Source organism: Adelges cooleyi, unplaced genomic scaffold (assembly GCF_023614345.1).
Source record: "Adelges cooleyi isolate 19-005CV unplaced genomic scaffold, UGA_ACOO_1.1 ACOO_flye_CR_arks_rails_tigmint_CR_PRNA_108, whole genome shotgun sequence".
Lineage (NCBI taxonomy): Eukaryota > Metazoa > Arthropoda > Insecta > Hemiptera > Adelgidae > Adelges > Adelges cooleyi.
In genome coordinates, this window is record NW_026095761.1 from 8,777,913 (window position 1) to 9,066,270 (window position 288,358).

Below are 288,358 nucleotides of genomic sequence, written 5' to 3' on the forward strand. Positions count from 1 at the left end.
CATTCTTTAAGAGTTTTGATAATCTTTGTATTTCGAGGTAGTTTTTGTATAGAAGCATAATATGTATTATATTATGCTAAAAACTATACAATTCCAATTTCAACTTTATTGAAAATTCTTTTCGAATTTTAGATTTTATAACTGAAAAACCAAATCCATTGTTTAAACATATTGTTAAAATTTAATTTCTACTATTTTTCGCCAAAATTATCGGCAGCTAGAAGACTGCAAAAGTCTGTAAGTAGATATAAACCTTGTTATTGATATTAATGTTATTTGGATTTTTTCAAACTTTAAAATATGCGTAACCTACTTTCACGGGCATAAAAAAACTATAATATTATTGTTTCAATGGGATGTTTCGAATTTGCGCAATGCTTAACACTAGGTATTTGGCAAGATTGTCATGAACGCTATTTTCATTGTAACGTCATATTATGTGCTATTTGATTATTTACCATCTTAATTTAAACAGTTTTAACAAAATATCGGCGAGATCGTGAGCAATTAATTTGCTATTTACAATTTTATTCAGTAAAAGCTGTCAAATTACTTTGTACATACTTATATAGCAAATATTGTGTAGTGAAATAATGTTAATTTTTTTTCTTTTGCGCCTTATTCCATACAAATGGGCGTAAATCACCGACCAGTGTTGCGCAACAAAAAATACAATTATAATAACAACACTAATAAGCAAATTGTTAAGAAATTAACGAATTATGTGAAATGCCAAATGTACAAATTGGTTGTACGAATAACGTATCCTGATATTTAGGACAATCGAAGATAGCTAACAAGATTGTAAAAGTTGTTGAATAATAATTATAATTTCATAAAAATAAATAACCGGTTTGTCAATTAAATTTATGTAGAATCAATGTTTATAATGAGAGAATAACTAATAATAATTGTATAAAATAACTAAACCATTTACAAATAACTGTCGTTGAACATGAACAGTTTGGAAGTCTGCAGGATAAACAAAGTATTAAATATTAATTATAATAACCCATAAGCATAGTATTAGAAAGAGGTCAACCACTCGGGATGAGCAACATTCGTATCGTATAGTACGTGTATTATTGATATAGGCACTAAGTACTTATCAATAAATGCGGTTATTTATTTACAATAATCAATCTAATACGGTCGTGTACATCGAGTATTTGCAATGAAAACGATTATAGTTTCACGTGGTATTGTTTACAACAAAAAAAACTGCTATGAGACCGGTTTGTATTTGCACTGCTATTAAAAAATATATAATTATTTTGTAATACCGGATGTGAAAAGCGAAAAGGCACCTCTTGTCGGCAAAGTTGATTTCCAAAACATTCGCAAACTTGAATATCTTAGTAATTTCCTTAGCTACAAAAATAAACCAGGTTTTAAATTGTCAAAAAAAAAAATTCAGAAAATAGCCCTATTCAATTTTAGGAAAATGCCAAAAAGTTGTCCCTATTTGCTTTACGCATCACATATTATAGTTTTTATGCAATTTAGTTATGTAATGTATTTTTTTTTTGCCTCAAGTAAAAACATAAAACTATTTTTTTTTAATACAGCCGATAAGGGGAATACATTTCTCCCTTCGCCCTCCCCTTAAACTCAAGTTTTCTAACTTAAGTATTATTCTTTATGCTACAACAATAATTATAGTCACAGCTCACGAGCATATACGAACTAAAGGTTTAACGAATTAAAGCACTCTGTTGTCTCCTAATGTATTGTTTAATTTACTATTTTGTACAGTTAAAAATATTGGATATTTTCTATTGGACAATTAAATTAGACAAATTTTGATTTCTATAAAAATATTTGTAAAAAATGACTGAATAAGAAATTACCTTCTTCAAAAATTCGGTAGTTAGTTCGTTGAGTTATCTTTATAAAACGACATTTGTACATAAATAATCGTGTTGCCTGAAGTAATAATTATAATAACACATAACATAAGGTCTATTTACGTCTAAATAACTATGTAAATTTAGAAAATGTGTTATAAAATAAAAACAGGTTATACACGAAATATAACAACCGGAATATAAGCGATGGTTTTTAGTGTATAATCTACTAATATAAATTACTGGTCTTGTTTACTTTTAAGCTAGAGAACACTGATATTGTTATTATGGCTAAAATAAATGTTAAATGTAGAGTAAATAAGTATTGAAAGTAGATTTAAAACAGTATAAATTTGATAAACTTTTTTGTTTATGGAATTCTTCCAAAATTACATAAAGAATAAAAATAACCAATCAACTGATGTGTAAAGTCTTTCCGTTTTCTAAAATACTAAACCCTAACCAACTTATGCACAATATTTTTTTTTTTTCGTTTTAATTATAATAATAAGTAGGTATGTGGAATAATATTTTGTGTTATATAGTGGTCATATTTTATTACTTATTTGTGCCATACTGAGATAATAATTAAAATTATGCGTACCGAAAGTATACTATGGAAATAAAATAAAATTTAGATCATCATTAATTTAATACATATAGGTAAGTAGGTTAATTATTATAATTTAAAATAATATAATAAATATGGTAGTATAAATAAATTGATGACCTATTCTTTTTTGTTTATTGAGGCGATTGTCATTTGGTATCTAAATTAAAATGTATATTAAAAATAAATTAACTGCAATAAAATATTTAAAAAGCATTGATTATGAACGCCTGTAAAATTCTTTTTAATGTCATAAATATTTGTTTAGTAAACTCTTTTAGGAAAAAAAGAAAAATTATGATTTGTATAACATAATAATATATTTTTTTACAAATATGTGAAACATGCAACACCACCGTGTCAGTAAAGTACATCTTTACCGATTGCAAGAAATATGAAGACCTCCGAACGGAATTCCATCTTCCATGAGGCAATTTTCAATTCTTTTGAGGAAGTTCTTCCAAACTCATTCTAGTGTCTCCCTCGTGATAAGTGCCACCTCTGTACGAATTGCCGCTTTCAAATCATCCAAAAAAAATTGCCGTAAAATAAATGGCATACATCAACAAACATATTACATAATTAAAACAAAATTGAAGAATTACCTTAAAAAAAAAAACAAAATGTGTCAATACAAGTTGATAAATTTTACTAACAGCAGCTTATATAATACATTTAAAATTCTTTTATTCATTCAGTCTCGTCAAGAAAAAGGTTTTTTTGTTTTTGTAAAATAGAATAATTTACAGGTACCTCTGTCAAAAGATTATTTTATGCAACATGAAATTATTTATATCTATGCTAGTAATATGTATATAAGTCGTAATTTTTACATCTTAATACCTCAGCATATTTCTGTTTAAAATTAAACATTATTGGTTATTAATTTATTCTCAATTTATGATGCGGGTTCAGTTAAGTAGGTATAAATGAAATATAAATGCGTTAGTCAGTTTTTTTTATCGTCAAAAGAAAATTTAATAACCTGCGTTTATCGTCGATATGTATAGCATGTATTTAATATTTAGTAAATAATTATACTTCTACACATTAAGTAACTTAAAACTATTTTTGACGGATATCATTTTTTCCTTTATTAAGTTATGTGTTGCACCGATCACGACGGTTAAAATCTTAATGTTTAAATTTTCTCTTACTAACTGATAACTTTTAAGAGATTATGATACTAAGATATTATTAAGAGTTACTGTTTTTTTATTAGTTTTGTTGCGTTAACTAAAAAAATCCAACTTGGTTAAATTTAGAGCAACATTTAAAAAGAATAAATTAATTCTAGTGTTTTAATTTCTAGTAAAACCAAATTTGTTTACTATGATTTTAATTATTAAAATCTTGGTCCATAAAATATATAGGTTTTATCAAATTTTCTCACACAATAAAATAGTGTTTGAAACACGTGAAAACAAAAAAAATGGGGGGGGGGGGTAAACCAGTTACTTCTTATAACACTGTTTTCCGAAAAAATTTCAATTAGGTTTTAGATTACATAAATAAAGTTTATGACTTTTGAACTATTTAATACCCATCCTAATGTATACATTTAAAAATAGCAAGATATGCGTCTATATGGCCAAAGTGTAGATGAGGTTGGCATTTTACTGTTCGTTATAATTTATAATACTATGCTTGAGAATTAAATTATTATAAGATTGAAAATAATGCAAGTACTAAGCAGTATCTAAATTCCTCCCTCTCTCCAGAAAATAAAATTCAGGCTACGCGCTGATTCAGGAGGCCCATTTAATGTAATTTACTTAAATTGTACACATAATGAAGTTAAAAAGTTTAACTTGAACTGTGTAATATGTCGATGTATGTTTTTCGAATGCGATTTGCGATCGTATTGTTGTAGTTCTATAGACCATTAAATAGACGGACTTGCAGCAAAACTCAAAAGCCCTTTGTTGGATTGAAATCAAATACAGACTATTATAACTTAATCATTGGGCACCGGGGTCAAATATAAACGGGCTTGTTTTTTTTTTATTGCACGCGCGTTTTTGCGTTTTATCACATGGCGGTAAAATTAATGCGACCAAAAAAAACACCTATGGCCAACAAACGTGGTCGCGTTACAATGAAAAGTGTGAATAAAATAAATTCGATTATACAAAAGCGAGTAAAAATAAATAAATAAATATAAACGTGATTATATTAATATATGTATATATATATTTACTATAGTATTATTGTTAGGCACGAGCAATGACCGGCAATGCCGCAACGGCGGCCGTACAGTGCAAGACGGCAACGTCGCGCGATGGTATCGCGCCAAGACAAAGGAGAACTCGCCGCCGCTGATCGCAGCAGCAGCACCGGCGCTACGTTGAGTATACCTACTATAGTTACTAAGTTGTATAATAGTAGCGCAGTCGGCGGCCATCGTATTCCAGCTGATCGGTGTATTTAGGTTTTTTTTTTTTGCACTTTGTTTTTGTTGTGTTTCTTTTCCTCTTGTCACTTTAGTGTTTTTTGTTGTATTGCATGTGTCTCACTCGCCCGGGAACTTTCGTCGGTGTTATCACGGTGTGCCGCATATCATATCGTCGTTTATTGTCAACCGCGAGCGAACGTGCGATACATGGCACGTTTGATGTGCACTACAGTCCAGTTCAGATCGCTGCCCAGTATTGTATTGTTATTATTATTGCACAATCGCATGTTATTCCACTGTCGAATTCGACGCCCAGATTGCCGTGCTGCCGTTTCCGATTCTGCTCGCGACGGCCGTACTTGAGAGACGATTGTCGAAAACAATAGCGTGGACGAGTGAAATGACCTACAGTGAAAATGTGGTGTTTCGTAAGTCAACCCAACGCCGTCGTCATAGAAGTCAGGCTTGACCATAAGGCCAAGGGCCTGGAATGCCTCGAAAAGGTGATTTTAAACATTTAAACAAATTTTTATTTGACAAAAAAAAAAAAACTCGTTTGTGTATGCCATACAAGGTATTCTCGTATATAAGTGGTAAACTAGGCACGATAATGATTCTATGTAAGTTGCTATGCAATATTGCAGACAAAATTGGTTTGCGACATGATCAGACGTTTTTTTAGGTACAAAAACCACCTATTTATATGGTTTTTTGAGGTATTTTTTTTCCTAACGTATAGGTATTCCCGTGTAGTCCAAGTCGAATTTTCAATTTTAACATTAGCTTTGAACCAAACCATCCATATTTTAGCAAAATTATTCAAAACGTTGTGATAAATGTTCCCATCTAAATATAAGAGACTATGGTAATCAACTAAATTAGAATCGGACACATTTGGCTCGCACACAGACGTGTAATGAAGTAACAAGAAGCAGAACAATGTGAGACCTGGAATATTATAACAAATTCAATTAAACATATTATCATAAAATGTATAAAAAACCGAGGTGTCGAATTTGTTTTATCAGAACATCTACACAAAGCTATAATACCATCACAAGCCGAAAATCCATTTCTAAAAAAAAAGCAATGTTATTTAATATTATATAAACCAACCATCGTAATTTATTATAGAAATCTTATCTTACTGTAGTCTGTATCAATTTTAATTTACTTACTATTATAGCCAATGACCCTGTCAAGGGTTATTTATAATATAAATAAAAAAAATACTTTACACATAAAATCATTATAGAATTTTAGCACTTTTTAAAACCCTTTTTATTTATAAGTAAAATTACATATTTAACTAATGTGTTATTGCTCAGTGGCTTGCTCTCTCCCCTCGTGTTTTCTATTTAAGCCCTTACTGAGTTATCTTGTACATGGGTCTCTTCTGCAGGTAATTTTCAGCTGTTAGTTATCAATATAAACAATTATTCACTAAAATTATTCTTTCTATTGTTATGTACATCGTACCCATTTTGACACATTTGTAAAAACGGAGCTAGTTGTCTAGCGGCTAGCCGTACAAAAATTATTTAACATATTAGGTACTTAATTGTTGTAATTTTCATTTTAATGTTACATTTTGATTATAAGTATTTATAAGGTTTCTATCATTAAAAACCATTTTTTTTTATAAGGTTTTAAATTTGTAAATTATAAAGTCTAAAGAAAAAGAAGTTAACTGATAGGGATTATTAAATTTTAATAGTTATAATATTTATTAAACAGTTTTTACCTTCCAAAAATGGTTAAGGAATCTATTTATTTTGTCATTGTGTTTATCAGAAAATTGGTATATTATATTAGTTAACCTGTTTTTAACTTGTTCATGCAAATAAGCACATGACCCAAAGCTTTTCAATCACATAAATTATCCTATTAAAAATTATCATAAAATAGTATAAAATTATATAAAATAGTTTAATATACTCTATAATTTACCTGTTACCCGATATTAAAATATAGATTCTGAATAAAGAGAAGTGGCTTTAAATATATTTTTTATGGCTGTTATTTATCAATATTGATTTAAGATAATATAGCTTACGTAGTTGAGTTAAAAATAATTTAATTTCTGTAATATGATAACCAATTTTTTTTTTCATAACATGTATAGGTTTTTAACTGTCATATAAGTACTTAAAAAATGTATATTAGTAAGTTGTATTGTAATTGCTATTAAGATTAAATTATTTGTTTGCAATATGGTAAGAGAGATAAAGGAAAAGTACCTACTTGTTATTATAATAAATTATAAATTAATGTTTTATTGATTTTTTTCTTAAAATTTGTCTACTAAAATAGACTGATGTAGTTTTGTACACTTTTTTAGGCAATAATACTTATTGGTCTTAAATGCAAATAATTTTTAAAAAAGTGGCATCAAATGAATGATTGTAATTATTTTCATTTCTTATGTAGGTTTGCGAATGTTTGGGCATTAATAAAGAATGTGACTACTTCGGCTTGCAGTATAAAACTGTCAAAGGTCAAGATGTATGGTTAAATTTAAGGAACCCAATTGAAAACCAAATTAATGGTGTTCAACCATACAGATTTGCACTTAGAGTCAAATTTTGGGTACCACCACATTTATTGTTACAAGACTCTACACGGTAAGTTATAAAAATAAATTACACATAGTTATTATTTATTTATAATATATAATATATAATTGATATTGACAATGATTAGCAGCCCCAAAATAAAGGGTAGAGATAAAAGTGCACATTTTAATATAATTCCAATAACATTAAATAGGAATATTTTAGTGCCCTCTTATGAAAACTAGCATGTTTAGTTGACAAACAAAAAAAACACTTCAGCCATTAGTTTATCCTAGCTGAAATGTTGTTTCATTAGCAAAATAACATGTTTTTTTTTTGCTTAACATTGATTTATGTATAATACATTTTTAGGTCTAATAGTTTTCTGTAATATATTGAAACAAATATCAATGTTTTCAAATGTTCATAATCTTTTTAACTAACAAACTTGTTGCTTGTTATAACTACAGTTGTTGTTATTTACAGTTTATTATTACTACTATTCTTTTTCGTAGGTCAACTTTATTATACATAATTTATGATTTATTTTACCAAGACTTCAGAGTTATCTAAAGTTGTTATTCAGACTGCATCTATTGCATACTATTTATGATAATATTATAAGTTGCATTTCAATTTGTATACTTCAACATAGTTAATTGGTCCAAGCGATTTAAATGATTTGTTAAGTATTATATATTGTATTTGAATTTTATTTGTTCACGACCATTTAATCTACACAGACCAAAAAGAAAAAGTATTTACAAACATAATACCTTTGTAACCATTAGAATTATTTGTACAGGAGATAGCTCACTTCAATTCAGTTTAGTAGGTTATAACATTACAGAATATTGTAAAACATCAGAATTTATATAAATCCTTATTTATTAAAAAAAAAAAAATAACTTACCTAATACCATTGATTATAAATACATTATTTATAATCAATACTAATACTTATTACACTAAGATCACCTTTTTTTTAAATTTTATTTATTAGGCAAGTTATTTTATTAAGATATTTTTATATGATAGAAATCTGGTATATACTTGTATAAAATGATTAATTTTGTTGTAACTAGAGAAAAATAATGTCCAACAAAAATAATTGCCTGTTGCACACCAGCAGCTCACTTGTGTCATAATTATAATGTTAATTATAACAGTTTACGTTAAAAGCAAAAATTAAAATAATTATTCTTGTCATTATAATAATTATGTGTATTTTTCTCACAAAACTTATTAGTTATTAGATTATGTAAATAATATATAAATTTTGTTTAATGCTCAGATACTGATTGTATTAAAAAAATGAGGTAAAATGATTAATGAATAAACTATTTGTAATATGGCTGTTGACATATTACTAAATTAGTTGGTCTTACATAGAGCAAAATAAATTAAAAATAATCTGATATTGTTTCAACTGTTCACTCTGGTAACGAAATTCTATTATAGTTTAAAATTAAGATAATATCGTTTTCAATCAGACACGTTTTTGAAGATTGCCCAAGTATATCTCGGGAATTTTAATAAAGAAATAAAGACTTACTATTTTTTTGTATCTATTTGGTTAGCTAGTTGAAAGTCGTCTGTCATATATTGTTTAACATTGTACTTGTAATAAACCCAAATAAATAAACAGGTTGGATAAAATATAATTATCAAAAATAAATAAATATATTTTTTTAGTTTCTCCCTGAAGATGGTAAGATTGTTAAATTTTTTTGTCTAATACACAAATTGTACAAACATAAATATAAATTAAATTTTTTTTTTTTTTATATTTAAATTAATTTTATTACCTACTTTCAAATTTATTACTATGTAGGCAAACCTGTATGCAGTGGCCGGTTTGTCTTATCCAACTTACTTGCCCATTTTTTTTTCTGCTCGAACGAATACGATTTTTTTTTTAGTTGTAATGGAAAAAATAATGTTTAAAAACACTATTTTCGTAGTTCGTACTCGGGTTTCCTAGAATGTTAGCCGATACGTCCCAAAAGGTCGAGGACGACTTGCAGCTAAATAATTTTTCCTTGGCCCAGCCGCGCTTATGTTTTGCTCAGTGTGTTAAGTAGATTGCACGAGGTCTTTTTTTAAGGAGTTTTGTATAGGAAATATTTAATTAAAAAGATCATAATAAATTTTGACCATTTTAAATTTAAATCATTTTTTTAAGAGTAAAAGCCATTTTGGTTTATTTTGGACCAAGCCAGACAAAATTTCAATTACATAAAATGGTTCAATGTCAATTCTGTAAAGAGGTTTGAGTTCTTTGGCTACTTTACTATGTTATGTAGGAAGCTGATTTTCATTTAAAAGTTTCTTGTAATAAAATTAATTAAATTTGCATTTTTCTAAATAAAAAAAACCCAATTTTTTACATAAAAAAAACAAAAATCAAAACTCTGTTTTCTACATAACCTAGTAAAGTTGCCAAAAAACTCGTTTCACTTTATATAGAGTTGTAATCGTACCATCCTAAGTAGTCGAAATTTTGTCTAGCTTTTTGATCTAAACCGTCAAAAAAACAGACCGCGTGCAATCCCCTTAACCACTTGGTCAATTGTTTTAGTTTCTTTTGTAATATAATAAGCTTATTTTACGCGATTTATTATTTCACATGAAAATACAAATATAAAAGATCAATTAAAATACGTTTTTAACTAATATACCTATCTAAGATCTTGGCGATTCTCCTCCTCTTTTTATTTTGTCGACATCATAACAATATACATCCATTGGAATATTTTATCGCCGTCTGTAAACGATTGCGCTAATCAATTACTAGTTTTACGCTGGTACACGATTAAAGAATATCTTTAATCGTGCGCTGGTAGCAGACGCTTTCGTTAAAAAGATAAGAAACCATGTACGTTAATGTTAGGTAAGGTTAGTATAATTGCAAATTACTAATATTCCAGATGTTATTCTCAGTCGGTAAACATAACATATTAATATTATAATTTATAGTATGCATTAATAATATGTTATATATTATGCAACCAACATTGTTTTTTGCCAGAGTCATGTACAGTACACATTTTATGTTTTAATGATGCGCCATTTGAATTCAGAAACTTTTTCAAAATCAAGAAACTTATATAATATTATTATAGGCTACAGTGACTGCATTCAGTGTCAACTATGCGTTGGCGTTCTTATCATCGGTTTAAGAGTAGTTGTGTATTAAAAGTATTAAATGACCAAATAATAAAAAACAAATTTTGTTGTGCGAACTACGAGATTGAAATTTATTTGATTATATGTAATCTCTTTCGAGACACTGAAAACTGAACTTTGCCCGGTAGATAAGGTATCGTACAACCTAGGATCTGTGCCAGACACGTTTGGCGTGTGCGAATAATTAATATTGTTATATTTTATTGCAGTTGACCTTATACAGCTGATGATAAATTAATCCAACCTGACATTTTACATTCAAAGATCTCCAAGTGATTGCTTCAAACACCTAACTCGTTTGTGCTAAAAGTACTTTGTAAGCACTAATCAGTAATGGAAATAAGTTTAATTAATTTGGAAAATTTTAATAAAAATCTACACTTGCTCGTTTTGATGCACAATATTACATATTATTATTTTTTGTGATAGTCAAATAATTTTAAAATGTTTTGGAATTATAAAAAAGTCAAAGGTACTTGAAAAGAACTTTGTTTGAACTTTCTAACAACTTTCAAAGAAAGCCATGCCTGGTTTTATAATAGCAGAAAGTTGCTTTACAATTATTGTTTATTCAACTCCATTGCTATTCATTAAATAAGTCCGGGTAAAAATGTTCAGAGAAAATATGACCAAGTAAAAAATTTCTAAGACCAATAAATATGCAAGTATATTACCTGCATATGTATAGTGTATTTTTTTGTGGTAAATGTGTTTTAAAATATTTTATTATTTAACTATATATTATTATGTATGGCAAAAATAAACGTTTTGTTTGTTGCTCAGGTTTTTTCTACATAACATTTTCTCTTTAACATTTTTTATGATAAATGTATATAGATTGACATATATTTAATTATATGTTTGTACAAAAACTATGGGATTTTGTTTATGTGTATATTTTGATGGTAAAATTATTAAGACATTTATTTCAGTAGACATTTTTACCGGCATCCCATAAAACATTACTTTGCAGGGCTTCTATTGATTATTTCATTAATTTTTTTTTTAGTAGTTTTATAATTTAGCAAATTAATAAATTAAAACATACTATGTGGGCAGTGTGAGTAAAAACTACTAGTTAAATTTTGGCATTTTAAACGAGATGCTGTGAATTCAGACAATAATTATTGTTGAAAATAATTTTCTATTTAAAACAACAAAAAGAAGATAATTCGCTTGGGTTTGTACCAAAAGTCTTTTAGGATTATTTAATTTTGTTAATGTGCGAAATATCAAAAGGAAAGGTTAACGTCCATTGCACTCGTCAATGCCAAAAATACTGCAAAAAAGTTCTATATAAAATAATTCAAATATTTTTAGCCAAGTTTAGGTTTTGTCTTTTTTTTTACGGTTCTTCACGGGACACGATTCTCGACATAGTTGTTAGTATTTTTTTTTTTTTGTGGAAGGTGACAATATATGTGCGCGGGGAGAAAGTGTATCGATAACGAAGTTTCTAATTTGCACACAATGGTGTTGTGATTTTTAATCGATTTACTGATCTATGCCTTGTTGTTTGTTTGTGCACTGGCCGTCTAAATACCATTCGGGGTCGGACTAATAATAAAATTTAAAATTCCGATTGGTAAATTAACATTTTTTGCTTGCCCTTGCAGAAACCCACATGGCCACATCATGTGGTCGTTATTCTTATCAATTGTTCGTTCGTAGATTTTCGTCATTATAATATTATATTATGTATAATAATATTTTAGGAGTTCAATGCTACACCTTTTTTGTGTGCGTCTCATGTTTACTTGGCTCCTGCCGCCCCAGCCGTTTGTTGATTGCACTTACATGGCCTTGGCCAAGCTTTTCGGTCTTGTACAGTTTTACACTTGTAATTTTAGTATTGTAATAAATTATGGATAGCAAATAGGCGTCTCATATGCTATCGCTAGTATGTTGCTAGAAGCTTTATTCCTATCCTAGTTCATATTTTAGGCTATTATATTACCGTAATTTTATTTTAATTCTTATTTACTTAATTGTTACAGGGTAGAGTTTAAATATGTTATTACATTCACCTGAAAACAATTTGTTAAAACCTAACTAAAATTCCCCTTCTAGCTATAATCTATTGTATAGAAATGTTTCAAGAATTGAGTTTACTTCTATACTTAAGTCCAGTAGAGATTAGGGAACAAGTTATCATATTACGAAAAATATTATAAAAAATTCTAAATTATAAGGTTTTTATGTACAAAGAATACATATTATATTAACTATTATGTCCTTGTCTTGAATCCCGGATCAAAATTGTTTTTTCGATGAATTATTTGATACAAGTAAAATGTACACAAACGTTACACTTGTCCTGTCGTTCCTTAGGTAATATCATTAATAATTAATACCGCTATTTGATATCACAATAATCATCATTCCTTGTGAAACCAATATTACTATTAACATTATTTTAAAACACTTTTTTATCCAGCCATTCGTTAGGATTCGGGCAAGTCTATATATACCGCCGCTGTTCAGTTAGAAGCGGACAAATAATTTATTTTTGATTTGTTTTACGACTCCCGAATCAAGTAATTTTTTATTAGTCGTTATTTTGTCGGTCGTAAAACAACAAAAGTCATAAGGCCAAACCCCTACGCCACCGTCAGTCAGTATTGATGGCGAATGTATTTTATTTTAACACCTCTTAAATGTGTGATAAAACGTTTTACAACGCGTTTGTATAGGACGAATAACGACCTTTAGCTGTAGCCAAGTCTCTTTGAAGTGGCTTGTCTTTAAAAATGTATTGCCTCGATAAGATAATATTTAGAAAAGTTACGTATCTAACCAACAACGATAATATAATTTTAGTACCTAGTGTACTTATAGCAAACAATAAAAACTGGCTAGTATACCTATTATGTAGTGTTCAAACTTCTAGGTTGAAATTCTTGGTTTTAAACAGATGTTGTGAATATTATTATGAATTATTAATTTTATATAATTACTGTGGAAAGCTATGTGCTAGGTACTGTGAAAAGTATAAATAGCAGAATATTAGCACATGGGTCACGTTTTTCTTTCACAAAACAAACAATAGTTTTTAAGTTTAAATTCAATTTTTTTTACATACTCGAAAACCCACAAGATTATTTTTGATACTTAAGCGGCTTTTGCCTTAAAAGTTCAATGGTTAAAATGCGCCGATTTGCATAAGGTAAATGGCCGCTTATCACTAATTCGATAATTTCCTAAAGAAAAAGAGATATACACTTTGCTTGGCAAAGGAAAAATAACGACTTATTACAAATTTCGATATCAAAATATTTTATACTATTTTAGATATTTCTAGCTTCATTTTCGAAACATATAAGGTAAATGATTTAAAATTTTTACTTTCATATTTTATATTTTCATTTATGATTGTGTAATATTTAAAATGTTAAAGTATTATCGGTTATTTGAGGATGAAATTATTTGACATTTCAAATGTGTCAAATTTTAAATGCCCGATAAAAATAATAATCGCATTTATAACATTGTAGCTTAGTAATATTTATCTATGGTGTGTCCAAACTTCGTTGACAATTTCATTGATGTCACAAATTAAATAATAACCAATAACAACAACTATTCGTCATTCTACTACGACTATTAACGTTAAATGAACATCCGCATGTATTTTTTAAATTATTTTATCTTCCGTCCCTGTCAGTCTTTGAAGTTATTGTTTATGTGGGAAAACAACCGGTAGGTTGAACGACCTACAAAATAAACACTGGCGGCCTATGATCATACGCCATTTAGACTTGTTGATTACCCACCGCTTGTTATTTTTTCATCAATTACATTGTCAGCATTATTCAAATATTATAAATTGTATGATACGTCGCATCTATTTAGTGAAATTGTTCTTTTTGTGAAAAGAAAATTGTGTTTTTACACTTGGTAAATTAAATAAAAATGTCGTTAGCCATTTTGTAGATATCTTTTCATGAATTGAATAGTGAATTATCTCCTCATCAGGGGCACTTAAGTTGTAGGAAAACACCCAGCACAAAATTCTTGCATACATTTTATTTCATGAAGTGGCCCTGATGTGAATTTCAGAATCCAATTCTATTATAGATAATTTGCACTTAACAAAATTTTAAACTTATCACAAAAAAAAATACAGTTTCACTGAATGGAACTGACTGGTATATTATATATGTTCCAGCTTTAGTTTTGTTGAACATTTTTATGTTAGTGCCATCACGAAAAGTACAGAAAATATCACGTATATTAGATCATCTTTTTGTGGTTTTGCAGTCTTATCCAGTTTGCGAGTATTTTGAGTTTTTTTTTTATTATAATATATATATATCTTTTATGTATCCGAAACCTTCGCGATTGCGATTATTTGGCTACATCTAAGTATGGTTTCATAATTCTTTGTTATATAATTTTAATAGTATAATACAATTTATATTATTGGCGTATTACGTTCTGTATACAATTTACTTAATTTTTCATGTGCTGTTCCCGTGATCACATTCTAGTTCTTTATACATCCGTTTATAAGTTCAGCATTGCGAATTTCAACACATAAAAATGTCATTGTTGTCCGATTTTTTTATTTATACTATTTTATGCCGACGATGCTATTATAATGATTGGTCCGCACCGCTTCCGGTACATCACAACAACTTCATGGGGCACGTGACTAATGCACGATTCGATTGTTTCAAAAAAGGGTAATGATGAATAATCATATCTTTTGTTAGAATTGACCAGCGTTTTTTGGCATAGTCCAACTACACGGACAGTTGTGGATCGTGGAATTGACAGTGTACATTAGTTACCGGCTGATTATTGAGAGGAAATTAACGGTTCGATTGTACATCTCGATCGATAAAAAGTTGGCCGAAAACATCATCGGATGACGGTTTAAGCCCAAAAAATATGTTTGGTATTTACCTAAAAATATGGGTTTTATACATACTCAATAAAACTTAGGGGGCATTTAAAAAAAAGAACCGGGTTATTGACAGCGATTTAAATTTTTCAAATTTTGCTTTTATCCTTGATGAGAGTTAAGGTGTGTCGGTGCCATATTGCGCAAAAAACCGTTTTGGCGTGGCTCGTTATGGTGTAGGTAGGCGGTTAATTGGTTTCGCTAATGTAGCCGAGTCGTTTATAGTATACCCTATTGCATATTGTATTATATTACACACAAATGTAAATGATTTTCCTCGTTAGTCTATACTCTCCTATTATTAATCATGGTATTCAAAGTCGTCCCTATGAGTATTGTTAGGCAATTCAGTCGGATAGAGTGAACGCATATATTATAATATTACACATGTATTGGCTACGGAAAATGTGTTTTCATTCAAGGTCTGGCGCAAAAATTGCATCCGGAAATGAACATTATCTGGCTAATCCACATTGCAATTTATTGTACAGATGAGTATAAAAGTAATCTTAAATAATCGATGTGCTGATTATTGCCTGCCCCCGCCCCCCTCCCGTTCTTCAATAATTATGTTTTGTAGTGTTTGGATTTTTCTTATATTTTATCTAGCACAACATAATGCAAATATGAGTAATGTCTTTAAAACTCTATAAAACATGCAACTTACCTATTAAAAATCACTTAAGTGAAAAAATGTATTATATTTACAAGAAGTTTGCAAAAAAAAAAAATGACATCAAGTTAAAAGTTTTGTTTTTGTTTAAGTTTTATAGTTTTTTTTCATGTATTTCTAGACACTTCGTTGGAAACAGTTTTATTATTATTATTTTTTATTTTGAATTCATATTATTTCGTTTGGCGATTTAAATATATGTTTCCTTGTCGCCAAGCTAACTTCTATTCTTAATACTAATCATTTTTTCTATATTTATTCAAATATTTTTCTAGTGTTTTTATAAAAACTAACTTATTATAATATTATATAACTTAGATTCATTAGTTTTGAAACTAAAGAATCTTGGCAGTTGGTGTTCAGTGTAAAAAAAAAGCTGATCGTTATATCCTCAAAAACTTGTCTCTCTTTAAATTCGTATTAATAGCTTCGTTACTAAAACTTTTTGAACACAATAATATTAATGACCTACAGTTTTGTGTAGTGTAAAAAAATTGCAGTTATGGTAAATATAAATTTGGAACCTACTACACCTACTATTGGATACCAAAACCTACTCAATTTCCTAATTTTAATAATAATATAGCAGGTTCGATTTTTCATAAACAATTACTTAAAGATGCACTTGGATGTCACTAACAAATTAACGTTATGTTTCGCATTTAATTTATAAAATATAGTATTTATTAAATGCATTTTGTCGTTCTAACTTCTAAACTTATCTTATTAGTTGTGTGAACATTTTTTTTTTTGACTACTTTCCTTATTATATATTACTAATAAGTAATTAATAATAATCATTGAGAATTTTATACATGGGAACAAAATGTGTTGATTTGAGTAAATAAAATAAAAATCAATTTAAGATTGCTTCTATGTTACAACAAACACTTTTTGTCCCAATCGCTTCGGGACGATTCATTTTTTTGTGGTTTTATCAACAGAGATAACAAAACTAACCCTAAACATCCGTCGCTGTTATGGAACGTATATGACGCAGAATAATAATAGAGATCTATATTGGTTCTCTATGTTTATCAGTTCAATGTGAGGAAAGAATTTGTTTCGTTTTTTTTAATGATTTCAAATAGCATTTCCTCAAAAAATTATAGGTTTTAATTAAATGGCGAACGTGACGATTCGCACGAAATCTCTTTAATAAGCAATGTATTCGCATTAATAATTGCAACAACTACCTGGACCTTCGGTCAATAATTGTTTTTAATAATATATTTTCAGTGATACACAGCCACGTTTACAAACGGTATGTTATAATGTTAAATACTATTGTTTCTTATTATGTCTGGTTATGGTTGTTTAGGAATTTCACGCCCCAGGTAATCGTTCCCCGTCACTTTTGACCTTAAAAAAAAAAAAAATGATGTGTATACTGAATGTGTTGAAGGATTTAAGTCTCTCCATTGCCTAATCAAATCGAATATCGTGTTTGCTAATTATTATGTGTTTATCCGAGTTGTTTACTTCATAATTGAAATATTGGATTAACAGATGACCAATAACAAGACGTTTTACTGTATTAATTTTTAATAGTATTATAATATAACGGTAATCACTTATGATAAGTGGGTGATTCTTCAGATAACCAAAAAGTTAGAAAACTAATAACTTAATATATATATATATATATATATTTTCCGGTCAAGTAGAAACAGGTTGACTAGAAATTGTGTTTTCTAGTTCATAATTATAAATAAATTCTAATCCCTTATAAATAATAAATAGAAAATTTTTAATCTGTTTTTTTTTTTTTATAATCTATTTATGCATATTTATATTTTATAAATAATTGTCATTATTATTTTTAAAAGTAAAAACTCATGATTTAATTTAGCTAAAATTTTCTGTATATTGGTAAATGTAATATTTTTAGCACTTACCAAATTCTATTTAACATAAAAATCAAACCAATAACATATTAATATTTAAACAGCTTTTAAGTGTTTTAACGTTATAGGAATTGTTTTGGCCGTCATTTTAGTTTTTCAGCTATTATTTCAATATTAGACTTTATTTCACTAATGTCAAGAAGGTTGGCGTTTTAGTGTATGAGTTTTGTAATACAGTATCTGTATTTCTAATTATATATTGTGTAGGTATATTATAAAAATACAAAGCCTTGAAAGCTTTGGTCATTGGCCGACCATGTTTAATGTATACCGACAGCCATAGAAATTCTATAATACAAAGGTCTCCTATGAAGGGTCATCGCTTACCGTCGCCGGTTTTTATTTTTCATTTTAACTAATGTGTGAATACTAAATACACTAAAAAGATAATATATACCTAATAATGATCGGAAACGCTTGTAAGGAGTGAGTTTTCTGTTTCAAATATATAAATAAAATGATTTCCTCTATATATACGTACCAACTTATCTTAACCGCACTTACAGTACGTTATATAATCGGCATTATAATTACAAAAAATACAGTATTTTATAGATATTATGTATTCATATTTTATAGCCAAAAAAAAATGTTGGTTCGATTGACGCCAATCACGATGACCGAATAAATCGTGATATTATACATATATTTTAATATTAGCTTATTCAGTAGTGCTTATCTAGATAAAAACAATATACAGAGATTTAAAATATTATAATCTTTGGCAAAGTTTTCATTAAAATATAGGTTATTAAATTTTACTAATAATTAAAAATATAGGTTATTTTTACTAAAATATAAGTAATTTTTAAAATTTCAGTCGTTTCTCGCCAAGACAACTTTAACTAACAGCTGTTCACTGTTGCTTGCTTGGAAGTTTTACAAATACATAGTTAAAAAATATTGGCGTTTAAACCAGGATAAACGCGTTGATTCATTAAAAAAAATTATTTTGTATTCGACTGACGTGGGTCGCCTTATATTATCATCAATGTACACTCGACCCTTAACCCGTTTCACCACAACGTTTGACGTGTATGTGGTTAAAATTGATGAATGTATATTTTTAAAACTATTACACCTTTACCGGTGTTTCAATGTAAGTTTTTTTTTAGTTTTAATATGACAGTTGATCTTTCTATTCGACCGTTTAGTTGAAAACCGTTTATTAAATTAATATTATTTGTTATGATTTTGATATGCATAATTATAACGTAATACATAATTCTTAACGGTTTGCTCGAACATATTACTTTGTGTTTTAAACGATTACAGAGAGCTGTCGAGCCAGCTCAATGTTGGCCATAAGTTTTGTAAAAATCAATCGGAAACTTCAACAACAAATTATTTGTGTATTATTATTACTGTTATGACTTATTAGGTATTATAAATTGTATTCGATTGTTTAATATATGACTATTACTATAGCATGGTAAATTTTTATGAAACTAAAGTAACGATAATTCGCTAACGGTGAGTACGATCAGATATCTCGAGATCTTATCTTAATATTAATGAAAAACAAATTATTAAATTGTTGTACCTTACTGACCGCAGCATTCTGCATTTATTCTAATTATATGTTTTATTTTGTGCTTTTTATTATTATTATTTATCTATTAAAAAATAAAAAATAAAAGTAATACGGTTGAGTTTAAATATGTGTATTAAATTGTAATTATATTATTAAATACATTTTTATAAACTTGAAGTTTCGACAGTGTAGACTGTAGGTCAATAGATCAAGATTAAATGTTATAATTTAACTTATGGAAATATGTACGAGATGTTGGGGATTCATAAGCCTAATAAATAGGTTAAAATATATATTTACCTTAAGCCCACTCCATCAGAAAAAAAAAGTTAATACTATTAAATATTTAAAAAATAAAAACAATAATGGCGGTTTACCGCGCTGTATGTATTCACGGTCACCGTCTTAGACCAGTATCACAGTTAAGGTCAAAAATCACATGCGTGCGTTCGTACATAAGAAAAAAACGCTCAATATTTTAATTGCACACGTCTGTTCTTCTTCCACACAGCGTGTTAATTGATATTTTTTTTTCAAACTTCATGTCCGTAATAACAATTTAAATTAATTGTTCGTAAAGCAAGACCGTTAACAATAGGAATAATAAGTATTATTACTACCTATTATTTATTTATCATCGACGACCAAACGCAAGTTTGACGTCACCGCCCGCAAAGTACATAGTACTATTTTTTTTTTTTGTTCTAATTGTTTTGGACTTTTTGTGTCACTACGTGAAATCTTGTGGAGGGAAATTTACCCGATGACTTGCTTATCGAAAACGAAACTGTAAAAGCCGTCGTTTTCTGAACACAACGGTGGTCGTATTATTATGATTATCATTAAAATTACTATTTACCGTCCGTGTTCGCGTGTGTATAATACACGGGTAGTATAGTATTGAAAACGGTCAGTCCTGTATTTTATGGCCGTCGAGGTCATGAAATTAAATTTTTATTTTTATCACAGAATATATACTTTACTGTGGAGGTTCCGCCAAACAGGGCGTTAGTGTAACTCGCCAAATATATGTGCATAAACAGGTTTTGATTTCTTTATGTAAGTAGTCACGAACACACTATTTACGCCTTAATATATATATATTTATTTAAAACTGCTGAAATGTTGAATAAACAGCGCGGAAATTAATGTTGACGGTACGAATGGTGCAAGTTTTTTGCATCGATACTATAGGAGTGCTTATGTCTTGTTAATTAATACCGCAAAATATCGACTAGATAAACTAGATAAATTGTTATAATGTTACTACGCATTACCTAACGAGAGCAACGCGAATTTAAGACTTCGCGTGTGGCTTTAGGTTAACTATATTTTTGTTTCTATCTGGGTTTTTCAAAAATATTCAAATGCATTTTAACCTAAAATTATAAATGGGCTTGAGACAGGGAAAAAAATTCATTATTACTTTAGTGATGTGATTTTTACCACGTTAACGTCTCCATACTAAAATCGCATTCAATACTTTTAAATACAAAAATACTTTTAAAAAAAAGTATTTTTTTTTAAATTAAATAAGGAGTTTCTTTTTATATTTTTTTTTTATCAGCTGTTAAATATCAGACAATTGTATCGAAAATATTTTCCTGATAATGTGGATTCAACATTTTCATTTATTTGTGTAGTTTTCTGTTTTAAACATAAGTTATAACAGGGATCACATTCAACAAAGTTTTTAAACTGTAATAATAATTTTTATAAAAAGCTTTAATATTTAAAACTGTTATGTAGAAGTTATTTAATAACTGCTAAAATGAAACATGATGAGAAAATTATGTAATTGTTTCAAACCCTGACTTTGAATATTTTTAAAAACAAAATAAAGTTTTCATTATTCACTAAATTAACAAATATGTTTTTTTTTCAAGTATTAAAAAAAACTTGTTAAACTCAGTTGGAATTACTGTTACTTTATATACATTTTTATTTTACAAGAAATCTCCAAAAATAACAATTTTGCCATTTTTTCCGGTATGGCACTTTGTCAACTGCTTAAAATTATCTTAATCATCATCATGTATCTTCTTTCTTTTTTCGTTACCACGTTTCACTTGGTGCAATTGTTATTTTAGTTTATTGTTTTATCTTTTTGGCTGAATGACTAAATAATTATTATTGAAGTAATATTAAAAGTTATTAGTTCGAGTATGCTCTAGCCAATTTCAACGGTAATAAATTATATTTTTATTGTAACGTTAGCAAACAATGAAGTGAGCTCTAGAATAATTTTAATTTTTTTAACTCAACGTTACGCCATAATGGTAATTTATAACAGAAAAATAGCTAAAGTGAATTATGCATATTTTTTTCATTTATACAAAATTTGTGTTGGCACCTGCGGTCTAGTAAAAGCCAATATTCTATTACTACTTAATTATAATAGTTCTAAGTATGGTAAACAGTGGCTCTAAGGCCCAAGCATTTAATAGTTAGTAATGAAAGTATATAAAATAATATCATCCCCGTCGCCGTATAAATATTTAAATACGCATAATTATTATTCAAAACTGGTTTTCGTCTTAATTCCAAATATGTGTAGACGATTTTTTTTTCATTTTTGCGAATATTATGTTGAAATGTATAAATAAATTATAATTGGAAAATAATTTCCAAAAGTTATCTTAATTATATTTTAAGTCTTCAATTGTAAATTTTGCTGTCCAGCATTTTTGATTCGATAAAAAAAAAATTAGTTATAAGTTAGTTATTACCGCCTCTTGGTCACGTTCATTTAGGATATATATTTATATTAAAATCGATAAAATATTTTTTTTTCTCTAGATAACTAAATTAATACTGCGAATTTCGATTTAAAAACCTCACAAGTTTAATTATGTAATAGTTTTTTAAGTAATAAAGGAAAGATAAATAGTATTTATTAAATACTATATAGTATCCATGAATAGAAACCTTAAGTGGATTATAGAATATTCTCAGATTATTAGTACGCATTTTTAATTATTACGAATAATAATATACAAAATGTACATATTTATATACATATATATTTTATAAATCTTAGTATTTTGTTAAATAACTACTTAAAATGGATCTTTTTTTGTACTTTTGTCATTTTTTTAATAAAAAAAAAGTACTGTCTAATGTCTTCTGTCAATTTTTTTAGCGATAAAAAAATTCTTTCTGCGTGTTTACTCTCATATTAGATTTGAGGTGATGATTTCACGTCTGCTTCTGTTGCCAATATTTTTTATCTGTGCCAAAAGCTATCCCTGTGCACGTTTTTTTAAATTATAATATTTTGTATAATATGTATATTGGACTGTGTATAAATAAACCTTTGTTTTTTTTACTTAACTTCCCACCCCCCTAATCGATAGTAGCCTATTCAAATAAGAAATTCCTAAAATTTCAGACCCCTCTTAACTCTTAAGTGTTAACTTATTCGTCTAACATAAAAATTAACATTTTTTACTACAAAAATGCTTTTATGATAACTAATTAACACTTTCACAATTTAAAAAAAAGATTCCTAAATCTATAATATAACACTTTAAAATCACTCTCTTTGTATTTCAGGATAAAAATTATTTATATTAAGTCACAGCCCATTGAAACTGATAACTTGCTAGAATAAATATTAAAAAAAAAGTGCAATATTTTAGCTTTTAGAACAATTTTTCAAATTAGAAATTTTTTTTTATTAGTTTTCAAGTTGTGATGAAAAACTAAAATTTCTAATGTTAATCAAATGCAAAAACAAAAATACTCGAGGAATTAGTTAAGGTTTAGAAGTTTTAAGAATTTCTTATTTGAATAGCTTTCTATCGTTTAAAAGTGTTAGCCTTATAAAAAACAAATAAAAATGAAAAAAAAAGAAGCTTATTATATTATATAATAATATACATCACAATTTATGTGACTTATGTTTATGATCGAAAAAGTTTAATGGTATTGGTGTTTTATTGTTTGTTTCAGCCATCAGTTTTATTTGCATGCCAAATTAGAGCTATGTGAAGGTCGTCTGAAGCCGACCGATAGTCGGGTCATAAGTAAAACTATAGTATTATTGGCACAAGCCGAAATCGGCGATTGTGATGATTTGGTTCAGTCCCAGTTCTATGGTCAATGGTGTGAATACCTCGGTGTATCTATGGACGACGAGGAATCAATCAGTCGTATTCAAAAACTTCAATCGGATATAAAGGTGCGTTCAATCAATATTATAATTTAGATGGTTTTTATGAACGCAGATTTTTTTTTAATACATATATAATCGTTTAATATTGTTTTTTGATTAGGGTATGAAGCAATCTACTGCTGAGTATTGGCTGATTAAAGAAGTGTCTAGCTTGGAAAACTTTGGTGAGGAACTGTTCGAAGGAAGGACTGCCACCGGATCGCCAGTTATGGTTGGAGTAGGTCCACACGGTATCAGTCTAGAACAGCCGGAACAGGAAAAACAAGTGTGAGTGCACCTCGGTTAAACAATAGTAAAACAAAAATCGACTAAAATCGTTCTTATGCTAATATTTAGGTAATTAATTTTTTAATTATATATTTTTATTTTAGGATTCCTTATACGGCAATACGGAGTGCAGCTAGTCATCGTCGAGTGTTCGAGATGTGGTATCTGGCCGGCGTTGAGCATTCGGAAACTCTATTAGCATTAAAACTAGAGTCTAGTCTAGGGGCGAACACTCTGTACAGAGCGCTAACAGAAAAGCATGCGTTCTATAGTTGCGAAACGGTCAGAGGTGCTGTCACTTCACAATACATTAGAGATCTCAAGGTAAAATAATAATGACCTTTAGTATTTCTAGAAAAACCATTATCGTATGTAGGGCAAAAGTTTTGAATAAACTAATGAAAATGGTTGGCTGGTTGATTAGAAAAATTACAATACTCCAAGAAAATATACCACTAAATTACAACTACTTCTGATGAATAACGTGGCTTGGAATTAAAAAATTTGATTTTTCCACAGAAACCTTTATTGTGGCCAAAGATTTATTATTAATCAATATTAATCATTATATTAGTATTTGCTAAAAAAAACTTTTTAAAAAATTCAAACCTGAATAAGTTTATCTATAATGTTTCAAAACTTTTAAAGAATTTGAAGCTCATAGATTTTCTCATTTAGTATTGTTTGTAAATACGTTTTTTATATTATTATTTCGTACTATTTAGCTGATTGTCTATTAATAATCATTTTTTCAAGATTTTTTATAAAAGGGATATTGAAGTCCCAAATTTTGAACAAATTGCAAAAAAACTTGTTAGTTGTTAACTACTTAACCGATTTTTAAAAAATAATAAAAACTAAAACAATTTAAGAATTAACTAAAGTCAAAGTTTACTAGACATCCACTGCTGTGGTGTTATCAATACATAATTAATTACATACACAATTAATTAAATGCAATTTTTTTGTTGTTTTCCAGGGTACAATCATATCTATATTTAATGAAGATTCGCCGTTGGGCAAAAAATATGTGTTTGACATACAGCGGACGTGTAGAGAAGTGCATGATAATGCTCGCCGTGCGTTGTATGACCAGCAAAACAAAGCAACCCCTACCAGTTCAACAGTAGCGTTGAGCGCACCCGAACCTGAACCGTCCAAGTCCCAAGACAGTTACAGGCTCGCTAAACTCATTGACGCCCTTACATGTCGTATTTGCATGGATGCTACCATCGATCACGTTTTCTTTCCGTGCGGTCACGTTATCGCGTGCGGTACTTGTGCAAAACGCTGCGACGCTTGCCCGCTATGTCGAGGAACCATCGAAGAGTCTAGACATGTTTTCATACCGACATTGGCCGATTTACCCGGTTTCCACCATTGAGAAGATGTGTGGAAATATTTGTATCCTGTTGACAATGCACTGCCAAATCGGATATGCTCGTCTGTGATAATAATAAATATTATATACATATGTGTATCAAAACTTCCTATACTTTCATACTTATTTATTTTTACAATTTTTGATTTTATAATATCTTATGTTTGTTCTTTTTGAAGTATTAATAATTAAAATGATGAAATATTTCTATTAATCTGTCATTAATTATTTTTATATTATGTATATCATACGAATCTTAAGTTTATTTTTCATTACAAACGCCTATTTTGTGTATTAAGTTTGTTTTGTATTACCAGCAAACTATTAATATGAATGTCATAGACGACACAATTGTTCTTTGTTATTTTTATTTAATATATTTGTAACGTATGATTAAAATGAAAACTTAAAAACAAAAATATTAACAATTAGAATATTATTAGGTATAGTTGTGTTTTATTAATATCATCAGAACCATCATTATTTAAGCATTCATAGTTTTTATTTATTGTATTAACATTATTCATGTATTATTTCTGTAAAAAAGAAAAGTTTTCAAACAAATTGATTAAAAAAATGTACTGTTTTTAATTTTTCATATATTCGAACTTTTACTTATTATAAGTCTTAAAAATGGTATTTAGCTAAATAGCTATTTAGTCGATTTGTAGTCTCATTCAAACAATATTAAACCGTTTGATTTGTGCATTAAAAAAACAACTTAATTGAAATGAAACAAAATTGTATAACGTCACATGTTTGGGTATCTATACATTTTACTATCACATGGACATCCTGAATAATAAAAAAATTAAAACTGCTAATTTGATGAATACTTATACATTCTGAATGGGAATGTTATCATTTAAAATTAATATAAGCTTTTTTTTTTTGCTTAACAATATTTTTAAATTTTTATTTAACCAAATTGGAAACGTCGAAGATAGTTTTTTGTATGTTGGAACAAGAACTTTAAAATTGAATACATTTTAGAATACAATTAACAAACATTATTATCAATTTCTTAATTTTCAATTAATTAATTATATGCTTTATAAATAAATAAACTTTAATATACCTTAATGTTAAGTTTTAGCGAAAAATTGCCTATACAGTGCGCCCTAATAAATGCCAGTGTAGAGGCCCCTTAAGTAATTATTTTGTTATTTGCTGTTTAGTCGGTACCTATACACTAATAATTGCAAATTTAAAAAATTGAATTCGGCAAATATCCTGATAATAAAAGGTGAGTTTTAATTATATGTTGATCTATAATGTTATAAATTATTAATTAGTCGATGTAAGGATTTGTTTTGTAACATTTAAAAAATTCGTTTTTATTTTAATGTTGTTATATTGCACAATTTGCATGATCCGCCTTATTATTGAAACATTTATATTAATTTATAAATATTCAATAAAAGATAAAAAGTATTCTACAAGTCTTAAAGTACAATTTTTTTTAAACAATATAAATCTAATTTTGGAATACTGACAACCACCCATTTATAATTGCTCATGTAAAAAAAAAAAAGGCCTCAAAATATAATAATAATCAAAATCATTTTAACTTTGAAGACTTCGGAGCAGCTATGGAAAACAGCGAGCAAGCCGTAAAAGACGTTGTTGCTGCGGTCGAGAAAAGCATAATGGTCGCCATCGGCTTGGTGGAGATGTGGTTGAGCTCTGACAACCAGGTAGGATACGCGGCTGTTGATCAACTGAAACGAAAAATCAACGACAGCGACGAGTCCAAAATAATATACCTGCTAGACTTGAAAACGGAATTATTCGAGTTTGCGTCGAGCACTTATCGGGATGAGTGCGACGACAAATTCGAGACGACCAAAATATGCAAACAGTTTGGCCAAGAAACAGCGGCAATAGTCGAGCATGAAGGAGAACATACAGTAAATTCTCTCATGTACAATATTGAAGCCTTACACAAAGACTTACAGCTCGAAAACACATATTTGGCAGCGTCTCTCCCAGAAAAATTTAACGATATTGCCAACATTTTCCAAAGTCAATCGCAAACATTTCATTAATACCTGAACGAGTTTTTGACATTTGTTTTAGCATAAAAACACATTTATACATTATTTTACGAAATAGTTTTTATTATTAATTAACTAATATAATAATAAAAAACAATTTATAAATTGTACTTTAATTTTTTTTTATGCTAAAATTATATTATTGAATTTTATTTAAATATTACTCGTACAGTGCAAAATTATAGTAAGCTATAAGTCATACATTAAATAAAAATTACCTAATCTAAAAAGAGAAGATTTACTACATTATTAAAAATTACAGTTAAGCTAATAATTTTGGCTATAGCTAAGTCATAATTGGTTTTAATTAGGTACTATCTAAAAGAAAATATCACACGCTATTCAAAGTTCAAACTACAATACCTAGTTTTATTGATATTTTTTCATTTTGACCTCTCACTTGGCAAGGGCTAATTTTTAAATAGGTAACAAAACAAATACTTTATAGGTTGATCAAGGAAAGTTCTACAATATAATATAACTTTAAAGATACAGTTTTAAGTTACGAGGACTCTACACAAAGGAGTAAAGTTTAGGCAATATTTTACATAATCTTAACTAAGATCTTAAACTATAGTGTTTATTTATTAATACAGTGCTCAGTAATAACTAATAAGGTTCTTAATTGATGGCCATTTATTTTTGTCATGTCACCACAGTCATTTCTATAGGATAAACAACATTTTTTTCCTCCATTAAAACTGCTTTGAGCGGAAAAACTATGTGAGGCCAGTATTAACAGTAGATTAACCAAATTTTGACAATGTATAGGAAAAACTTTATCTATGCCGTACCATTTTTATTTTTTTTTTTAATATACTTAATATTTGTTTTATAAACAAATGAGAAAAATGAATCTTTACGAATAAATAATTTTAATTGTGTTTGAGTTAATAAAAAAATAAAAAAGCTACAGCGTATATAACGTTTTTCTCTATCCATTGTAAACATTTTATACGGTTACTGTAAATACTTGTTACAACCTCACATACTTGACGCTCGCAACTCCATTTTTCACAGATAAAAATTTTTGTCTGTATAAAATTTGGCATGAAAAAAATAACTCCATTTTTTTTTTAGTCTGCCCATAGAACTATAGAACTTTATAGTATATGAATTGTAGTAATTTAATATTGTGATTGTGGTTTTTTAAAAAAAGATTAGTTCTACATTTTTCATCTTATATACGGTACACCTACCTAATTGTGTTTTTGAGTTGACTAAATGGCAATTACGTCTTTTCGTCCGACTATTTTGGCCGTAACAATTAAACCGTGCATTGTAATTTGTACCTATCTTGAGTGTTATTGGAAGTGTTATTGTTATTGTTACCGAAAAGTCGTAACGGCGGTCGGTGACAAAAACACTGTGTATAACGACCAAATTTTTAGGTTTAGTCTGGATCAAAACTATCACAAAAATAACTTATGAGGACGCCACCCACCCGTAAGCTACCCCATAGGTAAAGTTTTTCTCTATACGGTGTGAAAAAATGGCCTGGGTAGCGTCCTCTCAACTATTCATTTACTCAGTGCCTCAGCCACCCCCCCCCCCCCCAAATAAAAATATTTCATAATAGGCCCCTGTGCCCCATAGTATGTGATAGCTCGTACTTTTTAACATTTTGTACACAAGTGTTTTTCTGAAAGTAAACCAAATTAGTGCCGTTGTTATATATTATTATGTTTATGTAAATATCTTATACTTATATCGGATATTCCTTTTTTCAATATATTGTTTGCAAAAAAAAAAAAAAGTATGTTCGCGAGTTGAGTATAATATCTCACATTGCCGGTAGATATGACGCATATTATGAGGTCAACAATAAATAAACGGTACGCTCTTTTTGTACTTATTCAAACAAATCGACATGCCGCGTGTTTGAACATTATTATTTATTATATAATATATATATAAAAAAAAATAATCATATTTTAATAATTAATGATGTGTTTGCGTAACTGAAACACAACATAACGAGTTATATGTTTACAGTAATTATTATTTTTTTTTATGATAGTAAAAGACTTGAGAACTTCTAGGATATACCGGCCGATTCTTTACACCAGTTTTCTCTTAAAATTGTTGAAATTTAGTTAAATTTTTATTTTTAAAACAATTTTTTAATATTCAAATTTTTATAATTGCAGTATTTTTTTACAGCTTTATCGACATTTGAAACTTAAATAGCAACACAAACATTTCATTAACTTTTTAAATTGAGAATAATGTACTACAAATTTAGGATAAGAGTTGATTAATCTTAAAAACTTAAGAACTTTAAAATGATTATTCAAAATTGATTATCGAACAATGTTTTTAGTAAATTATTTTTAATTTAAAATGTTAATTAAACACTTATATAGTTAACTAAATAAATACATAGTTTTAAAGGTCGATAAAGCTCCAGAAAATTAAAAAAAAAAAAAAATTTATAATATTGTTCAGTATTGTAGTAAAAAATGTTTTCAAAAATAAAAACTAAAAAATTACAATTATTTTGAGAGTGAACTAATGCAGGGCTCACCAGATAAAATAATAAATACAATTTCCTACAATATACCTATATAGTTATAAGGAATTGGTGTAAAATAATATTTTATAAAATAAAACACAATTTTTTTCATAAAATGTATGGGTTTTTTCCTTTTTATGCGCAATTTTAGAATTTATGAGTTGGAAATTAGCCTTAGAAGATAAGTCTAACATATACGAATACGGCTCTCGAAAAAGAAAAAGTAACACATATGTTATTTAAAAAACATATTATATACTTATTTATATGCTGGCTTATAATCTTAACCCATGTATTAAAAACGGCTTGTTTATATCGTAACTGTTATTATTGATGTTAATATTACATTTGTATCACCGCACCATTTCAGTGTAAAACAACATATTTATCCAAACCGTTTTTGCAAATTTTTCCTGTTTCAAAGGATTTCTAACAGCTAATACAACATGGATAAACTGTATTCTACGGTTTTTGTGTTGATGGTCGTTGTGTTGATTGGAACAATGAGCCAGTCAGCACTATATAAAGTCATTTGGAATTTGACGATGGACAGCCGCCATTTGCAATGCAGTGTAGATATGATTTCCTACCCGGGTTTTGGCATGGTGTTGCCCGAAGTCAAAAACCTTGACAGAACTTCACTTATTGAATTTGGAAAACCAAATTTTCCGATCCTGCAGGTCGTCAAACAGGTAATAAACTTCTCATAGAAATTTAAATATTTTGTGCTTAAAAGTTTCTCCGAAATCTATTAAAATATAAAATACTTCTCTCAAAAAGTTATATAAGGAAGAACAAGTCATGTTGGAATTTGACGATGGACAGCCGCCAATTTGCACTGCAGTGTAGATATTGATTTCCTACCCGGGTTTTGGCATGGTGTTGCCCAAAGTCAAAAACCTTGACAGAACTTCACTTATTGAATTTGGAAAACCAAATTTGCCGATCCTGCAGGTCGACACACAGGTAATAAACTTCTCATAGAAATTTAAATATTTTGTGCTTAAAAGTTTCTCCGAAATCTATTAAAATATAAAATACTTCTCTCAAAAAGTTATATAAGGAAGAACAAGTCATTTGGAATTTGACGATGGACAGCCGCCAATTGCACTGCAGTGTAGATATGATTTCCTACCCGGGTTTTGGCATGGTGTTGCCCAAAGTCAAAAACCTTGACAGAACTTCACTTATTGAATTTGGAAAACCAAATTTGCCGATCCTGCAGGTCGTCAAACAGGTAATAAACTTCTCATAGAAATTTAAATATTTTGTGCTTAAAAGTTTCTCCGAAATCTATTAAAATATAAAATACCTCTCTCAAAAAGTTATATAAGGAAGAACAAGTCATTTGGAATTTGACGATGGACAGCCGCCAATTGCACTGCAGTGTAGATATGATTTCCTACCCGGGTTTTTGCATGGTGTTGCCCGAAGTCAAAAGCCTTGTCAGAACTTCTCTTATTGAATGCGGAAAACCAGATTCGTCGAACCTGCAGGTCGACACCCAAGTAATAAACTTCTCTTAGAAATTTACATATTATTTTGTTTTTAACAGTTATATACCTACCCCACCGACCAGAACTTGTAAGTGTAAAATTAATTTTTGAAATTTAACTCTATCGCTGTATTCTTCAAATGTATTTAACAGGTTGTTGGAACGACCTTTCTGACTGGCATCCAGGAAATAGGCAAAGGCCTATTCGCAAAGGTGCGTTACGCAGTTGTGGTCAGTGCAGTAGCTATTGTGCTGCTCTTTGCTAGTATTGTAATACTGGTTCTCTTATTCACGGCTATTGCACCTTTGCTACTTATATTGACGTCTTATGCACTGTTGCTGAAACTACTGACTATCATGGTATTTCTGCCGCTTTTTCTAGTATGGGTAATCGTCAGTGTCATTGTAACTTATATCGTTATTCATTTGAAACTTTCACATATCATGTAATGTTATCATACATTAACAATTTTCGCATAACTTATATTATTATTGTATAAACTAATTGTATATACTCCAAGCAGCTGTACACCACAACCATGGTGCATAACCCGTCTTATACAACTTGGAACACAAACTATATTGTAAAATAAAATGATTTTGTTTTTCACAAGTTTACTGGTTTGATTTTTTATGTAAATATATATTTTTTATTAATATGGCGTGTTATCGGATCGTTTTTAATAATACCGTTATACAACAGAACATATGTAGTGAAGCTATTTTTAGATACCGTCGACAATTACTTTTAACTTCAACTCAAAACTTTTACTGTCATTTGAAAAAAACGCTTTTACATTCGACCCGCTTAACCCTACCTGTACCACGTGGTGGCGGTTAGGTTAGTAGTATAAAAACCGTACATTAAAAAACGTCTTGTCCTGTTTATATTAAAGATTTGAGTAGAAAACAACTCTAAGCAAACGAAACTCGATTTGTTACTCCAACTTTTCAAATCGTTGTTTACCCAGAGTAATTGCTTTTGCAGTGTGTGTCACAATATTCTTTCAGCTGTGCGGTAGTACGCGGCGGTCCATGATCTTAAGATTGTCTTAAGATAGGTACGTCATAGTAATATTATTATAAGGAAATATTGTTTGGAGGATTATACGCTATCATCGCCGACACGACGACGTTGTGTTTTTTTTTTTTCATGTCCTGATCGATTTTTCAAAAACAAATCGTTGTATACGTTAACCCGTCGCCGGTTTTGTGCAAGTACTTATGTACTTGGAAATATATACACAGGTCTACATACAAGTCTGCGTGGTGTCTGGCTGACAAAATATATTATGTACTGTTGGATCACGTGTGCTCATCCGCCGTCAATCGTTGCTCAAGTCAATTATTTTTAAGACGGTATACTTACAAGTCAATCCGTCAATCCGTCAAACGTTACTATATTGCCAACACGTGTGATTCACAGCCGCCTTGGGTAAACCGAAAAGTAGTGAGACCGGTGCCCTTTGGTCGTTTTAGTCGGTGTTATAGTTTATTAAGGTACTGGTGTTTATTTTTTTTTAATTTAACTCAATTATTCCAAAATTAGTTGGCGAATTTTTTTTTATTTTTTCCCCTCAAAATGTCTACATAATAAGTAGTGTGACCGGTCAGAGTCCGATTTTGGTCACGGAATGTCAAGTGTTTCACCCTTGTGCCGAGTTGGACACATAATATTATTGTGTTCCTATCGCATGTGTTGCGCTAAGTGTAATAAATCACTCGGAATACACTTACCACCATAGCGGCGTTGCTAAAATATCTACTGAAATGTGTTAATTTTTATTAAACAAACGTTCCAAGATAGCTGGCGAGAACCGACTTATAAACATTCTCTCTTAAAATAGTTGCAATTCTGAAGTTTAGCTAACTGGTCAACAGTCAATTTTGAATAAATGGTTTTAATGTTATTCAAGTTCAAAATTTAAGACTGCAGGTGTAGTTGATGTAATGAGTTAAGTAACGTACACAGATAGAAATAACTCCATCCTTTCAGTCCAGTCCTACATTTCAAAATTAAAAAGTAATTATCAAAAATTGGTTATCGACCAGTCAACATTCTCAGAAAATTATTCTTAACTCACACAGTTAGCTACACGTCGTTTAAGTTTCAAAAATTTATAGATAGCACTGGAAAATACTGCAAAAGGTAAATGTTTAGTTATTTTATAATATATTGTAAAATAAATAAAAACACAAATGTTTCAAAAAGGAAAATTACAACATTTTAGTTGTATTAAATGAAAATCAGTGTCTTTCAATTTCTCGATTTCACACAAAATATATCCAAGTTTATTTATTATTACTGGCAATTGTATAGCCCGTCCAGGCCTCGCCCTTATGGAGTATTCAATATAATATGTAATAAGCATTAGCCTTGCACAAAGACCGACTTATACCACTTAAAAAGGTATCCAACGCGTTGACGACCATCGATCGATCGTCGAATTGGGCGGTAAAAAAAACATAATAAAGACTCCAAGACAACACAAACATTGTGCGTTCAACGATTAGGTTTAAAATCGACCTATAGAATTAATTACCCGTGTACTAATACAATATATATATGTTATCTATTAAATCGTTAAGTAGGAAGTCGTCTCGTTCGACGTGTATATGTCAATTGGGAGGAGAAAACGAGACCGCCCACATGGTTAAAAAAAAAATGATCATAAGAACCGAGAGCATTAATGAAAAGTTAAAATTAATGAAACTAAATCTACACAAGTAACATTTATACTGGGTGATACTGTTGCGTGTCTGCCCATAAATGTGCATGGTTCTGTTACATTACACAAGTGAAAAATATAAAAACATGTCTAATGTGAAGCGATGATATCACTGATAAAGATACGTGTAGAGATATGTGAACCGACGAAGCAAATATGTACATCACATTCAGTTAATACAATTTTCTAAGCTAAAACCGAGTGAGCCGTGGAAATTACTCACAATAGTTGTGTGTAAACATTTTTAGTTTTTAAGTGTGGCATAATAAGTACTACATACAAGAGATGATTCGATGTTAATACCAGGAAATTCACATAAAAGAATATCTTTTGAACAATGTGGAGCAGTGGAGGTTTTTTTAAATCGTTATCATACCACAATCTATCTCATACACTACATACAGCACCAAAGTTATTGTTTAAGAACCTCGATTTAAATTGAGCGTGAGCTTTGGAATGTATATAATATTTATCATATGAGGCGACAGTGATATATTCTGAAGTTTCAATAGTAGTTCTATCTTCTAATGATTGTTCAAGTTCTGATGAAGTTGATAACATTTATTGAGGCGAATGGGACATATCTGGATGATACATTATTGACAATGTAGTGGAAGTACTAGTAGATGCTACTTGAGAAGTTCTGAAAATAGATTTTTGGCGCTCTTTGAATTCTTTTTGTCTCTCCGCGTTTGTCTTAGGCATAGCTAAAATGTTACAAAAGTTGTTTTTTTTTGTGTGAAACGGGATCGAAATCCAAGTTATTTATTATCTATTGGTTATTTATGTAACGATCTAGTTTTCCAATGTTTGGTTTTCTAATCAACTTATTTACTTATTGTATAAAATATGAAATTTATACTAGATAATTAAAAAATTATTTTTCTCACTGCTCTCTTGAGAATCATGTTGTATGAACACTGCACTCGTAGATGGTACTTGGTACAAGATGGTATAAGCTGGTTCCGGTCTTATTTTTTTGGCCTTATGGCGCTCTTCGTATTTGTTTTGTTGTTCCGCGTATGTGTTAGGTATAGCTTAAATGTTACAAAAATATGTTTAAGGTGAATCGGAATCGAACCCAGTTTATTTATTTTACGTTACGGCCTAAACATACAAATATACCTATTTTTTTTTTAATAGCAATGATATGTAGTTGTTAGTTATTTAAATTTAATCACACAAAGAAACAACATGAAAGTAAAGAGAGAAAAAACTAAAAAAAAGTTACTACTTCCGTTACCTACTTCCGGTATTTGCACAAATTTACTCCTACCCAAAACATCGTACCGCGCGTAAAGATGTTTACACATCAAAAATTGTATTAACCTTTTTTTTAAATGCGTGAAATAATTGTCCAATTCTGGAAAGCATTTTTTTTGGACATTTTATTTACTTAAATCTTTTTTTATCCGGATCCTTGCTAATATGATCTATGAGTTTAATTTATGACATTCATTTCAAATTAATGACTTTATTCATAGTTAAGCACGACTAAAAATAAAAATAAAAACCCCACATTAAAAACAAAAATTGTACAAATAATCATTCTTGACCATTTTTTTTTTAAATTTTGCAATAATTGTTGAGGATTTAGTTTATTTTGGAGAATCTCAAGTCCCCTCCTCTAGATTTCCGGTAGTAATATGCACATTTTTATATTTTTTTGACGTACTTAAGGGGCGTCTCGTTCCCCTTTTATAAAATTTACCGAATACAAAATAATAAACCACCAGCTTGTTAGGCGGTCTTAATCGATTAGGTCTGATTTGAAGACTAATGAAACGAACTGTTGTTTTTGATTTAGAAAACAAAAACAACAAAATTTAATTTAAAAGCAGTTATTACAACATGCAATTTTTTCAAGCCAAAATCGGATTTCACCGGATGAGCAGCAGCAGCAGTCAGCTGTTAGGACCGCCTATCAAAGATTATAATTTACAAATAAGTAGGTATTGGAAAGTAAACATATTGATAATATGTTTTTGAATAAAACCGTGTATCGGTAACGCCATCTGTCATTGGAAAACGGCACCAAGGTGAAAATCTCAAGGCGGTCGTTATCTTATCTGGCGGTTGCCGTTATCAGAACGTATCCAGTTGGAACTTGAGATGACAAATTCACTTCACTGCTGTTGATTGGAAATTGTGATGCAACACCGAGAAAATCGTCAAGTCGAATCGAGTTAATCGCGTAAAACGGCAATAGGTCGGTATTACCGTGTGAAAAATCGTCGTGTTTCGCCATCGCGGACTCAGGCAACCGTCACTGATGGTGGTCCGTCGCATCCAGAGTTAACATGATCAAGAGGTCCAACGCAAAAGAGATGTTTATCATACGTGCGTTGGAAAAGATCCTCGGCGACAAGGACATCAAGAAGTCGTACCACGCCGAACTTCGAAAAGAATGCGAAGCCGCTCTGCGTAAGTGCCGACGACATGTCGTCTTGTTAGCTGCAAAAGTTTATCTAATTTTTTTTTTTTTAAATTGGCTTTTACAGAGAACGTAAAAGCCGAATGCCAGTCCGAAGAAAAGACGGATTCATCGTCCGCCTTGCCATTGCCAAAAGACGGTAGTTCGACCATTTCGGCTGAAAAATATTTTAGACCTTTCGAGTTGGCCTGCCAGAGTAAGTCGCCCCGGATTGTCGTCACCTCGTTGGATTGCTTACAGGTATTCTGGTCAGGTATAAATTTATTTAAAACGACATTTTACACTTACCACAAGAATTTCAGAAACTCATTGCTTACGGCCATTTGGCCGGCAACTGTACCAACGACACTGGCAAGCCACTAATTGACAAAATTGTTGAAACTATTTGCGATTGTTTTACGGGACAGCAGACCGACGAGGGGATTTTATTGCAAATTATTAAAGTAAGTATTATTATTGTAGTATTAAGTAAGTAAACAGTATGAGTATGAGTATTGTATGGATTGTTTATTTAAAAAAAAAAAATAGTACATTTTTTCTTTGGAATTATTAATTTTTCATTATTATACTATTTTACTGATAGAAAATGTCTAATATGAAATATGTAATATAATCTATTTTAATATTTTCTAATAATTTATTTATGAGATTTTCCAAAACTATATTGGCTATGGATAAATATTTTTTTTTAATGATTTTTTAAACAAGCTTCAGTGTTTTTTTTATTGAAAGATTCTGAACAAATCGCTTTATTAACAATGTATATAATACTTAAACGACTTTATTTTTGTTTTAGGCACTTTTGACTGTAGTTACTAGTCAGCATGTGGAAGTGCACGAAGCTACCATTTTAAAAGCAGTCAAAACTTGCTATAACATATATTTAGCTAGTAGAAATTTAGTTAATCAAACAACAGCTCGAGCTACTCTCACACAAATGCTAAACGTCATTTTTACTCGCATGGAAATGCAAGCGTTGGAAGCAGAAGTGCAAAACAAAGACATAGAAACGGAAAATATAGGTATGTGCGAAATCGATGACACGTTAAACAGTGATGATTCCAATAATCAGGAGTTATCAGAAGAATTTGTCATTAATGATATAATCAACGAAATCTGTGAAACTGCCTTGCAAGATTTAGACTGTGATATAAAAACTAAAGAACTCGCACAAGATATTGTCAGATCTATGTCAGAAGTATGTTGAATGAAGAACAAAATAAATACATTAAAGTTAGAATATTCAATTTTTTAATAAAGTTGTTTTTTATTTCCAGGAAAGTTTAGATGGAACTAACGAAGCGGAGTGCCGTTCAGTTACAGCTTTTAATCATGTTTTACAAAAAGATGCTTTTCTCGTCTTTCGGTCTCTGTGTAAACTTTCAATGAAACCCTTACCCGAGGGAACACCTGATCCAAAGTAAGCATTTATATTAAAAAAAGCAAACATCTCAATCTTCTCTTAATAATATTTTTTGAAAGGTCGCACGAACTCCGTTCAAAAATTTTATCTTTACATCTTTTATTGTCGATTTTACAAAATGCGGGACCAGTTTTTCGCACCAATCCAATGTTTATTACGGCAATTAAACAATTTCTATGTGTAGCGTTGTCTAACAACGGAACATCGTCAGTACCTGAAGTTTTCGAACTGTCGTTGGCTATATTTTTATCGCTGCTATCGCGCTTCAAGACACATTTGAAAATGCAAATAGAAGTAAGCATGACTGGTCATATGATTTTTTATAATAATTCAATCATACGTAAAATTTATTTATTTATAAAATTTACTTACAGGTTTTTTTTAAAGAAATTTTTTTAAATATTTTGGAAACGTCCAGTTCGACTTTTGAACATAAATGGATGGTTATTCAAGCTTTGACCCGTATTTGTGCAGATGCTCAAAGCGTTGTCGATATGTACGTGAATTACGACTGTGATTTATCTGCCGCAAATCTGTTTCAACGGTAAAAATATATACTATATTTTATCATCATCAAAGATAATATAAATGTGTAATTTTTTTTTTTTTTAGGTTAGTAGACGATCTTTCGAAAATTGCGCAAGGTCGTCAGGCAATTGAGCTGGGTGCTACTCCTAATCAAGAGAAATCTATGCGAATTCGTGGACTCGAGTGCTTAGTGTCGATACTCAAATGTATGGTTGAGTGGAGTAAAGATTTGTACGTGAATCCAAACTCTCAAACCAATCTTGGGCCAGAAAAGAATGTACGTGATTACGATGCCAACGAGTCTGCTATTACACAAGACAGTTTGAACTCACTCGACGGCAGTGAGTCTAGCTTGACATCAAACAGTTCAGGCAACAAAGAAGCTCCGGACATGCCACAACAGTTACAGGTGCTTAAACACCAAAAGGAAGTTTGGGAAACCGGTATACACATGTAAGTACTACTTCCATGACGAAAGCAGCAATGTTGGGCAAAATGTAAAACTAACAATAAACAATTTCTTTTTATTTGCGACTCAATAAGTAATCTATTATCTGTTTATTATTTATAAAAACATATTATCTTAGTTAATTTCAAATTTATTTGAAGTCATACTTTATAAATAAAAAAAAACTGACTTTTTTTCATCTCAATTAATAAAAAATTTTTTTTATTAATTATAAAATAAAATATATTAAACATAGTATAAACAAATATAATTTTAACACCAAAAGTGACTAAAAAATAAAATCAAGGTCGAGCGTTTTTGTGTTTAATTTTGTATTTGCTTTTTATTTACATAAACTGCATAATCATTAAAGTTATTTGAACAATGTTAAATTTTTAGGTTCAATCGCAAACCCAAACACGGTATAACTTTTCTGCAAGAACAAAAACTACTCGGTTCTAGTCCATCAGACATTGCTGAGTGGTTTCACATCGACGAGCGATTGGACAAAACCGCAATAGGAGATTTTCTTGGTGAAAATGAAGATTTTAACAAAGAGGTATTCGTACGACTTATTATTCAGTGGCATAGCTAGCGAGGGTGCAGAGGGGGCAGCTGCTATTTTAGGGCGTTTTTGTAAGGTTAACATGTAATATAAAGTGCAAAAAAAATTCTTGCTTTAGTCTCTAGTTATACCACTGTTATTATTAGGCCTTTAAATGGAGTTTAATAATATTTTGTTTTCAATTTAGGTTATGTACTACTACGTAGATCAAATGAATTTTGTCAGCAAAGACGTGGTTACCGCTTTACGATTTTTCTTGGACGGATTCCGATTGCCAGGAGAAGCTCAAAAAATTGATAGATTGTTGGAAAAATTTGCCAGTAGATGGTTTGAGTGCAACCCAAAGTAATGACTTTCTTTTCATATTTGATGAAGTATTTCATTAATTATTAGTGAATTATTTTCAGTAACGGTATTTTCGACAGTGCCGACACACTGTACGTGCTTTCTTATTCGATTATTATGTTGACTACTGATTTGCATTCGCCTCAAGTAAAAACCAAAATGACTAAAGAACAGTATATCAGAATGAACAGAGGAAGTTGTATATCTGACAACAAGGATCTACCAGAAGAGTATTTAAGTAAAATATATGATGATATTGCTGGGCACGAAATAAAAATGAAGACAACTGTAAAACCTGGTAAACAATGTAAGTATGATGTTAAATTTGTGCTTAGAAATTTTATTATTTCCCTTTCCTCTACTCATCATATTTTAGTGATACCTAATGAAAAGAGACGAAAGGTTTTGTGGAATATGGAAATGGAAGCTATAGCAGTAGCAGCTAAAAACCTTATGGAATCTGTCAGTCATGTACGAGCTCCTTTTACTGAAGCCAAACACTTGGAACACGTCAACCCCATGTTTAAGGTGTGTTGTAGTTTTTTTAATATAATTTATATTTAAATTAATTAAATTTGAATTATTCTATAGATGACGTGGACACCATTTTTGGCAGCTTTCAGTGTTGGCTTGCAGGACTGTGATGATTTGGAAATAGCCATGTTATGTCTAGACGGTATACGGTGTGCAATCAGAATCGCCTGTATATTCCACATGACTGTATGTGACTTTGTACTTTGGTAATTACATCTAAGTTTTATATAAATGGATTCTTTTAAACTTTATTTAGTTGGAAAGAGACGCCTATGTTCAAGCGTTAGCGCGATTTACTCTTTTGACGGCCAATTCACCTGTGACCGAAATGAAAGCCAAGAACATCGAAACAATTAAAACATTGATAACTGTAGCGTACACGGATGGAAACTATTTGGGAACTTCTTGGCTTGATATCGTTAAATGCATATCACAATTAGAACTCGCCCAGATGGTCGGAACTGGCGTTCGTCCTCAATTTTTATCCCAAGTTATTAGCAAGACGTATCCACCTATCGAGGCGCTGAGTCAAAAATTAAATTTCACTACCTTGGACTGTAAGTTGTAACTTGCAGTGTCCCTATTTTTTGACGTTTTATTTAGCCAAGGTTAAATTGTTATTATGTATAGCGTCAAGTCAGAAAGGATCAATCGGTGAGACTAGCAGCCAGAGTGTGGTGGTTGCTGTAGATCGTATATTCACAGGATCTACGAGACTCGACGGTGATGCTATAGTTGAATTTGTGAAGGCGCTTTGTCAAGTATGTGTATAGTTTTCACGACAAGCAATACTATATGAATTAAAATTGTTTGCTTGATTTTAGGTTTCCATCAACGAATTGGCCAACTCGACTCATCCTCGCATGTTCAGTCTACAGAAAATCGTCGAAATATCTTACTACAATATGGGACGTATTCGTCTGCAGTGGTCACGTATGTGGCAAGTGCTTGGTGAACACTTTAACCGCGTTGGTTGTTATCCAAACGAAGACATTGCGACATTTGCTTTGGATTCATTGCGTCAACTTTCAATGAAGTTTATTGAGAAAGGCGAATTTGCAAATTTCAAATTTCAAAAAGATTTTTTAAGACCCTTTGAAGTCATCATGAAAAAAAATCGTTCCCCGACAATCAGGGACATGGTGGTGACATGTATTGCTCAAATGGTTAAGTCGCAAGCAGCCAACATTAGGTCAGGCTGGAAGAATATTTTTGGAGTATTCCATCTGGCCGCTTCCGATCATGATCGCGCAATCGTTGACATGGCCTTTCTTACCAGCCGTGATGTGATCAGTAAGTAAAATATAGTAGCTTGCAAACATAATTGTGCAAAAATTATTCAAATAACTAGTTATTCGGTAAATAATACAATTTTTTTCTATAAATAAATTATGATGTTATTTTATTTTTATTATTTCTATAGATCTGTTTTACGAACAGAACTGTATAAGAATGATGGAGTCATTCCAGGACGCAGTAAAATGTTTGTCTGAGTTTGCGTGTAATATTCGCTTTCCAGAAATAAGCATGGAGGCAATACGTTTGTTACGGACTTGTGCTGATTGTGTTCACGATAAACCACAAGTAATAAGTTTAAAGAAATAAATCAAAATGTGTATAACTAAACGTTTACTAAAACATTAAACGTTCTATTTGTGTTAAGATTTTCGCCGAACACTTTTCTGAGGAATCCACTCCATTTGAAGAGGATGGTGTTTGGGTCAGAGGTTGGTTTCCCTTATTGTTTGAATTGTCGTGCATTGTCAGTCGATGTAAATTGGACATTCGAACGAGAGCGCTGACAGTACTCTTTGAATTGATTAAAACTCACGGTATTGTGTTCAAATTGAACTGGTGGAAAGACTTGTTCAACGTGCTTTTTCGTATTTTCGACAATGTAAAGCACCAAGAACACAGCGTGGAGGTGAGTAGTGGTTGTTGATCCAATTTAAAAGTACATATTTTTTTACAATAACCAACATTTGAATTCGATTAGAGAATTGAATGGATGACAATCACGTGCAATCATGCCTTAACTTCCATAGTGGACGTTTTTACCCAATACTTTGACATACTCTGTCCCATATTGCTCCAAGATTTATATGCTCAACTTCAGTGGTGTATTCAACAAGGTAAACATTTCAATTCGGTTAAAAAATACATTTTTCACTGAATTATACTTTTGTTTATGTAGAAAATGATCAATTAGCGCGATCCAGTACCTATTGTCTTGAAAATCTTATAACGTCCAACGGTTCCAAATTTGACCACACCAATTGGGATTGTACGTGTCAGACAATCGTTACTATGTTTGACAGTATGATGCCTAAGCGATTGCAAAATCAAGATCAATCTTCCAATGTATGTAAATTAAACATTTGTAACCATCTTAATTGTTTTCAGTAACTGTCATTGGTCTTAAAATCAAATCTTCAAAATTGTATATACTTTGTTTACAGTCAAATAAGTCAGACATCAGCTTAACAGTCAAGTGCGCCATCCGCCTAGAGTTAATCCAGACGGTGGACAACATTGTATTCTTTCCATCGACGTCACGTAAAGAAGACCAAGAGTACTTGGCATTGGCCCAAAACACGATGATCAGTCAGAATACGGATATACTGGAGCAACAGCAAGAAGAACAAGGCATGTACAGTAACCTGAGTTCAGAACATTTGCTCATGTTGACCGATTGTTTGTTACGAGTGCACAACTACACCAAACAATACAATTATTCTATGTTGCAAAAAATCCCTCCCCGCAGTTACAGTGAGTATTGTACGGTTTTGAAATCATTTAATATATGAGGGGTCTAATGGTTATAATGGTATAAGTGACATAAGCTGTAATTAGAGAAATATTTAAGTTCTAGAATACATGTTCGAGTGACATAATCGTGTAGGTGATTGAACTTCAATTTGCCTTTTGATGAATTGATTTTTAAAACAAGCAAATAGCATTTTCACAAAAACTCAACTTAAACCTCTATGGTTTTAACCCTCTCATATTGTATGTTCCTTTTCATTGTCGTCTATCTGTGTTCATATATAGTCAACGAAGACCTGTCCAATATGGTCAAGCAAGAGACGCAGAGTGTGGCTTGCGTACTGAGGATAGTGTTGAAGGCCATTTGTGACGAGTCAAGGCGGACGCATTGGGATCATGCGCAAAACATAGCGGCAACTGTTATAAATGACTCGCTTCAGTATTACTTATCATTGAACAATCACAATCACCGTACGGCGTGGAATCCTATTCTATTGCTTATATTTACCAAGTTGTATAAATTACCTGAAGACAAGGTATGAAAATCAAGAATTTAATTTGTATTTTTTTTCTTAACCTTTATATTTGTTTTGTAACAGTTTGCCTTGCAAACATCTCAACACTATACTTTATTGTGCGATATGGTTGGTGTCGAAATAAAACCAGAATTGAGAACTGTGCTCGGAAGAATATTCGCTCGTACCGGATCGGTTTTTAAAATCACGTAACAATAATTTGTCCAAAAGGTTTTATTTTTAAAGAAAAATAATATACAAATATTACTATTATACCATTATATTTTATTATTATACGTACAAAAATATTTTAAATGTTTTAAATTTCGAAGAAACATACAACACTCATTCACTACAATCACAAATGTGATTGTATTGATCTCTCACCCAAACTGTTTAAATATTCCTATATGTATAAAAAAACACTTATTAGTTTATTAATTTTAACATATTTTATTACTCTTTATTATTATTTTCAAGTATTATAATTTGTTAACTTTGCTTGTTGTGAACACTGTTAACTTGTTATTTGTGTGTAAACAGTACACCACCATCTATAGTAAAACCCTTGAGTGGTCAACCCCCAAGCACTGCACCCCTATTTTTATGTTATATTGTTGTGTTATTTATTGTATCAGCTATTTTTGCTATTTGAATGTGATTATTCTGTGTAGCTTAGTTACTTGAATATTTAATGTATAAATAGACTATTTTTACAGAATAATACTACCGTCCTTTATTTAAATATACATTATATATGTATTGAAAGTTTTGTTTAAATGTGATTAACATAAAAACGTTTAACGATTGTTAACTATAGTACATCATTGTGTCTTATTATAAAATATATTATGTATTTGATATTTGTTACCGTGCTTAGAAATATATAATTTTTTTTCCTAATTATTTTTATTTTTATGATTCAATAATTAATTTGTTTGTACGATATGTATAAAAAAAATATATACAGTTTTCCATATGTATTTTGTTGAACCACTTTGTATATAAACAAAATTATTTGGAACAAATTTACACGTTAGAAATAACAGCAAATGCAAATGGTTATATTGGTAAAAAAAAAGTAACTAACGTTAAACATAAAACAAAAGTTACTTATTAGGTATTACATGACATATGTACTTGTCGAATAGGATCACATCAAAACAAATGAACAATAATAATAGCTACTATACTACAGGGTGTATCACGATAGTCTGACAGATTCACCTACACATTTAAGTTTTTATGCAAATCTGTCAGACTATCGTGAGGTGCCCTTTACATGCCACCTTTTTATGTAAAAAGAAAAAATTGTAGTCAGTACACTAAAAATACATTTGAAAACAATTCAATACAATAGTTGTCAATTATTACACAAATTTGAAGTCATTTTATATGTTAATTCCAAATGCTTTAAGTTTCATATCGTTAAGACAAAATGCTTGATTATAGGGAAATGACACGTCAGCCGATTCAGCAAACTGCCATTCTTTTTTCTTGGAATTATATTTCTCACTTTTTGTCACTAGCGTTAGTTTAGGCTTGTCAAATTGTACGCCTCCAAAAACGATTAAATCATTTTTAATAACGACACCGTCTATTTTGAAAACATAACATAATATTAGACACTGTTGCCTACTTAAACTAATGTGTACTAGCACTGACTTGCATTGCTCCTGGGTTCGTTCATGTCTGGTAACACAGTCCATTTTAAATATTGTAAGTCAAATTTGAAAACACTCCTTTCAGATGTACTTGGTAAAATGCCGAATCCACCGCCAATGAGATAAACGACATTCTTTCCCATCGCCACAGCCATAGAACATTTGGGCGTTGGCATAGAACCGAGTCGTATCCATCTATTATTTTTTAAATCGTAGCAATCTACGCTAGCAAGCATCGTGTTGAGGTGAATTCCGCCAAACTACACAGAACATTACAGTCGTATTAAATCAATATAACTGATCTATAAATAGTTTCAATAAAACAAATATCTTAAGTTTATATATTTAGAAACATATTAGTCATTGACGTTTAATAGTTTATGCATGGAATTGAACAGTAAAATAAACTTACAATAAATAAACGATTGTTGTGGATGATAGATTTGCAGTATTTACGAGGGGTAGGCATCGGTTTTGAAAAACAATTCCAAACTTTCAAATCTAAGTCATAATATTCTATCGAATTCAACGTATTCTTGTGCATATCTTCACCTCCGATCTATACAAAATAAATTATTATGGTTACATCAAAAATACTCTGTTTAACGACAATTGCCATTAAGTTATTACAACTTACAACATATATGTATTTTCCTTGAATACTAACAGCAAAATTTCTTCGGGTAGTTTTCATAGGCATTAAAGGCACCCAATCTTTGGCCATTGAACTAAGATCAAGTGCTTCTATGTAATTTGTCCACTTATTGGGTTCCTTGAAACCGCCAATTGCAAATATCACACCTTTACTTGAGAACACCATAACGGAACAATAGCGACGAGGTCGAAAAAACGCATAATCACAAAATTTCCAATTCAGATTCTCCTCATCTCTCATATATAGATACTTGATATAGCCGTCTTCATCCCCCAATACACCTTTTATAGCAAAAATAATCTTAACACAAAAAAATACATTAATGTTTCTAATTGTCAAACAATTATATTTTGCTAGGTTTTAAATATTTTTAACATACATTTGATACATGTGAATAAGGTGTTCTAAATGTTGTGTTGGAAATATTTAAACCAGCACGGATATTAACAATTTCTTTCATGAAGTCAACCAAATCTAATAAGCAAGTAAGTAATTAAAATAAACAAATATTATTATACTGTAAACAGAATTTTAATAATAATTTTAAAGGTGCTTACAATCTTTGTTTCTTTTCAGTAAAGGTTCATTAGTTATTCGCTTCAATCTGTTTTTAGGAATCAATGGTAATCTCAAATACTTAAGTAATTCAGGTAAATAGTCCTTGCGTTCACATAAGTTATAATTTATCCAACCAATGATAAATTCAAAAATCTAAATAGAAATTTTACAATATAAAATAAATAAAAGTCTTTTCTGCTAAAAATGTGTTATAAATGTCAGTTAAAAAAAAAAATGGGTTTGGTCTAGAATTATTCAAACCTTCACTAATACAAATGATGCAAGTTTAGGCAATATTTAAATTGCAAGTTGCATTAAATATAATACATATTTTTTATCAATGCATTGATAAACAAACATATTATTCATTTTGGCTGAGATTTGAATTTTTATAGTTTTTGTTCATTTGAAAAAGTTGTAATGCTGTCTTTCCGATTCTGCTATAAAAGTTTGGCCATCTTTGTATAGCAGACATGTGTAAGTAAATGTCAAGAAGCTTCCGCTGGCGTTGCAAAACTTGTTTTTTAAAACTACCTTCTCACCTTCACATTTAACCTAAATAATGCCATCATTTTTTTTAAGTATACAAAAAAAAATCTAACGTTCAAAAATGTATATTTTTTTTTGGACAACTTTCTTAATGAATAACCAATAATAACTAAAACAAACTAAAGAACATATCAGTTAAAATAAAAAGATTTTTTAAAAATAATTTTCAGATAACATTATTTAAATAAAAACATATTTTAATAACCATAATCATTACTTATTTTTTTTTTAAATTTTAAGTGCTTGATTAATGATAAAATAATCACCTGACCAAAATCAGTGAAATTTTACAGTTACATAAAACGTTATTTGAATAAAAAGTTATTTGCTGATAAAAGGTTTTCACAATAAAAAACTATACCATTTCTTCTGATTGAATTTCCAAATAATCGTTGGATATGAACTCGACAAAATCATCAAAATTTAGTTCAAATAGTCCTTCCAAACCCGATTCCGAATTCACAATAGCACTAAAAAAAAAAATGAATTTTTATTGCCTCTTCATTAAAATATTTATGCCAATACTTGGTGTAATACTCACTTGAAGTTCATTAAAATATAATTAAAACAGAAATAGTGAAGTTCTCTGTGTGATATAGGATTAGCATATTTCATGAACGCCATGCAATTAAAGATGTTTATTTTCTCTCTAATATAATTATAACATAATTTTTTTACATTATTAAATTGATAACAATCAGCAGCTTTTAACAGTTTCTAAAAAAAAAAAAAAATGTTATGTTACAAAGATATTCTGCATACTACCTCAATATTATTTTCTTTTATGTTTAATTTGAATGTGTACACGTACGTCAGAATGGATCTTAAGACATCAGACTCGATTTCTTTTAAAGTCACGTTTCTTTTCTCATTTTTTTTAAAGCCACCGTAGAATAGTACTTCAAACCAAGAACTAGCCGATGCCAAAATAAGTTTATGAGCAGCTAATTGTACACCATCATCTGTTACTAAGTTTATATCGGGCGGTGTGTTTTTTCTGTAAATATTAAGTTTCTTTGTTTAGATAGTAAAAACTCCAGTTAGGATAATATTTAACTCACTTAAATAAATGATAAAAGTCTTTGTAATGGTCTGATAATGATGCGCCATTATCGTCAAGAGAACTTAGAGACATTTTGGAGAAGTGTATTGTGCTCTAAATTATATTAACACAAAATTATACAAATATTAATATAAATATATAATAAGTGTAATAATTATTATAATTGTTAAGAGGCAAAGAAATAAAGCAAAGTTTTTCACTTTTCAGGAGAACTAATAAAAACTTTTTTTTGAGAGGACATTTTTAATTGCAAGTAATGGTTTTTTCAGAAATGTTTGGGTGAAACAAATATTGTAATAACCTAAACATGACTTGGCTATTTTACCTGACTGCGTATAAAGAAACATTGTATATTTTTTTATTTGTAAATATAAATGTGTAATTTGTAAAATTTAATATAATTGGAATTCCTTGTTTTACACCAATATTTCAATTATAATTAAAATATACAAATTAAAAAAAAATTACCTATATAAAATACCTAACATTTATATTAAAATTGAGTCTACATAGATTTTGTGTTTGCCTTTTTTAATGTCTTTATCTATTATAACAATAATGTTGAACATGGTAATTATTATTTGTGTTTAACCGCTTATCTTCAAAACTTACTTAAGTCAAGTCTATAAATTTCAATGAGCAAATTGTTTCACTTGTTTGACAACCAGTAGTATAGCGACAGAAATTTAACTGTTATAAAATAGTATTGCTAGCACCATCTCTAATAATGATGAACATTGAACTGTGATCAGAATAGGAACAAACAATACATAGTGCTACGCGTATTTACCCTTAACATAATATATTTATCCCATATAATATAATTAACCATTGATTTCAAATTACTATTAATATTATAGAGCAGAAGGCAACGGGAAACCTCCGCACCATAAATCCCCTTCCCTATTACACAACTCTTGTTAGAAGTTAGAACAATAGTGGTATAAAAATGTTGAATACAAAAATAATATTATTTTACTTATAAGTTATATTCAATAAATGTGTTGTGCAGATAACTGATAGTCGGTAGATGATGATGACTCACCGTTATCAACAGCTGCACGTGCACCTCCAATTTATATTCTTATCAGAGTGTAGTGCCCAAAATATAAACAGATGTAGTAACTTAACAGCTGTTTGGGTAACATTACTTTTGTATTTTTTTTTTAATTAGATTGAAAACTACAATTTAGGATTAAGAAATACTAATAATATTAAGAGATGAGGAATTAAAATTTTTACGAGAAAAAGTGAAAGATATCTCAAATTTGAACGATCTAGCGTAGAGTTCAAACCGAGGAAGACGTACAGTAATGAAGACAATTTGTTTGATTATCTTATTGAAAGTAAAGGGGACAAGAAAATTAAATACGAACCATACATAAAATAATTACCTATATGATAGGGGTACAAATGTCGCCATTCAGAAAAAACTTCAAATATTCAAAAACAACTAATACTTTTTCCAAATGGTATAGGCGCTAGGAAAAAATGATTAAATATTATTATTGCATACTTCATGGACTGTTTACCGAAGTCTTACCATTGTGATAACTGATAAAATTACGATTTTTGACTTCTGAAACACCCACACATTTATGTACGCGCGTTTTACCAATTTTTAATAATAATACAGTAAAAACTAAATCTGCAAAATAGGTCATTTATAAATTACTATAATAATATTATTCATTCTTAAAACATGTATCCTTAAACATACCAAAATACATGATGTTGTTTTAAATAGATATTTTTAACTAAACAGGGCACAGTTAATTGTTAATTGTTATCAATAATTACTATAAACGCAGATAAGATTCATATTTTAAATATGTTGTATTACAATATTATTAATTTTTCTACAGATATCTGCAAAAATTCTAATTATATTATGTTGTAATTATTTGAAAAGCCTCGCTCTATGTACATACAATATACATATTTATATAATAATATAAATAAAAAAATATCATATTATTTATTATCTTTAAAATATAATATAACAAGCTGTCCAGACCCGGCGTTGCCCGAGATTTAGTCTGCCAGGGCTGAGTAAAATAATTCCCATTTTTTTAATGAGATACGAGTTCTATTTTAAATAATTTAAAAAAAAATGAATATGATTTATTGTACTCATAGAGCATCCCAAATGTCTCATTTGAAGCTCGGCAGAACTTTACATTACATCCTGTATATACATATATATATACTTTTATATCTTAATGGTTTTAAGATTAGATTAAAAAAAATATTTCTGTAAGGATTTGTTTATGCTCTCTAAAAGCTTTTAAAAGGAATGTGCTAAGGACTTAAATATTATATATATATACAATTAAACAGAAGAACTTATTTCGACAAGAAAAAAAAGATCGGGTTTTAACAAAAAAACAGAAAAACTATGAATGAGTTTTCTCATTGCCTTTTTGAGTTTTCTACTATTACCAATCACATAAGATTACGGATCGCTAAATTACTATTTGAGTAAATTGATTCACAGGAAAAAATGTATTTAAACACATCATTATAAAACCAAAACCTTCTCAGCTACTGAGCTACCGCATCGAAGCTCAAACTCTATATGAAACAAATAAGATTTTACATTAACAAATTATTTAGAAAAATATTACAACGTACGGTCAAGACACTACATTTATATTTATTTCATTTTTGTATTTAATTATGGTTCAAAGTGGTTTCAACTTAAACCTGTACGATTTTATTACCTAACTGTTCAGCCATAATATTGTTTAATAAACGCTAATAAAAAACGCTGTTTTTTGATCGGCGATTCGCCATTTTTAATAAACTTATCAACGACAAAAGCACGATGTTCTCCTGACCATATCATGTTGTTTAATAAAAACGGCATGTGTCAACAAAAACAAAGCCGTGGTCCCCACTACTGTACCCCCTTCACAGCTAAAGCAACACGTCACCAAAATCGGGGAGAACTTTCTGCCGGACCCTGTATATCTGCGTTCGCTCGCCCGTTTTCACCGGTTAACAACCCATACGACGCTATCGTAAATTAAAATAACAACACCAAACTTCAATTATTATTAAACGTTTATTCGAGTATATACACAGATAATAATAACGGCTGATTTGACAATACTACTACTACTTGTCGGCGGTCCGGTGACGGCCGTATTCATGTCGCCGGCGGCGGTCACCATTGCAGATAAGCTGCGCCGGGGTTTTGGTTAATGGGCAGTTAGGGAAGCACGACCTGGCCGGGTATTGTCATCGCGGTCCGGGTAATAGTCCAGATTTTTGGTTCTTTTTCCAAAATTGTGTTGTTAAATATTAATGTCTAATAAAATTCAAAATCTCCAACCCCCTCTTGGGAGGGGGGCTGAGGGGTTGACAAAATTTGACATGACTAATAAGTGTTTTATAAAAATGTCAACCTGATCGAACCATTTTCCGCCAAGTCATGGCAAATCGAGGTTGATTGAAAAACCGGACAAATTTTTTATCGGTTTTCCCCGGTTTTGGCGTTGAACTTGGCAAAGAATTGTTGACTTATTTTACTTTTTACCCACCAATGTACCAATCATATACAATTTCGGATCTAAAGTGGTGACTAGAGTTCAGACACACAAAAAAACATCTAGTTCAAAAAAAAAAAAAAAAAAAAACTAAAATCTTCATAGCTAGAACCTTAGACCACTCTATTCGAGTATTCGTTGAACTCTGAACGCCCATTCAATCCAGCATTAGTATATTATCAAGTTTTTATACTCTATTATTTAATCACAAACCATATGCTGACAGTAAGATTACACGCGTTTAACGGAATTGCGATACTTCGTGTATAGCACACACGGCGATTAACGGTATTTGTTTTACTTGGCTTCGCGCGACTAACCTAACCGTGTCGCTGGATAACCTTGCTTCAATGTCATAAAGCTTAAGATAAGACATTTCTATATAAAAACGGCTGTTGTGTGTTGAAGAAAATCAATACGAATAATAGAATATAGTTTTATAATTTTTCATTGCCAACTAACGAATTTAAGTGATGCAATTACCATTATTATATTACAATCGTTACAATTAATAGTTTTTTAATTTCATGTTGTTACTTGAAAAATACAAAAACAAAATTAATAAGTATATTTGAGTTTGCAAGTATTCCGTTCATGTGTAAAATAAGATTTTTTTTTATGATATTCATATGATTGATAACTTACATAGACTTCAAATGGTAATTAATGCAAGTATTTATTTAATATTATTAAGTTCAATAACTGAATCATTTTAATAAATGTCTACACATAGTAACATACCTTGGATATTATATATTAATTATTTATTTATTTAAACTGTTTGTTAAAAAAAACATAAGCTGTAATAAGCTGATTACATTTTACATTTTGTTTTAAATATAAGTAAACGAGGATTAACAAAGGTTTGCTTTACGTTGACTAGCAATAACTTTGGAATGAATATAAAAAAAAAAATGTTTAACTACTATAGTACAACATTATTCAAAATATATTTTTTTTAACTGAGTTAACTTAACTATCATTAAGTTATAAAATAAGTAATAAAGTTAACCCACTTAAAATATTTAATTAACTTAATTTACTTTCTTTAACCTACTTTTAAATAAGTATACACTATAACTATGTTTATGTATGCAGATTTTTCGAATTTTTTCCTTTTTACGTGTAAATTTTGTTTATAATAAAGAACGAAGGATAAGTTAAACCTGATTTTAAAGTTATTTACACAACTTTCATTTACCTCATTCAAAAAATTAAAAATAAAGAAAAAAATAACTTTCTCACTTTTGTAAGAAACGATATAATGCAAAGTGAAAAATTAAACGCTTTCTACTATCACTATAAAAATAGTTCTAAAAAGTCTGATAATATATAGGTTAAAATGATGACAGGCTACATTTAACAGTTATTTTGCATTTAGATGATCGTTTCGTGGTTATGCATCGCTTTAATGTTGTTTTTGAATTTTGGATCGTTTGCGTCGAAAGTGAAAATTGAAAATGGAATGATAAGAGGACAAACGCTGCGATCCAGAGACGGTCGAGTTTATTTGTCTTTTACCGGTATACCATACGCAAAGCCACCAGTCGGTGAATTAAGATTTAAGGTGAACGTCGGATTATCATTTGCTATGAAATGTTTTAAACTTGGTAAATGGACGGCGCGTTGAGAGAAAAATAATAGACTTTTTAAGTGGATAGCGCCGTCCACGGACTTTAGTGAAGTCACCGATTTATCCTATCTGGTTTTAGGCTCCGGAACCAGCCAACCCGTGGGACCATGTATTGGACGCTACGCAAGTGCCAAAAATATGTGTCCAACTTGATGCAGACGTAAGCGACGAAGACTGTTTGTACTTGAACGTGTACACTCCGAAGACAGGCAAAAAGAAGTTGCCGGTTATGTTTTGGATTCACGGGGGAGGATATCAAACGGGGCATGGTGGTCCTTCGTTATTCGGGCCGGAGTATTTTATGGACAAAGACGTGGTGATAGTAACAGTGAACTACAGAATTGGTGCACTAGGTCAGCTGTTATTAAGTCAAACTTGGATTTTAACTATTAATTAATTCTACGATACGCACTTTGTAGTCACTCGTTATATACTTAGAACAAATAAGAAAAATAATAGACAATCGTCAAACATTATAATAATACGATCCACTTTAGAATTTCAATTGCAACTGTCAGGCGTAGTTGAAATTTCTTAATATCAAATCCTCTATTTTGCTTTCGAAAAAAACTTTTTTAGTAATTGCTATCAAATAAGTTTCAAATTCTCGTTTTTTTTTGTGCGTCACATATTTAGACTCATCAATAAAGATATTTTCCCTGTAAATAACATGATCTTGGTCAATAGGTAAACTTATAACTTCTATTCACGTATTTCCTATTTTGCCCCACTAATTTTTCGACATTCTATTACGCAATTTATGTAAAATGACCAAAATCGATTTACCATTTGACGTCCACCCCAAATAAGTTCACTATAATGTAATATTATTATTTTTTTATTCGCATGGTAGTTTTTTCAATGTATTATTATAGTAAGTAATATCGTAGTAAAATACATTTGTAGGATTCTTAAGTTTCGAAGACGAGGTATTGCCGGGCAACTACGGAATGAAAGACCAAGTAATGGCCTTGAGATGGGTAAAAGACAACATTCGTTGGTTTAACGGCGACCCTAGTCAAGTGACGATTTTCGGCGGCAGTGCTGGAGGCAGTTGTTCGGGCTTGCACTTGTTGTCGCCGATGAGCAAAGGTCTCTTCCATAAAGCTATACTCCAAAGCGGATCGCCACTATGTCCGTGGGCCGTGGCCCCGCCTGGAAAAATGCGCGAGTATACTCAAGCTCTAACCACAATCACAGGATGTCAACACAACAGTTCAGCAGAAATCTTGCAGTGTCTCAGAAATCTACCGGCCAGTGATTTTATTCAATCTCAGCTAAAACTTTTGGTATGCTATACTACGTATTGACTCCATAAAGAATTGGTCAGTGCTTGAAGTTGGGAAAGAGGACATTGGCTCATATCATCCTGACGCAATATGGGGGTTGCCTTAATTACTTTTTAAAATTAATACATTACAATATCAACGCTCAATTATGTTGTTTAAAACAACGTGATCCCAATTTAAAATTTTTCAGAAGAAACTTGAAGTACGGGTATAATAGTAGGCGCTTGGGGTTAACGCAGCTCAGAGCTAAAAATGCAAGGTCAATTGGTTCATTTGTTGATAATTTCTTAAGCAAAGACGAAACCTTCCAAGTTAAATGTACTGATTTTTTTAAATATCTTCTCTCAAGTTTTTGGCCCATTTCAAGTACTGACCTACGGTTTATGACAACGGCGACCGTGTCAATAATATATTTCAGGGTTGGAAAAGTTTCCCTTTGATAATTTTTAGTCCTGTGGCGGAACGATGTAATTCGAAACAGCAACAGTTTCTTTGTCATCATCCGTTGGAAAAATTAGAAATCGTATCTCCCGTGCCTGTCATCGTCGGCTTAAACACCCACGAAGGGGGGTTGGTAGCTACTTGTAAGTTAAACTTATCGTCAAGTATCAACCAAAGTAACCAGATTTGACTTCAAATTTCACGCTGGATCGTTTTGTGTATTATAGCATTGTATAATCACACGTCCATGTTGTATCCCGAACTGGAGAGCGATTTCAACAGGTTATTATCGACGATGGTTTTCTTCAATGGTTACACCACACTGAAAGGTGTTGAGGAAATCGGCAAACGCGTTAAGGACCGTTATTTTTTATCCGGAAAATTGGAAGACAACTCTCATTCTCAGGCGGTCGAAGTAAATCATTTTGACTTGAGTTATTGAAAGTGATTCAGTTTTATTCGTGTATTTCTGTTTGTATTATATTTAATATAAGATGTTTGGTGACGCTATCTTTAATCATTGTGTGATGGATATGGCTTTAAGATGGTCGTCGCCGTTATACTTCTATCAGTACGGTTATCAAAATGAATTTTCCTACAACACGCTGTACGGAAGTTGCGGCAGACCTTTGGGGGTCACCCACGGTGACGAGCTGAATAGTTTGTTCAAGGGAGATGCACTGAATCCCAAAGATCTCAACGAACAAGACACTAAAGTGTCAAGGTTGATGATTAACATTTGGACCCGATTCGCTACTATCCGGTGTGTGATATTTACTAACTTAATAGATCCTAAAAATGTTAACTGAGATTAAAGTTAACATCTGTGAGATTAACATTTGGTATTATAATATGTTTTTCCATTTTAGTGAACCGACTATCGATGGGACAGAAAGCGGACCTCTCTGGCCGGTTTTCAATGCACACCAAGACACGCTACTTCGTGTGGCTTCAGATAAACCTATCTTGACAAGAAATCCCGCACTAAAAGACATGTATGATTTCTGGAAAAGTCTACCGCTTTTACGTCGGTTAAACATAAGCGATAAGTCTAAAAGTAGGTAAAAAAAAACGAGAAAACGTGAATCGGTAAAATTACCATTTTTTTAAACTAATTTATATTAAGTTAATTAAAAAAAAATCAAACTTTTTAAGTTGAAAATTAGTAATTTCAATTAAAAGTTAACTAGAAAGTATAATTATTTAAAAAAACATAAAATACTAATTCAATATACCTTTTCAATATGTTTTACTATTTTCGTTTACTAAAAAAACAGAATTACTCTTTGTTACGATTTCTTAGAGATATTTTTCATTTATAAAACACCCGCAGCCGCAAGGGGTAGTAAGTACAGGAAACAAGTATAGGTATTATTAATACAGATAATATGACATGTTAACGTTATTTTGTGATAAAATATTAACTCGTTAAGTTAAGTGTTTCAGGAAAAAGTATTTATAATGCAATGCCTAGCCTTACAAAATAATATAAAAGAACTTGCTTGATTGAAATTATTTTTTAATTTTTGATACAAAATAAGTAAATAATTTCTTCCATGTCATTTAAAAAAGTTAATATAGTCGTTATTTCTAAACTATGTATTGAGCGTTATACTTAGAATAATGAAAAAATCGCACCGTCTTACCCTCCGGAATATTGTTCTCTTTTAATTTTATAATGGGTGCTTTTACTCTAAAACCAAAATTAAGCGAGTTATTTTCAGTCTGCTTAAACATGTAGAGATGAAAAAATATTTTTGAATCGCTTTCAAGGATGCTGTTTAGTCCAAAAAATAAATTAACTACCAAAATAGAGTTTTAGTTATTGAACTAATAATTACACATCACAGTTTAACCTTTAAATTTAGATTTTGTAAAAAATTACCTATACTTTACTCCTTAAAAATGGGTGGTGCGACGCCGTCTTTAGACGCACCTTGTATTATAATATTATAGGCACTTATTATACAGCTATCTTCTTAGCTACATTAATAAGTAAACAATAAACATAAAAATATATGGCGTATTAATATACCTCTTATCGCAATACTCATAATAAGTCAACTATTTCATAAAATATATGTTTCATGGCCACTCTAGCATGCTATTAGATTTATCATTAACCTTCCAATGTTATCATTAAAACAAATATATATATAATGAACTAGAATAGATAGTAAGGTTGTACACTTGTTGTCGGTCGTAAAAATACACGTTATTTTTTTATTAAACGATCATAATTCGATAAAGTTTTTTTTATTACAATTTAAAGATAAAAAATATATATTTTAAATTAACTATACCACAATAGTACCACTTGATATTTTTAATTGTTATAATGTAATTAGATTAATAATAAGAAACGCTTAACGCTCGGCAAGTTAACTGATGACAGCTGGTACTAAACGGTTTGGAAATACAGACTAAGTACAAATAATAATTATGATGCACTATTATTATAACAAGGTAATTTAAACGTACATTTTAAATTGAATTAACAAAAAATTACTTATATTTATATACTCTTAGTATAAGAGTATATAAATATACTCTATGTTGGGTCTAAGTTGACCCAATATTTAGTCAAAGCGATTGAATATTTATTTTTTAGTTAATTTACACAATGATTTTCCTAGAATGGTAACTATGTGACAATTAGTATGTAAAATGTTAGTTATATCACAATTGTATAAAACAGTAACTAACAATATAATACACTCGTAAAAAATAATGTACTATACATATTGAGCATGTAAATCATTTTTAATTTTAATTTTAAATTAATATGTTTTATGTGCAAATCAAAAATCAAAATGTTTTTATTTTATTTCTGCACTAATTCTGAGATCGGAAAATAAAATAAAATAAAAAGCTCAATTTGTAATACATTTTTAAAATCTATTCAATCGTTTAGAGCACGATAAAAAACATACTAAACAGTATTTTTTTATAACTTTGGAGGTAATTTAAAAATAACTAGACGTTCAAGGAAAAATCTAAAAGATTCAGATTGAGCAAAAAAAAATTTAATAATAAATATATTTGATTTTTGTTTACAAAAAAGTAAAATTATATCGTATGGTGTGATGATGAAAATCGATAATAATTTATTTTCATTATTGATTAAATAGAAATGTCTAAACATGTATTTAATGGATTCAAAATAAAAAAAGGGTCATACTTATTTGCGTTTTAGTTTTGTAATATAATTTAAAAACATGACTTCTTCATACAAAATATCAACTAAAAAGCTCAAGGCCCCTGGATACCGACCATTTTTAAGGAGTTTTTTATAGGCAATGTTTAAGAAAAAAGTGGTTTTAAAAAATTTAAACCATGTCAATTAAATTACCGGTTAATTTGTATAAGCTTCGTGGTATTATTTTTAATTCTAAATCATTTTGTCTATGAGTAAAAGCCATTTTAGTTAATGATATAATAGTACATTTTTTTGTCCATTGCACAGGCTGAACCAGTGATCCGATAAGTAATCTGAAAACAAATTTAAATTCCTCATGAAGTTTACTTGAGATCGGTCAGCGTACTTTTTTGATATCTTATTTCTACTACGCATAAAACACACGTTTGAACATTTTATAAAATTTCAAATTTTAAAATCGAATTTGGTAAGGGTTAAGTTTAAGTTTTTTTAAAATACTCTAACCGATCACAAGTAAACTTTATGACAAATTCATATCTGTTTTTAGATTGCTCATCGGATCACTGGTTCGGCCTGTGCGATGGACAAATAATGATGTGTTTTGGCTAAAAAAACGTTCGGTATCCAGGGGCCTTAATATTAGAGATAATTCATAGAAATGAGTAAAATAGATAAAAATTCCTTAATCGATTACAAAGGTATTGCGGTTTACTTATAATCCGGGATTAATAAAAAATATTGGATTTATTTACATTTATTCCAATAATCCAGCATTGTGGATTACGGATTTTTTTTATTCCAGTTCAACATTATGAGTTACTAGATTAGTTGTATTCCAATAATCTTAAACATTTTTTTTTAAGTAACAATTTTATAGGCTTAAATTAAAAATGTATTTTAATATTTTTTTACTTTGCTGAGCTGGGAGGTATTTTTGATTAGTTAATAACAAAACAGATTGTTACAATTATGAATAATTTCCTCATTAGTTTGATAATGGTTCATTCATTTAAAGATATATTTAAAAAAAAATTAGATTTAAACAATAAAATCCTGCGTCACCCAGGATGTTCAAGAACGTTAAGTTCGTACAAACTACAACACGTGTATAATACAAATTAATCTTTACTTCAAAATATTCTAGAGTGTATAAACTGGAATTACTTTTTATCTGCTTTTATTAAGTATCCCTATTTTCTGGATTGACGACATATTTGTAATCCGCCACTAGATTAATGGATTATTTTTAACCCTGTAATCCTCTTACTTTGATTAACTAAAAAAATAATCCGTGTAATCCTGGATTAATAATTCCAGGCGCGTAGCCAGGAATTCCAAAGGGGGAGTGTTATCTAAAATATTTACTTCAAGTATAACTTAGCAAAATTTTATATTTTTTCGTCTAAAATAATTGCAATACAATATAGATCATATGTTATCTAAGGAATACATATAATGCAGCTACACAGCTATTATTTATTTACTAAATAACAATCAATAATATAGATTGTAGGAATGTGAAATCATAACACAGCCGAGGGGGGTGTTACAACACCATAACACCCCCCTCTCTACGCGCCTGAATAATTCTGTCCATTTCTAATACTATATATATGTTTATATAATGAAAAAGAATTCCTAAAATAAATATTTAATCTGTGCGAACTTGACCAAATTACTCCAAATTTGGGTAAACTTATTTTTATACTATAGAGATGAATTCAGAGAGTAAGAAAAAACCATTGTGTGTAATATTTTTATCACGTATCCAAATTAGATGGGTTTGTCTTTTATGTTTAGCTTTACCTTAATTGGTTATGCGTGATCGCTATGCTATTTATTGATTTAGTATACGGCGATTCATTGGAAATACAGACCAAAAAAGGAACTCTGAAGGGACAACAGTTGACATCACGAGATGGACGGCTGTACAACGCGTTTACCGGCATCCCTTATGCAAAGCCGCCTGTCGGTGCACTCCGATTTATGGTAAATTACACCAATAAGTAATATATCATTGATTTAATATTACGCCGATGAGCCACGCCATAGGCGTTTACCAGGATTAAAAACAAATGTTCTAACCACCCGGAGCAGTGGTCAGAAGCATTTTTGTTTTAGTTCCTGAAAGTTTTCTTAGCTTTGCTTATTAAATCAATAGTATAATATAAAAATGATTGGCATTTTATCGGTGTTTTACTTAATGGTTGTGTTCAAAGTTTCCAAAAATGTATTTTCCCAGGCTCCGGAAGAAGCTGAGCCTTGGAATGATACGTTGGACGCTACGGTCGAAGCCAATGCGTGTATTCAAAAAAAACTACCCAACAGCCAAGAAGACTGTTTATATTTGAACGTTTACACGCCTAAGGTTGAAGGGTCGACGCCAGTAATGTTTTGGATTCACGGTGGAGCTTTCTCCTCGGGTAGTGGTAGTATGGACATGTTCGGGCCGGATTACTTTATGGACAAAGACGTGGTAATAGTAACCATAAACTACCGGCTAGGCGTCTTAGGTAGGTAGAATATTAATATACTCATAAACCATAATAATAAAACATCCTGAGTGGCGTACATTCACGGAAGATTCCTGGATAAATCCATCTAGAACAAAAATAAGGATTCATGAGAGATAGTTATAATTTATTTGAATTCATTTTATTTTGTATATTTTGCAATAACTACCTATAAAGAAATACCAAATATATGTACAAAGAGCCAACCTCTTTTTTTTTATTAATATTTTATTCCTTAGTACCATTCAGGAACTATTTAACAACTAGTCAAATCACCTCGCCTTCAAATCTCTATATCATCCGCCATTTGAAAAATTATCCTAGTTTACTCCACATGTTTCCATGTCTTTATTCATAATATCCACTAATTGTTTTGTCTACCCTCGTTTTTTTATTTTAATTATTCATTTAAAAATAATCCCGTCTCTCGCATATACCCGTTTTCACTAAATTTCTATATTTCTCCTACTTTTGACACGCCTAAACCATCTCAATCGAAATTAATTTACGCAGTTTGATCATAATATTAGACATTGTTATTATGATAACGACTAGAATTAAATTAGTATTTTTTTTTTAAACGCTATACAGGTTATATGAGTACCGAAGACGACGTAATCCCGGGAAACTTCGGAATGAAAGACCAAGTAATGGCGTTGCGATGGGTCCAAGAAAATATAGCCCAGTTCGGTGGAGATCCTAATCAAGTGACAATTTTCGGCGCAAGTACCGGTGGAGTTTCGGTGGGCTATCACTTATTATCGCCGATGAGCAAAGGTCTATTTAACAAGGCCATAATGCAAAGCGGAAATCCACTATGTCTTTTTGGTGCGACCATGCCTGGCCTGGCACGTCAAAGGGCAGAGACTGTATTGAAAAAAGCACAATGTGACGCACACAACGCCGAAGATACGTTAAGGTGTCTTCGAAAACTTCCGGCTAATTTCTTTACCGAAGTTGCGCAAACGTTTAGAGTAAGCCGGAAATATTTTTTTTGAATTCGTTATATTTTATGTGTTTAGCAATTAGCCAATATCTTTTAGTACCTACTGTTTTTCACGAAGCGAATGTTTTAATAATGAAACTCACCCATTTCGTGTAATTGTAACAAATAATGATACATTAAATAGTATATATATATTTCATTAAGTGTTTATGTCAAGCGAGGAATTACTTAAAAGTGTAAATATTTAAGAATTTGAGGAAAAAATTCCACAATGTCTTCAATGATGTTCTACAATAATGTATATTTATATTTAAAATGTTAACGATTTTAAAATCTTAAATAATAACAGGAATTTCGCCATTATCCGACTACAGTGTTCACGCCTGTTTCCGAAAGATGTGATTCAGACGGTAATGCGTTTTTATGTCGCCATCAAATGTTAGATTTTAAACAAGAATCGTTTGTGCCGGTTTTAATGGGTTATAACTCTGGTGAAGGTGGAATGATCGCTGCAGGTATGTTCACTTGTACTTTTCTTGCTGTTTTGAGTTGACATTAACATGGTCTTCTCTTAACTGTTTAGACATATACAACGAGACTTCAGTAATGTATCAGGAAATTCAAAAGAATTTTAGTAATTTAAATTCTGTCATGATGAATTATAAGCAATATACAGAACATCAGGATTTGGAAGTTATCGGCCAACGGTTGCTGAAGCATTATTATCCAAATGGAAAAATAGAGGACCACACCCACTCACACACTGTAGAAGTAACGTTATTTGATTTCGACAGTTGACATTACTCATTAGACTTTTAATCCAAAATTAATGATCATATATTATTATGTGATGAAAATCGGTTGATTTTTCTTATTAAATTCATAGATTTCTTCAGGAAAAAAAGAGAAGAAAAGGAAAGATAAATACTTAATAGTACTAATGCATATTACAATAAATAATTAAGGGTGATCCATTTTATGTAAAACACTGATTTCTCGGAAAATATGAATATTTTTAAAATTATTTTTTCCCCTTTTTTCCTTTCATTCTGGAAAACCGAAGGACATGTGACAATTATAAGGGGAAATGTAATATATTTGCAAAGTCATAGCAAACAAACAGATTGATGCAAATTAAAAATTCAAACGCTAACATTATCTGAAAAAATATTTCTACATATTTATGGTATTAAAAACGTGTGTTGTCATTTTGAAAAAAGGAATTTCACACTTATTTTACTTATAAAGAATGAAGGTAAACATTTAATAATTACAAAAAAAATGTAGTAGAGACTAAACTGTGTACCTAAAAGTATAGAAAAAAAAATAATTTTCAAAATATTCTTGTGAGTGGCTTACATCAGAGGGATCACTAGGTATAAAATATATACGATAAAAATGTATGTTTACGTATTATATATTATATTACATGTGTTTAAATTTTTGTTTACAGGTAAGCATGGTAAATAACCTTTTTTTACAGAATCAACATACAAAAAAGAATTAAATAAAAGTTGCTGTAAAGTGGTTTACCTTACAGCAATTTTTTTTTAAATCTTTTTTTAATTTTAATTTTGTAAAACAGGTTATATACCATAGTTTCTTATAAATAAAAGACTTCTTTTCTGTAAATACATTTATCCGAAGTTTTTTAATAAACCTTTTGTGCATTTACATGTTGGAAAACTCGTGTTTCAATTTTTGTGCTGTTAGGTGATTTTACCTTTGGACCCATGATAGGCAAATTAAATGATAGTATCTGCCTTTTGCATTTTGTCATTAGTTGAAAATTATAATTAGAAAATAAATATTTTTTTTTAGTTGTATGGATAAGTATCTGTAAAATTAAATGCGTTTTGGTACATTTCATGCATTTAAACAATGTTGTAGATGGTGACTGACGGAAGTTTTCTCCGATGCCATCATTCAATGGCCAATCAATTGGCATCACCGGTGTATTTTTATATGTATAGTTATCAAAATGAATTTTCATTCAATAAACTATACGGAGAATGTAGAAAATCATTGGGAGTCACGCACGGTGATGAACTTAACAGTTTATTCAAAATGAAAAAACTGAATTCAACCCCATTAAACAAACGTGACAGCCAAGTGTCGAGGCTGATGATCGATATTTGGACCAAGTTTGCTTCATCCAGGTACGTAACGGTAACAACAAATTTACCTGTATGTTTTTAAAAACAATTTTAATTACATTATTTTAGTTTTGTTAATTTATTATTCCTCCGTACAAATACTTATTAATTTGTATCTTTTATTTAAGCGAGCCTACTGTTGACGGAACAAACAACACTTCAGTCTGGCCGATATTCCATTCGACTAAAAAGAAAAAGTTACTTTTAATCGATTCGGACAAACCGAAATTGATTGAAAATAGTTTTGAAAATAAATATAATTTTTGGAATACACTTCCGATACTTAACAAACTTCGAAAAGAAAATCTCTCATCAGTCAAAAAAATTGAACTTTAATTATGAACGTAGTTGTTGTATACATTTTTAATTGTACAATATTGTAAACCCCAGGGTGACGTGTATAATATTTAATTCCAGTGGTTGAATAGGTATCTATGTATTTGCTATTTATTAGGTATATAATAAATAAGTATATAGTACAGTTTATTTATTATTTTTAGATTATATTTTGTTGTAATTTAAACTTTTATTTTTATATCCAAAAACGATTAACACCAAATGGTTTCAATCTGAATGCGCTTATTGTAAGTTCATTGATCCATTACTAAAAATTAAGTTTTAAGCATTTTTTTTCTGGATCCAAACCTGGTCTCCGATTTATTTTAGTATGACATATAGTACTACCGATAAACAATGACAAACCAAAAAAATATCATAAACCCTTTGCCCCTAGTAGGAGAATTTTCTCTTTATTTCACTTTATCAAGCAGTTTTAGGAATTAAGGTCTGATAATTAGACCGAAGGTATATCTAGAATGGAACTGTAACATATATAAATTATTACATTTACTAGATTGATGCGATACTCTAGTTACGCATGTTATTTTAATATTTTTTATAATATAATGCTTTATACATAGTATTAACATATAGTTTAAATTTAATACAATATGAATAAATTGGATTAACATTAAATATAATCATAGTTACATGTATTGTAAGATTTGTATAGATGGCACATGAGTAGTTAGTACATGGTATAGGAGTAGAATACTTATTCGTTATAAAAAAAAATTGTCTCTTTTATACATTTTTTTTTTTGTTCTTAAACTTAACTGTGCAATAACAGTTAAGTAAAATAGTATTGAAATCTATAAAGACATATATTTTCCTTCTTTTTTTTTTTTTATTACTGTTCAGATTATAGAATAAGTTTAGCTAATCTTAATTATAAATGCCACTAATGTTATTAAAATTATATGTTTTTAATTTTGAGCTGGGGTTGGGCGCACTACAGCGATAGGTTTAGGTTTTAATATTTGAATATCAGAAATTACGGGGACAATTGGTGGTATATTATTTTGTGGTTGATATTTAATTTGTCGTCTGGAAAACTAAACAACGCATGAGGATTGTAGATACCGGTTGTTAATGATAATAAGGCTAAATGTGTGGTTCCAGTATTTGTACCGACTAAGTAGTATACTGCTGACATCAGTCGGGTTTCAAAGTCACGTAGTTCAGCAACTGTTATTACAAACCTATGAATTAAAACCACAATTATTTTATACATGATTGTGCACGTTTTTGTTGAACATTGATTGACCATGTTTGATATTTTAAGATATTAAACAATATCTTAAGACAAAAGTTCATTAGGTTTATACCAAGTAATTGAAAACTTATTTTTTTAGTCCAAACACAACATTAACCAGCACAAAATATGAATCTATATTTTTTAAATTTGAATAATGTAAATATGATAGTGAACACACCGTTATCAATTTAACTTTGTTTTCGCCATGAATAATATGGTTTGTTTTTCCATGAGTTCCAAGTCTCATCTTCTTCGGATTTGTGATACCCCATAAGTTAAGTGAGAATTTTTGCATTTTTCACTTATCACAATATCACCTGAAAAAAAATTCTCGACTACCGATTTAAACTTTGATGTTCAATATTTAATTTACATAAAAAACTTGTCGGATAATAAAGTTCAAAATGAAATTACCAGAATCAATACTTAATCCTGAAAAATATGGACCCGGCAGTAAGTAACAATGGATATTATTAGACTTGAAACAATAATAATTCATTATATATCATTTGTATAGTCAAGGGCATGTTAAGACAGGGCTTGCACGAAATGCCATTGATTATGTTAAGTTTACCTTTTTGCGTTTTTGGAACGGGCCTCATCTTGTACCAAACGTACCAATATAATAAGAGAGATGGAATGAATAAGAAATACAAGTTGGAGTATACTCGTAAGTATTATTGCAATTTGCAATTTCAACGTTTTATTTTACTTTATGGCACTTAAAAACCAATGCCTCAACAACATTAATATTATTGTTCTATAACTTATGTTCTAATATTTTTTTTTCAGTTTACCGACCCGACGATCCCAGAGTAAAATTCATCAAAGATTAAACATCTACCTTTTTTTACTGTAAAAATCAGCGATATCTAACAATAATGTAGTATATTAAAGAGACAAAGTGATTGTAAAGATAAATATCTAATATTCAATAAAAAATTTTACAACAAATAATTACAATGCTAATATTAACTATCTGTTTGATTTTTGAAATAATTTGGTTGATAAGTTGCATATTTTGTATAATCTGCTTGAGCGACATTGTCACGTCCCGATCGGACCTCTAATGATAGAGTAGTATTAATGTTTTTGTCATCTCGTTGTAGTGCCAACTAAAGAAAGTAAATATGTAAAATATATGATTATAATTAAATTTTGAATCAAATAATTTCTACAAACCTTCATAAGTGGTGGCATTTCAAATAATCCTGGAACGAGTTTTACTCGTGGTTTACAGTTAGCCAATCGATCCCACCATAACTGTTCTTCATCTTTAGGTATCAGGCGATAATCTGGTTTGTATGAGACACTATATATTTCTATAGGTTCTGTGTAACGTTTTCCACGGAATATTCTTTCAGCATGAACAATCATTTTTCTAAGAGAATCTCCCTATAAATAATGAGATAACGTTTGCATGTAAAAAAAATCATTTTTAACAGTTGTCGGTGATTTTACTATTTGTTAAGGTCTGTAATATTAATATTCTAAATGGTAAAATGTACTCTTACTTAATCAAAACCCAAATAAAGTTCTCCCTTACAACATAATGTGGATAACATTAAAAAGTTGTTCACCATCTGAACACCCAATATTATTTGGTAACAAAAAATTGTAATTTTTATATTCTAAAAATTAAATAATTTACTTAATTATTAAATAAAATAAAAACTAAAAAGCTTAAAAATGTATGTTTGGGTATGTTAATTTTTAAATGTATTGAAATTACTGTTACTAGAAATTAAATTACTTTAAGGTTACTTAATTAATATAATTGTAACAAATTGCTGTTCCCTTTTTCCAAAAAAGTTATAAAATTACTTTATTGTGGTTTTTTAAAGAAACTGCATTTTTGTTAAGTAGTTAATATTAAAGAGTTAAGGCTGATGTTAATAAAAATTAAAAACTTCAGTACTTAACATGAAACTAAAATATTTTTCTTATTTAATTTTAAAATAATAACTTATTTTTATTTAATTTAACAAGAAATTTTGTAATGCGCGATTTGTTTCACGTACACATAACGTAATGGAAATGTTTTATGTGTTGCAAAAATGTTACGTCGTTACATTTTAATATTACATTTAATACACAGTATTACATACTTTGTTACTTTTATTATGTTACAACTATTTTATGTGATATAAGGTCTTCAGGTACTCTACCAGATATCACCTGGTTAAGATAATATAAGTAGCTATAACTATTGATGAGAAATGTTCATAACATTTTTGACTACAGACTTGTCATCAGCATAAAAACTATAATTTTGTAAATATACATTGCAAAAAAATCTATGTTCGTTAAAGTAAATATATACTATTTTTATCTAAAGAGACATTTTAAGTTTTACCCCAGTAGTACTATTAAGGCTATTTATAATAAATGGTAGAAACGCAATTTAAGTAAGTTAAATACGTTACAATTTGAGCGGTGGGTTGGACGTCGAGCACTCTGATGAAACTGGGTTCATCATACCGATCTAGGCTGTTTCTCGTTATTAAACGACCGATCCCGCCGTTCTTCAGATTACCACAAATCTCCCACAGCGTCTTGCCGGCGATGTTCGTGGTCCTGCCTATTAATTTGGGCGGCATATTTTATTTCAAAACTTCAAGGCCAATTTTTAATTTTCACTTAAATAAAGGTAGTACAACAGCAGGACGCAGGTTGTAGCAGGGACTCTAATATTCTTGGACGGTCACTTATCAGTCAACACACAACCAGCTGCAATGTCTGGGAAACTTATGCCGGGCTTATCAGTTAACGCTTATCAGCCGAGTCTTCCAGTGCGGGTTTCTCTCCACTTGGACTGATACCGACCAGATGGGACTTGCGGCGTTGTCATCGTTGCCACACTGTACCCGCGCCCTTATCAGTCCCCCACCGCCATCGCGCTAACGTTTTACGTGTTTTCAGTATTTTGCTCTCGAAGTTCGTCGTGTAATGTCCCTGCGAAGTGCGAGTTGAGGTACGCCTTTTTTTTCCCCGAGTGCACAGTGATGACATCGTGCAACAGGTGTTTGTGAACCGGTGAGCTGCTGTTGGACGGCCGACGAAACCTACTTGGCGGTGGTAATGACAGGGTCAGCCGGCGGTTTACGTCCGGAACTTACTAGCTGATCCGACGATGGCCAAACTGGAGATCAAAAGCAAAGTATGTGCGCTTCTCCACCGTACACCACTTGCGTTCTGATCGTTAATCATTTTTTACATTGGTTACAGTTTGACGCCGAGTTCCGTCGCATATCGTTGCCTAAGACGGATGTCGGCACTTACGAGCACTTCAGGAGTCTGGTCGAGCGCCTACACAAGCTGGTCGAAGTACCGTTTGTCTTGTCCTACACGGATCCAAAAGATGGTGATTTACTACCGATAAACAACGACGACAATCTTGGACGAGCAGTGCTGACGGCTAAACCGCTGTTGAGGATAATCATACAGCGCAAAGGTTCGTTTTTTAAAACATATTCAACTTTGAATAACGTTATTATAATGTCACACTATTTTCCTGATTTAAACCTCAGTTGTATTCTATTAAAACTTGATTCAGTTGAACTGCTGAAACCTTTTTTGTGTAGTTTCTTTCAACCATTGCTTTAAAGATATACTTTGAATCTTTGATTTTCCTTTGTAGCACAAGTATGTCAAACTATAGTTTGTACAATTAATCTGAAACAAATATTTTGAATTGCTAATAATGGCCTTTAAACAAATTTAAACTGTGTTAACATATTGATCTAAATACCAAATTAGTTGCTTTCAAAAGTCTTAATGTGATAAATGATTAATAACTACACTATATATACGTCAATTTATTTATATTTATTTAAATGTTAACACGTCTAGGTGTTACACAAAAATTATTTTTTCTCAAAGAACTATATTGCTTAAAAAAAAAATCTCACCACATTAAAAATAATTATTAGGAGTGCAATCTTTAGAAAATTGTAATAGTAATTAAAGCAATTAAAAAAAAAATTTCATTAGGTGACACAATTTATAAATTACTTTGATCTATTATGACAAGGTTATACACTTTTGACTATGATAATGTACATTTATTTATTTGTGACCGATGCATACACTAATAATGTGCTAATATAATTAGCATTTTGTAAGCGTTACATATAAAAACTAGGTATACCTATTATCTCTTGAGGGTTTTTAAATTATAAGGATAACCGGTAGAATTTTTATATTTTACGGTTGTATTTAAATAATTAATTGGTGATTTATTAATTACTTGATGTGTACTAAGCCATTCTGCTTTTAATGCCATAAGGAAAATGAAGTTTTAAAATGTGAATATTTTAATATGGTGATACAAGACTTAATAATTGAATTCATAAAGTAATTAAATTATGTATCTATTTTACACAAATTCTTATATGAACGTCAAAACTTTATGTGTTTTAACGATTTTAGTTTTATAATTATTCACAATGGAATGGCTTTACTATCGTCTATTGACTGTTTAAATATGTCAAAAGAGTTAAGTTTATTAAAAACTAATTGTTTTAAATATTTTTTTATTTTGTCACCTATCAAATTTAGTTACGAGAATTTGCATGTGTAAGGTTCAGTGTACTCCAGCATCGTGTTTCAATTCCCTGATGTAGTTTCTTAGCATTACTCATGCCCGCATATTCTCTTTATTGTCTTAGATAAACAATAATTATTCATAAACAAGTGGTGTTGTTGTTCTGAGAACCATTGAATTACACCAGGCAGGTGTTGAGGCGGAGTTCCTGTTGATTTCCAGTACAAAAAGACCTAAACACAATGGCTATTTTACAATGTTCTCACACAGCTTAACTACAAAATTGGAACAAACGTGCATTATTTTTTTTCTATATAAAAAAACCTCAGTCCTAAAAGGGAAACTAGGGATTTATGTGTCATGTAGCTGATTGTGTTGTATTTGGTCCCAAATAATTTGACTAAACAATGGAATATCTTCTCCTATACTCTTAAGTATATATAAAATTTTGTTTGACTTACTTAATATACAAAGAATCAGGATTTTTATTTATTAAACACTAAAATTTTAAATTGATCGACTAGAATAGCATTGTAATTCAACTAATAGTTTTTAACAGTGTTCACAAACACTTTGGTCACTGTTCAATGATTTGAAAAATTACATCCTTTTATATTGTAGTTGACACTCATCAAAAAAGGAGAAGTAGCTATTACTATTTAGGCATTTATTGTAGTTTCTATATTGGTTCGCTTAAACCACGATGAATGTGCAAAAACCTGAGCTATTATAGCATTATTTATTTAACAAATTCAAAACCATTGATATCAAAAAAATTTGTGGGCAGCTTGTTTGTTAATTGTATGCAAATATTATGCTCAAGACGTTTTTTGTGTGGGATTAAGCTATTATGATTTTTTTTTCCCATATCGCACTATTAGAGAGGAGAATTCGCCACAGTAATGATTTTTTTTTAAATACATGTAAATGATGACTTGGGAAACCCGAAATAAAACAAATTCTTATGGTAGGTATAAGATAAACGATACAATTTCGTAAAACGTATGGATAATTAAAAGATTTAATTCGTGGTGACGAATACATTTCATTTGCTAGTACACCATGTAATTATTTAACAGGCGTTTAACAGGAATTTTAATTGGATTGAGGAAAATAAAATATTATTTAGCGCTGCCTCGCTTTCAAGGGCGATTCTCGTATAAAATTATTGTGGTACACACTTCGTCTACGAACGAGTATTGAGTTTTGTTTTCAATAATACCTAATTAAACTATACGATTATCTAATTCATTTGGATTATTTTCTAATGAAAATAATAATTATTGATTAAAAAAAAAAAAAATTGAAGTACCGATCAGTCTAATCTATACGGACGATCGTCTTATTCTTATTATTATTGTTGTTGTAATGAAAACATTTGTGTGAATGTGTATTTGTAATGAACGTCTGGCGATAAATCTGGAATGAGTCACGGCTTGTCTTGCACACCAGAAACAAACTTGATGTTGCGTCACTGCTTTAATAGTAATATAGTTATTATCGCGGTGAACACGATGACGATCTTCCACGACATTGTCTATCTTTTTATTATAATAAGCATAGGAGAGGGCAGCTTGGGTATATACTCAGTATACCAACAATTTTTATATACGATCCTTACATTGAGTTCCGCTGGACAAGCCCCCTAGGTTTTTAACGAAATTCAATTGCGTCCCTGACCATATTGACGATGAAAATCCCAGTGTTATGGTTGTTCGTTTTCCAAGATAGACACGAGTACGTCAACAAACTTGATCCTTTTGATTATTGTATACACTACGGACACTATTTATTATATTATGATTTCCTCCTCTTCCGCAGAGAAAATAAAAAACCGGAAACGCGCATTGTGTAAACAATGGGTACTGGCAAAAACCTGTTTTTAACGATCCGCACACGGGGCCTCCGAGCCAATAATATTATTGTTTGTTATCACTTATCATCGTTTTCATAAAAGGATAAAAAAAAACCACACACACGTTTGTATCTGAGCGGTCAGTAATCCGATCCGTTTAACCGTCGTCGCCCAAACGGCCAAACCCTCCCCTTTCAACCGCCTATAGAAAACGTCTGAAAATCACAGAATTACCCGTTTTGGTTTTATAAAAAAAAAAATGTTTTGTTCAATTTCGACGTCGTTTTTTAATGGCCGTCGATATGTAATAACGCTGGCGCCTGTCCCGGGTGATTGACCGATAAAAACAAACAACCCTATTATAACGAGAATTATTGTCATTATTTATTATTATTATTATAACAAATCGACCCGGTGGACTATCGACGTCTTAATCGTTGTGAAAGCGACATTATTGTTTTAATATAGTACTTAGAAATAATACGTAAAATACTCTAGTGTGTTTCAAGTGTCTAAAGAAAAAGATAAAACCCATTTAATGCTCGTGTAATTTATTTATTTGAAAAGTCGATGAATCTTGTGTTGCACAACAGTGGGGGTGAATTAAAGAGTCAAGGGGCCACTAATTTATTATTTATTAATATAGATTATTAAAATAGAATAAGTGAAAATGATCAAACAGCGCGAACACAATTAAATTTACTTGATTTAGAATTCAAATAAATACACACAATGTTATAAGAATTATAAATGAAGTAATTAGTATTTAATAGCGAAAATTAATATTTAAAATATACTCAACGATACAGAGGAAAAAATATTTGAACATAAATATGTAATATGAGATGAATATTTTTAGTAGGCCACCATTCTATTATTGGTAATTGTTAGATTTGATTATAACAAAATTGTCCTAAATTATCTATATTTTTAAAGGGTTATAGTATAAGCAATTTTTGGCACTTAAAAAAAACATATATGACGTAGTACGTCGGTTTTTTTTTGATACCGTAATTAAATTTAATTAAAAACAGAAAAAAGGGAATTATTAACAATTAATACAAATAAATCTATTTGAGATATGAACAAAATACCAACGGTAAACATTGTATGTTATTATTATTTTGTACTTATTCCAAAATTTAAAACCCTGACGACTATACTACTACAAAAAAAGTGAACGATTTAAGTAACAGCACAATCCTACAGCGGGAAGTTTCCGCTTAGAACCTGTGCCTACTACCCATTGGAAGCTTGTGTCATCTACATAATTTTATAAGTTTTTGAAACGCATTTTAGTTGTTTTAACTTATAATTAAATCGTATAGTAAGAATATAAATTGCTTATATAATGGCTTTAACCTTTTTTGTATAAGTATCGCGCTTCATTTTGATATTTTTCGTTATTATTTTTTTTTTGAAAATCAATTTCGTTTTTCCCGTTTGGTTTAAACAGGTGCGTTAGTTTTGACCCATAACATTAGATTTCTAAATAATATGAATTTTAATATTTATTTGTTAGTCTGAATCACATTTTAAACAAATATTTCATTTACTACAGTTTATAAAAACCTTAGACAATTTCCAGTTGCTATTAAACGCATTAAATTAATGGTTAAGATTATTAATTTTTGAAATTAAAAATAATTAAAAAATTAATTGAATACATACGTCATCATTTAAGTTTTGAAAGTTGCCAAAGCTCTGGAAATATAAAAAAAAAAAGGTAAATAGTTGGTAATTTTCTTATATTTTTAAATAACATGAACTACTTAACTTTTTTTGTTTAAAGTTTAAATAAATAATTTAAGAGATATTGTATGTCTTACGTTAAATAGATCACCCCGTATGCAACATTTAACTGTTGCAGTGATGAAAATGATCATATTTCATGATGTGTTATTTTTAAAGTGAAAAGTGTATTTGTCTCTCTCATTTTTCATTGGTGACTAAATTAGGTTTATACAGTATACTGTGTACTGTAGTATTTTTTAATTTTTTCTGTTACACCATTTCACTGGAGCAGTCGGTTTAATATAATATCACATTATGATACTACTAACAACAATGATATTATTATGGTCACCGGGTCTGATTAACAGCGGTGCCGGCCGGCTTCTTTGGAAACAACTTGACGATCCACTTGGGAGACGTCCAAGTCGTTAAAACGCCGGTCGGCTCAGGTAGTTTACGGTTCCAAGGCGTACTCAGTAGAAAATAAAAAAAAAACTATATTATGTGGAGAGTTGGTAGTGGGGCCGCCCGTTAGATGAGTATGTATGTACGGTGACTGTTGATGTGTGTATTCCATATCGGTATAACATCAATTATTCACCTCAAAAGTAAAAACGAAATAATAATGTTATTGATGTTTATTTATTTGAAAAAAAAACTCAACCAGATGCATGTTATCGGCAATAGAATGTGTTGCGCTACACTCGGGAGGACGTTGATTTTTTCCTCATTAGGTTTTAGACACCCGTCTGAAATCCAAAAAAACGCCGTCGAAAATCAATTTTACAAATTAGACCTGGGAAATTGAAATTTTTACTTGATAATAACAACAAAATGTACTATCTAAAAATGTATTTTTTTTTTGTAATATGTTATCACTTTAATTATTATTTAAAGTTTAACACTTCAGGATTGCTGTCGGTTTGTTATAAAATATTTCAATTTGGTTATTAATTAAACTACTCCATACAATATTTTAACATTATTGCAAGAATATAAACTTTTTAAGAAATGTTTAAACTTAAATTTTTTTTTTTTAATGAGTACCAATTATACCAAATACGTAATTATAGGACTTTTTTCGTTGTCATTCGATGTGAAGATACAGGCGACGCTGCTGACTGTGAAATTACAATATTTGATACCCAAGTCATATTCTCTTAAATTGTCTTCTTCTATTAAAAAGACGCAATACATTATGGGTTTGTTGTAAGAAATTGTTTCTATATAATAATTGAACTCCAGTGTACTTTTATATGTATAGAATGAGGATCATTAATTGGTAGTTCATTTTTTTTTCTCAGACTACCGTATTATCGTCATTATTGGTCCATCCTAAGTTGTCTGTAGCGGTCGTACAAACATTTTATTGAAACTTAAAAACCAATACTTTACTACGTCGTTTTGTTTTACCTTTTAATTAAACACGTTTTTACTAATGTAATTAAAAACCGAAAAATGTGTAGGTATTTTAAACAAATCGTAAAAAACAATCTTGTAGAGACCCACGGCGTATAAGTATGATTTTAATATTTAGATGTTTTCAACATTTTAAAACTTGGCCGACTACCAGTGAAAATAAATAGCTTGTTTTACACCTAAAATAACGGCTGTGGCCTGTGTGGTGTTTTCCTAGTGTCCTAGTGCAGACGTTGGAACCTTGGTGACGTTTACCGATTGGATTCGTTTCCGGGCTGTCGACTAATCACGAGGAAACAGTATAAGTCGAACATTAGGCATAACTATTGAATTTTTCTTTTATCTAACCATACGATTTATTTGATTTGAAAGCCGATATCGTAGCCCGTGTAAACATTCGTGTTTTTAACGCATTTTAACGATAATGTACACAGTTTAATACATTGTAAACATACACACCTATAACAAGGTGTACAATTCTAAAATTACATTGATTCGATTGTAATTATAAACACGTTGTACAGGAGGTTAAGACGGATGTGGAACAATAGTAACCTTGGTTCACACACCACAAAGCGTTTTAAAATGAGAGTCCATATAAAGTTCTATAAAGGCACATTTTACTCACTACTATACAAATTTTGTTTTGAATCGGACAGGCATTGTATACATTAAAAAAAAAAGTTCAAAACAAATTTTAGCATTAGATGTTTTCTTTTTTAAATGCAAAATTCGGATTGATAATGTGTTCGATTCAGAAAAACATATTTAATATTATAAAAAAACAATTTGTTTAGTTAAGAAAGTAACTGTGAATTTTGCTTAAAACCTTAACGGGACTGTTGTTTTAAAATAAGTTGCGGAATATTCGTGTAAATCTTAGGGGAGATTGATTTTTGATCTATATTAACAATATTTGGGGTTTATTATTTTCTCTTGTCAAAAACGTAAAAGACCCAGGGTGAAATTTTTGGCTCTTAAAATTTAAATGCGAACCTGTGAAACTGGTTATTACAACTTTGATGTCGACTGACTCATAAAGTAAAAACATTTCCATTATAATATTAACTACTAAGTAGTATTGTATTATGTTTCCATTTAATAGTAATGGGCCAAGTGGTTTAAGATAAATTGGATGAGTTATAATAATAGTAAAACTTATTGTTCACAAAAATAATATGTGCCCGTCATTCCAGGAGAAAGTCTCGAAGAGTTGAACGGCTATGGTTCGTATAGACCTCGCAATATAATATCTACTATACTAGGCGGAACTCCCAGTAAAGGAAAACATTTATGGATATCAAATCCTCAGGATTTCCGACAAGTATGGCATTTGTCAATCGATTTAATTAATGATATTTTATGTTAGTTATTAACTTTTACATTTATATATATATTTTTTTTTTTAGGTATCTGCAATTATAGATGTAGATGTAGTTCCAGAAACATGCAGGCGGGTTCGACTGCTCAAACATGGATCTGAGCGCCCATTAGGTTTTTACATCCGAGATGGTACTAGCGTTCGAGTCAGTCCTTCTGGTGTAGAAAAAGTTCCTGGCATCTTCATATCGAGGCTGGTGCCGGGAGGTCTGGCCGAAAGTACCGGCTTGTTAGCAGTCAACGATGAGGTCTTAGAAGTAAACGGCATCGAAGTGGTCGGCAAAACTTTGGACCAGGTAAAACAAAAATAATAATATTTATATCATGTTTTACCATTAACTGGTACCGTTCAATATTCTGTCAGGTAACCGACATGATGGTGGCCAACAGTCACAATTTAATTGTTACCGTAAAACCGGCCAATCAGAGGGCTACAATGTCGGCACCAAGACGAGGGTCCTTGTCGAGAACTTCGCAGTTATCTAGCGGCTCCCAGCAATCGACACATAGTGTTGCTACTACAGTTAACACTTCCGAAGAAGACGACCAAGACGAAGTAGTAGACTTAACTGCTGGACTAACGTTACAGGCAGCTAATGATTCCACTTGCACTACTATTACTACCGATCAATAATTTTATGATGTAATAAGTGGTGTGTTCTTTTCATAAATATTTTTCAAATGTGCCTTAAATTTTATAAAACCAATTTTATTGTAAAACATAATATTGGTAAGTTAAAATAACATACGTTGTAAGCATTCCGGTTATAAGAAAAATATACATTTTTGTTCAGACACTACATCAGAATATGTCTTCCAGAATTTCTATAACTATACTAAAACAGGTTTATCAATGTAGTCTTACGATACTTTAACTGTTTGCCAATTTACACAAACACAACCTTGGTCTGTATTAAAAAAAAAAAAACCATTGTATTGTACATTAAAGTTTATAAAATAGTTTACTTACGTTTGAATATCTGTTATGACAATGACAATTATAATAATTATTGTTCATATTTTTTTTATCTTAATAAGTCAAAAATTGTTGCATGTCAAATAATAGTAAATATTTTTTTTCAAATTATAGGAATCAAACGCGCACGTGTAAACAAAGTTTCTTTCTTTATTCTGATCTCAGTTGCACAGTATTTAAATTAAATGTTTGTATTATTAAAAGTAAAAATAAATTTGTGTATTTACATATGGACATCCCATTATAAAAAAACACATTTCTCGAATAAACAATTGTTTTAATTTTCTATTAAAATATTTAATTATAGAACAAGTGTTAAATAATGTTTAAACGTTTATATTTTCCTAACCGTATCAAAACAAATTAAAACGTTTTATTTAATTAAAAATTAACATACATTTTCTATGCATTTTCACCGTTTAAATCATAATGAAATAGTTTTTATTTATACACTGCACTGTAGCAATTTTGTGACTAAACATTGACAGACAGTTGGTGATGAAATAAAAATTTTGTAACCATATATTATTCTTATTATTATTGTTAATCACTACTTGATTTGTAAATTTCTTCAAAGAAATGTGATTTCACCTAGTATGCATTTCCGTCCAGTAATTATTATTATTGTTTCTTGTTTATCATTATTATAATATATTTACAATTTTTTCTACATATATTTTATATAAATTTAAAAATGTTCGTTCAAACGTATTATTAATGGAATTATTGTGTCTTAAAAAACCAAAAACAAATGTACATAAAGTAATTTATTTTGTTGCATAACTATTAAATCACATATCTATTAAACTGACATATAGTAAATTGTGTTTTGTTGTAATCTTAATAGTTTTAAATTTATATTTACCTATATGTTTTTTTTTTTACATTTAAATTTGTATTGTTACGTTATAAATTCGACCAAATTTTTCGTACTATAGACATTTTTTTTTATTATATTCTTTTAGGTTGTAGTTTATTGTATGAGATCATAGAATATAATGTAATCGGGTTCATGTGATAGAGTTTATAGTTTTTCCCCGCTGTAGTTTCCTTATTTGAGTAAACAATCGTTTGTACACAAAACTAATAATTACCTTTTATTTTTATTGAAATTTTTTAATGTTAAAGTATATTTTTGAACAATTTTCATTTGTATTTTAATTTAATAGCTAAAAAATTTAATTACTTTTTAGCCACCCAATTAAACACAAAATTAAGTTATTTTGTGTGGCCACTAGTGTCGTGTATTATTCCAATTTCCTCAAATTTTCCGGAGACTACAATGTTATAAAACAACAAGCCACCAATTGTGATATAATATATTTTCCAACCTTAAATGAAAAACACGGTATAGTTTTTTTGGTAAATGATTTATATGTGTATTGTTATATTTGTATTGAAAATTTCACACAAACGAGCTTATTTATTATTTTTGTAAAAACTTATTCAAACTGTATAAGCCATGTATTTGCCTATTTTTCTAATTACGTGCAATTGTTGTATTGTTAAATCAATGAATTTCTTAAACTCGTAAGAAAAAGAGCATTTAGCTAGTGGTAATTATAAGGCATTCGACTTACCACTAGTCTTAACTTTTAAATTGTTTTATATATTAACATTATTGACACTAAAAATGTTGCCTGTTTGTCAGTTGGCGTACATGACTTTATATCGTATTGTTTAGGTGTTTTTCTGTATGATCTCTATCAACCGAATAACTTTTTAAATTTATATTTCTTAATGTATAATATTGCAACCAGCTATTATAATATGTTGTGAAAAGTAGTTGGGGTGTATATGTACTTAAAACATAATAATATTGTCTAAGTAAACTACGGCTATAATTTTTTCTACCAAACACCTAAGTGCAGATTATCAAGTTTTATTTATTCTCTATTACTGCAATGTGAAAGAAATATTTTTTTTAATTTGTCTGTACATTCTATGTACGCAATCGAGTATATTTTATTTGTATTATTATTATTGTTGTTCCAATTTACATTTATATTAATTCTTTGAAAAATTATCATTCTATTAGCCTACACATTATGTAAAAACCAACATCTCTTTTTTTTTTCGCTCTATAAAGTACTGAGTGTCAATAAATTTATTACCTAAATCATGTATTATGTATGTATAATTATTTATTTTTATTAACGTATGTATATGTATTATTTTATGATTATCGTCGATGTTCTTATTATTATTATTGTATTATTATAGTATTATCGATATTGAATATATTATAATTTTGTCACGCTGATACCGCTCTATTGTATTATTTATTTTTATGATTCTTTTTTTGTTATTGAAATATTTTTCTACTACAATTTTCTTAAAAGTACTAGAACCAATTGGTAAATATAATCTCAAAAAGCTAAGAACTCTTATTGGTCAACAATATTATTAAGATATATTATACCCCATTTTGTATATGAAGGGCTGCGGGGAAAAACGATGATAATTACTCTCCAATTTTTTTTCTCTAAAATTTAGATTAATAAATTTTATTATTTTGTAATTAAACTTGACAATAAAGATAGTTAATGAACAATATTATTTTATGTACGTTATCTTATACTAAATCTTCGAGTCTTTTTTGAGTTTTTAAAGTTTAAAATTTCAGTACTGAAAACTTAGGGTTTATTGACTATGATCGTATTTCCCCGCAGCCCTTCATATGTTTTAGCTAGACTGGAGAAAAGGTAAAGAATAATGTGATGAGTGGTTTATAAGTAATGTATGTCTGCTTCTTTCTGTAAAAAATAATATTTGCTAGTTAAATGTCAATATTTGTTAGCCGTGTAAATACTTAAAGTCGCATGAGCTTTGTCGCAAGTCATCAGCAAATCACAGGTCAATTAGGGGCGATTGACAAGTACTATATTGAAGTTGGCCTATTCAGACTTTTTGTATATTCATGTCTACTTGAGAGATTGAACTGGAGAATTTTAAACTTCTTATCTTTCGACGACTTCAAGGCTAAAAAAGTTATAATATTTTTGGTTCTTGTGCACAGGATTTTGTATTTTTATCATAAAAAAAAATGTGTAAAAACATTGAAGGGTTGAGACATTTCAGAAATCATACTGAAGAGTGAAGATTTATCTAGATTACCGGTTTTTGCGGTTTTGAATCAAGAGCAATGAATAAATCCAATGCAATTCACGATTTTTCAAGGACATCTTATGCTTATCACTAGTTGTCTTATCACTGCAAGAAATCATAATATTAATTTATTTATGTCTTATACCCAACGTGGGTGCACGGTTATTTTAAAAATTGTTTTTTATGTCATGGCGAGCGTCTTGCTTATGAGTTATGACGATAAATCTTTCTCGAGTCTCTTCTGCCAGTTTTCTATTTTTTATTAGAAGGTCTGTGGGCTAATTGAATCTTGTTTGTTAGAGTAGTTTAAACAATTTAATCTCAACTGTTACATATTCTCTGTTGGGGGTTTTTTTTTTAAGACCGAAAACGCTCTAATTGCTTGGAAGGCGACTAATGATCAAGTGTCCACTGCTGTTGAGTCGACAGTTTTTTGTAAACTTCTGTCTACAAGACATCATGCCGTTCTACGCTGTCGTATACAGAATGTCCAAAAGCGGAGCCGTTGCATCGGATTGGTAATTGGAAATTACGTTACTATGTTATTGTAAAATTTATCATAGGTTTTGTAGTGGGTTAAGCCCAATAATGGTTAGGTTTAACCAAGTCTACTTGGTGATTGTAACATCATTTTGGGCATAAAAATATTGACTCAAATTTATATTAAACCTTTTGTCTCCTTTATTGTGAAAGGCCCACAGCACTTAGGTGGAAAGATTCGGTGTCAAATTCATATGCCAAAAAATTTGCAGACAAGTCCGAAGCCGAAGATTATATAAAAAATATGAACTTTGACATAATTGATAATATTCAACATTTTCTCGAAAATTCTTCCAACAGAGGAGTAAAGAGAAAGTTGGAAGAAGACGGATTACGAAAACATGTTCAAAATGTAATTGCCCTGTTTAAAAATATATATTTATAACTAATAAATTACGTAATATTTTCAGTTACACAAGATATTTGCAGATATGGAAACTTTCATCGCAAAAAAAAGCGAAGCTAACGGAAAATATTTGTGTCAAATAAAAGCCATTAGCGGCGATACTTTGTTGAAACTTAACAAGATTGTTGATGAATATGAAAACAATGGTGAAGAAGTTGAAGTTCCAACGCCCATCAAAAGGTCTGTATAAATAAACTACTATACTTTTGTTATGAACAGCTGTGTCTCACCTGCAATAGAATTGTCTTAATAAGTTAATTATGTAATAACAAAATTAATTTTAGCAAAATGAAAATTCAATCTGCAGGGCTTGATTTGCCAGGCTATTCCAGTGGAAATGACATGAATCTAATAGACGGGACATGTAATATAAATGTATATACCGAGTTTACTAGATAGATAGTTTAAACGGATTATAAATTACAGTAAAGCCGTTCAACTTTAACAGCAATAACGAAGTAATAGTGTACACGGATGGCGCATGTTCTAACAACGGCAAAAACAAAGCCATGGCAGGAGCTGGCGTATTTTTTTGTAAAGGTCACCCCCTGTAAGTTCATCGTAATATATATCGCCTATATTTTGTTTTGAAATAATTAATTTTTATTTAAATATTTGATTGTTTAGGAACATGTCCAAAAGAGTTCCGGGTCCACAGACAAATAACAATGCGGAAATATACTCGGCTATATTAGCTATAGATCAAGTAAAATCGGCCGGTCAGTCAAATCCAAAGGCTTTGTTCAGTTAATAAAATAAAACATTTTTTTTAAAAATAATTTTAGGTGTAGTTAAAGTAAATATTCATACGGACTCAAAGTTTCTCATCAATTGTGTAACGGAATGGATGCCAAAATGGAAAAAAAAACGGTTGGATGACGTCCGACAAAAATCCTGTGAAAAATAAAGACATGCTCGAGTCGTTGGAAGAAAAAATCAAATCGATGGCCAAAGTTTCTTGGGTTTGTATTGGTTGAAGAAAACGTCGCATTTTTGTATAATCTATCGTTGATTCAATTTATTTGTCTTAGACTCACGTGCGTGGACACCAGGGCATCGAAGGCAACGAAGAGGCCGACAAGTTAGCACGTTTGGGTGCCCAAGAATAATCTGTTGTTATGTTACTTCTATTAATTTATAATTTATAATGTATTCTTATTGTGTTTGTCTAAAATTTGCACCAAGTTTGTATGAAACACAAGTTTTATTAAATTATAACACTTTTGATAATAAGGATTATCTAGGATGTTTTTTTTTTAATCTAAACTAAAAGTAGTTGTTACTAACTAATTTTAATAAGAATATAATAATATTAGAGATTATATTCAGAAACCAGGTGTGTTCGTCGCCTTGGAATAAGCAAAAGTGAGCCTTACTGGATCGCTAACATGAGCAGTTTGTTATGGACATTATTAATTACTTTTTAATTTTCAATGGCTAATTACTTTTTAAATATAAATATAGACAGCAAAACTATAGAGTACAGACCATTACATAATATGTACCATATAATTGAAATATGCAATAACTATAACTGTGAAATTTCAGGTCTTTTCTGAACTGGTCCAATCTTTGAAGTTTTATCTGCAGTTAAAGTTTTTAGACTTAAAATTTATTTATTTTAAATAATACAGACAAATGTCCCATTAAAAATTAGATATATGACATAGTAAATCTGAATAGCAATTGACCTTGATGAGTTTTCTTAGCGTTAAATTTAATTGAACACCAGCAGGTTTTTAAAAAATAGTCCAAATTGTTTTAGAGAGATATATGTATATATATATTTTATAAATACTTGTGTAAAAAAAAAAAAAAATATATATAAAACAAAACAAAAAACAATATTTTTATATAAATTACATTATATATATACTAGTGTATAGAAATAATAACACGTTGAGCTTTTCAATATTATAAAATCACAAATCGATATTACTAATTATTATGGTTAATACATGAGAAAAAAAAAATACTATACAAAATGACTATGTAGCGTTCAAAAATGATCTCGCGCCCTTCGAGTGCACCGCAAAAAGACAAAATGCCAATTAGTTTACATATTAAACTGTCGAGCAGTACTTTTGCGTTATTATTATATCAATTACGTGTAAAAGTATAAAATATTGTTATTTGGGATTTCTTAAATTTTCCACAAAGTAACATTTTTTGGTTTTAATAATAGTAAAAAAAAAAATATATTAATGTAGAGATTAAAATATATCTGCGTTGTGTGGGCTACCGAATTGAAACGCACCATTGTTATTTATTAGGATAAACTTTGGTAATTGCTAAACGAGAACAATATTATCGGACACATTGTTATTATAAAACATTAACAAATTGCTACTGACTTTTTTATTCGAATATTACCATCAATTTAAATCTATACTCAATTGTTTTGCCTAAGAGTAAAATAATTAACGTAATGAGTAGAGGTACGTTTTGAAATTACATGCTAAATAAGTTTGGTTAAATTTTTACATAATCAATAATAATAGTTAAGATATATGACTAGTAAGATTGGGATAAAAAATTTGTTCTCTTGCTCCATCGAGAACGTTCGTTTAAATATTTCCTGTCAATTAATATTATTTCTAGATTTAGTGGAATCAAATAAAAATATATACAAAATCAAAGTTACAAGGCAGTCGATAAATTAAATACATAATAATAATATAAAGTCTATTAATATAAAAACTCTGACTAATAATATAAATAAAAAAAAAAAATAATAAATAATAAAAAAACCAAATAGGAATGTTCATACTAAGCATACAACAGTATACACTATGACGCGGCAACGCTGGGAGTTTGCTCTTTAGCAGACCCCGACAGTTGTCGGCCGCTCATCATGGCTTCCACTTCGGGATATTGCATGCGTACAGAGTCGACGACGTCCAATAAATTTTTAGCGTCCATTGCTAGTATGTGACCCGTAGACAACATATCTCTACGCAAACAAGTCAACGTGTATTCAATTATATCGAAACGTGTGATTGTGTTGCGATACTCACTTGTTGTACAAATAGTCAACGGCCGTGTGACAATAGTTTTGAGCGAGTTTCATTGCGTTGACTAAGTCGGCCATGTCTTTGCTGAGCACTTTATGGGCCATTTCCACTTGTTTGTGAGCACTTTGCGGGAAAAATGGCACCAGACTGTCGACGCTCGTCAACAAAGCGCGCAACTGAAGACCGACTTCTTTGACTAGTTCTAAATATCGATTGGTTTGATTTTGTTGTACACCTTTAAAACGGAGCAATTTTTATTTTTTTTAATTAAACAGCGTCATCGGTGTAATTTGTTGTTGTTGTGTTTAAGTCTCCTACCTTGTGATAGCATCATAACAGATTTCACAACGAGCGTTGTGCATTCGTACACTTTATCGTTATTTCGGTTCAAATCGGCTGTCGGAGTGGGTTCCAATTTCTTATAAACCATAAAAAACATTATAATTGTTGTTATTGTTTGTGAAATCAAAAGCAAGTAAAATTTTACCTTTATTACGACTACTCGTTCGTCTGTAGGTTTTGTCTTGGTGCTACGATCTAAAGACGAAGGTGGAGTTTGAGACGATCTGCCATCAATTGATTCGCTGTCCGATTGACTGGGCACTAGAGACAACCTCTTTTTCTATAATGAAAGCAATTAAAATAAATAAACTTTTAACACAATTGATTATTTTTAAAGGCTTACGAGGTTGGTTTCTTCTTCGGCCAACCATATACTGTCTTTTTCCGACTCAATTTGCTGTTGCTTCAATCTACGTTCCAATTGTTCTACTTCCGACAACGCTTCGTTATTACCATTTCCACAGTAATTAGCTCCCTAAGATTAAAAAAATAAATCAGATTTAAATAAACATTTGAAAATATCATTGTTAGTTATAATAATTATGTGATATACAAAAATTATGTAATTGTTTAGCTTCAAGCAAAGTTGGGCATTATTTTTGGCAATTTAGTGAGAAAAAAAGATGAATATTTATTCATCAACACAATTTTGTATTATTTACAAATTTTTTTTTTATTATTTGTTTGAATATCTAAATAATAATATTAGATACATTTTTTATTAATCTAAAATAAAAAACAAGATTGTGAGTTCATAAAAACGTTATAAAAAAGAGTATCTATGATTAACATAAAATTATTTGAACCTTTTTTTTTTGTATAAATAAACAATTAAATTTAAATTCACCCGAGATAATTTTGTATCTATAATTATTAATTTTTCATTTATCCAATAAATAATGTTATTTACGAATAAGAAATTACATATTATATGTCAAATGTTCCATTATTTGTTATCTTAAATAAATTGTATCCAACTCAAGCAAACTGTGTGACAAAAGCAGTTTTAAGTGGTAATAATGAAATAGATTACATTAAAAGCAATGTATAAAAGGAAATGCTACAACATCAATTTCTAATGTTAATCTATTGTTGACAAATCTTTTTAGTGTCTTGTAAAATACTGATCAGATAGTAAGACCGTTACAAATATATTAAGTGCTTGTATTAAACTGCTTTTAATTACTTTAATCCTTATTGTTTTTACCCATCACTTTCTCCAGTGAATACATTTAAAAAAAAATATCAAACAATTGCCTATACCAAACCATAGTTAATGTATTTAAAGATTATAACAAGTAAAATGTAATTTAAGCGATATTTTACTTCATTGGGTTCGGAAAAAAAAGTCTGATCTAAAACAGTAAAAATATAATTTTTGTTCAGATTGAACTTAACCACTTACAACCATATACTTAAATAAGTACTCTTAAGGTGCAAACATTTTTTCAAAAATTGATTATTTGTGTATCAAAAAAAAGCAAAGCAAACAATGAAAGCAAGGTGAACACCAAACGAGCACATCAAGTTAAAATAATACTGATAGTGTGTGTGTAAAGTACAAACATATTTTTTAACGACTAAGACTTTGATGCGTCGTTTTTGCAAATGAATTTAACGACCGGATACATGTAAACGATTTAACATATAGTTATCATAGAAATAGTACACCGAGTATAATATATTTTTTTTTAAATGTTTAAGGGGTAGTCAGTATTTTCAAAAAATCGAATTTTTTTTGCATTTCCTTTAAGTATGATGTCTCGAAAATATTATCTGAGAATTTCAAGTTAATCCAAGGAATAGATGACTCGATGTTAGTAATTAAATAATTAATATTTCTATTAAAAAATCTAGTATAAAACTTTAAATGAGTTTTTCTCGAAACTATGCTTTCAAAGTCGGTGATCATTGTAATTCAAAAACCATTTGACAGATTTGAATGAATTTATACAGCTTATTGAGAGCATAAAAAACTAGTGCCTTATCGAAAAATGATATTTTTTATAAACAATAAACTAGTGCTTTTGTTCCTTGAAAATCTGCGAGTAAATGATCTGAGGTCGCCATTTTGTTTATTCTCAAAAAAAAAAAAAGCTTCGACTGGCATATTCAATACACATATCCAAACAACGGAAATAACTTGTTGAGTTTTCTGATGACTACATAAGAGTTAACAGTTCATGCGGAAATCGTCAATAGTACCCAGCCGCTATCAGCTCTACGTTCTCTACATTGATAATACTATCGTTGCACACAAGCGACAAACGGTCATGCTACGATACACCACATCGGGCCGTGCAAGCTGAACCTCGTTTTGTCCTCCACCATTCGCACACGAGCCCAGACCGCCGTCTGAACACCGTCTCTTATTGGCGCTTTGCAATGTTAGTGAAGCCGCTGCTGCAGAGGTGAAATTTCTAGGCAATGTCTTGTTAGTAGTAGACGCCTGACAGGCGCCGGCGCCACCAGTGTCGGACGGCAAAAGTCCCACAGAGTCCATGCTCAGTATGCTGTTGCCAGCCGATATGGTTTTGTCGTCGTCCAAGTCGGCGAGAAAATCTACCGTCATCGTGTTGAATCCGGTGGCCGGCGTCGTGTACACTGACGGATTAACGCCCCGAAGTTCGTTCTCCTTCAGCAGGTGAGCCAATACTTCGGCGTTCTGGGCTACTATGTAAGTTGACACGGGCAAGTCTGACTTGTTGTCCGTGCTGGGCTGACGCGATGGTTTGGGTGGTGCCGACGGATCGTCCAGAGAGCCGCTGGAACCTAAAAGATAGAACCACCATCAGGTATTTATTTAGTAAACACACACGATTGGCTTTCCACAGCAACGATACAAACCCCAAGACAAAGTGTGTACTCTACGGTTTTCCCGGCGCAGGTTTTCCTTTTGTTGGTGTTTCTCTTCGATGAGGATCTCGCTAGAAAAATAAAAACACAGCATCATAAAAAAATGTTCGTTTTTTAAACTTTTATGCGAGATCTAACCCCTTTAAAAAGCAAAAGGTCACATCTTCGCTTTAAAGAATGCGGAAAATCCCCCCAAAAATGTAAACGATTTTTAACTTAAAATCACGGCCCGTTATAACTTTTTGAAAAAAAAAATAGTCGAATTACTTCCAAACTCGAATGAGACATTGATCAGTAATTGCACGCAAAATGTCTTTTATTGGGTCAAAATTAAAAAAAATTGCGCTCGGTCCATTTCCTTAGATTTAGCACTACATATTATATAATATGCAGTAGAAAGTAAAAAACAAAATCATCAATCACTTAGTAGTTTTAGGACTCGAGTCAGTCAGTGTCGCACTGGAGGGTTTATTCGAAAGCGATTTCATAAAGTTTAAGTTCCTTGCCCGACTTACTTGAGGACTTCTTTGATGTCTTTGAACGTGGGTCTCTTGCTAGGCTCGAACGACCAACACTGCGACATCAGGCTGTACAGTCTGGGCGGGCAACGGGGCGGCAAGGCCAGTCGCTCGCCGTTTTCGATCTTGCCGATGACGTCGTTGTTCTTGATCCCCTGGAACGGCTTGACGCCCATCATCAGTATTTCCCACATGCAAACACCGAACATCCAGACGTCGCTGGCCGTCGTGAACCGTCGGAAATTGATCGACTCCGGCGACATCCATTTGATGGGCAGTTTGCCCTTGGACGCCTTGTAGTAGCTCTGGTCTTGCACCCACCGGGACAGCCCGAAGTCGGCCAGCTTGACACAGTGATGCGACGAGACCAGCACGTTTCTGGCGGCGATATCCCTGCGAGAGACACAACTCAAGAACAGTAAGTACCCAACAACAAAAACACACATTCGACGGGAGCTCGCCGCACTCACCTGTGAACGAATTTCTTGGATTCCAGATACGAAAGGGCCGTGGACAGCTGATACGAGTACTGTATGAGCGTGGCCAAGTCCAGGTGCGCCTGATTGTTTTGCAAGTAGGCCCGGAGTTCGCCGAGTTTGGCCAGCTCCATGACTATCCAAACGGGCGGCGAACAACACACGCCTATCAACCGTATGATGTGCGGATGGTCGAACTGTTGCATTATGTCTGAAAACAAACGGCGGCGACAATGTCAACAAAGGCTGGCGGGGCCAGTACACTACGGCGTTTAGTTATATCTTACAGGCTTCTTCCAGAAACTTGTCCGTGGTCGCCATGTCCGCGTCCGGCTTGCAAGTCTTTATGGCAACCGCCACGGCGTTGCTAGGGCCGTTTTTCGTGGTGCGCATCTGACAAATGCCTTTGTGCACGTCACCGAATTGACCTTCGCCGATGGTCTCGCCCAACTCGATCTGATCGCGGAATAGTTCATAGTTGCAATCTGCCAAAAAAACAATAAACCAATCGCTATGAACCGACAAAATTGTAAATGTTCACTCCAGGCACAGTGTTGTATAAATTATCTAAAATGTGTTTTTGTGTTATGTTGTAAAAATGTTTGAAAAAAAATAGACGAAAATGATAAATATAAAAAAACCGTGTAGATTCATTTTTGACACCCACGGTCAATATGAGCACATTTTGAAAAACAGTATTTTGAATAGCCAACAGGACTTTAATAACTCAAGACTCTAATGATTGTCGACTAATTAGTCACTTTACAATTGGAACTAATCCATTTACAATATGAATACCTACTATTCGTCTGTATCCAAGTTAAACATATTTACTAAAACAAATGAGTTAAAAGCCAAAAATGAACGAAAAACCTTTAAGATTTCAAAAAAATGTTAACTTCATAATTAATGTTCTTGTCGCTTGTAAAAAAAAATGTTGTTATTACTACATTTGTATTGAAAATCAAAAACAATCATACTTGCGAGAGTCGAATAGTCTCCTTCTTCGTCCAACGGGCCGTCATCGGTGTAATCGTCAGCGAACCTCGCCGGACTGCTTTTGACTTTTGCTCTCCCTTGCTCTGTTAAAAAAAAAAATGTACAAAACATATCACGGTTGAACAGCGAAAGAGATTAGCTAACGCGATAACAGAGTTGCCCAACTGATTAGTTTTTGTTTAGTGTACATTTTAACCCATATTTTTTAGGAACCCGGCTTTACAAAGTTAACATTTTCGACATTTCTTTTTCATTAAGAGGATTTAATGAGCGGTCTGGTCTGGGTAGATATCGTTTCGCTTAAAATAATAATAAACATACACTTAAGCGTATATTTATTAGTACGAGTAATGACGATTATTAATTAACAATAATTTATTTTATCAGATTTATCAGATCATCACATAGACAACGGCTACCGTGAGAACGTTTTCAAATATTTTACTAACTTAATCGTACCTAGTTACCCAAAACCCGTTTTGCTTGATCTGTGACGGCTTTAGAGCAAAATCATAAATTATCAAACATTAAAATTTTTTACACTGTTTTTAAGTGTTTACCTAATAAAGGATGTTTTGACGAGTAATATTTTTTCATAATTTATCCTTTTTGTTAACCAGGTTCCTCTATTAAACTTTAAACGTTTGCAACATTATAACAAAACAAAAACAAAAAAAGGTAGGATTTATATTCTATTTTGGCCAACTCTGCGCGTTTTACTACTAGAAACACAAACCTTTGAAGCCACAAGGACACGGGAACCGATTCCATATAGCGGCTTGCAATTATAATTATACACACATCCGCGGTATTATAATGATAATAATTCAACGGCGATTCACTAAACGATTGGCCGTTTAAAACGCGCTTACCTTTTTTGTCCCACAGCGACACGTTGGATTTTCTAGCCAGCTGACAGTAACCGTCGATGAGGCTGGCCAGGCTGTACATGTGCTCCAGCGTAGAGCAACTCAACACGAGGGGATCCGTCGAATCCGCCACTCTTAACTGGACCAGTGCTTTTCGGTGAGTTTCGCATTCGGACACGAGGGTTTGGATGTTTTCGATGTGCGCGAAATCGGCCATTTTGCTGGGCTGAAAACGCACCAGAGTCTTTGAGCTTTGGAGTTTTTTATTTCATTTTACTTGCAAAGCTACTATTTTTTTACCCTCCCCTCTCCGATTTAATCGATAAAAAAACACTTACGGTAGATCCTTGGCTGTTGACATACGAAATGCCGTGTCGCGGTCCGATCACCAAATCGACCGGTATGGTCCAACCAGACTATATAGGTAAAAGAATAAATTCAAATTATAAATTTTCAACCCGTCAAATGGAGGAAGTGATGGTAGTTTGGAGAGTTTGAAAAATAATAACCACCGAGCAAAACGAGACTCACTCCGATCGAGCATTTGAACAATTCTTCGTCGTACTTGTAGAACGACCAGACGAGACTTAGGAACTGTTTGACGCAATCCTTTTCCGGGATTTGAGAGATTTTTTTGTACTGTTGTTGGATCATTTTTCGGAGATTCTTTGGTTTGGTCGACTCTAGGACGTAGTACGGCAGGAACTTATTGAGTCCGATCTATTGAGTACGGTGACCAGATTAATACCGACACTGCAATACCACTTGATAATAGCCGGTAGAGGTAGGGGTACGTACCTCACGTTCCAAGTACTCCAGGTTGGATTTCTTTTCCAACGACATTTGGGACACTTCCCGGAAGAAGCACCGTATCTGCAGACAACACATTTGCACGGCCAACTCGGTGTCGACGCGAACCAGGTCGTTGTTCCTCAGATAATCGTACCGGACCTAATCAAAACGATAACGAGGTACCGTAAAAACAACCGGCCGAGTAGTTGTCAAGCGCACTATATACTTACTTGGTCGTAGTGAAAGAAGTAAGTGAACCGGTCCGTTTCGTACAGGTCGTCCAGGTCGTCGGGAGAGTATCGCACGCGCAACTCGAACCTCCACTCTGACATCGGGTATTGTTCATCATATTTTTTGTAAATCTGCAATTGGTAGTCATTTTTTTTTTTTGAGTAATTTGGTCGATAACAGCGTATACCGGCGGACTTACCTCGGACATCGTGCAGTCTTGGGGAAGCCAGTGAACGTCACCGGACAGCGGATGATACAGACGCAGACCGTAAACGCCTTGATAATGCGGACAACCGTTGGCCAGACGTCCGGTGACCAGCGATATGATTCCCTGAAACCGATGATCAAATTTGTACTTAATCAAATGCGGAAAATAACAATAACGAAAAATAAAACAAATGCGCAGTTGCGTTTGCCAACGAGAGGTGTGTGTACAGTGTACACGGGTGTATTTTTTGCGCAAAGGCGAAACACCTATCTGTTTTTCGGTTTACCTTGACATTGATGTTGTCGATAAACTTTACTACGTTGAATCCGTTGTTGGGCAGATGGACTTTGACCGATCCGGTCTTGGCCGCGGCGGGGGCGCTTCCGTCTCGGCTACCGCTCTCCGCCATTTCCGCTTGTTCGGGCAACTCGGACCTGTCATGGCTGCAACACAAGTTACGGTATTTGAAAACGTTAAGACCGCGGTGTCGGCGTTTGTTGTGGCGATAATGGCACAAAAATCCGCACATCGGCACCGAAACCACCGACAGTTTAACAAGAAAATAAATACAAATCGGTAAAAAAAAATGTACAGTGGCTTTTGCCTTGACCGGCGTCCACGACACTGACACGAGCTACACTGGTCGCAGGAGTCGGCCATCGGGTGTAAACCACCAAAAACGCGTCGCGGCCGTGGAAATCGTAGGTCCGGTTAATTAGCAACCGTTAATGACCTGCGAGCACTGGTTAATATGCCACCTATTAGCCGCGTACAAAACACACTCAAAATGATTATGTTGTGTCGCGCCAAAAAAAAACAGTAATAGGTGGTACACGCACGCGGCATTATTGTACCTATCCACGGACGGTTGAAAGGTCAAAACGGTGCAACGATTATGACTGTAATATATTTTTTGCCCACTATATTACACACACGCGGTAAATACAATTATTTAGGTAACCCGAGGCCCAACATATGATGATAATATTATCTATCGTAATACGTTTCGCGGGTCATGGGCGGGCCGTCGACCATAATATTATAATAATATTCGAAATGTACACAATATCATTGACGTGTATTATGTTAGATACATCGGAGAGGATGAATGCCGCCGCCGTCGCCGCGCGCAATACCTTATTCGGCCAAGTCGTCCGAACGATTTTGGTGAGAGGTCTGCATGAGTCGACATCGGCACTTCCAACGCAATCACAACAAACGTTTTACCTATGTACAATGTATAAATTATACCTACTCGTTGTTTGTTATTATGATATTATTGGGATTGTCAACTAAATTTTTAATTTAAACATGTTACTATGACCCGAAACGGTATATAGACATGTTCCAGAACAAACCTAACTTTGGAAGTGCGTACCTTGATTCTGAAAGGTCTTAAAATTAGCAAAACTGAGATAGACTAAAACGGTACTCTCGGGATAAAAATGGAAAAGTCACGAAGAATTTTGTAAAAAAAAAAAAACGATCACGCGAATGGAAAATAAAAAAATCGTTTACCAAACCTTACGAAAAGGGGAAGATTGACCATTTTAGATCCATCTTTTAACGCTCATCTTATTCTTCTTAGCCACAATCTTTTTCAATCCTTTCAATCTCTGTCATGACTAGTTTTATTGTATGTTTGAGTCACGACAATTGAAATTGATCGGGAAGTACACCGTATCCTTTTTTTTTTACTGTCCTTTAAATTCAAATATAGTAACAATAAACCCGTTATTATTCAGGCACTGAACAGTACAGTACAGCCACAGTCTTACTTTTATTTGCGACCTTTTATCATAATTTTATGAATTAATTTTGAAGTTAAAACATTTATACGCTATTTCTGATTAACTGTATTTTGTCGGGCACGGCTTTCTCCTCAATTTCTGCACTAGCGAAGAAATAATAAAGGGACGGATCTAGGGAGTACTCAATGAATAATCGAGTTAAATCACTGTTACGGTCAGACATAAATGACATTGTCATAAGCACATTGAATAAGTCGTCCGGGGTGCAGTTGATTTTCGTTTTTCCTCCGGTCGAGGGACTGAAGTCACGTTGAAATTCGAAGAGTGGGAAGACGATTATTAATGAGCACTCGCGGTGGCATGATTAAAGTGAATAAGAGGGAAAAATTAGATAAAGGGGAGCGCTATGAAGTTGTTCCCCCCCTCCAGGAAATAGTTAATTTATAACACCGCAATGAAGCAGACGATTTATTACAATTATTACCATAATATTATCATACAGTCTGTTGGTGTGACCAACACTTTTGGCACGCCATTCGACGAACAGAGGCCAAAGGGTTTCGAGTGTACCTTTATGCGTGTGTGTGTGTACTATGTGTATCTACACTGTATGCATTATAGTAAGGTTTATTTGTGTACGGATTTATCGAGGGAGAGATTGGTTTTATGATTTGAACACCGACACGTGCGCTCGTGTAGCGAGTGCACTCTTTTTCAAAATATTTGCTTGTCCGTCGACCGCTTGTATCGAGTTTAAATAGATTTTTTGTTTTTTTATTTATAAAATAGCATCGTGCGACGTAGGTAAACATTGTACTATCAACTACAAGTGAATAAGAAATGTTTTTGAGTATTTCAATGACGGGATCAATTACACAAAGCCAAAGAAAATATTTATTATTTCCACACCAATAGGTCACGGTTGAGCAATAAAAAACCGTCCCGAGGTGACGAATCCGTTGTCTGTTAAGTTTTACACAATTAGTATTTTGACCAGCTTTAACTACTGTAAGCCTTTCAACGAGATAGCTCTGCACAGCTTATGCCGAGTTGCATGAACACTTATCAACAAAGGTTAATGAACCAATAGACGACATTTGGTATAGTTCCTAAACACCATTTTTTTAAATTTTAATTTATTAATACAAATTTATCAATTAAAGTACATACATTTTTTGTGCATGCCGGTATTAAAATAAAAACAAAAGGTGTCGACAAGATATAAAATATACCTAATGACCCTCAACAATTTATGACGAATACAACTAAAATATCAACATAGTTAAAAATATGCAGCGAGTACATTTTTAATTTGAGAATAACTTGTGACTTATACACGATAGGTATCTTTTTTTTTTTTAACAAGTCCGGATTAAATCATTACAATATACATAGCATTGTATGAAATTAGTAGGCTGAGAATTCATTCCTTGGTACGTAGGGCACATCCTTTCAGGCCGACCGTTAGTATAATTATTTTCTTTGTTTTGTTTAAGCCTTAATACAAGTGGCGACCTTTATTGTATCTCTTCTCTCTACCATTATCTACATCTTCATGCGGTTACCCCGTGCTTTCCTCTAGTTTGACCTACCGCTGTACTTTTAATATTCGAATAACCAATGTTGTAGAATATTAGTAATACAACGGCGGCTTATTGAAAAAAAGGACAAAAGGTAATGTATTAGGTATATGTACATTAGATTTGGCTTGGACATAACATACACATTTCTGCATGCCAACATAAGACATAATAGGTAATATTTCGTGTCGGCGCGCTTAAGGCGTTTTGTCGTTATAACGGACTATGCGAAAAGCGCGCAGTGCGTGCCATTGACGTAGGCATATAACAGCATTACTTATGCAGAATTAGTTTTTAAGGGGACAGAAACGACCGAGAGAGCAGAGAAAAGTCGCCCACTCGGTCGACTTGAACATGCCTGGTGTACACTCATACACACACCTTTTTTTGTCTTTGGAGGTCGCTTTGATTTTATATACGTGGTACTACTCAGTGACGTAATGACTAGCCGGTTTTGCGCTTAAGGCCGCGTGTATTATAATACACGGCCAATACGAAACAGTACACACATAAAGCAACAATGATATACTGCAAATAAAAATACAAAAATACGCGCTTACAGTCACCTACACGAACTTTTATTAGGCGCGCCAACCCTACAACAGTCGAGAGTCCGTGCCGTGCGCACCGAAGGAAAATAATTTATGTAAAGTCTCGTTTAGGTTCTGTTTATCTCGACGTTTCATCATGGTTAAAATGTTTTTCTTAATGACACAGTTTTTTGGCACATTTGCGTGCCATGCCGCCGAAAAAGATGGTACAGCGTTTTAGGTTTATTTTACTTAAGTAAGTACCACCGGTTTATGCAGGCTAAATTATTCCACCCTTGTTAGCATTTAATTTGTTTTGAAAATTCGTCTTCCCTCTTTAGATTACCACTATACATTTGACACTGCCCACAATATAACTGTCATAGTGTAATAAAACCATAGGATGTAGTAAACCATAGGCCATAGAGCATAAAGTAATAATATATCAATAGATGATCTTAAATACATTTATTGGTATGAACAACACAATGAATTAATCAATAGTACAAAGTTCAATGGCATTACATGAAGAAAAACATAACAATAAGTCGGAACAGTCGGCATCAAAACAAATGTAAAATGCACATCATAATATTATTCTATTTTAAAAATGCATGCGAGTTTACTTCCAATTATACCTAAATGTTGTTGTTTCGATTTCAACGTCATCATCGATTGACCCTAATCAGCTTGATACTATAATGTCAAAAACTTTTGATTTCACTAGTTGGTCAAACTTAGGTTTGACTTTTTGGTTACTCCAATAAGTGTGCGCAGCCTTAATTCGCAGTATATGCAACTGCCAACTTATCAAGGCAACATTTAAGAAAAATTTGGTTTTTATAAATTTCGACCATCTGAATTTATTTTCTGGTCAATCGTATAAATTTTAGAGTATTATTTTTAACGTGCACAATTTTTTCTATAAGTAATAACCGGATTTCGATAATCTTTTTGCGAAAGAAAAAGTATTTTTATAGTTAGATCTCCAAATTTTTAATTTAATAACCAAACATTTATCAAACAAAAAAACAATTATTCAAACGTTAATTAAGCCATACATTATTCAAATTTTGAAAATCAGAGATCGATGCGTTGTAAAATGTCTTCTTTTCGAAACAACTTTTTTTATCGAATTTAGATTATGATTACATTATACTTCATTTTAATTATTAATTTTTACTTTGAAGAAAGAAGGTAATACAATAATCAAAATAAATCAGTTTTTATATAATAGACTAGTTAAATGTATCGATAACAAAATAGAACATAAAATTAATTACACCTAGACACATACCTTTGACACTAAATTTACTAATTACTCATAGTTCATCCGTCTTGATTGTAATGTTATTTTAACCGCTTTAATAACATTATTGGCCGTTTGCACCAACTATGTTTAATAATTAAGGAAACCCTGGTCAATTTAAAGTACAATAAATTGGTGCAAACCTCTATCATGGGTTAATTATTTTTTGTTTTTATCAGTTACCTGCCGCAGCTGAGTCGTTTGAAACGCCAAGTGTGCGACACGTTGGAGAAACCGCCGTTGCTGGCCGAATCGACAGCCTGTCTTCGACGTAGCGGCTGACGGGGTTTTCGGACGGCTACGGCAGCCGCGGCCGCTTCTAGGGTGTCTGTCACCACAGCCCTGGACGCTAGAAATTTGGCCGCCAACTTCCGTCCGCCGGCTTTGAGCAGACCGTCGTCTTGGACGCCCAGGCCTCCGCCGCTACAGCCGTGGTAGCTGTGGGGCCTGCCGGACGACAATCGCGGCGGCCGCACAGGAGCGCGTTCCACGTTCACCCGATGCAGATATTGCGATCGCCGCCGGCCCGGTATCACCCTGTCGAAGACGTCGGCCAACATGCCGGTGGCGGTGATGACGGCGGCGGCGGTGGCCAAACAGAAGAAAAAATAATCATGGTCTTCTCACCGTTTGTGCGGCGGCGGGGTCGCGTTTTGCATGCGCATGTCCGCTCAGCTGCTATGGGCGTGTATCGTTAGGTCGGCCGCGGGTTTCGTTTATTTCCATAAATAAAATATATTTTATTATTATTCTTATTATTATTATGCAAATAATAATAACATAATAATGGTTTACGCGGGACGGAATAAGAACGTGTGGCAGGTGTGTCGGCCGGCTGCACCACGAGAAAAACGCCTTGGACAGAAAAATAAAAAAACCTCTTAAAACGACTAGTTAAAGTTACAGCTTTCACCACAAAGAATAAAACCCTCCTATTATAGTGGTAGGTAAAATATTTCCTTTTTCTAAAAACGTATCGCTTTGGGTTGGACAAAACGCAATTTGTTCAACAAAAGTTTAACCTACTATCTTTTTATTTCACCAAACTAAAAAAATGACAACTCTACCAAAATAATATAAAATAATCGTTTTCTGACACCCGGTAAGGAAATAATAATTGAATCGGTCATTTCAAAAACGACCTAAGCGAACGATTTTTAAAAAATGACTTTTTATCAAATTTGATAATTGTATACGTTGTTACGTATTCTGTGTAAAAACTACATTTATTTTATTAAAAAAAAAAAATAATATAATTTTATTAAGATAAACCCGGGTAGTCTATTGCCTAAAGATCAAGTGGAAGCTAAGAAAAAATGGACACCCACCCTCTCCCAGATAATTTTTCTCTGTTCATTTTTACATAACCTAAAACTTTCGAATTGTACAGCCATTTAATTCCGATAAATATTAGAAAACGCCTTCCGAAATGAAACTTCGGTTAGGACGTCAAACGGGCGAGTATAAGGTTTGTGATAAGTGATTTTTGGATTATACTACATTGTTTATTTATATAGTTATTTTTCTATTGGACATGAAAAAAACATTATAAATAATTGGATGATTATAGAGCGTTTTTATTTTTAATGTGTTTTATTCATATCTATATACGTGGACGCCCAGAGGCATTTACCCTCACCCCCCCCCCCTTTGACTTCAAATATAATTTTTAAAATGTTAATTTTTATTATTGTTTAAATAAAAATAAGTTTTTATTTAATAACAAATAAATAGTATACTATAATTCTGATATACTTTGTAGTTTGCAAAGAATAAACTTTTTTTAATGTACTTTTTGGTGTTTGATTTCATTATGCCACTCCCTGAAAAATGTATTGCGGGCGTCCATGTCTATATACTATGATATATTAATTTATAAATAATATACGGGCGTCCATTGTTCATACTTCATTGGTAGCAACTGGCAATATTTCTATTGCATCTGTCGTCTAGATATTTAATTTTAATATTATTCATATACCAAATAGTATGATAACATTTTAAGTCCAAAGGGTAAGTCCCAGATTCCTCGAATCAACATGGAATGTGTTTAAAAAATGCAAGCAAATAAGATGTCTACTATAACTTTTAATACTAGTAATATCACACAATGTTAATGTGTTGGGAATGGTGATTACTGCGATTACTGATTACGGGTATAAAAAAGGTCATATTATACTATAGATATAAAAAAAAACTATTATTGTTTTAATAATGGTAACTTTATCGTAACTACAATTTATTAATACAATTTTTTACTGCTCATGTAGAAGCTAGAGTAGGTATGGAAGATATAGATTTTATACATTTCGAATTTAAGCACACCACATTTGGTATGTACAAACAGGCTTTAGGTACCCTCCTGTTGTTTGTCGTAATTGTGGAAAAGGGAAATGGTATAATTCTAATCGTCGTGCAGTGGCTTTTGGATTTTCAGATTAGAGACGTGCCGAAAATTCCACGGTCTCGGCGAACGACAATTTTTATTTTTATTATAAAATTCTCATGTGGTGTATTTCTCACGACCCGTTATCTGCTCACACGCGACCAAGTAACACAACACTCGAGCCACATGCATAATGATTATGATTACACACAGACGACGGTAAGTGTGTGTGTGTACCGTGTACATGTATCAAGTAAATGCACTGTGCGTGGGGGGAGTCGGGACCGGGAGGGTTTATTTAAAACATATAATAATGTTAATGATAATACGCGAAGAGGGCAATAAAAATCTCAGTCCCCCGAAGCCCAACACATCTTTTAATATATTAGATTTTTTTTTCTTCTCCTCTTTCCGAGTGTCGACGAGCGACGATAAATCGGATTCTATAATTAGACGAAGTCTGTCCCCGTCCTTAATGGGAATTAAGTAATATGGATTAGTTATTTTTTTTAGAAAAAAAAAAAGAAGAGACCGTGGATAATATTATACATCCCACGAATCCATCCGGAAAAACAAATAATTAATTGTGTTTTTTTAGTACTTTTATGAAATTGCTTACTCGTCGGTTATAGACTTCTATTGTGATAACGGCGGATAATTTAATGATATTTTACTACTATTATGATTATTATTATTATCACCATCTCAGACGAGTTAATTAACGAACCGTGAAACGACCGACGTCTGCGGCGTTTAAAAAACACAATTATACAGTAGAAACGTGTGTCATGACCGTTTGACTTTTGGATGGCATAACGAGCAAATTAAAAACATATTAACTTATAGCATTGACTGGGTGTAGCGCAATCGTCGTGATTCGATAAGACTCTAACGAAAATCACCGAAGAACATTGGAAAACAAAAATATAATACCGTTATCTCAACTCGTGTTTAGGTATGAACTCGATAAAATGAAACCGCACGTTTTTGTTTGTTTTTTGTATATATTATTAATTATTACAGAGAGCACAGGGACATCTTACATGATACATGCAGAGCTGTAACGTATTTTTAGTGCTTGAATTGATATAAAAAGAGGGGGTGTGCTTTGATCAGCACTGCATATGCATTCTTATGATGATCATTAATTTTGTTCAATATCTCTTTCAAAAATTAATAAAATATTTAGACAAACACCGAAAGACAAATATCTATGTACAAATATAGTATCGAAAAAACTTGTTTTTGGAAAAAATGTAATTTTGCATCTTTTTGGGTTTCACCAATTCATATTTTTATGTGAAACCTAATCATTGATTTCTTCAACTATTATCATAAAAAACACCTTAATAATTTGAAATCATAAAGTTATTATATTATATAAACAACCTAATTTTAAACTGCAACTCAAAATCGTAATTTGTTTTATTTATAATCTTTAAATTAATTTGTATACAGTTTTAAAACATTATTTACAAACATTAACTTGTATAGGGAATAATTTTAAATATTTTTGTTTTTACAATATGTATTAATTACAATTTTGAACTGAAGTGGCATACAAGAAAAATCTACACTTTGTTTCAATCTAGTATAATGTTCAGTTCCACATTATGTGGTCTTCTAGATATTTTAAAATTTGTATTATAATAAAGTATCTATATCTGAATCGATTAGAGTATCTTATACTGCAGCTATTCGTACGGTAGCCTATATTTGATTAGTATATATGTATGTATTATACTCGTATGTATAGATTTAACATAGCGCTACTGTTATAATAACTTACAATATTATCGGATACGTTTTTAGAAAATAACTTTTTTTTTATTATAAATATCAGTTTACACGTTACACACAATCCGTTCGGGTATCGACTTACCAAAGGACGAAAGGAAATATAGACGGATATTTTTTAACAATAATAATTGGAAGCCAGTAAATATAGTTGTATTATACTCTTTCGATTTGCACTTGTACAGTTGTACCTAAGCGTGGATTAGGGTGGGAAGGGTTCATCGAGAGGTTACCTATACTCATGGTTTTATAATATGATTATTACTCGTTTTTATTTCTGAACTAGTTTGAAAACTCATGGTGCATTTGAAACTATTTTAGTTTTTTACAACATATCAGCCACCCGAGAACACGGTTGTGGTATTTTTAAAAAATATACACAGCGTCCGTTGGCGTTATAATTGCCTAAAAAAGTATTATTTATTTTTATTTGAAACGAGTCGCACGTCACGAAACACGTTTTTTGCGAATAATAATAAGAAAATATTTAATTTTTCCGGCTTCGAGAAGAAGGAAAATTAAAGTTTGCCGAATTACTTTGTAGAGTTATTTTCGGTCTATGACATCACAGCGACGAAGCGATTACCGTCCTTTTGTATTTTTTATCAAGGTGTATGAATCATGTTTTAACTTTCACAATAATGTATGAAAATAAAATAACCAATATTATTTATTTAGCAGGTGACATATTATTGTACCGGATTGCGGCGACGGGATTACCTGATTTTCATTTAAAATAAATACTTAGCAAAACGATTTCCTCCATAAAAAAAATGTTTTTTACTGTTGAAATTGATAAAAAAAAAAAACAACCAAGAAGCCATTTTACTCTCGATACGATAGGCGATAATGAGCTTTGTTGTTATGTTTATTGTAGGTACATTATGATAATAGTAATAATACCTAATTTCGTTTTACTCCGTTTCGGGTAATCGTGTACGGATTGTGTGTAAAACGTAGGCGTCGGTATTTAAACAAAAGTAATAATAATAGCGTTATATACTTTAAATATTGTGTATAGATTTTTTATTTGTTTTGTTTATTTTACCCACAACTATAACATGAAACTTCGCCAAATTACAACACTGCGACACGACAGCAATGGTGGGTTTTTTAAAGTTCACTCGGTTTGTTTTTTAAACGCATACAACTCGAATTTGGTAATTACCGTTGGCCCTTAAAACTTAAATTTATCAATTTATATTGTACAAAAAAAAAAAAATGGTAAAAAAAACACATCGATTAACGGCCCGTACAGACACTGTGGAGACGGCAAGCGCGCGCTGTGGTCGAGACTGTTAACCGGTAAACACTGTGGCTGGAGCAGGATTATAAAATTATTAATGTCAGAAGACCCATATGCCATGGCGCGACGACTTGGACTCCTTCCAGTCTCCTAACAAACTCGATAACGCACACATCGTAATAGGTGTTTTTTTTTAATGGAATTCCAACGTTTTTGTGGTGCTATCTGTGAGCACACACATTATAATAAGTTCAATAAATAATTACATATTAAAAAGATAATACATGTTTGTTCAATAGTAATAATTATAATATATACATATGTTATTATAATTTATATGGTAGAAAGATAGAGAAAGTAACGAAATTACTAACAGAACAGCGATAATGGGCATTACACGTAATAACCATCAACCACAATATACTCTTGTGCGTACAGTAATAGTTAAAAACACATAGTAAACAACGCATTTTTTTTTGTCAGCCGTCGCTACTTGTGCATAATTAATGGCACACGAACACACAAAAAGAAAATTATTATTCAATTATAATAATAAAAATAACAAACACTCAATGTGTCTCCTGTAGGAAAACACTAAAGGAATATAATTAACGAAGAGCAAAATAATAAAAACCTATATCATTTGAAAAAAAACACAATTTCCATTTTAACACTGGCCAACATAACATCCCCTCCTTGCTGCCTACTTTTAGAGAAATGATGTTTGAAGAAATGTAGACTATATTATATCAATTATTTAATAAATTACATGTGGCCTCTAGCAGAAAATTTTTTAATTTTTGGCTTCTCATATTTTAACAAAATGTGTAATAGGCTATTATTAGGTATCTAATTATATATAACTCAATGTTTAAAAAACAAATTTACTATTCATACCTGTGTACTATGCTAACAATGTATGGTAAACTGTATCACTTATATTCTCATAAACCATTTTATTATAATTTTTTAAAGCTCAATAATAGTTTTTCAAAGTTATAGGACAAATGTAAACAGATAACCATACCATATGAATTTTGAGAATAGGTGTTTAGGACCTGGCTCGTGACAAAAAATAAATATTGTCATATTTTGGATAGACGTAAACTGGGCTGAGCCTAGTCGAGCAATGGCAATTCAAGCCAAGCTCAGTCATTCTAACAGCTATTAAGATTCCCAAGTCGCACTCTACACTGTGAATTCTGTCTTAATTTTTGTTTCTCTTTCTTTGGCTTCAGTTTAAATAATGGACTCTAAGTAGTTATAACAATAACATTAAACATTTTTTTTTTAAATCTAAAAATCAACTTATGACTATTGAAAAAATTTAAAGAAAACAATGTCACAACTGTAAAAGTAATATATAATTTACAGTAGTAACTTTTACAAGTTAACATTAAGTAGTAATTTTTACCAAATAACTTTCAACATTTACAGCTTTATACCAAAATGTTTTTTTGGGAGTGGTTTGATCACTTTTAGTCATGATAATTTCTAGACCCGTAACCTTGATACCCACTTGGATTTAATAAATTTAATTATTTAATCGGTAATAATTCTGTGATAAATAAACACACTTTTTTACAGTGACTAATTTTTTTTCTAAATAATATCATATGATGGAAATTTAAAATAAATTACGTAATACAGTTATCAATTAGATAATATTGGAACAAAATAATTGTAATAGACAGTAGTAACATAACATAAAAGTCGCTTACTTTTAGCAGATGTTCCAAAACACACATGTTAAAAAAAAACACAAGTGACACAATACGAGCTAAGCTAATACACTATACACTTATACACCAAGTCAAATATTTTACTGATATATTGTGTAATTAATGTTTCATTAAGTTAATTACTATTAATTAAATCACTTTTGTAGCTTTATATAATTTATAATATGACCAGTATTGAAATTATTTTAATTGTTAAGGATACCTTTTATTTAAAAATATTCTTAAATATAAGTAAACCGTTGATCCACAATTATTAAATTATTATACTATCATAGTTATGCAAAATTACAATGACATCATTAAAGATTAAACTATCTAAGCAATTATTTTTTTATCAACTTCCGTTAATATTGTCATCTATGCAAAGGGAAAACATTTAAACCTATATTTATTTATAAAACTGTATAATCTATATTATGTAAAATGTAGTAGGGTAAATTCACAATTTTCAAATAACGTTTTCCTTAGTTCTATAAGTATTAATATCTTTATACTATTATAGATTGATTTATACACATTATTTATGATATTATAATAAATTCATCAAGAATTTCATGTATTTTAAGATCATCTATTTATTTTTTTCCAACCATAACGTTTATGTTATCGTATTTTTTAAAAATAACTTATAAATTTAAATACTCTATAAATATTTATAGACTCACCTTGCACTCCATGGCTTCTTGAAGTGTCGCTCCAACAGAATTTTCTCTATGGCCAAATTACTTCATTGTCATTCTAACTTCTGGCTAAAATAATAAATCATCGAACACGAATAAGTTGTGGCGTTAAAGCCTAAAGGTCCAACTCAGAGTGAAGGCAAAGACGCATAAATTTGGTCAACAAGTATGGTGACACTAAAAAGTCAAAATGTAGGACGTGTACCTGGCTTTGGGCCAAAGGTGTTTACCTGAAGCGTGTCGATGGTGTCGAATGGACTACGTCGAACAGTTACTCGACCAGTGCAAAGTTTGTTAATAATCGCGTTTTCAGGATAGACGCACTTACGATATTCGGATTAATGCCTATTACGGAAACCGAACGTGCGATGATGTTATGAATAATAATTAGAAACGAATATTTTTATTATTAAAAAATTGGGGAAAATAACAGAAAAGCGATGACGGTGATCACCCCAGTTGTACACGTATGATTTGCAATCCGTCAGCGGCGGACACAATCTGTTATTTACCACTAAAAAATTAGAATAATAATTCTCACCGATTCTGATATCAGCGCGAAAACAATATGAATAATCATTTTTTATTTTTTAATGATTTTTTTACAGTGCATTATCAGATAAGCAGGCTGCCCGATTACGGTCGACGGGCAACTTGGACGGTATGCGTGGCGCTGCCTGTCCGCCTAACTACCGGCCGAGATGTTTTTTCTTAATAAGTACAGTCGATCGATAACCTTTGAATTTTAACAAACCGAATGAGAAAAATAAATAATAACGTCGAGTAAATGATTTTCTTAGACGGGAAGAACTGTGTGAAAAATTAATATTTAAATTGGTGTTTTAAAAATGCAACGGTGACGCCGTAGTGCATTCGGCACTAAAACAGTCCGCCAGATAGCGCGACGTCTGCAGCCGTTCCTTATCTCGGCGAGTGGTAACACTGAACGAGCTGCGAAATAAACGTGATACTATTTGACACAAGATTTATAGGTAGGTTTTTTCAATTATTTTGTTTTTTTTTTTTACCGGTCGTCTACCTTTCCTCAACCCGTTAATTGGTCCAAAGCCGTCGCCGCCGTCTGTGAAATTGATTGCAGTTCATTATCAGTAGAACGCAGTGGCCGAAACAATACTGTGGGCCGTGAGCGTCGTCTAGGATAAGCGCTGCCGCCGCCGCTGGTCTGGTTTTCGCCAATTCAAAGCGGTAATAAAAAAAAATACAAGTTGAAAAATCCTAGTCAGTCGGTTTTCCACGGACCACCGTCCACGTCGTGCTCGCGTTTACGATAACCGTTGACTGATAATAGTATTATTATTATTATTTCAATAGTTTCCATACTAAGGAAGTTTATTAAATTATATTTTGTTGTTATTAGTTTTTTATAAATTTAATTTTAAAATCGCTTATAATTTATAACCTAATCGTATTGTGCGCGTGTCATGTCGACCTGAAAGCAAGCCAACGGTCGTTCGGTGGCCAAGGACCGAGGTCCGGTCACCCGATACGGTGTCCGATGAGTTGACGTTACCATCTAAGCGTTTTGAGGTCCGGCGGCCGTAGTTATGGACTTCGAGACGGATCAAAGCCTGAAGGAATGGGCCAGAGACAAACCACTCAGTATTTTACAATTGGACCCAGCTGATAGAGCCGTACTCCGGATAGCCGGTAAGAGAATATTTTTGTTAAACATACAGCAAAGTATTTGCTATACACGTCCTGTTGTTTTTTTTATTTTTTAAATTAGTTTTCTTATCGTTTGGGTTTAATAGATTTTTTTGTGAAGTGCAATGCAAACAATCTGGCGTTTTCAACACACATGAGACTACTAGAAATTCATCGTATACGTTAACCGCTTACAATCCGTATTATCCGTAATCAGATAGCTTAACATTTTGTTTGATTTCAATGTATTACAAGATACTACCTACAATACAGGAGTTATTTGTTCTAACACGGCGGGTATAGTTAATATTTAAAAAGCGAAAGCCAAAAATATCTGTAATTATACAATTAGTCATTAACATACCTATTATCCTACAGACAAAAAAATTCGTGTTAAAATGATCATAACATAATAATATGTAATATTAAAGAAGAAAAAACACGTATCCACAACCTTGGAACACGATACGCTTCGAGAATATTTTTTTCTTCTAAAAACGTTTCTACAAAGGTACAAAATTAGAAGTCTTCCGTTACCTGAGCGCCCCTTTTTTACTTTTTCTTTTTGTTAGGTAGTGTACCGTCCTGGCCGGTACATCAACGACTTAGGTAATATCAGAAGTAAAAAAAAAATAATAATAATAAAATATAGTTTTTGGGTTTAAGGAAACCGCGCGTTTCCTTTTTGAACCGTAGGTTTTCTATTTATTTTTTGGTCTGGATTTCGTATTTTGTATACTTACCCAATTGTTTGTGTTTACAAAAATATTCCAGGTCGTTGTCCTAGTGAACGCGTTTATCGTTAATGGACGTTGGTTTTATTTTTATTGATCGCTATCCGATCACACGTGGTGTTTTTATATGCGGTGCCGGCTCATTTACATATTTATTCCTATACATATTACATATGTAGGTATAAATTTAGTATCGTCTTGTCTACTATTGCTGTATGTACGTGACCTTGTACGTAGTCGAGCGCACGATCTCGGCCAATATCGCTGACATTGGTAATCGTTTATATAATAATAATTATAATAGTCATCGCCCGCGTTTCGCGTATTATATTGCCCTAAGCTGAGCAATAACGGTAATGTCATAATTATCGTACAATAATAAATCGTAATCGTCAGTGCGAGATCGTTGATTTGTCGATCTGTCATCTCAACGGTTCAGTGATTTTTTGATTAAGAAACTTCCTTACACGCATTATACTATCTATAATGATTAATGAATATCTAATTCGTCCAATCACACGAGTTTGGCCAGTAAATTCCCGTACATATGCAAAGTGCAAACCTGTTTAAAAGCTTAAAAATCAAAGTAAATTTAGAGAATTTTTTTCGTACGAAATATTTAATCCACTTTTTTGAAATTTTAAGAAGCCTAAAATATACATATAGATGGTAGACAAAACATTGTACCTGTTTCATTTATAACCATTTTTTGTCAATGACTGTGAGCTTAGTATGACATTCAACTTGACACAAAGAAAAAAAAGGCTTACATCATTGTAAAACCGACACCTTCGTAGCTCAGAAGCTAAACAAATGTATTTTATTTTTTTAAATTATATTCTACAATAGTTCTAGTATTCCTAAGTGTAAAAAAATCAAAAATGTTGACTTAGTAAACCAAGTTTTCCCTTCATAAACATTATGTCACTGTAAATTTCGAATTTGTGTGAAAATTTAAAAACTACTGTGTTTTTTAAAATATAATATAGTGTCTAAAGAATTCCTAACATTAATAATATAAAATAATTTAAAATTTATAAAGTGTTTTAATAAAGGTAAATTAGGAAATAAGCCTAACTAGAATCACTTGGTTTCGGTACTTAGTAAAACACACCATTTAATACAATATCATCGTGCGCCAAATTTAATAGTTTTCATTATTTGATAGCATTAAATAGTGCAGATATATGTCTTGTTTAATCCCTACGCAAATAATACTAGCAGCCTATACACTTCGGACATTTTGGTAAAATAATAAAATATGACCATAGGTTTATAGAAGTACATTTGAAATAACAATGTTACACGCCGCGCCATGCACCTAACAAAAAATACATAGAGAAACAATTATTTACACTAATTAACGTCTACCCTTGATCATTGAATAATGGTAATAATTATTATAAATCATACAATACAAGGTAATAAGTATCTAATGAATCTAGTACATAATAATTCATATATATATTATATAAAATAACAGTTGTAACGAAGCAATGCATACTTTAAACAAATTTAAACGTACTTATAGGAACGGCTGGTGAGTTTGTAGGAAAATGTCTTTCTAAGTGTAAATAATATCTGTTGCTAGCTCAGTATTAAAAGCTAGAGAAGGTAGATGATAAGATTTGTTTATGTTAAAGTATGCACTAATGATTAGAAGCAGTTGTAGCAAATTGACTTTGGCTTCGAAAAACGTTTTTTTTGTAAACACACTTTACGACGCGTTGATAGTTGTCTGTCGCCGGAAACGAACGGTTAGAGAAAACGTTGAATGCATTTTCTCACGTTATTAAACCGTCGATGGTTTCGGTCAGTCGGATGTTGTAGATAAGAAATCATACACGACCGTTTTGACCAGAACCACGTGACCAAGTGGCCAAAGAAAACCGAGTAAAAAAAGACTACACTTGCCTTAGTACAGAGTCAGTAATTCATTTTTTATGACAGTTGGCAATAACCAGTTTTTATTTTAAAAAAAACTCGCGCTGTCAAGTTTTTTTGGGTATGCGTTGACCCAATAATATCGACAGTTTTGGGTAAATAGGTAACAAACATAAAAAGTAATCCTGCTGGGTCTTTTTGGGGTTTGTTTGACAACTCTTGTTTTATGAAGACTAAACAATGTTTATTTAAACAAATATTAAGTTATCAATTTATAAAAATAAATTTGCAGTTAAATAAATACATTATAGTATTAGCTTTACAGTAATTGTTTTTTTCATATTAATTACGACATCGTCACAAAAACTACATTGTCACTGCACAAGGTCGGTTTTTCATGCGCATTTCGATAATTTAATCGTTTAAAATTACGTTTAATAGCTCAATCGCCTATCGAACGATAATTGCACATACGTTATAAACGGACTATAAATCCTATTAACTATTTTAAATCGGCTGTACTCTTGATATATATTATACCGGACATCTTTGTCAAAGTGTGATATGACCATTTCTTTTTGAAAATTCGATTGTTTTAATTTAGATAAAAATATTAATTAATCAGTACGCGTTACAACCACATTACAATATGGTTTTTATGTTTTAAGAGATTTTAGTTTTACTCCATTTTGGTATCACTGTTATTAGTGTTATAAGTACCCATAGGTTAATCATTATAGATTGATTAATAATTATAATTATATAGATATATAGTAATTGTTATTTCAAAAATATTATTAGACATTATGGATATATTTTGTGTTGACGGAAAATAGTTAAAAACATTAGAATATTTTTTTTAGCAAACTGTATGACCGTCTTTGTTTATAGCTAGCTTTTTAAAATGTGACAAACTTGACGTTCTAAAAAATAAGGTCGACTCATTAATTTGTCTTGTTTAGATAAGGTATAACAGTAATTGTTTGGTTGAATCTTTTGTCATAAGTTTGAAGCATTACAAAATGACAAAATCTTTTGCGTATGCTTTTATTTTACGTTAACACAATTTTTAAAATTAATTTTATGAATGTTAAATACATCCGACTTTGTTGAATCCTAATATTATTTTTAGTTAGAGTGACATTAAAAATTAGTCTTTTTTCATTTTTACTATACAATTGTATTGGTACGGGGCTGCTAAACGTTTTGGGCTTTCGGCCAGCTGAAAGCGGTGTGTATAAAGTATACCTACCTACCGACTGAATTGACATTAAACTTTCAACGAGCGACGGATTAAAACGTCTATTTTTGTCCTGCGACTTCATAAATGTCGACACAATATATGCACCACACATTCATACAGTTAGTCTCAATGTACATCATCTGTCTTAGTTTTGTGTTATTATTTTTTTTTTTTACTTATTAATTTTTAACGGCCAACCAGGTCATTAATTATAGTTCAAGACTAAGACTAAAAATATATCTCATATGCACATGACACTTTATGAACATTTTTTTGATAAAGTTGATTTTTGTCTCTTCACGTCACGATCATGACCTGTATGGCTGTATGGAAAAATAGAAATACTGTAGCTATAATGAATCTTATTTTATTTATTATTTTTTTTTGCACGAGTACTTTCAAAATAAATATGCGTATGATATTGTTCAAGCACAAACATTTTTTTATCTAATCTGCAGCTTATTTGTGTTTTTTAAGACCGGGTTTTGGTCGGGTGTTATTATGTGTTACATTAAGGAGTGTGGAGTCATAAATTTATTACGGATCAACATCAAGGTCGGGAAACGCGTGGGAATCATATATACAAGTCCATATGTTCATCACATAGAAAATAGTTTTCACCTATAGGGAACGGAGGTTTGACTATCGAATTTCCGCTAATGTTTTATGTAGTGCTTAGAAAGAGAGGGGCGCCTGATGTGACTTATTATTTGTCCATTATACATACAACTAGCTCTAGTATTAGAGTACAGAGTGAAACTATACAATAATGGTCGTCGCAGTTTCAATTAAATATTTTACTAATGATCGGCCAAATTATATGATCCGAGTACAAAAAAAGAAAAAAAAATGTACTAAATCGTTATTTAGAAATTAAAATTGTAATCCGCTTGCTGGCGGTACCTACCACCATTACACGTTACTCGCATAAAAGAAACATCAGTCGCATTTAGAATCTTAGACGATAATTTACTACCGTTATAATGCGGTGTATAAGTTACCTCTATAAGATTCGGTTTAGGTTACTTTCTGTATGAAGTACATAACTGTGTTATAACTACACAGTTTACAGTGTCGCCTCGTTGCTGAAGACCAAAACACCTAAATGAAAATTGTTAAGTTGTAAAATGTTAAACAGTTGTTTAAATTCGAGATAATATACATAATAAAGTTTGTCATGAATAATTTACGTTTAAGAAAAGTCCAAAAGATAAAAATAATTACCTTAATTGATTTGAATTTTTAGAGGTGCTAATTATAAGTTTTATGGCGTTATGGTGATCTCTCAGCATCCATTTAGTGTGCCAGGTGTGTGTGTGTGTGTGTACCTATTAAAAACGTCTTGGGTAGACACTACTAGACATTGACGATTCACTCGTTTTTTTCGACTGATATACTTGAGAACGGTCAAATCTTCCTCGCGGGTTAGTGTTAACCTCGTTAGCGAGGGGACAAGTGGAAAGCGTTTTATTTACACACGTTTTTTTATAGATGTTGTATTAATATGTAAGTATATATTATAGACGTTTCATTTTCACACATTAGAGAAAACTGTAGTGTTTATACAGCGTGGTCACGAGAATTTAACAGATTCGTATGTATGTTTTGTATATGAATCTACAAAATACATAGGGAAATTCCTCGGCGCATCAATTGCATAGTGTACGGTTAATTATTATTACACTACTGCCTACTGCCCGTACAGGAAACGTGCTTTTATATAGGGGTCAATGGATTTTGGCTGCTCTGCGGGTCAGATCAAAACGGTGTGCCGGTCACCTTGGGCGTTTGCCCTCATCGGTTACTTAGTATGTATACTCAAATAAACGTCATTTGCCAAAACCTAGGTACTCGACAGGCGAAACACTCTTGGCCGTATCGATGTTGAATTGAACGGCAATTGAGACTAGGTGTTTTTTTTCAACATGGGCGGTCCTTTCCATATGTATACACTACCACAACACGCCGACACCAAATTCGGAAAAAGATGTGCTACTACACTTGCTGTATTTTCTAAAACGTTTATGCATAGGCTTCGGTGCCGAACATACATAATTTCAAAATCTACCGAACAAATTTCTAAAACTTATTAAGCGTTTAAAAACCCAATCGATCCCCCCCAAAGCTTTCATTCTAATCTCACGGTCGTGTGCGGTTGTGCAGTTTTAAAAACAATAATCTCACCAATATGTATACTACCCGTGTATTGCGAAAGTACGTGCGCAGTGTCCGAAATTTTCTACACTATATTATATTATTATACATAATAAAATTGTGGGCCGAGAAGACGATCGGTGCCTCGCGCTTGTTTTCAATACATTGTTGTCTGGTTCATTCGTTAATTTTTGTTTGAATATTTTCACCTATTGTTGTCGTTATAGGTGTAGTGGCTGGATCGGTACACCGAGAACAATGATGTTTTCATCACGTCAATAACAATTACAGTGCCGGGGTGATTATATCAATGTATACCCATAGTACCCGTAGTATACGTATCTGATATACCTATGTCTAAAATCAGCAGCTCTTGGGGACACCAAACGCATATTTGTTGTATTATCTCCAAGCGGATGGCGCAATTTCAGTTTCATTCATGATAGTTTTGAAAATTAATAATAACAAAAACTATTGTGGCCTTGAATTCAGTATACTCCGCATGGTCTTATTTTAATAATTATGTATACATATTACATAAAATAAGATTACTATTATTGTATAAGAACACCAATACAGTGTATTCAAAGCGCATAGCTGTATTCTGGCTATCCGTAGTAAATCGTCAAAGAGTGACACGGCCATCCGTATGAAACGTTTTTAGTTTAAAAAACTAAATATACTAATATTATTGTTATTATTATTATTATTATTTAGTATGTTCAATCAATAGTCGCTTTGGCGGCCTCTCGTTTTACTTTGTAGTTTGGAGGACGGTGTCTTTATGTGCCAGGGTGAATAAAATATGAATAATGATTATAGTTATGTTTACATGGTACAACTTATATAAACTCTACCCTTAAGGGTATTGAAGTGGACGGGTTTTAAGGGATTTTAAAAGACAATATTTAAAAAATAATAGTAGTTTTAACTTATACATTTTTATTTTACTAGTAAAAGCCATTTTGTTCTTACAAAAAAATAATTTAGATGATCTAAAAGCCTGACAAAATTACGCCTACTTATAATGATCGGATTGCTCTGATCATTATAAGTCGGATTTAGCTCTGTAAAAGTATTAAGAAATTTAAATAGGTTTTAAACATAATTTTAATAATTAAATAGTAATAATAAATTATAATTATCTTTATTATTTTTGAGGTATAATTTTAATTAAAATATAAAAAATCGATTCACACAGTAACCCAGAAAAAAGGCCGACAAACTCAAATATTTTCGCAGAACTGAAATCGGACCACCTTGAGTAACGTAATTTTGTCAGGCTTTTAAGGTTTAAAACATTCAAAAAACCGATCGCTTTCAATCTCCTTAACTTGTACGATGACTTGTATGATTTTTTTTCTAGGTAGGTAAATCATTTTATTTACAATATTATTCCGGTACCGCTATAAAATTATTCATTAGTCTAAAAAAATGTGTGCTCTGTTAGTTTCAGGTTATCGCGATGATCTGATAGAATTGCCAAAAAATCAATGTCGTGGTACCTAATTATCAGACTTCTAAGTTCCTTATGGAAAATGTGATTATTATGTTTAGCGATGATGAGTTAAGAATAATAATAAAATATAGATGAACCTAACTGTAAAAGTTTTACGTTTATATTGCGTTTCGTTTACAATTCAATGATTGTTATCGTGAGAATGGCAGCAATAACGGCCAAATGCAGATGTTGTGTGAATAGATGGATAGATTTTCTATATAGCATCGAACGGTGTTTGTGTAGCCGAAAAGTTTTGCCGATTGTTCTTGAACACGACTACCGCGGAGCTCTTGAAATATTTTTTTAACGGACACTTAGTCAACACTACTACCGCGCCCTCCTATGATGTATATCCGCTCGTCACGCAAAGTCATTATAGTGTTGCGTATTAATCGAATTAACCGCCCCAAGCGTTTGTTTTTAATCCAACACAACCACCGGTGACATCAAACTCATAACCTTTACTCTAGAACTATATATCGACCAGATAAACGCGTTCACCATAAACCGTTTATATTTCCACAAACCGAAAAACGACATTTTCGACAGCAAAGAGAGGCTAAATTTGATAAAAGAACTGTTGAACCTATAATACTTTCATCAATTATTAATATCAAAAATAAGTTAGTATTAAATAAGTGTCAGATCAAAACAATTATAAAATACGGTTTATTATTATATTATTATGGGTTAATACTTTGCATGTTCATAATGTTGTACCACATTTTTGGTACAAATAGGCATCACAAGTATTTTATTGAAAAATAATATTTTATTAGTCATTTTTTAATTTGATCCAACCCAACGATATAATGTGTTGCGTCTGAAATATACGAATTTGTTCTACAAGATTACATCATTTAATAAAACAACTGTTATTATTCTCAATTTATTGCACTATAGATTGACAATCGACGATTGCGTTTTTACCCCTTCCTCTAACCTCTTGTGTATAAAGTTTTGATTAATTTAACTTAGTATACAGTTTATTCTTTTTAATTTTATTATTGTTGATAGATCTTACTATACTTTCTTTGTGATCGTCTTGGATTAAAGGAAGGGTGAGAAAAATGCTTTTATTTTAACCACTTATGGTACCGTAAGACTACAAAATTCGAGTTTTCATTAACACCATTATTCTAAAGCCATTCTAAAAGTCTTATTAACTGTAATTAAATTTAGTTTAATATTTATTTAATCTATGGATACACTCAATTTAGATACAATTTGTAGATATGTATCCAAATGAAACATTTCCTGAAAAGTTTTTAAAAAGTCTAAAATAAATGTGAAAATCGATAGGTATTATTAAGAAACCTTAAATAATTTAGTGCTGTTTTTAAACAAATGTGTTTTTGTACTATATTTCTAATTAGACATTTTTTTTTTTAAACTTCATTTTATCAAGACTTAAAAATAAGAGCATCCGTGTAATTTTTGTAAATTTAGATTTTCCAAGTCTCTATAGGTCAAAGAGAGTACTGTTGATGATGACAGCGATGTTAAAAAACCAGAAAGCCAGTTTAGTGTACGATTTTCTCTCGGGAAAGGCGCAATATTTGACGTTGACGTTTGTGTCTAACGTCATGGTGATTGCATAATCGGAACGCCGTGCTAATAATGTGCGCTTGAGATTGCCTATATTATCAAGCCTTCTAATAAGTTTTCAATAAAAGTCTAGCCTCTTTTACTTATTATTATCATGTTAGTACATACCTAATTTGAAATTTATTATCAGTTAAATATATTTGTAAAAAAATGATTAAACATGAACTTATAAACTTATACTCAAAGTAGGATTTGTACAGCCAGATTTTTAATTTAAGCCTTGAATATGTGTGTCTAATGTGTCGGTCATTTTATTATAATTTAGAAATCGTGATATATTTTCAAATTCATATAAAATTATGAAATCCACGTAAAATTAGTCAGTTGTGCGGTACCTTTTTAATTGATCAATTTTATTATATTAAATATTTTCATGTACATAATAGTTGTGAGGCCGCTCAATGAGAGACTTCTCGCGGTACCTACCAGTGGCGATCATATCCACTGCTCATTGGACGAAGTGTCCGGCAGATGGCGCCACCTGTATGAAAGGGTCGGTGATAAATAAACAATGTAAACGTGTTGTGTCCCCACCTTTTCGGGGTCGAAGGCACCGTCACCGCCACGTTCCCCCGGAATTCCTTCCATCTGCTCGGCACTTGTACCGGCGGTGGTCTAGAACGTGTACGCCAAGTGTGCGTGCTCTGTGTATATGTTTGTGTGTGTGTATGTTCGTCCGACCGTCGCGTTTCCATAGGTAACAACACGCCAGCAGTCGTCGTGCGCGCTGCCGTCGTTTCGGTTTTTTTTATTTTGTTATTATTTTTTTGAAAACCGTCGTGTGTGTGTGTGTGTGTATGTTTGTTTTGTGTATTATTATTTGATATAAACTCTGTTATCACTCCGGCGACGACAGAGAGAGGCGGCTTTCAGTCATCGTTCCGACGTCGTTATCAGCGGCAACGGATCACATACGACCGATCCACGAATGTATGTAGGCCGTCGTATTCACGTATCCGTTTATATATTTTTGCGACAATTTGACCGGATACCGGTGTTGGTAGTGCGAGACATGGAAAAGTACACAGTATAGACAAAATAAATTACACAAACATGTAAGTGTCTACCATACATAAACTTTATTTTTTCATTTACACCCATAAACCAGCTGTAATATACTAGCCACACGCCGTTTTCATTATCACCATTACAAAAATTGTCACTACTGGGTACTACTACTACTACTGCTACTGCTACTACTACTACTACAAGTTATATAGTTAGGCAATGCTACGACTACTGCGATTCTAAAATAACTGGTATACCGTCATCAGCTGATCTGTAGAGCTGTCGTTCGTTCTTTTTTAATATACACCCATAATAGTAGCACACAACATAATATTATATGGTGTACTCTAGGCTTGTCGCTCGCCATATACCCTGTACATTTGTACGTACGCAGATAGATGGGTACGAAATTCCTCTCTGGTCGTATTGAATTATAACGGTCTCGTTAATTTGCATATGACACGTTACCCTTTTGCTCAGTCAAACAGGTTTATGCCCGAGGGTTAGGCTTTTTGACCACAGAATTGCGATTTTTCTGTTTCCCATCCATAATTCTTAGACGCCGGTTCCCCTACCCAAGTGTTGTTTTGCTGCCGACAAGTAATGTGTATAATAAAATATATGAGGTGCAATGAACGAAATGGCTGTATACACCGGTACCGCCCGAAGCGGTATCCGCATAGAGTACGCGGGCACACATGATCTCATACCCACAGATATGTTTATTATAATTATACTAAAACTATTATGTGTATTTCTAAAGTCACGTATGAGACTTGCAGCTTGCTTGTAATCTCCCTCGAAATGATCGATTTGAAATAATAACAATAATTATGGTATTTACAGTTTACACCAGACTGTAGGTAATGTCATTATGAATAATTATTATTATCATCGTGAATGTTTCTGATATTATGTTATACCTACGCGACATTATTATGAGAGAAAGACAATCAATGTCTCGATTGGTTCTACGTGTTTATTATTGTTATTATTTGGCTGAATTTTCGTGTTACTTCCTATCATACAGTTTGAGTTTTAGGGGGCTTTGTAAGGCTGTGGGATTTTACTGTCGAAAACAAACGTCTCAGGTCTCCGTCGCGTGATTTCGTTTTATCGATTCTCACGGTGTTGCAAACTACCTTTTTCAACTTCCTCCAAAAAACTTCCACGGCAATCCTTTACAAGATAAAAAATAATTTGTGATCGTACGTCGAGTTTTAATCGAACGTATAGATCGAAAAAACCAAAATAAAACACCTTTTTCACGCCTAGTACGCATGACTAGAATAAAAAAAATATTTATCTGATATTTCGGACAATTTCCGGACAGGTAGGCGTGTGCCAAACGAAATCGGTTCGGTAGATTTTCCCTTCGTTGCACACACACCCAACTAATTTGGGGTCTGTTGTGTAATAAGTTTAAAAGTGAATCTGATAATCTAAATCGACCACTAAACACGACAACGTTATAGCCGCCGAATTTAACAGCGACTATATAGTTCAATTACCTAATGACTTTAAATCAATCAATTTAAGTATTCAAAGTTTACTTACTTCCAATAATTTTTCATCGGACGTGGCGCCTTTTCTGAATCCTATAAACCGTACTTTCTACAGCCAGTTTCTTTATAATAATAATGATAATGATTCAGTCCAATGAATCCGTTTGGTATCATTAAACACAGTTATGTCGACATTAATCGTTTGTCGTATTGTGTTTTACATAAGCCCCCGGAAAGGTTCAATGGAAATTATTGTTGTGTTTACCTATTTTAACACAACGACAATACAACAGTAATAATGTGAATAATAATACCACTTGCCCCGTTATTCGACCTATAGGACCTAAGGGCGGTTTTGCGCTATTGTACGTTATTTGTTTGTATGTGTATGGATTTTATGTGTACATTAACAATACAGAGAAACCATTCCATCCTTCGAGTCAATCAACGAAATCAGAGACACCTTTTATATTACCTTTTATTGCGCCAAGTAGGTAAATGATTTTGGTTTCATTATTATGGTATATATTTCCGACGTTGAGAGGGAAAGAAAAATGTGCCAACAATCATCAAGTGTATTGTGTTATGCCGTCGTTGGATTACGAAAAAAAAAATGTCTAATACAGTCAAACTGCACATAACGTCCTTGACAGTGTCTTGTGTTGTGCCCATTTAAAACGGTCACCGAGGACGGCTGGGTCCGGTAAACGACTTGATGACTGATCGTTTTCCAATTACCGTTTAAGCGTTGACCACATTGAAACACATACACGGTAGGCTTAGGTTTTATATACCCATAGATTGTATTATGTCTATAAATAAAAAAAGTAATTATCTTGAAGAACTGATCGTTTAATTGAAATGAAAAAAATACCGTTAAAGTAGCTGTCAGTATCCGTCAAGGAAATAAAAAAAACACGGCGGTAGGCGCTCTAACATAAATCATTCTGATCTGTTTGCTTTAATAGTATTTGAATGTATCCATATGATATTCGACTTACAAATTACTTCACTTTGTCCGATGTAATAGAATTGCGTTACTTTGTACTGCTCGGATCTTTGAAAACCTCAAATTAGCTCTTATTATACACGTGTTAATAACATTAATTAACATTAACAATCGTGAGCTCGAGTCATATAGTTCACCGGCAGACTGATTTGTTTGCGATGCTTTACTTGAAGTGGATCCGTGGACGGATAATTGGACGAGGTCCTATTGTAAGAACAATATAATAGAACGTTTATGAGTGTGATCCCCAATCAAATAGTACAATGTTTTGAGCTACTGGTTTCTAGATAGGATAGTACGCAAGAGATAAATTTGATCTCCGTTCGTATTTCAATATAACACTTCCCATAACGGCCTGACGAATTTGGTACACGATGGCTGTGAGAAAGCAGTGGTCTGTATTTACACAGTGCAGATAGTATGTCAGGTTCTAGGTTAATCACGGATTTAAATTACAAAAAACACACATTTGTGTAAGGCGGCTGGCGCATTGCACGAGGTGCTTCGCAAAAAGTCATAAAATTAATGTGACGACGCGGCTGCGACGGAGAGGGTTTCAATGGAAAGTAAATATTAAATCGCTTTTGAAGATGATTTTTACGGTTTGTTGACTTCCGCGCAGAAAACATGTGCATATGAATTTTATACTCCAACCATTGTCTTTAAAAACCGCAGTGACTCTCCTGAACAGCTGCCAGTGTTGTAAACGAAGCGATGACAAAACAATATATTTAATTTTGACCTGGTAGCTCCATACACCTTTTTTTTAATGCATTTCCCTCGTTTTCGTCGTACGATTACCGCCGAATCGGTCATATGTCAGACCGATTACCTCCTCCCCTTTTTGACATTTTATGTAGGCTCACGTGCAGAAATCCTATCGGTACGCATGTTACTTTTTCCTCTTCTTAAACAATCATTGTCAGGGACGTGACAGTTTGATTTTTTAGAAATGTTAAAAAATAAGTACCTGAATAACAGAATTTACCCCAGTCTAAACTTGCACGGTTCTTGCCGTAAAAGCTCACCGTACGAGACACGGTAACTACTCTATAACGAGGTCAAACAGACATATTTCTTTTAGACATAAAATCGATTTTTCTCCTCATTTTTTTTATTATGAACTGCTCTTTACACTTCGAAGTTTTCCTCGGCATCGCTTAGGTTATTGTTTTTATACTGTGGGTGGACGATGGTTTTATATTAAAAACGTTTGTCATTATGTATATTAAAATTTACAAGAGTTTTAGAATTTTATGCAATCAGAAAAAAACTCGCCAATTGTATTATCAGTTATCTCCCACATTGTATCCGTTGTGTTTGTTCACCCCAAACAAAGCCTTTCAAAAAGATTTTAACGCACGACGCCGAGTGTTGATAATGCTGTATTTTTAATCCTATTGGATCCTTTTTAAGTCTCAACACACTCTCGTTGACGCTAAAAGGGAGGCGAATGCTGGTTACCGTTTGTATATGGGCGGATCTCGCATAATTCATCATTACCGAGTCGGTGCATTGAATGCACTGTATTTTACCGTCGATTGTTGCGTTCTCTTTGTAGTTGTACTCCATTATGATTCGTCAAAATGACGAACAACTATTGAGTGTTTATAAACGCGAAAAAAATGTATACTTTTTTTTAACGAATGGTTGGCATTGAATTATCAGCCTTAGCTAAGTTTGGAACCAAATTTGCATGTGTTTTTTTAAATATCTTATTGTATCTCATATGAAAAATTATATAATATTTTAGTTTTGTAAAAAAATGAAAACAATTGGCCCAGTTTTGCGAGAAACTGATAAAATGAATAGTCCGTTAAAATTTAATGGAACAAACAAAGATGTTTAGGGAAACTACTTTTAAAATTTGAATGATTCGTTAAACGTTTAACGTTCCCATGCTGTCCGGCATACGAGTGTATTATTATTATAATTTTAATTTTGTAATTATATATTTTAGATTACACAATGCGTTCTTCAAACAAATTAAACTAAAAATTCACCAATTCTTTTATGTTCTGTAAAACCTTCAAACGATCAGACACTATGGGAAAAAAAAGAATATTTATAGACATATATAGTTTTTAATTGTGATCTCGAGCGACCTAGTATGTTTTTCCTCCTGGGATTTTCCTTTGAGAAGAACAATTTTGTTTTTTATTCTGACATGGCAACGAGATGATGTCCGGTATAATTTTTACATGATTAGACCTATAAAAATTATTAAACGACGCTTTGTTTGCTTTTTATTTTGTTTTTCCGTCATCCCTACTTGAAAAACGCGTAGGACGTTTACATATTGTGTTATTCTGTATTATTCGTCTAAAAGGTATTACCGCATACACTTGAGGAAATATTACGTCGATAATCATCAATTTAAAAAAAAAAAAACTAAACGCATATTTTACTACTTATGACGGTTTCCTGTCAGTTAAAATATATTATACTGTTTTAGAAAAAACTAATAACCGCAAGCTGTTATCGATTTCTTATATATTACGTTATGGCTTCTGTAATTCGGTCGATGACAAACACGCTATATATTTTTATGTTATGGTTATACCTATTGCTATCGCCTTGGAACTACGAATCGCCATATAATACCAAAGTGTAAGTATGACTCGAACAAATTTCTGCACACAGTTTCGAAATTCCATTTATTGGCATTTAATTGCTTAGGGCAGGGCCGGGCTTATTAAAAATCGAAATTCTATCCCGTTTGATGATTGGTAATTGATTGTTGTATTGTGTTTAGATCAGTTCTTATATTGAACTTGAATACTGTTTTCAATTTTCGTTTTTAATTTGTTTAATTTGAGTCGTTTAATAACGATGAGTGTGCTAGTCGTCATGACTCTTATATAATGCACGTTGCGGTCGTCCGAGTAAACCGCTAAAATAATCATAGAAAATTAGTTGTGAGTCAACAACTTTCAGCTTTTTCTATTTATAGTACATTTAGTTACTTATCATATTGTGTAGAAATTTAACGTGTTCTCAACAAAAAAACATTGGACTAACTGCAGTTTGTACAATTTTATCATTTATTAAACTTAATTTTCAACAAACTAATAGTAAATCCAACTTAATTATAATTTGATGAACCGTTTAAAGAATTTAAATACGATTGTTTGTTATTTTTTAAAATTTGCGTGGTATGATAAATATGTGTACATTGTCCAACTTTCTCCAAAAGTTAATGGCTCGTTAATGTCTAAGGCGTGGGGAATGTGGAACTCTTCTATGGACAGACACACTGAAAAGTGTATTGTTAAAGTCATCGCGCTGACCTTAAGCGGTTGGCGTACTTAGACTCCTAGGTTGGGGGTTATCAAGGTATAGGCTAACCCTTCGTTTGGAAACTACTGCGGCGGTATTACTGACCGTGCTGTGTATTATGTGTGAATATTTTATATATAACCTCAAAGAGGGCGTTTCGGTAGTTGTAAAAGATATAGGCAAACGATTTTCCTGGTTCAGGCCGTCCGCCTTTACGTTATCCTTCGTGCGTTTGATCAGCGAGTTGATACATATATTGTTTTTGATTTCATTACCTCGGGTCGACCCTCGGTGTCAGTACCGTGTGCTTTGCCGTCTATGCTGTACAATGCAGTTCCATGTAAGGCAAACCGGTGATCCCGCGGCCCACGGCCCGTTCGCCCACGGGTCGAGCAAACACCGCGCTCGGTCGACGGCTGCTACGTGCAAATTCCATTTGGGGGCGCGCACAAGAGGGGAAAGGAAAGCACAGCTGCCTCCTCCTTTTTCTCCTTCCCCCATTGACGCCCGTGGGAATCGCCTTGTGCATACACACACATACACTCTTTACCTATATACAGTGTGACATGTGTGTGTGACCAGTGGTCGGTTTGCTGTCCCGTTTACATCGTTACAGGCTCGCGCTCCCGTGGTGTCCAAAAAAAAAAATAACTCTGTCGCGTCAAACTCTATAGTTTGGTGTTGTTGTTTTCTGATAACGAAAACTGTACTCGAATATAGTGTTATACGTACCTATATAGACAGCAATATAGCAGCAGTAGTAGTAGTAGTAGTAGCAACTGCAGCAGTGCAGTATCGGTCCAGTATCACGTGTGCGTATGTGTATTGACTAGTGTACGTGTGGTGGTCGTCCAGAATCGTTGTAAACCCGTTTAATTATAATTAAAAGGATCAAGTGAGTCCGAACCGGCCGCAGCGGACAGAGAAGTCCATGTCGTACTACAAGGACCGTTTGGGGTTCGACCCACACGAGCCCAGCACCAACGGGGACGCGTTGAAGTCGAAACGCGGTTACGAGGAGAACCTGTGCAAATTCAAAGGTTTGTTGTTCCCTGTTATTATGACATTTTAATGACCGGGAAATATACTTATATAAATAACGACACGTGATGCCGTGTATGAAAAACTCATTGACTGCCGGCAAATCAACCGGTGGCAGACAGTGTAAACTTGTTTGTCAAAAAATATTATAAGAAATACTTTGGAATAACCAGTGTGACCAGAAATTAAGAGCTAGTCGTTTTAATTTAGATTAAAACATATTTTCCTCTGTGGACACATAAATTAATTAAAACTTGTAATCTTGGTTTTCATTGAGCTTTGAAAATTATTTAATTATTACAAACCTTAGCTGTCGCGAGTGAGTTAGATATAAACTATACGTTTTGAATTAACCGTAATATTTTAACAAAGTTTAAGCGAGTCGTGTGTAATTTCTTTTGGCTTTCTAACTGCCTTCTATTTTTAAACATCATTTAAAAAAAAAAGCTTTTGTTTTTATTTTATGACTGCTCAAAAAAACTACCGAGTCCTGAACCTTGAAACTGTCCATACCGCACACGTTCCTGACATCGTGTTTACTCAGGCTACCAGTAGCTGTTGCCCAAACGAATTCGAATTTTTATGTTTTCATTGTTATTTTTGTTCAGAGTTCTGGTTATCAATAAGCTTTTCCAAACCCGGAAGCCACACTAGGGCTAGGCTCGTGCTCATGCTAGTTGTTTTCAGTTTGTCACTAGTTATGCACACAGCTCGGGGTGTCGTCTATATTTAACCGGCACAAGGTGCAGTATATGACCTAACGAAGTGCGAGTTATACGGTATGTGTTAGAAAAATCGCATTAAACGAACATGGCGACAATACAAATATATAGGCTCCCAGTGTTAACAACGTTGTTTCCATAGTGATAACAATATGGTGTAGAAAAATTCCTCTTTAGCCCTTCGAAGGGTTACTAATTTACACGATTCGTTTGGCGGTAAAAACATTATTGGAATGGACGTAAAATGCATGCAAAAACGTCGGCGGCAATGTCATTGGTCGTTACATCACCGCGCCAATACAATTAATGAGATACATTTCAATGTACATAGTCGAACGATGACTGACGACCGGCTAACCGCTATATCTTGTCTCATACTGTGTCGTATGGTAATGACTGAAATTACGTTAATAATAGAAGAATTGTTCGGTCACATCCGTCGGTTATCGCATAAAACATACATCTGATATAATAATCGTTTATACCCTAGAGGGACGTTGTGCCTACTTTGTTGTGTTAATATATTACATGTATATTTTATTTATCGTATCCATAGTTATTTTTTTATGTAATCCGGATTTTGTTGGCGATGACAAAGAACCGGTGACCGGTGTGTGTGTGTGTGTCTGTGGTTACTTGGAGAGTAGGCGAATACATTAAATAGTGGTATTAATAAAAGTGGTGGGTAGGGTCAGCGGATTTTTTTTGTCGTCGTCGTCGACTAATGTACCGCCAAAAATGGTGTCGGTTAAAATAACTATAAAAGCGATATCCACTTGTTTTAGGGGACCGGCCATCGTTCGCCGGATAGACTAATTATTATTATCGCGTTGTAAATAGTCCGGTATTAAACACGAATAATGGGAATGCTACAGAGCTGTGTTATATTACTTATTGTTATTATTATATTTGTACTTGTCGATCATGATTGTTCGTTTCCATTGTTATCCAATTACATCGATACGCGTTACTTATCGACGACTTGTTGGCTCGACCGATCCCCGTTTGAAGAGTTAATTTCGTTTTCCCTCGAGTACACACGCATATAGTTCGCGTCCAGTGCAAAGAATGAAGTAATACTTACCACAATGGCGTTGTCACTTGTCTAATCCTTTTGTTTCCCACATTTCCTTTGCGTCAGAATAACTCTGATTTATAAATCGTATTAATAAACATACACTGTCTATAATATTATGCAAACGACGACTAGCACATTATATGCCGCATTGATAATTACACATATTTAATCGTCTCTATTCAACGGTTATCTTGAGATTTTATTCATTTTAATTGTGAATGCGGTTTAAACAGTTATCGAGAACCGACGTGGTTTCGCGTTTTTGCAGCATATTTGATGCGGAGCCAACTAACAGAACGGTTCTCCAGACATTTTTCCAAAACGGTGTATCGGCTACAATTTTAGAGAGGTCACATTACGATTTACCACTGTGTTTAATGTAATATAGTCTGTGTCTCAAATTCGCCGTATCTGTGACCCAGCTCATTTAGCCTCCTTAAAAGACCTACTCCGACGACTTATGGTCAATCTACTTTTAGCTTAAACGACAATAATTTAATTTATATAATTTTGTGAGTTAAAAATTTAAGTCAGCGTGCCTAAAAAATAATACACGCTAAGTTGGTACGTCAGATCACTGTGGTAATCGTGTATTAGACGGAGGGTTATAATTTAACATCTGCCCCATTAACTAATGAGCTGATCTTGGTAATATATTTTGCCCGTCAGAACGAGTATGGCGTAGGAAGGGTGTTGTGCATACGGCGCACCCTTTGTTATAATTTTATAAAATACTTGTAAGGAAAAGAATGATTTATATGTTTTGTACTCTATAATTGGAGCTTATATGAAATACTTAATAGTTCTTTATTCCAACGGTGAAATTAATATGACAAACCCTAGTAAAGTTTTTGGTTTCTGCCATATTGTCTCTCTCTTTGGTCAATTATATGCCAAGATTAGAAAGCACAAAATTCGTTGAAAACTCAATACCAACATTATGTTAAACATAGATGTCACGCGTTTTACGTACTTTCAATTTCCAATGCGTTGACCTTGCAACGTATATCTAAATGTTGAATGAGATTTTAGTTAACCCCGTGTTTGGTTACAGAAAAAATAATGTATTATTTTCCATTAAACTAATTTTATGATGCTAACAATCGCAATATCCATAAAGTCCGCTATTATTTATACACAAATCTTAATTTTTTATATTTGGTTAACACAGGTTGGCCCTTGAGGACTTACTCATTGTAATATTTTCTGATTCAATGGTATTAAGTTATTATCATAGGACATCCTGTACACTGTTGTCCTGTTTGTCTTATTCAATAATAAATCTAGTTTGCTCTATTTACGGGTTGTCCATGATGTCAATCCTTAACAGATGTTTTTTTTTATAAAACTTATCATACAGTAGTTCAAATGAAGTATCAGTCTTTAGATTCTAGTGAGCACACTAAATGATTTTCAGGTCCAACTTTTGTTTACATTGCAATCCTTAGATTCGGTGTTGTGATCGTTAGAAACTGACTAACCAGTTTCTTGTTCTTTTCTGTATCGCTCGAAACAATGTATTTTTGTTACTAACAGTTATAAAAGTATTTCACTCGAAGTCGACGATTTTATGATTGGATATATTTTAAAACATTCAAGTGGTATAACATAATATGAATATTTCGCATTTTTTTTTTATCAAAATGGCGGTTTTGTATAGCCTACACTTATATTATATGATTGTTTTCTGCCGACTTCATTGTGTTATTGTTTCAACAACAGTAATAAGTGCCCACGTATTTAATTTTGGCGTATGGCAATCTCTCGATAACGAAGTCATTTTTATTTTGTTTTATTTTGATTTATCGCATATTAGATTTATGCTTGATAATGTATATTTTCTGCAGTCGTCCCGCCATGAACTCTACGCAACAATTATAATAATAATTGTATTTATAATTCTCGTAGACCTTACGGTTATTGTTTTTTTTTTGTCGCTCATAAATATTGCCGAGGAAAACAATAATTCATAAATGTATACACGGTAGTATATTATTACGGTACCGCTTACAGTTGGTGCGACTTAGAAATTAAATCGAAGAACGTACAATAATCAATGTAAACGCTAGAGAGCCGCTCCTCCTTTTCTAGTGAAAAACTATTACAATATGTTTCCCATTGTGCGGTTGACTTCTTATAGTTTGTAACCTAATAGAACCAAGGGCGGTCGCGTTTTATTAGATATTCTTAATTATTATTATTGCTAAATGTAAATGTTGATTGTAATAACCTAATGCGTATGTCCGGACAATTGATGTTGTTATTTATTTTTGAAATCTGCCATGAGCATACCCTGCCGTAGGTCCATTACATTAATTCTACTTTTTAAAAAAAACCTGCAAAACAGTTTAACGTAGGTATAAATATATTTAATTAATTAAGTTTTATGATTATAATATAATTATATAATATATAATATTCGGTTTCCAGATATAGGCTTTTTCGCAATAAGAATAAGAAGAATCTATAAGAAGATATCTTATTTTTCGTCTATTCTGGTAAACAAATATATTACTATATATTCCGAGCGCTGCGTTACGTTTTTTAAACATTTTTATCAAATGAGGCTAATTAACGTTACGGCTAATTGTCGTAACGAATTTTTCGCTGCCTAAAAGACAAATGATATGTTTCTCAAATGAACCTTCCTTGCGTTGCATCCGCTTAACCAACACTAAACCTTTGTTTCTATAATATGAACTTATTAAAATATTATAATGTTAATTCGGGTACATTGATGTTACACATGCGTATTTACATAAAATGTTTTATAACATTAATTTAAGGGCATTTTTTTGTTTACTTAATCTTTTATTGTTTGTTACAAATGGGAAAATTGTGTTTTTATTGGATAATAACGTGTTATACATAATCGTTATTAAGGGACTATAATTTACTATTCGCTATTGCAGTATACATAATATATTTTATCCTATCGTTTTACGCAAGTATATTTTATATATTACTATTGAGATATGTCTGCTAATAAATATATCATTGTATTACACGTCTTATTCATGATATGCACACATAGTCGTTAAGATATCTAATTAAGGAATACGTATTTTACAGGTAACAGTGTTATTATTATTTATGGTTCGAGAATAAAAATTAATTATAATACATCTGTCTAAATGAAATAGTCGACTATTAGGAGGAAGTGTGTTATCGGATAGTGTCTGTTGTCATTGTATTGGATATCGAATGTGTACAAAAAGTGTGATTTATCATTCTATTGTCAACGGCCGTGTAATACTGGTCGGTCCGTTGGAGATATCCCTCCGTGTGCATTAATCTATAGGCGTGTCGGCGGTACATATATATAATAATATTATCCGCATGGTAAATCATGTTATGTAACGGTATCGGTTACTATACGGAGAGCTTACACCTCTTTTTTTATTTTTTTGCCTATATATATATATATATATATATATATATATATATATTCTAATATACTTAAAACAATCGAATACTGCACACATCGTTTCATGATCGGCTTGCGTGTGTGGCGCCAAACAAGGGAAACTCTATACCTCGGCGAGAGATGAAAGAAATGGTGAGCGCTGATCAAAGTACTGTGTATAATATCGTAGTCGACCGTACTAGGATTCGTTCTGATATCTTTTGTGGATAAAAAAAAATAAAGAATACTGTTATGTATTGGCCTATCGATTGTACGCTTATAGATTGTGTGCACATCTTTGTATTGTAACAATACGTTTGACTTGTGTGAATAAAAAACGATTCAAAATCAATAGAATGTAGCAAACGTTTTTTTTAATCGGCTGAAGTAGGAATTGACCCGTTCGAACGTAAAATGTATACGTATAAAGTTGTATTATAGTTTACAGTGTAAAATTATTAAAATAAAATCACTTTACTATATATTATATAAATTGCGTTTAATAACAATTGTTTTAAAACCAACTTTTACTACATTATAGTACCACATAATAAGCTAAACGATGTGTTATGGTATAGTTATTAACGCAAGTTAATATTAATATGTTCAACTTAAATTCCCTCCAAAAAAATGTTTAAAATCTAACAGTTAGTCGCATTAACTAATCAGCTAGAGTAATAATCATAGTTGGATATAATGTTTGGGATGCTGCATTCATTCATTAGCTTCCAATCAATCATTTTTTGAGAGCTATTAAATAGTTAAGACGAATTAGTCTACCTATAGCTTTACCCCTACATACCCACCTATAGTTATCGACTATCGTCAATGTCATATTTTGTAAGTAATTACAGTTTATTTAGGAAATCACTTGTCTTAAATAACGTCATTCATTTTTTTATTAAAATATTATGTACATTATGGCACTCATCATTGCAAAATAAGGAACTAACTTTACTATTATTAACTATGTTTTATCTTTCGATCTAGACTTACACCAGCACGGTATACTGTATACATAATTTTTATTGAGATTTAAAAAAAAAATACTAAGATAATTGGGGACGAGGAAAAGCATTTTGAAAAGAGATACCGCTAAATGGTTGAGATAATTGATGATAGGAAAGAAGAGCGCTCTTTTTGGGTAAAGAGCCATACATAATTTACAACAAGTAAATATTGCACCAAGGTATAACCACTGGACGCTTAGTAATAAATTATAGTTATATAGTTAGTATTAAATATAATTTATGGGAATATTTCTCGGTCAAAAATGAATTGTTTAAAATAAAAATAATTGAAACGATTGTTTGAATTTTTATCAAATATTTTTCCGTATTTTTTTTCAAAATTTGATTTTCCGTTGTCATTATAATTATTGTTGTTGTTGCGCCGCCCGGAACGTTTCCGGCCTTGTTTATATTTTGAACCGGTATGATGAATTCGTATAATATATACTTACAGACTTTTTTTTTGTTTGAGAATTGTAACCGATACATTAGCGGTTAATGTCGCGTGCGGTCAGTGGCGATTGTGCGCAGGCGTGTGTGCACCATTAAAAAAGCGTTTTGGCAGTGATCGGTTTTTAAAAGACCGAATCTATATTATGGAAAACAACGTTTAGAATGGTCGTTAATCAAGGTAAATCGACGGTAAACAACGTTAAGTACAGGCTGCCATCACGCACGTTCGCTATTATACAACTATTGCGAGCTTGCGAATTACACGAAAAACGATAGCGAGTACGGTGCTGCTATGTGATAGCCGGTTGATAACAAAAAATATCCATCTCGTTCTTCTGCGACCTTAAGCATTTTTTAAATACGCCTACGTCCGATCTCGTCAGAACATACCTCTGTGCTTCGCCTCATTTATCCTTGGAATGGAGCCGCCACCGCAATGCAAACCGTTCGTGGCGCCGCTTAATTACCGTACGTACTCCTTTTATATTCAGCACACTCCTCCCCTATTCTCTTCTCACCACGAGTCGAACATGTTATTTTTTTAGCCACAGGGCTCGAATTCTGAGCAGTCGTTTAATAAACTCTAGTTCCACCGGTAGGTCGTAGTTAAGTCGTTTGGTAATTTAAATGAATAATTATACAGAGTCACGATATTTGGCCGAATCGCAGCTTAATTAATATAATATACATGCTCCGAAGAATCGCGTTTCTTTGGTTTTTTGTCTCTAAATAATATGTTCACAGGAGTAGTCTTAAGGTTTATGTGCCCAATACCCGTTTGTATTTATTTAATATATATTGTGAGCAATTACATGTGCTATTATTTATGATGGGTTTAATTATTGTGTTCGCTATACAAGAATGGTAAGACTGCAACTATCTACGATAAAATTAAATTGGCGAAAAAAAGTAAATTAAAAAAGAATAGTGGGCGGGTGACATTAGTTACAGGACTTTTGGTAACTAACCTAATATAACAAAAATACGTTTTAAAATGTTTACCCTGGTTACTAATGGTGGTTTACTCTCTGATTTTGTTTTCAGCTTTAAAATTTTAATTTTAATACAATTCATTTGTTCTATGTTTTTTTGTAGGTTTAAACCTAGTAGTTATTATAATGAAGACTAAAATATCAACGCCACGCTTAATGACTTGTATAATTCTTCTTCTTCTTCCCAGCTTTTACAGTCCATTTAGGACCTTCGCTGCCTCAACCAATTTTTTCCACTTATCTAACAATTCTTGTTTCTTCTGAGATTGCCGTGAGATCTATCTTCACCCTGTCCGCCCGCCTTTGTCTCGGTTGACTCCTTGGTCTTTTTCCGTTCATTCTTCCAGTAAACATATTTTTTGCTACACCTCCAGACCTCCAAATATGACCCGCCCATTCTCATTTTTTACTTTTTAGATACGAACTGATAATGGGTTTATGAAACATTTGATAAATTTCTTGGTTAGTTCTCCTTCTATATTCTCCATTAAAGGGCCATAAATTCGGCGTAGTACTTTTCTTTCAAAGATGTTCTTCTTCTCCTCATCTCCCTTAGTCACCGACCAGGTTTCACACCCATACGTCAATACCGGTCGTAGAAAGCTAGAGTGTAGATATTTCTTTGACCTTCTGGACAGTAGTTTCGATGTAAACAATTTTACAAGTGCATAATACCCCTTGTTCACTGATGCAATTCTCAATTTAATTTCGTTGTGCATATTGTTTTAAATTAATAATAATGATATTCGTGTGATAATCATATTTTGTATTTGTTTTGCTAGAATATAGTTACGATTTTTTATAGAAATATATGCGCAATTTAAATTTTACAGTATCATTGACTATGATTAAAAGGGAATAAGAGTGTGCTTGTTACAGCAGTTCTTTTGTATTCGTTAAAAAAACACTATTCTCGTTGAAGCCAATAAACGTTTTATCTATGATGAAAAATTTCGTTATCGTGCCCGGCACATCCGGCGTGGTCTTTTAAGGCCTGACCGTTAAAAGTTGCCATTTCCATATAGACTTCGGAATTTACATTTTTACTATGTAGAAATCCAGTTAGGATTCATTATGCACTCCTCCGCAGCGTCTCCCACAATGAAAACATATTATTTTGGTTCCGGCGACAATCAATCTGATTTTGACGTTTATGCTCAGATTATATTTATGTATACATGTGCATAAATATTATTATGATTATTATGTTAATGTGTTGCAACTCGAAATACATCTATACGGTTTTATACATTTTTTTACATTTTTATTAACTTATGGGCAAAGTATTATCGATGGTGCTAATATTGTGCAACTACAAAGATAAATAGTAAATTGTGCAATTATATAATTAGTGTAACATAATATAATCTTATAAGATTTCTCTAGCATTATATGCATAAAACTCTAAATACGATCGACACAATTTTTATTATGTAATGGTCGAATTTAGCCTCCACATAAACCATAGAAATACACACACTTAACGACACATTCGCTACCGGTATCGGGTAATTATTTTTAATCGAACCCCACGCATACCGCAATAGTTAATCATTATTATCTTAATACGTTTTTCTTCCCAATAGTAGCCCCTAATAATTATTGCAGTCAATAGACCGATTCGAATGTTAATTTAAATATAATAATTAGTCAATGGTTAAGTGCACACGTCGTGTTTTAAATGCAAATTGTATATTACAAAAATGTGTTATTCCTAAATTAGATTTACTAAATAGATAAATACTAAATTATTGTTATAATAATTATTATTTTTACTTATTCATAATAAGTAATGACAATTAACAGTAATTCTGTAAGAATCCTAAGTGTTATTTTTTAGTAAAAATAAATTTCTTAACCAAGACGTGTATTTTTCGAAGTAATGCAATTGTCTTAAGAAAATTACATTTAACATGCAGGTAAAATTTTTTTTTTATGTTAGGTAGTTTTCTGCGTTTTATTAATTATTCCTGCTCATTACCAATAACTAGTAGAATAATTTAGTTCAACTTTTATTTGTTGGAATTCTTTTAAACTCATTAAAAATTGTCTACTATTGACGTTAAACACAAAATCATGTTTAACTGATGTTGTGTCGTCTTTGTCTGGCACGGACTACCGAACCGAATCCATCGTATGCTTTAACGCGCATCCTCTCGGCCAAACCTGATGAACTATAGTACCTATTTACCGCATTTGACTTCTTTTCACTATTATTATTGTTATTATTTTTAATCTGTCATTCTTATGAATACGAACGACGATGCATACCAGATAGATAAATAACATTATATATATATATATATATATATATATATATATATATATATATATATATTATATATATTATTATTAAACAGCAAAAGCCTTAGGTAAATGTGTGTCCAGGGGTTGGATACTAGGGTAAGCGCTACAACACGTCATTGGCCCTCACATGTGGGTATATCTAAAAACGTGTCTCTGATAATAGTTAGATTATATTCGATAATGCATAAATCGAATGATCCAATATTTAATAACAATCATTTTGTTTGGCATTATAGAAATAATAATAACACCATGTAATTCTCAGCGAAATTTTTCCTTATAAATTTAGACAAGTCAGGTTTCATTCTTTACATTTTAGATATTCCTTGGTTTTTGTGATTCACCCGTAAGGGAACCTTACGACCACGAACCTACTAGTAGTGCTAGGCTCTAATTGCGGGCCGAACAGGTTATTTTTACATTTCAGTAAAAATGTTGACTGTGGTTTAGTATTAAATATAAAATTAAAAACCGTTCTATTTATTTTTAAGTTTTTCTATTTATTTGCTAGTCTAAATAAAATTGTTCATTTCCAAGTACTTTCTTATTTTTATCCTTTGAAGTTAACAATTTGTTATGTTAAATACTAATACACGTTTTAGTAATTTAGTTTATTTTACGATTTTTATGTCTAGGGCCTAACTCGCATTATTATTTTTTTAATGTAACTCTGTTTGAAAATTAGTTAAGTACCAAACACAAAACATCTAAAATAAAATCATAAGAACGGCTTTAATGCTATATATCTTTATAGTAAAAATGACCTCTCCGACCACGACATTAATAATTTAAATAATCTGTGTATTGTAGTTTTTTATTGCTATATTATAAACGTCTGGTGCTACATTTTGTTAGTGCCACATAAGGTCCTTTCTCGATTGACATCGATGACACATCGCATAGGAGGACTGCGTCTTTAGAATGATCGAAAATAAATGATTGCATATCTCGGTATTCTTAGAGTATATAGTGACCCGATGTGTTTGGCCCGCTGAAACTTTGAATCTGAATGATGGTGTCGAAGATACTCCGGACTTAACATGTTTTATAAGTAGGTGTTACGGAAGCGAATCGCAAACGAGGAAAACATTACATTTTTTAACGTCTGTAAAACCGGATTTTTACCGAAACAAATTTACAACGTCATTTCGACTCTAGAGTATAATATTAAATGTAATGGAGACGTACGTATATTATATTCTATTGCATTTTTTTTTCAATGGCAAGTTCAAGGATATAATGTATACTGCGGTTAGCACTCTGTACGACCGTAACGTGTATAATAACTTATAAAACGTATTAACACAATGCAATTTTTTCTGATCATTTTTTATTAGTTGCTTTTTGTCTAATTATTCGCATTTGCAAAATGGTTTTGTCCAATTATCGATTCCCTAAAATTACCATTTACGAATGGGTCGGAGGATGAGTACGTTATGTGTATTACATTCACTTGTAATTAACATGTGCAAACATTAACTATAAGTCGAGAATCTTGTAAAACTTAATTATTCTCGATGCAACAGCTGATCAAACCCACGGTGTGTACTTAAAACCGTAATTTTCTCTATACGTTTCTTTCCCATTGTCGTTTCCGGAACGTGTCTGCCCTAAATAGCTTCTCGTTACGTGTCCGCAACCGACCTTGGCATAGATTGGTCCGTTACGGTTGTTTATGCACCTAGTACGTGTTCAAAGGGCACTGTAAAACAAACATAGGTACAATGTACTTATTTTACTTATAAATAAAATTCACTGCCACAGAGACGAAGGGTTATTACTATACCTCCCTCCCTCCATGAGCCAGGTTTAAAAAAAATGTTTTAATTGTTTGTAGGGTTAAAAATGTTATAAATAAAATTAAGATTTTCAAAAAAAAAACTAAGTTTAAACTGTATTGTTTCGAGAAATTTTTTTGGTAGATGAAAATATCTAAAAAAAGACAAAAACTGTATTTTTTGGGAACAGTTAGGATAATGTTATAGATAAATGTTATTATTGTATATAATTTAAATATTATATAGGTAAGAAACGAGAAGCAAAAATTAGTTAAGTGAATAATTTTATCCGATAAATTTAAACTTTACAAGTTGAACTGAACTTATACTACAGTCTATAAAATAAAAATTGTCCCTAAAAGCATTCTTACAACGCAGTTTATTTAAACCTTATTGACAATTTAATGTTGGTTTTGCGAGTTTGCCTGATTTGTAGAGTTAAATTTTATATAAAAGTAATGCTTGCTTTAATTGTGTTTTTTACAAATTAAAAAAATGAAGTCGGTTAATCAAACATTGGACAGTATACTATAACTGAATGTACATAACTTTCCTTAAAGATTTTTATAATATAAAATTTTAATTAAATATAGGGTGATAACTAAGGTAAAATAATAGTAGTTGGCAACTCAACATTGATCCAACAGTTAGAGTAACAAAACAAAAATGTTAAAAATCAAAAATGTGTATATTTATATACTACAAAACATACTACTAGTTAATAACTAGTATGAAAATTAGGTCTCTGTATACATACGACCATTTTGAAAGATGTATTTTTGATAGCCTTTTTCGGATTCTAGACCACTGTGCGGCGGCCGACGCCTAGGTCATCGGCTCACGTGCCAATGGCGGCAAACGGCTACCGCGGTTCTGTCTCAACAATAGGTAACTCTGTGAAGTGTAACTCTTTACTTTTATTATTATTGCTATACAACATAATTATTATTATACATGTTGTATGTTTATTGTGCGCGCTAGCCTGTCGGCCGTTTGCATTGTCGGGTGTTATCTAATATATATATATATATATTGTTTTTGTTTTCATTACCGCGACGACGACCCGTTAATTAGAAACTGTGTGCGTCCGCGCCCGCTTGTGTGTATTCAATGGGTTTTCGACCTCAAGTATAGGATTTTGCTTTTGTTTTTTTTTCAAATCGAGGTGAACACCGGCGGAGAGGAGAAGAAACAAAATTATCACACCGTGGAAAATCCGATAACGTCCGATGAATAGATTACACCAATCTGCCACGGGACGTAGGAAAACGGTCGTTGTTGTTGTTGGTTTTTGTTTTTTACTGTCGGCCTTAAGATAGTTATTAAACAGCTTAAGGGCGCCGTCTTGTACAACATAATATGATATTAGCCGTGTTCTATTTTTTTACGCTATAAAGAATAGCCGTGCTTGCTAATTATTTAGCGAAAAAGACAATATTCAATGCCGTTTCGCTCCATCCTCCGCCGTACAATGCGTATAATTGCCTATGTATGTAATATTTATGATGTTTACCCGAATTTCGAAAATTTAAAGCGACAGTATAACATACATATATATGTACACACGTTACATTGTTATCCTTGAAGCAGTTTTATTAATTTATAGCGGCTAGCGCACACATGAACATATCAGGTTTCATCCTCGTTTCTTTAGAATTGGATGTATCAGTTAGCTTAGTAATCGACAACAAAAACGTCATTGATATACTATATATAGTATATCAGTAACTAGTATTTACAGTACCGCAGTCGATGTAGGTAATGCAAAAAATGTTAACACTCATTAAGTCGGGTCCACACTAAGGCAACATTCATTAGTTGCCACATGTTTCGCTTTTTATCGAAACATGGAAACAAATGGGAAGCAATATAGGTACTGCAGCACAATAATGTTGGTCTATGTTACCTTAGTGTGGACCAGACTTTATGCAATCCTATACTAATTCGGTTGATAGGTATTGATTTTGGCGCCGAGTCAGTGTTGCTTACTGTTTACCGGATTTTAAAAGTTTACCACTATGATGGTATTATTTTTGTGGTTATCGATGATGAGTGATAATAAGTTATCCTAATATTAACTGCATATAAAAAACAAATCGACTTAAAAATTTATCCATAATATTATTAAAATTATATTTGTGTTTTGGCCCATTTGATTCGCGCCAAAACCTATCGTTTTGAAGTTTTTAAGTATTTAAAAAACCGTAATTCCGAAAATAATGAACCTAAATCCGAAAATATTTATCTCCCACGCTCAAGCCGATTTATAGCTTTAAAATATAACGTGAATACAAATTGTTGCGAGAACCCATTGCTTCGCATTATTGTGACCACATTAACGAATCATGCAAATTGTAAAATTTAATTCTGATCACATACTGTCAGGATGTGTATACTAATCTCTGTTTATTTGCAATTATTATGTTTTTTGCATATATAATCAAAATACCTTTCGGATCAGGATGGAATAGACTTAAGCGCGTGTTTTAATGTCGTTTCTCGTTTGACACACTTTTCGTTCGTCAAAGAGCGATTTCGCAAGTTTACCATCGTGTCTCAAGTACGTTTTAAGACCGAATTTTTTACTCGGATATTATGCCGTCCGCTAACGAATCGCGTACGACATAATAGAACCATTAAAAACTATTTACATTGTTTTTTTTATGTTTGTACGCGCAGTCAAAAGGATTGTTCTTCGAATCGAATTATTTTTCTTTTTTTAACGTCGACGTGAGAATAATACCGTCAATTTTGTTGCACAACGCGACCGCCTCATTTTATTTTATTTTCTAGCCATGAAAACGCATAATGTTGCATATTATAGCCATCGTGTTCACATAAATACTTGAAATAGTCCGTTGATATTGAATGTCGTTTTGTTAGTGTATAATATCATCATTTCTCCTTATTAGCCCGTTTCGGTAAGTATTGGATTATAGTGTGTTTATTTGATGTGTATATAAATCAAACACATCAATTTCATTTTTTTTTTACAATTTATCTCAACATATTAAAGCCAGGAATCGTATATGCAAGTAAATTCAGTTTTTTTACCAATGAACAATAGGTCGCATTTTTAATTCAGGTAACAAGTAAAAATATAATTTTTCAGTAAAATGTTTTTCCTAGATTAAACCATTAAGTAATTAGAGAAACGTTAGTCAGTCATATCGAGGTTAACCTTTTCTTATGACCTGTTACATACATTTAGCAGACTCTACTGCGGTGATGAGTCATTTGATATGTATTTAAACTATGTGAACTTCTATGTATACGCGCAACCGTTCACTATGTTTTAGATAAGGTTTGTTTTTGTTACGGTAAACTTTGAACTAGTGAACTTGAACAATGTGAATTTTTTACACTGTCCGCTTTTATATGTTAACATCCTACTTTTTAAAAAAAATTGTTATGTAGGGTATTATAATAGTGAGTGTACGTGTTTGTTTTGCTTGAATAATAAATTAACCATAATATACTATAACAACTACGCGTAATAATTAGATTATAGTTGTGCAATATTCGAAACGCACTTGAATTATTATAATATATGTTTTAACACAAGTGCTGCGGTCGAATTATGTTGTATAGATAATAATCCCTTGTTAAAATTTAATTAAGACAATTAGTCTGTTTGCGATCGATACGATGATGACATATTATCATTATTTAACTACATATATATACAACGTACGGTTGGCGCAAACGAACGTAGGAAGATAGAATATATCACAGTGAGATTTTCTATAATTTAGGAGGGGTATCCGTCCCTCCTTAAAAAACGCCTCTTCGGACGGTATATAACGATGCGAATGCGACACTTCAGTTCAGTTTGGTACTTTCGGAGCCTGCTGGTAGTTATGATAACAAACGTAACAGAGTAGGCGGCGGAAGCTTACCTTATTGTAAATAAACACATTTACTGGAAAAGTTATTTCTATTTTAATAATAGTATTTCAACTCGAATCAAAAGTCACGACGATTAAAATCTATGTTTGTTTGTTTATGGGTTTATATAGGTTTTTTGTAATATGTTATTAAGAATCTATAAACCACATAGACGGTGTTTAAAATTTGTGGATGCTCAATCGAATAGTATATAAAAATAGGTTTTCAAACTTAACGAACACCTGCAATGTATACTTTTATTGACCGTCTACAAAGTAAAAATGCACTATTATGTATGTAAACGATTCTGAATAACTTATATTATAAGGTCTTATGTGGCAAAAACGAATTTGAATTTTTGTATAACAGTTTTATGATAAAACCATCTTTGTGGAAACGAGGTATTTTATGACACAACGAATGGTACAGATTTGTATGATTAGTTTTAACTGAAACGATCAAGAACCGGACACATACGCCCGTGGCAAAAAAGAGAAGAGTATAACATACAAGTATATCCTAGTGCCAAAAAATGTGATGGATATCTATATTTGAAAATGGGGTGCATTGAACGGTCGGAAACGCAAGCCAAGTGTGTTAAAGTAGTCGATTAAGGTGAATGCAGCCAATGGCGTCGGGTTGGTTTATATACGTGTCACAGGGTTATCATTCAACACTTTTTTTTTGCCTGAGTTTTACCTGAGCATTAATAAAAATGATTAACGACTACACAAAAACAACAAATTGCCTATAAACCGTCTAATTATTATGTTGTTGACTTATGATATTATAGTAAAACGTGAAGTATAAAATTATTATAAGTGTTTATTTTGTGTTTATACACTATTTAGTGACATTAATCGCAGGTAATTAGTAACAGGTGAGCACATCTCTTTTATTTGTATTGCTTAACACTTGGCTAGTTTCTGAATAAAGCATAAAACATCATTATCAAATTTACTCATACTTAGGAGTTACGTGCAGATCTTTCCAAAAAGTCAGCCAACCAAAGCAGTGGTATCTACATTACAGCCAAGTCTGTTTTATGCCTCATTTGAATGGTCATTTTTCATTCAGAAACTGGCCAAGTATTAAGCAATACAAATAAAAGATAAGTGTTGTTCATAAAAGTAAGAGTGAAGTGAAGTTATGAACTAAAGAAATAGCAGACTTGGCCACAATTTAGCTATCACTACTTAGACAGGCTGACTTTTTTGGGAGGGGATCTGGAACTTGGCCATTTTTCACTGTTAGGTTTTTGATAGTTTTCTTCTAAACCACGTTTTATACCATATTTGATCAATTGTGGAAGTGAAACGATAACGTGTTTAAATGCATTGTGAGTTTATTTTACCTTTTTTAAATACTTTTTATTGATTTTATATAAAAACGCTCTAATATGAAGTAAATACACATATATAAGTATAATATTTTTTAATAAATCAACTCAAACAATTTAATTATTTTAATTTTGTTTGGTAAAAAGTTAATGTCTCAAAAATTCCAAACTCTTTATTAAAATTGTAAATTGTATTATTTTATTAAAAAAAACACACATTTACATCTGCCTTATTAATTCAAAGGTACCTATAATTTATGCATGACCCTGGTCCTTAGCTTAACTAGAAAATAAAATATTTGAAAAATGTCGATTACGTTCGGCTTAGTAAAAACATATAAACTCATAAAACGTTTAACATTTTTAGCTTTCATGTACAAATATTTCAAAATATTTAGTTTATTGTAGGACACAATTTTTTTTTTTGTCAATAAAAATCCAAGTACTGTCTTTTATAGTTTTCTTCTCGTGCTATAGGCTTTCAAATGTCTATATTAACCCCCAAATACCTATTATATCTTCGAGACAGTTAATTTTTAGTAATATTATATGATGCGCGCTCTTCGAGGATAGAGAGCGCCAATTATACATTCACAGCCGTTCGTGTGGGCCATAAAGAATTATTTTTCGTATACTTTTCATGAGTCATTGTGCAGTGTAGGAATATTTTTAATCGGAACCGCGAGTCTTCTTAATGATAATCTAAAAAAATACTTTCGAGTTTAATTTATTTGTTGTTTACCGTCGCCCGAATACAATGGGTCTAATGTAATATGTAATATTAATTCGCCTATGATGAACTGTATTTTTTATTACAAGGCAATTTCACGTTACTCTCATGGCCTGGGGGCACACGTATATCTAACCGCGTGCAATAATCATTTGAACGAATTATTTTGCTGTAGCCGCACATGTGTTATTTTTTTGAAATTGTATTTTTTATTTGTTATTATGAAACAACAGTCAGTCGATCTCGGATCAACTAAATAGGCGGCGTAGCCAATGGGTCGCACGACAGACACGCCAACGATAAGGAAATTTCTAATAAATCCGATTAAGACCGGAACGCCACGATCGTTACACGGTATATCGCTATAATACGTTAAAAAAAAAACAACAACACTGTGCATTGTAAAGGAACTAATCTGGGTACCTAAATCTTGCCTCCTTGGCTCCTTCACGCGGGGAGGGTTAAACGAGCAAAATGTATTTTTATTTTATACGATTTCTGTTTGATTAAAAATTAAAGTGACACCCGTCAACTTGCAGTCTAAATACAATTTTTTTTTTCAAAACGTTGTTTATTCGCAGTATGAGCAATGGGCACATTAAATAAAAAAAGTCGACAGCGTTTAAACTATTATGTAAATAATTTTTTTTTTATAGAATCTTGTGAACATGTTTATAGTTTACACTTTGTTTGTATTTATTAATTATTAAAACGTAAATATTTGTTTGTAATTTAATTGAAACCTAGTGGAAGCATTGCATACAGATAAAGTATACAAAACTAATTTTTTGTCCACTTGTTAAATTATAAATTTAATTTGGACTGCTATTATATCATCTGTATTATTTTGACAGCCCTACTTTGTAGCTGGTGTATCATATTTTTAATGACCCTTTTTAACGTATACCTTTATTCGGATAGAGTGACCATAAAACATGGTGATTATAATATTATCTAAGATTGGCATTTAAATGATTGTGTTGATATTTGTTCAGAAAACGACGACAGGATATCTGTTATTAGTCAGACCCTAGCCCTAATTTGTAACACCCATAAAAGAACCCGGGATGATATAATTAGAACAATTTTACAGTAAAAGTGATTTTTCATAACGTTTTTATGAACTCACAATCTTGTTTGTATATTTGTTTAGTTTTTTGTCTCTTATGAACAATTAGAAAAAATGGACTTGCTTCCTTTTTGCAGTTAGCGATTCACTTACTATTTGTAGTTGTCTTCTTTCAAGTTAGTCTTACGTTGTGGTAGCGTCTGTCGCTATTGACCGAAGATGATTAAAAAATGTTGACTACACTTTTTGTTTTATTTTCTGAACGATAATACTTGGTTGACAGCTACATTGTAAATAGCGTAGATAGTGAGTTTCGTTCACATCACTTATGTTATGAATATTAAACGATCCGTAATCCCCGCATTTGACGGGAAAGTATATAGTTTTTTTTTAAGTATGAATTTTAATAGAATTTTTTTCTATTTTTTTTTTTCAGACGAAAGAGACGCCATACAAAAGAAAACGTTTACGAAATGGGTGAACAAACATTTGAAAAAGGTAAGCGTTCGTCGACTGCTCGTTGGCGTAGGTATATACATTTGTTTTCTTGATTATACGGAGGAGAAATGTATGAAAGATTATACAAAATTGTCGAGTGAGAGAAAAAAAAAATATTTACGATCGTAAAATAGGCAAATTGTTTCTCTATCGGTCCCGAAAAGGTAATGCGTTGTGTCGGATACCACTCCCGTTTTGTGAGTAATATTTTCAAATATAGCCGAACAAACACGCGGCGGTCCGAGTCATGTTCGTTGGAATTGTAATAAAAAATAAAAAAAAAGATACATAATATACCTAATATTATAGTATTGCCCAATCACTAAATAGTAAATACTACATACTTTTTGTAATTGTTCTTAACATTTATAACAGTCATAATATTTATAATTGTTGTAGAGGTATCTCACGCGAGGCCCGGAAGTGGCTCGCTATGACGAAGCTACATGTATTATTTTATACCTACCCAATGATAACAACACCAAATACGTAGATTAGCGTTCAGTTGTATTTTTTTTTTTTTTGTAAACATGTTAACCGAAAAAATATTATCACGCTTCTATTACCTGTACGCTGGAACCAGAACTTTGTAAGTTCAAAACAACAGGATACCAATTGCACGGCCCTTGCGTAAAAATCCATCCTAAATTAAATTTTTGACCATCCATCTTAATAAAGTTAAATTATTATAAAAATAAAAAAATAAAAATTTGTTAGGCAAAACATTTTTTGAGTACCTATTATTATTTTATCAATTTTAAAAACCTGTTATAATACTTTAATAAGTTGCCTGTTTTACTTTCTAATTCTTTCAAAATCCTTTACTTAGACTAGTTTTAAGTTAGCAAAACAAACAGTAAATCTGTAAAACTTTTGAAGCCAATTTGAAGCCAATACGACTAATTAGTCGTATGTCTAAGCATAAATCCTAACCCCGTTAATTAGAGTTGCATTTCTATTTTTTTTAAAAAATTATACAGTTAAAAAAATTACCAATGATTTAATTAAGTGATTGTTATTGTCTTTATCTGTATTATTTAACGCTAGGATGACTAATTATTTGGTACCCGTTTATTATGTATTAAAATGATTGATAGGTGTCAAGAAAAGTCACTCGTTTGTGGGTATAAGAAAACAAAATAAGAGCATGATAAATAGTCAAGTTTTGGCGCTGAATGGCGGCAAAATATTGATTTCATTATAGTCAATAATTCTATTATATACTCGTAAATTATAAAAAGAAAAAGGAACAGATTTGATGTTTATAATAGTTTTATATGTATTAAAATCAACGGTTAAGTTAGCATGATTAATAGTGATAAGCCTTTCTGAATCATTCAAATCCTCCTACAATTTTTTTTCGCGATAGATAGTGTAAAATAATTTGCTGATTAGGCGACAGTGTAATACGTAGGTGTATTTTTTTAGCATAATTAAAATTTCGTTTAACATAATTACTACGTATATTGTCTACCTACGCATTATGGCTAACTGTTGTTTATTCTGGATTTAGATAAACAGTCCATTTTGATTTCTTAAGTTTGTATATTTTGTTATTTTTTTAATACTATTTTCGTAAAATAAAACTGGTCAAATAAAGTTAGAGCTGCGGGACCTGTGAATAAATGTAGGTTAATATTATGGTCGAGCCTGAGTTTATTCGATCGAATACCTGCGCTGTGGAAAAGTTAAAATTTCAATTTTTTTTATGAAGGTGTCAATGATTATTTTGAAGAAAAAAAGTTAAAAATAATATGACTCTGCTGAAAGAATGCAGGCATAAATTGAATAATATAATTGTACAATGAATTTTGACGTTGCAATAGTGTTGTAAAATTACATACCAGTTCCCGACAAACCGTCGCATAAATAAAACATTTTGCTTTTTTTTTTCGCAAAACATTTGAGCACACCTTATGGCACACTAATGGCGGTACCATCTCGTATAGGATATAAGAAAACAATAATCGTTTATTCATATCGTACGATTATGACGAAAGACGATTCACTAGGCCGGTATCGGTTTTTGCTATTATTGAAAAAATAGTAATCATTTTGCTCGTACCAGTATGTTTTAATTTATATTATCATACCACCTCATTTTCTATGTGTAATATAATACACATTATTCGGTCAAGGTATGCGGAATGACGTGTGATACCTAAAAAAATAAAAATAAATTATCACCAACCTTTTTTCTCTCATTATAATGATACCTCCGCCAACGCAGAACGGAAACAAGTTTTTTTACTATTTTTTTTTCTTATTGATCAATAAATAAATAAATTTCAGTTCGTCGAATTGAAATTTCCAGTTATGGCTCAAGCCTGTGTGTATTTATTTTATTCATGTTTATTGGAGAAAAATGTTTTACCCGAAATTCGCCCACAACATTTGTTGTGGTATGAATTACATTACTATTATGCAAAACTATGTAATTTTACAAACAACGTATTATAATTTATATTATAAACTTACGTGCCAGACATAATAAAGTGGTTACATTTCTAAATATGAAATATTCAAGTAAATTAATTTAAAATCAAAATGTATCCGGAAAAAAAATTGTTGTGCAACGAGTATATTTATTTTCCAAATACTTGTGAATTGTAATTTGGCATTGTCATTAAATATACATTATGCACCAGAAGGATCTGTGTACAGTTATCTAGGAATGACAGTAGTATATTATTATGATTTACTTTTACAAAGACAACGAGAGGTTTTGGCTTATAAACTTTCTTTTTAATTGTTTTTAACGAATTTGTTTAAGCAGCATTGGAAGTATTGGAAGGTATGATTAACAAACATTTTATACGCTCACGTTTATTGTAAAATTTCACGTTAGACACGAACTTTAAAAAAAAAAATCACAAATATTTATGTATTTTATATAATATGTTAAAGAAAAAAGAAAATAAACGCAGAGAATTTTACTTTTTTATTATTATTTGTTTTATAGGAATACACAACTTATAGTAATTGTACGTTTCAGACACACACATGCTCGCCACAGGCGTGCTCTAACTCTTGTCGCTCGTGTGTAAGTCTCATTAAAATATATTTTTCAAAAATCATAGCAATTTGTGTGTTAATTTTTTTTTTTCGTAGCAAAAAAATATGTAAATTGTTTTGTAACTTTGTACTCTTTGTAAAGTGTGCCAGTAGCGTTGATATTGATGTTTATTTTTTTTTTGTATTCACCTTTAGACTTCTTATGGCTCAAGCTTTAAAATATGAAATCCAAAACGCCGAATAACATTGATTTTATGTTTTATTATTTTTCAGGCCAACCGACACGTCGGCGATTTGTTCATCGACTTGCAGGACGGTCTCAACCTGATTTCGCTGTTGGAAGTGCTTTCCGGCGATCAGTTGGTAAGCGCCATTGTTAACCTGTTATTTATTAACATAAAAATTCATTTTAGACTAAATAAACACACCCACTACGTTGTTGTATAGAATTAATTTTGTCTAAAAAAAGGCAAACAAACAGCGGGTTTGTTTTTAGTTTAGCCCAACAAATGTTTGGTATTTACCCCAGATGATGTATCTCAAGTTTTTTTTTTGGAGGGGGGTGAGGGTGTAGTTGCAATCCCAAAATATTTAACTGGGTCGGAATTTAAAAACCGGTTTATTGCCAACTTTGAAAAAAAAAAACACTGGTTCTTATTTTTTTTGTTCTCGCACTGGTTGAATTATAAAAAAATTAAGACAAATGCGATGTAGGCTCAATAATAGACCCGAAACATATATACTCGAGGCAACCATAGAGGCAAAATAAATCGGCGTACAATATGCAAATTATACTATACAATAGAAACTATAGGGCGAGTTTTTTTTGAAAATATAGTTTTTTTTGCTAAAGAAACCAAAACCGTGGGCGAATTTACGTTGTGCGTGTATGCGTTACAAAATTATGTTCTTTATGGCGGACAAGGTTCGAAAAAAAGATTATACTGCTATTGGGAAAATACTCTATGATGTATCAAGGTCCTTCGGGGTGTGGCGGCGGCCGGCTAGAATATCTATAACGTGTGTCGGACGTTAACACTACGTCATAATCGACGGATATTTCGCCAAAAGTTCTTCGACTGTCACCCAACACGGTAATTTTCGTAGGCGTTACCCTTTCCTCCTTCCCACTCCTCTCCGCCGTCCACACCAACTTCTAACTTTCACGTTAGGTATGGTTTTTTTGTGCAATTAATCCTTTAAAATCGTTGTATCATATATCTATTGTTCAACGTAATTGATGAACGCATGCATTTATTCATTTATATAATAAATCGGTGTTTCATCAGCAATTTAATACAATATTGTGAAAAACCTAAACGGAGGAAAATGCCACTGCCACCATTACGTCCAAGAAAGGTGTTCCCCAGTAAACCGGACGACGGTAATTACGGCCAACGGCTAATCGCACAACTTGATATTCCGTATAAAGTGATGCGCCAAGGCCTGAATAACATCCTTGTCTTTGTTTCGCTGCGAGTATAATAATTGTGTAACACAATTTTGTTTGAAAAAAAAAGTCAATTAAATTATTACCTCCGCGATGCTCTCGATGCGGATTACCGCCACCGCCTAACCGCCCTCGTCGCGTTCCAGTGGTTTGTTTTCTCGACACGCGTCTCACAGTTTTGCACGATGACTTTATGATAAAATAATAGAATATCTAATCCAATCGGAGGTGGCAATAACCCCCCAGGTGTTTCTAAAAAACCCTGACCCCGTTTAAGTTTTTTGGATATCCATAAACCCTGTAAAAACCCGTATGTTGGGGGTAAATACTAACGACTTTAGCTATTGGTTCTTTTTTTTTTTGGTCGGGGTCTTTTTTCATACTCAGAATCTGCTGTTTGTTTTGATTTTGTCAGTCTAGACTCTAGAGTAATAAATAATAACGTTATGGGTTTTTCCACAGCCGAGAGAACGAGGCAAACTCAGGTTTCACATGCTGCAGAATGTTCAGATGGCGCTCGAATATCTCCGTTTCAAAAAGGTAAACCCATCACAAAAAAGCTGTTTTAGTGTAATATAGTGCGTACCCCCTCCCAATATTGACATGGCCATTTTTTTTATCATGTGTTCCAGATTAAACTGGTCAACATCCGGGCCGAAGACATCGTGGACGGCAACCCGAAACTCACGCTAGGCCTCATATGGACCATTATCCTTCATTTCCAGGTCGGTAAAACACTTGTATATTTCTACTAGTGGCTAAGTAGTTTTATTGTCGGCTTTTACTGTTGTGTTTGTGCACCGGAAAACAATAAAAAGTAAACTATCTATCGTTACACAACATGCCGGTCACGTGTTGGCCGCACCCATCAGATGGTCATTTGTGGACCGATAAAATAACGGCTTGTGTGCCAAAGGATTAACACCGACTGTTGCGTCTCATGCATGACCGTACGAACACTTCCAATAGGGTCTTCTGATTATATTTGTTTCTTTGTGGGTCGGCCTCTAAGACCATCTAAAAACCGACAAACCTATATTATTATAATTTCCTGTCATCTCTCTCTCTCTCTCTCTCTCTCACACACTCCGTCCATGTGTGCCAATCAACGTTGGTCGGTTCTACGTTAAATAATATAATTTTATTATATGTTATGCATGTTAATCGTTCGTTAGGACGAGGTAACCTCGAGCAAATATTATTATTGTTATTATTAATATTGTTTTCGGCGGCTTAGTGACCTCTTTCTTATGTACCTACGATTAAAAAAAACGAATAAAAGTAAACAACGATTATTATACAATTTGATACGCCCTCGCCGACCTTAAGAAACATTATTTGGAGAAAACCTACACGGTTGTCACACGTTTGAAAAACTAGGAAAATCTAAAACCGTCCAAACAGTTGATCAACGGTGGTACCGCTAACGATTATATTACCAACTTTTCTGAACTTCCAAAAACTGTTTAAAAGATAATGTGTTCCATCATATTTTTGAAGTTCAATTTGATAAAATTTAAATACTCTGATTTTGTTACTCTTTTCATAGATTTTGTGGAATTATATTATTACTATTGTAATCGGTTTTTGTCAAAACTTACCTATTTTCAACATTGAAATCGAATAAAACGGCAATTGACGTATTGTAGAAAAAAAAAAATTTACTTACTCGCCTAAACTCATTACTGTGTACATAATCTAGTTTACCTCGAGGCGTTGCTTTTTTTTTTATACACGGACGAGTCAATCGGGTGTATTTTTTCTTAATAAAAAAACCGTGTCAGCAGGACGTTTGTCTAAGGAGTCTTCTGATCAGCTGATAGTGATGATGATAATGTATTATGCCGCTTTTGCAAGATTTGTTGACAGTCTCTGATATCGCGGGGTTGTGTATGCAACTATAGAAACATTCGTGTAACGGCTGCGCCGTGTGTGCAATGATCTACAAACGACCGTCGTCTAAGCAACAGCACTCTCGTATTTGGTTCTTAAAAAAAAAATCCAGCAGGTTATTCTTGTTTAAGCCCAGCATGTTTGGGTAAACCCACAATTTATTAGTAACAAACTGGGTCGGTGTAACTATTCTTCCGTGGTCTTTGACTTGACCGAGTGTATCCCACTCACAAGCTAATTCCACAATGTGCAAACTATTGCAAAACTACTCGTGCTCATTCTTGGACTTGGGAGTTGGTGGTTGCAGATGTTATGGACATATAGTTGTGTGACCTTAGTCCAGCCAGTTGCGTCGGATACCTACTCCAAAAATCGACACAACTCTCGATTACGGTTCTTAAGTCTGTGAATGCGGTTAAGGTTCGTAGGCGTTCGTCGTCGGTATAATTTATCATTTTGCCGCGCGAATGCCAACAACGGGCCAGATTAGATTAACCGAACAATAATAATTAATCCTCGGTTCGATTCAAGCGTTAATAAAGCCCATATAGAACCTCTTCGCTGTGGGCGGTACACTTGAAAACACAGCTGTTATCTTCCCTCGTGGATTACGATATAATTTATTTTAATAATCCTTTTTTCCTGACACAAATCATCACTCGGATTCGATACAAACCGGAAAGACTCGAATCAATAATTGTCCCAGTATATCGTTACGTTAGTGTGAATTTCGATTTGACACTGCTGCAACAGCCCTTCGGCAATAATAACATGCAACGGTAACCGAGCTCAGTGGCCTATGGACTTAGCATACTATTCATGTTGGATATGAAGATGAAACCTATTTCCACGTTTTCCGAATCCTATATAACTGTAATTCGATATCGCCGACAAGTGCGCTTCGAGGACGGCGGAACAGTGTGTGCATTACAATAATAATATGTCGCGCTGTGAATAATATGTTGTTTATTCCGTGGAGTCGGTTTTCATAATTTCTCTGTAGAATTTCTACCCGACTTCAATCCGGCTTGTCGGACTAGGATGTTAAAACAAAAAAGTTGAAACAATACAATTAATAATCGAGCAACTCGTGTTTCACAGGGTTAATAGGCTGTTTTAAACGGTCATCACGCCCTACGGTCGTGTTGTGTGTTACAGATAAAAAAAAAATAACAATAATAATAATATTAAAAAGCGATGGTCAAACGGTATATTTGAATTCTCACCATTCCGATCACGACCGGTGTGTGTGTGTGTGTTGGTCGCCCGTCACGGAATCGTCATTAGAAAGTTTTTACCCGGCCACCACTTATGACCGGTGAAAAGTACATACCCTATGGTCCAAGTAGTTGTCCCGCGTATATTCTTTATTGGGGTATAAACATCTTGTTTGGTTTTCAACAGAGCTTGTGAATTTTGGAAGAAACTTTGTTTCCTATCGGATTCTGATTAATAGAATCGGTGGCGTTATTAGCTTAAAATATGTTTGATGAGAAGAAGAGCTTAGCCTTATGCCTTAGTAAACTTATTGGTATGACTATAGTACCTTTAGCGGGGTTCCTAAGAAGCTTAACTTACTTAGCTTCCCCCCCCCTCTCTAACTTGGGAAAGGCTGTTTTGGCCGATTCCGGTGTTGCCGATTATGGGATTTTCTAGGTCAGGAAAACTCGGATTCGCCGGTTGTCGCCCGTATAGTACGTGGTCATTGTTTATTGTATTACAACAGCTTTTGTTGTGTATGTCTTTGGTGCCCTCGTGCCGCGCTAGAATTTCCGGAAGGCGGTTGCTTACCGGCAAACGACGGCCTATTTAGCGAATCCGTCCGAACTTAACCCTGATCCGCCGCCCATGCGCAACGCTGTTTGTGTTTATGTAACGTCGTCTACATCTGTTGCTCTGGGCGCCTCCTACGCGGTCCGGCGTGGCCAAGGTTTACTGCGCCGTCCAAGGATGGTACGCGGTGGAAACGTGTGGCGGCGGCTGCACACACACCTGGTCACCTGGTCCCTATATGGATATGTGGTGCACCGGTCCGAGGATTTCGGACAGGCGTGGGTACCCCGATGTGGGCGCCGCCGCCGCGTGCCTCGGGTGTCCTGTTATCGTGGTTGCCTCACTCTACCAACCTGGGCACGGCTTAACGAACACCGTGCGGTTAAACGAGAGTGGGGAAGGGTTACGGTTGTTTTTTTATTCAATGAATATTACCGACGAGTATGTAGTATTTCAAAGATAAAACCTTTGTACGCGTAATTTTTATATATCTCCAGCCGTAACGATATAATGTTCAATGGGTGTCCCCCCTTTGCCGTGCGCCGTGCGTGTGCCGCACGGCCAACCTTGAAGAGCGTTTTATTATGGCAGACAGGTAATGTTGACTCCCCCCGGTGCCCCCGCGGTTTACCTGCTTGCACTCCTACTCATTCACGTACGTATTCCCTTTCTGCACCAGCCTGACCCAAACGCCGCCGCCACTGCAGCCGCTTAACACGGTTCAGTTATCTCTTGTGTACCGTCCGTATCGCATGCGCGCCGCCGTTTCGAACCGACCGAGTGTTTGTTGTGAATGTATAGAATAACAATAATATACTATTAATATCAAAAAAAAAAAAATATATATATTTCCCAAAAATTACCCTTACTAATCCCGCCTAATCCGTGCGTCTGTCCGCACAACGGCCGCTTGGCAACGTCATGCGTTTGATCGTCTAAACGCGACCGACCGTTTACCAATTGATAACTAACCATCAAACACCACCGGTAACCAACCGACATGTACCGCATTAGCAAAGCCACCAAGGAGGTGTCCACTTCGTCGTCGTCCTCGGCCGTACCCCGGCCCGGTAGCGGCCGGTTGTTCATACAGGGCACCCGGGAGGCGGCCGACGACGACGTGCGCGACCTGCAGGCCGTCCACACCAAGAGGCACCTGTCCACCGAGGTGTCCGGGTCCAACCATGAGTCGCATAAGGTGGACAGGCGCCCGGAGGTCGGCCGACATTCGGTAACTACCCGAGTGTTGCGCAAAACCACCGTGATGACCAGGGGCGTGGAGGTATCGGCCACCGAGAGCATGATGAAAACCGGACAGATGTCGGTGGCCGACCACTCGTACGAGGAGTCTAAGAGGTCTCGGCACCAGATGATCAAATCCAAAAAAGCCAAGGTAGCATTTTTTTCTATAGAGTTAGACATGACACAGAAAAGCAGCGTGCAATTCGAATAATAACAACATCAGCAGTATAACATGTTAAATGTTTTGCGGGTCTAAAGGGCCACTCTTAATATTTAGACGGTCTAACATTGGCGGTAAAACTAGATGGGGCTAAGTATACTCAAAACACTATAAACGAAAAATTTAGATTATTCAATCGGTCATGTTCAATAAATATCTTACTAAAAAACAAAAAACTAAACATACAACTCAGTAACTTAAAGTTTTTAGTTTGTCAATCTAATGCAAATTTAAGTTGATTATACGTTTCACGTTTGGTTTATCATAAAATCGAAAAAACATATACACACTTTGCAACGTCTTCCTGATTTCTCGATATATTATTTAAGGTCCTAAAAAAAAAATCATCTCAAGCTGACAAATAGTAATTGGCATTAAAACGGCAACGAATTTTGCTCATTACGTTCCTCCGTGGACTTAGGCCAAAAATCGCAAACAGTCCCGATAGTTCTCTCGGGACGAGCACATTTTGTAAGCTCTTCGTTCAGTCTTTGCAAAATCTTAATCCAAAAATGGTAACTTTATTACTTTAACTCCGCTTTGCAACGCTTGTGAATAAATGCTTGTCGGTACTTAGATTTAGATATTATAGTTTAGTGTTGTGGACGTTTATAGTATGAATGCTGTAGTCGGATGATAATGTGCCAGACAAAAAATTACTGCCAAGTTTAATAAAATGTGTATTTTTATCGACCAGTAAAATGTACACTGCAGTGTATTTGTATACTATGGTGCGTTTAGATAACGTTATCAATACGAGTTTCATAAAATCTCCTAATTTCACGGCCAAACATTGAATTGTGTTGCTTGTCAGCCGCCCATACTTATAAATACCTAATATTGAATATGCTAATACGAGAAGGGCCCGGCTGTAGGTACAGTATATGTATGATATTATGTACAATATAATGTGTATTGTGTACTTAACACGTCGAGTGTCATGTGTATAGATTTTTGTACACAACTAAAAAATAGGCGCATTGTGTGTGTCGTGTGCGTTTGTTAAAAAATTAACGAAGCGTCTTAATTTCAAAATATACAATCAAAAGCTTTATGGTTAATTTTTCGAGAAAAGGCAATCAAAATTCAAATAGTTAAATTTTCCGATTGATATTCTAAAATCAGTACGATCACTAAATGACATTAGAACCGATTCGTGTACCATAAAATATAATATTTTGAAACTGGCATTGTCGAGGTTAGGACAACTGTTTAGCTGGATTGTTATAGCGATAGGTTTTAAAATATTTTCACCGCTTCACTAATTATTTGGACCACGCTTGACCGTTTTTTTTTTTTTACTATGGCTGATTTTGAACGCTTAGCTTGTACCAAAATCAAAAGCTTATCGCTGTTAACATATATTTGAACTTGTCATTTATTTGGGTTACAAGTGGTCAAATGGCTTAAGTTATTAGCGTGCCCCTGCAGTCAGCGTGTTAGTGTTGTTTGGCATATTCCGTTCGGTGGTCTTAAGTGTAAAAATAAACGGTATTTGGAAAATGTGTTCGCGTGACTGGTTTCGAAAACAAAACGACTGATTCGTCCCAAAGGGTTCATCCCAAACGCGATTCTGTCAACGTTGGTAATTTTCCTAATGGTTTTTTGGCGTTTAATACTTTTGGCTCCGGTCGCCGCCTAGTCAGGTCCGCCTTGGATTTTTTTTATTGCTAAAATTGTTTTGTAATGAAAATATATATGTTGCCCGCCTTCGTACTGGCTCGTTGGATAAATAAAAAAATACTATGCCGCCTCGCACAATCGTCGTCGTAGGAGGAAACCCCGTAACCCGTAAAGACTTATATAGAGTTGCGCATAATTACATTATAGAGTATTGTGTAGTGGGTACGTGCGGACGGGTATTGTCGCGGTTTGAGTGTTGTTCGCGCCGGAACATACCGGAAGCATCACACACACACACACACACGCAAATACACTCATAGTTAAAAAGAGAGAGAGAAGAAGGTGAACGAACTTTGAGTGTGCAGAAGTGACGGTCGTGGCTGTGGAAGAAGAGAAGAAGGGTCTCGACTCTTACTTATACACTTGTCCGGATTGATAAGGGTCTAGGTTTTTGAACGGCAATTCTCGGCTGTGGCATAACCCGAAAATACCTTTGCCAATGTCCAAACTTGTTATGAGTTAAAAAAACATAATAAAGGACTATTCGGATAGTCTGTTTTTTTTTTTTTACTCGGTACAACAATATTATGTACCGGTACTGTGTGTGTGTGTGATCCGGTAGGTGAACGCATGGATGGTTTCTTTTGCGCGTAGGTACCGCAGCAGCAATACATATTGCATATCTGATATTATATTAGAATATATTTCTTCTGTCGTGCATAATGATGTGACCGTACGGTGTGTGACCTGGTTTACAGTAGATATATTTTCTTTCTTCAAACAGACACAAACACACACTTCCATATAGCACATCTCTGCCGACGACTGTGCAGATAGATTCTGTGAACAAACAAAAAAAAAAACATTATCCAATACCTCTCGACGACGACCAAACCTTCGTTGTTGTCACAGTAGTCATTTATATGGCGTATGTGGTTTTTTAACAAGATACTACTCGCAGACAAGTGATACCATTAATCAAGCGCGCTAAAAAATTTACTCTCTACGTAGCGAGTTTTGGTTAAAACCAAAAGGGTACAAGTGATAATTTGTTTCAAAAATAAAAAACTTCCTATGTTCACACGATTCAGGGCGTCCAGCATTAAAATCTAACAGAGTACCTACTATAGAAATGTATGTCGTGCTGCGTCAGATTTAAATCTAAAATTTGAAAGTACTAATTTTCGCAATGCTTCGAAGGTTTTTCGGAATTGTGTTTAAACGGAATAAATTAAAAAAAATATTGAAACTTGAGTGTATAAATTTGTTTTCTTTAAAAAAAACTTTCTGGGTACGCTTTTTTTAGTACTATTAGAAAAATATTACATTAGGAGTTGAAAGTTTTTAACCCTTTTTTCATGTTAATTTGAGGGATTGCCATTTTGGAGATTGCTAAATAGTATTATACTTTTTTATGCATATTTAATGATGTTTTTAAGCGGTTGATAATATTAAGTACCCTAACCCTGTATGTATCGTTTTACTATTTGGGCATTATAACAACGCTACGGAAAAGAGAAGAAAAGATGGCCGGGTTTTTTTCTTTAAAAGTTTTTTTGCGGAGTGCCAAGAGAGATGTTTCCAAATAAAACGCCGAGATTTTTTGGAATGTTTGGAGGTGTTTTATTTTTATTTTGTTGCCTGTCTTGTCGTTATTGCCGTAGATAGATGCTATATAATTCGACGATGTCCGATTGGTCTGTCCGAGTAAATTATAATAATAATATATTTTCTAATAAATAATATTATAAAAAGACATGGGCGGCGAGTATGTGTGCGTTGTTGTTGTTTTTTTTGTTGTAAACGACCTCCGGATCGACAGACCTCAGTTGCCCATTTAAGGCGAAGACTAGGTGGCTCTCGGTTAGGAATAGCGTGAAAACGAGTGGCCGTCGTATGCCGAAAACGTATTTGGACGGGCGTACATAATACCATTATTATTTTTATTATTATTGTCGTTGACCCTATTTTCACAAATGTTGGGTATTATTGCATTTTTGATCATCTTTGACGGTAAGTTGAAATAGCTAGGTCTGTAATGTCAGTTGGCAAAAAAAAAAAAACGACGGGTGAACATTTTTAGAATTTATCCAAAAACAAGAGATTTTCTGGTTTTTATGTAGACCCAAAAAATATTTATCTGGAACGAGCTTTTATTAACGAGTTATTGCCAACATTGATAATGATATCAAACATTGTGGGTGTTGATCGTTTAACAAACGAGTTGCGTTTGTAATTATTTATTTATTGTTTTTTTGTCCACAGATATCTGACATAGTCGTAGGCGAAGAACCCAACGTATCGGCCAGGGACGCTCTGTTGAAATGGGCCCGCAAGTCCACGTCCAAGTACCCAGGAGTGCGCGTGTCGGACTTCACGTCGTCTTGGCGCGATGGCATGGCCTTCAACGCTATTATACATAGGAACAGGTACAAACAAACATTTCCAGTTTGAAAACACTAATGTGAATTCATAGTAGACTGCTTATTAAATGGTAAACTATGATACTCTCTAAAAAAAAAAAAAACTGTTCCATATATTCTCTTAAAAAAAGGAGAAAAATTGACGATAACCCATGTTTGAAAAAAGCCTGACCCAGTTAAGTTATTTCGGGTATATATGAATCCAATAATATTCAATAAACCCCATAGTTTTGGGCGAATATGGAACATTTTCTGGGTTTCTTGTGTTAGTTTTTTTCCAAATCTTAGAACGAGGGACGAGGAAATTATAATATGCGATATTATATAATACCTACATTGAATTGGTTGCATAATGTAGGTAGCATAATTGTCCATGCTTGGCCGAGGACCGATACGTCACCGCGTTGTTGTACAACAGAATTTGCACGGACGTGCATTCAATAATCGTTGATTGCTATAATGTTGACAGAATTTTCGTAGTTCTTTGGTATGGTATTTTGCAGACATATATGGGTAAAAAAAAAAAAATTCACCGTCAAGTTTTTTGCAAATAAAGAACAGCCAAAAGCCTAACAAAAACGATATGTGGTGTAACTGCGTATAAGTAATTTGTTTCCTCTCAAATTTTACATTTTTGGTGTAAGTGGAAATGTACAAATTATTTTCTTACAGTTAGATTGGGCTGACACTATAAAGTGGTTAAAAATATTGAAGACGTCGGGGGAGACTATAACAGTAAACAAGTTTTTACTTTCCCAAAAAAAAAAAATCGCGTTAGGACTTTAGCAACTGGTCGACGTGTCTTTAGCGAATGTCGCGTTATTGTCGTGCATAGTTATTATTTCCGATGACGTTCCAAAATTGACTGAATAATAATACAGAGCTGTGATTATAATTATTGTACGTTTGATGCTTTTTTCGCAGACCGGATCTAGTAGACTGGCGCACGGTGAAGAGCAAGACGGTTCGCGAACGATTGGAGTCGGCATTTTACACGGCCGAACGCGAATACGGTGTCACCAGATTGTTGGATCCCGAAGGCGAGTATCATATAGGCTTAGTATAATATTAGTTATAATTGGACCTAGTACGGATAAAATGCAGACTGAACCAGTAGGAGTCGTAGGGCAACAATTTATTTCTTAACGCAATACCGACCAGATGGTGATTTAAATGGTTATTAGAAAAACGAGGTACGCGGATTTTAGTATAGAGAAAATATTACAAAATTGTAAAAATTAAAATTCGACACGACTATAGTAAAAAAAAAAAAAATTAATAAAGCGTTTATCGTTGAAAAAAAAATACCTTTGTGCTGACCTGAATACAGAGTGAACCGCCTTGGAGGGGAAAAAATACTAAACTTGTGAGCTTGCTCCGTTGTCCTATGTAATTAAAATAATGATAAATTATCGTGTTGGCGCGCAGATGTGGACACCCACGAGATTGACGAGAAATCCATTATCACATACATATCTTCGCTACATGAAGTTTTCCCTGAACCTCCACGCCTACACCCTCTGTACGATTCGGTAAGTGATTATTTAAAAAAAAAACCAACAATAATTTAGCATATAGAGGGCCTTTAAATTCATTTTTTTTTTGTGTCTTTTACCCAGGACTCCCAGCAACGCACAACGGAATATCGTGAAATCGCCACTTCGTTGAACCGTTGGATGCGCGAAAAGTTGTCGCAGATGTCCGACCGTAACTTCCCGTCCACTCTGATCGAAATGAAAAAGTTGGCTTCCGAATCCACTAGATTCCGCAACGAAGAGCTGCCGCCGCGGCACCGTGACAAACAGCACCTCGTGCACCTGTACAAGGAACTGCAGGTAAGACCCGGCAAACGGAGAACCAAAAATAAAAACTCGACCGGTTCTTCGCGGCCAACTGATTTATCAAAAAGTCCTAATGCAGTGGCGGCTATCCTATACTAAAGGTGTATCCGTTGTGTTATGAATGTGTACTGTGCACATATTAAGGACTAATAGTCCTGAGAATTTTGTGTTAGGGAGGGTGGGTGGCTTATGGCTTTACAATTGATACACCGTTATTTTGCAAGATAGCCGCCACTGTCCTAACGAACCGGTGTTTTCCGTCCCACAGAAATATTTCGAGGCCGTCGGCGAGGTGGACATCGAACCGGAACTGCAAGCGGACGCCATCGACCGCACGTGGAACCGTTTGATGATGACCTACCAGGACCGGGACTCGGCCATCCAGGAGGAGATCAAGCGGCTGGAACGCCTGCAACGGTTGGCCGAGAAGGTGCACCGCGAGACCAAGCGCACCGACCTTAAGCTGGACGAGCTGGAGACCCGCATCGTAGAGGAAGGCCGCCGCGCCGACAGGCTACATCCGTTGGACGCCAAGCACAATGCCGATCAGCTGGAGACCGAGCTGCGGCTGTCGGAAGACACCATTCAGTCGCTTTTTGTGGACGTGCAGGCGCTGAGGGAAGGCCGTTACGTGCAAGCGCCCGAGCTACAGAAAAGGTAATCATTCAGTACAGTACACAATGAACCGCGTGGGAGCTCTTCAACAGTGTAATTTAATATTGAAATGATGTAGTAAGACCGTGTCTTACTACATAAGAAATCCCTTAAATGTATGATCTCTGTTGGCTTATTCCCCCGAGTAGGCACTTCCCTAGCGTATTTTTGCATTTGCATTTGCATTTGATTAACATGAAAAACGTTGATTTTTCATTTGAAAAATTCGAACTTGAACACTGATTAAAAATGTTTACAAATTAAAAAAACGTATATGCGCTGAAATATGACACTTAAAAATCACTCTCCAGATAATTCCCGATAAAAATTGTTTTTGTCAAATCATAACCCAACGAAACTGTTAATTTGATAACTTTGCCAATGCGAAAAAAAAATTCCACAAGTAAGTACCAAAAGTTGAGCTGGGGATCTGAAATTTTAGTCATTTCGCGTTGGGTAGACTACTTTCGATTGAAAGCCAAGCCGTGGAAAAAATCAATTTTTTTTTTAACAGTATTTTTCCATCCGCCGGTTTGAGGTTCTCCCGGATGACTCCCAGTCTCCTAAGGTCACATCGGGTGTATATTTGGCGTTTAGGTTTTGCGATATGGTTCTCCCCATTAAAAGGGATCTCCCACTCTGCGTTGACATATCTGACATCTCTGTTTTGCTGTTTAGAGTTGAAAAATTGCATCAGAAATGGGTGAACCTACGTTCTTTGCTGCACTCGAAAGTGCTCACGCCGTTGGCCACTCTATCTTTCCCGATCGTCGAAGAACGCACAGTTACCAAACAAACCAGGACCATTCTGGAAACCCGTCTGGTCGACACCAACACGCATTTCCGGTCGTTGCAGGACTGCATCGATTGGTGCAACAACAAATTGGTAAGTCCTTCCGTACAACAAACATATTTTTTAGTCGACGACCAGGTATTGGTGATTCGTTTTAAAAATTGTGTGTTGAAATTTTGGCTTATGTTTTTTCTATATATTATCTGAAATGTTACCCGAAAATTGCGTAAGGGTACAAATAAATTTAAAAGTTTCTCCTTCCCCATCAAAGTCGCCCTAAAAATGTACGTGTTTTTCAACTCGCACTATAACTTTTTGAAATCAGTCGCATTCCTTTCGACCTCGTTTTGGATATTCTTTATATTATATATCACCGATATAAAGTGATAATCCACAAAATATCATTAACCCTTCCCCCGGTAGATACGTTTTTTTTTATTTTCGCTATTTAAAACGGGGTTTGAGCCGGAAAATTGAACCGTAGAGCTACAGCTGGACATATAAACGACATAAACAATTATTCAAACACATACAAAAATGAGAAAAATCCTTAAAAATAAATTTGTAAATTTCTGAATACATACAAGATAACAGTATGTAAATGGACGAGTTATAAAAATATTAAAATAGAGTAAAAAAGAATGTTTAAAATTTGTCTTCGAGAACTATATAATATAAGAATAGTGTATATATATATTTTTTTGTTTCAAAAACCCGAAGTTGGTTATTTGGTCTGAGGATTTTGTTTGTATTAATTTTTAATAGTTTTTACCCTACACAGTTTCGTGAGTATATCACTTATTAAAGTCCTGTGACCTCCGCGAGCACACTGTGCTCCAACTCCGGTGGGCTGGATTGTTTTTATTTTTCATATTTGTTTTTGCCGCAGAAACAATTGCAAGAGGCCGAATACGGTTCGGATTTGCCGGGCGTCAAGGCTCTGCTGGACCAACACCACCGCGAACACAAAACCATCGATCAATTCCACACCAAAGTCGAACACTGCATAAACGCCAAGGCCAATTTCCACGGCGACGAACTGGCGCTGTACTCGCAGCACTTGAACACACTGCAGAAGGTCTACTCCGACTTGGTCACGTTCTCCAACAAGCGGCTGTCCGATTTGGAAACGCTGCAAGATTTCCTGCAGTCGGCCACCAACCAGCTGAAATGGCTCAACGAAAAAGAAGAAATCGAACTCAACCGAGACTGGAGCGACAAAGACCTGAACGTACCGTCCATTAGACAGTACTACGAGGTAATTCAAATTACACATTTTTAAATCGAAAAACTCGCGCGTTCTCGCTGCGTTTATGTTGTTCTAAATTAATGTTATATTGACGATACCGTTCTAAGCATTCTTTTGGATCTGGCGTCGAGGTAACGGCTCTGGCCACTTGATTATTGTATATTTTTTCGTTGTATTTAATAGTGATTTTTATTGTTTTTTGTTTTTTAGTCTTTGATGTCCGAGCTGGAGAAAAGAGAAATCCAATTGAGTTCCGTCCAAGACCGCGGGGAAGCGTTGATCTTACAGGGTCATCCGGCTTCCAAATGTATCGAAGCGTACATCACAGCTCTGCAGACACAATGGACATGGTTGCTCCAGTTGACTCTCTGCTTGGAGACCCATCTGAAGCACGCCGCTTACTATCATCAGTTCTACGCCGACATCAAGGATGCCGAAAATTGGTTGAGCAAACGGGACGATTTGTTGAACACCGTCTACAGCCAGTCCGAGTTCACTCTGGACGAGGGCGAACGTTTGCTCAAAGGCATGCAGGACCTTCGTGACGAACTCAACAACTTCAGCGAAGCTATCGGCACACTCGAGGAACGTTCGAGACAAGTGGTGCCGCTCAAACAACGCAGACTACCAGTTACCAGACCTCTTCCAGTCAACGCCATTTGCAATTACAAACAGAGCGGGGTGTGTAGAAAATCTATTTAAGATTTATAAAAAATAAAAGTATACTTTTTCAACTTTCATTTTTCTAATTAAAACACTTGATTATATAAAAATAAACATTTACTAAATCATACTTTCTGTGAAAAGAAATCAATTATCAATTATCTATTTATGTATATTATATTATGCTGAGGTAAAGGAGTTACTTTTTGAAAAACGTCTATCACTGTTTCAAGTCCTGATAATAATTATAATGATACAAAATGTTTATTAATTACCGTTGTGTATATTTTTTCTCCAGATCAACGTCGAAAAGGGATCTCAATGGCTGCTTCACGACAACTCCGGTCGTGTCAAGTGGAGAGTGTCCAGAGGAATGAACCTAACCGACGATTCCAATGTTCCAGGAGTAGTGTTTTTGATACCGCCACCAGACCAGGAAGCATTGGATGCAGTCGAACGTTTGCGCAGGGCCTATGACCGTACCACCGCTCTTTGGCAACGCAAACAATTGCGCATGCGTCAAAATATGATATTTGCAACTATTAAAGTGGTTAAGTCGTGGGATTTGGCTCAAGTATGTTTACAACTGTTTTCTTTTTTTTTCTATTCGAATTTTTATTGAAATTGTGGCTTTTTGTTTAGTTTTTGGCTATGGGAGCCGATCAGCGTAACGCCATTCGCAAAGCTCTCAACGAGGACGCCAACAAACTGTTGCGCGAAGGCGACCCGGCTGATCCTCAACTCAGGAGACTCAAAAGAGAGATGGACGAGGTGAATAGACTGTTTGATGAGTTTGAACGACTTTCGAAAGCCGAAGAAGATGCCAAGAACCTTTCGAGAGTGTTTAACGAACAAGCGAAAACCATACAGATATCGTTGGACGAGTATGAACACACTTTAAACACCAGATTGAGCGCGCCCATACCTCGCGACATAGACACATTGGAACATCTTGTGATTCAACACAAAGATTTTGAAACATCGTTGAAGGTAAATCAACAAAAGCCACTTTAAGTGTTTTCAAACTCATTGTACTGACGTGACGATAATATGTTTATTTTTTTTTTTCAGAGCATGGGTCCCGAAGTGGAAGCCATGCAAGCAACGTTCAAGAAAATACCGAACAAGACTCAAGCTCAACAGACCAAACACGATAAGATTGTGAACCAATGGAATCAATTATGGAATTTGTCTCAATTGTACGTCGAGCGATTAAAGTGTGCCGAAATTACATTGACCGGAATGGAAGAGGCCAATAACATTATATCCGACTTTGAGATCAAATTGGCGTCTTATGGTGAAATGCCGTCTGAACTGCCTGCCTTGAAATTGGTGAGTAACGTAGATGTAGTTGTTAACCGTCGTTGGAACTATAATGATATAATATAACCGTTATTGTTTCTCCAGGTCCATCAAGATCTGATAGCTTTGCAAAAGAGTGTTGTCCACCATCAGCCGGCCATTGACCAATTGGTCGAGGACAAGAACAGCACCAGGCGTCTGACGGAAAAATCCAGACACCACTTGCCACGCCCAGCTCATCACGATCTCGATAGACTGGACAGCGACGTAAATCGTATAATAAATCGATGGAACAACGTGTGCAGTCAACTAGTAGACAGGTAACTAATTTCACACCAAACAAATTTATTTAGATGTCTAAAAGTCCAACATACATGGATTATAAAATGGGTTTTCATTTAACTCGTCAGGTTAAAGAGCTGTGAAGCCGCCTATGATCTATTAAGCAAATACAAAAACGCTTACCAGAGCGAAGTCCAAGTGGTCGACGATACTTTCCAGAAAATGCAAGCGAGGGATCTCAACGCATCCACAAGGGTAAGAATTGCTTAATCGTATTTTTAACACAATAATGTAATGGGTTAATAAATAAAACCAATGAACATACCGATTTTACGGTGAGTAAATCGTTATTATATTTTTATATTATTATCTATAATAATATATTATCAGCATTGCATGGGGCAGAAACAAATATAATATTATATTATAATCGAATTAATGCATATAATAATAGTTATAAGTATATTGGGAATATTAATTACAATACCATCATGAGTATACACTGGACAACAACAATTGTTACATGAATTCATGTGGTTGGACATAGTATAATAACGTTGATAATATTACTATTGATAATACGAATACATCTCGTAGGCTTTGTATAACAAGGTGCAGGAACATACTAAAGCGATTGAAAACGTCAATGTGGACGGGGGCAGATTTATTCGAGAAGCTAAGGTAACTAAGCTTTTTTAACATAAGCTAAAGAAAGAATCGCCTGTAATAACCATTTAACCGAGCTTAACACAAAACTATGCGTATCATTAACCGGCAAACAGATCTACGACCTGCGGCTGCAGCACTATTGCGCTTGGCTAGTGGAGGAGGTCCACCCCAGCCTAGACGCCAGCAGCTATCAAAAAGGACAGACCATGGATCCCAGCGCCGGTGAGTTGGCCGTGTCCCATGAACTGGACGTGCTCAACCACAGGTTCCAAGCATTGCTGAACACGCTGATCGACCAGCTGAAGAACTTGGCGTCAATGAACCCGGACGACCGAGAACTACAGGTTTGCACATAACGTTGCTCAAACAGATTTTGGATTTTCTAATTTGGATTGTATTCGCCTACACGACTGCTAGTGAAATTTCTATATTCGTCTACTCGTCGCCTTTATCTTGATCTTCCAGTTTGCATTTAAAGCATACACTTACTTCTTCTCTGGTCTATCTGTACTCTTTTTTTTACGGTTTTAAAATATATCTACTTGGTTTCTTTCAAATTTTCGTATGTCCCAAAATACTTCATAGTATATTCATATATATATCAATTTGTAATTCTGAAGCACAACTTTGCTCGGTTTAGCGGTTTATGAGATTTCGAGGGGGTAAACAACATTTGCTTTTCTTATTATTTTCAATCTATATTAAGACGACTATTATTTGGGTTTCCTGTGGGCACAGTCGATACTCCCACGCTACAAGCTCCCACGCTTGTATCCTTGGACGTGTCTCTGGTCAATTGTGCCCTTTAAGCTGTATTATGACCATTATATTTTTTACTGTTAAAATTGTACTCAATTGTCCTCAATGCGGTTTACCGAATCCAAGGTTTGGCTGTTAAATCCATTAATTTATCTCTATTAGAAACGATTAAACGTTTTTTCAGGAGTATGTCGGCAGTCTGGAGGCGAGGCCGCCGCTGCGCACGTTCAGAACCGAGTTCAACATATACGATACGGTTCCCGAGTGAGTGTGTTGTCCGACGTGTTTCCACGCTGTCATCACTGTGACTTTGATTTAATTTTCCTGTTTTAACCGTTTCCACAGGGTGTCCACCAACGGCGTGAACGGCGATCAGATTACGGCGGTAAAAGCTAACGGCGGAATATTGCAAGCTACCATGGGCGGCCATCATTCGTCTCCGACCTCGACCAATGCTGCTGATTTTTCGGACGCACGGCCGGTCCGCCGGCGCACGGCCGACGGAGGAGCTGCTGACGACGACATCATTAACACGGCCGGCATTGTGCACCCAAAGACCGGCGAGGTTTTGACCGTGGGCGAGGCGATCCGGCAAAGGGTGCTGGACGTGCGCACCGGTCGTATCGCCACTCAGCCGGACTCCAAGTCCGGTTGGTTGGACATCGAACAAGCCGTGGACAGAGGCCTGGTGCACAAGGTTTTGGCTGACAAACTGTTGGGGCCTTGCGCGATCGGCGGCACGTGCATAACTTTGCTGGAAGCCATACAAAAGGAGCTGTTGGACGCCGAACGCGGTCCGATGGAGAGGATAAAGGTAAACAACGAGCAGCAGACGCTCGATTCGAGCGAGGTTAGGGGTGAAGTGTTTCAAGTGTTGAACAAGCGGGTGACGGTAAACGAGAAAGAGATGTCAGTGTTGGACGCGGCTCACCGAGGCCGTTTGGACGACGTGCACTTGGCTGATGACGAGTTACGGTTACTGTCGAAATTAAACGGCCTCGAGCCCAAGGGCTCCATCAAAGCGGTGTTGACTAAAACTTTGGACTCGCTCAGACTTAAAGACGACTCCAGGATAGACGTACCGCCCGAGGGATGGAGCCTGTTTGAAGCGGTTGACCACAACCTGTTGGATCCCGTGTCCGGAGTGTTCATCATACCTGGCACCGACCGGCTGGTGTCATTCAAGGAGTGCGTGGATATGCGCATTATTAACCCGGACTCGGCGTTGGTGGTCGACCCTGTCAAACCAAGAACGTTGACTTTGAAACAAGCGCTAAAAAAAAACATTTTGGACTCGTCGGGTCGTTACCAAGGGTCCACCATGCAAGAGGCAATCGAAGCAGGCTTCGTGTGCGACCCTTCAGCCGTACCAGTGTTTGTTGAACTGGTAGACGACACCCAAAACGGAAAGCGCAAAGTCGAACGGTCCAACAGTGTTAAGTATCAACCGTTTGATATACAAGAAGCGATAACGGAAGAAGAACCGGATGACTTTGATCTGTATGACACCGATAAAACCTCAACTATAGCTACTATTGTGTCTCTACTCGAGTATGGTACGGCGGGAACAACACTGGTAATTGAATCGCATCAACAGCCTATTGTAATGCAACGCATGAAACCCGTGTTTGTCGTTGTGTCCTCGACAATATTTAACTGTTTTTGTTTTTTGAATGACAAATTATTTAATGCGTGTGTGTGTGTGTAATAGAATTTAGTTATTGTTATTTATCTGATTGATTGCTTCTACTTTTTATGATTTGTTTTCATTTTTATTTCAGGATCTCCAGTGTACTGTTGTAAAACATAGATAGCTAATAACCATATATTTTATGTAATAATATTAAAATTTGATTGCCTTAATAATAATATTACGCCTAACATCTAATTTGTATTGTTACGTTACGATTAGTCCGTTGTTGTTTGTCGATGCTTGGACATTTTAACATAATATGAACGATTAAACAACAAACGGCAAAACTAATTTTTTAGATAACTAAATTTGGCTTTTATTATTATTGGAAGGTAACACTATTATCCAATATCGCTAAAATCTCATTATATTGCTAATTTGTTGTATTTGTCTACAATTAATTGCAGCTCGCCAAATAGATTTATAAATACTTTTTGTCATATTTTAATTTTGTGCTAATTTTAATTTTATTTTTTTACATAGCAAGCAATGGCTGAAAAGTACAAATTGTGTGATGACACGCTTACCGAATATCTGAATTGGATAGGAGAGATCGAGGACAGAATCGCCAATCAAGATATCGCTCAAGAAGATTTAGATCAATTGCGCAATCAAATTAATGTATTAAAGGTAATTTTTATAATTGTAAGCGTTAATAGATTAAAAAAAAAACAATATTCAATGTTATTATAAAGGTAATAGGTGAAAGGTACATACCTTTCACCTATTATACATTTCACATTTATACATATAAATGTGAAAAAAATCACAGTTGAGTACCTTGCAAACTGTAAAATAATCAAATAGTTTCAAATCATACTCGTATGGAAAAATAATAAAAACAATTTATATATTAAACTGTATTATTTTGTGGGGACATAAAGTTTGGTTTTTACTTATTATTTTGAGAAAAAATAGTCTTCACTGATTTGTATAAAAAAATAAAATGTGTACATTTTTGTTTTGTACTTCAGTTGATCAAAGAAGAAATCGATTCGCAACTGCGTCCCATCACTACCTGTTTGGACCAAGTGCGTCACATAATTGCCACCGGCAGCGAATTCTTGTCCCGAGAAGAAGTCAACAACGTGGAAAAGAAAGGCAAATCGTTGAAGTCACGTTACGACCACGCCAACGACCGTACCGACAAACTTTTGCGGCGTCTGGTATCGGCCAAAGATGAACTTTCCAAGTTCAAATCCGAACTCACCACATTCACCACGTGGATGGACCGCGCGCAACGCACATTGGAGGAAAAAGAACGCGCTCTGGCCAACATCAACCGGTTGTCCGACACTTCTTCCATCGAGTCCACCAAAGAATTCGTATCCGACGTTATCGCTCATCAAGCCGACCTGCGTTTCATCACCATGGCGGCTCAGAAGTTCACCGACGAGTCCAAGGAATACTTGACTTGCTTGAACGAGTTCAGAACCGGGCTGCCGTCTCGCCTGCCGCACATCGAACCTGTGTCGTCGCAAGACAGCGTGGTCAAGAACACTGTCACAAGAGTCACTAACAACTACAAGGACCTGTTGTCCCGTGCCAACGCTTTGTCGGACAAACTGAGCGGTCTCAGTTCCAAACAAAGAGAATACAAGGACGCGCTAGCCACGGCCAAAGCTTGGCTCAGAGACGTCGAGCCTAGAGCGGTGAAAATATTGAACGAGCCGATCGGAGCCGATCCAAGTGCTCTGGAAGATCAACTCAGTCGCACAAGAACGTTGAACAACGAATTTCTAGGTCAAGCGAGACTCATCGAAAACGTCAAACAAGCCGCCGACGCGTTGATCAGGTCGCTGGAGGGACAGAGCGGAGTTAAAGAAATCGAAGCCATAAAAGGACCGGTCAAAGACTTGGAAGACAAGTACAGGTCTCTTTGCAACGGACTGGCAGACCGTCTGTCACAGTTGGATACCGCTCTAGTGCAATCGCACGGTGTGCAAGACGCGTTGGATTCGTTGCTTCAGTGGCTGAACGACGCCGAAAACTCACTAAAGTAAGTCATACGTGTATTTTTTGAACTAAAAAATTTTAATGCCAGTAAAATATATAATTTTTTTTTTTTAAATTGTATACTTATTATTTAGCATATTTTCTATTATGAATTCTTTGATTATAACTTTCAGAAACATTACAAGACCCGTTAGTCTGCACCCAGAACGTTTGTCCGAACAGATTCGTGAGTATAGATTATTACAGTCGGACATTGACACTCATAGAGCAAGCGTTGACAGCGTTGCGCATTCCACACAAGAGTTGATGATTAACTCGAGCAATCCTAGATTGGCCAAGAAAATCGAAATCAAACTCAAAGACGTGACCACCAGATTCGAGAAGCTTTTGGACAGAACAGCCAAACGCGGAGAGTTGTTGAACGAAATTAATCAGACTTTGTCGTCATTCAACAGTCAAGCGGCAATGCTAGAACAGTGGTTGGCCAACGCCCTTGAGAATTTCCACGACTTGCCGGAAAACAAATTGGACGACTTGATTGTGCAGAGAGACTCCCAACGTCAGACTCTAGACCAAACCATTAGAGACGGCAAAGCTCTGATCAACAACAAGGACGTGACTGATACTCCACCGGTCCGAGATCGAGTCAAGGGTTTGGAAAACCAATGGAAAAATTTGAACCAGCTCTTGGAAGAGAAACACAGGGCGTCTAAAGCCAAGGCTGAACAACTCCAGGCGTACGAAAAGCTCAGAGATCAAGTCCTTGTGTGGCTGAACAACACTGAAAAACGAGTCAACCAATTAGAGAGCGTAGCTGTTGACATGAACATTATCAAAAATCAAATCGAAGAACTCAAGCCAATCGCCAAAGACCATCGCGACTACAGCAACACCATCGACAAGCTTAATGACATAGGAGCTACTTTCTACGACACAACGTCCTATTCTAACTCGTTGCGAAGGCGTAGTTCTGCGTCTCCTACCAAACGGTTCTCTTTGGATTCACTGAGAAAGACCTCTAGAGATTCACCGAGAAGTAGTTTCTCCTACAACAGAATTGAAGAAGGACTAGACGACAGTCCCGTACAACAGGAGCTGAACGAAATCAACAATCGTTACAACTTGTTGGGCGTGAAGATATCAGACAGACAAAACGAACTCGACACCATCAAAGACGAAGTGAGGAAAATGGTTGAAAACATAAAAATATTGAATCAGTTTTTGGACAAAACACAAAAAGCGCTGCCCAAGGAAAGCATACCGCTGTCCAAAGAAGAATCTGACAAAGCCGTACGACAAGTCAAGGCCGTGTTAGAAGAAATGTACGAGAAACAATCGTTGTTGGACAGCACTAAGTCCGGCGTCAATGACTTGCTCAGGAAGAAACCTACTTCTCTGGGAGCTGATAAGCTTCACGACGACTTGCAGAGTATCACAACGCGTTGGAAGAGCCTGAACGATATTTGTAAGAACCGCATTCAACTGTTGGAAGACTTAAAAGATTTCCACGATTCGCACGACAACTTGTCCAACTGGCTGGGAGCCAAAGAACGCATGTTGAACGTTTTGGGGCCGATATCGTCCGACTCCAGAATAGTGCAAAGCCAAGTTCAACAATTGCAAGTGCTGAGAGAAGAATTCCGTACACAACAACCGCAACTGACTCATTTGACAACGGTCGGCGAGAGTATACTCGGCCGATTGCCAGACACTCATTCACCTGATGCTCAACGGTTTGCCAATAAACTGGAAGCCATCCGACAGAAATGGGCTGATTTACTCGGAAAACTAGAAGAGAGAGCGTCCAACTTGGGCGCAGCAGCTGACTCCACTAGAGAATTCGACGCTGGCCTTGCTCGTTTAACTGGAGCACTACAAAATATTTCCGATCAGCTTGATGATATTTCTTACGACAAAGAACCGGAAGAGAGGCTAAGAAAGATACAGAATTTAGAGAGGCAATTGGAAGGTCAAAGGCCGCTGTTAGCTGATCTTGAAGATGCCGGAAACCACTTGTGTGACGTGCTGGACGATCCGGCTTGCAAAGCAGACATACAATCAAAACTGGCAGCCGTCAACAGACAGTACAACAACTTGCAAAAGAAACTGGACAACAAGAAAGCCGAGATCGAAGGGTCGCTCAAGGACGGAAGACAATTCGAAGCCGATTGCGCTTTGACGCTCGGTTGGCTTTCAGACAACCTTGGAAGCCTGACCGAACGGCTGTTGATATCAGCCGACAGAGATATTTTACAACAACAGGTAGCTCAATACGAACCCATTTACAAAGAAGTGTTGCATAAGGAACATGAAATCATTATGCTGTTGAACAAAGGTCGGGACATGCTCTCTCGATCTGGACAGCGCAGCGAATCTCGAAATTTGCAGCGAGACTTGGACAAGATTCAACAGAACTGGGACAAACTACGTAAAGACGCCGTGGACCGTCACAACAGACTTCAGACATGCATGGAACACTGCAGGAAATATTACAGAGCACTAGAAGCTTTCACGCCGTGGCTGACACAAGCCGAAAACAAACTAGAACAAATCAAACCCAGCAACTTCAACAAGAGAGATGTGGACAAACAGCTTAGGGAATTATCCGCATTTAGAAACGAAGTGTGGAAACACTCTGGCGAATACGAAAACGTCAAGACTCTCGGAGAGACGTTCCTTGCCTCATGCGATGTGGACAAAGAGTTAGTGAAACAAGAGCTGTCTGCCATTAAGAACCGCTGGGACAGGCTGAACAACGAACTGACCGAGAGATCGCAATGGCTAGAAGACGTGTCCAGGAAACTGGCCGACTTCTCGGATAACCTCAGAGACTCTGAACACGCTTTGCAACGTTGTGAAGATAAATTGGCGTCGCACGATTCCGTCGGAGGAGCGGCGCGCGATCCAAAACTTTTGGAAAGGATCAAGGCGTTGCGTGAGGACGCGAGGAAATTGAGAGGTCCGTTGGTGAGTCTGAGGCAGACCGCCGGTGACTTGGCTTCCGAAGCCGCGCAAATGGGCGTAGGCGATTCGTTGAAACACCAGGACGAAGTGGACAGTCTTATGGACAGACTAGACGATTTGGAGGGCAAACTTGACGATCGGTGCGCTCAGTTGCAGTCGGCATCAACCGCGTTGGCTCAGTACGCCGACAAAGTAAAGACGCTTGGCAAGAACTTAAACGATCTAGAAGCCGAATTCGACGGCTTGAAACCACCCGGCAGAGATATCAAAACCGTTACCGGCCAGTTGGACGAAGTAGACAAATTCATAAAAAAAATCGCCAGGGCCGGTGAAGACGTAACAGAAATGCTAGATTTCGGCCAACGTTTGGAAGATTCCAGTTCGATACGCGATCAAGCCGAGTCGCTTACACGACAACTCAATAGACTCGACGAGAGGGCATCAAACAGACAGGCTGATCTAGAAAACGTTCTGGAGAGACTTCACGCGTTCAAGAACAAGTACGACAACGTCCTACACGACATTAGCCATGCCACCGATGAGTTTAGAAACCTGAAACCGATCGGCTCGGACGTAGAAGCTATTAAATTCCAACAGAAAGAGTTCGCTACGTTCAGGAAAAACACCATCGAACCGCTCGTGGCGTCTGTCGACGAAGTCAACGGTCTGGGCCAAAGATTGGTGCAGTCCGCCGCGAGAGGCGTAAACACCAGCGTGTTGGAAAAAGACTTGGAAAAAATGAACGACAAGTGGAATGCGTTAAAAGAAAAATTGAACGAGAGAGACAGACGTTTAGATTACGGTCTCCTACAGTCGGGCAAATTCCAAGAAGCTCTCGACGGATTCGCTAAGTGGTTGGCCGATACTGAAGAATTAGTGTCTAACCAGAAACCTCCTTCAGCCGACTACAAGGTCGTGAAGGCACAACTACAAGAACAAAAAGTACATACATTTTATAATAAATATCATCATCGTTGTATAATATTTTAATTGATTTTAAATGTATTTTTTCAGTTCTTAAAGAAGATGTTGGCGGACCGACAGAACTCAATGGGCTCCATATTCGACATGGGCAACGAGGTAGCGGCTAATGCAGACCCGAGGGAACGCAAAGAAATCGAACAACAGTTAAAAGATTTGTCTCAGCGTTTCAACAATTTGGATCGCGGAGCGACTAAGCGTATGGATGACTTGCAGAGAGCCATGGTCGTAGCCAAGGAGTTTATTGAAAAACTCATGCCTCTCTTGGAATGGTTGGACAAAAGCGAAAAGAAAATCAAGGACATGGAACTTGTGCCTACTGACGAAGAAAAAATACAACAGAGAATCAAAGAACATAATGTGAGTTATTTCAGTAAAATACAAATTTATTACTATATATATATCATAATTTTGTAAATATCGTTTAATTTTAGAAACTGCACAATGAAATTTTGGCCAAGAATTCAGACTTCAAAGATCTTACCGATATCGCCAGCACTCTGATGGCTTTGGTCGGCGAAGACGAGGCTATCGGTGTTGCAGACCGCATCCAAGAAACTGCCGATCGCTATGCCACTCTGGTCAACACGTCCGAGAGATTGGGACAGTTGCTGCAGGATTCGCGTTCGGGTCTCCGTCACCTGGTGTTGACGTACCAAGACCTTCAGGCCTGGATGGAAGGCATGGAAAACCGATTGGGCAGGTACAAAGTATTGCCGGTGCACACTGACAAATTGGCTCAACAAATGGAAGACATTGCCGACCTCTGCGAAGAAATATCCAACAAACAGTCCGACGTGGACGGAACCGTAGACTCGGGCATGGAACTCATGAAACACATCACTAGCGACGAAGCCATACAGCTCAAAGACAAACTGGACGTTTTGCAGAGGCGCTACAACGACTTGGTGGCGTCCGGTACAGACCTATTGAAAAACGCCGAAGGCATGTTGCCACTCGTCCAACAGTTCCACAACGCTCATAAACGTTTGGGCGATTGGATGTTGTCCGCCGAATCGCAGTTACAGATGGCCGAACCTAAAGAGGAAGACATTAATAACTTGGAACTCGACATTCAAGGTGAGTCATGAATATTTATGTTGTTTATACCGAATTTCTAATCGAATTACATTTTTATTCTTGCAGAGTTCCGTCCAGTTTTGGAAAGTATCAATCAAATTGGACCACAACTATGCCAGATGTCACCTGGCGAAGGTGCTGCTACTATCGAAGGATTGGTGACCAGAGACAACAGGCGATTTGACGCCATCTGCGAACAAATCCAGAGGAAAGCCGAACGCATACAGCTGTCCAAACAAAGGTCGCTCGAAGTGATAGGAGATATGGACGATCTCCTCGATTGGTTCCGTGAGGTAGAAAATCAATTAAGAGAAGCGGAACCACCGAGCAGTGAGGTGGATATCATTCGTGTACAACTCAAAGAGCACAAAGCTCTCAACGACGACATCTCGAGCCAGAAGGGCCGAGGTAGAGACGTATTGTCCATGGCCAAAAAAGTTCTCAGGGAAGTAACGCAGAACAACGATGCTAGTGTAATGCGAGAAAAGATGGAAGACTTGCGTGAAGTAATGGAAACAGTATCGTCGCTGAGTGCCGAACGATTGAGCGTGCTCGAACAGGCATTACCGCTCGCTCTACACTTCCAAGAATCGCACTTCGATTTGTCACGTTGGTTGGACGAAATGGAAAGACAAATGCAGATGTTGGCCATGCCGGCCTTGAGACCAGAATTGATTGCACAGCAACAGGACAAGAATGAACAATTTATACAATCCATATCCGAACATAAGCCACTCGTAGACAAGTTGAATAAAACAGGAGAAGCACTGATCCGGTTATGCAATGAAGACGAAGGAATGAAAATTCAGGACATTTTAGACAGCGACAACAGCAGATACAATGCGTTAAGAGCTGAACTCAGACAGAGGCAGCAGGCTTTGGAGAAAGCATTACAGGAGACAAGCCAGTTTAGCGATAAACTGGAAGGCATGCTGAGGGCCTTGCAGAACACAGCTGAACAAGTATCTGGTGCTGAACCCATATCGGCTCATCCGCCCAAAATCCGTGACCAACAAGACGAGAACGACGCGGTTGTCGAGGACCTTCACAAGCGCGCTGACGCATTCCAGGCTGTGAAAAAAGCAGCAAATGACGTCATCAACAAAGCGCCCAACTCTTCAGATCCAGCCGTCAAGGACATCAAACGCAAATTGGATCGTCTCAACAGCCTGTGGAATGAGGTGCAAGAAGCTACTAACGACCGAGGTCGAAGCCTGGAAGAGGCCTTAATATTGGCAGAAAGATTCTGGGAAGAATTACAAAACGTTATGGCCACCCTGAAGAACATCCAAGATTCACTGTTGTCCCAGGAGGCGCCTGCCGTCGAACCAGCTATGTTGAAAAAACAAAAAGCCGTGTTGAAAGAAATTAAAGCGGAAATCGACCAGACCAAACCTGAAGTAGAACAGTGTCGTGCCAGTGGTCAAAAGTTGATGAAAGTCTGTGGCGAACCTGACAAACCAGAAGTGAAGAAGCACATCGAAGATTTGGACAATGCGTGGGAAACTGTAACTGCATTGTTCGCCAAGTGCGAAGAAAACTTAATAAAAGCCATGGATAAAGCTATGGAGTTCCACGAAACATTACAAGTACGATTTTTATTTAATTAATCATAACAGTGATTTAGTTTACTCATTTTGGTTTTTTTAAAGGATTTGCTCAAATTTTTGGACGGAGCTGAACGCAGGTTTGCCAACTTGGGACCTTTGGGTACAGACATTCAAGCTGTTAAAAAACAAATAGGCGAACTCAAAAACTTCAAGTCAGATATTGACCCACAAATGGTGAAAGTGGAAGCTTTGAACAGGTAATGTAACACACTATTTAAAGAAAAAATTGTATAAACTATTTATTTTTAACCGTTGAAATTTTATTCTTCCACTTGCTCACTTTGGAATTTATTAAAATTTGATCTTTCTATAAAGATCGCTGACTAGGTAATACATAAAATGAATAACTCGAATAAGGTATTTTTGATATGTAACTTTGTTTGATGATTTTCAATTTTGAATTGCAGACAAGCTCAGGAACTTACGGAAAGAACATCGGCTGAACAAGCAGCAGCGCTTAAACAACCTTTGTCGGAAGTAAACCGAAGATGGGAAAATCTTCTCAAGGGTATTGTCGAACGCCAACGTCAACTCGAAAACAGTCTGTTGCGTTTAGGACAGTTCCATCATGCTTTAGCAGAACTCCTCGCTTGGATCGATTCTACCAACAAAACTTTGGACAAAGACTTGAAGCCTGTAGCTGGCGATTCACAGCTCCTTGAAGTCGAGCTGGCTAAACTCAAAGTTCTAGTAAACGACATTCAGGCCCACCAGTCTAGCGTGGATACACTTAATGACGCTGGCCGCCAGTTAATTGAGAGCAGCAAGGGTTCAGCTGAGGCCAACAGCACACAAGACAAACTCAATTTGCTCAACAAAAGTTGGAGAGACCTTTTGCAAAAGGCGGCTGATCGTCAATTAGAATTGGAAGATGCCCTCTCAGATGCTCAACGATTCGCTGCAGAAATACAAGATCTGCTATCTTGGCTTGGAGAAGTTGACGGCATTATTGCCACATCCAAGCCCGTTGGTGGTTTACCCGAAACGGCTAGTGAACAACTGGAACGGTTTATGGAAGTGTACAATGAGTTGGAAGCCAATAGACCTAAAGTAGAAACAGTTTTGGCTCAAGGACAAGAGTATCTGAAGAAATCACCTGGCTCTGGTAATTTGGCACAGAACTTGAAAACATTGAAACAACGATGGGAAAGCGTTACGGCTAGAGCAAACGATAAAAAGATCAAACTAGAAATTGCTCTTAAAGAAGCCACCGAGTTCCACAATGCTTTACAAGTATGTATTAATTTAAATATCTTATTCATTTGTATTATCATTGTAATGTAATAGTTATAACATGTATACTGTCAATATTTTCCAGTTATAAAAAATATAAATAAATTATTAATTGACACCTCTCCAACCAGTATAACTTATAATAAGGAATATTTGTTAATGTAATTTTTGTTTCAGGCCTTTATCGATTGGTTGACCGACGCTGAGAAAACTCTGTCTAACCTAAAACCTGTGTCCCGTATTCTACCAACAATATTATCTCAGATTGAAGACCACAAGGCGTTCCAAAAGGATGTTAGCTCTCACAGGGAAGTTATGCTTCATTTAGACAAAAAGGGGACGCACTTGAAGTATTTCTCGCAAAAACAAGACGTCATCCTTATCAAAAACTTGTTGATTAGGTAAATTACTATTATATTATAACGTTGTGTGTTATGCGTTTATTAATTATTTTGGATTTATCTTACTTAAAGTGTTCAGCATCGTTTTGAGCGTGTCGTTTCCAAGAGTGCAGAGAGGACCCGAGCGCTCGATCATGGTTACAAAGAGGCTCGTGAGTTCCACGAAGCTTGGTCCGGCCTAATGGATTGGTTGAGCAACACAGAAAAGAACTTGGACGAATTAGCCCAGGACGCCACTGTCGGTAATGATCCTGACCGCATCAAGCAACGTTTGGCCAAGCACAGGGATGTACAGCGTGCATTGAGCGCTAAACAAGCGACTTACGACTCCACCATGAGAATGGGAAAAGCGTTAAAGGAAAAAGCCCCGAAGAGTGACGAACAACCGTTGAACAAAATGATCAACGAGTTGAAGGAAAAATGGAATTTGGTGTGCACCAAGACAGTAGACCGACAGAGGAAATTGGAAGAGGCCCTATTGTACTGCGGACAGTTTAAGGACGCCATGGAAGCGCTCTTGGATTGGTTGCGAAAGGCTGAAAAGAGGTTAATCGATGATGGACCGGTGCACGGAGACTTGGACACCGTCATGGCTCTAGTCGAACAGCACAAGGTAATATTAGTGCAATGTATATTTGTATTGTCTTCCTTTTATGTGTACACACACACAATGGATTAAAACTTTATTTTGTTAATTTGTTAGGCGTTTGAAGAGTCATTGTCTAAACGTCACGACCAAATGAGAACTGTGAAGCAAACTGGCAAAGACCTGATGTCCAAGGCCAGTCCCAGCGACCGCGCCATTATCCAATCTCAGTTAGACGATTTGGAAAATCAATGGAGCCGAACGAGTAAATTATGTGACAAGCGAACAGAAAAACTAGAAGACGCGTTAAGACAAGTGAGCGTTCCTACTGTTGTTTGTTTTCTACGATATTATAAGAAATAATAATATTAATATATTATTTTAATATCATTTGCAGGCTGAACAGCTGCACAAATCTGTGCACTTGCTGTTGGAGTGGTTGTCCGACGCCGAAATGAAACTTAGGTTTATCGGACCATTGCCGGATAACGAGCAAGAAACTAGGCAACAGTTGAACGACCACAGGAAGTTCATGGAAGAAATGACCGACAAGCAACACGAAAAAGACTCTACGGTTAATTTGGCGCAGAAAATCTTGGAAAAAGCTCATCCCGACGCTATCAATGTGATAAAGCATTGGATTACTATAATTCAGTCCAGATGGGAAGAAGTTTGGACTTGGGCTAAACAGGTAGAATTTTCGTTTGTTAAAATCATACATACACCGTAATTTGTAACATTAATAACAATTGTTTGTTTCCGTTGTAGCGTGAACAAAAACTCATGGACCACTTGCAGTCACTTCAAGATTTGGACTCCCTGTTGGAGGAACTATTCGCCTGGTTGACCAAATTGGAAAATCGACTATTGGATTTGGAATCTGAATCTTTGCCCGACAGTATTGAAGTGACCGAGAAGCTGATCGAAGAACACCGTGAATTTATGGAAAACACTGCCAAGAGACAATCTGAAGTAGACGCTGTATGCAAAGCCAAGCAACCGGCCGCTCCGGCTGGCAGAAAACCATCAGCTATTAAGAAAACGTCAGCAGTCAGGTGCGAAATTTTCTACATTGATTCTAATAATAAGAATAAATTTGGACATATTTTTTAAAATTTTATTAGAGTAAAAAATAAATAATTAAAAATAATATTATTGTGTTTAGAAATCTGCACGTTTGAGATAGTTTGTGGACTTTTTTATATTTTATATTTTTGCTTTGTAATGTCACACAATATGCACGCTTAGTTTATTGATAAGAACGCACTTTTTGCACATTTTCAGTCGTGAAGACTTAGCTGGCAGTGTACATGATTTATCCGATCACCGCAAAAACAGGTTTGTATTAACACATTATGCACGTTGCACTTTTCATAGTCGTAGTATAAATTGTATAAAAGCCAACGGGCTTCCAACTGCGGTTTCCTGTAGTGATGGACCTTTGGTATTTTTTAAGATAATTTTTGCTGCTTTGGAATCAACCCATGTTTTAAAATACTTTGTTAACCACTTCTCAGAGTATTTTTAAAACATTTTTTTTACTTCTTGATAACTAACGTTATGTAATATTAATGTTTTTGTTTAGTCGAGCAAGTCCAGTGATCAAAGACAAACCCGCTGACCAGTTGCCGCATATCGGACCCAGATTCCCAGCTAAAGGAAGGTTAGTGTTAATGATCGTTTAATAAATTGATTTCAAATAATCTTTATCTAAAATAAAATTTCAAGAATAACAAGTACTGAGATTTTTTTTCTGATATAAAATATTTTCTTATTATATAAATACTTGTTTTAATACAATCTATTTTAATTTTTATAGTTCATCAATATAATTAACTAAAAATAAGTACCTAGTGTTTTTTTTTTTTGTTAAATTTTTAATGTATAATTTTTACCATCATAATTAATATGACTGGATTTAGTGACTTATCTATCCAAATAAAGGTCAGGTTAGAACTTTTCTAATAAAAATTGTATAACGTTGTTATTTTTTTGTTAAAAACCATAACATTATTACAAAATTTAAATATCTATTAAACTTATAAATTCCCGAAAAACAGTTTAAAAAATATAAGTAATAATTAAAGTTCTACTAATATATTAGTATAATCAGATTTTCATTATTAACGTGGAGTATTTTGTTCTTTAAACAGCAAAGTGGAAGAGCCGTTGTTGCGCAATGCCCGTTGCCGACAACTGTGGGACAAATGGCATAATGTGTGGCTGATGGCTTGGGAACGGCAACGTCGTCTACAGGAACATCTCAACTACTTAAGGGAAGTGGAAAAAGTCAGAAACTTCTCGTGGGACCAATGGAGGAAACGCGTATGTACACCATTTGAGATTACTTTTTTGAGACGAGTTGCTTACGTTTTTTTTGTTTATTCCAGTTCTTAAAATTCATGAACCACAAGAAGTCGCGTCTCACAGATCTGTTCAGGAAGATGGACAAAAACAATGACGGACTGATACCAAGAGACGACTTTATCGACGGCATAATGAAAACAAAATTTGACACGAGCAAGCTGGAAATGAACGCCGTGGCCGACATGTTCGATCACGACGGGCTTGGCCTGATCGACTGGAAGGAGTTTATAGCGGCCCTGCGACCCGACTGGGAAGAGAAGAAGCCTGCCGATGTAGAAGCCGAGAAGATCCACGACGAAGTAAAACGTCTTGTGATGTTGTGTACTTGCCGGCAGAAGTTCCGGGTGTTCCAAGTGGGAGAAGGAAGATACAGGGTATGCAGATCGCTTGGGCTTGTAGCCATAAATGTGGTGATAAACAACTTTCATCTTTTGATTATAGTTTGGAGACAGTCAGAAGCTCCGGCTGGTGCGTATCCTGCGATCCACCGTCATGGTGCGTGTGGGCGGAGGATGGGTAGCCCTCGACGAATTCTTGGTCAAGAATGACCCGTGCAGAGGTGAGTCACCCGATACTTTTACAGAACAAACATATTAAAAAATTATAATTGTATTTAACCCATGGGTCTTAACCGCTCGGGATAAACAAAAATTTTACATTAACTAATATTATATACTATGATAATCTAACCTATTATAAAAAATTATTTTATTAATAATTCAATTTTATTTTAGTATCCTCTTAACCGGTGCCTCGTTTAACACACACACACAATGGTATAAGTATATCGTGTTAACCAAAAAAAAAATATATAAAAAAGTCTATGAATACAATCTAAAAAAAAAAAAAAATATAAATAACAACAAAGTTGATAAAAAAATTTACATAAATATATAAAGCTCTTGAGAAATTATACAAATAAATAAATAAATATATATATATATATATATACGTTGTTTTACTAAAACGCATGCTTAAACTATTATCGTTGTATTAACACTTGAAGATTTTTGGTTTTCAAAGTACGTAATTAACTTTTAATCTCATATTTTTTTTTGTTTTTGTCCTTTGCCGTTCCCGTCAACAAATTCCGTTTCCTTGGCCGTTATTTTATTTTTTATTTGTTTTGATTTTGTGTTTCGCATTCTTTTATTATTATTATTATTATCCTTTTTTTTTTGTTTGGGGGCTTTTTTGCTTGAATTAAAAATAACAGTCGAAATGATGCCAATGCCCAACCCGTTTGTGCCTGATCAACACGAACCGTGGTGTCCTTACAGCGTGATTCAATTGAACTGTATGAACGCTATCGGTGTTTTTAAAATTGCGTTTTGTGTGTTTATTTTTTTACATTTTTTTCATATTATTAAAAAGTTTATTTTTTTGCACGCGTTTTTACTTTTTTTCTTATTCCAAAAGGTAAAAAACTGTTGATCGTCGACCGGCCGTCAGACTCTAGGTATAAGCCGTGTACGGCCATTTGTTATAGTGGATTGTATTATAATTATGTTTGCTGTGTGTGCGCTTTAAAAAAAAATTAGTATATTCCACCGCTATGTAAAATATTACAGTTAAAAATCAGTAGTACCAGTAAAGACGCTTAATTAGTATAATAATTATTATATAACCAACAAAAAGTATGACGATCGCAGTATTTTCGAATCGAACCTTTGATCCAAATTCCTTTGGATGCAAACAAATAAAATGTAATATTCCTTTTGCAGTCCACTCGAAGATTTTTTACAGTACTCGACTAACATGCATGATGCTTTTGACATAATATTTATAGTATCGGAAACAGGATATTTATTTTCTTCGTTCCAAACAACTCCACGGTGTCATTCAGAGTTGGGCATTATTCGACTTTTTTTTTTTAGATTTTTTTTTACAGCATAAAAATGATATTTTAATTTAATAATTTTTGAAAAAAATTATTCGCTATTTCGTCACCACAATTTATTTATGATTTACAAATACTTTTTTTTCTTTATCCTTTATTTATTACATAAATAATTATGAAATTATAGCGTATAATGTTTTATTTATAAATTCACTAATTATCAAATATTTGTTAAATTTTGCCCAACTCTGATACCTACTTGGTATCAACCGAAAAAGTATTTTTGCCCGTGTTCCTTTTTTTCGTCCGTGATCTCTTTTTCGTGTTTCTCCCATCGCTTTCGCGTTGATTGTGTCATCCTCACCTTCGTGTTCACTCTCGTCGTGACCAAAAAATTAATCCTGTCTCTGATATTATACTAAAAACTCAACCGGTGCGGACCGAGCAGCTCGGCGTGAGGACACGACCGGATTGTTGGCTTCATATCACCATCTTGACTGATCGTTTATTTATTTATTTTTCGGTTTTGTTTTCACTAATACACTAATATTGTTTGTTTTTGTTACCATTACTAACATATTATCATTTTTTTCACTGTGATGAGTTTTTTTTTGTTTTTTTTTTTTAATTTTTTATTTATAACCAATTATTTCCTTCTCACCGCCTGTTTCTCATATACGATTTCCTTATTTATTCGCACTCACGCAGCCAAAGGACGCACAAACATCGAACTCCGCGAGCAGTTCATTTTGGCCGACGGCGTGTCACAGAGCATGTCCGCGTTCAAACCCAAACACAACGTCCAACAGCAACCGAGGTCCGGATCCACGGCCGGGCCCATCACCAAGGTAAAAAATTGCAAAAAAGTACAATTTAAAAAAAAAAACACTATAATTTTTATAAAGGTACTTTTTTTTTTATACATCTCTCAAGTAAGAGGCACGGCTAGCAAATCGAGCACTGCCGCCGTTTTTTTATTATTTTTGCATTGTGTGAACATTTTTTTTTTTTTTTTGGCTTTTTAAATCGTACAATAACACTTGTTTTTCGCCGCCGCTGTTTTCAGTTGTTTTCTTTTTGCGAGTGCATAGTTTGTTAGTATTTAGTTAGCGCCAAGTACAACATATCATATTGTATTGTAATGTCTAATCGCAGTATAATAATTGTATTATTACGTCTATATTGTAATAGTTGTTCGGTACCGAGCTCTACTTCCGGGGTCTGTCCGGGTGACGGTGATTGGTCTCCAGAATCATCGTCACCGTACCTATTTCTGCTGTATTGTATTTATTTTTTTTCTCCTACACCTACTTATCGTTATTGCTGTACTCTGTCGCCAAGGTGGTCGGAGGTGCAAAAAAAAAAACATTTCTCAAGGGTTTTTTTTTCTTTTTGGAGCATATTAAGAAACAATAAAAACGTTACACCGAGTGGGCGGTTAAGCTGAGGCACCGCGGACCGAGGAACGAATGACGATGAGATCGTTTTTTTTTATGAACCGTTTTGTTTTTTTTTTCATTTATATTTTAACGAATACAGCCGAAGAGTTTTTGAGAGAGTTGATGCCGATATTCGAGAGCTTAAGACAACGAGAGTCGTTACCGTGCTCGTATCCGCTAGCCATGGGCCCCGGCAGGCAAAACAACACGTTTTGGGTAAAACAAATTTGTAAAAAAAAAAAAAATATATATAGAGATATACAATACATAGTTTTATGCGATTTTTACTACTCAGCGTGCACCAGCGACGTGTTCTATTAGTACATTATTTTTGTTCGTATCCGGATGTGTCTAATTGTTATAACGTGGGAAACGTACAGGTACGAGAGAGGAGCGCCAGAAGCGTGCCAATGGGCAAGACGGGCGTCAACAGGACGGCCGGCACTCCGGATTCGCTTAGCGATAACGAGTCGTCGCCATACTCCAGGACGCCCGCCAGGAAGGGATCCACGCCGGTAACCAGGAAGTCCAGCGTCGGCGGGATGACCAGCAGTCTGCCGGCCAGTCGACCGGCAAGCAGGCCGCAGAGTCGTCAAGGAAGCAAGCCGCCCAGTAGACACGGATCCAACCTGTCACTGGACAGCACTGGTAAGTCGCATTGTCGACGGAATCGAACGGGTAACACGGGGATGATATTGAAATCTAGTAATAGAGATACACGAATATGAGAAAGTTTTGGAAATTTGGGAATAGTGCTTACTAAGGGCTCAAAAGATAAAAAAAAATTGTAATTGTGTGTTCGGAATTGGATTCAAGTAACCAGAACGTTAAAAAGTGCGCAAAAATGTAGTTTGAGAGCTGCGTCGATATCAGCAATGATAATTAAAACGGCGTATGAACATAAAACGGTTGAGAAAGTTCTTAAATGTTTCCCTTGAAGGAAAAACATTAGATCGTGAATAATATTACTTATGGTAAGAATAAGGATCGTGTTGATGTTCATATTCCTCCCATCCCTATAGCTACTATCCCCTGCCCTACTTTGTCGCTGATCTCTTACCAGGAGTCATTATCAGCTGTTTCTTATCGCTGTCGGGAAATTTTCGACAGACCGCCAGCCATAAGACATATTCATGACAAAATGAATTAATAGGTAGATGTAGTCCGACAAAGAAGGTAGAAGGTGTGAGGATTGACAAGGAACAGGGAAAAACGAGGCCGAGAACAAGATTTGTGTCTCGCTGAATCCGAATAGCTTTGTCTCTATTGCTGTGCCCAATACCTATTTATTGTAATACGCATGTGACTTGACCCTGTAGATTCGAATACGCCAAGCCGCATCCCCAGACTGACGCCAGGCAAAACATCAACGTCTTCACGCAAGGCCAACGGACAAGTGGTCAGCGGCAGAGTGCGTTCACCGTCAGCGGTCGCCAACCAGTCTAACGCGTCGTCCACCAGGTGATCACGTTTTTCGATTTACTCGATAATAATAACAATTACAATAATCGACGATTAATAATAATGCAAAAATTATGTAAAATATTAATATAATACTAATTGCCACATTTTTAACTCACTAACTGTCCAGGTCATCCCTCTCGATGCACAGGTCGTCGAGTATACCCACGTTGGCTAACTCCAGTTCTAGGTAATAATCACTAACACGTAACGATAGTTAATTAGTTAATAAGAAAATTAAAATTAATTATTTTATTATTTTGAGCATGTTCTTTCTTGTAGTGTTAAGATCGCAGTGCCGCGACTAAGTGGGGGGTGAAAGGGGAAAACCAGTAAAGAGTAGCAACGCCCCGGTAGACAGTCGTGTGGGTCGACAGAGTTGACAAAAACCTGATTTCTTTTAAAATAAACTCTGACCCAATTCCGAGTATACAATATAATTCCTAAAAAAACGCATATTTCTGGGGTTTGGAATTTTTCGTCAGCTCTGGTGGTACTTATTTTTTTTTTACACCATTCCTCTTCTGTACATCGCAGTCGGCTACCCTATTACAACGAAGGCCTTATCCAATTGCCTTCTGTTACGTTTACCTTTGCTCTAAATTATTTGTTTAGTCGTACAAATAAAAAGTTGGCGTCTACTCTATTATGTGCCTGATTCCGCACACTTTTCGCTTGGTTGCAAACGACAAAAAAGTATGCACATCGAGGTTTGGGTTGCGGCACTGCAAAAGTGCACAGAGATGGGCATCGCGTTTTGCCCACACTTTTGTTAGCGTATCGTGTAAAGTATACGTATCGTGGGAAATTAAAATAAAATACTTTTTCTTTTTTTTACATTTGCCTACGTGCGCCTATAGCCGAAGCCAAGGTTCCAAAATACCCGTTCTCTTGGGACAGCCGGCGTCGCGCGACTCCACAATGCCCATGGTGTCGCCCATGTCTTCGACACCGTCTTCCGGGTAAAGCACGCCTAATGCCCAAAAAATGGCATATTTGTGTTTCTTGTGTGTGTGTGTGTGTGTGTGCTTACTCCCTTTCCCCCCCCCCGCCCCCGCAAATGCTTGTTTTTTCCTATGTCGCAATGCCGTCGAACAGCGTTGGGCAAAATTTATACCGAACGTTAAATAATAAATCATTATTCGTATGATAAATCATTTTTTATTTTTGAATAAAACTATTTGTTTGATAATTCGTTTATTTGTCGTTTATTACAGCTAATACATTTTATTTCAGATAATTTTGTTTTATCTTAAATACTTTAAAAACGTAGGCGTAGTGTTAACAGTTATTTGTATTTGTACTACTAGTAACTAATCAGGTTGCATACAATTTACATTGACAACATAATTAAAATTAACAGAATATCATACTCGCATATAAAATAGGTAAATGTTTACAATTAAAAAACAATATGTTTAATTATTGTAATATTGTAATAATTTCACTCGATGTTACACATTTATTTTTTATTGTTGTGTTCCTGCTTGCAAAACCTATATTTCTAGAATAAACCCGCATGTAATGCCTGTTATGAATGTCCAAGTTACACTTGGCGTGTTCAACCTCATTATGTTAATAATAATAATAATAAGTTATTCGTGTATTTGTTTATGTCGTTTACATGATAATATTCAAAACCTTCACTACAAGCTTATCTGCTGTTGCACGAATAATATATGATAGTATTAATGTTATTATTGTCTTGGTCGTTGTGCTTTTTGTGTTTCTGACAAAAATCTATGGTTATTTTCTTCCTAATTTTGTTTGCTTTCTTGTTTAGGTTGCAATCGCCATTGGCCACGCCAACGTCGACAAGCCTGTCCCGTAAACCGTCTAACGCGTCTGAAACGAAAAGAAGGAACTCCAAGCCGGATTCAAGAGAACCCTTCCGACTGTAACCATCTGATAACGTTGAACTTAACCCAATAATAAATAATTCTTTTTTTTTTTATTATTATTATTATATAATCAAACCAATGATTAATCTCTTAATTAATCCTGTCTAGTTATTAAATTAAGTTTAAAAATAAAGTATTATTTTTTTAATTTATATATAATATATCTATATATATAAATATGTACAATTTTCAAATTTTGTATTTTTCTTTTATACCATTATGTTTTTTCGTTTTTTTTTTTTTAATCGGTATTCAATGTTGAAATGTGATTCCATCCCGTATACATATTATATAATGTTTAAAAGTATGTATAAAACATGTTTAGATTCGAGTGCCATTCGCAATTAAAAAGTATTTAAAAAAAAAAGTTGATGCAATTTAATATTATGTAATAGTAATTTGTTATTTATCGTATTTTTTTATTATTATTATAATTATTATTTATTAATTGTAAATAGCTTCCAATGGTTAATGAAAATCACCACATCTACTATTTACAAGTGCCAATATTGTATCATTTCATTTTTGTTTTTCCAATATATATTTTTATGTAACATGTAATTTAAATTTAACATAAAATAAGTAAATGAACACCATTGTGGACACTTATTGTAACTTTGAAAATTAACCAATCGTAACAATAGATGATTATTTTTTAACTATATTTATAATATTTAATTGTTTTTCCCACTGTGGATTTAAAATAAACTGTGCAATTGTTTAATTTAACGTTTTATTATTTTACTCTTTATCCGGAATACTTAGTGCCATGTTAAGCCATATGCAAATAGTATTAAATTAATTATCTATTTACTTCATGTAATTTATTTAGAGGCTAATGATAAAATTTAAATTTAAAAACAAGTGATTTTAATACAAGGTATAATTTAAGTATAGTATTTTTCAAAACAAACAAAAAAAGCTGTACAGTGGGGTTGGGAACTGAATTTTATGAGATTTTTAGTTAGTTAAACGAGAATTTACCCATAAAAAGACCACCTTAGAGGCATTGAAAGTGATCTATTTTTGAACGTTTTAGACCAAAAAGCCAGACATATTAACTAATTAGGATGGTCTAATTTCAATTCTGTAAATACTAAATAGGTATAATATAATATATGAATTCTTTGGTACTATACTAGCTTATGTTGGAAATGGATTTTTTTATACTTTCCTTTTTTTATGTAAAATAAAATAAGTTTTAATGTTGAAAAAATGTCAAATTCAATTTTAAAATTTTTAGAAAAAAAAACAATACATAGAAGCTTATAGTAATTAACCGAAAAATAATCAACACAGTTAAAATTTATCAAAACCACATTTTTTTATAAATACAGCCTTCTTAATGTCCCTTTAGACATAACCTAGAGCTTATTTATTTATGGAAAACATTTTGTAGTTAGGTATTAATAAAGTTCCGGGTAAATTTACAGCAACTTAATATTAATACAGTTAATTAAATTTTTTTTTATTTCATTCATTCTAAACAGAAATCGAAAGTGTATTCCGAATTCGCTAGTCAAACCTGTAACAATAAATACTTATCAATAATGGAATGATAAGTATATCGTTTAAGGGGACCTCAGCATGGTTTTTACAAAAAAATATTGAGTATAGATTTAAAAAAAAATAGAAACGCCACCCCATGGGAAAAGTTTTTCTCTATACATTGTGAAAACTTGGTAATTCTATCCCTTAAAGGGGGTCGGAGTACAACTAGTTTTCATGCGTTTAATACCAATAAGCGTTGCTAATTTAGAATCCCAATGTTGGAGTTTAATTTTTTAAATATGTATGCATTTGTTGACATGTTATTTAGGTCATATTTAACTTAAGATCAAGCGGGTCGGAGCACAACAGCTGCTATGTGCGATGAATCATTTATTTGTAGCAAATAGGCCCATATGGGGGGGGGGGGCAATTGTACAAATTCGCATGTACATATTTTGTTTCATTCGTTTACAATTGCACAACTTTTTGGATTTTAGCAGTGTTTGTTGAAAATAAAATAATATTTTAAACAAAGCATGATTAAGTGCTTTGCCATATAATATTATTTTATTCTCAATAAGATCCAAAAAGCTGTGCAATTGTAAACGAATGGAACAAATGTAAATGCGAATTTGTACAATTGTCCCGTATGAGCCTATTTGCTACAAATAAATGATTCACCGCACATAGCAGTGCGTCATTGTTTAATGGTAATGTTTAACGATGTAAAACCCACACCTAGGTACTTTTAATATTCCTAATTATTGTGTTTTCCGTAAAAAATAGTTTATTTGGTATAACATATAATTTTCGAAAAGATTTTTATAAGTTTTATATAAAATGATTAAACGCGCGTCGTGTTTGCTCTTTGTTTTATTTCCTGTATGCGTTTATCAACGTCCAACACATTGTAGACAATCTAAGGCTGCTAATGACTTCCACTGGATGGCAAAACATTACCAACGTCCAATTCAAGGCTCAGACAAAAACTGGTGATTTTTCAATCTATTCCACACAGTGACCCGTTAACTGAAAAATACTATATTACTGCCACGTTGCTCGGTTGTTGTGAGTACATGGCCGTGCTGTTCAAGTACATCAGTCCGGCAGTGCTCGGTTTATTGCAGTGTAAACATTTGGAAATTCAAATTATGAACAACGCTTGGAATGCTGTAAATCCACTTTGAAACACATCACAGGCTCGTTGGATATATAAGGAACTAAGGCATGTATCCTATGCCTTGGTTGTGTGTTCATTGATGTACGCAAGTATTTCATTCGGTGGCGTGTTTGGATATCTTTCGTTGTTATCAAGCAATGAACAATGTTTTATTTTGTTTATAAACCAGTTTATTAAGTTATGAGACGTCTCTAAAGACACTATTTGTCGTACACATTCTAGGTTGATGTTAATGTTTTTTGACAGAGCGGTCAGCTAGCATTTGCGATAAGATTTCACTTTGTGAATGATTCCTGAGCAAACTGATATGAATCTTATCGCAAATGCTAGCTGACCGCTCTGTCAAAAAACATTGACATCGACCTAGAATGTGTACGACAAAATATAGTGTCTTTAGAGACGTCTCATAACTTAATAAACGGGTTTATAAACAAAAAAAATGTTTATTGCTCGATAACAACGAGAGATATACACACACGCCACCAAATGAAATACTTGCACATGACAATGAACACATAACTAAACTTCGAAGTACGGAAATTGATAACTACTATAAAAAATTAGGGTTTTCTGCCGTAATATCATGAAGAAATGTCCACACACACGCTGTCTGAAAATTTAAACAATGACCCAAGGAGCCAAAAATGTCTTCAATTTAATAATATTTTATTATTGTTATTTATTTTAAATAAACGAGTTATACATTAAAACTATTTATGATAAATTTTACATCTGAACCTTTTAATTGTTGACTAAAAAATAATGTTTTTTAAAAAATAAAAATCTACCGCTGTATTATACTTATATAAAATATACATTTATTTTCAAATGATGTTGGTTTTTAATTTAGTCACTAAAGATTGCTGATTGGTATTTTTATTCAGATTATTAGCTGATTGAAATTACCATCACTTTTGGTAAGTAACAGATTTCTTAAGTAAAGCTGTTTAATAAAAATAAAAAAATCGCACTCCTAGAACAAGACTGCAGCTTCAAGCTCATTATTCGGAGTTTATAATTAATATATGGATAAATTGAAATGAATCTCGGCCCACTCCCGTTGTTAGACGAAAATATTTGATTTAAGTCTCTGATTTTATGATAAAAATTTTTGAAATTTAAAACTGGTCGAAATCTATTTTTTTTTTTGAAAATTAACATAAGAAACCTCTATTTTTGGAGCAAAAATTTGTGATAAAAATGTCAAAAATAGTGTATTTGACAGGAACGGAGTGAAGACTAAGGTAAGTCAAAAAATTACACTTTATTCAGACCAAATAAAACTGAATCTCAGAACAAAGTTTGCTAGTTACATTTTCATAAACAGGAAGTATGTTTAATAAAAAAAATTCGCTTATTAATTGTTCATGTGTTATTATGAGTTATGGAACGGTGAAATACTGAAGTGGAGAAAACCACTTCCAAAAACAAAAACGTTTAGTTTTTATTAATCTATTAATGGATTTCATTACATACACTTCACAAGACTATAATAATATTATGTAAAAATATTGGTAAATGTGATCCTAAAAATACAGTGGGAATTAGTATTACCTAATTAAATACAATTGCCATTTTTATATAAAAGGTAGTGTTAATATTACATACTTTGTTATTGGTTATGGAGTTTAACTTTCTAAGAACCATTTGTATAAAAAGACTTAATTTTCTTAGAATGCAAAAATATTATATAGCCAGTCATAAGTGTCATACGTTGTATGGAAACACAATTTCCACTTCACATGCACTATCCATTTTCGTTCTAAATTATGTTCTACTTAAAAATTAGTAAATTAATAAATTGTATATATATTACTATATTTAGATTAAATAAGAAACATGACCATTTACAAAATTAAACCTTTTACCATTGCGATGCAATGTAAGTCGTATTTTGATAATAATATTGTTTTACTTTCTTACTTATAAATGTAATAATTTACTTCAACTAGATTTATTCAAATAATATCATGTCACCTATATTTAACGGAACACCTATACCAGATCGTGGTAATAAATCAAATACAAGTTATTTTATTTTCAACAATTTTTTTGTCGTTTGTGTTATACATTTTTGTAAGCATTGATATTGGCTAAATTTATTTCAAACGTCAACTACAAATTGTCCATAATAATATGTCGTTCGATAATTTAATTAATTCGATAATGCAAATCATAGGGTTTTTCGAAAATAGACTATCAGTTTGTTAGATTGAACAGATAAGCAATGTGCAGGCATAGTAGAAAAAACGGGAAGGCAAATTTCAACAAGCTCGATATGATTGATAACCCTATAAAAAACTACAGCAGAAAGTGTGAGGCGTTCGTAAAAACAAGTTGAGACATTTCTCAGCTATGCGACGAAGGCAAAACACAAATCGAGCAAATACATATTTTCCAAAGCATAATTCAATACGATACAAAAAAAACTTTACTCTTGGACAGGTGTGACACGGTGGTACAAGTTGTATACCTACTTGAGAAACCGTTCGACCGAATCCATTAAAAGCACTTATTCGGCAAACAGTGTACGGTAACAGCCTACGCGTATTGCGGTCAGTCGACAAACGCGAAACCGAGTACGTTTTGAAATTTGGAAAAAAGCTTGACTTAACGAGTGATGGCTAAATTGCTCGAACGCATTAAGCCGACCGTTTTCTTCTGTCGGCTGTTTGGATTGGGATTTCAGTGCGAAGACTCAACGATGGCGCTTCTGGAATACTGGTTGTTATTTGTGTTCAACCTGGCGTACAGCTGTTACAGTGTTTTTAACGACATATTTTTTATACGGTACACCCTGGACAGACTTATGGATATTATGTCGCTGTTGACCATCATCCGGTTCTACACGAGGTCCGTTGTCCCGCTAATAGCGATATGCTCGATATTTTTCGCCAGAAACGTCATAGCTAAAACAATGCGAACGCTGGACGACCTCATACCGTCCGTCGAGCAAAGCCCGCTGTCGTTTTATTCGCGGTACTTCTACGGCTGGATATCGTTGAGCGTGGCAATAGAGTACTTGCATTTCTTCACGTTTTGGATTTCCGCGAATTTCGAGATTTACACTTACCACGATATTTGCAACCTCATGTTTTTTAACGTCTGGGCGTCGATGCCCCTGGCCCAGTTCGCGGTGCTCATTTTGATGATCCAAAATGGCATCCGGCAAATAAACGACGACATCACGTCGATAAAAAAATGGAAATCGTATCGCACGAGATGGAAGAAGCTGAAAAACTTGGCCGAGTACCTTGCCAATGACGTGTTCGGCTTGTTCATCATCGTCTACGTGATATACAACATGGGCGAAGTATTCTTTTTCGCATTTGTCTCCACTAAGGAACCGAGAAAGTATCTTTCGTACGTCTTCATGATTACGGCCTTCAATCGAGCAAGACTCGTCGCACAACTATTTCACATATGCCAGAATTGCAAAAAGGAGGTAACGTTTTAGCTATACTCAACTGTAACAATAACAAACATGTATTATTTTATAGCATACAATAATGTATTTATTATATCAATTCACTTCGTATTTATTATTTAGTAGATTCAATGTTCGGCTTATTGTGTATAGTATATATATATATATATATATACAGAATTGAACCAACTGATGTAGGACACTAATTTTCTCGGAAAAATTGTTGCAATTGCCGCTATTGTTAAAATGTTATAAATATATCCTATAATTGACTACTCAATTTGCTTAAAGTGGGTTTGAGTTAGATGTGTGAATGATTAATTTATTTATTTGATGGATTTGATGTCTTGCGAATGTTTTTGATTTGTAGCTTCTCACATAAATGAGAAGATTATTATTTATATTTGATTACAACGAATACATGTATATCCCTTAAAGGAAACAAAATAGAGCAAGTAAATCAATTTAAATATTTGGGAAGCATAATAAGCCATGATGGAAGCTCAGAGAAGTAAATAAAAAGTAGAATAGGGCAAGCAAAAAAAGCTTTTCTACTTAAGAGTAAATTACTAACATAAAAAAATGTAGATCTAAGAACAAGAAAACGTCAGTGAATCATGGACGTTGAATAAAACAGATGAAACCACCTTAGAAACTTTAGAAATGTGGTGTTGGTGAAAAATGGAGAAAATAAAATAGACGGAAATGAAGACAAACGAAGAAGTGTTAGATTTAGAGAAAAAAGAGATTTAAAGAGAAAAAAAACCTTGCTAAGTAATGATTTGTAATAAGGTATGTAGTAATTTATGAAACTGCTAGACGGATATACCGTTGGTGAACATTATTAGCGTTCTATATAGTTGTAAATACTTTTGATAGCTCACTGTGTATGACTTTTACACTTTCCGTAATTTTAATATCATTATTGTCAACGTATTATAAATGGTTACAGGTTATAAAAATTCAAGGAATTCTAGTTAATGTCAAGCCAAACGACAGATCAGACATAAAAGCAGTAAAGATATTCATGCTTCATTTATATTTTAACTGTAGTAAGTATGACTTTGAATAATTTTAATATTGTTGTTTTTTTTTTTTAGATACAATACGCTACACTATACATGTTACATACAGACTTTAAACTCATGCCGTATGATATTTTCGAATTGTCATTTCGACAATTACTGTCTGTAAGTAAACTTATTTTTTCAGTAACATTATATCGTAATAATACGTTTATGCTGATATAATGTATTTTTAACATTTTAGATTTTCACTGTGGTGTTTGTTTTTTTGTTATTTCAAATTCAAATGAAACTATTCGACGAAAACAACAATTAACCGTTAACCGTTTACGCTTAACGAAAAAATTGTATTGGTGTCTCTTCTCGTTAGAATTATTTATAAGTAAACAAAAATAATATTGAATTATACATGTTCGTGTACCTACTTAAATATTATGTTATCAACATTATGTACTTACCTAAACAGTTTTAAGCAATCTTACTTTAATATCCTATGCCACTTATTAGATTAATGTTTAAAATGTTGATAATAACAATGTTGACAATGGTGTGATAATACAAATCAGATATATAATTTTTATATTTCAGTAAGTCATATAATATTTAAATGTTATTTACAGTTACCTAATTAAAATATTGTAAGTGAATTAATGGAAGTTTGGGCTTGATGGCTATTTTTAATGATACTTGTCTTTATCAAACATTTGTTCTATTTATTATTTTAAATTAACTTGTAAAATTAATTATAATAAACAAACAACAAATGCATAATTGTCAGTTATAAAACCTACATAGTGTATATTTACTATTTTTTAATCATAACTTCTCAAGCACCACTTGCTCACACTTTACTCCTTATTTACACCTTTCCTTATAGGTCTATAGAATGCTAATAAGTTAAGAAGTATTTATTCAAAACTTGTTATTAAAAGTATTTTGTTGTTTTTATTCACTATACACTTTTTTGATTATTATAGATAAATAAACTACATAGGTTTTTATTTGACTTTAATAAGTTGAAAACTTCAGACCTTTCCCTTAAAAATCGAGAAAAAACTATAAATATATGAATACATTTTCCATTTTAAAACTACACCATGCTCTAACTTTTTTTAAAAAAATCTTATTACTTCCAAACTTGTATGTGGTATAATCAGTTATAATAATACCTATACGCCCTGGTGGCTACACCAACCCTTATAACCCTTATAGGATGCAAGTAGTGTTATAAATGTTATTACTGATGCAGTATAGAATATTAAATAAATCAATTTAATAAAGTATTTACTTATTTTAGGCTATATATATTATTATGTACATTCAACAATCAACATTGTACAATTCCGATTTTCGTCTGATCATGTAATGATACACTCTATAATATATGTAAGGGGAACACATTTCTATAAATATGTAGCGCGCTCTATGGCAATATTCCCTTACTAAAATGGTAAATGACGTGTGTCTCATCAACAGATCTCAGATCTTATTCAACATTGCGTCCGCTGCAGATAGCGTCCGTCTAGGTTTTTTTTTATTATAATTAATCATCGTAATCACACTATGTGATTTTATACTATATGCTACTACCTAGTGGCGAGTACTGAATATTCGCCAATTAATGTGTATGTCTATAGATGCCTATGTACACAATATATTGTGTTTTAATAATTAAACATATCATATAATATATGTATTACATATTATATACCTGTATCGAATTGTATAGTTTAAAAAAATGGACCGGAGTCGGGAGTCATTAAATAATGAATTTCCAAATTTTATTTTTTCGATATTTTTTGTCTAATGTAAACAGACTTGAGACTTCTAGACGAATTAAATTGTAGTCTACAGAGTACAGTGTGAGTGTACGAATAAAGTTAAATTACTTTAACACATCACACATATTAGTATAACCATTGAGTAAAAATAAATACAATATATACCGAATGGTACATACTATTACATAGTACATACTAGTGGTGGGACTATTCGAATAAAAAAAATTCGAATATTCGAATACTTTATTCGCACGAATATTCAAATTTTTTATTCGAATAGTCGATCTAATTTTTCGAATATTCGAATATTTTATCATTTTCTTTGCAGGATTAATTAGATTAAACAAAATAATAGTTAAGAGACAACTAAGGTGTCCTTGATCTATTTTTAATAATTTTTTAACAAAATAAATATAATTATAACAAATTATTCTTTTGACAAAATAAATATTATTACTTATTATAACAAATACGATTTTAGTAATTCATATAGATATATAATTACAAAAAAAACATAAATTTGACAAAAAATTAAAAAATTTGAATTATTTGATTACTGTTCGAATATTCGAATTATTTTCATACGAATAGTATTATTCGATTATTTGAATAATTCGAATATTAGAAAAATTCGATTCGAGGTCTGAGCTCTAGTACATACCCAATAGATTGACATAATTTATTTACATGCCGTGTACTGTAATGGGGAGAGAGTCTGAAGAGGATAGTGTCACGCAGTCTATTTAACTTCAAGAACGAATATAAACTATTAACTTGAGTATAACAATTTAATATATTTGTGAAATGTAAGGGACGGCGCGAACGCAGTCCCAGCTACCAAAAATTATGCGTCCGAGGTATCCACGTTAGGGATACTCGCAGGGGTCAATCCGATCCGTGTGCAATGACCGGGCCTCACCCTGGAGGAACCGCCTGATTGATCACAGTTGACCTCCACGCCAGGTAAGTATGCTGGATGGGACGATCGCACGGGCTTATAAGCCGCAACGGTCCCGTTCGCAAATGCAGTGGCTTTCAATCTGTATCCGACGCGTATTAAATGCCAAATGGTATACGGGACCCGTTGAATTGCCTAGACGGCTCAACACGCTTGGCGACGCCAACGAGCTAAGCGTACGGGACTGAACAGCAAACGAGTTAATCTATTGACCGAGAATGTGTGCGTTTCCGACGCGTCCCAAATGTAAACGCGATCTACCGAGTCTCAAACGCAACGCCGCCGTCCCGTGAATACAAGAAAAATGCCATTAGGTTAGTTAGGTAAGTTCTTGTCAGTGGCTTTCTTAAAAATTAACTACAGTATTATTAGATATAACTTTGTTGCAAGGTAAAATTTGAATTTATCAAAAGAAAATCGCCCAAAGCGCGCATACGCTTCATATCTAGTATGCGTGGAGCCATCTAGCGAGCGACGTTTGTTGGTATCAACAGGAAAATGACATTTCACACTCCTCGTATCATTTAATAAATAATGTTGAATAATAATACGATATAATGAATAATAAATGATATTTATACGATGTTCTTATTATATAATCCACAAACGATATTAAATTATATTTTCCTGTTTATTAGTTTGGTGTTAAATGTACCTACATGATGAATCTTACACGCCCCGACCGTGTCACTGGATTAGGTATTTCACAAATGAATTGATAATTGACCCTAGTACTTTTTCTTAACAAAATAACATTCTAGCGCGGTGTGTTAGGGCAAGTTTGGCTTTTTTATATTATAGTACCTATTCTAAAAAAAAATTGTTTTTAATAGGATAAGCTGTTCTGACGGTATGCGTCGCATAAAATCATCATCCGCTACAGCTGCTAAGCAATGCATAGCAAACTTAACAGTTAACATAGAACCCTGGTACTTAGAACAGTGCGACAGTGGCGGCCGTCAATTTACAATGTAAGCAGAGAAAATAACTAGGTTTGTTTCATACACTCTGACCATTTCCTTTATAAAATTGAATATAATATAACGAACCATTATAAAATAATATAATTACATAGAATATTATGAAAAAATAAGGAATATATATATTTTTTATCTGTTAATTTCTTTGAACAATATGTTTTGTAAAAAAAAAAATATATAATATATAATAATATATATATTTAACGCCTCGAAGGCAATAGTGTAGCATACAAATAAATAAACTACAAGTGGACAATTACAATAAATACAACATTACAAGTGGACTACTGTGCTACGTTTTTTAATCGACAGATCCACGGCGTTACACTGACGTTTTCTCGATGTAATTTACATAATAATTTAAAAAAAGTAGAGATCTAAAACTCCACAGTGTTAAATGATTTTGACTTTTGTACCTCGGATCATCATCATATTATTATCAAGCGTGAAATCATAAATCTTTTTGAATTGATACCACAATCGCAGTTTAATTAATAAAAACGCTTTTATCTAATCCGTGGCAATATCATTAATAACTTTTTATCGGTACTGTAGCCAGCCGATGATTTACGCCTCTGATCATCATTATATATTTTACAATTATAACAAGTTTATCTGTTTATGAAATACAGTAAAATTCATTCAGAGAAAGCTCAAGGGCCTTCCTTTCCCCTTCATCGTTTTGATTTTTTATTTAATGCCTAACAAATAACAACTATCATAAGAACTACAAAATATTTAATTTTTAATTTGTTTTATATTATCACGGTCCCAGATCCCGCCCCAACAGTTAAAAGCTTGCCCAGAATCGTGGTACATAGAATCGACCTGTTCCTTTAAAGGCGGCATCACAGCTGCGTCGTCTGTCGTGTCGTGTGCCTTATATCGCCTTCTGATTGGCTGTTGTAATCACGGTATCATTAAGTAACCATGACACACCGGGTTATTGCTAGAGTTGAGCTGATCTCAACTTTTGTATCCTGTAGTATAGGTGGTTAAAGTATGGTAACCGCGGTCAATTGATTTTTATCAATTATCAATTTGATCATACCACAGATATATATATAAGAAACTGGATTGCTAACTGTACATGCCACTAATAGAGAAGATGAAACAGCCACTTTCCGCCATAAGGTTTTGGTAAATATAATAATTACCCACTTACATTAAATGATGACAACGTTATATTTTACAAGCATTAATCATATATTATAATTTATTTAATTTTAATATAAACAGGACTAAGTCCAAATACAATTAGTTAAATAGACATACGCATGAGACGAGACAAATGAGCATTAGAGTCATGGTTCTAAGAAAAAAACGAAATTAAAAACAGAATTTATATCATATAAATGGGATAGACCGAGCCTTCGGTAGAACAAAATAAGGTGTTTTCAAAAATGTGTTTCAGTACTAAATAAACGGTTGAATATTATTATTAAAACGACGTCACTAAATAATTGTCTTCACGTTCTTGTGAAAAAAATACAAAAAACAATTCACTTTTCAAGCTTTTACTATTGTTCGTCGTCAAAAAAATCATGTTCAGTCATAATATAACAGCTGAGTAATTAAGTGTATATTTTTTTTTTGACGATTTAAGGCACCAGTGAAGCTCTTCATATTGTTTAAAATATTACATAAAATTTTTAGATATTAGTGTAAGTACGCTCAACGATTTTCAAATACATTCTTAAATTTTGAAAAGTTTAATTTCTAAATCACGATGAATTACACGTTCAGTTTGCTAATTATGTTGCTGTTGAGTGTCATCAATCCGTCGTTTGTCTCGTGCGATGGCAAAGTACAGTTTGCACGTCAGCTCCACTGTATGTTAAGTCAACATAAAGAAGGTTGGATACAAATCTCCAACGTACAAGGTATACATCAGCCAGGACAAGCTAATGCCTTCAATTTTTCTCCACAAGACCTGTTCAATGACCCGGTGGTGACCGTAGATAATGTCGAAGCAAAATACTTCATGGCCGTCATTTTGCTCGGTTGTAAGTATACAAACGCAATGTATAATTTTGTAGTTCTTATAAAGCACTGCTTGAGCTTTTGTCTCAAAGAGCTGGCGGTCCGCTTTAGAGTCACAACTGACACGAGTATGACCTATGCGCTTCACTACAATTCGTGATGGACATAACGTTTGAATCGTTGCAAGTAATTAACCGGCTGTATGGCGCGTTAAATTATTTAAAGGCTATGTACCCGGACGGTGACCAGGGTTATACTACGGAATTCCTGAATTGTATTACTTCCATTAGGGATTTTACGCTAAATAAATACCTACTCAACACGCCTGAAACATATTTAGAAAGAGACGAAAACCTGGTTTTTAATGAAGTTAATACTGACTTAAGCAATTTATCTGGGTTCTACGATGGGCTAGAAAGCAAACTACGTGCTAACTTATCGTGCAGGCTATATTTTGTTGATGTCAGTCAGACATATGAAGAGTTCGAGGCCGATTTCAAAACGAAAAATCCAGAAAAGCAATTACACGAAATACTAGTATATACGGAAAAATTAATAATAGAAAATTGGAAAGATGTCTTCATGAACGCTTACAACCGTCTGGGTTTTCGCCACAATCCGTACTCGGGAAACACTTTTGTAAATACCTTATATGAAAACGTGTGAAGTATTTTACTGTTAGAGTTTGATTACATCGTACATTAAGTACATACATGTATTTAGTTAAATATATTGATATTGTTGTTGCATATTTTCTTAAAAAATAAAATTATATTTTAGTTTATAACTATTGCATTTTAAAAACTATTATTTTGTTAACCTATAAAAAATGTTGATAATATTAACAACATTACTTTTAAAAGTAAAAAGCTCGGTAAAAGATTTTTTATTACCCAACAAAAAACAAAACTGGTATTACTATATATATATATATATATATGTTAATTAATTAATTAATTTTCATTATTTCCCTTTGGTTTTTTTTGTAAATGTGACTTGCGATCCGCTAATCCCCTTCACCGCTCTTCTGCACAGGCTTTCGCAACGGCTGTCACCGGAATAACGCGCGCCGCCACTTACTCTTGCGTGCCGCTCTATTGTCGCCGTTCGGAATAAAAACACACCATTGACCTAAAAACCAACATACATCATCGCAATAATCGTCGATAACTGAATAGTAACAAACAAACATTGCCGCGAAACGGTGTTAGTAATTGTAACCCGAAAAATGTTTACACGAGTCGGACGAAAATTTATTTACCGAGATGCAAAAATATTGGTCGTCGGCCCATACCAGCAAGTCTATTCCTTGCCAAATTTACATGGTATGCCGGCAGTCCCAAACGACCCACATCAACCACCTGGTGATACGACGACCGACCTCCCCTTCTCTCTCTCTCAAATTTTCGGTATCATGTGGCGATCCACAAATCACCCAGGCTTCTTTCTCCAATGTTTCCGGACCGGAAGAATAGACCCACTGGAACCACCTGTACCAGAGTATTACATCAGCTCGGGAAATGGCGGGGAGTCTTGCCGTTTCACTTCCCTGACCCACAAAACCAGTTCTAAACCGATGACTGTATCCTAACACACGGTCCCTAACTCAAACCGGACCATATTAATACCCCCGACGAATAGGCTGCCCCAACCGACGAGTGAAAGGATGAGGAAGAGTTAGAGGAGTACTCGATGACCTACCATTAGACAGCCGTCTGATCCACAACTCAACGTTCAAAAATCAGTCTCTAAATAGTCGTCTAAACTACAATCACAATGCCCACCTCGGATTCTCAGGCAACCTCCTCCGCCAATTAAAGCAATTAAAACAATTAAGGACCCAAAGTATTAAGGACTTAAAGGACAGTCATAAATAGGCAAGCGCCCAAAGGACTTATGAATATATGGAGAGTTATAAGAAAATAAAGAACATAAAGATGCAAGGATGGGTAACAATTTAGGAACTTAACGCCAATATTGTTGAGCTAGTTTGAAAATATTTAAAAAAGTATACGTAGGGGAGGCAAGATTAAAAAAGAAATTTATGGTGACTGAACGGAGGTTACTAGAGAGGGCTGTCCCAGACTTATTATAAGCAGTAACAGCACAAGGAAGTGAGCTGTAAGAGGAAAAAGAGACAATGCCATTAGCGTATAAAAATAAAAAAGGTTAATGGAGCACATATAAACATTAAAGAGAATAGAATTAAGACAGCTCCCTTGAGGGAGACCATAATAGGAGAAGCGAGAAACAAATAAGCCAAAAGAAAAAAAGGGGGATATAGTGATTAAAAAGGAGAGAGGAAATAAAGTTACATGGGAAAGGACAAACATCAAAAGAGATTAATTGTGAACCAAATCAAAAGTGCCTTTGATAATAATGAATACCGCAGGAAAACATTTTTTTTACAAAAAGAATCGTAAAGAGGACAGACAATCCATAGTTCCTAAGTCTCTTCTAAATCAAAAGCGTTGTTAAGTAACAGATTAGTTTTTTCCCAGGAACCAACCAAAGAGGTTTAAATTAGATATTCTATGATTTTGAAGAGAGAAGAAGAGAGGGTGATAGAGCAGAAAGCTAGGGTAGAGGAATTAAGTTTAGGGACAGGAATGACTTGGAAAGGACTTAAAATTTAAAGAAGGATTATCCAGGCCTAACTGAGGGAGATAAGATTACTAGATAAAGTTCCTTAGCTGTAAAAGGCATAGATAAGGGATGCGTGATGGAATTAAATGTATCTGCTATTTCCACGGTAATTGCTTTTAGAGGAATCCGATGCAAGATGAAGACTATTGATGTCACCACATAGTACGGAACTGTTAGAAATTAAACAAAAAATCGAGTTGATAAGAGAAGAACATCGTTGGCGGATGGAGGAACACATAAGGGCCAAAGAGAGATTGGACAAGACTATGATACCTACCGAGGTCAATAAAGTGATAACGAAGAGAGCTTTAAATATTATCATTCATAATAATAGGGGTAATTTGTATGTGCCAAGGGGCTGTCATAGCATAAGGAACATAAGTCATTAACCACGTTTCAGGTAAAAGAGCAAAGGAACATTTATGTTCGGATAGAAGAAAAGAAAGGTTGTCGGCGTGCGGAGTAATACTCTTGATGTTTCATTGTAGAGCTGATTAATTAGATTTATTATAATATACATTAATGTATGAACAAAATTCGGCATTGTCAATAACAGCAGTATTACTGTTACTTGTTTACAATGTTACTAAATAATCACCTCCGGTATCTTGTGAAAAATGAATGGAATAACAATTTTTAATAATTCTTATAAATATGTGATGCAAAAAAAAAAACAATTCACTTTTCACGATTTTACTATTGTTTGTCGTCAAACAAATCATGTTCAGTCACAATATAACAGCTGAGTAATTAAGTGTATATTTTTTTTGACGATTTAGGGCACCAGTGAAGCTCTTCATATCGTTTAAAATATTACATAAAACTTTTAGATATTAGTGTAAGTGCGCTCAATGTTTTCCAAATACATTCCTAAATTTTGAACATTTTATATCTTATTATATATATTTTATATAAAATTCTAAATCGAAATGTATTTCACGTTCAGTTTGCTAATTATGTTGCTGTTGAGTATCAATCAGTCGTTTGTCTCGTGCGATGACAAAGTACAGCTTGCACGTCAGCTCCACTGTATGTTAAGTCAACATAAACAAGATTGGATACAAATCTCCAACGTACAAGGTATACATCAGCCAGGACAAGCTAATGCCTTCAATTTTTCTCCAAAAGACCTGTTCAATGACTCGGCGGTGACCGTAGATAATGTCGAAGCAAAATACTTCATGGCCGTCATTTTGCTCGGTTGTAAGTATACAGGCGCATTGTACGATTTTGTAGTTCTTATAAAGCATTGCTTGAGATTTTGTCGCAAAAAGCGGACGAGACGCTGGTTAGTAATGAACAAATTCTACAAATTCGTATTGCACAAAACGTTTGAATCGCTGCCAGTCTTTTACCGGATGTCTGGTGCGTTGAATTACTTAAAGGCCATGTACCCGGACGACGACTTGGGGTACACTTCGGAATTCTTGGATTGTATTGCTTACATTATGGATTTTACCCTAAGGAAATACCTACTCGACACGCCCCGACAATTCTTAGACGAAGACGGAAACGTTGATTTTGCTCGCGTCAATAATGACTTAAGTAAATTTTCCCGGATCTATAGTGAGCTAAAATACAAATTGCGTACTAACTTGTCGTGCAAGCTATTTGTTAATTTCAACCATAAGTATAACGAGTTCGAGGCTGATTTCAAAAAGAACAATCCAGAAAAGCAATTACATGAAATACTAAAACATGCGGAAAAACTAATATTAGAAAATTGGAACGATGTCACCGTGAACGCTTACAACCGTCTAGGTTTTCGCTTCGACCCAAACTCGGGAGACACCAATATGGTGTTGACGGTAGATTTTTATGAAACGCAGCTTTGATATCTGCACAGGGGTTAGCTACGTTTTTTTACATCAAAAATACTAATGACTAATTACACTAATAAATACTAATTTTGTAGTTAAAGCTAATTTGTAGTGAATAAAGTAATTACTTTTACATAATATAAACGATTTTATTTATTCGTATGGTAATTACAAATGATTAACAAACATTTCAATCATAATTTGACCCAAAGTAGAAAATACGCAAAATCAAGCAGAATTCTTAATATCTATTTTTCGAATACTAAATTTGTAGGATTTAACCCAAGAAACCCTATTTTTAACAATGGAATAGCACCTAAGCAATCAAGTATTTAGTCGTACAGAAGGTATATTTTTAGGTAGACACTAGACGGTACTAAAATAAAATGTCACCGAGGTCATGAATTATTTATTTTTACAGACTATTTATTATAGACAGAAATTGCGGTAACATATTGTGCTTGATCAAAAGTACCCTATAAAACGATTAGCGCAGTACAGCTCGTTTATCGACATTTTTATATTGATTTCGGAAAGTCGAAAAAAAAACATTTTTCTGAAACGATGTATTTCAAGTTCAGTTTGCTGCTAATTTTGTTGCTGTCGAGTATCCTCCAGTCGTTTGTTTCGTGCAATGACGTAGAACAAGAGTTTGTAAGTAAGATGACTTCAATTTTATTTGAGTACAAACGTGGATGGAGTCAAATATCGCACGTGCATGGTAGATATCCTGCAACAGCAGACGAGGTCCCATTCTATTTTCCTCCGTTAGCGCTGTTCTACGAGCCGGTGACAGCAGAAAATGCCATAGCAAAGTACTTCATGGCCGTCAGTATACTCGGCTGTAGGTATACGTATGCGTTGTTAAAGTATGTGGATTTGATACAGCACTGTCTGAGTTATTGTCGAGAATTGAGAAGCCATCATTCAAAAGGTAATACTATCACAATTGCTTCGAAACTCGGGCTTTGCTACAAATTCGTTTTGGACACAACCCACGATGCCGTGCCTATGTTGGACCGCATGCACGGGGCGTTAGATCATTTCAAGGAGATTTGTCCGTACAAGGAACGCAAGCACGCTGAGGAATTCATCGCCAATATACATAGCATTACGGATTTCACCGAAGAAACATACCAATACAACTCATACCGGCTATTCGTCGATGCATATGGAAACCCTACTTCTGATATGAACACGGGTGACCTGAACAAAATGTTTGTGTTCTACAAAGAATTTAAAACCAAACTACGAAGAATCAAATCGTGTGTACTTATTGATTCGCCGGAGAAGACGTATGAACAATTTAAGGCCGAATCAAAAGCGAAAAATCCAGAAATTGTAATGCTTGATTATGCTAAAAAATGTATATCGGCAAATTGGAAAGATGTTAAACTGAATGCCTACGATAGTCTGGGCTTTCCCTACATACCGGGCACGGTGGATAATTCTCTACATATTTATGATTAAATCAGTGAAGTAGTCTCTACGAGGTACATTTAGTATTAATACATAAATCAATTCAATTATCAATATATTACATATATTTAAACGAAAAATACATTTTAATTTGTTATAATAATATGGATTTCAACTTCAATATTACCAAAATTAAATAACTTGTGTTTTTTTTAATCAATATTTTCAGTAAAATCTTAACAGTTTTATTATTGTAATATTATGTTGCAAAATAAAGACTTGTTTTGTCAAAAAACGGATTTAAAAAAAAAAAGTAAATTGGATTATGTACAATAAAAAAAAAAAAAATACATAAAAATATTCCTACAGTATGTTTTACTAGTCTCTACTTCTGATTACACACTGTACAACAAAAGTAACCTTATTTCTTTTTGGACAAATAAGAATAAAAATTCGCCCATTTTTGTATGAATCGAAATCTGGCATCAGAATTAATTAAAGCGTGTTTAGTTATTTAGTTTTTATGCGAAACTGAGTAGGTATTAGTTTTTTTTTTAATGTTTATTTTCTTATGGCTGTATTAATTTTGTCTTAATCGCCTCCCAAGTTGTACAAAATATTGTTTTGTAATATTTTCAACATGTTTTGTATGTTTGTTTAATTTTCTTACACGTATTTCATTCTATTTTTTTTTTGTTAAATTCAAAACTGGTCTCAAAATTAATTTATTAACGAGTGGCACTAGAACAGTTGTGGGGTAATATTCTGGTATAGAAATAAAATAGACCTGTATTAGTTCTAGTTCCAAAAATCATACTGTTAAGTGTTAATATCAATGATAATTTATTTTAAACTAGTTCGTTTAAAAGTATAGACTTTGATAAAATAAAAGCAACAAAACCGATATCATGATTGTGAGTTCAATAAAAATTGAAGATTTTTTTAATTTACAACAAAAAAACTAAACTGGTATTACTATAATATACATAATATTCTTTAGGTAAACAACATCATTAAGAATATATTATAATTATTTTACGTTTAGAGTCACTTAAAATATACTGACTAGAACAAAAATATTACATTCTAGAGACAGCGTGATGTCAACAATTGCTACTTATTCGAAACTAAAAACTAATATTTGAATAATATATTATGTTAAATGTCTGTGTAATAATTTCAAATACAACATATATATATATAATATATATATATATATATATATATATTATTTACATTTATTTTATATTTTTTTGGTAATATAATTATGACTATGATATAAACAAACAAACGTAATTTAATATAACACAATGTTTGTATTTTATATAACACTTTTTACACACAATCGACACAGTAGTATAGTATAGTATGTAAGTATTAGTTTTTTCCCACTTAACGGGGGGGTTTTTTTTTTAAGAAAAAGTACATATTATGGTGGAAAAAACCTATGTCGCACACTGAGGAAGGTTGCGACAAAGAAAAACCGACAAACGTGCCGAGGAAACAAACACAGATTATATACAAGTAAGTCACTTATAATGATTACTAGGATTACTCCGGGATACGAATAATTAAGATTTACAACTTCAACAATACATCTATAATAGATTAGATGATTCTATTACTTAAAAAGTTATTTTAAATGTAAGTATCCTATTAGATAAATCGAGAAATAACTGTACATTATATATTATATATTTTTTAATTTAATTTCAAAACCGCTTTAAGAGTTTCTCAAAATGTGGCTAAAACGGGCTGGAGCGAAAAAAATCTATCGAGAAAAATTAATCTAGATGGTGAAATTTGAGAAAACGCCTAAATTATCACTACAAAACAATTATAAATCATCGGTTTTCCCATACTGACTATTCCTCGTAGTCGAACTATTATGTAGCAGGGAAAAATACATTTAAATTGGAACTTGAACTATAATTAGTGTTGTAAATTGATCCGCTTAAAAAGCAAAATTATCATATTTCAGTTATTTTTGAAAAGTAGTATACAACCTTAAACGATCACTCTGTATACAATTAGAGCCAATATTCGATTTGCAGACACCATATGTCTTTACGAGTCTTAATGTAAATGACGTTTTTACACATACAGTCTGAGGTGTGTAAATAAGACGCGAGTTTTGGTTTTGTAGTAGAATTTAAAAAAAAAAAAACATAATACGAGTTTAATTTGTTATTGTTTGTCTGCAAAAGAGCTTTGACATGTTTATGAATTTAAAATAGAATATGATTCATATTAAATAGGTAATAAATATAATAGTCTAATGTCTTGTCTAATGTTTAATAAAAAAGTATATTATGTGTTTTGATTTTTTTTTTTTAACAAGAAGATAATTGTATAATGTGATCATTGCTCAATAATGTATGCTATTCAAAAAAAGATCACAGACATAATAAGAAAAGATAATTTCTCGCGAGATAAGCGAAAAAAGGCCAGAAAATTATATTTATTTTGTTCGGAATGAGATGTGTCAATGTATGCACTAATATATCATTATTGTATCGGACACTCCGAAAATACTATTTTAATGGGTCTATTCTAAGAATTTACACAAAATGATTGATTCGGTTTAGACTTGGGTTGAGAGTGAAAATTTGACATTTTTTTTTTTATAGATGGGTTGGGCGTGATAGAGAGGGTGTTTGAGTTGACTTCTATTTTGCCCATGTGATTTTCAATCGCTGTCAACTCCAAACAATCTTTTGTGACCACATTCTGCATCTGTCCACGACTTTTACTGCACGTCCTCCGGCGAAAGCCCGAAGCTGACGTTTTCCGTTTTCATGGTGGTCATCGTAAACCGGCAAATGTAAGTGCCACTCCTAGAAGTGTGATTTCCCCTGCGCAGCCGGTTCTGTCTGTCCATTCCAAAGCACAAGAACAGTCTCTTGAATTCGTTTCGGTATTTTCCTAGACAAGTGTGACACATAGCATAATGAACCAGATAGTATTGACACAAAAAACAATTTACACTCACCACTCATGAAATTGTAAATCAACGGGTTGACCGCACTGTTGGCGTATATCAGCCAGTGTGTAAAGTTCGTCACCAACGCCATCAATTCTGTCTGCCGAATTCCAATAGTGTATCTAAAAATGAAAAAAAAAATCATTAATGGCGTATGAAACAATACCATGCGACTTGCATACATCCAGAAATATTGGCCAAACGAACATCAACGTATCTTTGATACACTCATCGATAATTAAATTATATAAGTAGTATAGATTTTTTATTTTTTTATATTTTGATTTTCTACACACCTTTAGGCCATTTGGCTATGACCGAGGACAATATATTATTAACAAAGTGTTTATTGATAATAAATGTACAACTAATAAGTATAAGAAATAAGTTGAGGAAGTGTAAAGGATTCTGGATTTCCCTCAGTGTGACTGTCCTCGTTTACGTGAGAGAATACGAATAAGACCTTGACGAGACTTTAAGCCAAATGCAAATAAATATATAACAGCTGTCAAACGTATCTGAGGTCTAGTAATCGTATATTTGGTAAGCTTTAACGCATTTTAGCGTGGGCATAGACAAGTTAAAAATATTTTCAAACATTACCATTTTTGCTAGTTATTTTTCCTGTAGCTAACTATTCTATAGGGTGTATGTTAATAGCAATTAAAGAGCTACCGAAAACCAAAATAAAAAATATTGCACATGATAAAAATAAATATATATTGTTTTCACAGTCAACAGCTATTAATTTTGATTACATTTATCAAAATCCCTGTACAGAAAGTCTGTTGTAAAAAAACTGAAGGTCGTTTCAGATCTGCAGGTAACACTGTTTACTGTCAGTAAAGACACTGTCTAGTAAGCAATATAATACAGAATTCTAGCGATTACAATGATTCACTAAAGATGTTAATTTGTTGAGGTTAGGTGATATTAGCTTTTAAATTATTTGATATTCCAAAACTATGACATATTGTAGTTAATTATTAAATTAGTAAGTTTTTGATTGAGTGGGTTTCGTTGTTTTAGATTTATGCACATCAATTAACATGTCAACAAACAAGTGTTCTCTTAGTCAATGGGTTTGTCAACACAGGTAAACAAAATTATTTGTATAATATAGAATACTGACGTCGGTCAAATGTATTTTCCTTTTCGCATTAATCACAACTTTTTCCGTATTAAGAGATAATATAAATTCTCCCCCCCCCCCCCGGAAAAAATCAAGCTTTATACGGTCTAATCGCAAGTCTGCCTATGGGCTTTGGTCGTTTATCTTGATATACTTACTTACTATGATTGTTCCGTGTTATAAACATAAAACATACGGTGTGTACCAAAATCAGTGTATAGCTCTTTATACGTTTTCCATGGTTTGTGTTCCATACTAATGGGTGTACGATTTGAACTGCGCTTTTTTATGTATCAGCAGGCTATACGTGAACAAAACCATTGAAAAATGTATTTTTTCTTAATGCAATTGTCTTAATTTATTGGCATTTGACATTGCGCCGCGGCGGTCTGAATTGTGGGACACACTGTATAGGTCTAATGAAACAATAATATATAAAGACGACCTGTTGCCACAAACCCTTTTAGCCGAATAAATTCCAATCAACCGCGTTAACCTTGCGTTACGACCGGCTCGCGGAGTTCCACGCTTATAAAGCTCGACACCATAAGACAGGGACTTAAGCCCCACACAATAGCTGGAGAAAATCATTCTGGCTTTTCGGCTATCGGCCTAACGTTAATGAGCACAGCTGTATACACTGCGTTAATGGCAGATTGGCTCCAATGTTATTGTATGGCCGTATTTCCCGGCAAAGATAAAACAACGCGGTAAATGACTAAACGGGAACGTTTGTCGAAAGATTTGTCTTATTTTGTTTTAATATAATTATGTATAGTTAAATGGACGTTGAACCCGCTATTATAGCAGTTCGGATGAAGGCTGAGTTTAGGTTGATCTTTGTTTTCCAGCCCAACGGGTCGACAGCACACCAAAACACATCACAAACGTATACACATACTTTACCGCAATATTTTAATATTAATATTTAACTCAACTAGATCATAGTGTTGAAGAGTACAATAAAAAGTGTACATACCGATGGGAAGCTTTTCTCTAATTTATTGAAAAACAGCATTTGAAGATTGAAAATTCTTGAAGTGTAAATTGTAAAAGCACTGGGCTGTATGACAGGTAGCTCAATAGATTTTATTAGTAGTATTTCCTATAACTTTTTTAAAAGTACGTTGGAAATAGCGTTAATATACCAATGGTTTAATGCAAAAAAATTGTCTCCATATAGTTTTTTATAAACTGCTGTATTGAATTTAAGTACTCAATACGACGGTTAATGATATTTTTGCCGAATCCTTTTTTTTTTCAACTAAACGGATTACCTTAAACTTAATGTAACAAACTTCACACTTCTTAAATTTGATTTTCATTGTGTATTTTATTATAGTTCGTTGGGGTGGCTTGTGTACAGAAAACGAAAATTATACAAGCGTTTAAAACTTCTTTCGAGTGCTCTAGATGCTACCAAGCTTAGTTTCACTCGCACCTATACTCTGTAACAAGAAATCTTGTACGGTTAAAAGCACTTAAGACGGATTAGGTTACCTTACATGATATTCTGGAGAGCAACTAAGTACACAAAATAAGTGTCGTGTTGTCGATGTATGACCCTAATGTTTTTTACCCTGCAAAATTAATTAATTATTCATTTATAATACAAAAATAAAAGCTCCCAATAGTATTTGTACCGAGAATAATCCACGAGCGTAACTATTATTTATATACCAAAATTCGAGATCCAAAATATGAAAAAAAAAAACTGTAAATTAATATTTTTAATATATATTTTATTGAAAATCTTTGAAGCCTTTTCGAATGTTAAATAGTTATCTAATGTATAATCATTTCACGAATGTTGTATTCAATTTACTTCAGCATACATTTCTGAGCACCTAACTAAAGTAAAACAGAAAAAGCTTCACAGACTACAATATACTCTAACAGTGTTTGGAATGTATTTTAGATATATTCTGTATTACATTCTAAAGTAACTATTGAAAAATTTAACCAAAAAGTACGATTGAATAAGAGTGATCGATAAGACATATTAAATATACTTTAGAACGTTATAATAATAACAAAATTAAATAGTAAATTAGTTAGTTAAGTAGTGTAATTTAGCGTGATTCATCAACGAATAAATAGATGACAGTAAATACAAAAAACTATGTAAGGTTTGCTTTGCTTTTGTCCTGTCTGTTGTTTTCATACCTTTGATGCTAAGGTTCTTTTTCTTCATGAGAAACAATTAACGGTTTTATTTTGATTTGTAGTAGTGACTTGAAAACGGTGACAGATTCCGAAAATTACTTTTAACGGTGATTAAGTCAAGAGACAAGCGAGAGTATGATGGCCAAAGAGTATATATTCAAAGACTTTTTTGTTGTAAAAATAATCAGTTATATTTTTATAGGCCAATCGATGTATTGACAAGTGATAAATAATTTTATATTTTAATAAATTTTTTAAATAAAGTAACCATATTTTGTACTTATGCAGTAAGATCAAGACGATAGTAACTTGGAAGTATTACCAAATTACTTAAGAAAAATCATCCATTGCGGTCCGGACGAACTTTTCAAACTTATGCTATTTCCAAACCAGCGGTCGCATGGATTACAATTGTACCTATTACATCCCGTCCTTGCTATAACCTGATTTATACTGTAATTATTTGTCTCTAAAATAATATCTCTGCGTTATTATTTTACACACAAATAATACCATTATAAGTTCGAACAGAAAATATATCAGGTATATTTCTGATGAAAAGAAAGCACATCACAAATTCTTGCACTAAAATTACAACTTACACATTTGGATAAGTGATTAAAAATGTGTGAACAAAATAAAAACACTGATTTGTCAATTGACCGCGATAACATGATAATGTTTAACGCCACGAAAATAATTTGTCAAGTATAACACGTCATCTTAAAAATAGCAAAAATAAATACATTACAACCTAACCTAATCAGCTGGTCTATAACCAATTACAGATTTTAGATAAGAATTTGTTGACAACTTGTAGTGCACAATATTTTAAACGCCACGCCGTCGGCGGAAAGAGCTTGATAGTATAATTTGTATTCGATCAGAATAAAATCCACAATATAAAAGACAGTCCAAAAAGATTCTGTTATTTAAAGTTTTTTACAAAATGATTGAAAAAAAAATTGTACTCCATTGAAATAAAATTCAATTGAAAATTGTGGTGGTCTTGGACCATTCGCATGTGCACAACTTTTTTTGAACTTCCTTAATATCTACCGTATCGAACAAATAAAACGTTTTTAGTTATTCTTTTTTTTTTATATATATACCCATCACTGCTCTGATTTACTTTTTAACGAACTCGCGGGTACCATTGCCAGGCCTCCCTTGCTTTTCGAACTTAATCCACGGGACACATCTCATTAGATTCAATAACTTTTTCACTTCTTCAATATAATAACAAAATTTCGTGAAATTCATTATTATTAGGCGTATCTTAATTTTTTAAATGTTATCGATCGGTTTCATGTTTATTAAATATTTGTATATGAGTACAGCGTAATAGTGTTCCCGTACCATGTAAGCAATGACTTTTATTTGGGCAAATAAGGTTTTGTGCAGTAAACGGAATTATTATTCAAAGCGAGGAGGTGACGGTAAACGCTAAGAAAAAGAGCCCACGTGGAAATCCAATTTATATAACACGTGATAACGGATTTGCAGGGGTCGTGCGTTTTACATTGTGTTAATAGTGCCCAGTGTATTTCACTGACACGCTTAGGGCAGATTTTACGCTCTAGAGCGCATATAAGCGTTACTTAGGTATCCAACCGGCAAAACTTATAGGAATAAATTATCATATTAGCCGTATTAAACTAGTTTTTATCAGAATTCCTATATACGCGTACATGCAAGGGACCGAGCTTTTCTATTTTAATGCATACTGTTTTCGTTTAGAGTCCGTTCAGGAAAGCACGAAGCGAGAGGATGAAGCGCGCTGAAGGGTTAAATTGAATTTTGCTTGGTCTAAGTGAATATCGTCGATGAAATTGGTTTTCGGCCTATAGATTTGCTTGTTGGCGGTCTGGAAATAGTATGATAAAAATTAGCAAAGCCCCCCAAAAAAATATCGATTATCATATAAATATGATCATTATTGAACACAAAAAAAAAACAATAGACGTGGAATCTTAAATATAAACAATACATTTGAGACAAATGTTGTACGACTCAGTAATTTTGTCTACTTCATTCCTCACAAATATCAAAGAAACCTATGGTTTTGTCATCACTGTGTTCACCTGCATATGTTTAGTAATTTTTTAAAGCAATATAAATCTCATCACCATGTTTTAGTTCTCTTTCGGATGACTTATATAACATTTATATAGTATACCTACTTGAAAAATGGGAAACCAAGAGTATCGTGTAGCCGCGTAGTAATGAACATCCAATTACTTGAAAACACCACAAAATACCACAGTCTTTATTAATAACGTTTTCTAAAAAAGAGTTATTTGTTTTTAAAAAAAAAATCTTTACCGTAATTCAGATAAAAAACAATCTCCTTGCCTCATAAAATAAAAATAAATTGTGTTTTATTAAATATTATTTTCTAGTACTAATATTATTTGTTTTGCTTACTTTTTGTAAAACGAGTTTTTAAGTTTGTAAAAGTTTTAAAATTTCTAGTTGTTGCGAACGAATAAATAAATAATGGAAATTTAATACAAAATAAATCAATATTAGTTTAAGAACTTTAATGTATTTTTTTCGAATGCTTTTATTTCTTAGAAATATTATTAAAATAGTAATGTTTTGGAAGATACGAGTAATACCTAAAAATGAAATACCTACATATCTAAATCATACTACTTGGCGGGTACTTTCAATTTCCTTGTATTGTTAGGGTTAGTTATAATCTGTTTGATAAACGACATTTCTATTATAGCAACAGTATACAGACTGCCACAGTAGTTACACAAATCAATATTATGCTACTGCTGTGATGATCATTAATCAATAATTCTTCATATTTTATTTTGGGTATGTCAGAGTGTAGTTATTTATACATATATATATATATTTTGCTGTATAACAAATTATGTTTGCAAATCATTGGTGCATAAGAGTTATGACTTTCGGGACTATATAATAAACATAGTCGTTGCTGTAATTACATTAAGAAAATAAATTGTCTTCCAAAAATAATAAATATAGCCCACTTGTTGCGCTGTACTTACGACGGGCCTATTCTAACTATGCCGTTGACCTATCGTCCATCCGACGAACACACTTAAGCTCATATTTTGTATTCGAGTACAGCTCTGCATCGAGGATGTGCTATTAATAAAATACAGTTTAATTTAACAGTGTCCCGATAAATGTTTGTATAGTCGACAGATGCGTTCCCGACATGCATTAAAGTGATCAAGCTGCTTATATTGTTAAATTATAATACACACAAATAGAATGTGCCTTGCAGACTATGTACATCAACCGGCCACTAATCCCGAATTAAACGCAAGCAATGTTATCGTTTCCTCCGGCAGGGTTAATTTAATATATTTTCAATATTGTGCCATTAGTAACCTGTGTGGGTTAAGTTCAATTATGGGAAGTTTAGACATGCTATGGAAACGCAATTAACGGTTACACGGTGGATTGCTTCGATCCGGCTAACCAACACTCGGACACTCGACGATTGCCCATTGCCGACCTGACCTAACCTCAGACCTCCAAAGGATTCTTGATTAGTTGAATATGTGAACATAATGTCTTTGGTGTTGAATCGATTTTAATGTAAAAATATTCGGTTTTTTTTTTATTTAGAATTTAAAATTAATCGTAAAGCAATTAATTGGAATAAGAAGGATGATACTGTCAAGTACCTGGGGGTTTTCTAGATGAAAAACTTACATTAAAAAGCACATATCAATAAAAAACTAACTTAAGACTTTGTCAGAATGAGAAAAAAGCGCCATGGTTTATGTGCAATAAACAAATCCACAATGATACAGTCGTCCAAAATATTTCGGATTGGTTCAAACTTAAATTCAAAAATTTCCATACTTATCTCCAAAATACAGAAGGTGCGAAATATTTTTTACTTGGCGCAAAAACCATAAACAGGCGCTTTAAGGCCCGCTTCCCGCAGGACAACCTGCTATCGGACAAAGACTCCACCAGCGAAGAATGAAAAAAACATTTACACATTTTAATACGTTATAACTTTTTTTTATGTCTTCATCCTTATTGTAGCTTAATTCTCATATTTCACCAAACGTTCATTGTTTACTACACCTTGCATACACCATAATTTACTAATCATACTTGTAAAAACATTTATATGTTGAAACAATTACACTTCTAAAAAAAAATATCCTCTTCTTCCATAACCGTTATAGACCACTGGTTTTAACTTCATGGTTTACAATATTGCATTATAGTAACTATTATATATTTTTGAGAGTCTATGTGATTTGAAATTTATGACTACTATTTTTTAATAGTTTCTATTTTTCAAGCTGGTAAACCCTTTTGTTTTTTACTAAAATAAAGAAAATATTTAGAATCTTTATACAAACAAAAATACAATAAGTAAATGGGCTGATTTTTAAAACTAAATATGACGACGAGTAGAAAGAAAGCGTCCATTAACACTACTTTGTATGAATTTAAGGCTTAGTTGAAGAGATAATTTGCATTTTTAAAAAAAAAATTATTGGCACACGTTGAATAGATCTCGTCGCCAGTTCCGCTTTTGGCGGCAAGGAGGATTGTTGGGTATTATATAAGAATATAGCTAGATATGAGGAGGTTTAGTGGTTGGAGATAAATGGTCCAAATGGATTTTTTATAGTAATTGAAAGCAAGAGTTTATAGCATTAGTATGTCATGGTGTATGGTTTGATTGCTGACATACCCAGGGTCATTTGCGACGAGGCGTAGATTTTTTGATTGAAAGGATTAAAAGGTATTTAATTTAGGAATTTTAATTTTCTTTTAGTTTTTATATGGGTTACCCAAGTAAGACTCCTGTCCAGGTGGACACCTAGGTATTTAAAAGAGCTATTTATGGTAATACCAGTATTTTTGTTGCCATATTATTTATTTGGGTATCGAACAATTTAGCACATTGTATGTAAATAAAATATTTAAATATTCAAATATTAAGTTATAATAATTATACTAAAATTGAATAAGTATGATTCAGCATGTTGTATTTTTTTGCCAATTATACTATATCTAGTAGGTAACAAAACATACAACTATAATGTGGGCTAATTTAATTATAGTGTTTTTTTTTTTTTTAATATACTTGCACACGGTACAAATTGTATTGTTATTACAATAATAATACTGTTTACAATTTTGTTTCAAATTTATACAGAAAACGAACCTTATTTCTTTTAGATATAATTATATTTTCTATTCGTTTGATAGAGTATGATTTTAGGCCTCGTTTTCTCAAAACCTAACATAGTATTGAGTATAAAATGGATATTTAAATCTCCCACTTTCTTCTTATGCAATGATATAAAATAAAGATTACAGCTCAATTAAAAGTATACATTTGGATTTTATTTTCTGTACAAAAGAAAAACGGTACAAAAATGTAATAAATACTGACATTTTACTTTTGAGTTATTATGACATTTATATCAGAATAAATTGTGCTTCTAAAAAACTACATAAAACATTTTCTACATAATGTCTATTCGGTGCACGTGTTCAGGCTGTTGGTGCCTACGGCGTAAACAATATTAATTTTGTTTCTTTCGCTGTTTCTGTTCGAATAGGTATAATTATTTATTATTTAGGTTCAACAGTTATCCGAAAATCGTGAAATTTAATCCAAACGGAATTCAATTTTACCGAAATCCACCACAAAGTCCAGACTGTTTCAGTGACAATATATAATATCGAACAAACTATCATGGCGTGACGTTCCCAAGATATCAAATCCTGTAAACGAGGGAAAAATGTAACATTACACTAAAAACGAGCTGTACGAGCTGTCGCGTTGACGAGTCAGAAAATGAGATTTTTTAATAAAACTTAAACGTATTTTGTTAAGGTCGGTCTGAGTCGGATATTAAGGAGAGTGGAGTTTACTGATTTCAGTACATTTTTAGGAATTTTTTCATATCATATATATTTAAAACTATCTGGTTTTGGCGGAAATCAAATTCAATTTTAGTTGTTTCTTGGTGGCCATCGTTCTGGTGTGTACGTCCATTGTATAATACACAAAATTCATTAAAAACACAGACTTACCTCAACAGGTTCATCAGGTGTACAGGACAAAAACACAAAGCGAACATTATCACCACAGCTACCAGCATCTTAGCGGCCTTTCTTCTGGCTTTTATCTGTGTCATGCTACTAGCACATCCCACATTTGCCGTCCGGTTGACCCCTACAACATGGTCGAGGTAATCTTTATATTCCTTCTATATTATATTTATTATAATATAAAACAATTTAAAGGTACAAAATGATGGTTGCATTGATATTTTCGTGATAACGAAAACGTGTAGTTTTTCCTTCAAAGGCTGTCGGAAACAACGAAGCAGCTTAAGCGATTACAATTTTCATAAGTTGCGCTTTCGGACTTGGATAACATTTTAGGATTATATTAATTATCTTCTCGTCACGTGATACATCTCATTGATCGGCTTACAAGTTTTCCTAAAATCTTTCCGAAGTTTAAGCCCTTTCACCCCCTCTCTCCTAGCGATACAATAGGAGTACTTATACAAATTTAATCGTGGAACAAACTGTGACAAAGCGATCGTTGTTTAAAAATTCAAACAAAACCGAATGCACTGCCCGATGATCACGGACCATACTTTATGTTTTCTGTATGAAGTCATGTAAGACGGTCGTCAGACAGATACAAATTAAGTGGATTTTATTAAACTAAAAAATATATTAAATTATGTTACGTTTAAGGCGAGAAATGCTGTTACAACGAGAGACATCGTTCAATCAAAGTAATAATATAAAAACTAAGAAGAGAATAAAACCTCAATGGAAAAAAACGGTTATTGACCAAAAAAAACAATGTGTATATATTGAATTCCGTACGAGAACGCCGAAAGAGACACTAAATGGCGTCTGAAAGCTTGTATTACAGACGGAGCGTCTAATAAATCAATTTCCTAGCGTAAACGTGGAATATAATGTTGTCCTGGACGACCTCGTCTGCTAAAGCGTTACAAAATTCCTACACCGTTGATCCCGAACGTGGTTATGTGGGTTACAACCGTAAGCTCTCGTAATGGCCCCTCGACTAATAATGATAATTTTATAAAAAAAACTAGTACAGTGGGGTCGGAAAGGACCGAATTGATGGATAAACAGAAGGAGTGTGTAGGAAGAATAAATTTGGCCAGTTTTGAGGTGGGAAAAAGAGGGAATTTTTTTACGGGGTAGTTGGAGTAGACGGAATCAAAAAAATGTAACAATGGTTGAGCAGATCTGACTGTGTCAATTAGCAAATAAAAACATATCAGTGCAAAAACAATACCTTCTAAGCTCCGTTTAGTAGCTGAAAAATGACGATTAAATAAAAAAAATATCACATAAAAATATGCGAAAATTCGGAATTCGCTTAACGATCCTGAGTCTCACCGTTTTGACCGTGTGAGTTGAACATCTGCACGGTTTCCGTGTGACCGGGTATGGTGTCGGATCTCCAGAGCACCCGGACGATTTGATAGTAAGTGATGGACATTAGCGACAATGGTAACACGTAGAGTAGTATCATTTTCGCCACCTGGTAAATAGTCTCAGATTCTTGGCTCCAAAGGGCGTAACACTGGGTCAGATAGACGCTGTCGGCCAACCTCGGTCCACCATGGTTGATAGTCTTCAACACCCATAGCTCAGGCATGTCTGCAAAAAAAAAACCAAGCCACGGGTCAGCATCGTTATGATGGATACTGAGGCAATTGCAGTCAACATGGAAACCACGCGACTCGACTCGGTTTCGACTATGCACACCCTTTGATGTATACATCATATTTCCCTATGAATCAACAATTTTTCGGTTGAAATTTAATTTGTAATCCACACAGAACCATAGAAAATACGTGACAGTACATTGTTATGAAATTAAAATTTCGAAATTAACCAGAAATATACCAGAACCTACCGATTCCAAAACTAGTTGTCAAAATTATTATTGAGTTTAAACTTAATCCAAAATAATATATTGTTGTCTTTAAAAACTATAGTGTTAAAAACCTAATCGGGACTACAATTCCTTCATTTAATTAAGTATACACTATAATTGAAAATATTAATATTGTTTTGTTTTGTTATATTGAAGTAAGAAAACTGCAATTTCAAATGGGGCGAGTGCAAAAGCCAATTTTCACAAAACCATTGATTTTAGAATATATTATTATTATTATTTCTATAATATTTCATATTATTTTAAAATTTAAAAAAAATAACTCTTTGGTTATGTTCACAAAAATAATCATGAAAAAAACTCTTTTAAAAGGACAAAGTATAAGTATTGGTTTTTTTTATTAATGTCAACAACATAATATTTGTGTAAATATTATGTTTACAGAATGCTAACCCTTATTTTGGCATGAAAAACGGTATGTATGACGTCTCCTTCACACGCTGATCTAACATAACTTTTATTTCATTTGTTACAAATACTTACATTATATATACAACGCCGAGTTTTATTTATTGCCAGATTGCATTAATTGTAAATTTTGCCTATCTGTTTAATATCATAGAGAAGATTAATCGCTTTTAAACTTATACTGAGTAAGAGCATCATTGTTACATTTTACATTATATATTGTGATAAATTTAAGAGGACGCTACCTACCTGTAATTTATTTACTAAAAATGGTTTTGCGGGGGACAAGAATGTGAGAACGGTATTTAGAGTAGCTGTATACAATTTTTACAATGGATAGAGAAAAACTTTATGTACAATTGTAATTATTCATTCGTAAATTTTCATTATTTTTTAGTTTGTTTTTAAAAAAAAATATTAAGTATAAATATCGAAAAAATGAAAACGCTACCCCATATCCAAGTTCTTCTCTATACATTGTGAAAATTTGGTAAATTTACTGTTAATACTGGCCTCACATACTTGTCTCACGCAAAGCAGTTTTGATAAAAAAAATTGTAATTTATCCTATAGAAATGACTGTGATAGTCTGACAAAAAAATGACAATCAACAAAGTATCCTCATTACTGTAATAATAAGTATACATTATAGTTCAACCTCTAATTTAAGATTTTTCAAAAAATTGCCTATACTTTACTCCTTAGAAATGGCCTGGGTAGCGTCCTCTTAAACGATAGAAGTCGGTAGAAACCGGGAGTAGGTGTTTTTAATTTTGCTGAATGAAATTAATAAGCCATTTACATGATTAAGCAATCAGTTGCAGAAATTCTAATGAATCATCTTTTCTAGAATAATAATATTTGCATTATAGTATGGTTTTACATTTTTTATACACTCCTTTTTATTTATTCTTCATTTCTGTTAATCCTTACCAAACGGCCATTGGCTAAAGTCTATTATTTTTCTGCAGGAATGGTGTGGAGGACGTGGCTATTTACTTTTGTCTAGACATTGAAGCCCCAGAGATAGAGTATTTATACCGACAGTCAAAAAGCTAAACCGGCGATTGCCCTTATGCTAGTGTACTATTCGGGGGTGGGACTTTTCAAAAAAATGTCAAAAATACTACAAAAAATAATGTGTCATAAAGTAGCAGTTTTTTTATTCAAACGTCAACACGCCGAACGCACGCTAAATGATTTTGCGTTTTTAACAATAATTGCAGATTGTTCACAAAAAGAAGGTGTTCATCGAAAAACATTTTAGGAAACACTATTAGGAAAATTATTTTCCTGGGGCTATAATATTATGTATGAAAACTGTTTTTTTTTTTCATGAAAATCATTTAACGTCATCTCCACACCGCAAACCCGTACGTACAAATCCCGTTTGTTGTGTATACTAAAATATACAATAATAAATCCATTCCAGAATAAATATCTACCGCTTGTATGGCGAAATTACTGTTAGGAATTTTATGCATTGTAACATATTCGGATGTTGTTCGGCCGATTCGAAAGTTAATGGATTTTTTTTTACATTAAAGCACACGGATGTATGATTCGCTTTATAAGCAGCACTTCTGTCGAAAAAAATAAGTACGTCAATTATGGAACCTAGTTGGTTTTAATCAAAAGTATTGAACGCCCTTAAAGGCAACACCAAACGTTAGCTAACATTTAAACTTAAATTGTCTGAAAACCTATTAACTGAAATTTGTTTGATTTACAAATTTCAAAAAAGTAAAGAAAGTAATTTGATATAAGATTTCTGTAGAATGTATTAAACTTCATTGTTGGTTGTCTTAGATTTCTTGTTATGATCCAATTATCTTTTTACTCTAGTTATCGGTTTTTACTGCTTATACGTCTATAATAAAATAGAACTAAATATTGAAAAACCAAACTATTTTTTTTTTGCGCATACTATGTTGTATTCTATAATGTATGTATATGAATATAGAGGATATACCGATCTGCGAAAAAGCTTTCTCTTCCAGAGAAGATCGTTTACTCGCGAACAGCTACTTTGATACTTTATCTCAAATAACGTACGAAAAATTGAACCGTTTATGTAGTGTTTATATATTTTTCGCCAGTATCACACTTGTCTTTGGTTAAAAGTTTTACGAAAAATAAAATTCAGTTTCCTTCCAATTGTGTTCAGAATTTGTATACACAATGCGTTGATGTTAATGCAATTTAAAATAACTGGGTTACAGTAAATCAATTTATCATTGTATTATATTTCTATACAATCCATGCGAATGAATAATATAAAGTGTACATCTTGTTTGTTCTTTTTTTTTAATATATGATAATAATCAAATGGCAAACTGAGAAAACGCAAATCAGTTTTGGCTAGTTATTTCACGAGTCATTATAGTTTATTTAAACATACATGGACGACATAAATGATGTAGTCAAGTGGTGTAATATGTATAAACATTTTTGTATTTTCCAGATTCCATCATCGTTTTTAACTTAAAGGGGAACGTACGTATATATTTATTTAATACATTTTTTGGAAGTAGAATAAGTTGCTAAAATGTTGACTTGTCGATAACCAGTTTTCAATAATTACTTAAAGTAATTATCCAAAACTGGTTATCGACCAGTCAGAATATTCAGCAAACTTTTGTTAATTAAAAATAATAATTAAATATATATGTCCCCAACTAAGCTTCAAAAGATGATAGCACCCTGGAACAAAATTAGCAATACTATGAAATTTTAACAGTCAAACTATCAACCAATTCAACTATTGGTAATAATTATTTATAATAATTATTATTCTAGGCAATAGAAAACCGAGGAATTCATTTTCCACGCGTTATTATACCTGTTGGAAAATTATACTTCTCATATTATTATGAAGTATATTTATCTAGAGGCTTACCCGACAGCAGGCCAATGATCCATATGATGACGATCGCGGTTCTGGCTTTACCCGTGGTCGACTTGAACTTGAGCGGATGACAAATGGCGTACCACCGATCGATGGATATCGATGTGAGCGTCATAACAGACACGGTAATCGACACAGTCTAGAGTAAAATAATAATAAAAAAAATTTTAAAAAACCACAATACGGTTAGTACAAATGGAATTAAATCACAGATTTTTATTTTTGGCGCGAACCCATGTTTACAACGAACAAACACACCCGGACGAGGTTAGTGTAAATGTTTGTCCGGACAGGAAAAAAGTGATCCTCCTACAAGCGAGACCCTCGAAACCGTTAGCTAAAGTTTGGCAACAAAGTCACAAAGATGTGCCAGTCGGTTATCAGCACAAAAACTTGCCATGTTTCCCTAATTTTATACGTCATACATTTTTCGCTCAAAGGTGGAAAAATAAAGGTCGGCCAAACCACTAAAATCAATTTCAGTAGACCACAACGAAAACTGTTATTTTGTAATAAAGATCTTTTATTTAATTATTTGTACTTCACCTGATACAAAGAATACATGCGCTACGATAAATAGTCTAGTGAAAACTGAAACATGACATCTAAACTTCAGTTTTTACATAATATCATAATTATTTGACTCGGAGGTGTTGTTTTCTAATATATATTAATCTTCTTATGAACTATATTACAGAGGCATTTTAATTGAAATACACATTAATTTGTTAAATCTTCTTACTGCGCCTAAATTAAATCTTGTGAGAAACTTTCGAAAATTTGTTATCGATTTACGCAGAAAGGAACAGGACATCATTTTTTCAAATATGTCTTGTGTGCAAGTGTACATAAGTAGCTATAACAATGTATGACATAAGTACTAAAATACGAAGAAACTTAAACGAAACTGCAAAGAATATACTTTGAATTTCTAGAAATATTTAAACGACATTTTCAATTTACTTGAGTGAGCTGAGGTACATCAAAGTCAAAACTTAAATGGTTTACGGTAAATATAAAATATGCATTTGCTATGAATACAGTATTCGAAATAGTGGCAGTGAGCTATATCGCGGTAAACAATATAAGCATTACACAGTTTGACAGCTATAGTACAATAATATAGAGTTTAGTAATACACAGTAAAACTTTATAATATTGTATTAACCTCTTGCATTAAAATCACATTATATTTCAACTATTGTATTACCGTTTTGAGAAAACAAAAGGGGTAGAACGTTAAACGACCTTGCCGATACAATACATTGCCATAAAGCTTAAAAATATGTTAATTTTTGAAAAGTTAGTTGACATTTTTGTTTTTTGGTTCATATAATATTTTGAGTAAACCAAATTATTGTCTAAAGTAAAAAATATCAAAATCCGTTTTAACATTGTATAGAAATTGATTTTAAACGATGCGCGTTCTCGCTCATAAACAATTATTTTTTAAATAATTAAAAAGCGGTTTTTTTTCTAGTGCTTGGAGCGGCAATTTCTCAGGGACGGCAAATAGTTTTTAACATTACATTTTTTTTATATATAGCTAGAACTGAAAGAAGTGCAACTAATTATAAAATGTTTTTAGTCCAACGGGATTGTGATAATATTTATTGTTATAAGGCGAACGGGCACATGTTTGGATGTTCCATAATAACATACTTGTTAGGTGTTCATAACTATTCTGCACTAAAAAAATAACACTTTTCTAATTTGTAAGAATATTTGATTTTTTTTTGTGATTTGTGGCTTTTGTAATAAAATCTCTAGTAAAATTAGTGACGGACGATCACGTCAGTGGGTATCAGTATCAGACTAGAAATAAATGTATATTTTAAAAGGCGGTAATTTGTTTAGTGCTTACAGCGGCACAATGGTGAAATCCGTCGCTGCGTGTAATAAATATTAAATAATACGCGAAAAATTTGAATTTTTCGATTTTTTTTTCAAATTTTGTTTACTTCAGACCGATTTGATATCCGTCAGACTTACATTTTTAGCTTCGATACGATAGCATATTTTTTTTTATCAAACACTATTATTATTAATATCACAGCAAATATCATAATATTTTTTATAACCGGCTTTCTATTTTTATGTACAACTGATGTTTTCTTTTACATATTGACAAATGCAAACGATTTAATATATTCAATCAAATGCACATATGTATACCGTATACACTGCACACCCACATATAATAATAATATGTACACGACAATTCTCATGACGAAAAAGTTATGCGACAGCAGTCACCTATATATTATAATATTATTTTTATTACACATTTATTTTTATTGAACGATATAGGATCCTGAGGGATAACCCAAATAACATTTCTAAACCGACCGTAGTACCTATAATGTTACAGTTATGTGTAAAGATTTCCACTTCAATCTTAGTTTTTTCTGTCTGCACGTATCGTTACCGTCGATTTCCCATGTGGTATCTATTAGTTTTCCTCTATTAGTAATGACATTGCACATGCATTGCTGTTCAATATTGCCACTACAGATAATATGATATTTGGAAATATGTAATTTTTAATGCACGACCATGTTCCGAAAAAGAAACACAACAATTGAGACTAGGAATTATGAAATAATATCGTGTAAATAAAGTGTTGTAATATTTAAAAAAAAAAAATTCGAAATATGAAAATCAGTTTTGTCAAGAGTGACCGCTTAGACAGTTCAGGTTTAATCATGATGGTCGTTATTTGCGTTTATTGTTTGTAATTAAATTAATATATTTGTACTATGTTGACGTTTAACGAAAAATAAATACTAAGTTTATAATTGCATTTTTATTGAACAGAACAGTTTGAATACAGAATAAGAGAACGAAGCAATTTTTTTTTATGATAAATCGGCTTTTAGCTGATATATTTTAAACTTGCTAATTACTTTTAAAATATAATTTAATAATTTTTATCTATTGAAATTTGAAAACTACTTGAAGTTTAAAAGTTGTCCACAAATTTGCACCGAAAAGTTGCCTCGTGTGATTTTTGGGTGGACTTCGGCTTAATGGCCAACTCAAACTGCTGGTTTAAGTTAATTTACAAGTTGGTAATTTCTTTTCAATAAAATAAATATAGTAAATACATGAAGTACTCATTTTAGTTGGCTGTAACTGTTCGAGAAATCGTTGTTATTATTATTATTTTTTTAGTTATGAAATAACAAGATTAGTAAAATCTTCAATATAAACATTGTGCGAATGTTACTCATTGGTCGAAAAGACCACTGCGACACGGTAAGCACTATTATTGTTTTTCCAATGTAGTTGTAACTAAATTTAAATAACATATAAAATGATTAAGTCGCTTTAATTGTTCAATTTATTTTTTATTCGTTTATGCTCGATGAGTTCAATATGCAAAACGAAATTTGAATCTACCCAAAGTGGTAAATATCGTTAACTTATTTAAATGTATACTTTTCCAAAACAACGTTTGACCGTGAAATGGTTGTCATTAAATTATTTTTAACTTGAGTTTTCTTTTCATTCGATTATTTTTTAAGGGCTTTGTTGACAAAAATACAAAATTATCATAATAACATGTCTTTAGTAATATAACTTTTTTTTCCCTTTTGTAAAATTATTATAAAATTTAGCCATAAATATTTGATTTTTGCCACTTTATTTATAATGGATACTTTTCCGTAATAGCTATATAACCGTATAGGCTATAGCTTACAACCGTTATAGCTGTATAATCCAACTACTTGCATACATTCACGGCAGTCCTGTTATCTCCTAAAGGAAAACATCTATTCATTCAAGTATATTTTTCTAGGGCCTAGGCTGTATTATATAACTGTTAAGATGGGAAAAAATGGATGGATTAACATTCACAAAAATCGTATACATAAACGCTATAGAGTGTTCAATGTTTACAGTTTTTCTCGGTAATACGCGTAAAAAGAACTTTTCACCTATACTCTTGTGGCCTTCATTTGCATGCGACAGCGATCATAAAATAAAAAAGGGCGGTTTTATTAATATATATTTTCGTGTTATCCGGTGGTAGGTAGTTGATTCTGTTGTACTCGAACCGAACTAGATAATGCTCCAAGGGACACACAAATGAGAATTCGGAACGACGTCATATTTTCATCTTTCCGGTTGTCCGTTGATTTATTGTGGACAGTGCCCTGCGGATATACCTTCGACTGTACAGCATAAGGAATAGGTCGCAAATACCGTAGTAGTCTTTTTGCATATGATATAATTTTAGTGTACACTGTGCACGTGAAAAAAGAACCCGAGACGTATCATGTTGTTGTATAATAATATTATCTCCGAACCTGAGGTTTCCAACAAATCCAATTAGGTCGCGCTCGCTCGCATTTACCTGAAATAAGTATTATTAACTCGCAAATCAAATATTAGATAAAGGGGACTCTAAATCTTCGAAACAATTCATTCTCTAATTTGACTATAATTTTGGCTTGGAAAAACTTGAAAAAAATCTGATCTGTAAAAGGTAACACACTTATTGAAATACAATCTAAGCACTTCACTTTTTTCCAAGAATATCATAACGAATGATTGACCTACATTTAAAATTCTCAAAAATGTAGTCTAGTTTAGAGTTTTTTTTATTAAAACCTGTTAGTGTAGATCTTGGCCAAATTTTCCAAGCCAAAATATTCTACGGAAAACCCAAAAATTGCCAAAAAAAAAAAAGTCTGCTTACATTGGAATTGTCGACGTTATATTGTAGATAGTCCATGAAGTTAGAAAAGTTATTATAGTTAATAAAATGATTTAGATGATGTAAAAACGAACAAAAAGAAAACATTTCCGATACCCGTTTATTACATTACGGTAGATATCGGTGTATGAGTCGTATCTTTAAGCCTACCTAACGTATTACAGGTTAGTGTAACTGTCCGAGTTCAACAAAGGGGTTTACACGACAAACACGGCCGGATGTTATATAAAATCAGTTTTTATCCGGTTTCATTGTTTCGCAAAATCTAACCGATTTTGATAACAGCGGTTTATTGAACCGAGTAAATGTTTCCAGTTCAAATCGGCCATCCCGTGGTTTTAACTATGGAAAATAAAACAACTCTTTCTCGCTCACCACCCACGGCCAGTACTAATTGTATGCTTTGTGGTTTTTACAACAAAATTATCGCCATATTTAGTATTACACTGTTTAGCACTGAACCGACAAAAATTAATAATAACAAATAACAAAGATTAATTTACAGCTTTTAACGCGCTACATATAATTAAAAACAAACGGTTAGATAAGATTTCTTATGTTTTGGTGATAATATCAATATTTGGTAGTTAGTTTTGAGATAATATAGTTTAAATAATTTATTAAATTTATTACAGTCTTATTCTTAATAATTTTATTAAACTATTTATTTTTTGCACGTTTTTTTTCCCTATAGGTGTAACTCAAGATTGACGATTACTGGTTAGTTACTACACTTCTGACCGTGTAATTACCTTAGAACCGTCAGTAAATAATGTTCTACTATTTTCGCTTTTTTGTGATGTGTAAGTGGTTAAGTTCACAAACAATTTTCTTCTAATGCAAACAGCAGGCGACTGTCATAAACAAACAACTGACAGAATTCCTGTAATATGGATATTAAATGTTAATGAGACACTTCACGCACATAAAATATTGCAGTATCGTTAGTTTTCAGACCAAGACGGGCAAATTGAATGCACAAGTTCAAATAAATTAAAAAACAAAAGCCTTATAAATGTGATAAATCCAAATAACGCGAATCATTAAAAACTTTTTATTTATTTTTGCTCGTCGTAATGCGTTTGGATATAAAACAGAATTAAAACTTTTCATGTAGAGAGTTTCTCGGATAATTTAGTAGACAGTAGATTTATCCACACCAAATCGGATATCTTTCGAAAGAACCAAAACTGTTGTTCTTTTAGATTTTTCCTATCACAGATGATCACGGTTCGAGATACGTATCAACAGAGAAACGGACAACAGGCTGGTGTGTGGAGCTTATAATAACATTGTATGGCATGCACAACAGTAAAGATACAAAGTTAAATTTGAACGACATTTCTATTGGATTCCCAAAAATACTGACTCCTCGCATCGTAGAAGTATGTACGGACGGCATGTAAACAGAATAAATAACGCCGTGTCCAATTTGAAAGTAAAGCGTGGCAAAACAAATTCGTTTCTGATGCCCAAACCCCGTGTCGTAGTGGATGCAGCGAATTCCTAATTAAGGTGTTCGGTCGAGGACGACTTAACGTGCTGCACACATACAATTAAAATTTTCTTCCGGCCATACGACAAGATAGTACGCAGAGCTTTGAACGAATATTTACGGGCTTTGATTAAAATAGTTGGCGGGCGTCAGATTACCCAAACGCTTTTGTTCTGTACAGTCGGATGCCGTTCTAGTCGCTGTTACTACTATAAAGCCGGGGCAAAGCAATCACTCTTGTCATCAGAGCGGTGCTTATGCAACATGTTAATAATAAAATCTCTAGTGACAGAAAATGTTTTCCGTCAAGATGTCCGACCTGTCAATTTTTTTTTTTTTTAATTTTACAGCAAAAGAAACGGGCAGTAACTTTAAAAACCATAAATTATGAAGACGTCTCTCGGTATTCGCAGGAAAGCTTATGTGTGTGTAAAGCTCTCCTTAGCAAGCGCCGTCTTAATATTATTCGCTATTGTTCAGTTACTGTAAGTACACAATTTTTTAACATATCTCCTATTATTATTATTATTATTATCATCATTGCGGCAGAGCTCGGTTGACGGAAAACGCGCGTCGTAATAGCCACCGAAAATGGTTTTTGAAAATGTAATTTAACATCTGGTGAAGAAAAAAGGTATTTTTCAAAATAACACGTGGCTGCTGAATTAGGTACACAATGATGACTTTACATAGGGCACGTTGCTCAAACATTTACCGCACTTAGAGGGCACTGAACATACATCTATCATGACGTGTTGAGTGGTCGATAACTTCATTATTATTATTATTATCACAGTCTCCATTTTTTCTCACTTTGTTCACCGCCGGAACGTTTTGCGTTAACCAACCCAGTACATTTTTCACGCTGTGGTCTTAATGCTCGTATTATATTTTGTTTCACGTCGATGAATTATTGAAGTAATATGATACAAGTACTTAAGCCAATTTGTGCAGAAGAAAATATAGGAAAGATACCGTTTAAGAGAGTATTTGAGCGCGTTGGACGTGGGTTGCAAATATGCCACGTGATGATATGCCACGTGTTATCAATTAGAGAGAATATAATTATAAAAATTGGTAAGAGATAAATGGAGAATGTATCAAAACCTTAGGTCAAAGATGCGTGTATTAAAATATATAGACGTTTATTGGCGAAGAGAAAAATAGTTAAAGGCAAACAGAGATAAAAGAATAATATATTGGAATGACCGATTTAACTCTTGTAAGATAAGATTAAGAACAAGGCGATAAATAACGTTAATACCTTTACCACACACTAAGGTGTGCTTTATTGAGAGGAGTACCGTTAAAAATTAAAATAGTCGGTATATTAATAGCATTATGTTTCAAGTGGTTCGATATGGTTTACCACATCATTTATTAGTAAGTATATATATTATAATATACATATTCATTTGTTAGTAATCCATATAAATTAAACCAGTATAGCTGTACTCGTTTGAAATGTATATTAACCATCATTTTCAATATAAAACAGAGTTGTTCTAATTAGACTTTATTTTTGTACATAAATTCTTATACCTAGTTTACCTTAGTAAATACTTTGGGTTAGAAGTCTGCCACAAAATGTACTTAGGTCTGATTTGCGTGAATTAAGTATGTAACTTGTGTGTGGCCAGTATTAACAGTATATTAACCAAAATTTCACAAAGTATAAAGAAGAACTTTATCTATGCCGTAGCGTTTTAATTTGTTTGATATCTATACTTGATAATGTGTTTTAAATAAATGTACTCTTTGCGAATGAATAATTTTAATTGTGTTTAAGTTATCAAAAACACTACGTCCTGGATAAAGTTGTTCTCTTTACACTGTAAACATTTTATACGGCTACTATAAATACCGCCCTCACATACTTGTCCCCGGCAAAACCATTTTTCGCGGATAAATTACAGCTGGATGTGTCATGTGTAGCGTCTTCTTAAATTGAATCCTTATCGTATGTGATGATAATTTTAATATTATTATTATTGTCGTTGAACGAAAGCTGCGACAGACGGCCGTTGGAGAATCACGCGAGACTGCGACAAAATTATTAATTTGTAATGAAATTCCTCAATAAAAATGTTGTGCAAGACAAGCGGGGCGGGGGGTTGGACGTTTATATTATGCTCTTTATCATTACAGAACGACGGTAGTTAAAAGACGGATACAAGATTCTAGTACCGGACACATTAGCCTTGCGCGATTAATTTTCCCTTGAACATGTTTTATACATTTGTCACCGACCCCGCTGCTCACCCCCTCCATTTTTATGTCGGCACCACTATGGTCTGTTATTGTAGCCTAGATTGGCCACATTATCAATAAGTATGTATCAAACTATAAAAAAAAAATACTTGGCTGCTTTAATTGACTTTATAAAAACAATCTCTCTCTATCTGTCATAATTTTGACAACTCTGCTCAACTCTCACAACTAAACCCGGATAATTCCTTAAAAAGGCATCAACCCTTAATTTTTCAACGAATTTTAACATGTAGTTAAATGTCTAAAACGGATGAAGATTTTATGTTGATTTTAAGTGTAGGTACTAAATAATAAATATACTAATTTACAAACAAACTCTGCATAGAGAAATATGCTGTGTATAACAAATCGACCATTATCTCTAATACCAACGTTCTATTTCGATGTTAATAAATGCGTTCAAAGTGGATAAACCGAAATGAATAATAAACTTTAAAGAAAAATATTTCAGATTTACTTTCCGCGGGCAGTGGTCTAACATAGTACCGAAGTATTATGCAAATAACAAACAGAAACTGATGTTCTTTAAAAGAGTCTTTTTAGCGATTGGAATTTGAGTGAATGTATTCTTATTCCCAAATGAGTATGCTACCTAACAAAAAAAAATAGCTTTTGATTTAAGTCTAAAAGTTATAGACTCTCCCATAAAGGAACTTCAATTCCATAGTTTTAATATTGTTTTCAGTTTTTTTTAATCAACGTTTGCGTAGGCATGACTCATAACGTTAAAGTTATGTTACACTTGATGGATGACGGTGGATACCAAATTTAATATAATTATTTATAGTACACCGTATGATTTTGTCAGTTGATATCAAAGGTATCCAACTTACCCGTTAGATAATCAAAAAGAAACTTGTTTTTATGGAAAAACTAAAAAACCTTCTGATGTACTATTAAAATTACGGATTACGCCCCAAACTTTTCAACGAAATAAACTTAGTAAAGTCTCACTTGTTAAAATCGAAGGCATAGAGTTAACGGATCAGTTCTCAAAGGAAACATTTTTTCTTTATTCTAGGTTCACTATTTTTTGTAACTAACAATATTATTATTATGAGATTTTCATCGTACTGGTGTTATACCTGTAACTATTTTTTAAACGCTTTTAGACAAACCTGATCTGTGAGGAGACACATGTGCGAATATTGTTGTTATCGTTTCTCTGGATTGGAGAATACCGAAAATACCGATGAGACAATATTACAATTTACAGCCAAGGAAAAAACAGGATGGCCTTTTTTTTAAAAAAAAAGCTCATTAATACACATTGTAATATGAGCATTAATAGAAAATAATAAATGGCAATGGAATATCTCACATGTGTTTATTATCGCGTCCCACCAGAGTAAACGGCACGATGAATCGATAAGCTCCTCTTCGTCGGATGTTCTAAATCAGATCAATCGCCTAGATGTGTCGGGTCTATTTTAAATCTATGAGACCCTATCTCTAAATAAAACCACAACATCGTTATAGACTATAGCGTTAGAAACCTAACCGGATCCAAACCCCATCAAAGGATTTTAAAAAATGGATCAGAAAACCACTTGCGCACTAATTTGCAAAAGTTTTGCAATTCTGTTTACCCGCGACGGGATAGAGACACAGTAAAGTTACATTTTTTTTTTCATGCTTAGTTCAAGCGGTTTCCTTGCGACGATACCGAAATCTAATCAAAACTAGAACGAACAAATAAGAATAAAATCCGATAAAATAAAGAATTCTCCGACAATCCCTATCACACGCCAACTACTTCACAAATCCATATTGACAGGTTTCACAAAACGGAATTTTAATATTACTTGTAGGTTTTATTTTTCCCAAAACTAGGCAAAAATAAGGATGTCAATCAGTTCCAATCAACTTAATCGTCTCCAAGTTTCTCTATCTTTCTCTCTCAGGATTGATGCTGAAATAATTTTCCATCGGGGGGTGGATCGAACGGTTTTAACGAGAGCTCCGTTTAAACTTCCGCTGGAGGTTCGCTCCGTGAAGGTTTTGTGTAAAGAACTCTTTTGTCTCTTGTAGTTTAATCATGTATTTTGATCAAAGTCGGCTTAATCAGCGTTACTACGCCGAGTTTGATACAGAGAAACTCTATTAATTTTACAAACACCGCGAAAGTATAGTTTGAACGTTTATTAACACTTTTTTACGATGAACGAGCATCCCAGTTGTTTTTATGTAAAGTGCTTACACCGCGAAAAGTCACTCCGTCGTTGATCGCTCTTGGCGGGTAAAAGAAAACCCGTTAACATTCAACTCACATCCAGGAAATGTATTCTGTTTGTAAACGTTTGCCAATATGAATAAATTACTTAACCAACATAGTTGACATATTTCTTTCCTTGGTATTTCTTTGAATTGATCTCGTCGTATTGAAATTTCACATATTTTTTTCAAATTATAAGTCCTTTAACCAGGCATCTGCTTGTAATATCAAGGTGTCCAACTTCAATCGTATTATTGAAATATGATATTTAACTACTAATGCACTCAAGTATTACCAACAGGGATTGAAAACGTTTGAAACCCAAGCTCTATATTATTTGGACGAATACAATGACTATTGATCGAAATTATTCATAGTATGATATTTTGTTATCTTAATTGATTTTGAAATCGTAAAATAATAGTTGATTAAAAACATTTTTAACTTAAGTTATATATTTTAGAACGATATTTAGTTTTGTTCCAATAGCAACATTTGAATATGACCTCAGATTTCTTTCAAATTAAGGGTAATTATTGATCATGTTTTCCACTAACGAATGTTTGCAATAATAAATTATAATTGTTTATTTAATTATCTAGTTAAGTAGTCCAGTGTTCCCAGCTTTGAGTTTATTGTTATTCGTTTTATATTTGATTTGATCAATATTATCGGAACGAAAACAAACCGGTGGACATTTTTGTGGGATCTCGTCGGAAGGCGGCAGTAAAATAAAGTTTTGCTAACATTATCGCTATGTTCTCCGGATGTTCCCAGACAGTTAGGATGGACTGGTAGTGGATAGCAGCGTAGGAAATTGATGAATTAATAGCAGAAGGTAAGGCGGAAAAGAAGATTGTGAATGAAAAAATATAATGTTTGCGTCGACATCGGAGTAATGGACGATGACAGCTGTTCGTGTTTAACGTGTGTTTCTGTCATCTTTTACGGTTAAATCGTGTTTATTTCTCCGGGTCCAACCCGTTTTTCCACAATTATTCTAACTACCCGCCGCCATACGCACTATCCAGGAGATTATTATAAGTTAATAAATGATAATACTATTATAAGTACACGCTGTACGCTTAAAGCAAACACATGCGCCGTCGACAGCTAATGGCGGTAATCCGTCGGTTTCAGTTGGCAGCTAGCTAGTTCCGATTATTAGCCGAGGGCTTTTTCTTTCCGGTTCAAATAATGAGTGTTTTAAATAATTTTCAAAATTCCCTCCCTGTAGGCACAATTATTATTAACTTCTAGTTAGCTATTGCAGGAAATCGTTTATAATACACTACGCTTACAATTATACGTTTTTGAAAACAAAAAGCTTTATGATTTGTTTTACTGAATTTCATGCCTTATGCCAAAGTTAACCTTTTACATTCAGTTTAAATAGCAAATTTTTTTTTAGACAATGTGGCAAGTTTATTTTCAAAATTTTAATTTCAAGTTAAGGATCTTATAATAAGTAATTTTATTATTTAAATCCCAAATACTCTATAGCCAAAATAAAATAGGTAAATGTTTGCAATTTATTAATTACAAATAAATAAATTGTTTGTCCCTGACTTCAATTTTTGTTAGCCATTCGTTATAGTATATCTCTTCTTGTTTTTTTGGTCGATCCGTTCGTTTGATTCTTTTGAACAACAAATGATGATTATAACACAACCATCTTCCACGTATATCAAAAAGCCGCCTTTAAAATGTTTATTTTTGTTGACACTGTCGCTAGCCATGGCGCCGAAACAAATAACTCCCTCACAGTGTAATAATAGTGTGAGTTGAGTTTTCAACTTTCCCGACATGTTTGTTTAACGTTTCATGCTAACGTTATGGTCGACATTTGACGATAACGACAGATTTTCCGATTAGAAATCCTTTAGTTATACTTATAGGAAAATCCTAGCCGAAATTCCTAAATTAACCCTTCCTAATTTTAAAATAGCTATTATAAGTAGTAAAAAATAATTTATAAGATAATTTGTTCGAGTTGATTTTCCACCATTAACTTTAATGGAGAATGATTAATCCATCACGTAGCATCAAGAAAAATGGTCAAGTTATTATAAGGAGTTGCAAAAAAAAACAGTCGTTTGTTTTATCGTTTCCCAAGAGATCAATTGTGCAAAATAAAAAATGATTTTAAACAAAAGTAAAGAAAGGAAATATTTCTGTATGTAACCAGCAGCGAGTGAAACCACACATCTGATATTATTATCTAGCTAAAAACATCGGGCCGTATTATAATACTAACAGTAGGCACTATATTTAATGAAAGTTTCTATCAAAAAATCTATCAGGAATTTTTACAAACATCAAACTATTTTAATATTGCGGCTTTTTATTGTACTTATACTATTGTTGTGTCCAACTTATTACTATTCATTGTGCCGTACATTTTTATACTATTTTAATTTCATTTGAGTTTCGACTAACTTTTGAGTTAACTTTCTGTATTGCCTTACCTCTCTCCCATCCTGAAAGGCTGCGGCATTACAGTGTGGATTTCAAATAGGAACAATCGACAATATTGAACAACTGCTATCAATGATTGGACAAATTATAAAACAATTCGAACACCGACAAAATATGTGGCCGGTATTTTTCGATTTCCAAAATGTATGAACTTGGTATTCCAAGAAAAGTCATATACTTGAAAACACTATGCGTGAGCTGTACAAAATCCCAGGTAAGAGTAGACTCATTAAATAAATGAACGACAATACCAGCGGTCTAGATACCAAGTACCTAACCTGACCAGGTTCCTCGTACTTGAAATTCACGAGAGCCAACTAACATGAAATAAAATATATTAAACTACTTTGATAAGCACAAAAACTAAATAAAATTACAGATGATCAAACGAGCACCGTCGTTTACTACGCGATCCCGTTTATTTACTTTAAACAAATACAAAAGTTCGCTTAAAACCTATGAGAAACTTTCACGGACACCAAAGAAACAATCAGAATCTCACTAAACTAAATACCTTTTACAAACACTTGAGATTTAACATTGTATACACAAAACGTCTTTCGTACAAATACAATATTACTTTTCAAACTTATTATTAAATACTGAAATTCTGTAAGTTAATATTAATAAATAGCCCTTATGTATAAATATTGAATAGAAATAAATAAAGATTTATATATGTACATAAAGATTGTTTTTTTTATATAAAAGCTTCAATGCGGTTCTGAGAAGGTATTATTTTTACAACGGTATATATATATATTTTTTTTTATGTTCAATCTAACCTATTGGTATCTATTATCTTTTAAGCCGATGAACCGATTCTTCATATAGTAAATCTATAGATTGGACTTAAAATTTAAAAAGTGTACCCTTTACCATTAAAAATTGATAAAAACACCCAAAATATTTATATATTTTTTAACATAAAACTACGGTGTGCATTTTTAGGCTGCTATTTGAGAGTGGATCAACAATCAACAGGAATCTGAAAAATATTTTCATAATACTTTCAATTCCGATTTATGGGTATCAATACATCCTTTTATTCAGACGACCAACCCTCATCCACCAAAGACTAAAACTACTAAAGACAACACTTATATAGTTAACTAAATAAATATATAGGTTTAAAGGTCGATAAAGCTCCAGAAAATTTCAAAAAAAAAAAAAAGATATAAATTTAAATATTGTTCAATATTGTAGTAAAAAATGTTTTCAAAAATAAAAACTAAAATATTACAATTATTTTGAGAGTGAACTAATGCAGGGCTCACCCGATAAAATAATAAATACATTTTCCTACAATATACCTATACAGTTATAAGGAATTGGTGTAAAATAATATTTTATAAAATAAAACACAATTTTTTTCATACAATTTATGGGTTTTTTTTCTTTTTATGCGCAATTTGAGAATTTATGAGTTGGAAATTAGTCTTAGAAAATAGGTCTAACATATACGGCACTCAAAAAAGAAAAAGTAGCACATATGTTATTATAAAAACATATTATATACTTATTTATATGCTGGCAAATATTCTTAATATAGGTACCTATGTATTAAAAACGGCTTGTTTATATCGTAACTGTTATTATTGATGTTAATATTACATTTGTTTCACCGCACCATTTCAGTGTAAAACAACATATTTCTCCAAACCATTTTTGCTAATTTTTCCTGTTTCAAAGGATTTCTTACAGCTAATACATACAATATGTATAAACTATATTCTACGGTTTTTGTGTTGATGATCGTTGTGTTGATTGGAACAACGCGCCAGTCAGCACTACATGAAGTCATTTGGAATTTGACGATGGACAGCCGCCATTTGCACTGCAGTGTAGATATGATTTCCTACCCGGGTTTTTGCATGGTGTTGCCCGAAGTCAAAAGCCTCGACAGAACTTCTCTTATTGAATGCGGAAAATCGGATTCGTCGAACCTGCAGGTCGACACCCAAGTAATAAACTTCTCATAGAAATTTACATATTATTTTGTTTTTAACAGTTATATATACCTACCCCACCGACCAGAACTTGTAAGTGTAAAATTAATTTTTGAAATTTAACTCTATCGCTGTATTCTTAAAATGTATTTAACAGGTTGTTGGAACGACCATTCTGACTGGCATCCGAGAAATAGGCAAAGGCCTATTCGCAAAGGTGCGTTACGCAGTTGTGGTCAGTGCAGTAGCTATTGTGCTGCTCTTTGCTAGTATTGTAATACTGGTTCTCTTATTCACGGCTATTGCACCTTTGCTACTTATATTGACTTTGTATGCACTGTTGCTGAAACTACTGACTATCATGGTATTTCTGCCGCTGTTTCTAGTGTGGATAAGCGTCAGTGTCATTGTAATTTATATCGTTATTCATTTGAAACTTTCACATATCATATAATGTTATCATACATTAACAATTTTCGCAAAACTTATATTAATATTGTATAAACTAATTGTATATACTCCAAACAGTTGTACACCACAGCCATGGTGCGTAACCCGTCTTATACAACTTGCAACACAAACTATATAGTATTGTAAAATAAAATGATTTTGTATTTCACAAGTTTACTGGTTTGTTTTTTTATGCAAATATATTTTTTAGTAATATCGCATGTTATCGGATCTTGTATGTAGTACTTATTATGCCACACTTAAAAACTAAAAATGTTTACACATAACCATTGTGAGTATTTTTGTGTACTTCTTATTAGTATTTTATTTTTACATTCCGACATGGAAACATTTTCTTTATTATTATGGGATATTTGTGATATTTACTGTAGCGTTTTTACGTATTCAATAAATAAATTAAATAAAAAACCGCTATCTTCCAACACTCCTGCTGGATCATTTCTGTACTATCGAAAAACAAAACCAATACAACATGATATCCGATTACTCTACTATACAGTACAGATAATATATTAAAATACATCAAATAAATAGGGTTAGGTTAACAAATAAAAAGCTAATGATCCATGGTACATAGCAACTAGTAGTTTGATGTAGAGAAAAACTGAAAATAGAGAACACATTTAACATTTATTATTTTAGGAACAAAAGTAAGTAACTCGTGACGAAGATGAAGAGCAGTTTAAAAATTAGGTAGTAAAATAGGGTAAAATTGAGGCCAGACACTCGTTTTCTTTTGTAATCAATTGAGAAAAGTATCGGAAACGCGATCCCTCAAGATTTGATAATAGTTCAAAGCAATCGCAGTGACTAGGCCAGGGGTTACATATCATGGAGAATAGCTATAAACAATCCAATGTTTGACAAGCAACATTTTGGCTTTTTCACGTACTACGGTTGGCATTATCGACAAACACTTTGGGCATTTGTGTTGGCAAATTAAACGGTGGAAGGATAAAAAATCAAAAGTCGAACTTAAATGACGTGAGTCGGTATTTATTGTACATGTATGAGCCTGCAATAGGCCCTTTGCATGTGTGTAAGTAAAAACAAAAAGCATTTGCAATAGGAGTGAGTAGCATTTAAATATGTCGGACGTGGATACGTATTTATGTGCGTTAATAATTGTTTTTACGAGCAGAAAATGTAAAATTTAAGTTTAATTTAGACTAAAACCACGTGACCTAAACGATTGTGCTCAAGATACACCGTATAATATAATGTACTACATGCGTTTCATATTATAATTTATACTGCCACGACGGTTGTTTGCACATGTTTTTTTTATTATTCGAATACATTTAAAAGGCGTGCGTCGGCATTTTAACTATAACCCATTTCTTTTTTATAGTAAATTAATGTATACGGTCATAAGAGTGTGGTCCGCAAGCATAATTTTCACATCAATAACAGAGTTCACTGCTGAGGATTTTATTTGAATTCAATACCGTTACGGTCATTGTGATAATTTGTAATGCGCTCAAGGACCAATACAAAATCGTCAGTGAAAATGTCAAAATATGTGTTAATGGCCTTCTAAAAATAATTTCATGTCCAACAAGAGAGTATGTTACCACTTGAAACCGCAGCTGCGACTTGAATATATTTTTATTAAGCTGCTAAGGTCAGGTGTATTGGCACATACAGAACAGAAGAGTGAAAAATAAACACGAGTATATTTTTATTTTTAGAAGAAAGAAAGGTTACTAAAAGAAAATTAAGTCATCATATTTTGGAGGATACCAAACAACCTGTCTTTGAAATTCTGTCGTATGGTTTGTACAAACGTTACCTAGTACATAACTCACATAAGTGAGTAGACCCTGTTAATCCTATTTTCTTTCACTCTTCTCTGTACATAAGTCAGTCGGGGTTGGTTTGAAATGTAGAATACAGAAATATATTTTGTCACCGATATAATAAGAAAAATAAAAATGTAAAAATAAAAAAAAGTAGAACAATCATATTAAGGATATCCTTGATGATATCAAGGAACAAAGTAGGTATTATCCAATACTTACTATATTATAACTAATACTTATTAATTTGGTTGGTAAATCATAGTAATAATAAAAAATAGTTACCTAATTATAAATTATAAAAAAAAAAATGACCAAGTATCGACGGCAAAATGAAATAATTTATTATTAGCCATTTATATTTATTAACTAAACAACAACACTTTATAAAATATTGATTTGATTAATTAATTAGTTAATATAACGTAATGATAACCTATCAAAAAAGTTAAATTTTTGGGACATATAATATTGGGATTAAAATATAGGAAAATGATCTAGTTTTCTAACTAGATCATAGAAATAATAGATTACTAAAACTAGATGTTAAAAGATAAGGAGAGAAGAAAAATGGTTTTTTTTATCATGAAAACGGATCGCGCGAAACGGCCAATGCAAATATATAAATCCTAAACCCGATTGTGTATACTTGATTAATAAATGAGCCATTAATAAATTTGTATGGCCAAACTCAAAGCTCATGTGAAGCAAAAAAATATGTATAATAAAGGCAGTAGGTACAGTTTATATTATTTCATGTGGGTGTTGATGTTTAAACACAGTAGACATTATTCAATGTTAACGCTAAACCCCAGGAATGAGTTGGTGTATATTTTATAATTTAAGGGTTTACCTAAACGTTTTTTTTTACAAATATATCACGTTTAACATATTATTTAAAAGAGCAGCATGTCGTCGGAGAATGTTACTCGACGGTTAAATATGGCGCAGCTCGTTTGGACCAATACACTTTTGTCGTTCGTAGGGTATTTTTCAATTTATACATATATTTTTTTGCACTCTCTACAGCCAAATGCTTATGCAGATTATAAATGAAAAAAATATTATCCCGCGTTAAACTTGAATAATAATTCACTTAGGTAATCTCCCGGGATGGTGTGAGTACAACAATTGCGTTCTAAATGGCTACTCATGGCGGTTTTCCGGTATTTACTTTTCAGTTTTAAACACCTCGCCAAGTCACAAGTTGATGAAACAATAATAGCATACTTAATGCTAGAAATAAATCAACAAATTTTAATTTTATTCGAATTTAACAGTGAATTACACGACCTACTTAAAACAATTAAAATATGTGTTCAACGAATAATGTGTTTATAAAAAATGGACATAAGTCATGTAAATAATAAGACGATCGGAAGACGTTGATAATATAATAATAATAATTAATATTACAAAGTTTTGTTGCCGTTTAAACTTTGGTAGTTTATTTCGGACAACAAATAACCGGATAAAAATATTAGTACATAATATATTTATATTTTTCTTTATTTGAAATATACAATCTATACAAGTTTAGTACAATAAGTATATAATATATGATGACACAAGTAATTTATAGATAATAAAAATCATGAAAAAAAGAAGCCGCCCACTGACGGCACTCTATGCTTAGTATTCTTACTTGAGGGGAGATAAGATCACAACACCGCTTCCTTTTTAACCTTTGGAAGGGCGGTCGGGTATGTTTGGTAGTGAACAATTTGGTATAAGAGTAGTAGGATGATTTTTAGGGAATAGTATATAATATATAACATATTTAAAGAAAAATAATGTTTATATTACCGCACTTATGTGAAAAATTAAATTGTGCACGTTAAAACGTTTAAATATTATTACTTATGTTGATGCTAAATATTTTATAAAGTCAACTCTATAATTCGACGTCATTTGGAAACTTGAGGATTCTTTTAATTATAACACAATATTGTGTCGTGAAGTAAATTAAATAAAATACCCATATAATAATATTGTTGGAATAATAATTAATATTCTATATATCAAGAAGTATTTCACAATATATAAAAAACAAAGTTGTTTTTGTAAGCACACGTGTATGTGTAGACGCGTGCAACCTTGTGGGTTAATATAAATAGCATTTGATCTAAGGGCTCGGGGCTCAGTATTTCTATTCAGTTTATACATATTACTAGTGTATTATTGTTTCACTGTGTTGTATATATTCTATGTATAATATATCTATTATTGTAATAACATTATTTGTGTTGAATACTTGATTATCATCTACTACTACTACTGGCACTCTGATACTATATTTATGTATAGTATTACAACAGGTTATGGGCCCAGACACTCAGACATACAGTCAAAGGCACACCGGACATCGAGAGTCAAGTATTTGAAGAACACAATTTTTTTTGAAGATCACCAAGTAAGTGAATTATAGTAATTAAGCAGCACCTGACGAAGTGTATATTGGATATACATTTATCAAAGTCGTTCAAGGGTACTATACAAGTACGTAATCTATTGATATGGAAGAATCAATAAAGATTGCCAAGCTATGCAATATTGAAGGTTGGACACTTTGGAAATTTCAGATGAAGGTAATACTAACTTCATATGAGTTGGGTAGTTTAATTACAGGAGAGTATACAAAACCAGTGCTAACAAGCAAAGAAGCTGACGCCCAGAAAAGATATAAAGAGGATCTATTATATTGGCAACGTGCTGACTCCAAATGCCAAAAACTGATAGTAACATTGGTTGACAACGGTCCAATGCAATACTTGATTAACTGTAAAACATCGTATGAAATGTGGACAAAATTACTCGCTGTCTATGAGCAGAAAAACGAGGCGAGTATACATTTAATACAACATAAATTTTTCAGTTACGTAAAGGACTCGGCTGACGATATGTCGACGCATATTACCAAATTGCAAAACCTACAGAATCAACTTAGTTTGATGGGACAACCAGTCACAGAATCTATGCTTATGACGAAAATTCTAATGACTTTGCCATCGGAGTATAAACATTTTTACAGTGCATGGGACTCAATGCAGCTAGAAAGTAAGAATTTAAATGAACTAACATCTCGGTTACTTATTGAGGAGTCGAGAATGAATCAAGGTAGTTCGGTAGTTGAATCTGTAGAAGAAAATAATGCTTTAACTGTTAGAAAGTTCCAGAAGAAATTTTCTAAAAAGACAGGCAGTGAAAAATTTGGTGAACGGAAAGTTGGGAATCCAAATGTGGGTACTAAAAAGATAGGACCCTGTTTTTATTGCAAAAAGGGCGGTCATTTCAAAAAGGACTGCAGGAAGTATAAAAAGGACCAAGACGATGCCAAGGGAAATTCGTCACAATCAAGTGAAATAGGACAAGCTTTTTACAGTGAACTGTTATTCACAGAACAGGAATCGGATAACTGGTATCTAGACTCTGGTGCTACTAATCATATGACGGGACATAAAAATTGGTATGTTCATTATAATCAATTTAAATCGCCAATTAAAGTGAAAATGGGCGATGGCACTATTTTATATGCGCAAGGTTCTGGTCAAATCAATATTATATGTTATGTTAGAAATAATCAGTATAATAATTTTATGACTAATGTTTATTATGTACCTGAACTAAAATATAATTTATTCAGTGTTGGTTCTACGTTGGACAAGGGCATAAAAATGAAGTCAGATAATAAAAAATGTGTATTTTTACTAAACAACAAGATCATTTGTGAAGCGGTACGCAAAAATGGCTTGTATAATGTTAATATTAGAATACAGAACCAGCCAATTAACAAAACGGGTTTCGTCAACGATATGCAGCCAGAAGCAACGGCCGTAGAAGCGGGTTCATTAACATTGTGGCACGAACGTATGGCACATCAAAACATTGGTTACGTAAGAAGTTGTTTACTTAAACATAATATTAAGGTGGAGAGTGACAATAACTTCACATGCGAGGCATGTATTATGGGTAAACATAGTAGAAAATCATTTCAAAGTCGTACGGACAAATCACAAAAAGTGGGAGAATTAATATTTACTGATCTTTGTGGACCTTTCCAAACAGATTCTCTAGGCGGGTCAAAATATTATCTGTTTTTAAAGATGATTTTTCACACTTTAGAACTGTATATTTCTTAAAACATAAAAATGAAGTTAAAGACAAACTTGAATTGTTTATTAAATGTTTTAAAAATGAGACAGGTAATAAAATAATAGCAATACGTTCGGACAACGGCGGAGAGTTTGTTAATAAACAGGTTTTAGGAATATTAAACAAGTATGGAATCCGTCATCAGAAAACAATAGCCTACACACCACAACAGAATTCTTCAGAACGCGAAAATCGTACGTTGGTGGAGGCTGGTCGATCAATTTTATATTCCAGAAATATGGATTTATCATTATGGGCAGAAAGTATATCATACGCTAATTATACTTTGAATCTCACAGGTAAAAGCTCAATTAATAATAAAAATCCATATGAGTTGTATTATAATAAATTGCCTGACATAAATCACTTAAGAGTTTTTGGAACTAAAGTGTATGTACATGTACCCAAGGAAAAACGTCAAAAGTTAGATGCCAAGTCTAGAAGCGGTATTTTCGTTGGATATTCTATTGACAAGCGCGGGTACAGGGTTTATTTTAATGATACGAAAACGGTAAATGATTGCCGGGACGTTATATTCACTAAGGAAATAATAAATACAAATGAAGTTAGCATAAGCGAAAGTGTTACACAGGTTGACGACGAGAAGGAACAAGTCGTGAATGAAAAACCAGTTCAAAACGAAGAAACGGTAACCATACCTATAGTCACGGACACTCATGGGTACAGTTTACGAGACCGCAGCCAATTACAAAAACCGGTAAGGTATCGGTGCATGCTAAGTATATCAGAACCTGTTAACTATTATGAAGCGATAAACAGTGAGTATGCAAATAAGTGGGAAGAAGCAATGAATGACGAGCTTAAGTCATTAATTGAAAATAAAACGTGGGAACTTGTCGACAGACCGATAAATAAAAGTGTTTTAAACAATATGTGGGTATTTAAAATTAAGTACAATGTAAATGGTCAAGTCGAGAGATTTAAGGCGCGTTTGGTGGTTAACGGGTCAAGACAAAAACCAGGCGTGGATTTTGGAGAAGTTTTTAGTCCAGTATGCCGATATGAAAGCATACGTACAATATTAGCGGTTTCTGCGGCTAAGAAACTTGAACTCAAACAATTCGACGTGAAAACGGCATTTATTCATGGAGAATTAGATGAAGAAATTTACATGGATCAACCATTGGGTTTTAATGGCAACTCGGGTAGAGTATGTAGATTACGTAAGTCTTTGTACGGATTAAAACAATCACCAAGAAATTGGAATTTTAGATTTAGACGTTTTCTAGAAAAATATAATCTTAATCCAACTGATTCAGATCCATGTGTATATATATAAATCATGATAATAATGAAATAGTTATTTTAGCTATATTCGTCGATGATGGTTTAATTGCTTCAAACAGTATTGCAAAATCACAAGAACTCATTTCAAGTTTACAACAAGAGTTTCAAATCACATAATTTCCTAGGTATGTCAATAGAGAAACAAAATGATGGTTCATTATTCATTCATCAGGCCATGTATGCAAATAATATTATTGAAAGATTTAATATGAATAATGCTAAAGAAGTTTCTGTCCCCATATCTCGAACAGACACGTCATTCGATAACACAGATACGCAGGTATTACAGCCAGGTAATAACTTTTATAGACAAGCAGTAGGGTCACTGTTATTTCTGTCACAAGTAACAAGACCGGATTTAGCGTTTGCAGTTAATTATGCAAGTCGTTTTCTTGCAAAACCTACAAATGCACACTGGCAAATGGTCAAGCGTATAATGCGTTATGTTAAACATACTTTAGATTATGGTTTGTGTTATAAATCAGATGATAATTTATTTTTGAGTGTCTACAGCGATTCGGATTATGCCGGCGACATTCAAACACGAAGATCTACTTCGGGACATTTATTTGTTGCGGGACCTTGTACAATAGGGTGGAATTCACAACGTCAAGCATCAGTTACTCTGAGTTCAACTGAATCTGAGTTCGTCGCTAGCTGCGAATCAATAAGAAGTTTAATTTGGTTTAAAAGATTGTTAACTGAATTAACTAATGAAAAGGGATTGTATAAACCTATTTTGTATATAGATAATCAAAGTACTATTCGTTTGATTAGGAATGCAGTTTTTCATAAGAGGTCAAAACATATTGATGTTCGTTATCATTTTATTCGGGAGAAGTTTGAAGAAGGTGTATTTGAACTGCAGTACAAAGAAACAGAAAACCAACTAGCTGACATCTTCACGAAGCCATTAGCCAAGGACAGACTTGAAAAGTTACGGTCAATCATAGGCGTGAAGAGGATCACAGAAGATTAATATAGTGTTAAGAAAATATTAATTAAGGGGGTGTGTTGGAATAATAATTAATATTCTATATATCAAGAAGTATTTCACAATATATAAATATGTTGTTTATCTGTATAATAAAAATACGTAGTTGTTAACCAGGAAATGTTATAGAAAAACAAAGTTGTTTTTGTAAGCACACGTGTATGTGTAGACGCGTGCAACCTTGTGGGTTAATATAAATAGCATTTGATCTAAGGGCTCGGGGCTCAGTATTTCTATTCAGTTTATACATATTACTAGTGTATTATTGTTTCACTGTGTTGTATATATTCTATGTATAATATATCTATTATTGTAATAACATTATTTGTGTTGAATACTTGATTATCATCTACTACTACTACTGGCACTCTGATACTATATTTATGTATAGTATTACAACAAATATTAAATGCATTATTATTTAGTTCTAGTTTTTTTTTGTTTAATTAGGAAAATTTTCCACAATAATGTGGAAATTATACAGAGGGATAAAAATAAATACGTTGAATATAAATGATAAAGTTACAGGGACTTACACAAAAAAAATAAGGAGAGAGCAATAATGGAGAATTTGTTTGTTCGAGGCGAAGAGAAACAAGAACGGATTATTCTTTTCTTTTTTGTTGACAGACACACGACATTTTGTAAATGATCGGCCAAACGGGAAAAGATGACAATAAAAAATAAATAAAATACTGTTTAACATTTAAACTTTTTTTTTCGTTCAAGCAACGGCCATGTGCAAATGTACATGACACATTTACATATTATGTACACAATATAATGTACCTAAGTAAGTACACTGTTATGTGCTTCTAAAGTGTAACGACGACTAATCGGTCAGCTGGTAAGTAAGTGTAATGACCGAATTGCACTTCCTAGTTTCGAAAGTCTCCATTTTATTTCCTGCCAATTCGATGCAATGAAAATGCCTATACAGGCCGCGTTTATCGTACCTACTCTATGTGCCCATATTGCGCTTAACTGTGTTATAAATCAATGGGAACAGCTTCAATGCAGTCTCGTTCCGGAAGTGAGAAGTTGTAGGTACCTGAACATGATTGAAAAAGTTCATTTTTCGATTTTCGGATTAGTGGAACCTCCGAAAGTTTCTATTTTAATAGTTAAATAGTTGAATATGTCGGATGTCACGTGAAGTACTCTCAAATCATTTATAACAACTTGCAGTTAATAAACCCCACACGACTGTTGTCAAAACTATTTAAATTTTGTACCCAAAATACTCAATAATATAATATTCCTCTGACATTTTACGATATCTAAAATGAGGCTTAAAATTTGATATTATTATAGTTAGTAACAAGTTTTAACAAACAAACGTTTCATCAGACTAAAGTTTAAAATGTTTTTCCGCAACGCGTAACACGAAGATGATTATTATACACATAATAATATGCATATTGTTCAGCTTTAAATCAACATGTATTGTCGTTTTGCCATTAACACAGCAACAAAATAGTTTCTATAAATGAACATACTTTTTTCAAGCACTATACAGCAATAAAGATATCTTCTTCTTCTGGCCTTCATAACTCTCCAAGAGTTTTTGCCGCCATCAACAATAAAGATATAATGCATTATAATTTGTTAATAAATAATTTAAACATAACTCTGATAAAAATACACAACAGTCCATAATAATATGTAAACATTTTTATTATTTTTTTAATCAGCCGCAACCGCTCTGTGCAATGCAATATATCAAGCATGAGATCAATTTCCCTTTATGTTGTAGTTTATTAAGTTACGGCAAGTATTAATGCGATGAAAATCGATGTCATAGGTTTAAGGGTAAAAAAAAAAGTCGTATACGCAATTTATAGCAAGGTTTGGAGACATAGAACAAAGGAATAAGACAAATACGCACTCTATCATCATTTATCTTTAATCTCCACGCCCAAACGACCCGAAAATAAAGAAAAACAAACATAAATTAGAGCGAAAATAAATAGGAATGATCATACAATTTTATTTTGAATATTATTCCTTAGTATATTGTTCGATTCCTTACATATTATGATTTGTATTTCAGTAAAATAATATTTAAATGTCGCTATTTATTTATTATTTAATGACTGTTGTCAGCCGTGATTTATCGGTTCATAATTATAATATAAATGTATAATAAATCAATAGTTAAATAAAATACTCAAATAATTCAATAACTAAGAGTTTTAAGTATAGTTATTATGTTAAAAAAAAAATAAAAGTTATACATAATTATTGAATTTTATATATTTTATATGTTAATGATTTATGTGACTTGATTTTGTTATTACATGTTCTTATTAAATAGATTAAAAAGTGTGTATTTAAATGATTATATTACACTTTTAAATTTTGTAATTTATATGAAGACATGTTTTTTTAGTATTGCTACTTGATAAGAATCCTCATAGACCGTGGTCGTAGTTTAGAAACTGGTTTTAATTATATTTTTCATCGTTTTGAAAATATTTCTAAGTAAATATTTAAAACCCTAATTATACATAAAACATATATAAGGCATTTGCAGAACTAGTATTTAAGCTTGATACTACAAGAGATTTTCGAAAAAACTTAGTTTGCCGTAAATCTTGCTTCGAATGAAAATTAAAATAAACACTTTTGGGCTGTAAAAAAAATTGTCACTGACGTGGTTTCCTGTGTGTTCGCAATGTAAACAATAGATTAGTCATAATTTATCCTCGGATAATGCGAGGCGCCCTAAAAAGACAATTATTTTTCGGCTAATGAACGCCAATCGTCTACCAGCATAACTGGCAATCACTATTGAACGCATGATTATCATCTAGACACCATCATCAGCTGTACTCAAGCGCTCTTGTCCGTCCACCTATAGAATTTATTTTCTTAGTGAAACTCTCATTTTTATCGTACTGCTCTCTCAAACACAATTCCGTCTTTTAATTAATAACGCTCGGTTATGATGAAAATGTATAAACGTCAATGATTATCCTTATCGAATCTATTATTATTTTTTTAAACTAAAAATTAAATTACTTCCTTCCATTGTGATGTCAAAACAAACTTGAAGTGTAAAAAAAAGGAAAAAATCGACCAATTCAAATAATATTCATGGTGGAAGTTATTTGCCGTTCTAGAATTATAATTTAAGCCAAGCAATTTAATATCAAAGCGACGGTCATAATTTCGTATGCGAATTGGATACGAACCAGATATGTTAGGTAGTGTGCAAAACAAATTGTTGAATTTGGATTTTTTTTTAAATGTAATTGAAATCCATAACTTATAAGTTGTATAGATATTTTTCGGACCGTTTAAAAAACACAATACATGAACTTCCGGGTCCTAAATCAATAACTGACAATAAAAATTGTTAACTGACGGTCTCACGTATTACACAATCACATGCGAAAATATTTTTTAAACTTTGAAATTTGAGTTCTTACGTTTTTGTTTATTAAATGTCGGTGTAAAACCCAAATAAACGTTTCCGTGAAATATCCCACAACGTTCTCGCACAAATTGCATGTCACTCAGAAAACATTTATACATCTTCCTATAATTGATAGCGATTAGTATATGCTATGTGAAAAATATGTTCTTTTATCTTTCATTGGTCAAATATAAATTCAACCTACCTATACTTTAAATAGTATCCTTGCAGTTATTTGCAACATTTCTAATTGAATGTACATTATGTTCTGTTTACATCATTCTGTTTTGACAACAACAAATGTATAAAACCGTAATTATGCAAATTTAAATTTATAAAAATCCTCAAAAATTGTACTTGCCATAATCTACCTATACAGAAATAAATTATGACATTGTATTATAATATGACATCTAATGCATACACATCTTGCATACTTGAAAATTGCTGTCTATAGCAAAATGTAATTAACAACATTATTATCAATAGCTTTTTTTCTCATTTTTTTGTTGACGTTTCTCAATTAGACAACAATCTTACCGAATATTTCTTCGTTTTGGTCGCATTTTTAACGAGAAAAATGTATTACATGATATTAGCATACAAATTAGGTATTTATTAACTGAGAAGATGTTAATTTAACAACGATGTATTTTTCTACCTTTAATATTTTGTATATTTTTTCTCTTTAATTAATGCTACATGTATACTATTATAGTGGTTTGATTGGTAATTATGCTTGTTTATTTATTTTTGGTCAATCATTAAACAAGTACAGTTACTAATCACAGACTCGAGGTTACTGGTAAAGTAAAAGTTTATTGATTTTGAGTGTGATCCTGTTCTTTACAATATTGTTCTAGCCAAATCCCAAAAAATGTTGCCTTCGCCGATAGGCACAAAACTTTCAAATGGCAATGGACGTTGCAATGAGTGCATATTTAATCGATGAAGAGACTTAAGCGGTCGGTTTGGAGTTCGTTCGATATCCTGATTGTTTAATTTTGCACAGGATTATTATGGGTGGTTCGCCATAGCCAATTATTGCACAGAGTAAGGGTGGGATATTAGTAAAATATTATAAGACCTGAACGAATTCAACAAGAACATTATGGACGTTGGCTGTCATATTTCACATAATAAACTGCGTCTCTCGAAAAATATTCAAGCGTTGGACCTAATTTAAAAACTATTATTATTACGGTCTTTGTACATTTTACGATAACATAATATAGAAGACTGGTCTTTAACGCATTACAAATGTTTGTGTTTTGTTGATATATATTATACACGATGGTGTCGCCATTGTCTTATGTATTATGTGTAGTAAATATATCTTAGTGATTTTATTTTTAATATCGTTAAATTCGCTTTATGGGTCCCGTTCTGGTTTGATTTTTAACATACTGGAAATTAAGGTCTTAGTTGTGGTTTCAGTAATAAAGCTTCAAAATATTATATTAATCAATTCGACTAATTGATGAAACGTAAATAATTTCAGCTTTGGGTTTATTTGAGTATGTGATTGCCATAGTGCTACTCTAGTATTTTATTTGTACTCGTTTTAAAAGTTGTGTTGATGCTTTACAGCTCAATTTTATCATATCAATTTTTTTTAAAACATTTTCATCAGTAACGATTCAGTGTTTAACCTTTTTTAAAATTTTCCTTTTGAGTCAATTACGTTGCTTGGTCGCGCTAAGGTAATTTAAATAAAAAAATGATAAATTGTATTAGGATGGTATACTGCTAATAACGATAGTCAAAGACAGAGTATCTGTCATTCGTGGTAGTAAAATTTTATTTCAAGTTATGTAAATATTGCGTTTGTCCGGTTTCCTTAAACACCGTGATCGGACCACGCGGTCGCTTTGAACATTAAATGCATAATACATCAGCTCGCCCTTTTGTTACTCAGTGGCCACCAAAATAAGTAGGATATTTAATCAAACGCTCCGCCTTTGTGCCTTTAGCCCTTTTGTACTTTCGCTTGTGTTTACTTACACCGGCGCGCCGTATTTATAACAAAATTGTGACTATTATACGGCCTCGGTTAACGCCCTCCTTCCAATATCCGGAAAACCCGATATTGCCGTTAGGTTTGCACTTTTAATGAGGTTTCATCAAAGTCGAACACGCCATCTGTCAAAAGACAAAACGCAATCAATTCAGCAACCCGCACCGTGTTCGTATTGATCTACCGTACTGTGATTGGTAGGCATTTGATTCTATGAGCATTGTAAAAAATACTGTAAATAAAAAAAAGTCGGGTTTCAAAATCGGAACCGATTCGCGTTAAACATGGACCTCGCTGAAACAAGAAAACACTCTTTTGAATGATTAATCCGAAAATACCCTCTATGAGATCACGATGAACCTTATGTAATCACATTCCTATTCAACGCCATCGCGGGCAAGAAGCAAACCAAATTTATGTGTTCAAGTTAAATAATTATCATTAGAGCGTTTACGTCGCAATCAAGAGAAAACACAAAAGCAAAATTAAATCAACCTAGTTGAATGCAGTTAATCGTCCATTGATAATCTATTAAATTGTATCGAAGCCTCCCCAAAAACGTTCACAATACAATTATTTAACAACTATACTCAAATACATAACTTACGTACATAATATACTCGAGTAAGGTGTATTCAAGAGTCGGTTAGGTGTCTTCCAAAAATGCATTAAAAAAAAAATAAAATAATAATAACCCAGAAAACTTTGAAATTGCGTCTGGACGTGAATGCGAATACAACGAATCGGTTAACGACGGAGGTTTTTTTTGTATAAACGAAGTTTAATAAGCGCGTTGAAAGCATTTTTTTTTTAATTCTTAAGAATAGTGGACTACATGGAATGTTAATATAAAGTTATTTTTTTCTTATTAAGACTTGTTCGAAGTTATTCAGGTAAATAACGGTTACCATGAAACAGCTGTTATACTCAAGTAATTTAAACAAATAATTTGTTGTTCTCGCCACGCTAATAATTTTTATAGCAATTTCAGCGGCGGGGCCCCATCTAATATTATGTTCCGTCTACCAACAATGTAAATAAAGTCAAAATTATATCTACCAACATTGATGGTAAGCAAGCACAAGGGCTTACTTTAGCAGGCAGTCCTGTATTTTACAATACTGGATCAAATATAATGTATGACATCTGAAAAGTATTGTTTTAACTTTGATGCGAAACATTTGTTTTTCTTTTCGACGCTACGTAAAGGTAAAAATTTCCAAAAATATGAAAAGCGGTCATATCGTATCTAAGCTAGTCCGTCAATCCTTTGTTATCGTTACTGACAGACACGGCGTAGAAGCCATCATTTCGAAACCCAGAAGATTGTTTAAGCCGGCGCAATTAATTCATACGACTCGTGCTACACATATATTATTATCTTATCAAATATGTAAATTCGAAAAGAAACCGTTTATAACCGCCATCCGATTGATTACGTTTTTGGGTTTCTCACTATTGCGTCAATAACAAGTGATGCAGAAAGTTCGAGAGGGTATTTATAACATTATATTTTTTTAAAGACTCTCCTTGACACACATACACACACGGTCTAAGGTCAATGAAATTTGTCACAAAAAAGCACTTAGTTAATATTTAACATAGTATTCACTGTTATCACATTTAACACAGTAGGATATAGGTCGAATATGAGAATATGAGCTCTTCGTTGTAAATACGAAAAATAATGGTTACGGTTAGTCGAATTGATTGTTAACCATGACAACACTATACCTACAGTATTATTTAATTAATGAATAGGTACTGGACTACACGAGGTGTAGGAAATAGAATGAAAATAATTCTAAAAACAGTGGATGTAAAATGATCAGAACTCGTCGATTTGACGTATAGTGAAAGTTTAAAATATCATAAAGTTAAAATGTGTACATTGTTTATTGTACCTACTGGACGTACCTTTTCATACATGCTAAATAACCCACATTATAAAATATATTAAGCATTTTTAAATAACAGCCCAGTTAATAAATATCATATTGCATTTTCATTGTATTTAAAGTAGGTATTACATTTAACATTTGTTATAAATACGTTTTTCCACTTAAATGGATATACTACGTCGAATAACAATGAAAAAATGCATATATTTGAACAATTTAAACGAAAAGAATTTTTTTAATATCTCAATTTTAATTTTACGCATATTTGCTGTTTTACCTATGGTGCAACATTTAACCATGAATGCAATGTAGTATAACGTATGCATTGTTTTACTAAAATATAATTTATAATACCATGAATTCAATCATTCATCCAAAAATACACGTTGTCAATATGACTACAGTTATTAAAGAAATAAACTTTATAATGCATTGCAGGAAAAAAAAGCATAATATTTTATAAATAACATAAATAAAAAGAACATTTTAAGACACTTAAAAATATAACAAATGCATTGCTTGCAATGCATTTAAAATCGGTTCACCCATCTACAATTATTAGAATGTTTTGAAAATGTATTAATAAGATACGTCATTTATAAGGGAATTAAATATATACAATAGTTGCAGAGTAAATCTAAAATCATTCGCAGGAATATTAGTTAATATAATGTTAAATAATCACATTAACTCAGTAAACAATACTCAATCTTGACTTCTATGTTACTCCTCATAGGTAAATCTACAGTTTAATAACTACTATAAATAAAAACCTGTAAAGTGGTTTGAATTAACTATAGGCTATATTATGTTTATTTCTATAATATTTTTATATGATATAGTTTATCTCTCCTAACAGCCATCCCATATTGTCATTAAGTATAAATTATTTAAAAAAAAAAAAAATCTTAAAAATATTCACTAGAACAAAAGTTATTTCATTTGTCGAATCATTGTGGAACATCCTGTAAATCATAACATATAATATATTATATAATGTAGTTTTTATATCAGTGTAATTTTTAGATATTAATTACCAATAAAATATGCTATGTAACAAGAAAAAAGGTAGTAGGTATTATTATTTGCACATCTATAACAATATATTGTTTTCGTTTTACACTCAACAGAGAATAATTGCTGTTCATTTAATACAAATAATTTTGGACAGCGATATAAGTAATGGGACACTTAAGGGCGAATATTACAGAAATTCCACAGGATACAATTAATTCGCATGGGTAACGTTAAAGTTTTTATTGAGGGTCGGTGGTACATTGCACCGGAACTGGCACTCTGGTTATTTGACGTACCTACAAAATAAACATCAACAACAACAACAATTATATGTAATAAAATACACTGCTAACGAACAGTTATATTAAAAGGTGCATAATAATATGTGGGAAAAAATCCCTAGCATTTTAAAACGTCTCCTTAATTTAATTAACGTGATTTTAATTTTGTAAAAACAAAAAAAAAATACTTTTTTTGTTCAAGAATTTAATGAACTCTTCTCGGGGCAAATATTAAGAACACGTAATAAAAAAACATCATGCAACCAATGCCTATGCGAGTGCTTAATAAAATGTAATTTTACAATTTTTAAGTATTGCAAATAAAAATGGATCATGCATTTAATTCTTTATTCACATAATATTATAATACTACTATTATTTATACTCAGAAATTTGTATTTAATATTTTCGACAATAATAAGATTTGATTGGTTTTCCTTTTAGTACATTAAATTTGAAATTGATTGTTTAAGACATACGGTAGGTTACTTTCTAGAAATCTATAATTTCTATTACAATACTTTTGAATTTTACTAAATAACAGCAGTTGCGTGTCTTGTTATTTTTCTAATCAAATTTGTTCAGTATTCATTTTTATAATAGTTAGTTAATTGTAAAAGTGATGTAGGTAACTCCAAATTTTTAAAATATACATATTTTTGCTTAGTGGAAGTCAAATTTAGTCATATATTTCATTATAAAAGAGAAGCAACTCCAATAAATGCAAACATAAATAAAAAATAGAAAACACTGAATGAATACTTGTATTTGTTTTCTTACAAATTAATTTACAAAGCTGTTATTTAAAAATTAAGGATAATTCATTTTTACAATGATCGATACATAATATGTCAGTAACGTAGTTATGAATTGGTGACTAATGGATAACCGCCAAAAGCTCAGTAATATTTGGAGCGCAAAAAGTCTTTCTTAAGATCAGCTTTGAAATCAAAGAAGAATGTAAAAAATCCTACCTATATCCTGTAAACACTTGTGTTAAGGTATCTTTTTTATTTAACTATTGTCAAGTCATTCCCCTCCAAAGTATAACTGATATTACATTAGAATACTTGTGCGAATTCAAAGTTGTTGAGACGCATCGCGACTCTATAAATATTATATAATTTATCCGTTATTTTTTAAAAATAACAGTTTTTATAATGTTTTTTGTTGGCAATAAATGTTTATTCGTAACAAAAATATTTTGTCGAAACCACGACTGCACAAAAAAACGCCTTCATTATACTAGATCCCTAAGGACAAGATTTCGGGAACCATAAAAAGGACAATCATTCAGCGTAAAAACTGCGGCTTTGTTTAAAAAAGAATAATAGGAGCATTATCACAAAGCTGAAGGACGAAGTAACATGTAAACGGTTTGACTTGGGTGGTTTTTGTAAACGCATTTAAGGCCTGACCGGTGAAATGTAATGTTGGCGCTAGGATAAGATCGAACAAATCGTTCAGTCACTTACTAATCCGAACTATATAAAAGGTACATATATACTGGTTAGAGGCTTTTTATAAAAACTAGTACGTTTTATATTACATAAACATTGCAGTTCTCTCTCTTGAAAGTCGAAACGAAGGCGACAATATAGGCTGGTGATGGACATTGGAATACCTACATTATACTTGCAAAAAAAAAAAAATAATCTAATATTAAATATCTGTCATAAAAACGAGTAACTGATAAAATTATAACAACGCTAATGTGACGCATAATCATTAACGGATCGCACATTGAACTGAAAACGGTTGATCCTTTAAATAAACTTAAACGCAAGAAAACATATACTCCTGAAATAATATTATTAATATTGTTATATATCTTGTACAATTCAAATAAATCTCAAAACACGTGCCCGAGAAATATATTTGAGCTAGTCAACTAGGTATGCGGTCCAAGAATAAACGCAGGTTGGATTACTACAAGGGCATTACCCTTTAATAACAATAATATGCCATGTAGTACGTCACGATGCCAGACACTCAACAGGGTATCTAATAGAAATGATTCATGCACAACAATCTTTATTCGTGGAAATTGGAATGCCCAATAAGAACCCGGATAAAGCTCAGACAGAAAAATGTTTATATGCGAAAAAAATTCGATAAAATGTGAATATTTTGGGTTTTGTTCCTAATAAAAAGCCATTTTTTGTACAATATAAAATCATCAGGTACAAACTATTCATCTATACCACCCCGTATAGAAAAAATCCTCGATAAAATATGAATATATGTATCGTAAATATAAGTCATATTTATATTTGTAGACCCTGTAAAGTGTGAAAACGGGATAACATTTTTACAACTAAAAAACTTGGGAGTTTCCGTTTATATCATATATAAATCATTTCAGCGAAAAATAAATTATCTAACGATATTTACAGATTTTCCACAATGATATGTTTATTACCGTTGATCACCCACCAGAGAATAATCATTTTTTTTGTCATTTATTTTCTCAAACCAAAAATAATTTGATTTTGCGAAAAAATGATAAATAAGGTTTTTCTTTCCGGTATTCATAAAAAATTAATTCATTGTCATACTAGAGAAATTCTAAGGTCAGATTCAGACTCGGTGAAAAAACAACAGTTAAATTTATTTTAGTTCTTGATCGAAAAAAAGATCAAATTTCACTGTACAGGCATTGTATTGAATTTTCAATTTTGTTTTATTTCGGTTAAAACGAAATAGATACTTCATCAGCTTCAAACATTTCACCCGTTAAGCAATTCCTAAGCGTAAAATGTACTTAGTATTCTTTTACTGTCGGTTGTGAGTAGGAGGAACTTGTAAACAGTACATTATTTATTTTAATAGGTTATCCAAGGATTGAATGGAACACTAAAAGTTTCAATTTTTTGCGGCGTGATATTGTTTTGGTTTAAGCACCCTCAAGCCCTTAGACTCAGGGTTTAATATCGTATTTCACTGGGAAAGGCGGATCTTAAGGTACGTGCAACGTAGTATATATTTGTATTACTTCCGGCACAACTAGAATCACGTCCAGAGTCTGCGTCGTACGCGAAGGATAAAGAAACAGACCTAAATAGACTTATTGTATCCTACACTGGTCTAATGTTAAACTTATATCAGCCACAAAAATCCTCGGTGTATTATTTTTTTTTTTGTCTTTATTTATTGTTTTTAGAAGAAAAACCAACGATACGTTAATTGTAAAAGTATTTATAAAACATAAAATTCACAAGTGAAAAGAATAAATATTTACTACGGTTGAGGAACTCGAACAAGTCAAATTTAGGCGTCTTAAATTTGTCGACGCCCGGTTTACTTACTATCTTATACATTTTATACAAGTACTGCAATAAGAAGCATCGCTGAAGTTAAAAAAAAAAAATGTTTGGTTGTTGCAGAAAATCCATTAAAATACAATCAAATGGTCGAGATTCTACAATAACATATAGCTAAACAATAAAAAACGGCTAATAGATATATACAAAATTACAACAAAATACATTATATCGAAAAACCAGCATCGGTAATAAAGGAAATAATGTGTAGGATAGGAGGTTCGGAATTGGAATTAAGATAATGGAATGGAATGGAATGGAGAGTAGTGGAAATGTTTAAGGATCTAAGGAAATTAGCTAAAATATCGCGTTTAGGGGACAGGGAGGGACAATTAAAAAGGATATGAGGAAGATCGCAAATAGACTACTCAACGTGAAGAGTACACAGACGGGAATCATTTTGATTTAATTTGTAGGCATGAGAAGGTAACATGGAATGACCGATGCGTAAACGATCATAGACCTGGATAAGTTTAATTTCTTAATAATAATATACATATTATTTTTATTATATGGCTATTATGTTTGTTAATATATATAAAGCCTAGTGAAAGATTAAAATTGGCCTGCCTTAAAGTTCACACACCTGGAAAAAAACTGAAATCACGCCCCTGCCATAATATAGTTTATTCGAAATATTAAACTTAATTGTGGCAAACAACAACTCCTTACAGTATTGAATGCATTTAAATTTCACGGGGAATATTTCTAAGAAAATGTCTTCAAAACTTAAAAAAAAAATAAGCGGTATTATTGAAAATAAGAAATCCGATAAAATGGATGTTATCAGAAAGTAATGTTTAATTTTGATTTTATCTGAACCAAACACATATAAATTTGATCCTCTAACAGGTACTCTCGCTTGGCCAAAGAATAGCTGTTCGTACAATGCAATAATTAAATTAATATATAAAAAAGGAGACTCTAACATGAACGGGGATTCGAAGAAGAACATTTTGAAATCACATGGGGTTCGTAGAATTTCCGATTCTCTCATGAAAATAAATTCACCATGTTATATTGCAGTTTGCCCTTGAGTGTAGCAAAAAAAAAAAGCATGAATAACGACAAGTACGTTATATAAGAATTATAGTGCCTAGAATACAAAATTTGTAAGTTATTGATAAAATTTAATTTTAATCATAAAAAATGCTGTTTTAGTGAAAATATTCTGTTGAAACTTTGTTCGAGAAAAGTATTCTTTTTTAGTACAGAATAAATATTACATATTCTTATACCATAAATGCTAACAAATTAAACGAGTGCGCATATATCAAATTTTACAAATTTATTATTATGCATGTAAACTCTTTTCGAGTAATTTTGCTGGCATAACTCTTTGTTCGTTATTTATTTTACGAAGTACTAATTTTTTTTTAGTCTTTACGATACCTATTTATATAATTATAAGATTGGTATAATGTTACTAGTCAGGATTATGTTACACTAACCCTTTGAGGTCGCCCTAGGGAATTTGTATGTTCGGACATTTTATGATTATATTACTATGTTGTAGATGGTTCTAAAGAAGGTCACACTAGCAGGCTGTGACTCGTTGCACGTGTTGCTGCCTGACATTAGTTAACGCCGAGTTTTTTAAATAAATATAACACCTCAAACCTCAAGTTTTTGTATCCAGTGTGTATATAAATGGGCTTTACTGTTGCAGACCTGGAAAAAAGCGTGAATGGCTCAACCAGGCGTGTTGCTAAAAATATTAACTAAATGACTGACAAGACATAAGAGCTGATCCAGTCTGGTAGTACCATTGCGGAGATAGGAAAAATCGACTGGCCATAAAAAGCCACAAATAAGAAGCAATTATGTAATAAAAAGACATCTGCAATGTTTGGGGATTTTCGATTCAAATATTACCAGTCTTTACAAAATAAATTAACTTTAATTGTACGATGTTAACCGGATATCAACATATTTAAGAGTATAATAAACTTAAAAAAAACAAATTTTAGCGAAACTTCTATTTTTGTTATTATTCGTTATAATTATATTATATTTCTGCTTTTATATCACTTCGTTATAAGAATTTGTTAATTTTATTATGTTACTTAGAAACACTATTTTAAACGATTAAATATAATTAGACAATACATGTTTTATAATTTATTATAACAATAATATAGAAAAGAATAATACAAAAATAAAATGTTATTTGTTTATACAAATATACCTACCTAGTCATAACTATAGTAATAAAAAAAACTATATCAGAAAAGAAAACATGTTTTTGAGACATTTTTAGCTTGTCAGAATATTTATATCATACTTTTTTAGCACTTGTTGAAAAAGCTCTATAGTAGGCTCACCGTAAAATTGTTTTTGGACTTGTGATATATGTGAATGTATATTCGAAGTGTCAAGTGATGATATCAACGAATGATGATTAATCTATCTGTCGTCCATAAGGTCTCGTGCAATAAACTGGCACGGTTCAGTTAAATGGAACATGAAATTACTGACTCAGTGCGCTATGTTTATTCAAGTGGATCGTATAAAATAAATACCTAAGTGCACTGGCGCACTCACGTGAAAAACGCTATTAATCGGTGTACATGAAATTGGTAATAACATACGTTTTTACCTAAGTATCCATTTTAAAGTTGTTGTCCAATCGTTATTGTGGATTTTATTTTTATTATTACTATTCTATATAATATGTGACGATACATAATAAATTCTACATAGTATATGAATCCCAATTTGTTAAAAGGTCATTAGTCAATAAATTCAAATTTTTGCGAAATTGATAAAAATATATTTCATATTATGTACTCTTATCATACGAACATAAAATATTCGTTCATCTGTTGCTTGAGCATGAAAACATCGACTGATGTCGTTTTAACATCAACTAATAGCTTTAAGCATATATAGAACAATAATATCTAAAAAAGTGAAAATGGCCTAAATGAAGACTGATGCCCTTTTAACAAATTGGCATTCATATACAAGTTAAAGTACAGCAACAACAATCATAATTTCGACAAAATAATTTGTATTATTACAATATGCTATTTATAATGGTATTCATATTGTTTACTTTAATGGTTTTTTTTCCATTGTTGGGATCGCATCCGAACGTATAAAAGCTAGCACGTGTTACATTAACAGTACCAATCCTTCGGATTTTTGAGTAGGTAGACTAACAATATTCTTAAGTACTATTTATAGCAAAGGTTTTTTTTACGGATGTACTTAAAGTCCAATACGGACCGGATCCAGTCTAAAAATTTAAAATTGTATTCAATATAAAAATATGTCACACGATATTTTGTTGATGCGTGATGGGCTGAATCAGTTATTATAATCAGCAGACGTGTTCTAAAAAAGGGTTTTATTGCTCAGAAAATTAGTTTATCATTTGTAAAATGTTCTCTTAAATTTTCAAATTGAAATATAAAGTCTAAAATATGCACCTATTGTGTCACTATTGGCGCTTTCCAAACCATGCTACTCGCAGTTACCTTTTAGTTTATTGGTCAAATATACTTCTTGTTGTTTTGATATGTTGACACTAAATAGCAGCATTATCAAAGAGATAAAACATTTTAACACTAGAACCACATTCTTTATCAAAAAAAAATTTCAAATCCAGGAGGTGATCTACCAACAGCGCGCGCCGAAAACTTAACCTAACGTGTTTTTCTCAAAAAATAAATACTGTGCAATGTAGCTCAATGAATTTTAATCCGATTGACATGTAGTTTGGCGCATTTTTTCCCCTTAACTTACTGGCCTTTGAGTGAACCTAAAACTTAATAAATAATAAATTCTTTTTTTTAGACATTTTTTTGTACAAAAAAAGGTATTTTTCGTTACAAATCCTGGAAAAGCGGCTTTTTACACGACCCTCCCCCTCAAGTGTCTTCGACTGACTGGGCCCTATTCAATTAATTTTTATTTGCTTTCAACTATATCAGTATGAATTTATTTTTTTCATTTATCCACGTCTGAAAAATATTATTTTTTTATGTAATCATCTGTGAAAACTAAGAAGTCCCGACCTCGTATTTTACGTTTCATCCCCACTGCGATTCATTTATTTTTTATTGTGATTTATGAGTATGTGAAATGATTATTATTATTCCTACTAATTTTTTATCAATTCAACTAAACAATATTACTTAATATTTGAATAGAGTAAAAAAAAGCCAGCACAGTGAGGTCGGGTCTGCAGATATAAAATCACTCGCAAATATTGATAAACATCTTTGTATAGACTATACTGTGCTTAAAGTTATATTTTTATTTTTTAGTATTTGGCTGTAAACGGTTATGGCTGATCGTCCGCCTATAATAATTTGTTGCCGTTGTTATCAATATTTATCGTAATTAACAATGTATAAATTTACTTTTTTTTTAAATATGGCTTATAGCTATTATTAAAACAACAATATATAATTACACGTCCTTATCACTATAGACACATTTTCAGATCTTAAGATCCGAAACTTTGTTCAAAAAAGTAATATCAAAAAGAGTTACCAACTTTTCTAAGGGAATAAGTTTTAGCTATTTCTTTGATTTGTCAAGGTGTATCGATAAGCTTTTCAAATTATCGGCCCAATAAAGTAGTTTTAAGGTTTGATTTATGATCTGCTATAAATCATCATTATGTAAAAACAAATCATTTTTTGGTCCGCATTGAAGCTAAACATGTTTTAAAACCGTCTGGTTGTCGACTAAAATATTTTTATCAACAATTTAGTGTTTGAGCTGAAATTACTTATAAAGAGAATGCAGAGAGTGACTGCTTTTGGACATTTCAGTCTAAATAACTTTATACATTTTGAGTTTCGATAAAAGCAAAAAAAATCACCTCACATTAAGTACTTGAAAACGGTGAGTGATGTTAATGTGTTATTATATTTTATTCGACTGTACTATTTATCATCATTATATTATACTGCGCATAATATGATGAGAACAAGCCGATGCTGTCGGTATATTAATTTTCGGTAAATAATATTTATATTGCATTTATTTTATTACGGTACTTTTTTCTGCACAATCCGCTTAATGTAATATTCATAATGATATATTATTATTTTACGCTACAACAAGCGTTTGACACATTTGCAATAATTTATCGGCTCCGGATGAACGAATACACAAACTTTTGGACTTACTTTTAGATACACCCGAATACTATAAAACGGCTTTTGAGAAAATACCAACGCGGCTATATTGTGTGTACTATAAGTGGGATCTTATATGTACAGCTATAATAATATAGATACAAAAAACATAACCTACCCAAGGCGACTCGATCTCGGTATTCTAATTCTACCGCGACCCAGTATTAAACTATACAGCATCTACCCAATAGCGAAATTTCTAAATGGGAACATTCAATTTTTATTAGGTATGGCCAATTTAAGTTACAGCAGATGACGTTATGTTTTGACTTAAAATTCTTCTTAAAATATGACAACAAAAACCATGAAAATCTTTTAAAACCCTTAATATAGCACTATAAATTATAAAGACCTTTTTAATTAAAAATGGAAATAGATTATAACCCTCGATCGGTCAGCATCCAGCTTCGAGCTTAAAGATAACATAATATGAGTGCTGCACAAATACAGGCTCAAGTTAACTACCTACAATGTCCTAAGGGGCAGTCTGGTTATTGCAGCCATTAATTTTCCTGAACCACCCTGCGGTGTAAGACCTTTGAACAGTATTGTAAATGTTTTCTATTATTATGGTCATGGGCTTTAATTTCCCAACTAATTTGTCTTAATTGCTGATTCAACATAACAGAGTCGGACATAACTAACAAACATTAACATATTACATAGATTGTTATTCAAAAATATAATTAGAAACACATATGGTTATTTTATGTTTAAAGAGTTATGTCTATGAGAAAATTCAATGATAATAGTCGGAAGACTTGGGGGATGAATTAATTTTAAAGTTATTCATCGTGCATTGTTGACGACAATCGGTTGGCACGTGGTCTTAGAGATCTCGGTAGAAGAAAATTGCATCGAAATGACCTTGGTTTAGTCACGTCCGGTAGCAAAACGGATGTGACTACCGATCGTTTTTTAAGTCGAGTCGTTTATGTGTACAATAAATCTACGTTTTTTTTTTACAATAAATTAAACACAAAAACGTTTATAACGTTTTTTATCCAACGGAATAAAAGTATAGTTTTTATCTAACTGAAATAGCTCAAATCATAATGAGTACCAGACAAAGGAATAGACAAGCCGCAAGGAAAGAATTTACAAGTATAATTATTTACTCGAATAATTGTCCAACTTAGCTAAGTAAAATATTTAAATTATATCTTATTACAAGCAATATACAAATCAAAACGAAATCGTGAGTTTACTTTCTTTATTTCTCAGGCGTCGTTGGTTTTTATTTAACTTTAATTAAGATCAACCAAACAAACAATTTCGACTAAAATATTCGAAAACGACGCTTGTTATTATTTATTTTAGAATCACTTAACATGTTTATTAACACAAGGATGGATGTTGTCGTTGGAAATTAGTTTGATACTTTATTGACTTATGTATCATAATATAATTCGCATTCATTAATAATATAAATATTTTTTTAATTAGTTTCAACTGTGGTTAGATTTCGGTTCAATAATAATTTGTAAACGGTTTTAGTTTGAAAGCCGATTTTTCAATTCAAATTAGGTTCCAAGCCCTGTTTTTTTTTATCCACTACGATATGTACCAAATTAAGCTATAAAATATAATCCGTTAAGAGCCAGTCATCTTATTTACTTAGATACCCTAAATACGAGCAGGGATGCTATCCAGTGATAGGACACTTAAGACAGATTTCGGCTAGAAATCAAACAGTAGCATTGATGCAATTTAGAAGATCACGACACCAACGTCTTTTAAGACGACGAGGAGGGTTGTAATAGTGGCTGTGTGCTGGCTTGCGATTAATGGATTCGATTGGAGAAGTAATCTTGAGTGGACATTTTTATAGTGAGTCTTAACTAAACTTTCAACTGACTGATAGGCTCTAACCGCCTATATATGTAAATAAAAAAATCAAGTACTACAAATTTTCATATTATTAGACGTGCGTGTAAACTCTGTTGAGTACGTGTTTGTGATTGTACGCAGTTAATCGATTTTACGGTATATTAACAGAAAAGATAACATTAATACATATTATTATGTTTAAACGTTTTAGGTTATTCTAAGAAATACTGAAACAGTATTGGAACTCGTACGCAACACAAAAAGCATTGGCGACGAATACCAGAAATTATTATCATTATTACATTAAACTATATTGTAATCAACATTGAGAGGTGTGCACACCTTTCCGCACTACGATAAATCGCTTAAAATAATCCTTTACATGCAATTACTAAAAAATGGCATAAAAATTACTATAATTTAAAGTTAAAGTCCAAAGCCTCGTAATATTTTCAAAACATTTTATTCTAAATGCCCAGTGTTCTTAATGTTTTGATATGTCAGGTATTAGTTTTAGAGTGTTGTGTTTTATATTTGTAAAATAACTTATTAATCACCTGACCTGTGTACCGGTTAGTTTCCAATGCGTCTGCTCACGGACCGCCATGGGAACTTAGTTTCCATTTTTTTTGTACCGTTAAGACTGAGTCTACTTGTTTATAGTACTTGTCACCTGACAATTTCTGCCACGACTCACGTGACTCACTCGAATTTCCATTTCGGATGCTTACTAAATTTACTAAATCGCATCAGGAATTTACTTAATAAGTGAAAAAAAAAAAGAAACAATTGACTAGAAATATTTTTCGAAAATGTGGCGCCATGGATGCGCATAACGATTATCCATAATTAATATTAAATGCACGACTTAGGGGGTCGCAGTAAAGAGCTTTTCGTTTGCTTTAGCTTAGACTGTGTCAAGTTAATTTGGTAGGTTCCATAAAAGCACTCGTTTAATGTACAATACTATCCGGGAGCAACTACATGTAATTGTTATAATTATTATTTGTATTATTACCATTGGTAAATAACACTTACACTAACACAGCTGCGACGGTATTTTTGCTAAGCTGTTTCAAAAAGCGCTTGGAATGATTATAATCGCATTGCATATATACATATAATGTATACGACCGTCCCTGGTTCGTTTGTATTGTTATTATACTCAAACGATTTCACGTCCACAAGACCGAGGTTGAACGCTAGACATTAATATTTGAAGTTGGTTCGTCGTTGTACACAAACTAATATTATAGCAAATTAATTATACAACATCGCGGTAATGGCTTAAATTTGCAACAATTAGCACTACTACAACTACCTTATCGCAACCGTTAATGGCAATAGAAACACTTTTCCTTCCTCCAATTGTATACTTTTTTTTTTAATGACGCGACGATACCTGTTGAATCTTTTACCTTTTCATTGCTACGAAGTTTACTCATTATCACTAGCGCGTGTAAAATTTACAATTTCGATTTTAGCGCCACAAAGTGAATAAAAAAAATATGATTTGTTGTAAAACAGGTACATACTTATAAATACCGAACAATTATAGCAAATAAACAATTTTTAAAATCTAGGTATAAGCTGTTAAACAACTCAATGCTATCTACGACAATGTTTATGGACAATGCATCGAACGTGTTAGAGTACTAACATAGATTATATAAAAATAATGTAATCTGTGGTACTAATTTCTACTTAATTACAAAATAAAGTTGTAAATTAATGTGTAATTATAAATTTACCTAAATGTTGTGATGAATCAATTAATGATCTAAACGCTTTGATCTCTTGGACGGTATACGGTTCTAGTCTACTCGTTCTATCCTTGTCATCCACACGTTATAACAGTTACCAACCAAATTTGGGAAGATTTATCCATCATCTAGTTAACAACGAATGTATAGATATCGGCTTTCACGTATCTTTTATTCTGCACGAATTCAACTTAGTTCCTAAATTAATTGTATTTTTATGATAATATTTTCCAGTTTAAGGCTATAATGTGCGCCATTAAAGTATGGATATCGTTTTGCGTGTCCCAATGGTATTACATTTCAGTTGTAATATACATGCATAGTTTAATGGAACAGTAAACGTCAAAATTCAATGAATGGAACGGAATTTGCATGAGGAGAATAAAGAAAACGTTGCTATCGACTCATAGTTAATTTTTTTTTTTTTTTGTAAACAACCGATATTTGGAGAATGTCTTAATTTATTATAAAATGTATTGGAATTGTCACAATTGGAATTTAAACAGACACGCTGCCATTGGAGCACACATCCGTTTGTGTTTTATTTCTATTAATACTATGTATGTAAATTTGTTTTCATCTCGTTTCCTGTGGATTTTTTGAGTAGGAAATCGTATTATAACGACATATTGGTTAAGTGGTAGAGCGTCGTCGACGTCCGAAATTCGTTTTTATATTGTATGTAAACCTAAAGGTTTGACGGTCCTAAAATCGTGACAGGTTCTATTCAAACTAATGACCGGGAGGAATAAAATACACAAAACAGTTAAATGATATTTATTTGAAACAGAGTTGATTACAACCCGATATCGTCGAGCTAGTATAATTTTTTTTACATTATTTTTACAAGCCCGATTGGAATTGGTTTTTATTTTCTGTAAAACAAAACTTTCGTCAATGACATGATATCAAAACCGAAAAAGTAAAAAACTAAATTTAGACGATAAAAAAAAAATGACAATTTAACATTCACTCGTCGTCCGGAGGGACGTAAAAAAACGCCCATAAAGAGTTACAAAACATAAAGTAGTTTTTATCTTACCGCATTTTGGCCGTATGTTCCTTATCAATGCGAAGACAGGGAATTTACCAAGTGATTTCATCGCCAAAACACTAGCGTCACGCCCGATATAAATCTAATACATTAAAAATTCTATCGAGAAGTTTATAGTAAATTCCATCTGCCACCGTGATAAAACTTACAAACTTATAATAAATAAAAAAAAGCAACGAAAGCGGTAAAAATGAAACGGATCAGCAGTTCGGCAATAGGCGACGCTCTACAGTTAATTTTATTATACTGACAATGTATTGACGAACTATAAGTATTTAATACCTAGGATAGTAATTAACTTATGGAGACATTTATTTAGTATTCATAACAAGGACTCCAGTTTGGACTAACATAAATTGATTTAAAGTTAACGGCATTTTGTTGTATATTCATAATTGATTTATTATCCGTTTAGCAGAGGACCTGCTATAATTGGGTAAATTTATGATAAACAGCATTTTGCTAGGTTGACTAATTAGAACAACAGAATTATTAGAACAATTAGCAGCATATTGAATTATTCATAGTAACAATAGACGTGATTTGAAAGTGCTAACGTATGTTATACGGTTTGATACGCCAATAGACAAATTTTAATAATTTTTATTGACTAAATTGATAAAGTGTATATTACAAACTCTAACGAAAATTGATTGCTGTTATGCTACACCATACACAATCGCTTAGTATAGTAGAGTTTAAAAAAGGGGCTAAATTTAGCGTAGGTGTCATTGACTGCGTGACCTTCCTCAACAACCAATGGATTTTTTAATAATACCCTATTGTTACGTTTCAAACGACTACTGCAGTTTGCACGTGATATTTTTACAATAATTATTATTATTTGTTTACAAAGGTAAACAAATATTATACAAAATATGCGAGTAGGTAACGTTGATAATGGGTTGTTTTCTAATAGACAGAAATCTTTTTATTTTTTTCCTTATGAATGTGGCTCAAAAGGTGAAGCGTTCAACGATTTGTGAATGAAACCGCTGCTACGGCGCGATTGTTTATCGAACACCGCTCGTGTGCCATTTGGTTCAGACAATTGAATCGATTATTTTTTTGTTGTTTGTTCTTTACTACCACCGTGCACTTAAACTATAACCGCAATCAATAGGCCTATTGTACACCTATATAGGCCTTAGTGATTGTGTATATATAAAAACATATTATACCTATTAAGTCGAACTGTGAACACGCACAAAGCTTAGCCAATCCGGGATCGACCGTATTTTCCCATAAGAGTTTTCAAGATTTACCTACAAATCATGGGAAAATATAATAATACATAATATTATTGTTCCATCGCGTTATTGTACGATAGGAGTTAGTCAATATATTTTAACGTTTCGGATGAACGCTGTGAAACAAGTAATTTTTCATTTATCCACTAGCCATACAACCCGGATTAAGCCCGGCTAATGTTTTTGGGGAAAACTATAATAACAACAACATATTGTTCTGCAAATTCCCATCCGTGTAGACAAAACGAGTACACGACCGAATATGTCAATGGTTTGAAATCAAATATTATGTTTCGCAGCGTTATTTACCGTCGCTTTTATTTGGAAAAATACCGAGCTAATAATTTCCTTGGGCCACTTTCGAGACAAAGCTGTCTGACCGTAAAATCATCATAAAACACTGTCAGCGCCTCGGGGGTGCGTACCGAATCATCAAGCTTTTTAAGCGCAACTTATGCACAAATATAGGCCCTTTTTTTTATTTTCATTTCAATCGGTTATACTTGATTTTCGAATTTCAAACATGCAAAACAACGCGGGGCCTATAAACATCACAACATCATGCGTGCAAAAACAATATTTTTATCGTTTCAAAAGCGTTGCCGGCGGACAAGTAGTCGGTAATAATATGCGCCGTCAAAAACGATTTACCACCAGTAAACATAATAATATACCGTCGGTCTTCCTGTCGGTGGCAGCTCTCAGCATTGCGTTGTGTGTACAGCAGTACGTTCAATATACATTATTACAATTATTACAGATAACTATAAATTATTGTTATTATTATTGTTATAACCGACTACTAAACACTCGGAAAATGTCCCAGAATGTCCCTTGAAAACATAATGCCATTTGCGTGCATTCATCGCATTGTTGCTGCTCTCGGCTCAGTTTACAACATGGTAAACGACAGACATCCAAAACCGATTGTAGTTTTCCAACAGCTGCTCTTGAGCATATGCGTTTCAAGATTTTGACAAACGACACCCCCCCCCTCCCTCGGTTACGGATATCCATCGATAAGCTTAACATTCTTAAAAGGACCGATATATTAGTTGAATATGTTAATTTCTACGAAACAGCCACGCGAAGACTGTTTGCAGAAATTAACAGAAATTCATCAGCATCGCCCGAGAGGTGGCCAGTCTCTGTAGCTTCTTCGGTCGATGTGCGAACAAAGGATAGTATACGTTATAGATGAAGTCAATAAAAATTATTATTCTACGATAATAGGGTATTGTTTAGCGTGTTCTTTTTTTTTTTTCTTACCAAATTGCTCCGAGTTATTCGAAGAAGGGCAAACTCATGCACCGAGATATTCCATTATTTTATTATATACGGTTTTAAAGCAGCGCCATTTCATTGTTGGATTTTGGTCATTAAATCTAAAATTGAAGCCGATGAATGGCCAACGGGAAAAACTACTCGGTATAATATTATTTGTATGCACGGTAACTCGATCGTTTTTACAGAAGAAATCCGATATGCGACAACTGTCCGTTGGATATATGACAATGTAACATTATAAAAATGATGCCCACGCGACAACGACGGTCGTTACAATACTATAGTCGGTGGTGGTCAGTGATCACTGGTCAGTGGTCATTGTCGGAAATCATGTACACGACCCCATGGCCAAGGTCGTATTTGAAAAATTATGTCTGCTTTAGTGTTAGTCCCCGTAGTTTATTGATTTTTGTGTGTGTAAAAAAACATACGTTCTACTAGTGAACCGTTCTCTTAGAAGTTACTAATGAAAGGGGTTGGTCATTCGACAGAGAAAAGCTTAGGTTCACCGGTTTCGGTCCTTTATTTTGTACATGGTCTTTGTCACCTGTATAATTACAAATATATATATACTATAATACATTGTTATTTTGTGCTATTATAATTGCACATTCATTTCGGGTTCCCTGGTCAGATTTTACAAATCTTTGGCTCGTATTGAACGTTAACAACAATAATAATATATATATATATAAATATCTGGTCGTTAGACCGGAAAGACAATTACTCGGGAAGAATGCAATATTTTTCATTTTTAGCAAAAGACCCTATACAGGTATTTTTTTTCTATTGCTTCACAAAAAAAAAACAACGACGCGCATTTGATTCGTAGTGTTTGGACGGGAAAAAAACTAATAGGTACTGACCTGAAAGTACAAAACCAGCTTGCACGCCAACGTCCCCATAAACCAAGTTTCCGTCACGTCCCACAGCACGGTGGGCGGCAAGCAAATCAAAATCACCAGGAAATCGGCTACAGCCAAGTTGACGATAAAGTAATTTGTAACGGTCCGCATCGTTCGGTTTCTAGAAACGAGAACAAAATAAATGTATTAATATTAAATCATAGAATTTTTCAGTACTTGTTGACTTAATAGTAATGATTTACAAGTATTCGAGAGATCTCAAACCATGTGATCGGTGCACTTTATTGTTATAATATAAAGTTGTCTACGATCGACATAATATTTAATATTCAACCAATTTCACTGAGTCATGACACATTAAGGTTAAACAAATGATAAAAGATATATTTAAAGGCAAACGTTGGCATTTATGCCTTTTTTATATTTGTCCACTGATGGTTTTGCTTTATGTGATTCAGATAAAGGTCACAGGTCGTTGTTGGTATAAGAGTTGTAACCTTTAACTTTTAAAAATTTATGAAACATAAATGTAAAACGGCCGTAAATATATAAAAATTCCTAAAATGAGAACAGAACTCTGTCACTTTTGACAATTGATAGCATTGTCACAGATTTTATGTTCTTTTAATATTTTGATTAATAACAATAGACGTTGGTCGTACAAATAACTTTATGGACAGTGAACTCACTTATTAGTCGACAGGCTAGATTTATAGAACTGAATCGGAGACCACCTAGATGTATTAGGTTAAGACATCAAATAGCACTGGCGCCTAACGTTAGTGTATTTGAATAACGCCTTTTGTTCAATCTCATACTTCAGTCTCAATTTAATCTCATAGTATTATTAGTTTTGCATACATACATCAATGTCTCGGTGTTGGATGGATACATGTATGTCAAAAAAAAAACCGAAAACAAATTTAAAATTTAATAAAAGCCATTTCAAAAATATAGTAGACTATGCCGAAAAGGTAGGAAAACATGCGTTCTAAAAGTCGAATTAACTTGTCATACAGAAGCTGAATTTAAATTGAGAAACTTCTCCAATAGTGTAACTCAGTTTTGAGTCGACGGATAACACGGTTTCATATTAGTATACTGATCCGTTTGTCCAATGTCTACGCTTCGTCAAAACACCTTGCTGTTAATATAACTTCATCGACGTGATAAAAATATTATGTTTAATCGTACAAAGACATAGGTCTAGGCAAGTTAACGATTTAAAAAATAAATAAAGTGTTATTAATGATTGCTATTAACTAAAAAAATCTTAAATATAACATTATGACTAAAACATTTAACAAGGAAAAGTAAAGTGGCTAAGTTTATAATATTATGAATTATAATTTGTTCGTCGAATCTAAAAATATAATAGTTTTAAAATATTTACACTCTAATTAGATACATAAATAAAAAGTCAGTACAGTGGGGACGGGATATAAAGAGAATGGAGCATAATGAGGACGGAGGAAGTCAAAGGTCTTTAAATTAAAGCAATTATTATAACTGAAAGTGATACAATCACTTTTAAATAAACGCTTCTGTGCGAATCTGAGGTAAGTTATTATGTAGCTCAGTTCAAATTTATACAGTCCACCCCAGCACAATCAGAAAGTACCTAAGTGAGGCCCACTGTCCACAGATTCACATCGAAGAGTTTATTTGAAAGTGATTATATCACTTTCAGTTATAATAATTCCTATAGGTCTATGATCTATATATACTATACCCTACTGCACTGTATTAACTTTTTTGTTATTTTTTTACTTAATAAAAACAATTTACCATACATGTTTTTATGAAATTAGGTGGACTTTAATGTTGTTTACATCTACGGGCAATCTTACACGTCCATCTTTCTCACCTAAATTAAACTTGAAAAACTAATAACTGAAAAACTATTTAGTTACAGACCATTGTTATCAATACATAATCCTGCCTATAATTAATTAATATTTGTAATTAAAATATTATGTATTATATTATTATGTAGATTGCTATTTTACTTTAAAAATTATCACTTTAAAGCAATTCGTTTACTTAAATATTAAGTATAAACCATATAATTTTTGATAATTTAATAAAATAACAATTTTATTTAAACCTCTTTTGGCTAACCCAATTATTTCATAGAAAAAGTAACTGTAACATTTAAAATTTGGTTAACCCTGTATAATGTTTAACTAAAAATGAAATAGACGTTTAAAAAAATCATGACTAGTTGGCTTTAATTAGGTGATGAGTATATATGAATAGTTTTAGGACGATCATTAAAATAAGAGTACTGATTACCGTTTTAAAATTCAGGACATGTTTTTCAATTCAGAAATTGTAGATCAACTTTATTTTCACTTGTTACCAAAAATGAACGGTGAACCATTGATATGTTTATATAATTTCCTCCTAGTTAAACTTTCAGCGACATATTTTTTTATACAATCGTTTATATTTTACACTAAATTTGTTTACAAGTAAAAAAGTGTACATAATGATGCGTTAGAAGAGAACGAGTGGTCGAGAGTGTAAAGGGACACTGTTTGACATCCATTGTCGCAAGTCAGACACTCGATCACAGAACCTACTACCCATATATCCGCGAAGGGCTAACGACCCGTCCCGAAAGAACGAATTTATTGTAATGGTCTCATTTTGGGCTTTTAAGCTAACGAAAAAATAATATGTTTTATATATTTGTGTACACATAGGCTGTTATAGTAATTTTATAGTCGCAGGCTAATATGTTAAAATCTATTTCAAAATCCAACCGTTTGAATTTCTAGAATTAATTTTTTTCTTGAAGATTATCTTACAAAAGCCACGATCATTGACTTTAAATCTGGATTTCTGGATTTCCCAGAATAGTTTTGATGTGCTAGTTTTTGTAGGAGACCGGTTTTGGTAGATACTAGAGATAGTAAATAATTGTTTGGTACTAGGGAGCTGCGGAGACTATGGCGAAGAAAATGATATTGTATACTTTGTCGAAATAGAACTTTGTTTGGTCATAACTTAATGATAAGTTCGTACCGAACGCGTCAGGATTCTGAAAGATAAATTTTCAAATTGGTTCCAAATTTCCGAAAAAGTTTTCTAAACGGTAATCGAATTTCGGCAATATTGTATTTTTGAACATAATGTTAGTGTATGACCGTTGTCTGGTTTTGAATTTTTAACATTTTTGTTGTTTTATCAAAGCAAACACTTTACCTATAAACTGCCACGCACACCAGAGCGTTGCCAATGAGTCCTACTACAAACACAACGGCGTGCATGACTATGAGCACCCATTCGGGCTTCTTAGGCGTCACGTAGTCCACCACATAGTTCTGGTATTCCTCATCGGTCATGTTGGCCGTTTCGTCGTAATCTGCAATGTCGGTTGAATTTCGAATCGAAGAAACTGTCGGCGTGACGTTCGCGTGACCATGAGCCAAGTCAACGAACAGAGCGTTTACCGCGATTAGCGTGCACGCCAGCCGCATGTTGGCGACCTCCTGACCCTGAAAAAACAGAAATTTTATATTTTTTTTTACACACATTATATAGGTATATGTTGGACAAAATATTTTGTTAGTATTGTGCCTCATGTACATCATTTCTCATATACACCATTTCTCCAGTTCTAAAAACCTCGGTCACAGGTTATTCGAGTGTATACATTGGGCATAAGTCAACTGTCGCAGACTAACTATGTTTATAAGTAGTGTCCGAATGTTAATGCATTATTCGGCTCTCCTTTTTTCAGTAAAGTCATTATTTAAACAAAAAAATATCTATATAATAAAAAAACACAAGGCACCATTCTGAAGATTGAAAGTACGTTTATAAATAAAGAACAGTGGGTGCGTTTTCTGGCTCGGTAGCGTGCATAGGTTTATTTAAAGCATATCTGCACTTCCATGAAACATCTGTCAATATCAATAATATATACGTTAAAATATTGGTATGTATTTCGTCAAGGCGGTTCGTTTTCGCTAAAATATTTCAGCACGAGCGTCCTTAGCGATTGTAATAAAATTATTTTTCAAACGAAAGAACAAAGGAAATCACTTTTTAACGGTGTAAAAATAAGCTATTTCTTTACCGGTACTATGTTGTTTGTCTAGTCGGAAGGAACTTTCCATATAAAACTCATAAAAATATAGTATTTTTTTCATTTTAAAGATTTTGCGTTAAATTATCTATCCCTAACCCATTGATAAAAATATGCAATGTGGCGTCCTCTTTAACGGTCAAATATAATCTGTTAAGGTTGATCTAAAATATCGTGAAAAATTCAATAATATAATTCAGTTGTGGTCTATGGTTTTTATTGATTTATTAATGAATGTCATGTTTTTGACTGTTATTTATATATATATATATATATATAAATAAATGAGATAATCATTTAGTTTATAAAAATATATCTTTTAAAATCGTTTATTTTCACTATAACTGAATTTTAAAAAATACATTTATTATTTTGAATATTTTTAGTATTGAAATTATTATTATCCATGGACCACGAGTGTACAGTTATGAAAAATTCTAAAAAATGACAAAAAAAAAGGGGGTTTTACAATTTTATTCAATAATGCAATTTAAAACGAAAACATATAAATAACGCGTACAACTGAAACTAAAATATAACGTGAAATTTACTTTTAAGTTTTCTCTTAAATATACTGTTAAGTGTAACCACACATTTCACATCATTAGCTTAATATAGTTGTTAGACGAACATTGAGAATTTCGATTTTGTTTGCACACAAGCGATAACAACGTGTAAACGATTTAATTTTCTTCCGACTCTTTTAGGCCAGAAAACATACCGTTATAATACAGTTTGTAAGAGATTCAACGGCGCGACAACTGTCAACTAATGTCGTTTGCAGAAGTCTTTCAAAATATGATGACATCGCATTGCGTGCACTTGTTTTGCCGCAAAGAAACCAAAAATACACATAATAAGATGAAAATATGATGATGGCAACCCGCAACATAGTTGTCCAAATACGGTAAGTACTTGCTGTTAAAAGTGAATTGTTTTTGTGGGTTTTAATAAATTATATTATTGTCCACAAGTCACTCAAGTTTTTATTTATACACGTGGTCTTGATCGCCTTCAAAATAACAAAGCCCGTTCTGCAGTTTGTTTATTGTGTTAGTAGTAGTGGTAATTTTACAGTGGTCGTTGGCATTTACGAATAGTAATTGAGCTATTAAAGTTAATAATTTCCCGTTGAAAAAAAAAGATTTAATGGTTTTGGGCGAGTGACCAAATGACATACGGTCTCGTTTAAAAAAAAATCCAGAAACCGCGCTGTTGATATTTTTTTCCTTAGAAAATGTAAAAAAAAAAAAAAATGATGCGTTTAAAGGAGCACAGCGAATACATAAATAACTTTCCGCACGAGCGCTTTTTTGTTGCTATATTATATTATAGTGCACGGTTAAATTGTATTTTACAAGTGAGACCATTCACGAACATCAGCCGTTTGACCGTTCGAGACGCTATAATAAAATGGAGCCTATTGGAATTATTCGCCCGTTTTAATTGAATAGTTCCTATTAAATATTATAATAAAAAAAAAAAAACAGATTTTTATACTTAGTATGTCTGTGTTAAAATAGCCATGGTAAAAAGTAAAAATGATCGTTAAGAACAGCTGTTACTTCCCATGCGGAACAAAACTTGTTTTTTAAATATGATAAAATAATTATAAATTTATATTTTAATGTTAAAAAATATGTTATTTTTACAAGAAAAACCAACAACAATAATCAAAAGAATACTAATTAAAATATTAATTACGAAAGTATTAATTTTATAGATTTTTGCTTTTGATATTGTTAGAAAAATCAACAAGAATAAAAAAATCCAACGTATATTTTCATGACCTTTTTTTCCCGTCCATGTTTTACATGACATGTCAAAATAATATAATATGACATGTCAAAATTGTTGTGAATATAAAATAAACTAAAAATGCATACATAGATTATAATGTTGTCTGTTTGACTTATTTGGTTTTAATTACTGCACCAAAAGATGCAGGGAAAATCAGAGTACATAAAATGCTCATAGTGACGAACCATACAGGGATGGTCCAAAATTTAGCTATTCCCTAATGGACTGCGTTTATTTTAAATACTATGTTACTAGAATCTCTACTGGCTACTCTGAACAGCTATTCTAAGGGAACTGAATTAATAGTAGTAAATTATTTAGATAATAGTCCAAATACTTCGTTCAACAAACGCCAATGACGAGATGATATCTTTAAAAATAACCTTATTTGTATCAATTTTGAAATTCTTAGTTATTCCTTTGTACGAATATCTCAGTCTTTTTACATTTTTCAAAACATATTGGCTTTACCAAACACAATTGAACTAATTATCAACATTTCGGATAAAACACTAGTTGGTTTTTTAAAGAAGAAAAATTAAGATCTGCTCTATTTTGTTGTAGTTAAATTTAAATACTTTAAAATATGTTTAGGATAAACTATTTTTAAAAATAGTCAACTGGAGTGTGCTGTGCCGTCTTTCTTCCTTAACAAATAAAATCGTTTAACATTAAAAATGTTGACACCTCGTATTAGAGTCAGTTACTTGATACAGAAGTTTAATACAAGGAAACGTCAATGTACTTGGCCATCGCCCGGAGCATCTACTGTATAAGTAAAAAAACCATTTCGGGGTATGTAAAAAATATATATTTCTGCACCGACAACTCACACTCCGGTTTCATTACCAAGACTTGTCGAAAAGAGTTGTTTGCGATTTTCGATAATGGTCCAGACGGTTGCATTAGCAGTCCATTATTATATTAAAATGTTCAATACTTATATTGTATTTCTCCGCTGTACTTACCTGTGATATAATATGATATAGGTTAAGTGCACCGCGATACAAAAAAAAACACAAAGAAATAATAATAAAAATTTATTTTTGAGCTTCCTCCAGCTGTTGTTGTTCTGGAGCATTTCACATATTATGAAAACATGTATAATATGTCTGGTGACTTAAATACCGTTTTATGCGAAACGCATCGTCTTAGCACATATTTCTAAAATAAAACAATCGTTTAATTCAATTTTCATACTGTAAGCCCTATATTTTTTCAATAAGATTTATTCATGCCAAATCATAACAATCTCTTCTCTCTCTTTTTGTCATACTATTTGTCCGACTTCCTAAGTAATTTCCATGTTTATAATTCAGTTTATGATTCAACAGAATGAATGTACAGATATATTTCATCATTTTCCGTTTATCTCTCTTTTTTCTTAGTATTTACCCAGCACCAACATCCATACATATAATCACTGGCACCTGGCATCACTACAGTGCAGCTGTTTATTATACAATTAACCTGTCACTCTAATTGACAATTTTTTGTCACAAACCCACGATATGTCACTTCATTCCTCCTCATCGGATCTAATAACTCATGTCAAATACTCAACTTTCTCAGAAATCGTTATTGAAGCATATCAGGAATAACTAATTTTTATTATAAATAGCATTCTATTTGTTCGCTTATAATTACTGGTAGTATTCAGCCATTTTAGTATACCGACTCAATCATTTGAATTTAACATTTATTTTTGCCCATACAATATTTTTCTAATGTAAATCTTATAATTTTATCAAATAAAAGTGACTTCTTTATCAAATGTATCACATGTTTTGTATTATACCAACACATATACTAATTATGCTTAAAATTGTACAAATTGTATAGTTTCTCAATAATAAAAAAAAACTCATAATCAAGATATTGTTCAACTTTCAAATAACCTGGTAAATGAAATATGCATGTACAATTTACTAAATTTCTATTGTGTTATATTGTCGAAGCAATTAAAGTTTAACGAATATAATTGGGCATTGGAATACACCATCGAACTTGCACAATGCGAATCTACGCGAATAATGAACGCAAACGTCATGTTATATTCATTCGTTATTTATAGATTTTTTTTATGTGCTTGACGCTTGTACGTTAAATTAATCATTGTATACATTTTGTGCTCGAGTGGTCAATATTATTTGGCAACCCAACAATAATTTACGAACTATACATATTGCATTTTGTGTAAGTACTAAGTTCGTAATGGCTCAATTATTGTGTTATCTCAAAAAAAAAAAAAAAATTATATATATATAAAATGACAAGTAACGTCAATAATTTGGTCGTTTTCATAAATAACGAACGAGTTAGGCGTAGCCACCCCGTAGCCGTTGATGTAGCGATAACGCCATGCCAAAAAGACGTTGCCCATAGCAAATCTCATCCATAAGTCATTGGTCAAACACAGACCTCGTGCACTTTATTAGACAACATCTGTCTTGAAAAATATGAATTCATCGCTGTTGATCCCATACATAAAAACACCCGAGTGAATACAATATTGTTATGTTAGTTATCCATTAGAAATCTATTAAACAGCCGCCGAGGTAGTGCCTTTAAACGGTTCTCGCCGTAACACTAACGCTCGTTGCATCTGTGTTAGAAATTATGTTAGATAATACGCTGTACCAGTTTTAGTTTATATATTTACTTTTTAATTATCGCTACTATTATTATTATTTATTTCCTTTTTTTTCTCTATCTGTTTAATTTCGGCATCAAAGAGATGTAAACATTTTGAACTGAAGCGTCAAGATAAACCAGACCGATTATTATAGCTAAGCAAACGGCAACGGTTTTTCAAAAAACATCCCCCATGCGAAACACATCATTACTCGATGGCTATACCACTATCATCGCAACGCACAGATTGTAATGCCACATAAATTAAGGTACAACCTTTGAAGATTCAAACGCGTAAAACCCATCGTTTTCGGATTAATAGCGACGTCTACTCTTCGAGATTCTGTTTGTCTGATAAGAATTCAAGACTATACAACTTCTTCTTCTACTTTTCAACAAAAATCGGTTTTGTATTTTGTCAAGATCTTTGCCTTGCCCAATTTGATAAAGACACTCCAGATATAGGCCGATCCATATTCAATAATTGACCTAACAAGGGAACAACAAACATTTTTAAGCACTTATAGGGTCATTACACTCAAAACAATTTCTTTTTAAAAATCCAAACATTCCAAAAGCCTTATTTTTTATGTAAGAAATATATTTTTTAAATGACAGGACACTTGACAAAATAACACCTAAGTCTTTTATATGAGAAACAATATTTAACGCAACATCATCAATATTAAAATTAAAAACTGGTGTTTTTTTACTCCTGCAAAAAGTAATTTGGGAGTATTTAAGGCCATTAAGAGGACGTCGCACCGGTGATTTTCAGTGGTAAAAACATGTTTACGCCAACTGAAAATAACTCGCTTAATTTTGGTTTTAGAGTAAAAGCAGCCATTATAAAATTGAAAGAAAACCGTATTCTGGAGGGCAATACGGTATTGTCACAAAGGACTCTGTAACGTGACGCTTAGTGTGTTATAAATAATTAGCTGTATAGATAATTCTACGTTTGAATTACACACAATGTTTGTACAATCATAGAATCCAAACGATTTGAGATTCAAATTCGGCTCGACTATACTAGTGCAGTTAAGTTTATCTTGTTCTAACGATTTTATTACGTCTCGTGATATTCTAATCGGTTATTGTCGAATATTGCCAACGCGTTTCTTAGCTATTAGGGATATTTTGTTCGTGGGTACAATTCCCTTTGAAAAAAAAAACCAAGCAAAAGGTCGATCGGACGTACACAATACGTCCTTAGGAAGGTCCTTGTTTGTAGTGCATGCGACAATATTGTGCCTACTTTTTCTTGAAGGTAAAACGCCGCCTTTTTCCTATACGCGGTTCGCCCAGTTAAAATATGACCCCATAGACGATTTCGTCACTGACCACAATTGATTCGGTCCAACAACGGACGCGCCTTTGCAAAAGCGATTTGTTATTTCCCCATCGGCCCACTGGCTGGTCGCCACATTACTGCTGCTATGACCTATGTACAACACAGTATAATGTAGCTTATTAACCGAAATCCACGGCTTAACGCAACGTTGACCTAAAAATGTTTGACCGTAGTGAATAGCGGAAAAACATAAAAATATAATCAAACGAATACCGGAGCGACGCAAAAAAAATGTTTAAGGCGCAGTAGTGTGTTATACTTTTATACTATTCATTACAGCATAATATATATACGTAGTGTATGTGTAAATGGGATTATTTTCTTCAGCTGTCGCACGGTGTGTTTTGAGTGGGCAAGACGGAATCCTCAGAGTGTCATACACGTCACAAACAGAACAACATGGCGCCCGGTGGCAGTGGTGAAGTATATTATACGTGACCGAGTTATTCCTTATAAGTCATAATAATGCACCACGAGTAATACATACCAAAGCGAATAAAATATATTACAGGTGACATAGTTGACCTCGTCAATTTGAAAAAAATGAGATGAAACCGGAATTGCGATTTTTACGAGCCTCCCGCGTTCAAAACTGCCATAACGAAGACAGATTAAAATATATATATATATTATGTATTACACAACACGTCTTATTGTATCTGATGTAACGGTTGTTTGGTTAACGATTATTTTTTCTCGACGAGTAAACTGTACTATAGCAAAAAAAAAAGAAACAATCACTTCGAAAAGGGCTTATATTGTGTTTGAACGATGTGGCAAAGGTCATAAAATAAAACAGTAAAACTACACTGTACCTTATACACGATATATTATTCTTAAATTCTTCTTCGACTTACCCATAGAAGTAGCTGAACACACTCTAATCCTCTACCTCCACATGATTCCTTTATTAACTCATCACGCACACTTGTCTGTACTACAATTATTGCAATAAAGCATATAGGACAAATAATTGGCAAATTGTACAAGCCGACGAATAACTGAATATCAAATATGATGATTTTTTTTTCTAATAAATGAAATAATAATATGACGGTAAATATGTAAAAACGTGTAGGTTAGGTTAGTAATATTTATTCAATTTTAAAGCCATGCATACAATATAAAAATGATTAAATAAGAAATGTATTAGGTAGATGACTCAATGATAAAAGATAATTTTAAGGGCGACCGTCGAGTTGTTTCCATGACGTTCTTAGTCGACCTTGGACTTTTTTGTAAGCTGATTTTAAAAAGTATTTTCATACATAAATAATTATAAGTGGTTTTGTGTTATAGGTACCTTATAACCGATCTAATGTGTAGAGCACAAATAATAATAATTACTCAAATTTTTGTAAAATTCAACTTTTGATTTGATTTGTATAATAGCTATAGTTTGAATTAATTTTGATTACACGTGTAATTATTAGGTAAACCTAACCTAAACTTTGATCATACTCGAAATCGAATTTTATAGAAAGTCGTAACTAGCTCTAAGCACGTATCATTTCATGGGTTGCTCAATAAAACCCGTTCGTTTATAGGAAATTACATTTGGTCATAAACGTGAAAAAACAGGGTCGGGGTTTTTAAAAAAAAAACCCTCGTTATTTGATATAGTTTTTGCATTAATGTTATACACGCAGCAAGACGTCCAAAGATATATTCGATCAAATCGACATTACACGAAGACAATTTTCGGTCGAAATACCGATTAAGACAACGAAAGTTTAAACGGAATACAAGTTTTCTTTCCTCTTTTTTACTTTCTATAAATAGGAAAATAATTCAAGACAAAGTGTAGGATAATAAAACGTGAATAATGACTTTTCGGGTTTTCCACTGACATTCACTCGCGACGACTTTTAATAATAAAATCAAAGTAAGTTTCGCGTCCCCTCGAACGGAATTGCTAACCCCGTTGACCTATTGAAAAAGTTACAGTCTACTTAAAGCCTAACGGCTAAAATGATAAAACACGGAACATGCCTTAGCCTGCTGGCTCCTGAATAGTGATTATTTCTGATCTATAATCTCCTTGCGATTTATGACCATGTTATTGTCTTAATTATATTATGTGCTGGCCAAAACGCTTGCATGACGACTCGTTTTATTATATACGTTTAAATTAGACGCGCTTCTTTCGTGACTCTATTTCGTGTCGCTATGTTTTATTTGTATTTTACATTGTGTTGGTACTTTCCGAGAATATTGAAAATGCACTATTATACATTTTAATGTATAATAAACGTGTATTTGTATGCATTCTCGTTGTTTTCAGACGTGCCATCATTAAACTTACTCTTTTGGGCCAATTTTAGGCGCGTAACATAATCACGTATCCTTGTTGATGTGTGTAATGTAGTTTTAAAACGCGTTAGCAGCATTAATTTAATCCTCTGATGTATCGTGCTACAAAATAATAAATATTATTATAATTATTCAAAACGTGACAGCCGCCGTGGTGATTTTGACACAAAGTGCTCTCGGTGAAATAATGTTCTTATTGGACGGTTGTTTTTGTATGTACATATATAATACAATTATACATCGTTGCAAATGTATCTTTTCGAACGCGTTGCACACAAATATTATTCGAACGGATAACACTAATATATTGCCATAACTGCGTATCAAATAATAATGGCATAATCGTTCGAATCATAGTCGACTCCAACTTTGATCTATGTTAAAGCAAAAAAAAAAATGAAGAAATTATACAAGCTGATTTTTATTTTAGAGCGAAACCTTTTTTCAACGCTAATCATATTTTCGGGTCGAAGTGACGTTACAACCATTAAGTCTTTAAATGACTCTACTACATGAGATAAAACAAACAACTGAAATTCTAGCGTAAAAAGGCCTTTAGAGCAAATGTATTTATTTTTGAAACATATATAGTTGCTCAATCGTTGTGTTTCTCATCTTTGTGTCAATAGTGAAACTAAAAATTTGCGAACAAATTTCAACTGAAATTTCGGTTTGTTAAACAAACTTCACTTATTGGTTTCTGGGATGCTCCATCGATCCATTGAGCAGTCGTCAAAGTGCAAAATGTAAATACAAAATTGTATTTACCACTACACTGTCAGCATTCGTCGACTGTATTATGTTAACAAAAATGTATTGCCGTCATCCACTGAACTTTGCCGACTTTGTGACACAACGCGATACTGATGTTAAATGATCTCCTCGGTTATCGTCAGTGGTAGTCAGGACAACAGCTGTACGTTTTATTGTCCAACGACAGTCAACCAACACATCCGCTGAATGAATACTAGATTTAAAGCTCCATTCCCAATTCAGTTGTTGTTATCTACACTGCATACTTATTCGATCGTACTCTCACTCCCTCTCCCTCCCTTATAAATAAATATATATATATTATTTTCCCACCGTGATGGCAATTCGATGACTGTAGTCGTTGTCGGTTATGTAAGCGCAAAATACTTTACGGATGACGTACATGTCGAAAACATAAAAATAATTTTACATAAATGAGAAACATCATTAAAAAAAAGACACTAGATAGTGATGCCGATCAAAGGCATCTGTCACATAGTTTCTTGAGTTGCTCTTGTTCTGTTTTTCACATTCAAAATATAATAAATGTTCGACCTCTTTAAGAGCATAATCACATTAGAATAAACGTTAAACACAAATGTCTATGGGGCTTGGGATACTAAAAATCTTAAAACTTAAAATCAGTGCTTTTCAAAATACCTACATTTATTTTTTAACAAAATATTTATTGAAATAAAAAAAAATGTAGCGCTAATTCTAAGTTTTAAGGTTTTTAGAACCTCAAGCCTCCCCTAATCTCCGCCCATAAAAATGCCGCAACATTTCCAATGACATTTCGAATAAATAAAAATCTCAAACCGGTGCTGCTCCAGCGTGATAAAAGTACAATATAGGACCCGTCCAAGGGATATGCGATTAAAATACAGTTATTGTTTTACTATCAATTTCATTTGGTGATACCGTAATACACCGCCTGTAAACCGGCGAAATATTCTTTGTTAAATTTTAGTAGCAGTTATTGTAAGTAATCCGATAATTAAACGCCACAAACAATTTATGGTTTTCCTCCCCAATCGTCTCTCGTCTCTACGTGCAAAAAAAAAAAAAATAGAAGGTACACAACTCCGAGTGTAATTTTCTATCCTGAGATGTTCTTATGTGTGCGATAAAGAGTATAAAATGCAAATTCTTTCACGAAGCGGACCATAAAAAAAATCGTAACCACAACAGCGAGTCCTATTAAATATCTATGGAAATTCAATTAAACTCCGTTTTCTTTTGCATATTTCGCTGGCGAGCAAGCAGGGTAAATCGTCATTTAATTAATTAAGTGGACTACATTATACAATAGAGGAGACAGATGGTTCGAACGGGTCTTGATGGATTCATTATTTTTAATATAAAACTTAATAGTTTAATTAACTCCGTTGTATTGGGTCTGTGTTGCTAGAACAATACCGTCGACACTTGTTCGAGGCCATGTTTTAAGCGGACCATACAAAACCAATAACAGTCCTCTAGATTCACATTCCGATTGATGACGCACTAACACACTGCCGGGTGACCAGTGTTGTTGGTTGATTGAAAAAAAAAAGAACTGGCCTCCATTTTTTTATCAATAATCATAAAACTTATTAATTATACTCTGTCTAGCTAGTGAACGATCCCGCGCAGAAACCAAAACGTGTTGGCGCATACTATCGTCACGCTTTTCGGTTACTACTTACTACGCAGGTAAGGTTCGCTCACTGAAAAGATATTATAGCGTGTTGTTAGGTTCCATAGAAACTATTTTAAATTAAAAGTCACGGTCCGACGATCCCGTATGATCTACCCCGGAAAGCACATAAGTAAATACAGACACAGAAGGCGAACAGATTATAAAATAACGGAGTCCCGGTTAACCGTCGCCGTCAATCCTCGTGATTTGTTATTGTTTCCGTTTATTAGTGTTACGAAGACTAGGCGACCGCCACGGGGGCCAACTTATTGCGACTACAGTAAACTGGAAGAAAAGAACAATTTATTTGTGCGACTTTGTTTTTACAAAAGCTTAGAAGCGGTTGTTTTATTCTGTACTATATATTGGCTTGTTTTTTTAGTATTTTTTTTTAAAAAGAAAAAAACTACAATGTATGTATTAATAAACTGACCTACCGAGGGGAGGGGGAGCGAAAACCCAATATTTATTGAAGAACTGAACGCAGTCCACGAAATTGGATCTCATTCCACATTTTACACCCCCGAGGTTCTTAAAAACTCAATTTATTGTTCGACCAACGCGCTATACTGTAATCAATTTTTGAATTCGACGGTAAATCCGTAAATAGATATTTTCGGAGACTTCGTTTTTATTTTTATTTTATGAGTAGAATAAAACTTCATTTTTTACTCCGCGTGAAATATTTGAATGCGATTTATTTACATATTATAATTGTTAAACGGAAACGTCGCCGAATCGAACTGTCTTAAACTTCATCTTCGGTAGCTCAACGACGGGTCTTGTAGTCCTGCGCTCGCTGTCATCGCATAAATAGACCTTCCCAATTGTGTGCCTCACTGAAGTTTCTTAAAGTTTCTTATAACGGATATCCATCTATTAGCCGTTAGCTGGTCCGGGCTGCTTTTCCACAGAGCTCTCCTATTGTTCAATGATTTTGTCCACACGACAGAATATACTAATGTTTAGCTCCGTAACCGGCAAGTATATAATTGATTGACATTTCAAAAAAAAACTTATTGTATTGTGTTTTTTCCCCGGCCAACTAGGCTAGTCCTAGTACGTATGTTGGATCCACCATTGCTCTTAATATAACCCGTTCCCAATAGGGGTCACAATAATATAATATTATTCTACACACCGTTTCTTATCGCACATGTGTGTGTCTATTTCGTTTTCAAGATAGTGGTTTCGATTTAAATAAACTTCAGGATAGACCGGAAATAAATGTTCGTTTACTTTCTATGTATTTATATTATTTACCTTATACGACATACTTACCTGGTTTAGATTCGACTCGTTTATGTAATGAATTATTTACAAAGTATCATTATGGTTCTCTATCGGATAATGCATATCTATACAACGCTTAAGTGCTGCTTTTCTCCTACAATCCCTTTGACTCGAACAACGTTCATTTGAGTTATTATATTTTCCTACCTCGGAGAGAATTTATATTATTATTTCTACAACAAACCAAGTGCACAACATTAATTGCAGTTTCCCCGAGTAATAGATAATATTTACTCTATTTTTTTTCTCAGAAACTTTAGGCGTAGTTACTTGTTATGATCAAACAAAACTAAGTACTACAAGTTTATAAATAAAATAAAACCATCCCACATAAGTGGATTCCATTAGTATATTTCTTTCTAAATGAAAGTACGAAAAAATATTAACTTTTTTAAAACGTTCATAAGCGTTTACGTGTTGGCTTAACCAATCATCCGAAACGAATCGAGTAGATCCTGTTGGTATCGGTTTAATATACTTGACCGAGGTATAATCGCTCATAATATGTATACAAGACATTGTGCGGGTAGAACAGTAGAATAATGGTAGCTATTGTGTGCTTCTAGACCCACGAGGAAAACTCCGTCCTTGGCCGAGTACAATTCACTTAAATCCTAACTGAAATTATTTTTATTTTTAATTAAATATTGAAAGAGACGGTTTTATATTTCTATCTATTAAACAAACCATGCACAATAAAGCGTAGGGTCGCGTCGGTTCGCTCTAAATAGATAATATCATATTATATCTCCGACAGATTAAAGCATCTCAGTAGATCACAAGTCTTTTACTAAAAGTGCTTTATCTAAACGCTGTATTAAATGACATAATATGTTAATGCAATATCTTTTGTTTTAAGAATTAACGACTATCGGTGGGTGTCAACTAGGTAAGTTCGTGTGCAAATACAAGGGCTAGTTTCTGTTGTCGGGAAATTAATAATGCAGTGAAATTAGACCGGCGTGTCGCTGTCTATATTAAATATTATGGTGTGA

The 288,358-nt window shown here is 32.9% G+C and overlaps 12 protein-coding genes, 1 long non-coding RNA gene and 1 other non-coding gene across 39 annotated transcripts in view; 9 read left to right on the forward strand and 5 right to left on the reverse strand.

The window, feature by feature from the left end:
- The first annotated feature begins 4,846 nt into the window (after positions 1–4,846).
- On the forward strand, positions 4,847–25,890 carry LOC126843493 (E3 ubiquitin-protein ligase MYLIP-like). The gene is made up of 6 exons (XM_050581055.1): positions 4,847–5,355; positions 7,283–7,476; positions 23,571–23,799; positions 23,894–24,060; positions 24,165–24,384; positions 25,040–25,890. The coding sequence occupies exons 1-6, from the start codon at positions 5,269–5,271 to the stop codon at positions 25,442–25,444; spliced, it is 1,302 nt and encodes a 433-aa protein (XP_050437012.1). The 5' UTR covers positions 4,847–5,268; the 3' UTR covers positions 25,445–25,890.
- Positions 25,891–30,131: 4,241 nt separating this feature from the next.
- On the forward strand, positions 30,132–32,079 carry LOC126846537 (uncharacterized). Its single transcript, XM_050586044.1, has 4 exons — positions 30,132–30,236; positions 30,438–30,705; positions 31,339–31,521; positions 31,662–32,079. The coding sequence occupies exons 2-4, from the start codon at positions 30,460–30,462 to the stop codon at positions 31,956–31,958; spliced, it is 726 nt and encodes a 241-aa protein (XP_050442001.1). The 5' UTR covers positions 30,132–30,236; positions 30,438–30,459; the 3' UTR covers positions 31,959–32,079.
- A 4,270-nt stretch (positions 32,080–36,349) lies between these two features.
- On the forward strand, positions 36,350–44,666 carry LOC126839329 (brefeldin A-inhibited guanine nucleotide-exchange protein 1). 2 transcript variants are annotated; one of them, XM_050574614.1, is made up of 23 exons: positions 36,350–36,661; positions 36,739–36,911; positions 36,974–37,114; positions 37,468–37,869; positions 37,949–38,091; positions 38,154–38,388; positions 38,469–38,638; positions 38,707–39,075; positions 39,470–39,629; positions 39,823–39,980; positions 40,043–40,287; positions 40,357–40,508; positions 40,572–40,700; positions 40,771–41,071; positions 41,145–41,275; positions 41,339–41,807; positions 41,938–42,098; positions 42,178–42,438; positions 42,511–42,646; positions 42,709–42,875; positions 42,974–43,283; positions 43,566–43,816; positions 43,880–44,666. In XM_050574614.1, the coding sequence occupies exons 1-23, from the start codon at positions 36,538–36,540 to the stop codon at positions 44,006–44,008; spliced, it is 4,917 nt and encodes a 1,638-aa protein (XP_050430571.1). In that variant the 5' UTR covers positions 36,350–36,537; the 3' UTR covers positions 44,009–44,666. The 2 variants fall into 2 exon arrangements, with proteins under 2 accessions (XP_050430571.1, XP_050430562.1); XM_050574605.1 differs by having other exon boundaries at positions 40,043–40,508.
- Positions 44,667–44,736: 70 nt separating this feature from the next.
- Positions 44,737–49,296, reverse strand: LOC126839344 (kelch-like protein 28). 3 transcript variants are annotated; one of them, XM_050574634.1, is made up of 11 exons: positions 48,897–49,296; positions 48,283–48,377; positions 47,987–48,189; positions 47,763–47,938; positions 47,583–47,691; positions 46,672–46,825; positions 46,494–46,588; positions 46,097–46,414; positions 45,872–46,018; positions 45,461–45,719; positions 44,737–45,392 (listed from the first exon to the last, which is right to left on the reverse strand). In XM_050574634.1, exons 2-11 carry the CDS (start codon positions 48,329–48,331, stop codon positions 45,187–45,189), a joined length of 1,716 nt encoding a protein of 571 aa, XP_050430591.1. In that variant the 5' UTR covers positions 48,332–48,377; positions 48,897–49,296; the 3' UTR covers positions 44,737–45,186. The 3 variants fall into 3 exon arrangements, with proteins under 3 accessions (XP_050430591.1, XP_050430582.1, XP_050430599.1); XM_050574625.1 differs by having other exon boundaries at positions 44,739–45,392; positions 47,987–48,218; XM_050574642.1 differs by lacking the exon at positions 44,737–45,392 and having other exon boundaries at positions 45,641–45,761; positions 47,987–48,218.
- A 2,994-nt stretch (positions 49,297–52,290) lies between these two features.
- Positions 52,291–64,466, forward strand: LOC126847405 (uncharacterized). Its single transcript, XM_050587610.1, has 15 exons — positions 52,291–52,503; positions 53,217–53,402; positions 53,548–53,821; positions 54,375–54,757; positions 55,176–55,341; positions 55,426–55,613; positions 55,693–55,961; positions 56,068–56,255; positions 60,208–60,347; positions 60,601–60,871; positions 61,463–61,845; positions 62,167–62,332; positions 62,401–62,588; positions 63,708–63,976; positions 64,102–64,466. Exons 1-15 carry the CDS (start codon positions 52,465–52,467, stop codon positions 64,307–64,309), a joined length of 3,318 nt encoding a protein of 1,105 aa, XP_050443567.1. The 5' UTR covers positions 52,291–52,464; the 3' UTR covers positions 64,310–64,466.
- A 1,395-nt stretch (positions 64,467–65,861) lies between these two features.
- On the forward strand, positions 65,862–66,527 carry LOC126838734 (uncharacterized). The gene is made up of 3 exons (XM_050573398.1): positions 65,862–66,023; positions 66,088–66,240; positions 66,363–66,527. Exons 1-3 carry the CDS (start codon positions 65,975–65,977, stop codon positions 66,404–66,406), a joined length of 246 nt encoding a protein of 81 aa, XP_050429355.1. The 5' UTR covers positions 65,862–65,974; the 3' UTR covers positions 66,407–66,527.
- On the reverse strand, positions 66,476–68,326 carry LOC126838726 (uncharacterized). Its single transcript, XM_050573385.1, has 3 exons — positions 67,997–68,326; positions 66,753–66,965; positions 66,476–66,685 (listed from the first exon to the last, which is right to left on the reverse strand). Exons 1-3 carry the CDS (start codon positions 68,168–68,170, stop codon positions 66,542–66,544), a joined length of 531 nt encoding a protein of 176 aa, XP_050429342.1. The 5' UTR covers positions 68,171–68,326; the 3' UTR covers positions 66,476–66,541.
- Positions 68,327–68,484: 158 nt separating this feature from the next.
- Positions 68,485–79,675, forward strand: LOC126838717 (partitioning defective protein 6). Its single transcript, XM_050573374.1, has 5 exons — positions 68,485–68,730; positions 68,799–69,024; positions 76,321–76,448; positions 76,534–76,800; positions 76,869–79,675. The coding sequence occupies exons 1-5, from the start codon at positions 68,704–68,706 to the stop codon at positions 77,136–77,138; spliced, it is 918 nt and encodes a 305-aa protein (XP_050429331.1). The 5' UTR covers positions 68,485–68,703; the 3' UTR covers positions 77,139–79,675.
- A 1,035-nt stretch (positions 79,676–80,710) lies between these two features.
- Positions 80,711–82,770, forward strand: LOC126843037 (uncharacterized). The gene is given in 9 exon segments (XM_050580337.1): positions 80,711–81,106; positions 81,282–81,480; positions 81,539–81,714; positions 81,819–81,898; positions 81,961–82,084; positions 82,162–82,253; positions 82,320–82,402; positions 82,404–82,496; positions 82,566–82,770. Coding segments are annotated over 9 exon segments (1,047 nt in total). The 5' UTR covers positions 80,711–80,984; the 3' UTR covers positions 82,644–82,770.
- Positions 82,771–83,393: 623 nt separating this feature from the next.
- LOC126837816 (focal adhesion kinase 1) lies at positions 83,394–105,437 on the reverse strand. 6 transcript variants are annotated; one of them, XM_050571772.1, is made up of 22 exons: positions 105,091–105,437; positions 104,846–104,929; positions 97,193–97,864; positions 92,126–92,282; positions 91,831–91,962; positions 91,631–91,762; positions 91,407–91,559; positions 91,140–91,328; positions 90,947–91,024; positions 90,612–90,834; positions 90,476–90,517; positions 89,721–89,822; positions 89,028–89,225; positions 88,735–88,951; positions 88,262–88,657; positions 87,738–87,817; positions 87,202–87,662; positions 85,234–85,365; positions 85,036–85,170; positions 84,867–84,966; positions 84,552–84,783; positions 83,394–84,487 (listed from the first exon to the last, which is right to left on the reverse strand). In XM_050571772.1, exons 3-22 carry the CDS (start codon positions 97,567–97,569, stop codon positions 84,325–84,327), a joined length of 3,699 nt encoding a protein of 1,232 aa, XP_050427729.1. In that variant the 5' UTR covers positions 97,570–97,864; positions 104,846–104,929; positions 105,091–105,437; the 3' UTR covers positions 83,394–84,324. The 6 variants fall into 6 exon arrangements, with proteins under 6 accessions (XP_050427729.1, XP_050427745.1, XP_050427737.1 ...); XM_050571790.1 differs by having other exon boundaries at positions 83,395–84,487; positions 87,457–87,662; positions 105,091–105,436; XM_050571788.1 differs by lacking the exon at positions 90,476–90,517 and having other exon boundaries at positions 105,091–105,436.
- A 500-nt stretch (positions 105,438–105,937) lies between these two features.
- LOC126843571 (microtubule-actin cross-linking factor 1) lies at positions 105,938–186,848 on the forward strand. Of its 18 annotated transcripts, XM_050581299.1 has the most exons (50): positions 116,269–116,704; positions 123,340–123,490; positions 142,700–142,761; positions 145,538–145,555; positions 145,757–145,804; positions 146,050–146,139; positions 147,689–147,766; positions 147,859–147,951; positions 156,243–156,406; positions 157,325–157,440; positions 157,829–157,932; positions 158,020–158,235; positions 158,510–158,898; positions 159,574–159,781; positions 160,578–160,946; positions 161,148–161,618; positions 161,899–162,174; positions 162,243–162,590; positions 162,672–162,932; positions 163,008–163,222; positions 163,313–163,439; positions 163,782–163,865; positions 163,967–164,197; positions 164,797–164,876; positions 164,958–166,188; positions 166,789–166,935; positions 167,280–168,304; positions 168,435–172,167; positions 172,240–172,566; positions 172,641–173,286; positions 173,353–174,875; positions 174,939–175,093; positions 175,304–176,129; positions 176,307–176,530; positions 176,603–177,143; positions 177,234–177,431; positions 177,514–177,807; positions 177,885–178,171; positions 178,401–178,454; positions 178,702–178,779; positions 179,270–179,441; positions 179,507–179,857; positions 179,925–180,042; positions 180,700–180,780; positions 182,032–182,171; positions 183,143–183,410; positions 184,082–184,223; positions 184,354–184,413; positions 185,084–185,185; positions 186,007–186,848. In XM_050581299.1, exons 2-50 carry the CDS (start codon positions 123,382–123,384, stop codon positions 186,122–186,124), a joined length of 16,998 nt encoding a protein of 5,665 aa, XP_050437256.1. In that variant the 5' UTR covers positions 116,269–116,704; positions 123,340–123,381; the 3' UTR covers positions 186,125–186,848. The 18 variants fall into 18 exon arrangements, with proteins under 18 accessions (XP_050437144.1, XP_050437168.1, XP_050437264.1 ...); XM_050581179.1 differs by lacking the exon at positions 180,700–180,780 and having other exon boundaries at positions 145,724–145,804; XM_050581203.1 differs by lacking the exons at positions 180,700–180,780; positions 182,032–182,171 and adding an exon at positions 182,863–182,978 and having other exon boundaries at positions 145,724–145,804.
- Positions 186,849–195,836: 8,988 nt separating this feature from the next.
- LOC126847574 (U1 spliceosomal RNA) lies at positions 195,837–195,999 on the reverse strand. The gene has a single exon (XR_007687090.1). It is a non-coding gene; the product is annotated as a U1 spliceosomal RNA (small nuclear RNA).
- A 10,095-nt stretch (positions 196,000–206,094) lies between these two features.
- LOC126842813 (orexin receptor type 2-like) overlaps positions 206,095–288,358 on the reverse strand; it is a 103,403-nt gene continuing 21,139 nt past the window's right edge. The window contains exons 2-8 of the mRNA XM_050579987.1: positions 274,650–274,942; positions 271,440–271,599; positions 222,410–222,557; positions 218,538–218,801; positions 217,179–217,320; positions 207,827–207,939; positions 206,095–207,759 (exon numbers count right to left, since the gene is read on the reverse strand). Of these exons, the coding sequence (XP_050435944.1) occupies positions 207,584–207,759; positions 207,827–207,939; positions 217,179–217,320; positions 218,538–218,801; positions 222,410–222,557; positions 271,440–271,599; positions 274,650–274,942 (1,296 nt within the window). The 3' untranslated portion in view covers positions 206,095–207,583. The remainder of the gene's footprint in view (positions 207,760–207,826; positions 207,940–217,178; positions 217,321–218,537; positions 218,802–222,409; positions 222,558–271,439; positions 271,600–274,649; positions 274,943–288,358) is intronic.
- On the forward strand, positions 206,197–211,377 carry LOC126842821 (uncharacterized). The gene is made up of 3 exons (XR_007686378.1): positions 206,197–206,358; positions 208,847–208,913; positions 211,178–211,377. It is a non-coding gene; the product is annotated as an uncharacterized LOC126842821 (long non-coding RNA).

What these genes read in the sequence shown, in the direction of transcription:
- LOC126843493 (XM_050581055.1), top strand. Translation starts at nt 5,269, where the DNA reads ATGTGGTGTTTCGTAAGTCAACCCAACGCCGTCGTCATAGAAGTCAGG. An exon ending in GCCTGGAATGCCTCGAAAAG is followed by an intron (nt 5,356 to 7,282) that starts GTGATTTTAAAC and finishes TTTCTTATGTAG; the next exon opens with GTTTGCGAATGTTTGGGCAT. An exon ending in AATACATTAGAGATCTCAAG is followed by an intron (nt 24,385 to 25,039) that starts GTAAAATAATAA and finishes GTTGTTTTCCAG; the next exon opens with GGTACAATCATATCTATATT.
- LOC126846537 (XM_050586044.1), top strand. Translation starts at nt 30,460, where the DNA reads ATGGATAAACTGTATTCTACGGTTTTTGTGTTGATGGTCGTTGTGTTG. An exon ending in TCCTGCAGGTCGTCAAACAG is followed by an intron (nt 30,706 to 31,338) that starts GTAATAAACTTC and finishes TCTCTCAAAAAG; the next exon opens with TTATATAAGGAAGAACAAGT. An exon ending in ACCTGCAGGTCGACACCCAA is followed by an intron (nt 31,522 to 31,661) that starts GTAATAAACTTC and finishes TGTATTTAACAG; the next exon opens with GTTGTTGGAACGACCTTTCT.
- LOC126839329 (XM_050574605.1), top strand. Translation starts at nt 36,538, where the DNA reads ATGATCAAGAGGTCCAACGCAAAAGAGATGTTTATCATACGTGCGTTG. An exon ending in ATTTGAAAATGCAAATAGAA is followed by an intron (nt 38,389 to 38,468) that starts GTAAGCATGACT and finishes ATTTACTTACAG; the next exon opens with GTTTTTTTTAAAGAAATTTT. An exon ending in ATAAATTACCTGAAGACAAG is followed by an intron (nt 43,817 to 43,879) that starts GTATGAAAATCA and finishes GTTTTGTAACAG; the next exon opens with TTTGCCTTGCAAACATCTCA.
- LOC126839344 (XM_050574625.1), bottom strand. Translation starts at nt 48,356, where the DNA reads ATGTCTCTAAGTTCTCTTGACGATAATGGCGCATCATTATCAGACCAT. An exon ending in GACTTTTATCATTTATTTAA is followed by an intron (nt 48,219 to 48,282) that starts GTGAGTTAAATA and finishes TAATATTTACAG; the next exon opens with AAAAAACACACCGCCCGATA. An exon ending in TAAAAGAAAATAATATTGAG is followed by an intron (nt 47,939 to 47,986) that starts GTAGTATGCAGA and finishes TTTTTTTTTTAG; the next exon opens with AAACTGTTAAAAGCTGCTGA.
- LOC126847405 (XM_050587610.1), top strand. Translation starts at nt 52,465, where the DNA reads ATGATTGATAACTTACATAGACTTCAAATGGTAATTAAT. An exon ending in AATCTCAGCTAAAACTTTTG is followed by an intron (nt 54,758 to 55,175) that starts GTATGCTATACT and finishes AATATATTTCAG; the next exon opens with GGTTGGAAAAGTTTCCCTTT. An exon ending in ACCCGATTCGCTACTATCCG is followed by an intron (nt 55,962 to 56,067) that starts GTGTGTGATATT and finishes TTTCCATTTTAG; the next exon opens with TGAACCGACTATCGATGGGA.
- LOC126838734 (XM_050573398.1), top strand. Translation starts at nt 65,975, where the DNA reads ATGAAATTACCAGAATCAATACTTAATCCTGAAAAATATGGACCCGGC. An exon ending in TGAAAAATATGGACCCGGCA is followed by an intron (nt 66,024 to 66,087) that starts GTAAGTAACAAT and finishes TCATTTGTATAG; the next exon opens with TCAAGGGCATGTTAAGACAG. An exon ending in ATACAAGTTGGAGTATACTC is followed by an intron (nt 66,241 to 66,362) that starts GTAAGTATTATT and finishes TTTTTTTTTCAG; the next exon opens with TTTACCGACCCGACGATCCC.
- LOC126838726 (XM_050573385.1), bottom strand. Translation starts at nt 68,170, where the DNA reads ATGCCGCCCAAATTAATAGGCAGGACCACGAACATCGCCGGCAAGACG. An exon ending in TCCAACCCACCGCTCAAATT is followed by an intron (nt 66,966 to 67,996) that starts GTAACGTATTTA and finishes CATTATTTATAG; the next exon opens with GGAGATTCTCTTAGAAAAAT. An exon ending in AAATGCCACCACTTATGAAG is followed by an intron (nt 66,686 to 66,752) that starts GTTTGTAGAAAT and finishes TACTTTCTTTAG; the next exon opens with TTGGCACTACAACGAGATGA.
- LOC126838717 (XM_050573374.1), top strand. Translation starts at nt 68,704, where the DNA reads ATGGCCAAACTGGAGATCAAAAGCAAA. An exon ending in AACTGGAGATCAAAAGCAAA is followed by an intron (nt 68,731 to 68,798) that starts GTATGTGCGCTT and finishes CATTGGTTACAG; the next exon opens with TTTGACGCCGAGTTCCGTCG. An exon ending in GATAATCATACAGCGCAAAG is followed by an intron (nt 69,025 to 76,320) that starts GTTCGTTTTTTA and finishes CCGTCATTCCAG; the next exon opens with GAGAAAGTCTCGAAGAGTTG.
- LOC126837816 (XM_050571772.1), bottom strand. Translation starts at nt 97,569, where the DNA reads ATGTTGGCCGACGTCTTCGACAGGGTGATACCGGGCCGGCGGCGATCG. An exon ending in AAGACTGCACGATGTCCGAG is followed by an intron (nt 91,763 to 91,830) that starts GTAAGTCCGCCG and finishes TACCAATTGCAG; the next exon opens with ATTTACAAAAAATATGATGA. An exon ending in TCAACAGCCAAGGATCTACC is followed by an intron (nt 90,835 to 90,946) that starts GTAAGTGTTTTT and finishes GTGCGTTTTCAG; the next exon opens with CCCAGCAAAATGGCCGATTT.
- LOC126843571 (XM_050581299.1), top strand. Translation starts at nt 123,382, where the DNA reads ATGTCGTACTACAAGGACCGTTTGGGGTTCGACCCACACGAGCCCAGC. An exon ending in CAGATTGTTGGATCCCGAAG is followed by an intron (nt 157,441 to 157,828) that starts GCGAGTATCATA and finishes GTTGGCGCGCAG; the next exon opens with ATGTGGACACCCACGAGATT. An exon ending in AGTTCCACAATGCTTTACAA is followed by an intron (nt 176,130 to 176,306) that starts GTATGTATTAAT and finishes TTTTTGTTTCAG; the next exon opens with GCCTTTATCGATTGGTTGAC.